Below are 288,358 nucleotides of genomic sequence, written 5' to 3'. Positions count from 1 at the left end.
TCCTTACATACATGAGGGGAATAATTTATACCTTGATTATAAGATATATAGCAAAGGGGTCATTTAAAACCTTTGGTGGAGCATGTATTTCAGAAATACAAGCAGAGAAAAAAAATCTCCATTACAGTTAATTACAGTTAAAATGGATTTGGAAGAGAAACTACTCATATTTTAAAGGCACTCATGAAAAATGTAATGAGAGCCAGATCCTGGTCTAAACTTACCCCAGTTTTCAATGGTGTAAGCCTGCTGCCTTTGAAAGACTTTCTCTCCCTTCATACTCCTCCCAGTGAGATGAGAATCAGGCCTGCAGCCTACCTGCCCACCCTTGCCATGATGATGATGAGAACGATAATGAAAAAATTAATGGACCTGGAGTCAGTATTAAAAATTGCTTGTACCTAATACTAATTTTCCTCATGGCTGTGAAGCCCTCTTTTTGAAGAAGAAAAACAGAACAGTTACCAGCTGTTCACATAATGACGAACACTAATAAGGGAAGACATGCATGTTAATGAGCTGGGGGAGGGGAATCAGAAGGGGCACTCATCAGTGCAGCTGTCAGTGCAAATCCTTACTCTGAATATTTTGGAAATCTGATGGCATGTCGGCATGTTACACTGGCAAACAGACTTGAGAATGAAATCAGCCCCAGGTAAGGAAAATAGCACTTGCAGAGTCTACTTTCAGCCCTAGCCAGGTGATCAGCCTATCTTTCACCATGCTGTTAATGGTATTAGGACAGGTATTCCCACCATGTGTCATCTTCCAGATTATTATTATTGCAGTCACAAATGAACAGTCAAACTGAGATGACCTCATAGTTCCAGCAGAGAACAACAAGTAAAGAGAGATGTGTGGATCAGAACTGGTGGGAGAATAAGGATGTCCTTTGTATTCTCTGGTCTGTATATCACACAACTGTTTCCTGTGCCAAACAAACTGAAGCTTAAAGGCTTGTCTGCATGCAGAGCTCTGGTGTCTTCTTTCAAAGAAGTGATTTCAACCTTGTAGTTTTTTTAGTGCAAAACCCAGCAAAAATCAGTCATCCCTTAGTTTAAACCCAGTATTTTTATCAGGTTTGGTTAAGAGAAGCACAGGTTTATGCTGAAATAAGCCATTCAGCCCTAAGCAAAGTTTGCATTTAGGCTTACAGTACTCTTATTAGCCACCTCAGTTACTGTGAAGACGGGACCTGCTCCCAGGAGTTATAGGTGTGACAGACATCAGGCCACAACTGGCGCTAATCCATTGCTTGGAATTCACTTTCTCCGAATTTTCTGAAAGCAGTCTGAAGAAGCATTAGATTTGTGGAGGACCTCACCAACATGAGTCCTGGTAGCTTTATTAGAATGTACATTTGTTCAATTCATTCACACTGAATGATTTTGGGAGGCTAAATCATCAAAACTGAGCAATGCAGATCTGGAGAATGAGGCCAACTTAAAGAGAACCATGCTCCAGAGCTTTTGACCTGCTAAGGATTGCACAGCCCCATTCACATGTGCCAATCCACATACACACAAATTGTAGTTCTACATAGCTAGAGGTAAGATTGCCAATATGAAGGACACTGTTTCATGCACAAACACAATAGGCGGCATAAAACTGCATGACTGGATCTGTATGCGGATTTACATCTAAATCTACATTTATACATTAAAAATGCCTTTAAGTTTTTACATGTGTAAATAGGTCTTGACAAAAGCTTACTTATCAGGTTTTTATTTCTCAGTAACAGATGTGGTACTTAAATCAGTATTGCAAGTTGTTATAGCATCCTCCATGTTGGGTTCAGATTGAACAGAAGCTGCCAGGGACACGTTCTTTCCTGATTAAAATGAAGATAGTAGTTTTCTTTTTTCTTTTTTCTTTTTTTTTTTTTTTTACTATTATAGCTGCAAGAAAAACACATGCTACACAGCAGTCAGCACTTCTCAGCAGGAAAAATTGAGACCAAGAACACAGAGATCTATGAGATCAGAGATGAAATGGAAAACCTGAACAAGAGACATAAATTAGAAAAATCATTTAGGAAAAAATCAATTTCCTAGTAAGTTCCACTTTGTCTCACAGAATACAGTGAAATGAAATGCAAAACAGGGAGTCCAACTCCATCAAGATGTAAAGGTTGCACAGTATGGAGGTCAGTGGCATCATGTGAATTCATTTAACTCAGAAAAAGTGTTCAGAAAAGTAAAGGTTTCTGTTGCTTTTGCAAATGCCTGAATTTGAGAGATGTACCAATAATAGGATGAGGCGCATAGTAAAAAAAGCACACTGAAACACAAGAGTTCTATAACATACATTTGAAAGCAGAGGGCACTTCAAGAGGTGAAATGATCTGCTGGCGATGTGACTGACTCCCTACTTAAGTGATCCAACAACATTATGAGGTTGCTCCTGTACATGCTCCCTGCAGCACACAACAGCAGTTAGAATAGGGCTGGAAGAAGCTCCTGGACATCTACTCTGCCTGCCTTCTTGGAAGCAAGACAAAACAAGAACTCATTGCACAGGGACAGCTGTGCAACTTGCTACAATAAATGTGCATTCTGCCTGGAGATCCCATAACACCCATGGAAAGGGGAAAAATTTCCAAATCCAGTCATCTTGTGCAGCATACTAGACTCATTCATACTAGTTTCTTCCCTCATAAATTTGGTAGACAACTGGTTATCATCCTCTTCAACACCATGCCTGCAAACTCTTTGTCTATGCACTCTTTGTTTTAAAGAATTGATAAACCAAATTCTTTAGCTTGTCATCCCAACCATCTTTTCAAGGCCTCTAGTTATTCTTGCTACAGTCCTCCAGACTACTTCCAACTTCTGGCACAGTAGGAGCTGAGAGGAGGGTATGCACATAAGAAGAGATTTCTGAATGCCGAATGAATGCTAGGATTATTTAGATGAAGCTGTAAATAATCAGAAAACCCACTGCCATTCTCTTGGTGAAAGCAGTCTTTCAAAAAATTGTAGCACTTCTCCTACATGTAGACCAAGGCTTTCATTCTGCAGAAGCATGAGGGCAGAGATGCATAAGTCACTTTTCCAACCTGGGAAAACCCAGGTCTCATGTCTCTCTGACCATCAGCCAAACAGGCAGCTGAATTTTCAACTGTGACCACAATTATAAAGAGTGTTGAAACCACCAGATTTGTGATAACAGACTCCCTGCATACCTTCAGGGCGCCTCTACCTCAGCAACCTTTAACAGGCCATGTCAGGCCAGCCAGAAATATTTTCTGCTCTTGGAATATGTTGTGTGGGGGTGCTCCTCTGTGACATCACTCTGATCATAATCCCTACTTATGTGACCATGCTGGAAATAAAGTGGTCTCCAGCTTTTTCAGCCCTGGTGATAATGTCAGTGCACTACAGGAGCAAGGCAATTGTATGCCAGTGCATAGCTACAGCATGATCACTTTTGACATGAAATCACTAGGAAAAACATAGGAAAAATTTGGCACAGGAAATTTATCCAATGGGAATTGCAGTCCTCAAGGTTGAAATTTGGTCAAATTCTTCCATATGTGCTGAATGCCTCATGGAAACTTTAACAGTCCAAAGATGATCTTGGACTTTCACATCTTCTGGAAGACTGCAGTGCAGTAAGACACTGACCATATATTGATTAGAGCCTTCAAAGATTGGTTTTGTGCATCAAAGCACTAAAGCTTGCTTATTGACTTTACATATGTCAGTAACCAACACAGTGGTCAACATGGCTTCACTAAGGGCAAATCATGCCTGACATATTTGGTGGCTTCCTACGATGGGTGGATAAGGGAGTGTCATCTAACTGGACCTTTTCAAAGCATTTGATGCTTCCTTGCACACCCTTGACTCTACAGTGGAGAGACCCAGATTTGACAGGTGGGTAAGGAATTGCCTGAATGCTCCTGCTCAAAGAGTTGTGGCCAATGGCCAGGAGTCTGGGTGCCCGAGTGGTGCTCCTTGGGGGCCTGCACCAGGGCCAGGATTACGAACCTCTTTGTCAGGGATGCAGACAGTGGGATCAGGTGCATCATCAGCAGGATCAGGTGTACCATCAGCAGGATCAGGTGCACCATCAGCAGGCTGGCTGATGACACCAAGCTTTGCAGTGTCACAACTGCTTGAGGGGCCACAGCATGCTGGATGGGTCTCCAGCATAAGACATGAACCTGCTGGAGCAGATCCACAGAAGGGCAACAGTACTGACCAGAGAGCTGTTGCACCTCTCTTATGTGAAAAGGATGAGAGAGTTGGGGTTGTTCAGTTTGCAGAAAAGAAGGTAATGGGGAGACATCCCAGTACCTAAGAGGGACCTCCAGGAAAGATGGGGAGGGCTTTTTATCAGTGTAATTATAGGACAAGTGGGAATGACTTTGGACAAGGGTTTTTTTAATCAGAGTAATAGTAGGACAAGGGGGAATAAAAGAGGACAGCTTATATTAAATATCAGGAAGAATTCTTTATGTGAGTGCATTGAGGCACTGGAAGAGGATGCTCAGGGAAGCTGTGGATGCCCCATTCCTGGAAGTATTCAAGGCCAGGTTGGATGGGGCTTTGAGCAATCTGGTCTAGTGGAAGGTTTCTTTGTCCACGGCAGGGTGTGGAACTAGGAGATCTTTAAGGTCCTTTTCAACTCAAACTATTTTATGAACCTATGATTCTACCACCTGAAAATAGTAGGTAGCTGATGTACTTGTATTTTAAATCCTAAAAATCATTAATTCAATTGCTGCCACCCACCACTTACTGCAGGTTCTTCAGCTTCATGTTCATGCCCTGGTTGTAAGTGTGATGTAGAATGCAGACCAGACAGCATGGGAATCCCAGTGATGAAATATGTGCATCCAAGGAACAGCATCAGATTTTTGCTGTAGGCCAGAAGATATGAATTGGAGACATGACTGGGGAAATGGAAACCGAAGGCAACAAATGGGATCCAGTTGCCTGCTTGCTAAATACATTCTGTCCTGTGCAGTAAAAGCTAGGGACTCTGCGAGTAAACAGGGCACAAGAATACAATTATACATTAAATCACAAAGCAAGAAAACTTCATTGAGATGACAGTGGAGTTAATGTAGTCAACAACTGGAAAGTATAGTTCTTGCATTTCTGCAGCACTTGAGGGCCTTACTGCAATGATAACAATACTCTCTTCATGCTGATTTTCTTTGTGATGTATCAATGTGCTCAGCCATGTTTTGGGTTTGGTTACTATCTCGCATTCTGAGGATCTAGGGCTAGGAATGTATTTCTGTTCTTATTAATTCTAACTTAAATTCCAAGTAACTGAACTGAACTACAAGAGACATCATCATCCAAAAAAAACCCAATAAACAAACAGATGCAACCATCAATAAAATAACATCATATTCTTCAAAAATCAACAGAAACTTACAAGTAGCTGGCAAAAAAAATACCATTCTGAAAGCCTAAAGTGAAGACTGTTATCTTTACTTTGCATAAAAGAATTTTTTACTCCAAATGAGCCTTATGGATTCCAAAATACACTTTGTAAAACCATTGCTAACAGTCAATTGAGTCACTCCAACTGAAGCCAGTAAAAAAAATCATGCCAGTGCAGCTGTCAAGAGTTAGGTATTTCAAGGCTCTAGATTATTTTTAACAGTATGTAGAATATAAAACATGTAATTATTCAAAAGAAAGATTCACAATCTGAAAAGTGCAGTGTTTTCAAAGTAAGCAAGTATCCTGACACCTGTAACATTGCAGCAATTTGGCCAGCACTATGATAGCACCAACTATTAGTGCAGCTGTCACTGCACTAATAGTTGGTGATTCAACAAAATGCTGAATACAAACAGCCAGTAAATGCTTTATTTAGGTGAGCAAACATAGGGGATCTAAATCAATGACAATAGAAAGATCTTCCTCGGCTAACTGCAGTAGTCTAACATACATAGCTTGGCAGGAGGATGGTGCTGCAAAACGAGAATACATTTTCTTAGTTTGGGATCATGCTCCTGCAAAGGCTGACATAACCATTTTAAGTCACAAAATGAGATTAGCTCAGTTCATTAGAGCATGATGCTAATAATGCCAAAGTTGTGGGCTTGATCCCCATATAGACCATTCACTTAAGAGCTTGACTCGATAATTCTTGAGTCCCTTCCAACTCAGAATATTCTGTGATTCTGTGAAATTTCTCCTCCAGCTTGAAGAGTTGGGGCATACGTATATGTGTGTAGACTTCTATGACCAACACTGTATTCAGTTCACATGGACAGATTTTGGTAGCAGGGGAGCTAACAGAGGTGGGTGCTGTGAGGAACTGCCAGAAGTTTCCACAGCAGACCCAGGAGTCCCTCATCAGAGCAGGTGAACACCTGAAAGGAGCCTGTGAAACTTGTTAGAGCACAGTCCTGGCAGGGACCCGTGTACCTAAAAAGGGGTGGTCAGGCTGAGGCAGGTTTCCTGGCAGGACTTGTGTCCCTTTGGAGGACCCACACTGAAGCAGACTGTAGCTGAAGGACTGCACCTTGTGAAAAGGGACCCGTGCTGGAGCAGTTAATGGAGAACCGCAGTCTGTAGGATGGACTCACATTGGAGAAGTCTGGGGAGGACTGTTTTCTGTGGAAGGGACCCCACACAGGAGCAGAGGAAGGACCCGTCTCCCTGTGCAGTGGCAGGAACAACTTGTGATTAACTGGCTGTAACCCCTATTTCCTGTCTCCCTGCACAGGTAAGAAGTAGAGCATGGAATAGTGGGAGGGGTGTGGGGAAGGAGTTTTTAGGATTTTATCTTACTCATTATCCTCCTTAGATTTTTGTAGTAATCAATTCAAGAAATATCCTGAAGTTTAGTCTGTTTTGCCTGCAACGGTATATCTCCTTATCTCAATCCATGTATGCTTTGTTGTATTCTCTCTCTCCTGTTCACTGGCAGAAGGCAGTGAGAGTGTGGCTTTGGTGGATGCTTTGCATCAAGCCAACGTCAAACCACTACTTTGTTCCTGCAAATTCTGACACAACCATTTTGATTTCTCCTCCAGCTTGAAAAGCTGGGGCAGGTGTACGTGTGCAGAGTTCTGTACCAGCATCCAAGCCATTGTCTATTTAGTAACACTGGCCTATGAGCTTCAGCAGCCAGATCATTAGGCGATGGCAGCCAGTGTGCACTCACTGAAGTCAGGGTAAAATCACAGGCTCCTGTCTTTACATTCCAGAATCTGTAGGTTGCTCTTTTGAGCTGTCAAACTCAGGCACACTGTCTAGTGAATAGAAACTTGTTTCTTTCAAAGCTAAACAAATAAAAACTATGGTGAACAAAATGACATGACTCATTAGTTAAAATTCCCCAAGAAAACATACTCTTTACCTAAATCAGCAGTGGCAGCTATTAATAATCCTGCCAGCTGTTACAGGAAGCCTTTGAAGTATACTGAGATCTCCACTTAAAGGTCTCTTGACAACACATCTACTGCACCATTTTAAAAATGAACCTTACACTCAGATAAGCCTTTTAAATCTTTATTTGTAATGACTGAAGTGATTTATCTAGGCTACAACAGTTCATTAGTTTTAATGCTGGATACTGGGAATTGGCATATTACGGTAGCCAGGTGTCAGCAGTGTCTAGGGGAAAGAAAATACTTCACTAAATGCAAGTCACAGGACAGTGAAGAAAGAGGTGAGCATCATGTCAATGTTGTAGACAGTTGTTTAAACATTTTTGTAATGCTCCACCATCACCCAAATAACTCCAAATAAACAGACATGGATTTTGCAGAAGACCTGAGGAAGGAGGAAAGTAGCAGCTTGTTTGTACTTTCAAAGTGTGAAAGGTTACAAGCCTTAAAACAACAATCAGTTTTCACTCAGCTTTGGCTGTGGCAGAATTCAACATAAATGGGCATTTAAGCAAGCAAAGTGCAGACTTCAATCATCATCCTAATGGCAGGATGGCTGCAGGTGCCACATGCACAGACATGAGGGAAAACAGGTACAGCTGAAAGTCACAGTCATCTTTCATATGTATTTCCTGATCAAGTCAAAGCATACAAAAAGTATCTCAACTTGTAAAAAAGCCCCACATATTGCAAATTCATCAGAAGATATATCCTTCTTTAAATATACTAAAGACAAAGAATGAATAAAGCTATTTTAGGGAATTTTTGTACTGTGAACAATTTCCAAGTGAAGTCTTTATTATATAAAGGTAAAAGTCTCAAATGAAGCATTTATACGGTAAAATTAAAAATGGAACTACTCCATAAAAAAAAGTATTATTTTTAAGAACACCCCAGTTACACCCTCCTTCTCATCAAGTGCTTTAAAAAGCTATGAACTGTGGGATAGGGGACTTGTACATCCAGTTATGTTGTGCTCAACCAGAAGAGAAGAAGCCCACTTCTAGTGGCCCCCTGGTTACCATGTTCACATCACATTGACTTTGTAGTAGATAACAACTGCTCATGGTCAAGTAACACACCCATACAAAAACTCTTCTCTCTTATGTCAATTACAACCACAAAACCCCAAACTTCCTGGTCAACAAAGGTCAGAAAGTCTCTCAGAAAGACTTCCAAACAGAAGACACACCCCAGATATGCCTCTGAGGAGTTTTTCCTGCCACTGTCTTCATGGAAGATGAGTGCACCCACATTACACTGTGCAACCATCCACTGATAGACAGTGGTATGCAGACCTGCCTCTCAGCAAATCTTTGGGAACACCACAATTTTGCACAATGTTACACAACAGAGAATGCCTCTTTAAAAACCATGTGACAACATTTAAAACACCAAAATGGTCCACTGCTGTGCCACTTACTGATTATACCACCTTTTTTTTTTTAACCTATGCTTCTTTGCTATGCTCATAGAGGAATGTTGGACTTGCCAGACTGCCAAGCCATCTCCAAAACTCTGGTTTAATCTTTACCATTAATCTTTACCATTCACACTCAACACATGCTTACTGTTCTTGCAACTTAACCTCTGTAGGATCAGGAATCCCAGCTTTAAAGATAGCTGGTGAAAGGTAGAGTGGACAGCAGATTTTTCCTTGCTGGCAAGTCTTCAACTGCCCATTCTCCTTAGGTTCTTTGTTGGTTTTCTTACTATTGTGAGTTCAATACTTCTTTCTGCTTGCCTAATATGCCTACAGGCTCTATCCCTGCAATATCCAAATGCCAATCAGTTTTTCACTGTACCTTCTGTGGTAATCACAGAGTTGCAAAGCAGCTGAGGTTGGAAAGAACATCTGGTGGTTATCTTGTCCAACTCCCTGCTCAAGCAGGGCCACATAGAAGTGGTTGCTTTTTGAATACCTCTAAAAAGGGAAAAAATAGTATTATTTCTAGTGCATAGTTGAAGAATCAAACCGAATGATTAGGGATTTGCCAAGGAACTTATGGAACAGAAACTGTAATTTTGATTCACAATAAGCCTTACTCAGCATCACTGGGCACTTTAGACTATTCCTGCCTGGTGATGGTACAGGCTGAGTAAAGAGGATAAAATGCTGAAAAAACAAGCCCAGTGAGCAATCTGATGGTGGTAACTCAAGTATCATGGTTTTCTTACTCAGCACATGGTTTTTTATGTGTAGAAAGCAGCTAAATGATGAAATCTGATGATCTAGAGAAAAAAATAAGCCAGGGAAAACAACAAAGGAAGAAATAAAGGACTGAAGGAGGAAAATGTTGGAGGTGAACAGGTTATTGTGCAAGACTCAGAGTGCCACACATTCTAGCTTGACAATCTGTAAACTTTCCAGTCCCACCAAGTCCAGCAGGTGAGGTTTGGCCAAAGCACACCATCTGCACTGGGAACCAGGCTTGCCTGAAGACTATCAAGGCAACATCATTGTCCTTGGACAGAAAAGGGAAGGAAGATGAACAGAGGGCCTGGGTAGCCTGAGAAGCAGGGGCTGTAAGGGTTTTTACAAGACAGGCAGAGTATGGCAGATTTAATTTAAGAGTCAGCTCTGTGTGAATGAGGTGCTCTGCAGCTCCCTTGGTGGGCCGTGCTGGCTCTTCCTGGCATCTCTCAAGATCACTCCTGAGACGCCACTCATTCATTCTTAGGATCATTCTAAGTCTAAACGTTAAAAAAGTCGTGTAAGTGTACTTTTAAACTACCATCTACGGCTGCCGTTTTCGTTTGTCTGCCTGTCCTCTGGTAATGTGACGCATTCCCTACTCCCTTCGCTGCTCCTGAGCTGCAGAGCAGCACACCAGCGGGCAGCTGGGGCACATCCCGGCGCCGTGCTTCTGCCCTGCCGGCGTGGGCAGCCCCGGGCGGAGCGGTGCCGGCCCAGGCCGTGCCGGGTCCCGCTCCGCTCTTCCCCTGCGCCGTCAGGCCAGCCAAGATGGCGGCGGGGCGGAGGCTGGCGGCCGGCGCGGTGCCGGCCCCTGCGGCGGGAGGCGCTGCTGGGCGCGGCTCGCTGAGCGGCCTCCCGTGCACCGCGCAGGAAGCCAGGCCGTCAGCCCCCTTTCTTCCTCTGCCCTAATAAACCAAGAGCTTTAGGAGCGGCAGATGAGGCAGCATGTGTCCTGTTTGCAGCGCTGAAATTACACCAGGACGCCCGGGCACGGACAGAGGAGAGCGGATGGTGCCCCGGTGCGCTGAAGGGCTGCACAAGGATCACTGCTACTGTAAAGCCGTACGCAGGTATGTTCATCAAGAGAGAGGCATTGCTGGATTAAAATAAGGTGCAGATGAAAACCGTTTAGAAATCAGAAACTCGCTGAGAAAAAAATCCCCACGTTAAGAGAGAACTTGGAAAAGATCACACAGAAAAAAATTCATTGGAATGCACCCCTCAGTACGTCTTCTTCATAACCAAGGTGCTGGTTTTGACCTCTCCCTGCTGCCGTGGATTCATCTGCTGGCAGAAAGCCTTAGTCTTTCCCTTCACAGAATCTTCACACAACCAGCTGCAGCAGCTTTGCTGGAACAAACACTCCAGTTTCATCCTATGTTACATTTTTAAAAGCAGTTCATATGCAGATAGTTCAGGGTCTTGCACACGACACTGGCTGCACTCCATGTTTTTCTGTGCCAGCTGGATGGTTCAGCTCTTAAGATAAGAATGTAGCTACTACTCTTTATTTTATATTCAGAAATATGTTTGCTAACTTGACAAAATTCACTGTGAGGACTACAGAAAACTGTTTATATAAACTGATTAATTTTAACCTTAAGAACTTCAGGATTATATGTATTCACTAACAGTATTTATATATATAAAGCAAACTGCTGAAACTTGACTTTGGCTGTATAAAAAAAAGCAACTTGAAGTGTCATAAGCTGGGAAAGGCAACAGGATGGTTGGAGGACTGAGAAGGTAAGACAGACTTTATGCTGTATCTTACTGGTTATAGCCTCCAAAATTATAATAGTGCAATAGCAACTCATGTTCCCCTTCTGACATGAGGGAAAGCAGTACTGCATTTGCACATAAGGCTTGCACACCACTGGTGGTTTCCACCTCACTCATTTGTAAGAGGTCACTAAAGGATGAAAAGTCATATTTAGCGCAGTAAGTCTTCCTACTCAATAAGGCACACAACTACTTGGTGAGGATTACTCAAACTTACCTCCAGTTGTTTTGTTAACAATCTTGTGTATTAATGGTACTGCTTTTTCCACTTCCATAGGCAACATCAAGAGAGAATAGGATTTGTGGAACCAACACTGAACCAAGACTAAACTTCAGCCCTTTATATGGAACTGGTGAAAGAGGAAGCTGCAATACTGAAAGCAGTCAGTCTTGAGTGTGTGAGACCATGCCTCTCACAGAAGGCAAATGATGTCTTACTTCAAAAACTTCATGAAATGCAAACTTGTTGATTTACCGTTCTTAGAGCTGTTACACTTGAATAACTGGGGAGAGGGAAAGTTATGGTTCCTACTCACACCACTTAAAGGTTTATAGTTTGATTTACTTTGAAAACTACAGAAGTAAAAAGGAAAAAAGGCAAAAATATTCTTTTAGCATATAGGGGGTTTCTCCTCCTGCTAGCAGGAAGAGCTTTTTAGATAAATGGTGAACTAAAACTTAACAACTACAGACCAGAACTTACAGAACATTTTTTTTCACAGCTAGAGAAAGTCTCTGAAAACGTGAAGTTGCCAATAAAAAGGAATGCAACAGCAAAGTACATAATGCAGCAATACTTGTATGTTATTGCAACAGCAATAATACGTGTCTATCACAAAATCAGTAAAAACTAACTGCTTAGAAAGGCAACCAGCAACCTCATTTTAGGTATCTGTTCCATGCACTGAGTGTGGATAATTTTATCTTCACCTCTGTCAGCAGAAGCAAGGTGTCCTTCAGGTTGTAAACTTGGGCAAGTTTCATGATTTAAGTAATAGATTGGACCTTTTGCTTTACACTGTATGTGTCTAGATTAAGACAAATGACTGGTAACTTGTTCTGCTTTTACTCCACAGTGCTTCACAGTTGTGTTCATGATCTGGTAGGACGGTGAGACTACCATGTTTCCTTGGGCAAGTATCAGAACTTCAACTTGAACAAAGTGGGATTAAGTTTTACTTATTTTAGAAGAGCACTCCCATCCAACATATGGACAAGATAGTTTGAAGAAGCACGCTGCTTAAATTGACAATGATTTTTATTGTGTTTAGGAACATTCAATAAATACCAATCTTTTAGCTTCAGTTTGGAAATCTTTCCCCATCAAAAATCAGTTATTTGTGTTGTTTTTTTTTCTGGCATAAACTCCATTGCCAGCAATGGATGTATCAGAAAAAGAAGTTAATAAATACAAACAGACAGCAGTTTTCTAAACATACCTCCTTTAAAGGCATGATACAGATTTACTAAACAAATCTCAAACAAGTTCTTCACAGAAGAAAATTTTGCTACAAGCTGTCTCTGAACATTGTTTTCTTCACTAATGCTGGTAGTTTATTTCATGGAGTATGGTATTTTTGAACAGTTATGATTAATCGTTTAAAAACAAGTGTTTTCCCCCTTTTGCCAAATGTATGCTGAGACATAGCTAGTACTGAACTGTGTGAATTTAAGAGTGGTGTGCCTCTTGTCAAGCACATCATGGCAAACATGAAGAAACAGCAATATGGTACTTTTTTTACTAGGGATCTGGGGGATTTATTTTTTCATCCTGATTTTAAACCACTGTTCAAGTGTTAAAGGTATCATATCTAAGTGTAATAGATGTTTTGTATAACTTTCTGTGAAGTGTAAAAACACAATGGAAGAATCCTGTTTCTGATCAAAAATAATTTTCAAGTACTTAATTTGAATATCCCTCTCAACTCCATTCACATCATATTAAAAATGTGTATAAAAGCATGAAGACTACAGAAAACCAAATAACATAACAGAGTTAATCTTGAATAAGTTTTTCCACAACAGTATTTTACAGATAACCAAACTCCTGCTTTAGCAAAAGCAAAAATCAAAAAAATAAATTCTCTGCCAACTATTTATACTCAGAAACTACCTTGCTGTGGGACTAGATAGTTCAGTCTACAGTCCCTCTAACCCAAAGTGTACTCTTAGCTGTATCCCTTTGTGATTTAGGGTCTTGGAAGTTTTCAGCAAACCTCTCTCTTGCTTTATCCCAGTTCTTTTTATTCTTGCTCTGGACAAGCTGAACATCTTCAATTGAGGCTGGTCTCCTAGTACCTAAACCTGCATGCTTCTGATGTAACTCCAGTTGGATCTGTCAAATACATGAAATATTGTTGTAATTGCAAGTTCAGTATTCTAAATACTACAAATTCTGGTTTTGTAATACACATGCCACCCGCTCTCCCGAAGCACTTCTCTTTTATATTCTAAAACACCTAGATCATACATGAACAGTACCATGAAAATGATGTGTCACATCACCATTTCTGAAACTATGATCTAAAGTCCTGAATAATGTCCTGTGCCACAAAATATAACACACCTCACTGAGTGAGCAGCATATGATCCCTATGCTGGCTAGTTTGACAACACAGGGTATGGTGTGGCTCTGAGCAGCACTACAGCCCAAGGACCATACATCTTTGGTGACAAAAATGGGGCTAACATGGCTGCCACAGAGGCCCACAACTTGGGTAGCCCACTGGCTACAGTAACTTCAGCCAGCCTTTCCTCTCTCAATGCCCATTATCCAGCTTGATTTTTGTGCTACATCAGCCTCTGAGAAAGAATTCCACCCTAAACCAATCTTCAAATCGCATTACTTAAATTCCAATTTTCCTCCAGACTTTGTATTCATATATGAAATTATTAATTCAATGGCTAGAAGCTGTCTGTCCTCCTCTGCTTAGTTTACTAATGAACACAGTGTAGTGAAGAGACAACATTACTGAAAAATTTCAAAATACCCCATTAGTCAAAGAAAAAATAATTTGAGGTTAGTCCTACTGAGAGTATTCCTTCTTAACCAGGGTTTTTTAAGTTTCCAATGAATAGTGGCATACAATTAGATGCTTTTCACTACAAATACATTCCTATTATTTTTGTCTCAAGTGAAAACCAGAAAGACCTACCGGATCCTTCATGCCACCACCATCCTTTCCCAGACCTTCCCCCTTCTTCCATCCCATCTTCTCCAACATTTTATGTCCTTTGTTGCTGTTGCTGATTTCACTTTGAAGAAAGTTCAAGATAACTGATAAGCAAGAGTTAATATAAACAGTATGCTTTCAAATACTGAACAGAAATGTGCATACAAATAGAAATCAGGAATCAGTCCATCAAGAGCTATTCAGAATAACAAGCCTCAGGTCAATATCAGCTTTCTTAAAACTCCAGAACTACTTGTTTGCTTTAGGAGTTAAAAGATACATCATGGGTAGGACGGTATGGATTACAGTATGGAAAAAGCAGTATCACTGCCAAATCATCCTACTGCAGCTATTTCATAATTTCACACTTCCTTTTATTAATTTTCACGCATCTACAAGTTCATGCTTCTTAAAAAAAAACCTCAACTATAGCTGCAGAGGCAAAGTAACAACTGAAGAAAAATCAAGTGTCATTTGAGAGGTATGTAAATACACATCCTGTGAGTGGCTGGATATTGACTGTGAGAGAAGCTGCAGGTGAAAAATCTGCTTGTGTAGTATAACTGGGACTGAACAGGAAAAATAAAAATTGAACCGCTTGAAAAACAGACACTAGTGAAGATGTCACTAGTGTAGCTGGGGAGTTATTTGCATTTTTGAGTTGGTAAGGAAGTGATGTGAGTGTCCTTACTGCCATCCTTAACTCCTCACCTTCCATATATTTTTATATGGAAGGTGATGAGTTAATAAATAAAAGTTCGTGAAATGGAAATGTGAAAAGCATAAAATTTTCTAGCTCTCCTACCACAATATATACAGGTAATCTGTAATTTAACAAACTTCATTCCAGCGACAAATTGATACTTATTTAATTATCATTTTTTTAAGATTCACAAGAAAAGGACATGGGGGATACTTTCCCCCACCCCCAACTTACATATGAACAGAAGCTGAACTATCATCTCTCTGGAAGGTTCCTTCACTTCCAACGGTCTCTCTGCGTTTTCCTGCTCTGTCTTTGTATTTTGGATTTTTCACTGCCTTGTTGTCTTCATATTCTGTGTTCTTTCCACGCAGATTTAATTGCATCAAGACAAAAAGAGTGGGGTTTAAATTACTTATTTTTGTTAACTTTCCTTTTTCCCTCCAAAAGTATGGGAGCTTCAGCCTTTTTTATTAATTCTAAATCTTGCAACAAAACCTGCAGTCCTCACTTAGTATTTTCTTAGCTTACAGGCATACCTTGTAAACCATATTAGTGCCATCATCATGTAACATTGCAAAATTCAGTAATTTCTCAGAAGCTGTAAATAAAATAACAGATTCTCTTGAATCTTCTCTTGGTATGAAGAGTCAATACTCTTCATATTAGTAAGTCCATGTTAAGCCGAAAATCATGTGCACATGCCACTGGCTTTTTATATAACCATTTAGCCTGCTCCTCAGCAACTACTCTTTTTCAGAATAAACGACAGAATTAATAATGTTTACGGATTCTGCATCAGTGTAATTTTGGTACCTGAATAATTTCATAGAAATTAGGGCATTCTGTTTTCTACACAAGTTAGTACAAATGCTGGAAGCAACTGCATGTGAACATCTCTACAACAGAAGTAATTTGAATACATATCTATTATATTGCCTGTATGTTCATGTTGGTATTCTTCTACGGACTTAAAAACCTGAAAAAATTCCCATCCTCTTCCATAACTTTTTCAGTTCCTCATTATGTTTCCTTTCCAAATGAAAGATATGACTGCAACTCAGTGAAAACTTAGTCTACAGGAATAAAAACGAAGTCTCTTGCAAAACCTAAATTTCAAAGGATTAGGAATCTTGCACACTTTGAAAGGATCTTCAATTTTCAATGGAAATTTCATGCTTTCTTATCATCATCTTTCTTTGTATAGATTTTTAAAAAATAATTACTTAGGGTACAAAAAACAAACAAGTTTAAGGACATTTGAAAACCTCCCTTATTCAACAAAGTATATGGCTTAAAATAGGACTCACAAAGTAATTTTTAAAAAAAAGGTAAGAATCACAAGATTACAAAAAAATAATTAACTTTTACTCTAAACTCACCTGTAAACCATATTTTACCCGTATTTGTTTTAGTGCTTTTCTTCTGACTAGCTCTCTCTCTTCTTTGCTAAGTGCTGGACAAACTAAAAGGAAGGACACAGGATTGAATTTATAGTTATTAATGTAACAATGTATTGAATCACAAGACAAATGAGAGAATTTTTATTCTGACATTATATATAGCACATATACAAAGAAGAAAATACATCATTTATGTACAACTATTACAAGGCTGACAGGAAAATTATATGAAAACTGAAATAATTATTATTTTTATAAAGTAAACAGCCATAATAAAAAATTTACCCTGTGATAATATTACTAACCAGAAGACTCTTTTTTCTTGTCCAGGCGAAGATGTGCTCTAACTTGTCCTGGTTCACATCCATCACAAGTATCACTGCCAGGGTGAATATGAAAAGAAAGCACGGTTTCGCCAATCTTCACCTCATCTCCATGCTCCAGGATGTAGGGATCACACTTTGTTTTAGGCTACAGCAAACAAAAGTTTTAGCAGGCAAGTTAAAAACTCATGAAGGACACAAACTCTATTTCATGCACACTGCTTACAACTCGGTAGTTCAGTTTGGTCTGACAAATGTAAGCATCTGTTTAACTACAGTGGGTATTTCACTCTAGCAACTTTAACCATAGTGGATTTTTCCAAGTATAGCCAAGCATTAAGTACTCCAAGTGGCCCTGAAATCAGAAGGGAACCAAGGCAGGCATTAATTATGAAAGAAGACATACAGTGGCATTGTGAGTGATTTGCTGTAAAACATTTAAAATGACCACAAGATTAGTTTTCTGCAATATAAAGAGCACTGAAACAGTAGGTACTCACCTGGAGAATCTGATTTCCATTAACAACTGTTCCATTCTGACTGCCTTGATCCACAAGAACATAATTTTGCAAATTGTGGTCAAAATACACTTCTGCATGAAACTGACAAATAGAAGCCTAAGTTAAATGTTCTTGTTAAGTGAATACTTAACAATTTAAATGTTATTTTACAGTAAGATTTCAGAATATATTTTGAGACCTTTAAAATGAGTGGCTCCGGTAGTCTAAATAATTAAAGTTTTCACATTTTATGATTTCATTCTTGTAAAATGTAAATGAATGGGTCAGAAAAGCATGAACTAACATATACAGTTAATGCAATGAGTTTGTTCATAAGCTGATTCAGTACTGAACAACTGTATTCTTCCAACATGACAAGTATGCTTTACTTAAAGAACTGCAAGATTCAGTAATATAGCCTTCTTAACTGTTCTTCTAAATAACAGGCTTTTTGCTCTTAAGATATTTTATAGCACTCTCATTTAAAAATAGATCTCATTCTGCTTCCATTTACTTGGTCTTTCATATCTGAAATAACTCCCTGAATACCATGCTTTTGTAACTTTTACATAACTCACCTTTTCCTGCATCTTAATACTTAGGACACAATCAGTACCGATCTTTTGCTGTTTCTTTTATCTCCTTTCTGATAACGAGACTAATAATGTGGTGGGCTGTTTTGGTTTGGCGCTTTTTTTTTTTTTGTCTTATTGCAGTTCTGTATAGGTATTGCACCCAGAGAAAGTGCAACTCCTGGCCAAATTCATAAAGATATGTAGTACTTCCAAAAAAGACCACTGAACAAACTGAAGTATCAACTTCTCCAACCTACTAGAACTTCCAGTAAAAGCAGTAAGTCTAGAGAAGCTGCTGTTGAAAAGTGACTGTTTCAAATTTGACTATTTAGAGCAATTGTAGTTGCTGTTTTCAGTTAAAAAAAAAAATTAAGAATTGAAGACTGGCTAGCATTTCTTACTTCATGGAACACTCCCATAATGATGCAGACTGACTAGTTCATTCAATAGACATTTCATTTTCGACTTCTGCTTTACTGAATAGAACTAAAACTTCTAAAGAGGCTAAATCTGCAGGGTGTAGCATTTTTTAAAATCTCACTTTCCACTCAAGAAAAGCAAACACCAAAGTTGACCACAGCTAAAAGCAAGAATAGTGAGGAAAACAAACTAGTACATAAATTACATATCCGCTGAAAGAAAAAGTTATCTTTTCACCTTTCACTCCTTATCTGAAAAGTGAAGTAACTTCTTATATAAACTGTCAGTATCTGTAAAGTACTAAAATGGTAACATTACAAAAAAATAGAAGTCTTTTGGCTTCTTTATTTGCCCAGTTTCAAACACATGCCTGAAAAAGTTATTAATAGCAGGGAAATATTTATTCCTGAAATTTTCCTGTATGAAACACAGCAGCTGATTAATGAGAACTATCGTTTAATAGATATAGTAAAGTGTGTTTCATGAGATACTTGCATTTATAGATTTTTAACAAACTTTTTGTTTGGATGACACAACTTTGCCAATCTACAGTTTTATTTTATTAGGAGCATTGTATTTAGGGTCTGTGTTGAAGTATTTAGCAAAACAGAGCACAGAATTTATAACAAAAATTTCCATTCAATCTACCACTGAAAGGAATTCTGTTAATTTTTCAAACTCCCTCTACATAATTGCCACAGTTGCTTGAAAGAAAATAAAGAAACCCTTTTGTTCTGAGCATAACTGCAAGGATTGCATTACTTGGTAACGAAATTCTTATTATCTGACATCAAAATTTTATATACCATTAGTACTTAACAGGGTTTGTCCTCAAGTTCAATAACTCCAAAATTAAAGACTCAAAGACTTTGAAAACACACTGTTGTTTGTGTTAAGTTCCCATTCAGTAAAATAGTGTACATTTTCCTTTTTTCTGAATTCAAGTCTGACTAAACCCATATCTCATTCCAAAAGTTCTTTCAAAATATTAATCTGATGTTCCAAATTTAAAGGCATAAAATCTAAAGCTTCATTCATACATTTATGTCTTCTATCCACCTTTCAGCAGACATGAACAAGAGTTACCTTACTGACTCCAACTTCAGGAATCTGAAGTGTGTGTCCAACATCTTTTTCTCTGGAAAGGCAAGTTGATATACAAATCACAACAAAGTATAAATAGGTCTTTTAAGTGGCTTATGAAAGGTATATTTCAGTTAAACTGTAGTATCATATTTCTCTTCTAAGCTATTAGGAATTTTTTACAGATAGAAAACATTGTGTTCCTGTATATACAATGTAAAGACTTGCTTCAGGTCCCTTCTGCCATTTGTGTAAATGATACAAAGCAGATGATCATTAAATGATCAAAGAGTACCAGTAAATTCTTATTTATAAACCTGGTATTTCTATCTGAACTGCCACGCAATGCCTTAACAGTCTGAACTCTGCACTGCATCCTTCAGGCTCTTTAATGCATCTTGGAGTCCATGTTCCATGGGGAAGCTGAACTCTTGGTTGCATTAGGCAGGTAATACAAGTAAACAACCTGTACAGGGTGAGTTTTGGTTTGTTTGCATTTTCTGTTATCAAAACAGTGCAGTAGTAGGAAGAAGGGATTTGTGTACTACATTCTTATACTAAGGGATTAAGAAACAATGCAGCTAGTAAAAGACCTATATGCAAATTCAAAGTAGACTTGTCTGTTGATCTTCAAATACATGACTCAACCTTTAAGAGCAAGTCAAAATATGTCTATCAGCATTAGACAGAAACAGATTTTCCAGGGTAAGGTTTTCAAGTAAGCACGGAAGAAAGCTTTACATCATCATTAAATTCATCATCCATAATGAACAAACCAGATTTAGAACTGTAAGAATGCATACAGTCTAGCACAAACCAGCTTATTATCTAAAGCAAATGAACGCACTACTGAAATTTCAAAGTGTGAGAAAGTCTAGGATATGCTTCCTAGTGATCCTGGATTTCTGAAGGGCATTCTTCCATTTCTGAATAAAAAGTACTTCAGTGGCCTAGGACAACATTTACTTCCTAGAGAAAAAATTTTCAAAGAAGGGCTTGCAGATAAACTACCACTGGGGCTCAGTCACAACATTTAGTTATCACTAACTATTTAGGTGTGCTGAGCTACATTAAGTGTGTATGCTGTTACATTATCATGATGACGTTGTTATGTGACCTGATTTGAATTTCTTACTGTGGACTCACCAAACTCAAGAGTACCTCACAACTGCTGCAGGCTAGGAAGGCAAGCATGAAGAGTAGAGACAAGCAATCCTAAGTGCTTTCCACAGCTTTCAAAGAGAGGTAGTTTGAGATATATATATATATAAATTTCATTCAGTTTTACCTTCCAATTGTAGCAGGTTTCACAGCAGTGATAATATAAAGTGACCCAGTCTGCAGAACTGGTGATCTTATTACAATTACTCTGATACAAGGAGGCCAGATCTTTTCTTCATCTATAAATATATAGAAAAAGAAATAAATAATCACCACCATTACTACCAACAGATTTCAGTTTTAACTTTATAGGCTATAGTTTTCAAAAAACTGAAAAACATTCAGCCATTAGCAGGCTGAATAATATACGACTTTCATGAAAAGAATGTGTAGCAACATCTGAGAGAAAACTTTGATGAGATTATTGTTTCAAAGGCTTTCTGACTGCATACCAAAGTATTACAAATATTTTCCTAATTCCGGTTTATATGTGGACAACTCCTGAGTTACATTAGTAACACATTCACAATATTTACTAGTATACTATAAATTTATGGATCATTAATTGTTACAGATTAGAAAACAATTTTACTTTGAGAAAAGGCGGCACCTTTATGTTCACCACATCACAGACCTACCACATATCAAACTTTGTATCTGACAACTTCTATGTCAAATGTATTTTTACTGTTTTTTTCTCTTAGGAATGCTATTCGTCAACATGGATAAGAAAAAATAATAGACAGAACCTACAGATGCAAATGCTTTTTCATCTGATTATAATATTAAGATACTACATTCTGACAGCTGTATGAATTCTGTACTTGGACGTACATTTGTAGAAACAATTTCCAATGACCTCAGCTAGGAGCAGACATAGATGAGAAGACACTACCTTAAAAGGTACTAGGGGAAGAGAAACTGTCCCCACTTTTTATTACTTCAGCATTACTGCCAAATTGGATATTAAAAAAAGACAATTTAGTCTGAAAGCCTGATGGTAGCAAGTATGTTTTGGTTAGCATTAATTACCTACAATCTGAATAGTTAAGTAATGAAAACATAAGAAACTGACAATAAACTGTGAGCAGGGCACAGGCTACAATACAGTTTTCTATGGGTTGTATTTAATTCTGTGATTTGGAATATCCTTTGCACATACACAGTTCTGACTGGCTGCATTCAAGCCTTTCACAGGTTAATTTTATTTTTTTTTTGTTTTTAAGGACCTTGCAGAACACTTTGGTATAAAACAGTATACAGGTTTCCTGTCTATATCCATTTCTCACAATTTGCCACTGGAATATACACAAAATAGGATTTCAACTAGTGCCGACTACTCCATGATGCTTTTCACCACAGTAGACCCATCTTGCATTCAATTGCACATGATGGTTTACAAACAGTATCAAAAATACTGTATATTAAGAGTCAATACACAGAACTACTGTCAATTACTGGTCTAGAATCCCTATTTTAGCAGCAGAGTTTCTTTTCTCCTTTCACTTTCCCAATCAAACAAAATTTTTTGAATTCCTGAGGTTTCTACACAAGCACAGACTTACATCAGTAACAGCTTTTATAAAAACTGCTACTTACTCTTGTACAAGTGAAGAGAGGGGAAGAAATGCTGGTAACATATAGAATGTTTTCAAAGCATCTCAATCACATGCTTTTATACATTTTTTTAAATTATCCAAACTGGTTTTTTTAACAGGCTTCTGGAAAAATACAGAAATACCATATATAATCCACAATAATTCACCTTCATTTTCTGAGTATTCTGAATCACCAGTTTCTTCACTTGTTAATTCCTCTTCACTGTAGGTTTCACACTCAGAATCTGTAATTTCACCTTCTTCTGGTTCACTCTCTGTGTCTGCTGTTCTACTGTCATCTGTATGCGCTGCAGCATCTGGCGTACTTTTGTGCGAATGTGAATTTATACCATCTGTAGAAATGGGTTCTTTGGCTGTTAGACTGTTTAGTGGTTTTGCGTCCATTTTAGTCTTCTTTCTTACATTTGGAGACTCATCTTCTTCAGTAGAACTTACTTGCTCGGTGGTGGAAAAGCAATTCAGACTGTTAGATGATTTCTGCTCTTCTGTGTCCAAATCCTGGAGGGGAGTTATACAATGTTACGGTCTTTACAGACTGAGTTTTCCTGAAGAATAGCCTGGAAATAAATTCTTCACTTAGGAAGAATTATTTTTAGAACTGTTAAGAAATAGTTTATTTCCACAAAGTTTTACACATGCAGTCAGCAGAACTTTAACATTTCAGTGAAAATATTTTCACATCCTGTTAGATGTGACCGAGACCATCTTCTGTTTGGGAAAATGTGACTGCCCTCCTCTTCTAAACTTCACCTACTCCTCTTCTAAACATCACTCTTTTCTCACACTTTAGAAATGTTTAGAAACTTTAGAATCTTGTCCTCATTATCAAACTTGTACAACGTGACTTTGAATATTTTCCTATTTCGCTTTTATGACACTCACTTCTGTCCCTCTCTTACTCAATTCTTGCAATGTACTTATAAGGTCTTTAACTGATCTTCATTGTATTTTCCTGCTGGTTTTGTCTTCTTTTTTATTACCAGAGTCCAGAATATCTGGAATGCTCACTCATGCTTTAACTATAATCCTGTTCTTCCTCCTTTCAAAACCACATCTTTAACAGAGCCTTTAATCAAGACAGCAGACAGAGAGTACAAGCTTAACTTATGCTTTGTGAATTAGTTATCCTAAAAATCCATTTTCTACTGCAAAAAGTTTCCCAATTTCTCTGCTGAATATCAGACAGATTGGATCATTAGAGGTTCTTCTACTTCCACTTATTTCATCATCAGGAAAAAAAACCCCAGCTTTTTAAACTGAGAAATCTTTTTGTCAGAGTACCTTGAAAATGTAATTCTCAATCTAGAAGCTTGACAACTATGTTAAAAAAAATAAAAGAAGGAAAACAAAGAGAAAATAGAAAAAGAGAAAGAAGAACAGAAGTAGCTTTAAAAGATATACAATCTCAGATTAAATTATGTGCCATTTTAAGTTCAGAGTAAATGCCTTCAATTGTATCAAATATTGCAACACAACAGGTAAAAAACACATCCTTGACCTTCTTCCATGCGTTTCCATTTCAAGATAAGTGAAATAATGTGAATATTAATAAAATGGAAATTAAAGCACTTTCAGAATTGTTAAAACGCATCAGTGCTACAGACTATGACAGACACAAGAATTCCTCTCAGCTGTTGGTTAGGAGAGTGTACCTTTATAACACCTTCAGTAAGACAGTAGGTTCTCAGATAAAACTTAAAATGCTTTTAAAAAAGGCTTTTATACTTTAACTGAAAGAAGGTTTGTTCAGGGTTTCTCTATAATGCACTAGCCCTCCTCCCTGAATCCCCTAAGTTCTTGAATAGAAAGGAACAGGATATCAAGGTCACTGTGTAATGCTTATTTTTAACAAAAAAAGTAGTAGTCCTGCCACAAATAAACCAACATAGTTTGGACATGTCAAACACATTAATTCCATTAGAAGTATTTTTGGAAAATCTGATTTTTTCTTTTATGAGCTATATTTTTCAGTGTGCTTGTCTATATTTATGTTTGGTACAGGTATTATATTGATACCAAACATACCAAGGTGTTCTGCACTCTAAAAAATATTATTTCTATAACAGGGTAACCTAACAAAGTAGCTCAGGGTATTCTAATCTAATCTAATCTGAAAACAAAGAAACTACACCATCTACTCAAACAACAAGCAAGGCAAAATAAAACATGACTGTGATGCACTGACGCCCAAGCACAAGGCTCCAACCGCTCAACCCCACAGTGAACCCCATGATATTCTGTGATTTTTGGCATAATTTCAGATATTTTAAACCAGAAAGTAAAAAGGTGCTGTTTCAAAGCCTGGCTACTAAAGGTAGACTCTTAGTTCTGTGTTGAAAACAGAAATTTTTAAAAACAGTCTTATAAATAGACCAAGGATTCCACACATACAGTCATTCTATGATTTTGCCAACATGACCTCTTCTCAGCAGTTACTGTATTTTTTTACAATTGCTGCATTCAATAGTTAAGAAAGCTAATAAACTAAATAGTTAAGTACTGAAAAAAATGCAGTCTTCACATTTGAAAACCTACTATGAAATAAAGAATTTAAAAACTGAATATGGATTTTGAGCACTTCATGATTTCATGGATGTCTATTAAAATGCACATCTGGACAAAGTGTATAAACATTAAGCCTACGGGTACTGAACGAACCTTACATCATTTGACACAATCTTGTGTTGCAGAAGTCCTTTTCCATTATGTATGACTATGTACTGATTTTGGCTGGGGTCAAGCTAATTTTATTCAAGTGCCTAGTGTAGGGCTGTGGTTTGGATTTGTGTTGAAAATATGGCTGATAAGGCAGAGATTTTTTTTTAAATTTATTTATTGCCGAGCAGCACTTACACAAACCAAGGCCTCTTCTGCTTCTTGCACCACTCTGCCAGCAAGGAGGCTGAGAAGCCTCCAGGAGTTGGAGCAAGACACAACCTTTACAGCTGACCCCAACTGTCCATAGGGTATCCCATACCATATGGCATCATGCTTAACAATAAATGCTGGGAGAGAGACAAGGAAGCACAAGAGACGTTGAGAGTTTGGCCTTTGTCACCATTACGTGTGCTGGAGCCCTGCTTCCCTAGGGATGGATGAACATCTGCCGGCCCAGGCAGGGAAGCAGTAAATAAATTTCTTGCTTTTTCTTTTGTTTGCACACGTGGCTGTATCTCAATCCACAGGTTTTCTTACTCCTGTCCTTCTAATCCTCTTCCCAATCCTGCTGCTGGCGGAGTGGGTGATCAGCTGTCTGGGGCTCAGTTGCTGACTGAACCATGGCTGCCTACCAGTACCAACACAGAACATGTGTAGCATGTAATAAAGTTCAACTAGGCAAACAGCACCTACAGCCTTGCCTCCATATAGTCACCACTTAAAAACCAGGAACTGGCAGTAAGCACAAAATTCGGTAAATACTAGTGTAGTGTTTCGGGGTACTAGTGTACCCAGAAAAATGCAATAAATTCTAGCAATGTATTTAATTTCTCAATGACTACCTAACTCTTCATCCCAAACTCATGCCACAAGACACAAAGTATGCAAGCAGATGCTCATTATAACCACTTTTCCCACCATGGTATTTTTTCATACACATACAGTTTTTCGTTGTTACTTTGCCCAATATATATCTAGACTGACACCAACAGTCATGAGTTAGACATGGACAGATTATGTGATCCAGGTTTGAAAAACTTTATATCTACTGGGTATTATCACATGATCTCTGGGATTTTTCTCACTAAGCTGAAGCTGAGAGGTGCAATCAATCTGATAGATAATTAACTATTTTTTAACCATGACAAAGTCAGCCAAAAGTACTTAGAAATCAGGATATTTCTGTATCCCATGAGGACTGATCTTTTAAGAATAACAAATCACGCTTATGTGAGTGTAACTGACGGTCTTACTTTATAGAGAATATGCCACAAAAAACTGATTACAATGACCTGTTGAAATGCAGACTGTCCTACTTAGAAAGTATATATTATCATTGTGATTTAACTGTTTTTAATTAAAATTTCCAAGTATTTAAAGCATTTAACTATACTTTCTGCTTCACTGTTACAGAGCAAGACATGTTGTCTTTCAAAACTTCAATTTTTCTGTACTATGGCTGACCAACATGCATGTTCATGCAATTCTTCAGCAACGCCATACATGGGAACTTATTATTGTGAGTATAATTGGCTCAATTCTAAGAACTGCACTATTTAAATGTTTTTTCCAAATTTATTTTATTCAAAGTAGAGAAATACAGATACAACTTTTCTCAAATGTCTAGCCTGTTTTTTGGTCTGCTAGAAGTTCAGAATTAGCAGAATTATTTTTTTTCTCCGCACTCTTCTACAGGACTGAATAGTACACCTTTAGGATTGACACCCTCAATTTGAAATTAATTTGAAACTCAGTATTTTACTAAAGAAGTATTTTCAAACACTTAAAAATAGCTGATTCACTTGAATGACTAAGCTTTCATGTGCTAAAATCATTCCACAAGTATTTCAGTTACTCTCATCCACCCTACACAATACTCAGTTTTCCAATGCAAAACATCTAATTAAATGCCAGGAAAAAACCTTCTTCCTACAGCATATAGGAGCCATTTCATACAGTGGTGGTGGACAGCTCTGAATTAAATAACCATACCTAAAGAATGAGTAGTTTCTTTAGTCCAGACCCTTTACATTATACAGGGATGCTAAATACTTATTTTCCCAAATAGTCTAGAATGCCATCAAAGTTTTCTTCAGATGTTACTTACAAAGTATTTAAAATCTATTTCAAAGCTACTTTGCAGGTGAATGAATTTTGATTAAATAGCTTTAAAAATTTATTAATTCCTTGAGGAAAAATATGTATCCAAATATCAATTACTAGATATTCTTTTTTTCTTTAATAAAAATATTAAGGTTAAAGGTAAACATCCATGGACTAATGTGTGTTTGTTGTCTCAACTCTACCTTTACCAGAAGCTGCCAATCCAAAAGAAGAAATCTTCAGATTAGCCATGGTTTCTGTCAACTGACGTACCTAAAGATGGGATGAATATCAGCAAAAAGTAAACTACATGTGATTAAAAAAAAGTAAAAAATCACTGCTTCAAGAGTTCTATGGGAAACACTGCTAAAACCACCATGCCTCTCCTACAGAAGTAGCTACGATGAATCTATAATGGAAAATAACATGGTATAAGTTAATTTTGAGTACCACACTGAAATAAAATTTAGTAGGTGGTAGCTTGAAAATTAAAAAAAAAAATTAAAAACAATTTATGGGAAAAAATGGCATGTGTCAGAACTTCCTTCTAAATTTTGCTATGTATTTCTAACAGCCCCAATGCAGCAAGTAGAACTGCAGGATCACTACTGCACACAGTCTATTCTCCAAACTATATGGAAGCCCTGGATCTTGATATTGGGCCAGGGATCCTATTATCACTTATGTCACATTTTTTAAAAATTTTTAAACTTTTCCAAATTTTCTTATTTAAAGTTTTTTCTTGTACAAAAGAAAATACCATTTCCCACCTTTTTTCTGACCTACTGCTACAAAAAGATACCAGAACTAAACTGTATGTCTAAAAGTCTCAAGGTATTCTACCAATGTTTTTATATGACCTGCACAGAGGCTAACACTTCATCCTGGCAAAAAAAACCCAACTGACTGTCAGTTAAAAGCAAGCAAGTAGAGACAGCATACTGTTTCACAAGTCAAAAGAAAACTATTTGTAATATAGTTTCAGTTTTGTGACTGAAAAGCAAGGATGTCTTTAAGGAAAGTTCTCGTATGAATTAGGAACATTCCCCAGGTGATAGTAAGCACACAATTTTCCCCTCTGCTGTTTTTTTACAATTAGAATTACATTCATATTGGCCGACACTTATGAATATTTTCCTGTTTTTCAAAAGGTTATTCACCTTTAAAAAATGCAATAAATTTTAACATATTAATTTTATCCTTTACATTCTCAGAATTATATTGGGTTTTCTTTAAGAATGCTACAGTATTTTTTGACAACTCACTTGCTATTTATGTAGTGTTAAGTATCCTTGTTTCCTACTTACAAATAAATACTATATGTAAGATAGCTGAGTACATGAACTTCCTCACATTGGCTAGAAATCAAAGCACAACAAAAAACCCTCCTGTGATCAGAAACAGTTAATGGATTGTTCCAGTTACAATTGTTTTTTTTTTAAAAAAAAAAGGTACTAACTTTGGTTTATATTAAGTAATTCAAAAATGAATGCATGCAATTTTGGTAAAAATCATTGCTTACTAATACCACCTACCTAGAAATATATACTTGATAATCTACACACATAACTGCTAAATTTCCTTATTTCTTGTATTTGACAATTTCTTCTTTATTGTAAATATCTATAAATATTTGTTTACATTTATTCCTTTAACTGATAAAGAGAGAAAAAACTGACATGATTCTGTAAGTACTGCTGTCTTCCCCTGCTTTACATGAATATTCTTATAAACCACCTCAGCTTCGCCTAAGAATTATAAAGTTCATGAGGTGAATGACATGTTACAGAAGGACACCCTGCTTTCTTAACACTATTGGTCCACAGCCCAGGCATTAAACTAAACCCTTATCCTACATCTACCATCTGCAGAAAAAGAAAGACAAGTAAAACCTACTTTGATTAAGAAATGAGGCAATGCTGGGACCATTTTTCAGCCTAGCAGCACAATTTAATAATCAGTTGGAAAAAGCAGTAATTAGGTACTAGTCTTCAAAAGCATTGTTTTAACTTCAGTAATTTAAACAGCATTCAGGGAAAGAAAAGGGAGAAGGCTGAGCAGTAAGTTTGGAGAAAAGCATTTCAATATACAATGCTTCAACTATAAAGTCCTATTTAAAACCAGATGTTTTCAGTTTTATTCTACCATGAACTAATTAGTGCCTTTGACAATACAAGACTAAACTGGACAACAATTATACTGCCAAAAAATACCATGCATCTATGTACTTGACCGTGCAGCTTATAAACTAATTTTCCAATTTTATAACAGAAAGATACTGTATTTTTTTCTAGAAAATCTTAATCTTTTATATTAATGTAACATGGAATTTTAAAGTGATTAAAAACCACAGTACAAGAATAAAACGTTTTAACTCATCTATGTAATCTATATCAGTAAGTTTTTCTTCTAAATCCAGCAGTGCATTTACGAAGAAGTGCACTAACAAAAAGGCATTATATTATCTTTGAAGTTTAAAATGGAGTGTCCTATGTTTCACTTTGTATTCTCCTGTTTTTTCATTTAAAAATAATAAAGACTATGATTACTTCTTTGACACAGACCTTCATTCCTGTTTACAGAAGAAAAGATCTGTGCACTACAATATACTTTAAATGTTTTCCCTTTTGCCTTGTTGGTCAAACAAATTAATTCACAAATAAAGCAAAGTACTCAGTTTGTCATCAATAAAACAAACAAGAACAAAAAGAATGTTTACCTCCTACGTTGTGACTGTGGAAATCTCACAGAAAAGATCTGTTAACAAGACTATCTAAACAAAAACGCTGGTATAAAGTAAGCTTAAGACAAACATCTGTTTCTAGTATAATCACACTACAGCAGCAGACTATGATGGGAGTCTAAAAAGTAGTCACCATTGTTTAATAGGTCAGAGCTATACATGGCTTAGAACTTTTATAAGCACTCTTGCTGGTTTAGCTAACAGTTCATCACAGAACTAAATTTAAGAGACCTATTAATCAGTTTAAGATAAAGACTTATTCCTGTGAGCTTTTCATGATTCTTTCCTGACATATGACGGATAAAGTTCTGTACTGACAAATGCCTTTTGAGAGTGGCAGAATGCTAATTCAGCATTTGCACAGAGCAGGCCCTGAACCTGGGTGTTGGTAAAACTGCACCTCCACTGTATTAGCTCTCTTCTCTTACGTCTAAAGAATCATTATGCTTAGTGTTGCTAAGTACACAGATCAAGCTTTCCAAATGGAAGTGTTCACTTGAAGTTTCCTCAAGGAGCAGAAATTCCTGCATTAGCCACAATTTGTTTATAAAATGTGTAATCAGTCAACAACCACTAGCCATTTAACCTAATTACACTTTTTCTTAATATAAACAGTTTCCATTTTCAAATCTTTCAGATGACTTCACTCCTGATTAAAATTTTTAGCTGTGCATTGATGTTACATGACTATTACGTACGGGTATCTGGACAGTAATTATTTCAGATTTTAACCAATCTGCATGTCTGAGGCCTACATAATGAGACTATGTAATGGTTAAAGCAATAGCTTTGAAGAATACAAACCAAGTAGAATTCAAACTACTAGAGAAATCAATATATTCAATTTTATCTTAAAATAATAAAATAAATTGACAGAATAGAACTCAGCATCAGTAAGTTTCATAACGGAAATACTTCTGAGGTTTAATAGCTGTGTTAGTACCTTTTGGTTTAGGAGTCAGTAATGTTTTTCAAGACAACACACCACATGGTATGCTTTCTTAGCACTCCAAAATTTTGTAATTTAAAATACATATTAATTACAATGGGCATTTATTAAGATGCACAGCTTATCCACACACTAATGACACTGAAAATGCAGTGAACAAGTATCAACAGGAGAGCATAATATGCAAAGAAACAGAACTTCAAAATCACCAATCCCAAATGATAGCAGAGATACAGTAAAATGGCAATGGAATATGCTCTGTAATGTAGCCAAAGAAATATGAGCGTATTTTCAAAATTTACATTTTTTTGGTTCATAATGTGAATCTGAAAAAAACCAACCAAACAAAAAACCAACACCAAATCACAATCCAAAATCCCAAATCCAAGACACTGCCACTGAATTTTTGATGTAAATCCAGTCACACTCAGTTTAAGACCCCTTTACAGTTGGGTAGTATTTAAAAATATATTGAAAAAGTGAGGGAATCCAAGTTTAAAGTTTCATCCTTAATCACTTAATGAGGAAGATATTTGAACACTAACTACATGTTAGCAAGCTGCTGTATATAGTTTAAATATGTTTTAAAGAGTTTAAAAAATAAAGCATACATTGTCTGCATAAAACCCCACAGCCTGTAAATTGCATCACGGACAAAAACTCAACATATTTTGCATTTTCTGTCTATCAGTTCTGAGGTTACCTTATACTCATCTGCAGCAATCCACTCTGGTTCTTTTCTCTTCTTTTTCCCCTTTTTATCCTTTGTGTGTTTAGTACCAGAGGCCTGGTAAGACTGCAGATCCACTCGTGAATGAAACTGGTATCGGCCGCTTTCCACATCACAGTAGTAATAAATTCCAGTGGCTGGGTCATAATACAGTTGGTTTTCCTTTATAAGAAATGAAGAACAATGTTATCACGTCAATAAAAATACTGTTCAAAGAAACATCTGATTAATAAAGAATCAGATTTGAATTTTGATAAAATAAAAGAACCAGTGGTGGTGGTTTGATCCTGGATGGCTACCAGACGCCCATCCAACCACTCTGTCAACTCTCTTCCTCAATAAGAATGGTAAAGAAAAAAGGATGGAAAGCTCATGGGTCAAGAGACGAAAGTCACTATCACGGGCAAGCCAGATTTGACTTGGAAATACCTAAAATACAAATGATGAGGATCAAATTAAAAACATCTCTCTGAGTCTCTTTTTTTTTTCACAAGCTCAACAGTACCACTTCATTCCCATCTCCTCTTCCTGTTTTCCCCCACCTGAGTGGTGCACAGAAATGAGGAGAAAAGGGGCTGAGATCAGTTTAAAAAAAGTCCCTCTCTCCTGCTACTTCTCCCCTAGCACGGGATCTCCAAGAACTGCTTTCAGCATGGGTCCTCCACAGCTCCTACCAGGGAGACGTGCTCTGAGCTCTGGCATAGGCTCTCCAGTCCCCTAAGTGCTGCCTTAGGATTTTAGCTTTTATGTTTTTCATATATTTGTAATCTTGCAATTCTTTAGTGTATAGCCTTAAATTCCATATAGAGTGTTAGGTACTGCTTTCCCATTTTGGCCAGACAATACAATTCCTCTCCAGGCCTGGGAATCAAGGACATCTCACTGTCTCAGGCCTTCAGAAATGTAAACAAAAGCTTGGGGTGAAAGCAAACTTGGTGTAAATGACTTCATTACCTGAAACTGTAATTGGAAGATTAATCCCCAAAATGCAAATTGACCAAACTTACATAAGTATAAAAACCTGTGACCTGTCATCCATTTTTAAGTTGTAGCCCTGGGGGGGCTTTGTCTGCCCTAAATGTACCTGGGTGCCCTTCAATAAATATAACTGCTTTTTGTTCCCTTAATTTTGTCTGGCCTCTGTTTTTAGGTAGCCAAACAAGGCACCATAAGGAGTTGATCCTGTGTGGGATCCTCCATGGACTGTAGTATGAGTAGCTTCTGTGTTGACTGCTCTATGGATTGCAGGAAATTGACTGCTCTTGTGCTTGGAGAACCTCCTCCTGTTCCTTCTTCTTTGTCCCTGGTGTTCACAGGGTTATTTTTCACACTCACCCCCCCAAACAGACTCCACTGTGCAGAGGTATGTCCCTTCTTACACTGGTTTCAGAGAGGCACCACCAGCTTCTCTAATGACCATGCTGTGACCTGCAGTGGAAACAGCCATGTCCAGGCAGCCCCTGCCCTCCTCTCAGAGAGGCTACTTCTGCAGCCACGGCCACATCATCAGAACTTTGTCAGCAAATCCAATGCAAGAACATCTTCTGAAATTCAGAACACTTATGTACCAAGACATTCTTTTGGATAAGTCTACCATAAACTGTAATCTGTAGCCCCAAACATTTATGTATAACTATATCCATGAACGATGTCAAAACCAATGGTATCCTTTAAGATCTTAAAAATTAAATCCAGAAGCATCCTGAAAACAAACAGTGGCATACTTCATGCAATTTTTACAGCTGAGTTGAATATAATACTGCAAACAAACTTTCTGTTCTCAGTGCAGTAGTGTATGCACATCTATCCACAGATCTGTATGCATCTACAAACACACCTCATAGGACAAAAAGAAAACCTTTGCAAAAGCTACATAAAAACATAAAGCAAAAAGTAACCACTAAGAAATCATAACCCATCATGTAATCTTCTCCTAACACTTCTAAAAAAAGTGTTTTCTTTTCCTGTAGAATCAAACTGGTTGGTTACAGTACTCAAGTAAAAGCGCAAACATTCTGTGTACTTTCTAGCAGTAATCTTTTCACTGTGGAGAAGCAACTGACTTCAGAAATATGGTTTTTTTCTAAACAAGACATCTTTGAGCTCAAGATTTTAGGTTTGAAAGAGTTACAGATCAGCTTTATAGCATATAATCTGTACAATTCCAAGTAACTTAGAGCCGTATGAGACATCAAAAAACCAGAATTAAAATCTAAACTTGTATCTTAGCCTGCTATCTTTAATTTGACTGAAATAATTAATAAACTAATCAACAACCTTTTACCACTATTCATTTTCAGTAACCTGTTTTTCAAAACATAAAATCAGTTTGGATCAGTTTGTTTATATCAACCTTTACTAACAAAACTTTTGTGATAGACAAAATATTCCAAGGATTTTGGAAATGATCCTTACTGAATTGTAGTAGAATCCAGTGCTATGGTCATAATACAATCCTGTATTTTCGTCATATATAAATCCAGTTTGTGAAACAGCAGCCTCTGCAGCAGCTCTCAAGCTCTCTGCCAAAGAACCCTCTGGTACTGAAGTTTCTTCTGTCTCCTGATAACAGAAATCAAGAAAGGTAAGCGCTCTGGACTGTTTCAGAAGGCAAAAATCTGGCTGTGGTTTACTGGTAAATTCCTGCTGATTTCAACAGGACCAAGACTTCAGCCTGTGTCTTTCATTTTTCCCCAGCTTTACTCAAAAGTGACTCACACCAAGTATACACACAGGAAACATCTTCCAGAGCATCCCTAAGACAGATTTCTGCCCTCTGTTCCATTTCAGTTGCTAGATGCTAAGGCACAAACTCAGTAAACTGAGTGACCCAGGAAAAGGCAGGAGAGCAGGGAAGAAAACCAACCCACCACAAAATAAACAAAGAAACCCCACCACCAATGTTCTTCTCCATATATCTTGCTTCCTTATGTCAATGGGAGAAAAAATAAAAAGCACTATTTAAGACAATCAGGATGAACATATTGGACCTACTCTGCTGATAAAAAAGATCTTGCTTCCAGGGAATGCAGGATATATATGCCTTTTTCCAAGAACGCTCAAACTCAAAGACACAAATCTAAGAGGGTGCTCCACTTAGAACATGCTACAAAAATAACTAGTTTTGAAGTACAAGGGTATTATCAGCACTAGACCATCACAAAAAATCATTTTTATAAAGCTCTCTGGACTGCAAGCACATCTTTTAGATGGAATATTAACAGAGTACTGATTTCAAAACTGGTAGAACTCCAAACAGTCCAAAAACCTGTGAATTCTGGATGAAATTTTCCTCTTCTCCACCTTCAATAGCTCTAGTGCTATCCTTCCTCAGCGGAATATTAACACCTGCCTCCGATTCCTCTGTGGAGTTATGCTCAGTGCCTTCACTCCCATGACTGTGCTGCACTGGTAGTTCAGATGCACAGTCTTGAGTATCAGTGTGATTGTAATAATTTTCATAGTAGTAATAATCTGCTGGGGGAGAGGGGGAAGAGAAAGAAAATATGAAATTGCATAAATTAGCAAGGCAGTATTTTACTAATGCAGCTTAAGGATGCTAAATCTTAAACTGGAAATTTATACAATTAAGTAGTCTAACGAAAATCAAATATTAGGTAGTGCCTCTACTCTGAATTTATTCCAATCCTATGTCTTGTTTTCATAGACTTCAAAAATTGCTAAAGCATGTATGTTTGCCACATGAGATTACTACATAACAAATTACAACGGCATGAATTCTGCTAGTCCATGCTATGTTTTATCCTGAATTAATGCCTTGAATGAATACCAAATGGTCTGAAAGACAACGTCATGTTACTGAATTTAATACAGCAAAAGATACAGACCTGAAATGTATTCTATATTGTAACATTTTAAAACTAAGATACTGTTCTATATCCTTATGTAAACAGTCACCACCCTCTGTACCTGCTTGTGACCATGCAGCACAGTCCTCTGTCTGTACTTCTACACTAGACGTATCTTTCTCCTTTCTATTATGGACTTCTTTAGTGAGTTCTTCTACCTGAAAGAAAAATTGCATGTTAAAAACACAATACTGCATTTCAGTGGTCTACCATCTGAGAAAAGAGAGTCAGCCTATTTTGCATTCCGTAATTCAAACAAAACATAATGGCATTGCAGGTGTTTCAAGTGATTTTGTTTTCCAGGAGACAATTTTGTACTTGAATGGTTAGCATAAAGAAACACATAATTTCTGCTCACAAAGGAGCAGAGAAACTCAACCAAGATCGTTCCTAAATGCCCACCCTGTAAACTTGGATTTCAAGCAATGATCACTGTTCTGTAGGGACAACTGACCGTGGCATTTACAAAGCACAGAATGTTCTGAACTAGAATGAAACCCACAAGGACCACCAAGTCCAACTCTCGGCCCTGCACAGGACACCCCAAGAGTCACACCATGTGCCTGAGAGCATTGTCCAAATGCTACTTGAGCTCTGTCAGGCTTAGTGCTGTGACTGCTTCTCTGCAGAACCTCCTCCACTGCCCCGGCATCCCCTGTGTGAAGAACCTTTTTCTAATATCCAGTCGCCGCTGACACAACTTGAGGCCGTTCCCTCGGGTTCTGCCAAAGAGATCAGTGCTGCCCGCCTGCCGCCCCTCACAAGGAAGCTGTACACCGAAATAAGGGCTCCCCTAAACTTCCCTCTCTTGCCATAAGCATTCACAGAGAAGTTTTGCCACTCTTCCTTTACCTCACACTTCGTTCATTAAACTTCCTTCCCTCTGCTGCACGTAATTTTTCCTTCTGAATGCAAATATAACCCTATGGTAGAGAAGGAGTTACCATTCTCACCACCAAGCTCTTGACTCGAGACCTCAAACCTGCTCAGGCCCCTCGCAGGCCAGGAGAGTCAGGCAAGCTCCGGGAGCTGAGGGACTGTGTGGAACCGCGAGGAGAAGACAAGGGGAGCGCGGGACGAGCGGCTCCCGGTCGGGGAGTGGCGGCCACGGGGGTTCTGTGCCGCCAGGCTAGGGGGGTGGAAGGGTCGGAGGCCGCGGTATCCGGGGCGGGGGGCCCTACCTGCCTCCTGAGCGCCTCGCCGCTCTCCCGCTCCCGCCGGTACAGGCGTTGGGTGCGCCGCAGCCGCCGCCGCGCCCGCTCCAGCTGCTCGCGGCACGCGCCCAGTTCCGCCTGCAACGCCGCCACCGACTCCTGCTCGCCCGGGTCCGCTCGGCTCTCGGTGCCCGGCGGGGAGGCCATGGCCGCCCGCCCGCCCCTGCGCCGCAACTCAGCGCCCGCCCTCCGCCCGCCCCGCAGCGCCCGCGCGGCCCCGCCCGCCGGCCCCAGCCATGGCCGTGGCGCCCGCCGGGCGCGAGGGCAGGAAGCGGCGCAGAGCGCGCGCCCCCGCCGCACCGAGAGCTGTCCCGCGCGGCGCGCGAGGGTGCGTCCCGCAGGGCGGCGGCGGGAGCGCGGCTTGGGGCCCGGAAACGCGGGGACCGGCCGGAAGCGGTGCGCGCGGCAGTGCGCTTGCGCACGACAAAGGGCTGCGGAGGGGCCGGGGGTGGTCCCGGGGGCGGGGCCGGAGCTGGGACTGGAGGAGAGGAGCGGAGCGGAGCCTCCCGGGGACAGGCCGACCCCGGGAGCTGGGCCGGGCTCTGCTACTCGTTGAACAGCGGCAGCGGCGGGGACAAGATGAAGGATGAGCAGCAGTCCCCAAAGGCGCAGCGGTCTCAGCGCCGGACGTGCTCCAAGTCTGTTACCGATCTCCTACTCTTGGTCGTGCCAGGCAGAGCTTGCTGCTGGTGGTGGGCCTCAGGGTTCCAGCTGCATCGTATAAGAAAATGAAAAGTAATTCTGGCGTGTACTTTCATTCAAAAGTAGGGCGCATTTTTGTTTGAGGATTTTTATGTGTGTGTGTATTTGGTTGTTTATCTGTTTGTTTTAGAGTAGGGAGGGGGATGCTTCTTGAGGCTTTTCAGTCAACTGTGTGGCAAACCACACCATCTCCTGGCTGGAAACTGCCGCGTCTGGAGGTTGTTGCAGTTGGAGCCGTTTACACATCATTCAGAGTCGGTGCTGAGAGCTGCAGTACTGCAGCCCTGGATAAATTTCTGTTCCCGAGATTTCTAGAAGCAGTTGCTGAAGGTTCTTGGGCTTTCCCCCGAGCCCCATCTCAGTATCATAATTTTCCAAACTTAACCTTGCAGACTTCTTTTTTGAAGTGTGCTTTGTGTCTGATGTCCACGCTGCTTCTCAGTGTTTGCTAAACTCTGTGATACACTCTGTTGCTTTTGTGTCTTGCTGCAGAAACGAGAAGTATATCATAGCAGGCTATTAGGTCAAAGCCTAATAGCTTTCAGCTCTGACAACAGTGAATGTGTTGCATACATGGACATCTACATCTGCTTTCACATATGTCCTGAATGATGCACTACCTTTATACTTCAGGTTTCTCTAAGTAGTGTATTAATTTCATTTGCATGCATATGTTTTTACACATTTCCAAAAATGCAGTCCAAAGACACCTGAGTTTGAAAAGCGTGGTACCTGGTGGTGCTAATTTAACAAGAATGCTACTGTTCTCTGTGAAGACATGCAGTCATGTGCCATTCATTAAGTGCTGTTCTGACTGGAAACCACCAGAATCAAATGCCTGATCTCTATAACGTGGAATACATGTGCAGGCAAGAAGCAAATCTACTTCTGTCCATATCCTAACTCAAAGGAAATAGGAAAAAGAATGTATTTTGTCTTTAAAGCATTTTGTGAAAAGATGTAAAGCTCAGCTGTGGACTGGAGGTCCTAAGAGATACTAAAATAACTAACACAGTTTCAGACCTCAATTTTTCTCCTCTCTCATTGGAAAGGTATGTCTCATCAGTTGAGAAGTAGTGTATTGTCTCTATCAAAAAGTGTTTTATTTTAGATAATGGCTTTTGTTTGCATCAGAATGGTTTCACTCAATGTGTGTAAGTTAACAGACCTGAACTGGAGGGAGATACTTCCTGAAAGAGCAGATTTCATTCACTGCCCTGTGTTAAATTGCATGAAGTTTAGGGAATGGAACTATCTTCTTTTTAAAAGACTGGTCTTTGATCTGTGCATTAAATATTCAGTTGTAAAAGTAATGGATGTTGCAGTTTAGGCAGCGAAAAGAAGATGAAGAGTGATGCCAGCTCTCCAAACAGTGCCTATTCCTAAAGGTTTGCAGCAGACAAAAATGGAGAGGGTGGAGGTGACATGCATCCCTATCCCTATACCAGTCTGTCACTGCCTCTCAATGTGCTGTTTTCGTACCCATGCTCTTAGTGGGCCCTTGATATGGACTGATGAACTGCTGTGTCCACCTATTAATTGCTATTCAGTATTTATTTAGTATTACTATTTGGTTGCCACCACCCTTCCCGTACTCCTCCTTCACCCTCTGGGATTGAGTAGTTATGCTTGGAAGGATAGGTGGCAACCCAATCCAGCTAGACAGGAAACAGATGCTTAGCTCCTGCACCTTGTGTATTAAAAGGAGGTGAAGACTTTGGTCACAGGGGCATTTGCCACCAAACGAGAGAAGACTGTGAAATAAAGATGAAGTGGCTTGTAGGAAGCAGGGACAGCAAGGCTGCTGAAACACAAACTGTCTGGATAAGGGCATTATCTCCAGAAAAGCTCTTTCACCAAAAAGCTGTCACGAGCCCAGACCTGCATGAAGAATATGCTACAGTGCTTGCTGCCTGCACAAGCAAAATTCAGGAGCCCAACTGTGTCAGGGCCTGGAGGTGAAGGAAAGGTGAAGACACAGAGCTCTGTTGCTGCCTGTTCTTTCCCTATACTGATGCTACGCAGGAGCAACCAAGAGTAGCAGGAATGTTGGCCAGCCCAGCTTGCATGGCTCCAGGATTGCTCTCTGTTTCCTCATTCCCCTACCTCAGTGGAGGTTGTGGTCCTCATCTATTCCTTTTTGCAGGTTTCTCCTTCTAAGGGGAGTGCAAGGAGGTGGATGAGTGCTCGAAGCCATTGTTGCTATCACATCATCAAGGCAATGCCACACCTCTGAGATGGTAAAAGCTTCTATGAATATGATTACATGTGTTTTCTATTGCAAAAATGAGCTTAAACATAGTGATTCAAAATTCCTTGAGATTCATAACCTTAGTGCTCATAGTTCTGTATTCCTCTCTTGTCTTCTCTTTCTGCATGTGTGTGCCAGCCCCACTGCACTTCAGGTTTTGGGGTAAATTTCTGTCTGTTCTTTTCTGGTTTGAGGTTTCTTAGAAAGTGATGATCATGGGTTTGGCATATACATGTTTTTAGCCTTGCAATGACATGGAGATTCTGAAAAAGTTCTTCAGGTGGTGATACCATACCTTGAGATATGGATTTTCACAGCAAAATTTTCAAAAATCTTCTTGGAACTTAGTAGTTCTCTCATCAGCATATCACATTTCATGAGGTAATGACAAATGCAAAGTTTAGTGCCCTAATTTAAAGAATTAGTAGCACTACTGCACACATCACAACCTACACATATATCTTAAAGAGAAATCAGCTACAGGGAAATGAAAGAGAAAACCAGTTAAGTAGATCAAGTTGCAGATCTTTTCAGCAGGGAATTGAGATTTTCTTCCCTTTTCTTATGGATGTACATTATTTGAAAAATAGATGCTTCCAAGCTTGGTCTAAGCTCTCTGGTGTGGTCCTAAGCTTTTTTTAAGGTGAGAACATTGTCTCTGAGAGTGGCACTTTTCAGAGACCAAGTTCTTTAGTACATCCACTGGAGTCACATGGTCTACCTCTTGCTATGGTGCTGCTTTCAAGAAGGCAGATTGCCTGTGAATGGATTAAGGGCTCCTTTGCTGTGATGTGGAGTCAAAACTACAGGAGAGCAGAATGTGTCATGCCAGATAACTTCGTGCAGTTCCTCAGAGCTTGGTCAAACCACTGGCTCGGCTTTGCTCTGGTCTGGAGTCCCAGCTGATGGCTGATCTTGGTCCCAGCAGCATCCTCTCAGAGACATGAGGAGTATTTCCGCAGAAGAGCAGTCCCAGAACATTATGTATCCAAACAGAAGACGACTGGTCAGTGACTTCTGTTCTGATAGGTACTGGGGGTATGGCACAGGGGTTTTGTCAAGCAGGACCAGGAAGTGCTTGTGAAAAGCTGCAGGTACCAGCATGAAGTCAGTAATTTGAGCTGGAATTCATGCTATATAGACTGTTTCAGCCACTGTTGACAGCTTATTTTGCAACGCTCAGAGATTTCAAATAGAAACAGTGAACTACTTGCTACAATCTTGCTATAGCAACTTTGAACCAGTTTTAAGACACCAGTATTAATAAGGATTTAAAGTTTCTGCACCTGAGATTCCTTTTGTGTCTGCACCATAGGTGGCTGTCTCCCATCACAGCTTCTTAAGGCTTCTGGGTTCGCACAGACAACAACTGCATGTAGTAGACCTACCCATTGTCCTGCTGCAAGGACAGGCTCCCCAGTTTGCAGCTGGTGTTACTGCTCCCATGTTGAGGTATTTGAAAGTGAGACGTCACAGCACACAGCACTGCAGAGCCTGAGCTCTATGAACATATTTCCAATGTTACTAGAACTTCTGACCTTGAGACATTCGAGTGAACTCAGAAAATCAGAACAGATCTAACTATGACTTCATGCAGTGGTCCTTTTCCACTTGCGTTTCCCTGTAAAGGAGGGATGTTAAAAGAAAATAGCTTTAACCACTAGATGGCATTTAAGGATTTGGTTTGGTGGTTTTTGTGTTTTGTTGGTGAGGTTTTTCTTCCTTTTTTTTCCTTTTTTTTTTTTTTTTTTTTTTTTAATTTAATGCTCTGAAATACAGTATTGAAAGTTGCCTAACTAGGCCAAATGGATTGCTAACTTAATTTTCTCCCTCCCTCCAGCTGCTGGAGGCTATCACTGAAATTGGCTTGTGGCTATTCCTTGAGATGATCTAAGGGCTGCCAGCAGACTAAAGGAGCAAGAATTGCCTGTGGTGTCTATAGGAATTGCTACCCTTGAGAGAGTGAATCACCTGCTTCTAAGGGACAGCTTCTTTCTGCCCTTCTCCTTAGGAATGTCTGCTGCTGGGAGATACTGTATCCTTAGTGCTGTAGAGTGAACAGATACCTTAGCACAGACACCTGAGCTGCTCCAAAGTTGGAATGTTCTTTTCTGAACTTGCTGTTAATGCAAAGGAGTAAATATGGATGTGCCTTTCTTGCTGTACAAGAGATAACACTGCAGGCATTTTATCATTACTCCCTGAGGAGCTTGTCTCAAACAGTACATGCACATTAATAGCATGTGTGACTCACCATCCACCTGGCAGCAGGGACAGATCACAGGGACAGCATCAACCTAAACTCTTTGGCTTTGATGCTAGCCTTGCTTACATGTTTTATAAAGGCTATTAAATACATTTTTTCAGTGGCATAAAGCTTCCAAATATCTGAAATCTTTGCTTAGTGATCGCAATAAACTTTGACAACTTTGCCGAGTTGCAAAGGCAAAAATAGATTAATGCAGGAAAGAGTCAAAATGTAAATGAAGGCTGGTCTCCAAAGACAGCAGAGTTCAATATCTGGGGCTCAGGCTGAAGATCCCTGAAAAAAAAACAACATCTGATGCTAATGATGCCAAAATAGTTGCAGGTAACCCTCTCTGCAATGCTACATTCTCAACACTGAAGGATCCCACTGGCATGACAATCATGGTGGATTTGTTAGCTTGTGTCATGCATGCCCCTTTGTCAGTGCAGCAGCAGGTGAGATCCTACTTTTCTTTGGGGTGTGGTTCTGTGGTGTCCAATGCTTGTCCTGGGCTGGCACCCAAGGAGCATGCCTTCCCACTATGCTCTTTCCAAGTACTCATGTGCAAACCCACTTCATTCACTCTGCCTACGCTTCTGCACCAACCATGCTGACATTTCTCTTGCTCTTCACCCTGGCCTCTGCCAAATCTTAGGCTAACAATGGCCAGGCAATGACAAAGAAGTGTGTGGTCTGCCTGCACACTGCCTACAGGGCCTTTCTCTGCCTGCAGCATGCCCCAGAATCAAAGATGACAGTGCTCGTTACAGGAAGAGAAACAGTCACACAGGTCAATTAAAAGAAGATGGCTGAGACAAAACTGCCTGTGTGGGTTTTTTTTTAATGTGATAGCAGGGCAGAAAGTGTGCTCCCCTCTCCATGGCCCATCACACAGTAAGAGCATGCAAATTTTACAACTGTTTGATCAGCAATTGTTAAACATTAGTAATTGCTACTAGTAATATTCTAATACTTATAGTATTAATTATTACACATATTTGTAGAAGTTGCAGTATTCCCACTTCCTCTCATCATGCTACAGTACAGGTTGCATATTTTTTAAGTTCTGGCTTTAGTAAAGAATCAAAAGGATTACAGAAAGACTGGATGATGTGCAGGTATGAATTTGAAACACTTAAACAAATTGCTGACAATTAAAAAGCTCTCTTTGCAGGAATTTTTCTTGCAAATACAGAGCAGTTCCACCTGGGTAACTGTGGGGAAAATGAAGAAAAATAGTAAAAGAGATAGTTTTGTGAGGGAAAATAGGAAGCAAATGAAGCAAACTCATCACCGGGTTAATTAAACTGTCAGGTTTTTTCAACTGACTCATATTTCATGAGAAATTCTATAGTTGTATTATCTGCTAAAAAGTAGCTGAAGTAGTGATCCCAAAACTGCTTTAGACATTTATAGCCGTGGACAGATGCATCTAACTATTCGTATTGCAGTGCTATTATGAGAGACTCTAATTAAGAACAAATCAGGTATGACATGTTTTAATATATATGCCATATGAATTACCTGACATTCTTCCGGAAGCCTGATGAGTTAAAATGATCTTAATAGATTTATTATCTGAATCGGAGCCAAATGGAATTTAATCTCATTATAACAACAAAAACAATTAATAATAATTATTAGATAATTAAATGAGAACCAAATGCAACTCAATGTTCAGATTATTCACAGTTTTGATATGAATCCAAATTTTTAATTTTTACATGTCTTTGGGTTGACATAGGCAATACATCAGATTTTCATCTAGTATATTGGGGATTTTTTCTGCAAAAATTACCATCTTTTCTATTCCATGGTAAAGTAACATTGAGGATTGTGGAGTTTTAGTTTTTTTCATTCTTGGCAGCCTCTTGAGTCTGATTCACTCCTCACATCCAGAACAGCTTCCATCCCTATGGAATGGAACAAAAGTTGTGTCAGATAAGCAATGTTCAACAAGATATCCTGTTCCCAATTATACCCCTATGGTTTTCCTGTGGTTTCTCCTTCTGGGGACCCATTTTTCCTGAAAAAGAACACTCAGGCTGTAGTATTTTCAGTTTGCCATGTGACACAGGTCTTTCAGTATAAACTTTAAAAAGGTATTTGTGAATATACTGTCAGAATTTGTATCTGCATTTAACTTGTATTTTCATGTCTCTCTCTCACTCACACACACACACACACACACACACACACACACACACTCTCGCCTGTGAGCATCAAAGAGGGTTTAGAGCCTTCGTAGTGAAAAATACAGGGGTTTTTGAGTCACTCAAATAGAGTGGCTTAAAGGGGCATACCTTATTCCCCCCACACAGTCCTTGTCAGAAATTTTCTTATCATTTTCCCAACATATTCCATCAAGTCCTAAACCAGATCAGAATAGTATTTACTGTGAAGAAAACAGAGGGCATGACTAGGAAGGTTGTGCTCTCGAAGGCACATGCTATACTGTGGGTCAGTCGCTGAGGTTCAGGTCAACTCCAAAAACACAGCTGACAAGCCAAACTGGGGAGATATGGATGTGCTTCAGAGGGTTCCCCTTGCGTGATGGTGAAACTTGTGGTGTCTTTCTTTTCTCACTACTCTGCTTAGTTGGCTTCCCAAACATCAGTAAATGACAAAAATTGGTGGTTTTTTAATATGAGCTCTGGAAAAGTTATTTTCTTGCTGTGTGTTAGAAAAGTTCAGCAAGTAAGCAGGAATGCATCTGTGTTTTGAAAACAGGAAGGTGAGCCGTGAAAATTCCACCAAGATCATGGTCTCAAAGCAGTCCTCAATTTGTATGGTTTTTTGTTTTCCCCAGAAGCTAATACAATGGTTTCTTTCTGCATGGAGATTCTTCTTAGAAATCAGCTGCTTTGAAACCCTTGGGTTTATCAGGCTCTTTTTTTTTTAACTGGCACCTCAGGGTGAGTGTGTAAAGAGACATGGAGGAAAATGTTGTTCTTTGGGTGGCAATGGTTACTTTTCTCTCTTTCCCAGCACAAATACACTAAAATCATTTGCTAGAATTTCCTTGATACTGACTAGCCTGTACTGTTTGTTTGCCATTGTATTATTCCCTTAAATTTCTGTTGAGATTTATATGTGCAAATACACAAATCACCACGAAATTTCTGTCTAGATCTCCATCAGCTGCCAAGCATAACAGCTGCCTCTTGCTCTTAATCAGCCCCCCAGCTGACTATTTGGACTTCTGACTCCAGAGTGCCAGTTTTCCTGCCCAGTTTTTGAAGAGTATGAGACTGGCTACAAGTGAGACCAACAGAAAACAAAACTTGTCACTGTTACTACAGTTTTTGATACCTCATCCAGCTACTGAGGTAGTGATGACAACCCAGCTTTGAAATAGTAGCAAAACTGAATGAAAGCCTAAATTGTACATAAGGCTGCTAGCTTTTTTCTCTTTCTGTCCTCTTCCTTGCTGCTCTGCTGCTGTTGCCTAAGTCATTTAGCAGTCCTCTTTTTCACTGCAGATGGAGCTCAAACACTTCTAGAAGCCTCTATTCATGCCCACAATGATGTTCAGAACCCAGCTACTCATGTCAGGAATACTGTAGTATTAAAGTGTAATGCTACTCAATGTTGTGCCTCTGTTCAAATGACTTCTTGTTCAGTAATCAGTCCCAGCATCGTAACTCTAGTGCAAACATCTGTATTTTTCCTCTGCATAATGGGAGGGTTAAGGAGAGAATTTCATTACTACACTGCCAGTATAAGCTAATCACCTCTACCCTGAGAAATGGCTTTTCAGATGAGAGGGAAAAAAAATCTGCTCTGTGCTAGCAAGATTTGTCAGGATACTTTAATAGCAAATAATTTATATTTTGCCAAAGTAGCCTGGAGGGACAGAGAGATAAAAATAATGTGTGATTTTCATGTGAAACTGGACAAGAATTAGGAACTTATTTCAACAGCTATGAGGTACCGAGAAATAAATATGTTCTCAAGCCATTAAAAGTCTTGGAGGGGCCCGATGGCTGCCAGTGACAAAGGTCTGTGACTTTGATATATGCACCCTTGTTCAACAGCTCTTCAGAGAAAACTGGAAAACTTCACAACACAAACATTCTTCCTTATAATCAAGCATCTCAGACCACTTTTTTCCATGGGATGGTGCAGTTTCCCCCTGACCACTTTGATGGTTTCTCTCTCTCCAGTGTTTCTGATACCCTATGAGGTTATGTGAAGGAGGTGGGGAGCTGGACTGCCTGGCCTGACTACAGGTGGTTACAGCTAATGGAAAAGATCTTCTCTGCAAGGCTCAGGGCTCATACCTGAGGCAAGCGGCTAGCTGGTTCAAAAGCCATCACCAGCAGCTGGGAATCTGGGCCCTCAAGCTTGGATTTGCTGAACAAAAACTGCAAGGAAAGTCAGTTCCTTTTCACAGGAGCAGATAACTGACAGAGCAGGCAAAGGCCACAGTGCAGCAGTGGGTGCATCCTACACGGCCCACCACCACACAGTTCTGTGAGTGCCTCTGGCATGTGCAGAGATTGAATGGGGAAGGGAAAAGCACGTCCTTGGTGGTTCTGTATTCCTTGTGCTCTCACCTTGGCCATTGCCAGAGCCAAGAGGCACTGGCTCCTCTGCCAGCTGCCCACCACCCCAGGACAAAGATGGCCAGTAGGGTCCTTCCTTCCTGTGCAGGAGCAGTGGGGCCACAGGTATGGCCAGTGTGGTGTACAAGTGTGCTGTCCTGGAGAATTGTGCTCAGGACTGTCCCCATATGTGCTTGAATTTGTTAGTGGCAATGCAGCTGTGGAGTATCACTATTCAGCCCCACAAGGTTCTCCTCAGCTTCTGGAGTTACACAAGCAAGCCTAGTGCTTCCCTGCCCTCACATAGCTGTACACAAATACTGAATGCATGTCAGAGGATTCTTCAAGACTCTTGCGACTCTCCTTTCTTGAGACTAGTTTTCTTGAGGTGTTGTGGTCAGAATTTGAGATTAGTGAGATTTTTTTTCAGGGGTTTCTAGCAAAATTTGCAGGGGGATAGAGTATTTAAGTACTTGCATGGACTGCTGAGATGTTCTGCTCTCAGAAAAAAGTGTACTGCTCCTTACAGCTGCATGACCTTATCATTAGGATAACATGCAGTATCTGGTGGCCATGAAGAATTGTAGCTCAGACCTGAGCACAGCATGATTTTCTATTTGGACTCAGGAAATATCTGTCACTCTGCTTCCTCCATCATCTGTGACTAACCACAATTTTGACTCATAGAACAGTAGATCTCCCTAACTTTTTAACCTCAAAACATTGCAGACAAACCAGGGAATAACTTGCTTTAGACAATTAGCATATTATTGTATGCATCCATTCTATGTCTTCACTCAAGGAAAACCAACACATTACCTGTAAGTGGAATTCAAATCCTTTAGTGACAGATTTAAGGTAGAGCTAGCTTGTGCTGGTGCACTTGGATCTGGTCCATGCATGGAAACGTAATTTAACTTGGGCAGGTATCACGGTAGCACAGCCGAGCCACTCCCAGAACTGGTAACAGACACCGCCAGGGCTAACACTGTGCTTTGTAAATAAACCTGCTTGCTAGCAACCACTCTTTAAATTGCTAATGCAAGGCTCGCTGGAGGGCACAGATAAAGCTTCAGAGGCAGATATTTTAAAGCATCCAGCGCACACAAGGAACAGCTATGCTATCCCTTCAGCTGCTTCCCTAACCAGAAAGGGAAAGCCAACACTAAAGTCTTGAAGACATGTGACAAACTGTATGTCTTCTGCCTTTGCTTACTAGTTTAAGCACATTGTGAAAAATTTTTCATAGTTCTCTTCAAAACAGCAAATGAAGCATGAAGTTACATATATGGATCTTATTTCCTTCAATTATCCCTACACAGAATTGATATATAAATGTGGTGATATTCAGAAAGGATTGACATTCAGAGTTGTTCTGTAAATAAAATAGAAGCTTCTCTTTTATATAAGTATATGATGATTCTTAAGATACCTCAGAGATTCCTGACTCCAGTGGTTGAAAATTTGGTTGCTCTATTCTGTTTAGAAAAACCTTTTGATCCTGTTGGGTGATGGTTAACTGCAGTGCAAGCACATGCCATTGACAGCATGGCTTTCCAAGGTGATATGAGCTTTATTTTGCCCCTCTGGGTGAGCCCCAGCCCCGGTGGCCTGTGAGCGCAAATGGAATTGCAGCAGTTCTAAATGGGCTCACAACAGAGTGAGTCATTTGATAGTCAGGTTTGTACTTTCTGTCATAGCTAGAAAATCTGCCAGTCGCTGAAAGAGGAAAAGAGAAGGCTGGATTTGGAGGGAAAAGGAAGTTCCTATTTGTATGATCAGTGGTGGTTGGTCCGCAAAGATCTTCCAGGTCACAAGAAATGAGAAGGAACTGTTCCCCTGAAATGCCCCACAGATGCAGAAGATTGGCAGAACCCATCACAACAAGATGTGTATGGACACATCAGTCCTGGGTGAAGGTGTCTGTAGCTAAGAGAAGGCATGCTCTACACATGTAGGGCATCAGCAGTCGTTGCACACTTTGTACCAGACCACACAAGCCAGTGCACGCAGTTCTGTATGTACCAAGTTTACTGAAAACATTTGTCTCTGTTATGTAAGATTTCAGCTCCAGACTGTTTAGGTTTTTTTCCAAATAAAATGGTATGGCAGCTTGAAATCCATCTCAGCTATAAGAAGATGCAAAACTTTAATGTCCAGTATGCCAAGCAGATGCTATCAGTGCCTGCAACTCATCTTTTCAGTCACCGTGGTGAAGGGTCATGGTAATATCCCACAAATTACATATGCTTCCCTATAGCCAAAAATTAACTGTGCTAATAAGATGCTACTTCCTGGAAAATCTGAGCAAGTAAATGTCTTTCCCTGCAGTGATTGCTCTATGAAATCCTTTGAAATAAAAATTTTTAATATTTAGAATCTTGGAGAGTGCTTTAGGTGATGTTTCCCTTTGGAATCCACTAAGGCAGTATCTGCATTTTTCAATCCAGAGAGTTTTCAGGTGAAGTGAACCATAAGATTGCTCCCAAGTAAACATTCATCTCTAGCTAGAAATGGCCTCATTACTCAGCAGGTTGTACATTCATTACTGGTTTTCGTCTGGAGATCTTGCAGAGTCACCTGGAGCCTGGTCTAAGTGTTTTAGCATTGGTGAAAATGGGTATTAATGATTGGACCTAATAGGGCTGCATTGTAAGATTTTATTTGAATGCCACTGAGTAACTGGGCCACCTGGAGTTGACCTGCCTGAAAATGTCAGTACAGCATGTGACTATTGAGAGGGTTAGGCACTGCTGTTTCGATTAGTCATTTTATGACTCTGTCCCTAAATCCATCCATTCAGCCTTTTTTGGGCTTAAAGCCAACCCCAGCTGCTCAGGCTGGGAACTGCCTTCTCTTAGGAAGACCAAAGGAAATGATTTGTGCTGTGTCTGTTTGAATCAAAGATCAGCAGGGGAGACTTTCTTCCCGTCACAAGTGAATTCAAGTCTGTGGGTGACAGGTAGGCCACCACTGTAACTTATCATGACTCCAGTTAAATCCCCAGCTGCATAATTTAAGTGCAAGTTAAATTAGGATATTGTACAAAGAGGGTTCCAGATGTAGGTGTCTTGCTTTCTTAAAATAATCTTTAAAATGCAGTCACATGCCTAAAGCTCTAAGATGTGGTAAAACTTTTCTGTCAAGCTGTGGCAGGTACCAATGAGCTATGCTGCATCTGAATGCAAATCTGACTCCAACTCTAACACTTAAGAGACACTGTATTTTGAGATAGCCATCTCTGGAGTCATCCCTTGTATTCAGAAGTGGAGTTACACACTAAATGTTGAGATCAAAATTATAAATGGAATAAATTTTTAAATTGCATGAATTGTGGTGACTTATTTTAGGAAAATGTAGTGATCTCCACTTTTCAGCAATAATATCCATATAGTCTGTGTCTGATTATGGGATTGAAGGATAATTCAAGTCATAATTCAAAAGACCTTAGAGCAAATTCCTGCCCAGAACAGCAATGAGGTCAAACCAGATTATACAGGATTTGTCATGTTACTTCAATGTCCATCAGTCTTTGCAAGAGTTTTGGTCCTTTCCCTTACCTTCTTTCCTCCTGCACACAATCTGAGGATCACATACAGCAAAGGTGGTTGGACTTGATGATTTTGGAGGTCTTTCCCAACTTTAATGATTCTATGAGAGTCTCCCAAGTTTGCACCAAATGATGTGAATGTATATTTAATATATATGTGTTAGGAATGGAGTGAGAGCTTAGACGAGTCCTACCTTAGGCTCAGATTTCTAGCAGTAGCTTTATTTGAGGCAACCTGCATGCTCACCAAATTGCTCTTGCTCACAAGTTCTTAAGGATGGCAACTTAGGTCTATTATAAAATGAACTATGTATTGAGTACACAAGATTAACAACCAAGATTTTAACAGACTATTTACACCATAGGATAAACAAAAGAATGACTAGTGCATACATAAACAGTGCATGATGAAGGTAGTTATATTACAGCTAGCGAAGAAATAGCACAGACTTATGAAATCAGTGTAACTTGCCACTGAATTGATGATGGAGCACACAGCTTTTCTTTCACTCCGTTCCCAGGAAAATAACTCCAGACAGGTGTCCTCATTTTGAGGAGAGTTCTCCACACATTTCCAGGGAATGTGCAGAAGACTTCTGCTTTGTGGAAGTTATGTGTAGCTTTTGTATTTTGTAAAGTGAATGTTGGTCAGTCAGAAACGCAAGGCTTACCTCCCTTCAGTTTGATCTCAAGGCAGCAGATAACTCTCGACTGAAGCTGGGTTATCTCACCAGTTAGCAGATTCATGTGAGGGGGAAAATGCCCTGAGTTATTGCACCAGCTGATAGACAAAACAGATGAGCTCTTCCATGGTAGAGGGGAAGTCCTGCTACAATATATTAGAAAAATACTGGAAAATAGAACCCCAAATGCCTCTCCACTTCTTCACACCTTCTTCAGTTGGTTCAGTTCATCCTTATTTTTGATTCTTACGTGACCATCTTTCTTCAGCATTAAACAGGCTCTCACACAGTAACGTTCAATTCTGCATTAAAAACACTTAAAAAATGTGCCATATTTTTGCCACATAGCCATCACTATAATAGGAATGTCTCAGGAAAATAATTTTTTTTGTACACAACAGAATTACATTTCTGAGTTGTGCACTAGTCACAGGTCTGTTTCAATTAGCTTGCCAGCTATTTCACATATATCTTTTTCATGTTCACAAATACAGACTTCCTTTTTCTGGTGTGTGATAAAATATGTCTGTTGTTGATACTACAGTCCAGCTTGTCAGTTGATTACAAGGTTGTATGAATTTGCTACCCTATTTCAGTACACCATTAATTTTCCTTGAAAAGATCTTAAACAGAGGATCTTGCTCTTTTAGGCACTTTGGAGAGATACTTCTATTTATTAATCTGTGAATGGTATATATTTAATGAAATGCCAGCAGAAATATTTCCAAATCATCATCACTCCTTCCTCTCTATGCAGGAGTTGGTCTTTGACCAAAATGGAGAATGAGCTCCAAACTAAAACAGCCTGGGTGCTCTCCCCTTCTGCTTCAAAGATGCCTTCAAGGACTTGACTCCCAGATGCTTGCAAATAAGTAGTGTAAATGCTGGAAGTTACCAATGCTGGAAGTTAGGAGAAAGCAGTGACACAACTTCTTTTGCCTATTCTTCAGATTCTATTTACCAAGCAAGCTCTCATCTTGGGCTGAAAGCATGACTCAGACCTATGTGAAAAAGTATTTCAAGAAGCTCATGAGTCTTAATCATTATCCTCCACCAGATGTCAGGGAGCTCTCAAAGTTTTTTCAGAGACAAAACTCCAGTTCTTATCCATCTGCTCAGGAATAATTAAAATATGGTCTGGACAAGACAAAAACGTATGTTGAATAACTTAGCACAGAAAAAAGGAAGTGATAGCATGTCAATTTCTGTGAAACAATTAACACTCTGCAGGCCACAAACATTCAGAGCTGTTGTTGCCATCCTTTTGCACAGTAATGTTAACAGGCAGTTAACTTTAACTTTTTGTCCCTGTGCTTATGAGGAATGACTGTAAAGGGTCCCATTACTTTTAATATCCATCTACAGGCCCCAAAAATCTACTTTGGACAACCAAGGCTGAGCTGATCTGGGTTGGTGGCTTTTGCATAACTTTGCTGCATCATGGTGCAGGCTGGTATGGAGAAGTGTTGTAGGTTTGTCACAGTGCAAAAGAAGATGGTGTTTGTCATCATTGCCTAAAGGCAGGGAATGTAGAAACAGCATCCAGAAAAAAGGGAACAATTCCTGAAACAATTAGTCCAGAGGAATTGCATTCAAAAACAGAATAATGGAGGGATAATTCTTCTCTAATAGGAGTTAAGAAGAGTCTTTTGTCTTTAATTGTAAGTGATAAATAAAAAAAGATACATTTTTATGAATACCTGAGAGAGCAAGCAGTCATAATAAAAATCTTTGCATAAAATCTGGCTTCTAAGTGTAGAAATATAAAAAGTTGTTTAGCCTGGAGAAGAGGAGGCTCATGGGACACTTTATCACTCTCTTCAACTATCTGAAAGAAGATTGCAGCCAGGTGTGTGGTGGCTTTCTCCCATGTAAGAAGTAATAGAATGAGAGAAAATGGCCTCAAGCTGCACCAAGGGAAGTTTAACTGGATATTAGAATTTTTTTTTCTTGGAAAGAGTTGTAAAATACAGAAACAGGCTTTCCAGGGAAGTGGTGGAGTCACCACCTCTGAAGTATTTAAAAGACACGTAGATGTGGCACTTGGTGTGTGGTTTAATGGTAGACTTGGCCATGCTGGGCTAATGGGTGAATTTCGTTATCTTAGGGGTCTTTTTCAACCCAAACAGTTCTATGACTCTATGGTTCCAAATAACTATTCAAAGTTAAAACAATCTGTATTATTCCATACAGTGGGCTAAAAAAAGAAATATAAATCGCAGGGGATTCGCACAGAAATTTCATTCTGGTGACTCACATACTTGTTTCCAGAAGAAGCCCCATACATAAAATGTACGATAAGAGAAATAAACTAATCATTTTTAAAACCTGTAAATTGTAGAGACTCATTTCCCCCTCCTCCCCTTATCTGCTTCACCAATGCCATCACAAAGCTATCACCCAGCAAGCAGAGAAGGTAGCACTGCAGAAAATATGTGCAAGGAATTGGGAAGCAGGTACTATGAAAAAATGTCATTATGCTGCATGAAAATATATTTCTTTTGGGACATTCATATTAAAGTGACAGCTACATCCTAAGAAATATGGGATATTTTTCTAAAATGTGGAAGTTAAAATTTTCTCTGCAAGATTCTATCTAAACCTGAAAAAACCAGGCTTGATTTCTTGACTAGCTGATGAATGTATGTAGCAGTTTTCCAATTTGTTTTGTGGAATGGTAAGACTCTGGCATAAAAGAGCAAAACTGGAAGACATACTCAGTAGCTCTTGGGAAAAGCTGGTGTGAGGGTCAAAAAGGGGAAATGAAGGAAAAGCTCTGCATTCCTGATGTGAGCTCTGGGCCTTTTTATTTGGATTCTGACTGATAAAGTTTCATACTTTCTACACGATCTTTCTCCTTAAGGTGCAAATTGTTAAACCTGAAGGATTCAAAGGGCAAAAAATTATGTCTTCCACTATATAACTGTTGTGATATATTTAATTATGTGAAGTTACAGCCTTAGCTAATTAGTTGACAAAAGTACATTTTTTAGAGCTTTTCCCTCTGGATTTTTTCATGGAGCTAAGGGATGTTTGTTTTTTGTTTAGGTGCCTAATAAAAAAAGGCTTCAGGAGATGTTCATCAAGAGAACAATGACTATTTGGAATATGAAGCTTTCTTTTGAATCATCTTTTCAAGGGAAACTTATATATATCTTACCAAAACACTTCCCATGATTTCCCATGGGGAAAGGTTCACAGCTGCGTGTGCTGCCTCTACATGATTGCTTGTGTTTGGCTCTTTAGGGAACTAAAACTGAATAGATCAATTTCAAGGATACCTTGATGACTGAAAATACATGAATATCAGGAAATACCCATCTGATTTAGGGCTTTTGTCTTAATACTTGAGAAAAACAACAGAAATATAAAAACCCAAACACTATGAGCTCATAAACATTTAGTCTCATGAGCTCATAGACATTTAGTCTTTGGGCGAATTCAAGAGACAACATTGGAGAAGTGGGCTTATATCATACTTGCAGTTTTTTATTTCATTTCAGTCCTCATCTGTTCTTGATTCTTCAGAGAATCCAAAGACATCAGCTTGGATCTGTGGGCTTTGTCACACCTACAGCTAAGCGGTTAATTTGAAATTTGGAAGGACTTTCTGGTTGAGTCATAACCTCCAAAGGCACCTCTTCTGCAATGCCAACAAGTATTTCCACCTTCAGCATGCAGCCACATATTACCATAACACTGTGAGTCTCCTATTGAGTCTGTCCAATATTTTCTGGCAATAGGTAGGAAAAAGGGGGAAAAAAAAGCTTCTTTTATTCTGTTTCATTTTCCTGTTCTGCTGTACAGTGTTGCCCCTGTGTCACTGGGTGGTGGGAAGTAACCAGGTGAGATCTCCAGTACCCCATCCCAGTTGTCAGCCCTTCCCCAGCAGAAAAGATGGATTTCAAAATGTTTTCCCCTAACAGCTGCTTCTGCTGTGATGCAGCCAGGTAGTTAGATAGGTGTCTAGACCAGTTACCAAAGCCAAGGATTGCAAGAATATTGCATATGCTGCCCCCCAGGAGAGGACTTGTGTTTACAGCCATAAGCCCATAGGCAAGTAGAAGGTAGGGGCAGGTTCAGTGGCTCTCAGCTTGGGAGACCTTGCTGTTTGTGATGAGACTGGAGCCAAGGGCCTGCCTTGCTTGCCAAGGGTAGCCAGAAAACTCCCATGGACCTGAGGAGGCTGGGAAGAACCTGGGAAGCACAGTTATTATTCTCAGCTCTCAGGAGCTGCTTCCATATACCATCTCTAATTTCTTCAGCCTTTACCGTCTGTTTATTAAGCTAATTTAATCTAGCCTTAAAGTGTAACTAATATTAAGATCTATTTCCTGTGCAGAAGGCAGCAGGTCCCAGAAGTTGTCTTACCTGGAGATGCATGATTCTGGAGCCGAAAAGCCTCTCCATCACCACGGGCTTCTTGCAACATGCAAAGTTTGTTTTGCAACTCAGGAAAGTGAGGAGTTGGTCAGAAAGAAGACAAAATGGCTGTTTTCCCTTCACGAATATCAAGGTGATGGCTATTCCTTTTCCAGAATATGGCTTACTTGTCTTCAGTTTCTTCTCTTGGTCTGCTCTAGAACTATTATAAAGGTGATTTCTATTACTTTATTAGTGACTAAGTGGCTTTAAAATGGGACTTTTACAATGATGTTATACTAATATCTAATGGAAAATGTTCTAGTTGAAACCCGAATTGTGTTGACTATTTAACTTCACCTCTGAATCAAATAATTAATACATTAAATGAAATATCTTGAACAGCCAGATTTGAAGTAAAGTATCTTAAATTGAAAAAAAATTAAAGCTAATTGAACATGACATATCTTTCAGAAATTTGAAGTAACAGCTCAGATGCACTGAATACCAACCCCCTTCCTTCTCCTGAGCACAAAAAGTATTTGTTTCTTTTAAACATCAAAATGTCATGAATGTGCCTTTTAACCACATTTGTTAAGAAATGCACTGAGCGGTGGTTAGAAGTAAACACCAGTTTTAAATGTTCTTAATTGTTTATCCTGGCCATTGTACAGTCTTGGAGCTCATTTACCCCAAATGAGAAAACAAACAACAGTTATTTCCATGACTCACAAGCACTCAGAAAAAAAAAAAATGGAAAGTTTAGATACTACTCTGAGATTTTCTTGCTCCTTGGAGTAAAAACATACTCACAGCCAATAAAAAACCACATTGGTCAGCTCTCATCATAAGGGAATAGCAGTAATTGCATTCAGGAGCTCAAAATGTTAGTGCTGCTGTTGGCTCTCTCTGTTCTTGTACCCCAGTCTTGATCTTTGCCATGTATGGATAAGTCATAATCAAGTTTTTCAGTAAGATAAATAGCCTGCTCTCTTCCTTTGAAAGTTAAAAAAGATTTAGGGGATGGAATAGAGATCTTTATTAACTTTGTAATTTGAAAACAATTGCTATTAATGAACAGCTTTCTTACAAAACACACAAACCACTTTTCATTCCCATTCGCATACTAACAATGAAGGAAAAGGCATCTGAAATGTCAAGAAGGGTTCATTTAATCAATGTTAACATTTATTCATCAGTTGAGGGATTTATTAAGGAACTGTCTCTAGAGGAAAGATGAGGGGGGAAGCTGATGCATCCATGCATCCTTTCATCCTTTTGACTGTGGAGCCTTAGAAAGACAAACATGCAGAGACCATGAAAGGGAACAACAACAAAGACAGAAACCCCTGCTGCATTTCAGGCATCTCCTATTCTTAGCTTCATTGCAAGGAGAATTCAAGTGTAAAACACTTAAACCGGTTTTTCTGACTTTCTCAGGTATCACAGGGACATAAGGAACTTTTAAGGTCACCCATCTTATGGATTTCTGGATCAAAAGCTCAGCACTCTGGCAAAAGATACAGACTAGGGCATGCTCAGAAGAACAAGAAAGTCAGCTAATATAATAAAGAAAAAGGATTTGAGATGAAAGAGGACACTCAGATCTCCCACCCCCTTGAGGACACAGTTGTCTCCACAGGAGCTGGCAGCATCTTACTGAACACAGCTCTGGATAGTTTCATATGGTCACTGAGGCCACCCCAGTCTGGGAACACCCAGGCCATCTGGGTCTCTAGGTCTTGGGGCTCAGGGACCTCTCCAGAGCATACCTGGTACCTCCAGCACATTTGAATATATGTGCTCCAGCATGTGACATCAGCATCTGCAGCATTCTCTGCAAGGCTGGAGTAAAGGGAGCAGCAGAGCTGGGGCAGCGTGGAGGTAGCACCCTTTGTTGACTTTAGCTGGATGACATCTTCCAGCCACATGTTTCTTGTCTATTTTAATATTGGAAATGTTAGTTTGACCCACAATCATAATGTGGTTTTACAGCTCTTGTCCCTTGAGTCCTACTGATGTCTGATTTTTGGCAGAGTAAGCTAGTCACATGCAGGCAGATCCATGCTGCCTGGAAGAAACTACTTTCTGAAACATGCCCAGGTTTTGTACTGAAGAGATCTGGTACAGAACAGAGGCTGGCAGCAGGTCAACACCTGCCCAGACTGATGGTTCATCAGCCCATTTTGGTTGCTGGCACCCTCTGGTCCAATGGTATAAATACTTTCAGTGAATCTCAAGAATCAACATTCAGGATAACAAATCTATGCTGTTCCATTAGCATGTCCTCCTGCTTTATGAACTGAACTGACAAAAAAAAAGGGGAAATTACTTCCCTGTGTTTCGATCTCCCCAAAACAGCTGTATTTCAGCATAGATTTTTTGACCCATAGATTTTCTCAACTTGCAATTACCTTATTTGATGCATGCAAGCTCATTTTGTGGCTTAGAATAATTATAGATTATTAAATTGAAGCATCTTTGCTATTAAAGTCCTGTACCACTTCCAGTTCCTACACACAAAGTACTATCTCCTTCTATTTTATTTGAGTATCAGTAAAAATAATTGGATGGAAAAACCTAATATCACTACAGCTAAAACATGATCTCAGTGTGTCTCCCTGCAATCATTCTCTTTAGGCCTGCATGGAGGCCAGAAGGGTGGGGGATTTTGGACCCTTGCCAGGACTCCTGTTAAAGGCTAATTTATTCTTCATTACTTAATAGACAATGTTGAAAACACAAATATCAGTGGGAAAAAAAATGGTTTATGTAAGTAGCAGTGGGGAAACTCTGTGGTAAACCAAAAGGTGAGACTAATCCCCTAACAGAGAGGAGTGAGTAATCACAGCTGAGTCAGAGAGAGCAAGGTTTTGCTGGGTGCCGAGTGCGTCCATGAGGAGCTGAGCATTTCTTTTCCTGTGACAGTGGTCACTACAGGCAAGGCAGGACCTTTGTGAGTACCACAGCAATTTGGAGAAGACAAGTGAAAGGCCTGCTTGAATTTCTAGTGAGACTAGACCAAGTGGCTTTTAACTATCTGTGTAATGAGAATTACCACTGAGCAATTCATTACTGGAGGTTAAAATGCTCCATGTTAGTCCTGCAAGAAAAACAAAAAAAAAGAGAATAATTACTATGCATTTCTTTAAAAGGGCCAGATAACCTTTTCAAGAGTGCTATTAAGCCAGGAACAGCATGATCTAGAACAAGAGATGTATTTCCAATGCTCAGCTAAGATTGTGCCACTTTTTAGCTCTTGTTAAAGATGTGCAACATCAGGAGAGAATTTAGTATGCCATTTCTCAGGGGAGCCATTTGCCTTATGGTATTTGCAGCTTGCATGAATAAAGGATGAGAGGGATGTTGATTCTGAGTCTTTTCCCTAAGTATTAATACTGAAGAAAACAAAACAGGTGGGTGGCTAGGCTCCAGAGTGTGCTTGGAAGATTGCAATGGGAAATAATCTCCTTCAACATATCCATTTGCAAATTTCTGTCTAATGGTTTGTTCCTGGAAAGCACAGGTGTGTTCCAAGGCAACACCAGATCCTTAGTTAGCTGTTGTATCAACAAACTGGGAAGTCTCAGGCTGTTCCAGCAACCTGTCACTGACAGAAAGGGCAGATTGTGTTTCCACCCTCTCCCAGCCTCAGTTACTCTCACCTGGCTCCGAATCAGAGCAGCTCGCTGCATCCTTTGCTAAGCTGCTCTGTCTCACTGGTTTGGCAGGCAGTGATGTGGCAGGTTCCCCATGTGAGTGGCACAGAGGAAGGTCACACTGAAGAAGCCAGAAGGGAAGGAAGGAAGAGGAGGACATGAGTGGTGTGACTCCAGCCTCAGTCACTAGCATCCTCTAACATCTCAGCAGAGCAGACAAAACCTACTCTTTTCCTGGCTTCTTTTATTTTTAAAGAAGTGAACAGCTTTAGACCTTCCCTTCTCCCTGTCTCCACCATCATGAGGGATGATGATGATGCTGATGATGATATGAACAAAATTTACCTGCTGGCTTCATTTGCTGGTGTGTCTGTGTAGGCTCCTAGCACCTCCCCTTGGATAGTTTGGGGTCTGTGTGCTCCCTGGCAGAGTTATGGTTTTCACTTACCTTCATGGCTCTTGAGGCTTATCTAGTCTTGAAAAAGCAAAAGGATGAAAATAAACCCCACTACAGATTTCAGTCAGATGCTCACTTCTAAACACAGGCTTGTGTTCAGTATCAATGCACATCAGTGCGTTGCTATCAGTATCAATGCACATCAGTGACCATATTGTTCAGTCTTGCATTTGGGAGTGCTTTCCAATTAAAAGCAAATCACTGAAAGAGACTTTCAAATTGGTTTCATTGAAGAAGAAGAAATGAAGGGAAGCTACTTGAGATCTGACAATAGCTGGAGTGATTTGTAAGCATGAAGCACACAAGATAACATTTAATTAACAGTGGCAAAAATAGAACATCACTTTGAATTTACGTAAGTTCTCTTGTTCTACAAATGAGCAATGCCCTTTCTTTAAGTTTCTCTTTTCAGAAGAATCTATTAACCCTCCATTCCTGTAGATGATATAACAGTCACAGGTTGGGCAGCATTTCCCCTCCCTTTTTGAAGATTTCAATACTCACTTGTGGGGTATCCAGAGAGTACGTTCCAAAAATTCGCAATCAAATAATTTTCCCTAAAGCAGTGAAAATGTCTGTTAGGCTGGTTTTGGATAAGAGCAAGCCACAACCACTGGGACAAATCCCCCAGGATTCAGACTAGTTCATTCTTCATTTTAAATTAGATCTTCTGAGCACCACTGCCACTGTATCCTCACCTCCCCACAAAATGGTACCATTCACTGCCTGTAGAGATTGACAGCTCATATGGGCTGAGAATAAGCAGGTTTCTTATTTTTGTAATCCCCATTATCTGTGTTCAATCTAACCAGATTATGATAGCACCCACAGAGCAATTTCCATGTTTTGTGAAGAATCTATATCTAACATGAAAATTACTGTATTTGGACAGGTAGGGCTGATATAGCTGTAGTGGCAAATGGATCAGCCAAACCCAATCTCCTTCCAAAACCAGCTACATATTTGGATGTAATGAGATGATACATGTGGGTGTCAGCTGCATTAAGAATGGACTTTATTTTACAGGGATGGCTCTGTGAAGCTTTCCAGATTTACTTATTTTCTTCTTTTTATTTTGAGGATCCAATTCTTCCTGCTTCTAAGCAGGTTTGGTTGTTTTGTTTTTTTTTTTTTTTGTCATCTCCTCTTAAGGAGATGACAAAAAAAGGAACACAGTGTACTTGAACAGGAGTCTTTTTTCACCAGTTACACTAGTAATATTTCTTCTTCCCAAAGTTTCAACTCAACCCTGGAGCTCGCAGCAGCATGAAGACAAAGCATTTTTAGTACAATAACAAACTGCCTACACATTCCCAAAGGTGAGGTTGGAGCTTGACTGATTAAACACTCAGAGGCCCTGTTTGGTTACCACTTCATTTGGGATACTTGATTTTTGTATTTGATAATTGATTGTTGTATTTGGCAGAACTGAAGGAGGATTTACTATAGCTCAAGTTCAATTATGGCACTGTAAGACACATGCCTTAACAATCTCATTTGCCTTGCAAACTGGCCAGATTTCCAAACCGAAATATTTATGAGAGAAACCAAAAACCTGGGTCTGTGTTTTGACCTCCTTCAAGAGGTGCCCAGTTTAATGCTCAGTTTACTACAATATCTGAATTTGAGCAGGAATGAAACCAACAGCTACTTAAAAGTATTGTTGATTTGGTCATGTCTTGTATTCTCACAGAAGAGCCAACAAAGTGCTTTGAGTCTGCTTGTTGTTGTGTCTCATTGGTGTAGCTCTTGGGCCCAAAGAACTCATCAGAAGAGAATTTTTCCCTTATAAATATAGACTTCTTAATTCAAAAGTTTGTGAAATCTTTCCAGAGAGGTTAGGTTTTGACTTTACCCCTATACACCTAGCTCCATATTGAAGGGCTTTTTGGGATCTGCAAAATCCACATGCAGATGGCTCTGATATTGAGAGGTGCCTGGCTTGGGTTGCAGTAGGTGATGGGTGTAGGTTGTGAAGCTGCATGTGTCCAGCTCCTGCTGAGCCACTCACCTCGTGTGACTTCTCACCACCACTAGGGGTTTTGGTCTGGGAAAAGCAAGGTAGGATCAGCTGAGACTCTCAGCAAGTACCCCCATGACTGTAATTGAACTCCTGACAGCTGAATAGAAGAAGTCATCACCATCCAGGTTCTCTGAGTTCTACTGTGCTGTACCTTTCTGCTGGTACCTATCAGTTAATTAAAGCTGAGTTTTCCAAAGACAGTGATTGTTCTTCAGACAAATTATTATGATTTTTTATCATCTGCCATTATGATAATTCTGTAATTTTTTTTTTGAGGTGTGACAAGTACTCATTCATCCCCTCTAATATTGCCTCATATTGTTTCAATAACTGAGCTTTATATAATGTTTTATTTAAATGCATGTGAGTGTGTGCTTTTATCTGCACATGTCCAAAGGCATGTGCAGTGGTCAGTGGGCCCTGATGATGGTCAGACTAGGTGACAGAGTAGCTTCTGCTGCTCTCCTCCACAAAAAAGATCCCTCCCCAAGCACCTCCTCATCACCAGCAGTGGGAAGCATCTGGGTAGGAGAAATCCTGTGCGAGAAGAGCCAAGATTATCCTCAATCAACAGGTGAGAGCCAGGCATGGCACCAGGACAAAGGAGGAGAAGTTCAGAAGTTCAGGAGAGTTCAGAAGGTGTTTCTCCTCCAGCTTTGGGGCATGTGAGTTCCTGGCAGAAGCAATAAAGTATTCCTCATACGGCTTCTCCTCTAGGCCCTTTCCCTTCTTCATAGCCCTCCTCTGGATGCTCTCTAATATCTTTATATTTTTCTTACACTGTGGCACCCCAGCACTTGAGGTGAGGCTGCCCCAGCTCAGAGCAGAGCAGGACAATCCCCTCCCTTGCCTGGCTGGCCATGCTGTCCCTGATGTCCCCAGGACACGGCTGGCCCTCCTGGCTGCCAGGGCACAGTGGATGCTATGTGGTGGGACATCCATGAGAAATGTGCCCTTTGTGAAACAAGCATCATGTGCTTGACTTGAAGGACATGCTGGGGGCTCTTCAAAATGCTGTGTGAATCCTGATGAGGGATACTGAGCCCCAGTATGGAAGGCAAATTTTGGTAATAAATCTGCTTGCTTTCCTGTTGAGGGGCAAAGTTATAAAAAAAAACTATTAGTCAACACTGTAATTGATGGTTTGATGGTAATTTGCAGCAGCACGGTACCATGAATACCAATTTTATTCAAAAGAACAGTTAATGAAAACTTTTCATTTTGTAGTGACTCACGTGTAATACACTGCTTTTCCTTTAATAGGAAATGATGTGCGTACAAAATCCATAGTTGCTATGATTAGTTGTTGCTGATCTTTAAAGATAAGAAGCAAAGTGGGGGGGAAAAATTGAAAACTGTGTCAATTTATCTACAAGAAAGTTACTCAGATACCATAAGTAATGAGTCTCTGAATAAAAATGACTATAATGAATCACTTCCTTGAAGTATAATTTAGCTGTGTTTAGAACTGAGTAAGTACAGCTTTGAGGTCCTAAGAAGTGTGCATTTCATGAAGGCAAGTGAAATTTCTCAGAGCCATTAAAAATTAGTTTGATCTCTATAACGTAATTGGTACTACATATACTCCAGTGAAGGATAATGGAATCTAGAGCTTTTTAAACCCTAAATGAAAGAAACAATGTAGTCCCTGCAGATACATAAAATCTAATTGGCATGTGAGGCCAGTGCAATGTGATGGCACAAGAGATGTATTTCAAATTTGCAGGAGAGTCTTTGGGTGGGAATGAGGTTATACAGTCAAGCAGTTATTATGTTCTGCAAATCTACTTTCTTTACTTTTCAGCTTTCATGAAATTCCCCCCTGACTGTTGATTGAAACTTCACCACAGAGAAAGCAGGGCATGATTTCACAGACTCAATGTCAGAGCAGATATTTAGGAGGTGTTTTAGAAGTTGCTTAGACTGCTTTTCAGAAAGACCAGACCTGAGTGCTTATTTTCATTGTCAGTTGTGAAAGATAAAAATCAACATAATTTTAGCAGCAAAACTTCAACTTTAAAAAGATATTGTTCATTGTTAGAGGGAGTAGCACATTACTGCCAAGAGTTCTATGATTTTTTGTTGCTGCTTTATGAAGAAAGAATCTACATACAGTCACTTGACAAAGCAAAAAATCATTGTAATATCTCACTATTGCTGGTCTTTCTAAGTTACAATTGTTCTTCTGAATTTTTAGCTCTGAAGACAGAAATCAATGGAATTGAAGAATCATTAAATACCCTGAGTTGGAAGGAAGGCACAAGAATCAAAGTGCATGTCCTGGCCCTGCACAGGACATCACTGTGAATCCCACCATGTGCCTGAGAGCATTGTCCAAATAATTCTTGAACTCTGTTTGGCTTGGTGCTGGAGAGCGTGTTCCAGTGCCCAGCCACCCTCTGGGTGAAGATCCTTTTTCTGATATCCAACCTAAGCCTCCCCTGACACAACTTCAGGCGATTTCCTTGGGTCCTGTCACTGGTCACCACAGAGAAGAGATCAGTGCCTGCCCCTCCTCTTCCCCTCAGAAGAAGAAGATGAGGACTGCAATGAGGTCTCCCCTCAGTGTCCTCCAGGCTCACAGACCAGGTGACCTCAGCTGCTCCTGATACAGCTTCCCCTCAAGGCCCTTCAGCATCCTCATGGCGCTCCTTTGGTCACTCTCTAGCCTTACACGAGGCTGTTGTGGCACCCAGAACTGCCCCCAGCACTCGAGGTGAGGCTGCCCCAGTGCAGAGCAGAGCAGGACAATCCCCTCCCTTGCCCGACTGATGCCCCCCAGGACACGGCTGACCCTCCTGGTTGCCAGAGCACTGCTGACAAAGTTCAACTTGCCATCAACCAGGACCCCCAGGTCCCTTTCCATGTTGCTGCTCTCCAGCCTCTCATTCCCCAGTCTGTCCTTACCTCCATGCTTGCCCCATCCCAGGGCAGAATCTGTTACTTGCCCTTGTTAAATATCACATGGTTGGTGATTGTCCATCTCTGAAATTTGTTGGGGTCTCTCCGTGGGGCCTCTCTGCATTCAAGGGAGTCAACAGCTCATCCTAATTTAGTGTGATTGGGACAATTTTGATAAAACATTTCTAATGCATCTTACTTATTGAAAATAACCTCTAATTTTCAAGTGTTTTTTTTTTTTTCCTTAAAAATCCCAAACAGCTTGAACAAATCTGCATCTGTTCCTGTATCAAGTCCTATTTTATAAGGCTCTTGTCTGAGATTTCCTCAGTTTGTAAGAGCACAGTGCAAATAACGCCAGGATTGTGGGTTTGACCCCAGTATGGAGACCATTCAGTAAAGAGTTGGACTTTGTGGTCTTCATGAATCCCTTTCAACTCAGAATATTCTGTGATCTGTGATTGCTCCATGTTGGTGGGCCCGGTAACAATGTTCCCCTTTCCATTGCCAAGAAACTTGTGACAAACCTTTCTCAGCTGACTGATTCTTTCAAATGCCTAGAGTCACTTCTTCAGGGACAGATTTTTTTTCCTAGTACCTCCAGAATATTTCGATCTTCTCTTCTGAATAATTTTGACAAAGACTCTGCACTCTCTATTAAATCTCTGCATTATAATTCACGTATTTCATTTATGCCTGGTATAGATGGAAAGAAAAAGTCCCACAATTCAGTTGAAGAATTATTGCATGGTTTTAAGTAAGAGTTTTCGTTGTCAAATCTCAGTGGATTTGAGATTTTTAAGGTGGGAAATTCAACTTCCCTCTGAGCACTACATTATTTTTTCTGAACAGCCACCCTGGGTTTAGTGTTGTTTCATGTCCTGTATCCCTCTGTCTTTGAAGAGTTTTTTTGCAGTTAAAATTGTTGATTACTTCCTTTCCCTGCAGACAACAATTCTTGACAGTAGGCTCTTTAGTGGCTTTTGTGGTGCTGGAGAGTTTTTCAGTCACTGCTCAAGTGTTGGCTCACCTACGTTCAAGGCTTGTTGTTTTCTTTCCAAGCCTAGCACAGTGCTCATGTATGCTGTTGTGGTATCACGACCCCTTTTATATCACTTCCCTAAAAAAAGTCAGTGGTGATGCCAAGTAAAAAGATGAAGAAAACTGGTCAATTCTCAGACAGAGTCTGCACTGTCACTCACACCTTTCCCCAAGGAGTTTTTGGGTTTTAGCGTTAATTGTGAGATTTCATGATTTTGCCTGCAGTGATGGATGGCAGGATGTCTAAATACTGGACATACAATTTATTATCAACATTTCAAAACAATTCCTCTTCAAAGACTTTTATTACATTTTTATTGTTAGGGCCTTGATTTCTTTCTTTATTCTGAGGAGGCTTTCCATTTCTTGCCATCCTCCAGGCTACAACCTTGCTAATTTATAAGTGCTTTCCTTGTTTCTTTCAACAGATGTTCAAGTTATTCACCTATTTATAATCCTTTTTTTTTTTTACTCATTTGCAAAATTTCCAGTTGCCTTATTTTTTATCTTTCTTCTTGCAGCTCTTTTATTGTCTTTTTAAATTTTTTTTTCACTTATGAGGATACTTATTTCTAATTTCTCCAGTCCTAAACCCTTGAGGATTCATGCCATTTGACATCTAAGAGCTGACTTCTTGTGAATGAAGTTCTTCAACTCCTGAAATGATGAGGGTCCCCATAAATACACATACACAGATTGGAGTGACTTGATTTTCTGCATGAGGTAGGTGTTAAAGCACAGACCAAGAATGCCTGGTTGTCTGGGATCCAGGCTTGTCTAAGACAGCCATCAGGGAGGAGTGATACCATTGATGGTGCTGCCTAAATTTGTGGTGATTAGAAGCCAGCCAGTTATAAGAGAACCACTATGTACTGGAGTACTTCACATGAAACAGGATCAACAGGAGGTGCTGCCCATCACATACTGTCTTTTTTGTTTTCCTTCATCTATAACAATAAGTTTTCTTACTAATAAAGTCCACTTGTGTAAAACATGGAAGCTGAAATCTCAAATCTCTTAGCATTAAGAATCTTTGCTACGAGGCCTTGGTGTTTTGGAGGTATTTAAGCCATGTTATCATTGAAAAAAAAGTACCACAGGAAGCTGAAATGTAGAAAATCCCACTATGAAACTGCATGAAGCAAAAGACTCTGAGTTTACCTTTGCTGGTGACTTAGTCCTCAGCTGTTGGATCTGAAATTCGTTGTTAAGTTTCAACTCCTCTGTTTCCTAGTGACCAAGTGTAGTGCTTTAAAGACCTCCCTGTCTCCCCACTTTGAAGGGAGGCCTATGAATGGGAAAAGTTTGACATAAGAGCTTGTTCCCAAATGGCACAGTGCAGAAACTGCCCTGGTTCACTGAAGGGTGCCCAGGAAAGGCTGGTGGGACTATTTGCAGTTAGGGCCACCCTGACAGGTACAGGCACCCAGAAAGGGGGAACTGAGCAAGATGTCAAGGGACAGAGATGCTCTGTCATTTCAAGCTATCTCAGCTTGAAGTGACAGAGCTTTTTCATTGAGCCCTGTTTTCTCTCTCCCTGACCAAATCAGTGGCCTTCTATGATGGAGTGACTATATCAGTGGACAAGGGAAGGGTTACAGATGGTATTTATCTGGTCTTCTGTAAAGCTTTCGACACAGTTCCCCACAATATCATTCTCTCTAAATCGGAGAGAAGGATTTTATGGGTGGATTATTAGGTGGGTGAGGGTTGGCTTGATAGTCACATTCAGAGTGTAGAGTCAATGGCTCGGTGTACATCAGTGACAGGTGGTGTTCTTCAGGGGCCTGTACAGGGACCAGGGTGATTTAATATCTTCATTAATGTCATAGTTGAGGGAATCAAGGGCACCCTCAGCAAATCTGTAGATGACACCAAGCTGAATGCACCAGATGCCATCCAGAGAGACCTGGACAAGCTCCCACAGAGGGTCCATGGGACTCTCATGAGGTTTAACAAGACCAAGTGCAAGGTGCTGCACCTGGCTCAGAGCAGCCCTGGTACCAGCACAGGCTGGGGATGCACAGATCACAGCAGCCCTGCCCAGAAGGACTTGGGGGTGCTGGTGGCTGAGAGGCTGGACCTGACCCAGCCATGGGCACTCACAGCCCAGAGAGCCACACGAGTCCTGGGCTGCATCCAGAGCAGTGTGGGCAGCAGGGCAGGGAGGGGATTCTGCCCCTCTGCTCTGCTCTGCTGAGACCCCACTGCAGTGCTGCATCAGCTCTGGGGTCTCAGCACAGGAAGGACATGGACCTGCTGGAGGGAGTCCAGAGACAATCTGAGGGATGGAACACCTCTCCTACCAGGAAAGGCTGAGACAACTGGACTTTTTCAGCCTGGAAAGGAGAAGTCTTAGGGGTGATCTAATTTTGGCCTTCCAGTACCTAAAGGGAACCTACACGAAAGATGGAGAGAGATTTTTTTTTTACAAGAGCATGTAGTGACAGGAATAGGTGAATGGATTCAAGCTGATAGTAGCTATAGGTTAGGAAGGACTTCTGTTCTGTGAGGGTGGTGAGACCCTGGAACAGGCTGCCCAAGGAAGTTGTGGATGCCCCATGCCTGTTCAAGGCCAGGCTGGATGGAGCTCTGGGCAGCTTGGTTTAGTGAAAGATGTTCCTTCCTACAGCAGGAGGGATGGAACTACATGATGTCTAAGGTCCCTTCAGACTCAGGCCATTCTATGATTTTAACATTATAGGATGTGATGTTTCTGATGTTGAGTGGTGACCCCAGCACTTCAGCACAGCTTGGAAAGCCCACAGTGGATTGCATGAGGCTGGAGCAGGGATGTAGTGGCCAAGAACCCCCAAGTCAGAGACCCGAATCAGGGTTGCTTCATGGTGTGGAGTAGCCATCCGTACTTCTTCCTGTTTTCCTTGGAATGAAGTGAAACCTTCCCACAATCCCCACTTTTTCCATAAACACAGCCCTGCAGGGGTGGATACGCTTACCTGAGTCTGTCCAGTCTGCCAAAGACATCCATCTGTTCATGAGTCAGTCACAAAAACAGGGCTTCCAAAACCAAAAGAGGGAGAGTCTGAGGTAGCCTGTTGTTTTCACCCCCTTCAGTCGTGGAGATTACTGCAGAGCTGCTGAATAATCAAGACACTTGATTTTGGATTAATGACTGTGAGATTAAGAGCCATAATTTATAGTGAAAGATTTCAGGAATACAGCTGGATTAATTAGGCTTCATCTTTAATTGAGCCCTGTAGGAGGAACAGTTTACTTTTGTTACTGGCAGGTACCACTCCCATACCAATCAGACCTTGCTCTCAAAGCTAGGACACAGCTCTGGTCCTCTACTGTACTTGTGCTTCTCAGAGTCCTTGAAGGCTGACAGTCCTTTCCTGGAAAGGCCTGGAAAAAAAAAAATCAATATTTTTGTACCCTTGCCTTCAGGGGTCAGCAGGACACCTGACCAAAAATCTGAAAGAGGGAAGGTACCAGTAAGTGTACTTCTGAAACCTATTCTGTGTGGGAGGGAAAACCAACCTAGAGAAACCAAATTTTTGCTCATAATAGGTCATGGTTTTCAGCAACATGTATTCACAATTTTGATTTTCAGAAAACTGCGCAAGACTTAAGAAGTTTAATCAGTATGTTAAAAGACCTCTTCAGAAAAAATACAACATAGGAACTCTTTGCCAACTCTTTGAATGTATTTATTTATGTTTGGATTTGTGTAAGGAAGTCTCATGCTATAAATTTTTATTAAAAACATGTCATTAGAAATAAATACTACATTTATAGTCATAAGTAAAACAGTAGTTTTTACACACACGAATGTTTGGCTTCCTCTTACAAAACAGAAATTGTATTTCACCATCTTTTTTTTTTGTTTATTTGTTTATACTTGATATAAAAGGATAAAGCTGCTGCATGAAGTTTATATTTATTTTGGGTTTAATATATCCCCAGACTAGGTTTTTTATCTATTTTCCTAATAATATTGGTACAGAAAATACCCTTCTACTCTTGCTATTTATTTTCAATATGGTAAATGAGCTTAAACATTGCAGAAAGAATATAATGATAATAACAAAGACAGGTACATTTGTTGCTTTTTCCTGCTTGCTGATGGAAATGACCGATTCGTATGAGAAAAGAATTACGCTTATAGAAAGGCTCGACACCACCAGCTAGTTAAAGGAAAAAACACATTATTATAGAACTTTATTTTCATTAGCTATGTGAATATGCGTGTCCTGGTTTCTCAGATACTAGGAAAGCAGAATTCCTCAATGCTGTTCTCCTTTCTTGCTTCTGTTTCCTGCAGATCCAGCTGATGATACTCAAACGTCACACGGTTGATGTGTTTGCCGCTGGAGACCATTCGCAGCACAGTGTTGTCACAGCCAATTTTCATCTGGGCTATTTAGGGAAAAGAGATATAAGCGGGCTATAAAACCTTTTATGTGAGAGAAAGCGAGGGAAAAAGAGATATATAATAATGGGAATTATGAAGCACTGATACATGCAGTTTTGGAAATAAAGCAAATTCATGTGTCATGGGACCTGGTGGTGGTGATATTGCTGATCAACTTTTGTGTTTGTTAGTTTTGCTTTACAATGCTTGGGTATTTAATCAAGTATCCTTCCCTCATCCAAATGCTACTGCATGTCTATGTGCTACTGTTGGATACCATGAGTGATGGGTAAGGGTAATGGAACTCTGTCCTGGAGATAGCCAAAATGAGCAACATGAAAATGTTTCCCATTAGAGGGACAAGTGGATTTGTGTGTAAGGACATTCTTCACAGGAACAAAGGCATATGAGAGTCCTGTCAAGACAAACTCAAATGGTAGTGCCCATGGTCCCGCTCTGAGTGAAATTAAATGTCACTAACTGCTGCTTTAGGCAAGCCATTTGAGTGGAGGCTTGGCAAAGCCTTTTTGTTTGGGGAGTTTGGGGAAATTCCTCACTTGAGGAGAAATCTGGCATGTCACTGGGAGAGCAGGAGCTGCTGAGATGGATTTCCACTTCCCTCACACCACCAGGAAAACACATTTTAATCTCATTCCAGTGCTCAGTATCATCATTCAACAGCAGCACTTACCAGTTAAATCTCTGAAAAGTGCTTGGATTGTTAAGTTGTAGTGTGATGAAGGGCAAGGGAGACCACAAGGGCCAGGCACACTCCTGCCCTGCAACGCTGTGGAAATGCTGCTTCTCCAGTGCCCTGTTGGTACTCCTGAGATACGACAGGTGTGCCACAGGGGTTAGTCTCTCATATCACTGCCACAGTTTGCAGCCTGCTATTGAATATTAGGGAAACTGGAAGTTCTTATTTTTATGGGGAGGAAGAAGGCACTGGACCAGCATGATAATGAAACAGATTCAGAGCCCCAGCAGGTTCAAAGTATAGAATAGAAACTCTGAGGCTTTTGGGATACGTGTTACACCAGCAGCAGAAAAGGTCTTGGGAACACTGAGTAAATGAGAGAAAAGCTCTTTAACTGCAAGTGTAACAATCTGTCTTCATTTGTTGTGAATTTCCAGACTTTTTTATGTGCTGACATTATAATAATTATTTTTGTCATAGGACAAGAATTTTTAAAATATGTCTAATTCAGCCTTGTCATAATGATTACTGAAGGGGCAAATGAAGGTGGTCATGGGTGTGCTGTAACACTTTGCCAAACCACAGGGTTTAGCTCTCATGTTCTGCTAAATGCAAAGTTCACTAGTCTAGCAGGCAGTCCAGATGTGTGCAGGGGTCTCTGCATGCCTTATTATGGTTAATTATTTTATTATGTGGAGGTAATTGGAAGAAGTTCTTACCAGACCCATGAAAAGAATGACAGAGGTCAGCTAGTGGAAACATCTTGGATGGGTCCAAGCCAGCTCCTCCAAGAAGCTCTACAAAATCTCCCACTCCTGCACAGCTTGCAGATGGTTTCTTAAAGAGGCAGAGACAAAATGTTAATTACCATTCATCTCCAAAATGTAGCAGTTCTGCAGACATTATTGCAGCTAACAATAGGTTTTAGAAATCCCCTGTGCTTAAAGCTGTATGAAATCAGTTTCTCATCCTGAGCAGTACTACCTTGATTTTACATTAGAAAGTTAATTTTCTTAAGGCATTCCAAAGAAAGACCTAAGCAGACTCTGAAAATTATTGACAACTAGAAAAGGTGTTGATTCAACTGCTTTTAATGCAGATAAGCAATCTGGTTCTGGATGCTTAAACACATAAGCAAATTAATGCAGGCAGGAGCTGCATGTATTCCTAAATTCAGCTGGCAGGCAGGAGCTTCTGTTCCACTATACCCTACTCATTCCTAAAAAACTGCTAAAATGGCACCGTTGTGGCAAAGTTAATTAAGGTAGAAATTAACAAAAAAGAACAATTTTTTTCTGAAAGCAATGGTTTACTGTATATTAAACCCATAATTTTCCTGAAATTAATGCTGTTTGCCAAAAATATATTGCATGGACACCTTGAGCACCTTTGGGCTGTCATCCCTATGCTGGTAGTTAAGTGCCTGGTTTCTTTACCTTCCTGTGCTGTTGTCCTTTTCTGCTCATCACTGAATAAGTCAACTAATTCACTTGCCCATCTCTCAAAACCTGGCTTGTTCAGACACTGGCAATCTCCTTGAAGAACTCAGGCTGTCAGACTCATTGGCGGGAAAAAACAAATTTCCTTGCTCTATTCTTCTGAATATTTTGAAATCGGCACATTCTTACACCTTCCAGGCACAGGTATCACCAATATCTCCTGTCTTCTTCTGTTGGTTTGTCACTAAGCACAAAATACCCCAGATGAGAGCAGGGAATGCCCAGCATATGGAGCAGGCAATCAGTTGTGAGCACGTGTGTATTTTGTCTGTGATGATACCTGGCTATCTAGTGGCTCCTTTCTCTCTGCAGATGTTTTCTGCTTTCATTAATTTAAGTACAGACAGACAGCTCTCAGAGAGAGCGCTCCTTTCTTTATAATGAAATCCTTACCCTTTGTTATGGGAAGCAATTGTTACATTCATTAATGGTACTTTGTACAATTTGGCTGCCATTGCAACATTACAGAGACAGTAGTGACGGAGACAGCCCCAGCTGTCCTCTCAGGGGGAAACCAGAGCCCTCTTCGTGCACACAAGAAGTCCAGAACACCCATGCCTTAGCAGTCAGCACCACAGCCTTCCCTCTTGTGTGCCCACAAAAATTGCCCATGCTAGTATTTTCTTAGGATATAAAGATCTCACCTTTAAAAAGAGACCATTCAAATGTCCCAGGATAAGATCCGATATTTTTATCATCACTGGGTAGATTATGGAGAAGCTGCAGTTTCTGTGCTGGTGAGGAATGACCATGGTAAACCTTCCTGAAGGGGTCTGAGAGATGACATTGCAAGCTGGGACACAGGAAAAGGTGCAAGAGTTACTTGTCCAGTCATCACTGCATGTAGCAAAACTGCATCATTACAGTACCAAATAAGCAGAGAGAGTTTAATTACTGTGAGTTACAACCAAATGCTGAAAACAAAAATGTGTGGCATTTTCTGAGGTTCCTTCCTGCATAGCATTAGTTCCTTAAAAATTCCTTCCCCATCTTTATATAGCATGAGGTCTGGCAGAACCTGAGGGTGAAGCAGTCAATAGAAGAGCTCATCCTGAAATCTGTACATCAGGGGCTCATGCTGTCAAGGGCTCATACTGTTTGCCAGTTTGAAGGAGGCTAAACACCGGTGGAGGGAGGAACTGTGTTTAGTTTTGACAGCTTACTGCCTGATATTGCCAGCAACTCCCTGAATCCTATTCTGCTCTTCTGAACTGGAGTTCCTTACACTGCAAAATATCTCATTGAAATGAGAGCATGATTTCATCTCTAAGTTCAGACTTAAGAGTTCAGGTAAAGGTGTAACTTATCTTCTACGTGAGCCACCCAAGGGATCCTTAACATAGATCTGGAGTCCTGCAGTTTCTTTAGCAGGACAGTGAGAGACACCAGGCACCTCCAGCAGTTGAACACAATAATCACATCCGTGGGTATGAGGCCACACCAGAGTGGGGACCTAGCTTGTGGGCCCAAGTCTGAATAACTTGGAGTCAAGACATAGCAGATGTACTGTCACTGGTTTTGGGTTTTGGTGGTTTTTTTTTTTGTTTGTTTGGTGTGTGTGTGTGTGTGTTTATGTGTGGTTTTTGTTTGTTTGATTTTTCTTTTGTTGTTTTTTGGGGTTGTTTGTTGTTTGGGTGGGGGTTTTATTTGTTTGTTTGTTTGTTCTGTTTTTGTTTAGTTTGGTCACTTTGAGCAGTTAGGAGATAAATCAGACTGGCCTGAACAATAATTGTTAAATGTCCTGTCCTCTCTGGAAAACATAGTTCAAGTGAGATACTGGAACAGGTTGCCCAGTCAAGCTGTGGGTGCCCCACTGCTGGAAGAGGTCATGACCAGGTTGGATGAGGCCCTGGATAACCTGGTCTCGCACGTGGCATTCCTGGCTATGGTGGGGGGGGTTTGAAACAAGATCTCTTTCAAGCCAAGCTGTTCTACAATTCTATGATAATTTGGGCCTTGCCAGCTCAGAGGCTTAGGCAAAGAACTTGCAGGTTGATCTCTGTGATTGTGTATCACTCATAACTACCACATAACCATTCAATACACTGATTTTACTGTTAACCTTTTTTGAATATTTTTTCCTCATTGTTCACCCAGATCTAGAAAACACTGAGACTGAAGTTGCTCAATTAACACCACTGGTTCTAGCTAGATGTGTTGGAACGTGCCAATATTAGATTTAGAGGGATCTCATTTGAAAGAAAGAGCCTTATGGTCTTGCATATTGAAGCCTGTGTGATCTCTTAAGCTCCCTTGTTTTCTTGGGACCCACTCTGAGCCTGAATGAAGCCTGCAGGTGCTCGTGACTCCACCTGCCTTACTGCAACCATGTCAGTGCAGATAACCACAGCGAGAAAACCCAGTACAAAGCAAGACATTCTCTTTGCTTCCTGCCCACATTCAAGCCCCCTTGGCAGTAGGAAATGCAGACTTACGGAAAAGATTGCTGTTTTTCTTGACTGTGACAGTAAATCCATTGCCTGGCAGCTGAATCCTGAAGAAGATCATTGCCACGTTCTGTGATGATCTGATGCTCCTCTGAATATTCCCACTCTCACAGAAGTCTACATATCTTTGAGAAGTGGTGAGAGGATGGTCATAGGAACTGGGAAATTTCTCTCCTTTGAGTATCCATCCATCAAACACCTACAGATGTTCAACAACATAAAACAAGATTTTGCTTAATACTCTGCTAGCAGAGAACACAAACATGAAGTATAGCAGACACTCTTTTCTTTTGACACCATATAACCTGTTCAAAGTCACAAACAGAAGACAAAAATTCTCTGTATTTATTGATTTTCTAACATTTAACTAATTATTCATGCTTCATGGATGTTTATTCATTATTCATGGATGTTTAGGAAAGGGATACATGTAACTTTTAATGTTATCTTTTCATATGTTATCTTCTTCAGGTGAAAACTTTTTGTTTTTTTGAGGAAGGTATCTCTTTTTTCTTCAGCATCATCACTTTTTTTTTTTTTTTTTTGCAATTGCATTGTTACTATGAGGAGTTTTTGACCAGCTTGATTTGGATGCTCTACAGCTTGTCATTAATGGTCCCAGTGGTTTTGCAGAGATATTGGGATAAAAAAGCTTTTGGGGAGGAATTACTGGCAGTATTGCTCTTACTTGTGTCAGCTAATTTACCTCATCCTAACCATTAGAAAACAAAACAAATCCCACATTATTTATCTGGACCTTAAGCATCAACTTCTACAAATCTTTCCTTCATAACAAAAAAGCAACAATTTTCCTTCAGCATCTTCAGATCAGAAGTAGAAATACGTATTCATTCTAGCATAGACACACAGCTGCCTGCCTTGCTGTTTCAATTCCCTCCTAGCTGCTCTCACATGGCAATTCCTTGAACGCTTCAGCCAATACTCCCAAAATTCAGGGACCAGGTTCAGCCATCACTTCAGTCAATAATTCTGATGTGAGAATTCCTGATGAAAAAAGCATCAGGATCTGTACTCTCTGGATTTGCCTGAACTGTAAGTTTCTGAAGTAATAGGATGCAGGTGCTCAAATTACATGAGGGAAAAGCTGCCTATAAATATATATATATATATATATATATATATATATATATACACACATATATAATAGAGAAGTTTGGGACACCATTACCAAAGAAAGGAAAGCTCATTGAAACATAAAAGATATCTTGGCATTTTTCTAGCCTCCATGAGTGACCATAAGAGCAGGTACAAAAGCCTTAGCCCCACAAGAGACTGAAATCAGCCTCCCTGTAGCCACGTTGGGAGAGATGTCAGCCAAGATAGGGAATGGAAGGACAGAATTCTGACCAGGAGACAAGGAAAGGGCTGAAGGGCAGCCTTCCTTATTCACTCTGTGCCTGGACTTCAGCTTGCCACTAAATGGGATGTGGTCTGTTCTGTGCCTTGCCATTTCAGCACAAAGGGAAAAGTGCAAGGCAAAGGGAGCCAGGGACCATGGAGCCTCCCCTTCTCTCCCTGACTGAGTGCAGCTCTTGGTGAGTGCTCCTGCCTGCCAGAGAAATGGTAAAGTTTTTTAACACTGGAATATAAATGGTTCTGAGTCATGAGCCTCTTTCTGTTCAGAGCCAGAGCCAATTTCCAGAGCCAATTTCCCTCCTGAAAAGGGAGGGAAATTTTAAAGAAAGCCTGCAATGATCCACTCACTGTTAATCCGATGCTAAGTGACCTGAGAGCAGAGGTCCCAGAGCAGTAACAACGATCCAGAGAAATGCATCCTTATCTGCTGGGCTCATCTGATTCACAGTGCAATGAGCAAATGCTACTGACCAAATTTTCAGCGGTCCACCGGGGTATGGACACTCCATAGAGGCACTTCTGGAAAAGTTCAGAAGAGCCAGTACTGTAGGCTGGACAGGGATCCTCATCCTGCATCTGACTTTGCTTTAGAGGAGTGGTGATGCGGCGGACACGTACTGAGAGTGCCTCAGGGAGCAGAAAGAGCCATCCCAGAGGCGGCTGCTTTGCCTGTTCTTTACACACAAACACACTCAACACACGGGTGTGCACATGCACTTTCCTGCCCCTTGCACACTCAGCACACAGCTTTCAAGTCAGAGGAGAGCTGAGACTTGCAGCTTCTTACCTTCAGGAAGTCCCCCCCTCGGCAGTCGATGTTTACAAAGTCGTAGTGTATTGTGATGAGCTCCTCGGGCTCCCCGATGAAGAAGGTTGCGCAGTGCAGCTGTGGCTGGTCTGCGGTGAAGGTGAACTGCCCCTCTATACTCAGCATGTCAATGCACCCTGGAGAAGCAGGGACAAAGGGCTGCTGCCTCTGCCTGCTCTGCAGGAAGACCCCGTGCCAGCTCCCACTGTGCAGGGAAGGAGGGGAGAGGAGAGACCCCCCCGCCCTGGGATCCGGCTGGCAGTGAGGACAGGGAGAGCCAGCTGAAGCAATTAGGAGCCTGCTGAGCATCAGAGGATAAATAGTAACTGGCAGGTGTGAGCACAAACGTGCGACGGGGGGAATGAAGGGGGGTGGTGTGTCAATGCATCTCTGAGCAGAAAACTCCGTGTGTATATGCACACAAGTGCACGAACGCTATTCTTTCAGATTTCTTTCCAGTCACAGCTTCCTCTCCGGCCCCACCCCGCGGCAATGTGACCCTGCCTAGGGGCATGGGTGGCGAATCCCCATATTACTCCAGTTATTTGGGACCATTAACTATGAACCCCAGCCCTCTGCCTTTAACCACTGGTTTCTGCATGTTTAATGCTTGTCCTTCTTCTCCCTAGTCTTGCAAAAACTCCTGCAGCTGTTACTCCCAATTAGCCCCTTTCCCTCCCTGAGGTACCCCCAGGATTCTCCACCTGCCAGTAGTCCCTACCAGAGCACCAAAGAAACTCACGGAGTGACCGCCGGTAGATCTGTCCTGCAGACAGCTCTCGCTTCAGATCCTCGCTGAGGAGTAGGAAGGGGTCATCTTCACCAGCGTCCCTCACCTGGTTAAAGATGGAAGGCAGAAAGAGTCTGGGGCAAAGTGAAAAGCGGTTCTCTCCCTGCACCTCCCAAGAACAGGCACAGAGTATTATGTCCCCCCTCCAGAAACAGTGCAGCTTTGGAAGAGCTCTGGCTGAAAGCTGCCAACCTGCAGCAGAGGGGAAATAAACCTGGGATCTAAGAGGGGAACCCAGCAGCTAAGTGTGCTGAGAGTTTCTTAAATCCTCAGCAATATTGCTGAGCACAAATAAATAGAGGGGTAGTACACAATACATGGGACTGTTGTATTAATGTTACCCAGGCGTAAGTTTAATGCAGAAGAATTGGGAATAGGAAAAGGAGAGAGAATAAAGCAGGATGCTTGAAAGGTGAGAACACAAGTTAGAAGATAGCAGCTAAAAGCACAGTGAGATGTTTAATCACTAGCCCTATTGCTCACCTCTAGGTATCTGGTTTCTCCTTTGGAAGCTGCCAGGAAGATGAGAACGAGGTGGCATTGAAACTGGAAAGCAGACGGCATGCTGACACCTCCTCTGGCGGCCGTCCCCCTGCGGCCGAGTTTCTGCGGGGCTGTGCCGGTATGCAGGAGCCGCTGGGGGGTCTTGGAGCGACTCTTTTTATAGAGCTGTTGGGAGGGGAGGCACTTGGTCCCCGTACTGATAGGGTAACCCATGGTAACTGAATTCCTCTCACAGTGACACAGTACGTGGGCATGACAAGGGTCCAAATTACAGCCACAAATTTTCAAGGCAGTTGAATTCCCCTCTCTGGCAGATGTCTTTCCTTCTAATCTGTCTTTATGTCTTGCAGATGTCTTTCCTACTAGTCTTCTGGTGGAATAGCTGAAAACCTCTGGGGGAGAGAGCCCATCCCTATGCACATATACAGGGCACTCATACACTGTGTTTACTTCCAGTTATTCCAAAGCGAGCGATGAGCATTCCTCCCTCCTCCTGGGGCAGTCTCGGGGTATTTCAGACCTGCAGGGTTTTCTGCCTACCTTCTGCTGCTCTGAGACTTGCAGCTCTCTGCAGTGCCAGTGCCAGTGCCTGTGCAGGGTCCTTCCTGCTGTCCAGGCCTGGGTGGGCACTCCTGTGTCCCAGGCAGGTTTGCAGCCTCTGCCAGCATCCCTCCAGGTCTCTGCAGCAAGCACACAGGCAAAACCAGACAGCTCTTCCCGCTGAAAACAGCTTTCATACAGAAATTATGAAAACTTGGGCTTCCCAAGGGCATATTTATCACAGAACTCCTGATACTGCTTCAGCCTTGGTCCTCAAGTGAAACCTGAGAAGATCTTTAAAAGTTGAGCCTGTGAGTGAAAATTCATTACTCTGCAGAGTACTAAAAATCTGGAACTCAGCAGAGGTATTAGATGTAGAGTATATATCTGAAATCCATTGAAGTTCCTTGGGAATTACAAGATTTGATGGAAAACTGCAGGGTTTAGTTCCAGTTTGCATTAGAGGATGGCTGGAAAATTAGTCAGGAAGGTGGGAGGTGCCTTGGAGACCATGAGGATTAAAAGGGGCTGCAGAAGAGCCCAGCCTTACTTGCTGGTTTTTTGCTCACTCTCTAAAGAGATTGGTAAGGTTAAAATTATAGCTTGACCCCCACAATCCCAAATTCTGGCTGCAGTGTCCCAGTTTGCCCTGCCAGTCCCCAACCTATAGCTCAGACACTGAGTGCTGAGGAATATTCAGTGCAGGGAGCTGGGTGAGCAGCTGCAGTGAGAGCTGCAGATGGAGGTGTGGGGGGCAGGAGTCCCAGCTCAAAGAGGCTGTGAACTGCCAACCTTTTGAATTCCAGAAGGCCCAGGGACCTGTGGCACCAGCCAAGTGCCCAGACACTAAGAGATACAGCAAGAGTCAAGGACTTAGCTGGAAGATCACAGACCTTCGAATACACAGGCTGTGAGGGTGTAAAAGCCCAGGAATTCCTTTGTTCAGGGTCCCTCTCTGGAGGCATCAGCTCAAGGTTTCTATTCTAATCACCATTTCAAAAGTACCTAAAGGAGACAGAGGTCTGAGGCTCTGCTGTGGGAAAGCTGGGTTTGAACTGGTGAGGAAAGCTGGTCTGCCTGAGTGAGTGTGGGATGTGCAGGGAGTTCAGAGGGGACCCATCGGCTCACTGGAGCTGCCTGCTGTCAAGGGGCTTGGATCCCAGCAGTTGAAGGCTCTCATGGTGGGAGTGTGACTGTCCGAGTGCCTCCTGAATGGCCAGACTGGGACATTATCTTGCTGTGAGTCCTTGAAGATCGTCAGTGAAAGACAGCCTGTTTGGTTGTGTGACAATTTTTTACTGAAGATTTCAGATTTCAGAATTCAACTCCAAAAATTAGTGAAGGACACAGGGCACTGCAGTTAAATATTATGACTCTGTTAAACCAGATGTGAGGTGATCTACTCAGAATGAAACATACAGCAGTGATGTCACCATAGTTTAAATCCTGCCTATGAACAGCTGAGATCTGGGCTTAGCACAACAATCAGCGGTGGAAGAAAAAGGAAAGAAGCTGTACAGTCTGGAGGACACCCTGACAGATGAAGTGAGGGTACTGTCCTTCTCCAATAAACAAAGTGGTGGGAGGGACAATAGGTGCCATCTCCATATCTGCTGCAATTTATTGCTCACACAGGCCTAAGGCGACTTTGAAATTCCTATGCAACACCTTGGAGCTCGTTATGAATATATAGATATTCTGTGCAAAAGCTGAACTCAGATACCCTTTGCTGTGGATGTGGAACTGAATTTTAACAGAGGTGACAAGCTGTTGGGTTTTTTCCCCACTTTTCAGCCTTGGGCTCAACAGGAGCTGATGAAGCAAAATGACATCCTGACCAGCCTCATCACAAAGCCCCCCAGAGCCTGGGGTAACTCTCTGTGTCTTCAAAGACAGGGCTGTCCTCAGCCTCCAGTCTCATATGCCTTCTTTTGTGCATCTCTAATGCTTGGGGAAGGCAAGTGTTTGGGATGGAATAGGGAATTACACTCAAAGAGGTGAAGCTGCTGCTGCTGGCTGGTGCTCTGCTGCCTCAGGTGGAGCTCAAGCAGATAAACCCCCAAAAGGGACCACTCAAAGGGGAAAGGGGGGTTCCTCTCCTAGCCCTGCATCCCAGCTGCCAGAGGATGAGAGAGGATGTGAGGCCATCTTCTCACGCAACTCTGCTGCCTCCTCAGTGTATCACAGGTCCCCTTCCCCTCTACCCTCCCTCTGTCTGCTGCAGCACTGCTTTTGGTAAAAGTCACTTGCAGAAACTGAGATTTTCAGGAGCTGAGAATGTGACTAACAAAGCAAAGAAAAATCACTTTGAATTGGGTTCAAAATACCCCTGCAGCATTTCAGAAGGGAAAAGCACCTTCAATGTGATACAAACCCTTGGTGAATGAGGAGAGTGTAATTTTTCTTTCATGGAGTTGAGTCATGATAACACTCTGAAGGACAAATTTTTTTGTTAATATCAAATTGTTTAGCACAATAAAATGCCTTCCCAGTGACACTGTGTCACAGGCTAAACAATCCAGTTGATTGGCACCTTGATCTGCTAACAACTATAAGTTACCCTGGGAGCAGCCCCTTTCCCTGGCAGAAATGACAGAAAGCCATGGTGCTGGTTAGAGTCTGGGCTGGGTGCAGGGCATCACTCTCTCTGCTCTGATGCAGCTCACGATGGTATTGTTTAGGCACCCCAGCCTTTGGAGTGCCTTGGGCTGCTAAAGTAGTGCTCATGGGTGGGCTTTTCAGGAATGTACTTTGGAGGACCTGCCTTCCCAGCTCGTGCTCAAAACTTGTAGGTGTCTTGTCAACTGTTATAGAAAAGAAGCAATCCCAGCTGCAGTAAGAAGTGGAGGAAATAAAGCTGAATAAAGACAGTAGTGAAACAAACTCCACTTACCCTCCCCCATGGTGATCAAATCATGCTTTGCCCTGCAATAGAGATGGTAAATGCAGCTTCTTCTCATAAAAAGTAAAAGTAGTCCTCACAGGAAGAGTGCACATGAAGTGCTCGGTAGTGACATTTCTTAGTGAGAAGTGCTTGAGCTACAGACAATCCTTAGGGATCCCTCCCTGTAGCAAAGAGGGGACAGGTGTTATGAACCCTTTTGGCTCTCAAAAAGGGTCCCGTGGGTGCCCATCTCTTCTTACACCTCAGCTGCAGCCTGACTTCGTGCACAACCGGCTCCAGCAGACCAAACCCCTCACTAGCATCAGGGTCTTAAACCTGAGTTAATATTTTCTGTATAGACACAGTTCCAAGCAAACTTCACACCACAGGGGTCAGCCTGGCTGCTCCACGTCCCATGGGGGCTCCTCTGATGTCTGTGACTGGCTTCTTGAACTGAGAGGAGCAGCAGTGAGACTGCAGTACAACTGCTCCAGGGAAGAGGGGCAGTCCTGCCTCAGGCACTCTTTCCTCAGCTGTTCATGCTGATTTCTCACTACTGCTCAGTGCTGGCTGAAGAGATGCCATGTGGGGTCATGCACAGTGTGAGACATCTGACTGGACTTTGAACTTCATACTGTGTCAGCTGCTAAACATTGTGCTCAGCTACATTTATTTCCCTTATGCTTTTTCCCACTCTAATTGAGAATTCATTCAGGGCTTAGCTTTTCATTTCCTTCAGGGTGTCTGTAAGATCTAGTACTAGTCATTCCTGTCTTGTTATCATGTGGCTGCAGGTCTCATACCATTATCAGTGTCTTTGAAGAGTAGGAGATTGCAGCACATCACTTCTAGTTTATTATACATGTTCAACTGTTTGTGAATCCTTCAGTATATTGTTTCTGAACAATGGGATCACCAGATTAGGGTGAGAAAGAAATCCAGTGTCTCTATAGTGTCACAACTGCTGCAGTGAAGGCTAAATTTTTTGTCCCATCTTTGCTAAACCACAATTAATCACCGCTTTGAAATAACAGCACAGAAAAGAAAGCAAGGGGAAGACTGTGCAGCAAATCACAGTCCTGGAAGACATTAGGAAACCATGTCTTTGATACAGACATGTACAAGATTTCACTTCAAACTCTGAGCCAAAGACAAACATGTGAGAAGCTCCTGTTCCTGGCTCACAGGACTATGGATATACAATAGGAATGATGGAATTCAGCATGGCCAAAGTAAATTGGCCCTGTCAATGGTTTGAAGGTATGTCCTTTTTGCAAGCAGACTTGCAATGACAGCTGAAGAAACATTTCCAGCAGCAGAAACACAAAGTCTAAGACCACATTTTGTGCTTTGGTCCTTTACTCTTTTGTTTGTTTCAATATCAGGCAGGTGTTCCAACAGTCCATGATCCAACCTGAGCCCAGGACTCCTCCCTCTGTAATCAGTCCACATCTCCATCACTGATTTCTGTTGTACCGTCTGCCTCAGCTATTTGCTGGGTATGACAAGCCTCTTCCAAACCTCACCACACATCTCTCTGTAACACCACTTCTATTACTTCTCTGTGTGTGTCTAAATTGACTTTAAATAGAGCTGAACTTGCCATAAGGCGAAGTAAGAATGGCTTGTTAACTCTGGGCAGTTCGACACAAGAGATGGTGTGATTTATCACATTAAGTGGCTCAGAGGGATGACAAACACATGTGATTTATGAACTGAAAGCCTATCAGCATCATGCAGGCTCGATGATAAGTGTTGCATTAACTCTATTTATGGCATTGGCTAAAAGCAAAGATTGTGAAATTCGCAGTTTAGCAGGTTACAAATAATCAAGCAAACATTATATTCAGACACTGAGATTACCCTGAGGGCGGTTATCACTACCAGCTCTGCCTGTGAGTCAACCAGCATCTACACAAAGCAGCCAGGGCCAAGAAGTGGGAGAAAAGTTTTTTTCTCAGGAAAGAGAAAAGAGATATAAGAATAGATGACTGGAAAAAGCACATGTCATTGCTCTGGTGTTAGGAAAGTTGTTGGATGTTTCTCGAGCTGTTTAATTTTGGCATGGACTTTCCTCATCTGTGGATCCTTTAAACAGAATCTCTGCCCTCAAGTGCTGCTGCAAGAAGGCCTGAACACCAGAGCTGCACACAGGTGTCAGCATGGCCCCCAGGCAGCCTCTTTGAGCCCATCATATTTGCCTTTGCCAGCTGCAGCAGCTGCTCTGATATCCGTACCAGTGCCCTTGCAGAAGAACGCTCTCCTTTCCAAAACATGGCACAGTTACTGCATCTAGACTTTGCTTGGAAGTGTAACCCTCATGGCCCAAGTCACATCCTGCTCTAGATCTCCTTTCCCATGGCTGCAAATTTCTCCCAGTGACCCTCCCCAAAGCAACAGCCCCTCTCCCTTCTCTCCCAGATTTTCTGCTCAGCTTGGGGCTACTAGAACCTTTGTCACTTTGTTTTCAATGCTGAGCCAGTTGATTACACAGAATATAATCTCAGATGTGTTGAGAAATTCCACCCTGTATTTCCACATATCATGTTTTGAAATTTGTTTAATCGTTGAAATACAAAATTTTCCTTTGACAAAGCACTACTTTCCTAAGTGATATTTTAAGGTGTTTTGGATTTTTTTATCTAAGAAGGACAAGAATTTCTTAGCTGAAGTGACTCTCCCTGAGGACAATCATTCTCACACAGAAAAAACTGTAATTAAACACAATTCTGTTAGAGTTAGACATCACTTTAATGGACCCAACTTCAGAAACACTGAACTGTTACACAATTCAGGCAGTCAGTATGAGTCAGATAAGAGATGTCAGCATATCCAACATAATAGTATATTTATCCTTTCAACTGCTCCCTCTGCATAGTCCTTTGTTTTTCATGTGTGTGATTCCTTACCAGTCATCCCCAGTACTGTGCAGTCTGCAGTGCCAATTTGATCAGCTGGGCTCCAAATGCTTTTAGGTGAAAGTACAGGAATGTCTTGTGTTAGTGTAGAAATCACAGATGTTGAAAGACCTTGGCTCACCTGGTCAGCATTTTTCCTGATGTCTAAAGGCAGCTTCACCTTTGCTAGCAATGTTACAGAGCTTCTTTAGCTCAAGTGCAGTAATGGGCTTTTTCATTTCAAACATAAACTATTCTCCTTCTTCCACTACTACTCCTGGGGCACCAAAAATTACCAAAAAAACCCCCTCCTCTGAGAGAGAGGTTTTTCCTAAAATTGCAGAATTGGGTCATTAGTGCAAGGGCAAAACCACTTTTGCTTTCATCTACTGAAGGCATCAATAGTTCAGTGGGATGAAACTCTCCAGACACATCACTCAGCCACAGGGATCTGTTTGCTGTTGCCACTTGATGTCCCCAGCCAGAGCTGAGGAAGTTGCATCTTTCTGCAGCAGTCTCAACTTCTCACCATTCTTCTACTCTGAAAAAAACAATCTTATGTAGGGCTCCAGGTGGTTCAGTTGCTTTTCTTCCCTTTTTTACTTGTTCTACACACAGATCTTTTTCCTGCCATGGCTTTATTCTGTAGAGCTTTTCTGAGTTCATGCAACAACTGGGAATGTAAAATCAAAGCCATACATGGAGTTTTAAGGCAGAGTCCACTGACAGATATTTGAGAGCTGTACTATGATCATTGATTTGCACCCCATGCAGTCAAACAGGACTTGAGAGGGCAGCTTAAAATTTAAAGCAAATGTGTGACAGGAACATTTTCCACTGATTTTCCCCCAAAGACCTGGGCTCTGAGCAACTACTTATTCTGTCTTCCTCTTTGCTGTCTTGTTGCAATATTTGCAGTTTTATAGACATGTCCTCATTTAGCCAACCAGCTTACAGAAACACAACTTTCCATTGAAGGCTAATTTAGAGTCTCAAGCACATGTTCTCAGCTGCTGCAAAATTATGCCACTGAGTGCAATAGGCTCTGTCATTTTACATCAGCTGAGAATCTGCTTGCAAGGGCAAAATAAGTGGATGCAGCTGCAGTTCTCTTCCTTGGGAGTTGCCCCTTATACACAACTGATAGCAGGTGGCTGAGAGCTGGTATTTAAAAATGACAAATTTTCTGGTGTTTCTTTTTTTTTTAGATATTTTTTGCTGAAGTTCATTCGTGTGCTCTCTTTGATGGCTGCCCGGTCTATAGCCCACCATCCCTCAACTCAGAGGAAAGGATGTAGACAGAATTATTTTGCAAACGGATTTCCAGGTCAGAAATTAAACATTCTCTCTCATGCCATATCATGTGGCAGAAGAAAGATCAAATTGAAAATGTTACCCCTTTTTTCTTCAAATAATACAGTGCTATTCAACAGACATAATTATTCCTAAAGACACATGCAATAATTGATGGCCTGTCAATCAAAGCCCTTATTAGACATGCACATGATGTCACATCACAGTATAAATCTTAATCTAAATCTAAATCTTCCTGCCAGTCAAAAACCTTTATATAGATTAATCTGATTTCAGATACAAGTTTTGTGTGCGACCTTTTACCCAACCTTTTCAATGCTGTGATCAGAGAGGAAGTGGGTCTTTTATGTGTGCTGTTGAGCTCATGTGATGGACTCTTCTCCTGACCCTGCCCTGCTTTATGCTCGACCATGGAGCCTGGAAAAGGGGTCTGCCTAGTGTGGCTGAGGGACCTGGGGTGGACCTGCACTGCTACAATCAGTGCAATTAATGGCAATTAATAACATTACTAGCCACTGGAAACATTATCTGTTCTGCTGGGGTCTCCTGGGGTCACTTCTCTTTCCCTCCTCACAATGCCAGGCAACTTTGTCTCTCAGCAAGGAGAAAAGATTGTTGTGGAAGATTGTTATCCCACTGCACTTGATGCCTTCCATGCTGCTTGGGATTATTATCCTACTGCACTTCCACACCTTCCATTGAAAGGTGGTGCCTTCCTACTGGACCTAGCTGGTAAGTCACAGCTTGGAGGCACAGCTCCATTGCAAACTCTTTGTCTTCATGGCGGTGTCATGCACAGCTCTTTGGGATTGGTAGCTGGATAGCAAACCTGAAGAAGTTACAAATTTACTAACAGGTAATGCATCAAGCTTTGTGTTGCCAGTTGCACAGGTACTTCAAATCTCTTTCAAGCTGAAATAAAAGCAAATGGCAGAGGCTGAGACTTTCAAGATAGCGGAATTTATCTTCTGCAAATCTGCTCTTTAGATGTCAAGCAAAGCAATTTCACAATATATAGAAAAGATCTTGTCTGGCATTGTATTTGTATTGTTCTTTGATATAACTTGAAAATATTAGGCCATGTTTTGGTGTTCAATTTTCTATAGGTTTTTAAGACAGCCTGATATAACAAATGGAAAAAATGTCTGTAATTAGACATCATTCCTGATGCTGAGGCACTCTGGAGAAAGCCACACGGCAAGCTTGATCTGCAGGTAGAACTTCAAAGTGCTCCCTCGATCCATGAACTACAGAAAGACTTTCCTGAAGTCAGCAGAAAAATGTCAGTAAACAATGAGGGGAAAAATCCTCCCTTCAGGTTTGAAAGAGAGAATGAAAACCCAAAAAGGTTCACATCCGCAAGACATCATGTTCATAGGGAGGCTGGCCTTGTATGCACCCTCTTGCATAGCTAGTGCCAGTGATTTCAGTGCTATTGTCCTTCTTGAGGAGTGCTTACAGAACAGAGGGTCGCTCACAGGTTTTTTTTCTGGTTCAGAGGCAATGCAAAACTTTCAGGTGATCCTCATACATCTTAGAAGCGAGGTCTTCTGGAACAATTATTGTTCTAATGGAATGTTAGGTGGCTCCTGCGGGAGAGGAGTGAGAGAGGGCCACTGGTGCAGTGGGTCAGCCCAATGGTAGCCTAAGAATAGGATGGCTAGTCTTACCCCTGGGCCCCATACTGGGTGAAGGTTTTGTGGGTTTGAGCTGTTGAATGTGTTTTGTGCATTTTCTTACTTTTCTGCTTGGTTTCCAGTCTTTGTACAAAAAGGTTTTTTTCTGACAGAACAGAAGAAACCTTTTTGAGGTTTCTTCTGTTAATGTTAACAGAGTTTAACATTTGTCCTTGCAGTTAAAACAGCAACAAAGAAACACCTAACAAGACAAGCTAAAACCAGTGATTTATGAGGTTTTGTGAAACTTTGTTGGAAAAAAGATAATTTGAGTCATTCTCCTCTGATTCTCCCACAGCTCATCTGCAAGTAAGCCCCTTGCACAGTGCAGTTGGATGCACACAATCCCTAAAATTCAGCTGATGAGATGGCTCCGCTGGCCCTCTCCACTGCAGCAACGACTCCTGCTGCCTGACTCCAGGGCAAATTGCTGCTGCCAGCTGTGACCCAGCATAATTCTGCTATGAACATGGGCTGCTACATGTACAAGGGTTCATTAGGGACGGGCTTCTTTCTGGAGCTTCTTTCCAGAAAGATTCTTGTTGAAATTTTTTAAAGGAGGAACTGTATTTTATTGGGATAACCTTACTCCTTTTACCTTGGAGTTGAGGCTTTAAACAGCTATTCATTCACTTCCCCTTGGAGAACAGGGAAAGGCTTAGTGGCTAGCAAAAGTCCGGGGCCCATGAGAAACCATAAACATGGTCTCATATTTTCTGACTGACACTTTTGCCATCCTGGTCCAACACTTGCAATGATATTGAGGTGCATGACATTAAAGGGGACAAAAAGTTGTCAAGTTGTTGCCAGTTTTACTTTTGTATTTTCTGTCGTGTTGGTCTAGAAGATGCTTTGTGAATCCTGTATAACTTTGTCACTGAAGGAGTAAAGCATGCTGTGGCACTGTCACCTTTGCAAAGTTTGCTTTTCTTTTGGGATAACACCATTTGGTGGTGGCCTCATTCTTAGGATGATGTCTGCCCCTTTGTCATTTATCAGACCCTGCCAAATCCCCTGCTTATAATAAATTACATATTCTTAATCATATGTAATTTCATACAAATGTACACCTTGCTAAATGATATTTGGATGCCTGGGAAGGAGAGACAAGTGAGCTACATTCCTCAAATGTTGCCTAGCAGGGCGCATCTTCATTGGGGAGTGGTATTTCAATAACATCTTAGACAAACAGAAATTAGTCATTTAATTCAGACGCCCTTTATTATGGTTTGAGGTTACCAGCAAAATAACAAGGAAATAAGAAAGCTCTCCATGCAGGAAAAAAAGCCACAATATCCTGCCGCTGAGGACTCTCAGGGCTTCGTAAGTATGCTTAAGTCAAACAGGAGTGTATAAATACTCTTAGCTCAACCCAAGAGCAAGCTAACACTGGAAGGGGTTGGCCTACTCTCTCTTTGCCTGGCCATGGGGCTCAGGGAACCCCTGATTCCATACAGAGTGGGGCTCAGCGTAAGATGAAATAATTGTTTTTCCATAAGATGACTCACATTACGAAGTTGTACCCTGGAATTTCATCATTAAATCTTCCACAAGTGGTCCTAAGATGCCTCCTCTTAACCATGCTAAAAGATTCAAAGCAGAAGGCATTTACACATTTCCCCCAAAGATCCAGTCCTTCCATCAGCCCTCCAAGCAATTTGGTGACTAAATCTTCTATGTACTTGAATAATTTATACGAATAAATTCATTTATACCAAGTGAAGAGGTTGGCTACTGGGATGCAGCAATGCCAACAGAATAAAATTGAAGCTGGAGACAGGAGGAAATGAACCCATAATAATGGCAAGCAGTATTGTATGCTCCAGCAGCAAGAGACAGCTGTGATCACATCTGAAATATGAGCATGGGGAGCAGCAGCTAACAAAGGTTTTAGAATAAGCAGAACTGAGCTAAAAAGAATCTCCTGGTTTTGAGCTGCAAAATAAGATTATTATAAAATGACTGAAAACTAAATTGCAAGTGTTATGTCTCATTCCAAATTTTTTCCATTCAGAAAGTATATAAGTAACATTCCCATGCCTTTTGCTTTCCACTGACATTGAAGAAATGGAAGTCTCAGCTCATGCCAAATGATCTGTCACCCCAAGCCAACTGATGAAGGCATGTTACAGACGCATGGAGTGCAAAGACTGGAAATATTGCACATCTCAAGTCGTGCAAGCTGGCTGTGGTCCAGCTTACACCAGCTGCTGATTAGCTCCATAAATGTCTTAGAGCAGTAACAGTTGGAGGAATTATGGTTTGCATTCACTAAACACCAAAGAGGGCTATCTAACTAGGCATGCTTTGCTTGCATTTGTGGTCAGGAGATTAATTACATGGAGGATTTTTAAAATTCCTCTTTCTTTAGCTGTTCTTCAAAGAAATCATTACATGCCACAGTTAAAGCAGCAACCAGAATGACAAATTCATTAAAATCCACTTCCTTGTCCTTATTGGAGTCCAGGTCATTCATAATTTTATCGACCAGAAGGGGGTCCTTTTGGCCCTAGAGAGAAAGAAAAGTGACTTAGCTGTGCAGGTCTTGAATGTGCAATTCTGACACACCTGACACCACTGCTATGTTACGAGGCTGGTTTTATTAAATAAAAGGCTGCATCAAATGTGCACCTGAACAGTAATACATCTCAAGTCACTGCAACATCAGAAACCAAGGACAGTGCAGCCCTTAAAAGGTATACATGTTCTAAACAGGGGCTGAAATGAGTCAAACAGATTTTAGGAGATACTAAACATGGGTCTCTTTTGTCAAGATGGATCTGTAAAGTGCATTTCTCTGTATCATCCCTTGACAAACACTACTTAGATTTCCAACAAAATACTCATAAATTATCTGAGAGACTGTGACAGGATGGGCCTTGCACAAGGAGGTGCTATTCCCATCCAAGCACTTGGATAGCTGCTTAACCCACTCATGACACAGTCACTCAGGAGGTTCAAAAGCTGCATCTTACTGAAAGGAAGTCAGTGAGCTCACTGGTGAGGAGCTCCTTCAGTTCTCCTTTACTGAGCTTGTTTCTGTCCCCTTCCTTGCCCGAGTAGTGATGGAAAATCCTGATCAAGGTGTCCATTGCATCTTCCAGTGGAGTGGTCATAGCAGCAAGTAGGATAGCTGTGGGGCAGAGATACAGTCACTGACATTGCACAGAAGTCAAACCAAAGGCCAGTCTCTGGGAAGGGAAAGAGGGCCAGATGAAGACACAGGTTGTTAGGCTAAGAATCGGGCTTTCAATTGATCCATCCTGTTAGCTGTGTGTGTGCAAGGATGGACTGTAATAAAAAAAACTCCATGGTCCTGAACTCATAAGCAATTTCTTCAAAAAGGTAAAGGGAAAGAAAGGATTTTGTTTTAAGAAAATTATCTACTGTGTATCCATTTTATAAAGCTGCTGCAAAAGGAAATATTTTGTGCCTATACCTGAAAATACAAGAAAAATGAAGGCATTCTTTCCTACCTGCTAATTTAAAAAATTTCTCAAGAAAATGTCTTCAAAAAGTTCCACCTGGGAAAATGAAAGTGCATTTATATAGAAAACTTCATACTAGTTTAAAGGTGGTCAGAGGAAGATCACCCATAATAAGAATAAGTATCATCTGTCAATTTATTCAGTCGTATTTGCTTGGGCTGAGCCTTTTTTCCTATAAATTGCCTGCAGTAAACATATGTGAGCTGGTCATCCCCAGCTTTGCTTCATTGAGCATACAGTAAGAAGGTACACAGGGAAGAAACACAAAAAAAATACAGCTGGAAATGCAGTTACTTGCAAAGTAGTGGACTCCAAAAGTAACTGAAAAGTAGAAATCAAGTATAAGTTGAATAAGCCCTGGAGAAAGATTAAAAAGCCAGAATGCACTTCAGGGTAGGACTGGAGTCCTAAACAATATCATCATGCGGAGGTTAAGACTTACCTGCTTTACAGGCTAGCGGAGCTGTACACAAGAAAATACCCAGATCACAGATGGTGATGGACACCTTCCTTTCAAAACCCATGCACAGGCTCTTGTTTATCAGGTTGAGAGGCTAGATTACACAAATAGTCACAGGGATGGTGGGTCTTCTGTTTCCCTCTGCATTTGTCTACTCTGTTCAATAAAAGCCTCTTGCTCTAACTGGGTCACTAAAATATTCACCAGGCTGAGCAAAGGCTGCATTTGGAACACATGGGATACTTTTTATCATTTGACCTTTTACAGATATGCCCATTCATGGCCTTGAGGGTCAAAATTAGAAAATGCTAACAATCACTAGGTTGATATAAAACAACTTTCCACCATTTTTAAAAGAACACTTTCTAATCTGTCTTTCAGCATTTCTACAGCCTAAGTATCTCAGTGCTGGCAGACAGAGTTGAAAGGTACCTGGGCACCTGGGGGTAGATTTGCCCTTGAGATTGCCACATATCCCTTGAGACATCTACTTTAATTGTCAGATATCTCCATGTACCTAAAACATTATCTCTTGACAAATGAAATTCTTGTTGTAGTAAATGAGTCCTCAGGAGAAAATCAGGGAACCAATTTCAGTGGAAAGTGTGCCTGGAATTACAGTGTACACTGAACAACAGTCTTGGCTTCATTTTTACAGTCCTGCACAAAAACTGCAGTCCAGCATTCTTTCTCTGAATAAATGGCTTGTCCTCAGAAGGGCAGTAAGTGTCTTCTGCCCAAACTCCAGGAACTTGTTGATGCTGGGAGTAATGGCTGAGGGATGCAGGAAACAGCAGCTTCACCATGGTAGGGAGTACCACCCCAAATAACAAATGACCAGGGATTTCATGACAGACACATGAAACAGAAAACAGCTTGTGAGTTTGCTTGAGGGTTTAGTTTCCTTTAATAAAGCCATGTACCAGCTGCACACACTTGTCCAGCAAGTACAACTGTGCAGATGAACAGGGCGTGGAGCTGCAGCCCTTTGTTTCATTCCTGCCAGAGAGAAAGAGAATTAGGTGGGCATTGTTTTTTAGCTCTGGTATCCTCCAAGCACTCCTAATTTTGACTACTACCATATATCTCAGCCTGCCTCCTGTGCCTTCAGACATGTTTCTTCTGCCTGTGCTGCTGGGAAAGTCTCCACAACCCGGGGGTCTTGTGTGGGCCTCTGGGGAAAAAGTGAGGGAAGAAGAGGGGGTGGAACACATAAAAATACTGGATCCCAGTGATAAGGGAAGTGACCATGTGTAAATTTTCATTTCCAAAATACACAGGCCCTTCCATCTAGAGGTCCCTGTGGGTATGCATGGTGCTGTGTGCAGGGCATACACCTGCAACTGCCATCCCTGTGGCCAGGAGTACTCACCAGGGAAGGGCAAGCCAGCAGTCAGGAAATTATTATAAAAGGTTATGGTAGAAACCAGAGGAACAAGAGGAACATATCTGTCCTGCAGTCAGAGGAAAGTGAGGAGGAGAGCTGTTCTCTGTACCTCTTCTGTATTTGGGGAAAGCTCATAGGTGCCTGATTTTGTGCAGGTGTCCTTGTGCTTCTGTCCTCCTTTAAACACTGGGTCTAGCTGGATCCTATAGAGCATATGAGAGAAGAATGAGTGATATCAGGCACAGCATATCTCTCCCACTCAGCTCTGGGCATCCTCTGGGTCTGCAGATGAGAAGAAAAAGCACGGAGCTCCTAATGTAGCCACAGGGTTCTGTCTTGCCTGTGATTCACTAGTGATTATAACTATTGATAAGAAATATTATACAGATAAACATCAAAATACTTGGTTGTTTTTTGGTTTTGGGCTTATGTGGGTTTTTGCCATTTATTCAACAGCAGCTTCACCCATGATAAAAAAAACCAAACCACAGCTGACTCGATATATAAGCATGAAATCCTTCTGTTTGTCTATATATTATTACACTGATCCTCTGGGTAATGAATATTGCAAATTAATTAACTAAGCAGAGTCTACAGGAGGTACAACTTCCAGGAAGCAGGTGTAAACTTTCAGACTGGTCATCCTTAGGACAGAAGAAAGAAAAGGTTTCCTCTATTATCTCCAGAACATCAGCTCAATAATTTACACAGTGCTATAATAAGTGCAGATTCTTTCTACAGGTACTTTCACTCCACCTAATTGTGCAAGGAACCTTCTTTTCCACCCACCAGTGGATGACATACACTGGGAACAGCTGCAGTGAGCTTGTTTGTCAAGGGGTTCACTCAATTTGCTGTAACCAGTCCTTTCCTCCCCGGCTAGCAAAATCCTGCCAGTGGCTCCAGTGACAGCAGATGTCTCACAAATTCTATGAAGGCAAGTCCCAGCACTTGCCACAATCAAAATTCATGATTATCAATCAACTGCTATATACTTCCTCATCCAACACCCCAGAACTCTTGGGGCTTCTGCTGGTCAGAGTGACTCTGAGAGGCATTCCAAAGTCTCTTTTCCCAGCCCGGCTGTCAAAGAAGGAGTCAGAGCTCTTCAGTTCTCATTCTCAAGGTTGTTTATTGTATCTTATCCATAAAATTCTTTCTCTGGCCTGCCGAGGTCTGCTCAGCAGGTCTGCTCAGACAGAGGCACTCTGGCCACCCCCAGGGCAGTGTTATCTTTTTATACTAAAAACTATGTGTACATTATTTACCATAACTTCCTAATACCTATCACCTATGCTCGACACTGAGCTTCTACTCTAAACCAATCTAAAAGTGCCAACATCACAGCAGAAGATAAAGGCCAAGAAGAAGAAGAAGAAGAAGGAGAAAGGCAGGACACAGCCAGATTCCTCCATCTTGCCTCCTGAACTCCCATTCTAAAAACCCCAAAAATCTATTTTTCAGCCTGTGACAAACTAACTATTATTCTACTTAGACTTTCGCGGCTTGCAGATCCTCATATAAGGTTTTTTATAAGGTAATTTTTTCCATGGGTCATAATCCAAATCACAGGTGTCTTAGGGTCTGTGCCAGGGTCTCCGAGCCCCCTGGCAGGGGTTTGAGCAATCCAGGACAGCCAGAGGGATGTCCTGAATTCCGACACAGAACAATCTGGTTTAGTATGATATCCAGTTGGCACTGAAAATAACTAAAGTCAGCACAGACTGCAAAGCAATTCAGCATCAGGCCAAGACCCAGCTGTGTCAGCAAACACCACTCTCCCATCAGTCCTCACCCTGCACTTTGGTTTCCAGCAGGTTAAGCACAGGAGCAGCACCAGATGTGGTTGACAGAGAATGTAGGACTGCCTGTAGACACGGTGAAGGATGGTGTCTTCCTCATTCATGCCTTAACTTTGTCCATCAGAGTCTGCCAAACCACAGCAGTGTTGGTGGGAAAGAACCTCTGGAGATGCTTAGTTCCACTGCCTGCTCAAAGCTGTATAATCTTCAACATTAGACCAGACAGACAGTTTTGTTAGATAACAGTAAAAGCCTCCAAGAATGGAGATTTCACAAGTTCTTGGGAAACCTGCTCAGGTGTTGCACTGTCTCCCTGGGGAAGATGGAAGATGGCTGCCCTAATATCCAATCAGAGCATCCCAAAGTACAGTAGTGAGCACTGGCCCTTTTTGCACCACCTACCACTACCACTGTTGCCGTTACGGTGTGGCGACCTGGTTCAAGGCGTCCGGCACGGTGACCCAAAGCCCACCAGGGTCACTCGGTCCAATGCTACATACACCAATGTGGTGGACAGCAAATGGTGTTTATTGAGGGGTCTCAGAGGTACTTATGGCTTGGGCAGTCTGTGTCACTTCCTTTGCTCATGTCCGGCTGGGTGCGGCCAGGTACGGAGCAAAGGTCAGAAGGCAGGGTGAGGAGCGGGGCTTCCTGTCTACCCGTACAGCCCAAGATCTTGTGCACGTTGATCCCTAATTCTCCACATACCACAAATAGTTTGACTTTATAAATTATCTCAAATAGTCTCGACTCTTCACTTAAACTCAAAAATAAATTTGGAAGCAGTCTATCTATCTATCTAGCAGTCTACCCTGATACACCCAATCTATTTCCATGTTTTACTGTCCCTTTCATGTTATGTCCTTGACCCTTATGTACTTTCCCAGTGAGTATTTCAACATGGAAGTGTGCCCTGTGGAAGCAATGGCTGTCAGAAGGCAAAGGGGCAGGGTCTCCACCTGGCCTGGCACAAGCAGTCTATAAGGCTGAATTCTGTATGCCACGTTTTCTCCAGCAAGAGACAGACACAAACTAGCTAGGCTTACACAATGAGTCAGTCACCAGGACTTCCAACAGATGATCAGAGGGGTGGGGTACCTCTCGTGTGAGGACAAGCTGAGTGACTTGAGGTTGTTCGGCCTGGAGAAGAGAAAGCTCGGGGGTGATCTAATTGTGGCTTTCCAGTACCTGAAGGGTAAGATAAGAAGGCTGGAGATGGGCTTGTACAAGAGCATGTAGTGACAGGACAAGGGGTAATGGCAGCAAATGGACAGAGGGTTGGTTTACATTTGATATAAGGAACACATTCTTTTCTGAGAGGGTGGTGAGGCACTGGCACAGGTTGCCCAAGGAAGTCGTGGATGCCCCATGCCTGGAAGTGTTTAAGGCCAGCCTGGATGGAGCTCTGGGAAACCTTGTCTAGTGAAAGGAGTCCCTGGACACAGAAGATGACTTGGAACCAGGTGATCCTTAAGGAGCCTTCCAAACCAAAGTTTTCTGTGATTCTGTGATTTCACTGGAGGCTGTTGAGAGAAAGGGAGGTTGCTCCTTGCCCTGTAAATCTGAGAAAGGACCCAACATGCAGGACTGATTCCTCTTATTTTAATTAGGGTAATATAAGCATGCACCCAGCTAGGAGGCCCTATGTTCCTCCCCTCCTACTTGGAGATGGGGAAGTCAGATCAAAGGCAGAAAATCTCATTACTCTTTTTGAGGTCTCTGCTCCCCAAAAAATAAGCAGAGCTCTGACTTGTTTGAAAGTAGTCTGTCTTTGACATAGGTCAGCAGTCTTCTTCTTCCACAGATGGGAAGGAGCTTTGACTTATTCATCAGGATTTCTCCTTGGTCTCAAGATGACACAAGCTGCCTTTAAGCCAGAGCAGTTTATAAAGTGCCCCTCTAAGCTCTAGTAAAATACTCAGCTTAAGTGTGAGAATCTTGTACTTAAGGCATTTGGCTTTCAACATTTGCCAGAATGCAAGAGGGGAACATTTTCTGAAAAGTAATTATTGCACTGGGAAAGGCAAGTCAGCCTCCCACCCACATCCTGTCATTATTTATTTTTCCCAAACTCACACAGCTCTTGGTATGCACATATTTTGAATCTCAAAATTGTATTGTAGTCTCATTGTATTGTAGTCTCAAAGTGGGAAAAGGTGAGATGGGAGGCAAAACTGCAAGGCTCATAAGGACATTTATACTACCCAATAAAACTCCTATATTGGATTAGAGCCTAGATTAGACTAGAATGTATTAAATAGATCAAGGAGTTTATGAGACTTACATTTGAGTTAGAAGTTCTTGTTAAATTGTAATGAGCATTTTTTCATTTTAAGATTGTTAGCATTTTCATTGGTGGCTTGTTTCCGTATCTGGGTGGCTGATTAATCTATTCATTTACATACAGAATGTCTCCCTCCCCTGCAGGTTCCAGCTCACATCCTCAAAGCTGTTTAAACTGCTATGATCCCATAGGCAGCAGAATTGCAAAGAGCAGTTAAATGCTCCTAGCTTTTGCCACTAGATTTGGTGGTTTACTCTAGGTATCTTTTTAAATGGGTTACACTTCAAGGGCTGCCCAAGCCCTTCTGCCTCTGTTGCGTCTTGTTTTGAACAAGTTACACACTTCTTTTCCAAATACATAAGTGACTTTTTCACTGAACTGTCCAGATCATTGAACCCTGCTTGTTCCCATAGTGGTCATTCCTCTTGTGATACCCACTTAGAACAGAAATTGTGGCATTGTCAGTATTTGAGGTACTGACTTCAGTTGCCACTTACTGCTTTCTTCTCCTCCTCGGAGAAAATTGGTCACCATTTCCTACCTCTGTGAGCAACCATCCATTACTAGCCTGTGGAGGCAACATCTATTGTATATGAATGTACTGTACTGTATATGAATCTGTAAAATATGTAGAAAACTTCATAAACCCTAAACCGGAGTTCAGAAGTATTTCTGGCTACAGTTCTTTCTTCTTCTTATGCCTCTGAAGCAGACAGATCTGTCCAGCTGTGTATCAGCCAAGAAATTTATGAATATAACGTTATCTATGCCCAGGAAGGATGCCAAAATAGTGTAAAATATCTTGGTGTAGATGGAGAATCTGAGTCAGTTATGCCCCAGGTAGTGGCAGAGGGTCCCATTACAGAGCAGCCTGGTAACCAGAGACCACACAGCCAGTGCCAGCTGGCTGTGGCAGCTCACATTACAGCTAATACTTGGCAATACATCACCATCTGAGCAAAGCCAGGATATTCATTCCCCTTGCGTTAGATCAGCAGGGCAAACCCATCCCTTGGAGATACAGTGGCTCTGATGGCTCATGTTTTTTCTAATTCAAACTCATACCAACATGCAGCAATCTTCAGCCTGATTCACTCCAATGTCCGGTTCCTTCCACAAAAGTTTTGCAGCTAGGTTCAGACTATGTTTCATGATTATTGGGATCTCTCCTTGCAGGCAGTGGTCCTGTGTCCCAGGATGGTGAGCAAGGCACCTACTAAGTTGTAGTGGTAACAAAATCTTACACAGATTTTCCATGGTCTTAGCTAGCTTGTTGAGTTATTCCTGCCTCAGTTCCTTCTTCCTGGTTTCCAAGAATTCATACAGCAGCTCCTACTTTGGGAATGGGGCTCCAGGGCCTTGTGTGACTAGCTTTATGTTGCCAAGGAGCATCTCTGAGCAGTGAGGGCTCCTGGCCCATGCAACTACACAATGGTACATGTGCTTGCCCATGCCACGGTGTGTGGGGTGGCCACCATAGCTCCAGATGCAGAGTTCACCACGTTTTTCCATCTTCTCTATCCTCCCTGTGAGCTCAAGTGGGCCCATTTACAGATGACTGGCAAGTAAACTCACAACTTCTTCATCACCAGTGCCAAACTAAATAGTAAAAATGCAACAGGAAAAAAGCATTCCAGATCAACTTAATTCAGTTTTTCTGGGCACTACTGATGTTAAATCAATACAGAAAAATAAGGAAGATATAGTGTTCTCTTAATTTGTGTGTATATAAAAAAGTAGGAATATTCCTCTGGTCTGAAGCTGCCCCTTAGTGTCCTGCTGAAGAACTGCTTTTTCCAGATCTCGGGCTAGCAAAAACTGCCAAAGCTGTGGGAACCAAGGGAGAGAAACTCCCTCCTGTCTGCTCCAAGGTACACTCAGATGTTTCACTACTGCTTTACTACAGTAAGCCCTGTACAGGAATCAGCATTGTCTACAGCACACAAATCAAGAAGCATTATCATTAAAAATTATGGAGAAAAGAAATAACCATTGAACACAGCCCTGTTAGGTAGAGGTATAAACTCTGCAGAGAATTTAAGTACTTAATATAGGTCAGTGTTAAAGTGATGGAATTTAGGCACATGATTTGCTGAAGTCAGGCTTTGTATTCCACTATTGGCCCTTAACAAGTCATCCCAAAACTTACCAACTGCAGAGGGAAAAAGAAAGTTCAGAAACACTTAAGGTTAATCCTCCAGTGTTTGAAGCGCAAATGTAGGAAAAGTCTAGAGCAGTGTAATGTTCTCCAGAAATGTTACAGGAGTATTCTGCCAACAACCACGGATTCTTGTCCAAGTGCAATGGGGTCAAGAAACCTCAAGAGGGCATCGAGAGCCAGTAGATGGTGAGGGTATAGAAGGAAGGCTTTAAAAAAAGGTAAGGAGGTGGCTGAAAGCCTAAGTATTTTGCAAGTGTTTTCACTGTGGTGGAGCTGAGCTTGAAGAGGTTACTAGAGGACAGAGAAAGAGATATGTTGAAGGATCTGTCTCAGTCTGAAGTGAAGGTAGAAGATGTTATAGGACAGATCCTCAAAACAAGAGGTAACAAGCCAGGACAGGATGGAATCCTGGACCAGCCTGGACTTCTAGAAGAACTTGAGGTAGATAACCAGTGGGAGTCTCTGGCTCAGGACCACAGGAAAACTGGCTGGTACAATGCTAAGTACTATCCAGAGAGCCAGTGAACATTAGGTCTGCTGTCACGTTGGATAAAGAAGCAGAGACCCACCTGAAAACCAAAAGGGTGGGAACATGACTAAACAAAGTACACTGGGGAAAAGTAAAGAAGAGTCACAATGCAAATCTGCTGGCACTCCCTGTAGGAGTTTGTGATGACTGACCTCCCTGACTACTGCCCAGCTTGTTCCCAGAAAGCATTCCTCACTCTTAAGGAAATTAAGCTGCCTTGGGATACAATGAAGAGAATCACACAGGAGATGTCTAACTGGAAGACAAGTAACAAAGAATAAATTATTGTGTTTTACAAGGGAACAGAACAAGCAATGGGGTCTCACAGGCACATGTTCTGGAGGCAGTGCTAATCAATAATCATTGTTGATTTCATTGTTGATTTCAGAAAGGAAGGAGAATGAATAGATACTTTTTTGTTGTTGATACAAGTTAAAATTCCGCTGTGAAGGATGCAAGAGAACCTCATGATATTAAGTGATATAGTGTCAGATAAATTCAACACAGATTAAACACAAAGTGTCATGGGTACATTATAAGCTCTGATTTAACTATAAGAATTCATGAGAGATCTTGAGGTTACCGCAAGTGAACATATTGGTTCAGTAAGAACCTGAAAACAAACAGGGCTAGGAAAGAAATGGAACACAAAAAACCAGAAGTGTTTTTATGCCACTGAGCTCAAGGGAAGCCCATTTATTTAACATCATGGCAGTCTTCCCACCTTTATCTTACTCTCAGTACAGCAGAATTATAAGAGCAGCAAAGAAACAGCTTCTGTGTTAGAAAGAGCTAAATGCACAAGACATCTCAGCCTGCAGAAGTATGCCACTGGGAATGTCAAAGAATTATGTGTATTCAATAGCGGCACAGAGAAGGTAAGAAGTAATTATTCATTGTGCTTACATTGTGCTTACATCCAGGGAGTACCCTGGATGTTCTTCCAGCTATTGCAGCTGCAGTTGCTCTGAGGGATCCGCTCCAGAAAAGTGAATTTCTGATAGTACTAGGAAAGAAGCTGTACCAACCCTAGAGGTGCAATGCATGTCTCAGCAGAAGCCAACTTGAGTGCTAGAGGCTGATCTGAATTAGGAGAAAGAGGTAGAGGTAGTTAATGTACAATCGATTTAATTGTCTTTAAAAGACAAGGAAATTAGTTGATTGTTCCTGGTTTATTGAGCACCATAAATGGCCCAGAGATATTTTGCATGCATGTGAAAATCAGGAACAGCTGAGATGGGGGAAGTAACAGAGAAAGTCAACAGGCATAATTTCCTCTTGACACCTTAGAATGTGGGGCTGCATGTTTTCTCTCCATTTGGAGGAGAAATTGATAATACACTATGGTGTGTAGATCACTCCAGTGTATCAGCAAGACACACATCCCTTCTGTTGTGCCTCCATCCTTTGCTTTGCAGGGCAGTAGCAGGAGCTCCAGGCAGGTCCCACATGCAAGCCATACCTCATGCAAGCCATACCTGGCCAGTCAGGGAGCTCCTTCATGTCAAACAATGTGATGGTCCCTGGGCTTCCTGTTGGTCTCCTGGCTCACACCCTGGCCACACACTGCCAATCTCATACCAGAGCCCTGTGCCCTCTGGCACGTCTGGTGCCAAGAGGCTAGGTATAAGTCCAGCATGGTGACAGAGAATGCACTTGCACTTGTGTGACCATGGAAACAGCACAAACACATTCTCAAGCCTTTGTCAGCACTTGCTGTGTACTGCTGTTCTGATTCCTCTGTTTCACTTCTCTTTGCTGTTTTCATCCTTGCTTCTGCACCTCCCATTAATAACACTTGAAGCATTTCAGCCCCTGCATTTGCAAAGGGCTCCCCTGGCTCTAGTAGCCTTCATCACATCTCAGTCTGCAACATGAGTTTCTTACAAGGTTGTCCATCATTTCCCATTATCCTGCTACAGGAAGCCTGTTTTCTGTAGGTAATCAGTTAGCTCATTTTCAAGTCTGCTACATTAGATGCATAAAATTAGCATGAATGGAAAAAAAATTGGTGTTTCAGCAAACACCTTCAGTGCATAAAACCAAAGACACAGAGCTGGAAGAGACAAAGCAAACACAGGTGATTGCATAACTATAACTCAACCAATACACATCATGGTTAACATATATCATCAAAAGTTGGAGAACGAGGGAAATAAAATCACCAAAGTGAGTGCAAATGGGTGAGTAAGAGTTTTGAAAGACAGAAAGCCTACAAAAGCAATTACACTGAAATGTGCACTGTCTATGTCCCACTAAAATAAGACATCATGTCTGCTGTAGAAAACAGAGCAGTCATCCACAAATCCTTTGCTCTACTGCCTTCTAAAAGGATGTTATGTTTTATTGCTCTTGCTCCATTTCCCAAGTACTTCAATAACAAGCCTTGAAAAAGCTTGAGTTACATTCACAGCCTCCTCCTCATCTCCTCCCTGCCATGCTGAACAGTATTACACCTTTTATCAAAATGTCTTCTCTTTACTTCAAAGAGTGACATAACACTGTTTAAACTCTTTCTGAATCACAGGACATTGTACAGGTTGCATTCAAACTCTGTTATTGCAGTAAGTTTTCTATAGCTGTTATACCTGAGAGTTTAATAACATTAATATTGTACCTTCTAAGCATATATCACTCTGAACAGAAACTCCTGCATAATCAGATTCATATGAATTTCTGTTATTTGCTTTTCAGATATTTGAAAATAGAATTTATACTTTTACTTACCCTGCAAGTACTTTTTTTGCCTTTTTTGCAGTGATTTTAGAGTGACATTAGATTTTACCTGTATGGAAAGTCTTTTCCAAACTAACTCTTTTGCCATCATTTAAAAGTTTTTTAAAAGCTCATTGTCACTCTGTTATTTCCAGTGAAAGCAGGACAACACACTGACACATAGGCAGAGACTGGTGTTAAATGAGGTTTTAGGTGTACTTTTGATGATACAAAGCACCTCCATTCCTGAATTAAAAAGCTGGATGATATCACCATCCCTGCTTGTTCTCTTTTTCTAGAATATTCTGGTTTCTTGGTGTAATTGGCAAATATAAGAGGCTGGTGGGTTTGCAGGAGCAAGCTTGTGGATATCCTAAATAAGGATAGTTTCACTTTTGTTCCTTTTGATACAAAAGTGAAACTATCCTTATTTTCAGATAAAAAGAAGGAATCTCAAATAACTGAGTCTGTTAAGACTCCTTGGAGGCATACTCTTACAGAAGTATGTCAGAAAGTAATATTATATCATTAGTGCTTTAATAGTACAGCCCTCTAATTATGGTGCCTTTATTAATTACACACGTTGTATCTTCCAGTGGTCATCGAAAAATAACAGGCATTGATGTCTTCCATTGTAGATATTATCTACGTAAAATTATGCCACTCATGGAACTTTCAAACAAACTACAGATGAGGCTGATCTGTGGAAAGCTACTAAATGATATAACAAAGTATGTATTTTTTTGTCAGGCAACTGAGCCCAGGCATTCCCCATTCTTCATTCTTCAGGTTACTGTCAAGAAGAGTCTGCAGTAGAATGAAAGGCAGATGCTCTCATTTCCTCTACTGGTGCAATCCAAATAATGGGACAGGTCTGATGTCACCCTGATTTTTTAAGATTTTCTAAGCCTTCTGATGGTGACATTCTGGTAGCAAACTTTCTCACACACTTTCTGTAAACAACACATTGTTTTGCATTCTCTTATGGAAGAAGAGAAATTTGATAGACTGTTGGCTTGTCCAGTGTCATTGGAGAGGTGGCACTGTCACCCTCCAAACCACTGTCTCTTTTAGAAAACTATAAATGTTGAAGTCAGAAAATAAACTTCCTTTTTGCTCTTCACCTTGAGAGCAGCGGTGTGCGCCTGTGTTCTTTCATGTTCCATAACGACAGTCCAGCACTCTCAGTTGTTCCTGACTCACCTGACACAATAGGTTTCAGCTCAAGAAATGCATCCCAGCCCATGTGCTGCCTGTGATATCAAAGAGATGAGGACTTGCAGCATCTTGCAATAGCACTAAAATTCCTCACTGAGGAATCACAGAATCAAACAGAATCACTGGGTTAGAAGAGACCCTCAAGATCATCGAGTCCAACCCAGCCCTAATACCTCAACTAAATCATGGCACTGAGTGCCTCATCCAATCTTCTCTTAAACACATCCAGGGATGGTGACTCCACCATCTCCCTGGGCAGGCCATTGCAGTATTTTATCACTCTTTTTGTAAAAAACTTCTTCCTAATATCCAACTTATATTGAATAGATTAAGGTCTGGCAAAAAACAGGGCATATCAAGCTCTGATTTTGCTCAAAGATTGATTCCTTACTTAAGAAGTACTTTTTTTTAATTGAGTCCACTCTTGGAAAGCAGCCTCAGCCACCACTCTAAGCAACACAAAGTTATTTGTAACTACAATGGCCATGGTAAATATACATTAAGTTACAGGTAGAAGCTGCAGGTGAAGCAACATTTCCACAATGGGAAGCTTCACATGGGCTCAGATGCTCTGGAAATAAAGACAGAAATCAACTATCACTGACAATAAACTTCTGCATGTCACACTATTCCAGAAATCTGGGGATTACAAGACTTGGACAGCAACACCTCTTCTTGCTCACATAAGCTTATGCTTTGAAGATTTGGTTTTAACAAATCCAAATAAAAAGCAGCAACTTGTTTCAAATCCAATAAAAAACAATGGAGATTGAAAGACATTGTGAGAATATTCTGCTTAGAAAGTTACATTCTAGGAGCCCCAAAACTCCCCAGCAATCTGCTTCCTTGTTCCCAAACATAGCAGGGATATTTAATAATCTGTTAAGTCCTTCTTCTTTTCTTACATCAGAAGTATTTTGACATGGGGAATCACAAAATGAAGCACATTACACGGAAACCGGAACGTCTTTGGCGCTCGTGTTTGTTACAGAGTGTGCAATCACAGTTAGAAACAGAAGAGGGAGCCTTTAATCACAGTGTCAGCTCTGTTGGCAGATGCTCAGAAAGTTAAAGCATGATCCTGTATGTAACATTCTTTTCTCAGATGATCGAGGGAGTCCTCAGCTAGTTCCTGAATATCACCGAGCTCCTTGGGCTTGGACTGACAGCTTGGCTGGCGTGTGACACGTACCTCTCCCCCTTCGCTAAGTAGCTGCGGTCCTGCCCCACGCCGTGTCCCATTTGTCAGCCCAGACCACGCCATTTCCCAGCGCTGCGAGCCTCCTGAAGCTAGCAGGCTGATACGCAACAGTGCGGGTGTGATCTCAAGGGTGGCTGTCTTCTCCACAAAAACACCAAGAGCCAAAGACCATGCATCTCTGACTTTAGTGCAATGGCTTCAGCTCCTCATGGGGATGCGGGTGCTCTGGGAGGGAGGAAAGAGGCTGCCAGGCAAGATGAACTTCTGCATGTGGTCTGCCTACTCATCTAGGATACTTAAATATCAAAGTAGAGATGTGTGTCTTGAGCTCACTTCTGATTACAAACTGTGAGGAACTCTCTCTTTGAAAACAGAATTAATTGCTCAGCAAAGAGTTACCATGAGTTCATGCTAAGGGAAACTGTGCATCAGCTGGCATAAGATGTGTGCCATGTGCACATGTGAGTGACACCACTACCTGAACTAGAACATAAATGGTCCTCAAGCCACAGTTCCCTGTGGAGCCCTTGTTCTTCCCAATCACATCTGACAGGTCTGGTTCACTTTCCTTGAGTGCTACAACCAGACTCTAGGGTTGGTGTTTGTGCCAAACACTGTTTAAACTTAAACCACACATGGAAGATCAAAGATTGTTGAAACAACAGGGCTGCTTTCTAAAGGTCTGCTATCTTGATTTGAGGTGTAAGCAGGGGAAATCATGACCTTAGCAGCAATGTCAGCACTGCCATTTTGCCATATCTGACAGAGGTATCTCCACTCTGTGCTATCCCATGTCCTAGAGACGGAACCTTCTGTTATCCACCTGCTCATGCCCTGCTATAGCACAGTTACCAAAGTGAAGGTAGCTGGTGGTGGACTCTCTCTCTCCCCTCTCTCTTGCCATTTCTTCCTCAGCACCTTTTGGCTCAAGCTGCAGAATTTGATTACACAGGCCTCGCTGTGGGCTGACTTTTGCTGATGCTGGAGCCACCTCTACGTCCTTCAATAAGCAAACCTGAAGAAAGGCATCTGAACAGAGACATCAGAACAAACAGACCCTTGAAAAGCAGTTCATGTGCCATCACCTTTAGAGATTTCCTTTGTCATATCAATTGCTGACCCTGCTAACCAAAATGCTAACCAAATCCTTGCTAGGAGTGCTGCAAGTCTCCTCAGTCTTGTCTGGTCACCCAGGGTCTGGCAGTCACCCAGATATTTACTGAGGATCATCTTGCTGGCTATTGTTGTAGTATTCATGACTCTGCCTATTTAATCATAGTGACATAGGGAGCTTCTAGGCAACCAGCCTAATACACACAACACAGTCTCCATAAATTATGACAGAAGCAGTTCCATAACTTCCTTTCAGCATTTCATTTCACCATCAAATCCCTCTTCATAGCAATAGCATACTTCATCCCAGCTCACAAATAATATCACTACAATACAGCCACCCTGAACATTTCCAGCTGTGCACCTGAAATTAATGGATACACATTAGTGACTTCAAACCAAAGCAGGCAACTTCATTTTAATGGGATACAGCACCACTTGCCTCCAACACGTCCTGAATTAGTGCTAGGGGCTAGTCCTAGATACTTTTACACTTTGAACCATGTTTTTCAACTCATCCACTCACAGAAAGCCAGACAGGTTTGCCAGACTGGGATTTGAAGATGAAATGTCAAGGGTCGTGTTGTGCCAATCTGAAAGTATGCACTAGTCCTGAGTCACCACCAGCTGAATACAGGGAACACCACAGTGTGGCGCTCCCTCCCGAGACAATGCAGTCATTTTGGCTCATCGACTGCTTCTTGTGATTTCTTTATATCCCCTGGCTTTTGTAAATGCATGACACAGGACACTCTTCAATACATTAAGGAAACTCCTACCCACCACACTTAATCTTTTAATTTATGTTCTTCCAGTTAATGATTTCATTTATTTCCTCTTATTTAGTGGGTTAGCCTCTCCAAAGCAGCAGCATATCCCCTTGCTTTGCCCACCAAAATTACTCCTTTTCCCCAAGTGCTTACATATGCAGGCTCCATCCAAACGAGCTCTATCTCTCCACTTGCTGCAGTGCACAGGATTATGTGATAGAGCAGTCCCCACTGCAGTCACTCAGCTAGGGAAGCATGGACCCAGCTGCTAAACCACAACACTGTGAGTACATACTGTCCCAAACTCAGACTCTGTGGAGAAAGCATGAATACTGATAGTGCTCTGTACTGGACACTGCCATATAATTAAAGGCAGCATAGCCTAAATGTTCAAGACTTCCCTGAACTAAGCCCTTACTAAGCAACAGGAACTATGCACATACCATGAACTGTGCAAGAGTATTAATCTCCTCTCCAACAATTAATCTCCTCTCCAACATATCACATGGCCATTAAAAGCCTGCTAAATGCTATAAAGGGGAAGGGAGGGGAAAGGGTACTATCAAACAAACAGCACTTCAGACTCAAACATACTGAACTTTGTCCCCAGCAGTTTGCTTCTTGAAGGTGAGGCACAAAGCTGTAGTGCAATTGCTGAACCAAATGTAGTTGATAACTGCAAAAGAGACACTCATGTCACTCATGTTTGTTCTCAGATGCACTCACCACTTGATGCATGCTTGACAATTAAAATCCTGCCAGCCTTAAGAATTACTATACACTGATTTTTAGAAGTATTTTAAAACACACAAATCGCTCCTGCCCATTGTTTCACCAGAGATCTCTGCACCAACTGACTGGTTATGGGAGCTGTAATACCTGGAGGTGACCTACTGAGAGTTATTGCAGCATTTGTCAAGTTCCATATGTAGACTGATCAAATTTAGGCTTTTCTTCTCCTCACACATTTTGTTGCCTTGCTTCACTATTCAAGCACTCATTCATGCTCTTTACTGCATATTACCAACACTTTTGAAACAAAGGATTGAGGCTTAGTCCATGTGAGCTACCTGCAGACCTTGTTGCTGACATGCAGAACTCCAAACACAGACCGAACTTTAGCAGCAGGACTCAGCTTTACAACAAGCATAATAATCCCATGGAGACCAGGTGTAGCAAGTTCTACCACAAAGGTGCAGTCTCTAGGTTACAGCTACATTTGGGCTCTAGCTATGGGTCAGGTGATTGGAGATTGCACGCATTCTCTCCTGTGGACACTCCTGTGCTCTGGCAAAAAGTAATATCCAGGTGAGTACCACAATGACACAAGCTGCACATAGCATTCAACAGCTATGTGGCAGGGAAGCAGGGTACCCAGAGACATGGGAGTGGACAAACTAGCTATCTCTGCACTTGGAATGGAGCATCTATACTGAGGCACAGACACTGGAGATTGACAGGATTTAGTCACAAATACCAGGTGGTTCTTGGTACTACTGAGCTGACTCTGTACCACAGATGTAATCCCAGGTTCTTTATGAACTCCAGAGCAGCTATGAACCTACTTATCTCCATGTTCATGCAAATAGGCCTTTTTCCTCTTTTCCTGGCCTCCAAAGAGCTGGTCAGACCATCACGGAAGCTGGCTGTGGACACACTTCAACGATAGAAAAGTCCAAGTCAAAAAACCTAGCACCGGATCAGATCTCTCAATCTTCACGGATTGAGAGAAGTTGTCACAGTATCTCTGCACAGCATTCCACGCATCCTTCACAATCTCTAGTCTTTTTTCCATTATCTGAAGCATCTCCACCTCCCTTGGCCTGGATGACAGAGAGCTGACTATGTAGCCAGCCTGTTGTACTGGTCCTGCTAGCAAACAGCGCCTGGAGAATGTTAACCTGCAAACCCAAAGAAGGTTATCACTCCTGAGACAAAACATGTAGGTAATATATACCCTCCTGGCTGTTGTTGAATCAAAATGATGATGACTACTGTGTTTATGCCATATTTAAGAGTGATGCTGTTTATTAACTGTGTTCAAAGAGCCTATGACAGATCAAATACATCCGTAATGAAACTTAGGTCCCAAATGGCTGTTATTGTAGGTAGGCATTATGCTGCTTGATTCCCAGGGCAGTTACAACATAATGTGCTAAATATCTTCAGTCATCATACCACAGTCAGACAAAATGAATGCTAAACTTGGTGGGCACAGGTGGTATTCATTGAGGAGTTATGAAAAAACTTAATACAGACAAAATAGCTGAATTACTAACTGAAATTTATCTCTTGCCAGAATTATACCTGACTACTGGGAGCCAATGCTGTAATCAATACAAGGTTCTGACATGTCAAGAGAAATATAGTTCCATGAGCTCAATATATGTACTGAGCAGACAGTAAAGAGTCTAAGAAGGGACATCACTATGGAACTTCTTGACCTTTCTGGTAAAAGTCACCACTGTTTTTGTTAAGAGAATTCTGGACCTAAAAATTTTATGGAGTTCTTAGAAGAGGCCAAGCACAAGTGGAGATAAGGGTGATCCAGCATATCCAGTCTACTTAGATTTTCGAAAGATTTTTTGACAAAATTTCTGATCAAAGACTTTTAAATAAAGTTGTTAGCCATGGAATAAGAGGGAAGGTTGTTTTAGAGTAAGTGATTGCAAAGTGTGGTACCAGACCTGTACTGTTCTGCATGTTTATAAATGGCCTGAAGAGGGTAAAGCACTGAGGAACAAAAGTTTGCTGCTAACATTCTAACTTGGCAAACAGAACTATGGCTTCTGAAAAGACTGTAACCAATCAGGAGAGATGTAATTAAAGACAGCTGCATGGAAATACCAGCTCATTGCTAAGGAGCAGGAGACAAAAAAAAAAATAAATAAAACCAACATTAAATAGTAAGGGCTATTGGGGAAGCAACACAGTGCAAAACAGAAGTCATCAAGATACTATCCACAGCTTGACTACTACATGTCATTTGGAGACTGTGTATGGAAATGGGAAGGTCTCAGAAAAAGGAAACAAGACTGTTGCTGAGTGGCTGACTGGGAAGGAACTGGCTATGACACCTCAATGTGCAAAGTACCTAACAGGGAATATGATACTGGCTTACAAAATTTTAAGTGGATGGACAAGACAGTTAGGGACTTATTCACATTATCTTCTCCTTTAGGAATGAGGGGCCATCCAATGAAGACTTTGAGTCTTGATTCAAAGTGAATAAAGTGAGGCTGACAACATGACACTCAAATGAGGTCAGCCAAATTAGACCTAATGAAATTCTAATGCTGAAGGTAGCAGGATTTTGAGATACTGTGAATGGGGGATGTGATTCTTGGCTGTGCTGGTTTTACTCCTACCTGAGAATCTGCCTCTAACTTCTTTCTGTTGCCGTTACATGTTCTTTAGTCAGACAGACCTGCTCAGCAGCAGCTTTCCTCACAGCTGTCAAAGACTTTAGCTGCCCCAACCTTTGTCTCCTTCTTTTTTTCCTGAACTTCAGAGCACATTTCAACTATGCTCCAAAGTGCAGCACACAAGTGGTGCTGGCAGCATCTGTGCATCTGGTATGTTGGCCAGGTGCCTTGTGCAGCAGTCCTGCTGTTTTCTTGACAAGTCTCTTGATGCCTTGCTGTCTTGTTGACTTCCAGAGGAACAGGTGAGATTACTCTGGCACTGGTGGATCTGAGCCAGAGCGAGCAGAGCCATTCCTATAGTCATGAGTGGAAGCTTGCTCCCTGCTGCTTGGAAGGTTAGGCAGCTACTGTTCTTTGACTTGCCTTGAAGTTACACAATGGAAGCACGTTGGTGGTGAGACAGTCTAAAGCCTCTCTCCTGTTCTGGACAAAGAGCTCATCCAGCAAAACAACCAAATACTGTTCCAAGCCAAAAGTAAACTTTTCACCATCCTCCTAGTTTAACTTTAACCCAGAACTGATCCAGTCCACCCCAAGGTCACACTTGCTTGTGACAGTATGAGGAAACAGCGTGATCATGCAGCTAGGTTAAGGGAAATGCTAATCTATTTCTCAAGTGCAGCATAAGCTTGAGCTGCTTGTGAAAGCTTGACATGGTGCACATTAAATACACCTGATTTTCAACTCCCTGATGCTTTCATGAATGTTGCACTGATTATATTTTTAGCATCTAAACCTTTAATCAGCAATAGGTAAGGAGAGTTTTTTGGTTCTCTTACTGTTTGAATTGCAAAGCTGGCACTGTTCAGGAATATATTTATTTTAAACTGAAGACAATCACCTTTATACCAACCAACCCTGCTCAAGAGTACAACTTCCCTTTCTCCACTCCTCCCCAAAATAACGCTTAAGCAACCACCTACACCCTCATAGGATATATGTTCTTACCCTGCCACTACCTGGCTGCACAGGCACATTATTGACAATTCAAGGCACCTAATCAAATCAAATAAACAACTGGCCTAGTCTAACTGCTTTCTTAATTGAAGCAAACTAATTCATGCTAAATTCAGGATAAGGATTTGTAATATAGCTGCACAGAAGGAAAGCTTCACTTAAATGACTGTGAGCTCTTTGAATAGTATTCTCCAAAATCTGTCACACATCCCAGAGCTCCATTTTAATAAGAAATCATTCTACTTATTAGAACTTCTTTCTCAAGAAGCTTTCAACATACTGCAGTACCATCTAATTCTTACTTGTGCCATTGGCAGACTTCCACTGTTGCCACAGGTAAGAAAGATCCTTCACTGCAGCCTGCTTTGCCAACCTTCAGGTGAAGGCTAGAAGGAAGAGATTTTCAAGAGGATCAGCACTTTCCTTCACAGGAGCTGCAATAGAGTTGTCTAATTATTTGACAGGAAAGAAACAAAGAGCGTATAGATGTACAAACAGTGCCCTTCTGATTAAATAATGCAAGAAAAAAATCTTGTTCCCCAAAAGTCAGGCTATATTAAGCAAGTCACATTTTAGACATTTAACAGTCACCTGTGAATCATGAGCATTATTCTTTGTGGTATTATACAGACACACACTGACAATTTATCATCTTTACAACATATAACCTATAACCTTTGTACTCCTGACAGAGGACAGGTAGGTCTGCAAGTACATGAACTGGCTGCCCTTTCTTCATATTACTCACTATTGCATATAGAGCAGGAAGCACACTGCTTAGCACGATAAAGGGAACAGACTATGGTATGAGTTCAGACAACCTTTTGTGAAGACAGTGTAACTCTCTTAATTTAAAATTCTTCCAGTGAACTGTGGCCTCTTATGCACATTCATTTTCTAGTAAGGGTGCTAACACCTTCGGTTCAGTAATAAATATGCAATTATTTCCCTGCATTTGTCAGGAAGCAGGAAGAGAAAATCATTTATGAAAGAGAAGCATTTGTGACCCATGTCATCTAGAGCTGGAGTAAACTCTCCACTCCTTAATGAGATATATGTTAATATACATTGCCATTTTAGCTTGGTCCTCTGAAATACTATCAGAAAACATCCTACTTTCATTGCTCTCCAAACAAACGTGTCATTAGATAAATGGTACTCTATCCATTTAGATGTTACAACTACAGTTGTCATGCTTGTAATAATTGTTAGGAATATTATCTTTATTATGTGAAGCCAGGCAAGCTGAACTAGTCAAGTTGAACTACTTTTGAAGTGCATTTAAAAGAACAAAAGAAAGCACTCAACTCAAATGTGTTATAAAAAAAAAGATCTTATTTAGATGTCTTAAAAAATACAAGACACATTTATAAAATCAAATATCTATCCATCAAAAGTTTGTTGTATATCCCCATATAAGATCATGTACTGGCAAATGTTAAGTAACAGCGGATAATCTCAACTAACATTTTATCCCAGTGCTAGCTGATAAGATCAGCTGGTCAACTCAAATAGGATAACATTATAGGTTTTTGCTATGCTAGTACTTACAGCACAGTAACTTGGAAAACAAGACATAAATTACATTATACCAAAGATAATAAACAGTTTAATCCAAGATGGTGAAGTGGATTTTTCTCTATTTCTCTCTACATCTTCCAATGATGTTCAGTGTAAGCAGGAACACAGAGCAAGGTCCTATACACACAATCTATTCAGATGCTTAATAGATTACAGTTACAGTTAAACAAAACAGATTTCTCTGGTAATTAAAAATACTAACAATACTGCATAATATTCCAGAGACATTTTGCTTTTTAGCAACTTTTATATTCAACAAGAATGTCTTCAGCCTCAGTTCTAGGTCAGCAGCATTTTTACACAGCATCTGAAATGTCTTCTTTTTTTTCCCCTAGTTTCCCAGGAAGATTTATCTGCTTATGATTTCTACACAGAAAAAGCAACTGTCAGTTCCAAATTCCAGACTTCAATGTAATTAAAATGCAGAGGTGTTTCTTCAGACTCTTGTACAAAGTCTATTGTCACTCACATCCTTTCATCAGTAATAACAGAAGTTCACTTTTCTAAGATTAAACTCAGTAGGTTGATTTATTGGTTCTACTTGAGCTTGAAGAATAAGAATTTGTTTTCTTGAGGTGCCTGCTCGATGAGAGAGACACTTGCATCCTCTGTGTAGTTCGCACACTCTGGCAAAGAAGGGCATATTTAAGGTTGTCTCTGAAGTCTTTTGAAATATAATAATAGATGAATGGATCAATACCACTATTCAAAGCAGAAAGACATAGGGCAGTTATGTACCACACATACAGATGGCTCTGGCTGTAGGCTTTGAGGACTGAATAGTGCACAACAATCAGCACATTGCTAGGTGTAAAACAGATGAGATACAAGGACAGGACAACAATAATGAGTTTGATTGCTCTTTTTCGTTTCTTCCCAGTGCTTACGTCTATGATGGAAGCACTCAGGGTCTTAATCATTAGAATGTATGCAACAGCAGTGATGATAGCTGGGATTAAGAAGAGTCCAATTGCAAGAGAGAGGAAATAACTGAACATATCATGAGCTGAAACATTTTCAGGCAACACATCATGGCAGGTTGTGATGTTAAGATTTGAAACATATGCTGTCTGATTAACAAGATACAATGGTATGGTGCCCAACAAAATCAGTATCCAGATAGCAATGGAGATGCCCAAAGCAATTTCTGATTTCTTTTTTGAATGCACTATGGGGTTCACTACAACCCAATACCGTTGTACACTGAGACACGTCATGAAGAGGATGGAACAGTACATATTTCCATAGAAAAACCCAACAAATACTTTGCAGAGACCTTCACCAAATAGCCAGTTATTGCCATTTAGATGGTATGAAATCTTCAGTGGGAACCAGACAACAAAAAGAAGGTCTGCCAATGCCAAGTTAACCATATAAATCACAGCCGGATGTTTCTTCTTTGTTCGGAAAAAAAAGACCCAGAGGGCCATGGCATTGCTTGGCAAACCAATTATAAAGACAAATATATAAATAATGGGAATAAAAACTGTAGTCAGCTTTCCTGTGAGGACTTCTGCTACAAATTCATCCACCTCGTATAACTCTTCAGAATTATTTGCATTTGGAACCTTATAGCCAATGAAACTTCTTCCTTTTGGTTTGCTGGAGCCATCATTCTCTAAAATTAAAAAAAAATAATAATAAAAAAAAAGTTATTGGTGTTGAAGTACAGTTTTTGCCCTTCTAAAAAATAAACTAGATACAGTAATTCACTCTGAACATTTACAGACAGCCTTATCAACAGAAAAATTAGGACTGATATTTAAACACTTGATGATTTATCTTCCCTTTCTTTTAAATTTATTATCGAAAGGACAACCTTTATTCCTTCAATAATTCAAGAATTCTACCAGAAACCAAAACACTTCTCCATGTCACCAGTGACATTAAAAATGTCTTGTTAAAAGTGCTCTGTTAAAAGGCTCCTACCACCTGAACAGTTACAGTAGAAACTGCTTCAACTACCCCAGGGTACCATTAACTTTTCACACAGCAATGACAGATCACCTGAGTGTTGGGAATTAGAGAACATCACAACAAGCTAATTTAACTGCAGTAGATGCTTTGCCAGTTTAGGTGGTCCAAAAATCAGGTATGCAGTAAAAAGAAAACCTATTACCTTCAGAAAAGCTAAAACAAAGTCAGAATGCCACGTCCAAAGCCATGCACAAATAACCTCTAGGGCATGCCACACATTACAGTGTATCCAAACGGAAATTTGAACACACTAACTCTGTGCATGAAGTTGCAATATAGTCCTCATCGGGGATCTCCTTCAGGAGAGTTGCTCTCTGTGGTTTTTACTCAAAGTATCAGGTGGTAGAGCTGACACCTAAGGCTGCTTCATGCACAAACTGCTGTCACTACAAGCTTTGCTCTGCCTCTTTGAATGCTGTGGGAGCTTTACAAACCATATGGGTGAAGCAGGCACTCCTGACTCGAGTCCTGTAGGACAGACTTTGAACAGCCCACCCAGTTCAGAACCCCTGCACACACAGCACAGTCCTCCTCTGCTAACAGGCTAAACTACACAAGCAGTGTCCAGGAATCCACACCATTCCAAAAAGTCAGACATTCTCCTATAGACATCTATTCCATACAGCTAAATTGTATGGACATGGAAGCTGACTAGTTAAGGGAGGATTATTTTTAAACTTTCTATCCATATTTGTGGATTTGTTTAGCCAAAGCCCCCCAGCTGTAATATAAAAAGAGTCTTTTTGAGTGCCTGAACAGTGAGCAGCCATGAACAACATTGAAGCACGGCCTGCCCCTTTGTTAAAAAATAATTAATACACTTCCAAATGAAAAAATGCTTCCACCTTATATTTTAAAGAATTCTTACACAATATTAGTGTGTGTTTCTCAGTACAGATTCCACAAAGCAGCCCACTTTAGATAGCTGTTCCTTTCAAATTATAAATGCAAAAGTCTGATGTACAGCATTCGATTCCTGTCTAGACTCTTCAACCTTCTAAAAATGCACACAGAAATACAGTCTTCAGAATTTTGAATTAAGTTAACTTAGATTCACTTAAGCGCCAAAGATCTCCAGGCCCAGGCAGCCTTCTCTAGAAAACTGAGGTGCAAGAAAACTTTTTGTCTGTACGACGACATCTACAAATCTTTGCAGTACACTGCCTGAAGACAGAGGCTTAAATTATACTAACAAAATGACCATCCCCAAGAAAATGAATTCACATGCCAAACAGTCATTTTAGTCTATATGTGGTGTAATTACAACAAACAAAGCAGAATTATAGAAATTCTCTGTTCAGACATTCAGGCCCCTTGATCACGTCAGCAATACTATCCAAGACTGCAAAAATTAATTATAATGCATCAATCCTTATTCCCTAAGCGAGCTGTGAATAGGAGAACCCACAAAACCACCCTAAAGGACATAGCTTACAGATACCAGATACTGAAGAGATAATGAGCTAAGCAATGCTGATTTTCTTAGGCTCACAGCTTAGCTGATAAAGAACCTGGAGATGCTAGGAAGCAGACCCTATAGACTAAATTGATAGCAGTGATCAGGATACAGTAATAAAATGCAACATACAATGCTACGTTAAGTACCTGTCCATCAGAAAGTGGTCGGTACCATCAAATTCCAGTCATGCTATTTTCATTCCATTCCAAAGACTCAAATTATTGTAGAGAACTAGAAGAGTAAATACTACCACTTTGTTATTACTAAAGTTTTGTGATCAGATATAAAACAATGCTTTGCAATTGAAGTTCAGAGGAAAAAAAAAAGCCTCATCAAAAAGTCCTGAAGTGTTAGTGTGAGACACTACAATAAGAGGTACACTAAAGTGGATGCAGAGATATCTGAACCACAGACAGGACTTTGTATTGCAAGAGTGTCAGAATAGTGACAAAGGTTTGTTTTATTCTACTTGTAAGACAGAGTCTTGTTTTTATGCTGACTTAAAATCGAGCTCAAAATATGCTGGGCAGCTTTTTTCAGTCCAACTAGCAGCCTATACATATAAGGAGACAGTGTCCTGTTTCCCTGCAGTTAACACTCCCTCACTGAGCAACCAATCCTTTGTTAGGTATGTGCATTTCTACATCCTTTCCTTACTCATTCACCACTCGCCGTTTTCCATAACAATCGAGCTCTTTTCCAAGACGAGTTTCACCCAGCTTGACTCACGTACAGAGAATGCAGTTGACTTGCTAATCTGCCCACGGGAAAAGCGTTACTCTCTCCTCCCACAAAAGACTGTTTCACCACCTGTGCCATTTGTCCAGAAGATATAACCCACTACATACCAAACACAGGATTATGCCTACCCTGCAGACACAAAAGTGACGGCAGCACGGAGTATCCAAAAATTAAATAGTTTAGTCATGGTAGTAATACTCCCAACAGGCCTAAATTTAGGATTATCCTGGTTTTTGGATCTGTAACCTCTCTCCCTCTTCTCCGAGAATTCTAAATTCCTCACTCCGTCCAGGCCAGAAAGTTAGGCTATTAAATGGCAGCTCAATTTCAGGAACTCCGCTGTGAAGAAAACAATTTGTAGTTACCTGGCACCTATCACTTGAGAAATATGACGTATGCTTGGCTTCAATAGGTATACAACATATATTCTATGCCTGGCTTCAATATTTACACAATCTTTACGCGTATGATTTTATTAGGTAAATAAGCCCGGTAAATGAAATATGGAAAGCCACAGTGAAAAGGTATGCACAGATATGGCAATGGGGTTTATTATAAAACGTGGCGAAAAATTAACTTCATGCAGTGAAATATTAATATGAATGTTTAGGTTTTTTTCCTCAAACTGCACTTACGTTCAACAAGCAATAGTAGAGACTAAAAATTTAAAAAGAATCCTAGCTTTTTAGATCAGGGAAAAAAACCCAAGCACATGGTCTTTAAAGTTTTTTCACGTTTAGCGCAAGGAGAGGCAGGAAGGGGACAAGAAGTTTGGACAGGGGCGTTTTACAAGGCCACTAAGTGACAGACGAAATCGTTTTAAATGAAAGAGAGTAGATTTAGAGATTAGATTTAGACTACACAGTGGGAAGAAACTCTTTATGTGAGGGTGGTGGGGGACTGGAACAGGCTGCCCAGAAAAGTTATGGATGTCCCGTTCGTGGCAGTGTTCAAGGCCAGGCTACACGGGGCTCTAAGCAACCTGGTCTAGTGGAACCTGTCCCTGACCAGGGCAAGAGGGAAGGGGTTGGAATTAGATGGGAACTTTACGGTCCCTTCCAAGCCAGACCGTTCCACGATTCTCTACCAGACGAGTGAAGCCAAGCCCCACGCGTCCCACAAGCCCTGAGAGGGCTGCTCGCCGCGCCCGGCTGCTCACCCGTTAAGTGCTTTCCCTCCCGGCCGGGGAGCCCTGCCCACGGGTCCCGGCAGCCACGCTGCCACCCACACGAGCTTTCCGACCCCTCGGCTCCGCGGAATCCCGCCCCGTCCACTCCAGGCTCCCCGAACCCCCAGGCCAGACACCTGCCCCGCCGAACGCCCCGCCGTGCCCCCACCCGCGGCTGAGGGGCGGCCGAGCCCGCCGGGGGCACCGCGTTGGCCGCGCCACTGATGCCAGCCGAGCTGTCAGCTCACGCCGCTACGCTCACCTTCAGCAGTGGCGGCAGATCGCAGAAGCACACAGAACAGCAGCACCAGGTACAACCCACGACATGCAGCCATCTCACCGCGCTCCGGCCGCCGCCACTCCGCCCGCACTCCCGGCCAGTTTCACCTGATACCTGAGCGGGGCGGGGCGGAGGGCGCGGCCGGGCCCAGGACCAGCCCCGCGGCGGGCGGGACCAGGCCGGGCCCTTCCCTCACGGCAGAGGGTGGTGGCGCTGTCCCCGAAATGGTGGGAGCCGTGCGCCACTGCCTCCAGTCAGCTCGGCGCAAAATGGCGGGTCCGCCGCAGCCCCCGCAGGCTGTTGGTCACCGTCAGGCCGTGCCTGGAAACCGCTCGGGCGCTGAGGGGCGGAGCGGCTCCCGGGGGTCCCGGCTCTTCCCATCCTCACGCTGCGCCCGTCCCCGAGCCCGCCGGGGGCCGCGCCCGCCGGGGCCGCGCTGTTAACGGCCCCTGACTGCCCAGTACAGCTGGGCGGCGCGGCTGGAGCGGCCGCCGCTGCAGCGGCCACGGTTCGTGCTGCCGGAGTCGAGCAGGACTGTTCTGGGTCACACCGGGAGGGCCCAGCAGCGTTTAGTGGGAGCGTGTTACTTCAGCTGCCTCGGAACACGCTGTGTTGTGCGCTCCAGGTTTCTTATTCCGTGATGTAACATCACAGAATCGTGGATTCTTAGGGCAGATTGGAAAAGGCCAGAGAAAGTCATCTGATCCAGTCTCCTTCCCCAAGCAGGGTCGTCTGGAGTGCATTACATAGGATTTTGTCCTGTGCAGTCAGCTTTTGAATACTTCTGGAGAAGAAGACTCCACACCTTCTCTGGTCAATCTGTTCAGTGTTCAGTCACCCTAACAGTAAGAAGTTCTTGCTCATGTTCATGTGGAACGTCCTGTGCTTCAGTTTTTGCCGGTTATCTCTGCTCATGTTGCTTGGCACAACTGTGAAAAGCCTGGTCCTTCTTCTTGATAGCCTCCCTTGAGATCATTAAAGACATTTATGAGGTCCAGTCTGTCATGGGCGGCTGCACAGCACTCCGGGTATCAGCGACTCCTCCCAGCTTTGTGTTGATAGCAAACTCTCTGAGGAGGCATCTATCTCACCCTTCGTTGAAGTCATGGATGAGCATGTTAAAAAGCACTGGGCCCAGATATGTCATATATGTGTTACAGGTGTCATATGGCAGATAGGCAGGAAAAGGTCTGATTGCTGCTTAACCCAGATGGATTTGTGGTACTGTGCTGGCATGATTCAGCAAGAAAGGTTAAGTGAGATGTTTTCACTTGGCAGCTTCACTTAAGCTTAGAATACACCAACTTCCCTTTGGTTTTGCAAATAGGGATTTCAGGAACAAAATTAAGCACAAAGTAATGTCATCAGTGTTTTCTATTTATCTGGACAGATATGAATTTTGAACGTTTTCATGGTCATCAAATCAAGCACACTTATCAAAATTCCAGAATTAAAAGCATGTGTTCAACCCTGGTTGGTTCACACCTGCAGTCAGAAATGCTCTCTGCCTTATTCTGCAGAATGCTCTGTGTGCAAGCAGTGATAAAATTGCCTTTCTTTACCCCTTTATTGAATGAGCATTATATTTATATGAATATACTCTGTTTTATGTGGTTCTGAAAGACAATAAATATTTTTGATTTTGTCTTTCTTTGGTGGTCATGAGATACCGTTGGGAGTAGATGGCTGGGAGTACAGAGATATGAAGGTAAATGGCACTGGGAAGTTTTGGGTGTCAAAATTGACATTAAGGGCCTCTTGGTTTTGAGTCTTTGTTAGAAGTTACTGCCTGCTTAAAGCACAGTTCCTGTTTGTCGTCCACCCAGTTTATGGATTTCTCATCTAAGTCCCAGCCTTCTAGCTAAACATTGGGAAAGTAATAGCCCATCCCTCCAGCCTACCTCCCTGTCTCGCTTTCAGTGCCATTTTGTTTACTTTACCATTATAAACCACTTCATAGGCATTTATTCCTGCTTTTAATCGCCTTGTACAGTGAGCTGTAGTCTTCTCATTTGGCTTTTTATTCAGTCTCCCTTTACTAGTCTCCAGAGTATTTCCTCTCAGAGGAAAGGAGGGGTCAGTCTTTCTCTCGTTCAATTCTGCTGTAGCCGGTGCTCTCCTGCCAGTGCCCTGTTACAGTTTTCATTCTTAGTTCTCTCTTGATTTTTTCCATCCAGTCCATCTTTTTGTCCCCTTTTGATCCAGCAACAGGGGAAGGGACTAAGCACACATGGGAAAAGTACTTATTGCTGTTGCTAAGTAAAATCTGTTTCCGGCTGTCCCATGACAGACCAGAGAAGCCCTGTGGCTGTGTGTAGAAGCACGTTTCACTGCAAGTGCATCTTCTGGAAATGCAGCTCTGGACTTTGCTCCAGGTGAGTGTAAGGAAAAGATACCAGCATAGGTTTGTAGTTTGTGTAGTTTCTTGTAGAGGTGTCAAAAACATGTAATTGATGGGAAGATAAATTCCTTCAAATTTTTATAGTAATATAAAATCATATTCCCAAACAATTAAAAATGGAGCTTATAAAAGAGAATAATAAAATCAGGTGACTTTAATATCAGAGAACGCTACCAACCTGTCTTATAAGAGAGACCTTATTGCTGCCTTATGTAGAGGGGGCTTTTGGAAAAGGTGGGGAGAAACATTTCATCTGTAGTGATAGGACAAAGGCTAACATGTTTAGCTAAAAAGAAGGTAGATTTAGGTGAGAGATAAGGAAAGAGATTCTTTACTGTGAGAGTGGTGGGACAGCAGAATAGGCTGCCAAAAGACCTTGTGGATGAGGTATTTCTAGAAGAGTTCAAGGCCAGGTTGAACCTGGTCTTATAAAAGGTGTCCCTGCCTGTGGAATGGCATTGTGCTAGATGATCATTAACGATCTCTTCCAACACCAATTACTCTATGATTCTATAGCAAGCTAGTGGTCTTTGGCACTTGTAAGCAGTTACTGCTGCTCTGTCTGTGCAGTGCCGTACAGGCTTTGTTCTGATTTTGTTCTACTCAATTTATTGAAAAGTTAGGGTTCCTAGTTTACACTTTCAGAGGCATAATATTTGTTCAGAAGATTCCCCACATATAGTCTATAAATCAGTTCTTCCTCAAGACTTAAAAATATTTAATAGAAAATAGAAATTGTCTTACTCCTGCTCAAATCAAGGACTTCTCAAAAGAGCAATGTCAAAACTTGCTTATTTCAGATGTCTTTATTGAAGACAGCTGATTTGTCAAACCTATTTGCAGTCCAAGTGTGTCATTTATCAAACAGTTTGGAAAGAAAATTAACAATTTGTAAATAAACACAAAGCAACTGTGTTCTTGTTCACACTTGTTTATAATTGGATAATAATTGAGATAAATACAACTGCCACAGGAAGAGTAAGTATGTGACTGTAGAAACCTTTGAAACCTTCTGAAACCTTTGTTCTCTATTACAAATTGGGTTCCCAATTTTCTTGGGTTTTCTGTGTACTTTTCTTTTTCTGTTACAGAGCTATATATATCTTTGTGTGTCTGTGTACATATATACATATATAAAATACACACACATATTTATATATATGTATATATAGATATAAAAATGCAAGTAAACTCCTATGTTATATTATAATGAGTTGGGAAAAGTCATCTTTAATACAGTGACTTGAAGGGAGCTTTGACCTTGCATATCATTGCTTATCAAAGCATACCCAAAGCTGACAAAATATAAGTGAACAGCAGCTCATGATTCCCTGCTCTGTCAATGTTTGTTTGGAGCATGTTGTCATGAGAGTCTCGTGCACCTTGGGACAAAGGCCATTACTGGAAATGTACCCTCCCTTGCACTTTGAGTAGCTGGTGAGTGTGGTTTTAACACAGTTCAGCACTGGGGCTCCAAAGGGGACCTTCTGTGATATCCTCCTTGGGCCTTGAGTCATTTAACCAGCATGGTGATGTCATGTAATCATGAAGATATGTTACTGTCAAAGATAATTGTTACCCCTTTAGTAACTGAGAAATGAACCTGGTTTCATTGCAAGGCACTTGTCAGTACTCGTGAAGTGTGTGCTAGAATAAATGGGTGGGAGCATTTTTATTATGTAGAGTTTGTTGTGTGTACTTTTTTGTTCCGTGGGAGTTTCTCAATTCAGATGGCAAATATGTTTTTAGTGTGAGGCTTATTTTAATTATATGGTATGTCTGTTGGGGGAGAAGATAAGGGACAGTTCTTTATGCCATGTATCTGACACAAATATATGGATTTTTTTTTTTTAAGGAGCAAGATGAATTTGGTTTTGGAAGGAAGAAGAAATAAAAATACCCTGACTTTAAAAATCAGTATGTCTTGTAGGGCTGGCACAACACTTAAAATATCTTTCAAAGAATGTGGCCAGTGCAAGTGTTCTTGGAGGGAGAGTAAAGTTTGGGTGAAACAATGTCAAGAATTTAATTTTAAAAATTATTGTAACTTTTGATTCAGAAGAGCTGATGCATTATCTCTCAGTGCTTTAGCCTGCCCTCAGGCTAGCCACCTGTCTTCTTGGAAACTTAGGGGAGTACCTAATGTGCTCAGTTCTCAGGAATGTATGATGCTACAATGGCTCTCGCCTGCTGCCTAGTAATTTTGAACATCCGCACCAGTGCGGGTAGTTCTGGTGATAAAACTGATGGCTCAGTTTAGCTTGGTTAAATATGTGTGGTAATGTTTTTGTGGAACTGACTGCCACAGCTAATACGTCTGCCCTCTGATTGCCCTCTGCTACCGGGCCGGGGAGGTCTGTGTGTGACCTCACATGCATTATGTGATAAGGTTGCTCTCGGCAGGAGATGAGATGAATTAATTTCAAGACCAAGTTAAACAATTTTTAGTTTGACATTTCCTTCAATAAGGAGTGTTCTGCTGCCTCAGCTATCCTGGCTATATATGCTGAATCCGTGACTAATTTAAAAAGTTGTTTGAATTTCTCAAAGGCCCTAACGACAGCTGCTAATTCAGCAAACTGAGGAGACCCTTCAACAACTTGAACATCAGACTCCCAGTTCTGAGTGTTCTGATTTCTCCAGGTCGTCACAGATTTGCGTGACCTCCCAGAAGCATCAGTAAAAACAGTGAGAGCCTTGAGTGGTGTCTTACTTTTTAAAGAATTTGGGACCAGGTGGAAAGTTTCTTTGAGTAATTTGTGGTTTGGATAATGAATTGAAGTTTGGCTGGGATGTCAAGAGCAAATTGGAGATGTTCATTTATCTGGAGTAGAGTTTCTAATTTGTTAAGTTTCAGTGGTAAATAAATGCATGCGAGGTCACACCCAGCAAGGGTCTGGAGGCGGGTCTTGGCCTTAGATTCTGATAACGAACATTTGGCACAACACAGGGGAATTTTTCATTCCCTGTAGTAAAGTACACTATTTTAAAGGGGGATTGACGGTTGACTGATGGGACTGAAAAGGCAATTCTGGGAGCATCCCTGGGGTAGAGCGGAATATTGAAGAAACAGTCCTTGATATCCAGGGCTGCGAGTTGCCAGTCCCTGGGGACATGGAGGGTGAGGGGAGACCTGGCTGTAAAGGACCCATATCTTCCAGGACTTCATTGATCTTGTGGAGGTCCTGGAGGAGTCTCCACTTGTCTTTATCTGGTTTCTTTATAACAAAAACAGGGGTGTTCCAGGGGCTAATGCATGGTTTAATGTGTCCTTTGGATAACTGCTCGTCAACTAGTGATTGGCGCACCTCAAGTTTGTCTTTCGTGAGGGGCCACTGATCCACCCACACTGGTTTGTTGGTCTTCCAGACAAGTGGTGGAATGGCGTGCTCCACCGTGGCCCCAACTAGAAATCCCAGGTTGTTGTGGGATTTCTAGCCTCGCCCCCATTGAGACAAAATATCTCTGCCCAATAATTTGATGTTGCTGGGTATTATAAAAGGTCTCACTCTAGCAATTTGTCCCTCTGGCCCTTCCACGTTGATATGATTTTTGCTCCTCAGGGAGGTAACAGCTCCTCCAATCCTGGAAACTGTGCCACTGGGGGACACCAACTTCCAGTCGTCTGGCCACTTGGATTGTGGAATGATGGTGTCGTCAGCCCCAGTGTTGGCCACTCCTGCGGTAGAAAGAGTCTTTATAAGACATGGCAATGCAAACCTTTGGCTTTTCCCTGCCAAGGACATGAGAAGGGTAAATGTCATCATGATCTGAGTCTAAGTAATCTTGCCCATTTAAAAGACACATTTGGGCGAAGGGTACGTTCTTGGTCAAAGTGAAATGTGGGTTAGTACAGATGATTGAAACAGCCACCTCTTGACCAGGATCAACTGAGACGACTTCTAGGATAACTGTAATGTTGTCGGGTATATGAATAATATCTCCCAGTGGCAGTACTTGGGTGGGTCTCTCACTTAGGCTAGGGTCAAGGTATCCTGCAGGTACCCTTACAACACCTTCATCGTCGAGTATCAGACGCAGAGAGCTGTACAAAACATGCCTTGTTGATTGATTTAATTGGTTGATTTGCCAGAAAAAGCAGGATCCCTCTGAGTGATCTCTCTCCTCCGAAATATACCGTCCGGGAATTGGGTCTCCTGGGTGGTGGGGAGACTGGGGTGGTACGACCTTCCACTTTTGTCATGGCGCAGGGGTGTGTCACACTCTGCAGACCATTTCCCAGCCGGTACTGTGGACGATAATCTCTGGATGACTTAAACACAGGGTGAGGACAGGGTGCTCAAATGTACCCTGGCTGCCCGCAGTTAAAACATCAGATATTGTTCTGTGTCACCAATACTTCCTCCATCCCTTTACTGACTGCTAAGGCAACAGTGTGTTCAAGGGAAGTTACCTTTGAGCAGGCTTCTACCATCTGATGAATCGTTGGCTCCAGATCCTGAGGTGGTGTTCTTAATTCCTTTTTACATTCAGAATTGGCATTATTGGCTACCATTTTTGTCAGGAGTTCCTCTCGGGCATCTATGTTATCTATTTGCTTGCCTATAGCGTCCTTTAACCTGTCAATGATCTTGAAAAACATCCATCAGTGCCCTGTTGGATGGTAGAAAGATTTTGTTGGAAGGCCTTGCCATCTGGTGTTTTGAGTAATGCTGAGCGAGCAGCATCTTTGATGTCATGTAAAACAGGAAGGGGTAGCTGGGCCTGGTCCTCGGGATTATCAAATTCGCCCTCCCCCAACAAAGCCTCCCGGGCATCTTTTTCAGCTCCATCTCCCACCTCATGCTTTGCAGTTACTGGTTTTAGCATTGTGTTTCCCATAACATAAATTCAGTGGGAGGCAACAGGATTGTCATTAAATAATGAATGTCATGTAGTACCAATGTATGTCTGGAAAAAGTAATTTCAAGCACATTTTTGAATAGGGTAAGTTCCTTCTGAAATCTTTTGCTGCCTTTTTTAGTTCTTTCACTTCAGTGTATGGTATTTGTTCCTACCTGGGATATCCCCCCTCCTTAAAATAACTGGCACAACAAAGTGATCTAGGTCTTGTGCTAAATCTATATTCCCATCCATCTTCCCTACTTGGTGCCCAGCTCCCTCCTGGTCGGATGTTGTGGCCTGAGGTGTTGCTGTCCTCATCTTCTGAGGAGGACAGGGAAGGACAGGCTGGGGTATGAAGTCTGCTGTTGACTGGTAGGGTCCAGTGGCGTGGACCCTTCAAGGCCAAAATGGCCTTTTTCCAGCCAGGTCCGGTTCCGGTGGTGCGGAGACCAGAAGCGGCAGGCGTTGAAGGGGAGTGACCTACATCGGGAGTGGGGCCGCAATTGGCTTTTCAGGGGAAGGGGTGGGTCCCCACACACACACCACCAGGCGACGACCAGGGATGGAGAGGTGGAATGGCAGGAAGGGCTGAGTGTGAGGGGAAACCACCATTTTGTGCCTTGGGACTCAAGACAGGGGTCACTGCCATGGGGCTGATGCCAACTTGGCCCATTGTGTTCAATGAACAAGGAGAAGTAGTAGGGTAAGGGGATGTTGGATCAAGGAGGAGGTTAGGGCTCAGACTGGCATGGCCAGTGCCAGCCTGAGAAAGGCACAGAGGAGGACAGGAGGTAGCAGGAGGCAGGTGGCTCTCCTGTGCCTCGGGGGAGGTTCTACATCTTGGCCCACCCTTTGGGAAAGAGGAATTAGGTTTGGGGCGGAAGGAGGGAGACAACTGGGGAGAACTGGGTCCCCAACTTTCCCCCCTTTCCTTTACTAACTTAATGATAGTGTTAAACAACGGATAAAATCTCCCGACCTTAAAATTTCCGCTGATCTGTTCCCCGTTTAAACATTTCCCAACCTTTCCCCAAAATTTAACAGAATGGACATCCTTCTGGGAATGTGGAAGTGTTCCTAGGAAGTGTTTAAACAGAAAGTGAATGAAAAACTTTAAATTTCTTTTTGAAAAAGAAACATCTCCCAACACCAGGGTTCCCTAAACTAGGGTATAGATTTCCTGCTGCACGATGCAGTCTCCCATAGTGACCAAGGCTGCCTTCCCACGAGATAAAAGTAGAACAGAAAAGAAGAGCTTGTGTGGGTACTTCCCCTGGCACCCAGAAGCACCTCAGCTGCAACACTTACCAAGCAGAACACAAGCCAAAAGAAAGGGTCTCGTGGGGTTCTGTCAATTTCAGCCGATCTCTGGAGACGTCAAACTCCGCAGCACACGCTCCAAGAGGGTTGCTGGCTGGCCAGTTGAAGGATGTCTCAGACAATCAAGACAATTTTCTTCCAAAGCTGGAGTTCCGAGGCGACTTGTGTCCGGGCGCAAAGACTCAGGGAGCTGAAGCATGCTGGAGACTCTCTCAGGGATCCTCCAGAAGAGGTCCCTGTTTGGGTGCCAGCTGCAGCTGCACGGCAGATGTCGCCGGGACAGCCACCTTCCCAAGAGTGTCTTCCCTGAGAAGATGGATAGCCCAGCCAAGCACCAGATGCTCGTACAGCCAGTTGTTGAGGTTAAACCAACAGAAAGAAGCAGGAGAGGCTCTCTGGGATTCCAGTGACTGTTTATTGACAGGTGCACTGAAGGGGTCCAGGGACAGCAAAGAGCCCCGAACAGGGGAGGGTCCAGGGTTTTTAACCAACCCGGAGTAGATGGGGTATAACAACCTGAAGGCCAGTGGGTGAAAGGATGAGGTGAGGCACAAAGGTGGAATCAGGGGAGAGCAATCAATGAGGGGACAGGGGAGGAGTGACAGCAATGTGGACCAATGGGTAGGTAGAGAACAGTGAACTTTAAAGAACTGGGATAGGGCTTGAGGGTGATGTCACAAGTGTTATTAACATAAAACCCAGAGAATTGTGGGGAAAAGCTCCAAGGAGTAACCGTAACGTAAACCATGCTATCCTCCCAAGCCATCTCGGCCTCTCCTTCATCCCTGTGGGATGCTATGGCTGAATTTGTACAATTGTCTTAAGGGGAATTGAAATTTATTTTCAGTACAGATTTATTACAATTCTTGTCTTGTTTGTACCTCTGTGCTGGAAGGAATATAGGGTGAAATGTATAAAATAACTCCTCTTCAGGTAATCTGAATCATTGCATAGTGAATCACAAACATACTGTGTGCCCACAGTGTTGTCTTGCATCAAACAAGGTTGTTGTCTTTAACATACTTCAGTGTAGTTTGTTTGTTGTTCCATTGAGCACCAATGTATTATTTGTTGGATATTCTTTACTCCATCCAAATTCCCTAAAGAAAACTGGACAAAGTCCAGAGATGATGTAAACAACTGGAAAACCTGAAGAACGTTTGTATTCTCAAGACTTTGTTTAGTCTAAAAAAGATTTGGAGAGACCTGATGATGTACCTAAAATATGTCCAGGGCTGCGGCATATTTTCCATGTTCACTGAGTTGGCTAAAGTGTAGGCAAAACTAGGAAAATTGCTAGGAAAATATCAGGAAAAATGTTTTAACAAACAGCACCAGTTTTGTTGGGCACTCATTTTCTAGAGGATCTGTAGGACATCCATCACTGGCACTTTTAAAGTTTAGACAAGTGGGAATCATGTAGGCATGCGTAGTTCATCCTGGCAGCAGAATTAGGTGATTCCTTGAGCACAGAAGTAATGCCTCCAGCACAGCCATTAGTGACTCTACAGCAATATTTCTAGCTGAATCAAATCCCGGTTCTTTATTGCACCCACCTCAGTTGTCTTACTTTTGTTTAGAATCTGAATACAGTAAGATTTGATGTAGTGTTCTTCCTTGTGATTCACCCTTGATGGTTTCACAGAGGTGCACTTCTGCTCAAAAAAAAAAAAAAAAAAAAGTTATTGAAATTGCTTTTTTCAGCCTGAGACCCTGTCTAATCTGATTCTGGCTAGGAACACTTCAGATCTTTATGTCATGCTCAACATTACTGAGCAATTGTGAGTCAGGCAACAAGGAGGAATCTTTACCTTTTGAGAGAGGAACTTGTTCAGCCCAACTGCCTTCTTGCTTCCCCATCACATGGATGATGGCAGTTTTCCCAACCAAAAAAAAGACCAGTAGCCCAGAGGAAGAAGACCTAGGTGGAGCACCGAGGAAAACCACCACCAACTAGATTTCAGAGTAGCAGTAGACGTCTGAGGAGCCCCATGGGATTTGTACCCATTTTGAAGAGCTAGACCACAGGTGTGGAAAATTGCAAACCACAAAGTTTGATGAATACTGGGAATAACTGCTTTTTGAGTTTGAGATAAAGAGCATGAAGAGAGTGACATTGAACCACGCCTGATCATCACCTTCAAAGAGCAGTACCTCATGCATCTACTTCCACCAGCCTTTTCATGTTTCTCAGTTTACTAGAAGTACATTTTTGAGTGATGTTCTGCTACCCCACTGTTACTACTTCTCACATCACAGTTCTCAAAATTTTTCCTTCTAGCTTATCTATAGGGGGTGCCTATGGAAAAGAAATTCACAAATCAAGGGAAAAAGGAGTGATTTATAAGTAATGACTTGGTGATACTTTTTTCTTTCCCCCTCACGATCCCTTTATCTGCTTCCCAGAACTACAACATACTGTGCAGTCTTTAAGTAAATCTCCAGCAAATCAGAGAGGAGAAAAATATATGTGGAGTAGCAGGGATGGGCTGAGGGAAAGTCGTGTGAAAGGAAGAACAGTCTTCCTCAGAAGAGTCTCCTGAAACCTATGCCAAGTTAAAACTGTAAACTAGCTTTAACCTGAGCTGTAGTCAATAAAAGGCAGGTGGTGCTTTACTGCTGAAGTGAACAGCTGATACAATGTGAGCTGTGATTTGGTCAGTGCATTCTGCACGTGTCAGTTTCAGATGGTGTTGGTTTTGATTTCCCCAGTTTTGCTGACAATATGTAGTTATCACAGTGTAGATAAGTCCTGATACAGCTGTAGGGATTGATGAATTCTGAGAATTGTTCATGGTTCCTTGAACTTAGAGTTTGCCCAATCAGTAATGCCATTCTCACTTGAGAATGAATGCCAAGTGTCAGCATCCATTTAATGGCAACAATGAAAACCTATGCACACCAGTTAAGCACTTGCTAATGCTGGGATCTGTTAGATCACATAATCTTATTAGATTCCAAATTATACCTTTCAAAGAACAAAACAGAAATTAATTCTGAGAGCTTCATGGAAGATCTCTGCTAAGATTTTAGGCTAGTTGGACAGATAAATATGTGACATTCATTCATGACAGGGCTGACTGATGTAAAAATTATATTAATAATATGAACATTGTAAAATAAAGGAGGGCTTAAGGACAAAATTCCTAAATCTGGAAACTCTTCTACTCTAAACAGATTTTCTCTATGTAGTTGCTTAATCAATCAAACAGTTTTTCTGTATGTAGTTGCTTAATCCTTCTATTTTTAGGACCCGTCTCTTACTCATCTTTGAAAATTTATACTCGTAATAAATTAAAAGTAATAACTTCTAGGAATATATGATTTCTTGAATCACAATATCATGTTCTAAAATGGAATGAGTCCAAGATTTGTACTGGATATGACTATTTCCCGATTTTTATTCTGCAGCTTTTGGAAGTTTATGATAGCTGCTAGTTTGAATTGCCCTTTAAGTTGCATGTATGAAATACAACATTTTGGCCACATCTCGTAACCGATTGAGAAAAATTTAACAGAATCATTATTTTATTAACCTCTGACCATGAATTTGACCTGTGTATTTAGCTGGTATGTCAGCATGTCCATGTTATGTACATATGTTCCTAATTTATCAGTGAGCTAAATAAGATATGAACAATTGTAATTTTTCTAGTTGTCATGATAGTGAAATATTGCAACTGGAATCTGGTAGAAGGATGGGAGAAAAGAAAGTGCTTGAAAAGCTGTAGATTTTTTTTTCCTTTCACAGTGTACATTGACTTGTACTATCCCATACCATCCGTGTGAGTTGGCCCATAGCCTGGGGCAGCTACATACTTATCCAAAGAGAGGCAAAATTTTAACAGGATCAGTTCTCCAGTCTGGTTAATATCATTCCTGTGTTGATGTAAAAGAGAGAATGTTTCAGATTCATGCTTAAAAAGTCCAAGGACAATGAGTGGGTTAGGCAGTTCATGTTGTAACAGTCCTGGTTTATGATATTTAAAGGATGCAGGATATTAAGAGTTCAAAAAAGGCAAGTAGAAGAAATTATTGTTTTGGCACTGTCTATTTTGGCAGGGACTAATATCTTGACTATTGTAGTTTTGTGCCAATAGATACATCAGGGAAGTTAAGCAATAGACATACCAATGACTCTTGCAAGCTACATTGAACAGGATTAAAGTTAACTTCTACAGCTTGGCATAACATACAAACATACAAAATGGTTACACTAATAATTTAGGCTTTGACAAGAGTCCAACAGTATTCATGGCACATGGTAGAAGTGATAGAAAGATGATAGAAAGTATTGAATCATATTTGTATAAGACCTGACTAGGCACCTGGGAACACTTCAGTCTATTCACAACCTGTTTTACACAACTAGGGGCAGGGGTCAACCACCCAAACGCTGAATGAGGTTCAGCTATAAAAGAAGTCATGGCTCAAAGGGTATCCAGCGGGTAGGAGAATTGTGAAGTTTCTTGACAAGCGATGCTGAGCATGCAAGAGATTTCCATAAATTCTCATGAAGATGGTGCGACTCTTCTGGATTACTAAGGAGACAAACCGTAATTTAATTGGTGAATTTCTCTGAGCAGAATGTAGTATTTGAGTGAGAAAGTAATTGGGGGAATATCATTAGTATTTGTCCTCTTTTTCTCTTCTGTGCATCTGCTTATGGTGACTGTTGTGGCTGGTATCCAGGCCAGTGGGTCTTCCTTTGAATAGTGTGGTCATTTGCCATAGTTCTGAGGCTCTTTTGAGGTGTAGGAACTTTAATATGGCCATGTGTCATTATGGATGTCATTCAGGTTGCACTCTGATGTCCTTCATTGCTTCTCGTGTTTCCTTCTGTGTGCCAGCACAGCCACAATTTGCTGATGGAGAGGACTCCTGGAGCCATTCTGTGCTCTCCAGGGAGACCAACTATGCCATGGATTGGCAGGATCTGCAGGTTTGGCTGGGCAAGTGCCCACAGCAGTGGACTGCAATAAAGATCACCATTTGAGAGAGATGCTGGTACTTCATAACTTTGCAGAATTTCCCACATCAAAAGTTACCTGTGAAGGAAGGATAGGGCAAGTCTCTGTACATGCTGCCTTGTGCTATACCTTTCTTGCAGACAGATACTTGTAGCTGTGGCTTTGGGATGGACAAATTAGAAAGGCTGAAGGAGAAATCTCTCTTTGAACCCATGTATCTACAGTTCTCTAACAAGGAAGAGCTATGTCTGTTTGGTTTGAACATATATGGTCTTTTCATAGTTTTGGTGTAATCTCTCTCTAACTCCAGTAAATGCTGTTTCACCATAATTCAGGGGGTTTGCAGATAACTTTTTGAGGAATTCTTGCTATCATTGTCATTCAGGTGAAAGAGGGCTGCTTTTGTCCTACTTAGTGATTGTTTAATAAAAAATGCAGAGATTTGAACTGTTTCTAATTATTTTATCAGTGGGTTGTGGTCTATCTAGAATCAGAGCCCAATGTCTACAAATAAATTAGTTTAATGGAAAAAGTGTGTCAGTTGACCAGGATGCCTGAAAATTATTTGGAAATTCCCAGTACTAAGAAGCATGTGAGGAGGAGATCCATGCAGCTGTGCTGAGTCACAGGCTTTCCACACAGCATCCTGTCTGTTCTCACATGTTTATTCAGTGCAGCAGGATACACCCTTGTCCTTTCCCAGTGTCTCAACCTACCTCCCACTGTCTGCACCATCAGGGAAAAACCACAAACACTTTACCATATTCAATACCATTGATTGAAGCCTGCCACAGTATTGAAAAAAGCTAGTGTTATGACCAAAAATAATTTTATTATGAATGGTATAACTTCTTTATAAGTTTAATGAGCAACATAATTATTATAATTCATATTTAGAAAAACTTTTTTCTTCTATTCAGCTGAAATTTTTCTAACTTTTAAACTGCAGATACATAATGTGTATGTTCTAGATGCAATATGTTCTAGACACTGATTATGAAAATGCTTAGTCAATGCATATTTAGAAGCAAAGTGCTTCTAAAGAAGCAAAGAGCTGTTAAGATTTGCAGGTTATTTGCTGCATATGCAGAACAGTCACTTTCACCACTGAAGAGAAAGACTGTTAGAGAATGGGAAGGACAGAAAACTTCCATCTGCCTTGCTGCAGGAGGAGCATGTTGGAATGTCATACCTCTGGATGCCATATTGTCCCTGCTTCTGCCCTGACTTCCTTTGTGGTGGCAGGGAGAAGTGAACACACACAATACTGGACACCATCAACCTGATCACCTACTCTGATCACCTACTCTGATCACCTGAGCACAGCACTGCAGTACTGGAGCCCACCACAAATGTGGGGCTAGTGCTGCAAGGAACAAAATCAGGGAACATTTTCTCCTCTTTCTGTCTAAAACTGTTAAATGTTTTTGGGGGAACAGGGAGGAAGCAGGACTTGGATTGCTAATCAGCCCCCAGAGCAAGGCGCAAACAGTTAATTACTTCAGGAGGGGTGAAATAGTTTATTCTGACAGTTGTATTTATTCCAGTAGCACTGGATTATACCAGTCCCAGGCAATTTTTACTACTTTGGTTGCTAGGTGATTGTGTGAAGTGAGATGCTTCATCCCAAGATGCAGGCATGAGAGCATTCAGTGTGAGCCTATCTTCACCAGCTTCTTGTGAGGGATAATCTTGGTTTTTTTGATGGCCTGTTATTTCTAGTTCTCAGGTAGTGGTGTACTTGGCACAAGCCAAGGTCTATTACAGAGGCTTCACATACCTGCCTCTACCAAGGTTCTACTTCAGTATCCACTGCAAGTCTGGGCTTGGCTTCTGCAGGCACAGGTGCTTCTGAGACCCTCTTTCTCACCGAATCACAGAATGGGTCAGGTTGGAAGGGACCCCAGTGGGTCATGTTGTCCAACCTCCCTGCTCCAGCAGGGTCATCCCAGAGCTCATGGCACAGGATTGTGTCCAGATGGTTCTTGAATATCTCCAGAGAAATTCTTCACACCCTCTCTGGTCAATCTGTTCCAATGTCTAGTCACCTGCGCAGTAAAGAAGTTCTGCATGTTCAGGTGGAACTTCCTATGCATAAATTTCTGCCCATGGCTTCTTGTCCTCTTGCTTGGTACTATTTCTGCTGTGCTTAAAGCAACTAAACTCACAATTCTGGCTCTTGATGAGTAAGAAGCTGTTTTCCCCTTTTTCTTCCTCTCTCCCAGCCAAGTATTGCTGCAGCAGGGTGAGGTGAGAGCTCCTGCCAGTTTCCCTAACTGCTGTGGGAAGGTCCCTGATAAACTCACACTCACCAGCTTCCTTTGCTAAATCCAAGTAAACCTTTTTACACTATGTTTAATAATTTTACATTGAAACAATATGATCTTACCTCTGTATACTCTTTAAACAGTCAAGAAATGTCATTTTGGAAAACGATATAAAAGACTAAAGTGTAGGAGCAGCAGTACTTGGATTTTAGCTCCCTACAAGTTCTGCATGGTTGTCTCAGCTACTCAGTATATTAGCTAATGTCTCTGGCTTTGATGGCAAATTAACTAGGAGTATGGGTGTGGGAGTTAAGAAAGTCTAAATGATTCACAAATGTTTGCTCATTGAAAGGTATATTCCTAGGGTTGCAAAGGTTAATTCTGAATATTTAATTCAACATATCAATTGATGCTGGCAACTTCAACACTAGCCTTATTGCTGAGCATTTTCTGCAAAATGAAGCCCAGTGCTATTATACCTACCTACCAATCTGTGGTTTCAGGGATTTGAAATAAAGAAAATGTTGGATTTTATTTTGCCCAGTGTGCTTAGGCTTGTTGAGACTTTAGCAGAAAAGCTGGTTGATCTGGTTTTTCTAGGATGGAGTCATAACTGTATTACCTTTCCTGACCTGATGAAAGATATGGTTTTTTATAGCATGCATATTGTGATGTACACATGAAAATAATTGAAATATGATTAATTTACCTCTGCTTATATAGAAAAAATTACATTAAAATACATAATTAATATGTACTTAAATATTCAGTACTGGTCATAGGAGAATACAATGAAGTATTGTATGAAGATCTGAAGGATTTATAAAAGTAATTAGGTAGTTCAGGTAAAAACCTGATCCAAAGAGATAAAACTCTTGGTATTTGGCTTCCAACTCCCTGCAAAGAAAGTAGCCTTGTTCCTGCCAGCCTCCCATGCTGGGCAGACCAGCAGCAGGCTGCCCCAGTGAGCTTGGACCTCTGGATGAACTGCAGGCAAGGCTGTCCGTGCTGGAACAAACTAGCTTCTTTTGGCCTTAATGGGAGTTACAGATACTCTCTTTTGGAAGGTTTGTCTGAGTGGAGCTGGGGAGAACAGGTCTGGCTGTTTCTGCTCTGTAAAAGCCTGACACACTAAAGCAGACACCCTGACTGCAAAGACAAAAATCTGCCCCAAAACAGCAGGATGTCCTTAGTGCAGGCACTGAGTAAGGGCCCTCTGTGCCTAAGGGCTTAGAGGCAGGCTGCTGAAAGTAAAAGTGCAGTCTGCTCCATGCCTGGGAGACGTTAGGTCTCTAATCCAGAAGATCCTGATTCTGCTTTAAAAAAAAGTTCTGCAAAAAAAGTTCTTCCTTTCTCTCAACCTTCTCCTCCCCAAAAGAAATCTACAGAGAAACAAAAGGAAGAGGAACACTGCCCTTTTTTCCCATTACCTTGAGGACTGAGATGTGTAAAGGGGATTCAGCTCAGGTAGCTCTTCATACTAAGCAGCGTTTCTGTCACCAAGTTGAAAAGTACTGCAGTGTTTGGACATTTTGCATTCCATTTATTAAGAGCGACCTGGCAGGATGTGACCTAACACCACAAAATCTTCAAAAATGTGAAATAAAAATATGAAGGGTCATTCCCTGCATTGCTTTCCACATTCTCAATATTAATGAAGTGAACAATATAAACATGCACCAAAGCTTTACAAAATTATCAGGTTCATTCCTGACAACAATGAATTCCCCTATTTTATTACTGACTATGTAACATAATGGCAAACGTGATATCCCCAGACAGTACCAGTCTTTTTTAGAGTGCTTGTTCAAGGAGCTGTAAAATAAGGCTTGCCATTCATTTTAACTAGTATATATTTTCCCTTTCTTTAGACCTCTCTCTTTAGTTCCCAAAACACTACCACTTACTGGGCAACTGGGAAAAAACACAGATCTGTTGAAAACTAGACTGTGGTAACAGCATGTCTATAGTTGAATTAAAAAGAAGCTGTTGACAGTCCCTACCCAGGTTGATACTGTTTTGCAAATAATAAGCATAGTTTTTCATTTATTTATTGTCTGTACTTTTAGCCATTAGAATATATGCAAGTTGCATTTTTAAAGGATTTTTAGTTCTTCTGGGAAAATCAGGGCTTTTTAAAAAATTTTACACAAAAGCTGGATTCTCACTGTAACTAAGTTCAGCATTTTAACTTTAAGAAAATACAGTAATTATAATCCTCATAATAAAATCTCTTGGATAGTAATTATCAGCTCTTCAGGGCAAGGATTGCATAGTGGCTTAATCAGTAGGTACACTGTTTGTGCTTGGTTTTTCTAGGTGCTATCAAAATATACTCACAAAATTCAACTCACTAACTTTTAAGGAAAAATCCATCCTGAAGTCATGAAATAAGGAGGTAGCCTGGAGTGATGCCAGTGTGTTCTGATATCAACACTGAGCTCTTGACACAGAAGCTCACTGTGCATGGAGATCCACAAGGATATTCATTGCTGCCTATGCCTTTTTCTTTTGAGTTTTCTGTTCCCCACCCATGTACAAGTCTTACAGTAAAATGAGTCAGATAATACTATGCCATATCTGGCCTTCCACAGGATAGAGGATCCCCTCAGCACTAGGCAGTGCCAAAATAAAGGACTTGATGTCTCAGTTCATCTAGTGAGCCCGTGCCCAAGGACACTATCTGCATCATCCTATGATTTTCAGCAGTCAAATACAACATGATATGAGCAGGCAGATGGGCTGCTGGAAAAGAAGACCAGCTTTGGTGAACTCAGGGAAAAAAATAAAATTAAAAGACTTGGGATGAGGAGCAGGAAACTGAAGAGGACCATAAAGATTCCATGAGGATATGCAAAGAGAAAGCTGTAACAGTCAAAGTACTGCCATATAATACAATACAAAATGTTTTTATTAATACATTTACTGCAAAAGGTGATCTAAGGAGAATCTCCATCCTTTATTGGATGTAGGGCCAAACAGTGACAAAGGAAGAGAAAAAGGCTGAGGTACTTAAGTGCCTTCTGTTCTTCAGAATGAAGCAAAATGAAAGAGCAGAATGAAGCTTCCATAATAGGAAGCTTCCATAAGGGGAAATAGTAAGTTGCTATACCGCTTATACACAAGTCTATGGGACCAGATGGGATCTATCCAAGCGTACTGAGTGAGCTGCTGGAAGTGCTCACCAAGCTTCTTTGCATCATGTATCAGCAGTCCTGGATAACTGGGGAGGTCCCAGTTATCTGGGGGCTGGCACAAGAAGGGCTGGAAGGAGGATCCACAGAATTGGCTGTGGTCATTCAGACCTCGGTGCCAGGGAAGGTCATAGAGCAGGTCATCCTGAGTGTCGTCACCCATCCAGCATGGATTTGTGAAAGGCAGATCCTGCCTGACCAACCCGATCTCCTTCTAGGACACACTTAGTGGACGAAGGAAAGGCTCTGTATTTTTTCTGCATATATTTTTTAAAAGCCTTTGGCCATTTCCCACAGCATTATTCCAGAGAAACCAGCAGCTCAGGGCTTGCACAGGTGCACTACTTTCTGGGTGAAAAATTGGCTGGATAGTAAAGACCAGAGAGTGGCAGTGAATGGAATTACATCCAGCTGGTGACCGGTCAGCAGTGCTGTTCCCCAGGGCTCAGCATTGGGGCAACTCCTGTTTAGTACCTTCATTAGGATCTGGATGAGGGTATTGAGTGCACCCTCAGGCAGTTCACAGGTGACACCAAGCTGGGTGGAAGTGCTGATCTGCTGGAGGGCAGGAAGGCTCTGCAGAGGGATCTGGACAGCCTGGATCATGGCTGGGGCCAATGGAGTGAGGTTCAACAAGGCTCAGTGCTGGGTCCTGCCCTTGGGTCACAACAACCCCAGCCCCTGGTGACAGCGGCTGAACATGAGCCAGGGTGTGCCCAGGTGGCCAAGAAGGCCAATGGCATCCTGGCCTGTACCAGAAATGGTGTGGCCAGCAGGAGCAGGGCAGGGATTGTCCCCCTGTGCTGGGCACTGGTGAGGGCACACCTCAAATCCTGTGTTTTCATTTTTGGGACCCTCACAAAAGGAAGTACATTGAACTGCTGGTGTGAGTCCAGAGAAGGGAAACGGAGCTGGTAAAGGGTCTGGAGCACAAGTCCTGTGAGGAGCAGCTGAGGGAGTGGGGGATGTGTAGTCTGGAGGAGAGACATTATCGCTCTCTACAAATACCTGACAGTGCAGCATGGTCAGTCTGTTCTTCCAAGTGACACGTGACAGGACCAGAAGCAATGGCCTCAAGTTGCATCAGGAGAGATTAGATATTAGGAAATGGTTATTCAAGAAAAGAGTTGTCAAACATTGGGACAGGCTGCCCAGGGAAGTTGTGGAATCATCATCCCTGGAAGTGTTCAGATGTGGATGTGGCACTTTGGGACATGGTTTAGTGATGAACTGGGCAATGTTAGGTGAACAGTTGGACACAATCTTAAGGGTAATTTCCCATTTAAATTATTCTGTGATTGACAGTTATTTTAGTTCTATTTGTAAGTACTCAGATTTAAAAGAACAATATTTTTTAATGAGTGTTCCTCTTCAGAATGGTTTATTATCTCACTGTTTTTGTCATAATGAGTGTAAGGTTCCAGTAGATCATAATAGGTAATTTCCATCATACATATTTGATATACTAAGCTGAGCTCTGACCTTGGGAGAGGCAGTGCAAGATATGTACATTTAAGTAGGAGAAGAGTAACTTAGTGATGCTGACTGAGTAAACTGAAAAAGCTGCACTTTCACATATGGTTAAAAGCAGACCTTCAGTAGATGAAAGGCTCTTTGGTCCTGCCCTAAACTGAAAAGAAGGGGAAAAGAATGGAAGGTCCCTTGAATGCATAGTGAAAGCTAATGAAAGGATGAAAAACTCATGGTTAATTATGATTGCCATATCCTCAATTTAGATCAAAAGATAATTTTTTAAATGAACTGGTAGAGAGTGTTCTGTCAGCTTTTCCCAGCCCTGCTTATAAATGGAAGCATAACCCAGTGACAAAATGCACAGCAAGAATAACATGTGGAAGGAAGTAATCTGCAAAATGGCTTAGTGTTTGGATGGTTATGAAGTCATGCTTCCTACCTGGCACTGAATTTTACAGTAGCTATTACAAAGTGAGTGTTGCTGACAGCTTTGGCAATTCATTGTGTTGAATCTCACTGAAATTGCACAGTGCAATAACTTGCCTTTAATTAAAGAAACAGTTATACTTGATAGAATCAGCTGCTACACCCTAAACACAAGGCCATGATACCAAAACCAAGACATGTGCAAAATATGTTGGCAGTGACTCCAGCAGAAACTGCAGCAACAAAACCTAAAAAGCCTTTCTGGACAGAGCTCTGACTACACAACAAAAGAAGCTATTAGGAGAGAGAGAGAGAGCCCTGATACTCTCCATCTAATATCTTCATTCTTTGTGCAATTAAAATTTGTAGTGCAATGAACAGAATTGCTACAGTAAACATCCAGCTGCATAATTTGTACCTATGATAGAGTTGTTGAGAGAAAGCTCTTAGCTATGTATGAGAAGGAGAGCACAGCGATTACATGGACGATTATTATTAGATTTATTGCTGATACAATAATATTGCCAGGGAAGTATAAATAAATAACCACTCTGTCATTTACTCCTATAGATTATAGTATAATCAGGTCATAATCCCTCCTATTGAGTTGTAAACTTCAGTGAGACCCCAATTGCTCAGGGAAGTCTAGGTACAGCTAGACTTAGTCCAAGTCTAAATTGATCTCCAAAGTGCTATATTATAAGCAGGTTTGGCTAAAAAATGTTTAGGTTTGGAGTTTTTTGCCTTACAGAAGTCACAGTTACAAAGCAACAAAGCACCTATGTTGCTACTTTAGGATTTTATGTCTGTATGGTAGTGCTTTTTACTCATGCCCCAAAAGTGAGTGTTCCTTGCAGGCATCCCTGCCAGGGAAGGGGTCCACCCTGGAGCCGCCTGCAACATCAGGAGAAAAGTTTGCCCAGTTGACCTAGCCTCCATGAACACTTTACCCTTATGCAGGCTGATGTGCACCACAGTCAATTGAAAACATCTCAGCTCCCCCATCTCTGGAATACATTAATTATGCAATCATCCAGACAGTTCTTCCTGCAGTACCTGCCTGTTGTTTTATATTAAGACAACCATATTGACTGCTAGAAGGACAGTGGTGTGGAGGGGAAGGACACACATGAAGATCTGATTGTCTTTCTTCACCATCAGAGTGAACTGCTTGCAACACTCAATAGGATTTTAGAATAAGCAGTAAATATACTATTTGCTGAAATTTGGTTATAAAACCAGGGCTGTACTGGCTACGACACAAATGAAGCTGCCCTTGCTATACTTCAATCAAAATATGCTATGATTATAGTTGGTTCTTGTCCAATACAAGCAAGAGTCAAAAACTCTCCAAGCAACCTCTTATAGAAAGGACAGCAATGCTATTTGTCCCTGCCTTTGTCCCAAAACATGTGTTCAGTGAGTTTAAGGAGCTACCACAACCTGCAAGGACTCACTCATGGTATTTCAACCTTGTTTATAAAATGAGCTCCAAATGTTTTTCTATGTAGAATTTATTCCTCTTGAACTATACTGAAAGATCATCTTTGAAAATGTCATGCTTTTGTTGCATGTAGTCTCATTGCTGCAGACTGGTTTGCTAGAGAAGCCCTGAGTTTAGGCTGTGGGGCTGGATGTTGTTATCAGTGTCATTATGAGCAGTGATTGACTCTGGTTTTATGGCTCAGAAAACATCTGCTTCTCTATGTGAGGAAGAAAAACAGGAAATGCCTGCTTGAGAATGATGTTGTTGCAGTGACAGCAATAAATTAAAACTCTGATAAATTACTAATACATACATATATCATGCGGGGCAGGGGGCTGTCAGGGCGGGTTCCCATCGTGCATACACTCCAGAGTGGCTGTACCTTGTGCATTAGCAGTGTTTGATATGGTTGCTCTATAACCTCACATGCCTGCAGGTACCTGGCCAGCAGAAAGACTGTTCCAGTTCTTTAACCCAAAAGTAATGCCACCTCTATCTCCATGGTCCCACTCTCCTCACACAGGGCCTTCCTCCCCTGTTAGGAGCAGAGTAAATCTGGGCTGTTTGCGTATTGCTTATGAAGGAGGGAGAAATTAAAGAAAGCTGGAGGCAGCTAGTTGATTTTCTTTAGCACCAAAGCACCAAAGAAAAGGGAGGCCAAGGAGGGTTATTCCTCAGTCAACAGAAACTCCTGAATTAGCCCATTCAAGGTCATTCAATAGCCAAACCCACAAAATTTTAGGTGGGAGAAGACCGTTTGCTGATTCATTAAGCTAAATCTTGTTTTTTTCACCAAAGGCAGCTAAATCTTAGAAGCTGGGCCTGGTTTGTGGCATGCAAGACTAGTATGTGCCTATTAATGAGGGCAGCAAAAATTCCTGCCCTGCATATGATAGCACTCTCAGGCAGAGCTGTTTCTGTGCTCGGGGCCAGAGGCTAGGCAAGCTCCTGAGCTCCAGAGAAAAAGGAGGCAGAGCCTTGCTTGCTGCACTTCCTAGAGCTTATAGGCTGCCCCATGTGAGCCCAGACTGCAGAAGAGAGCATCAGATGGAGGTTGGTGGATGTGGATTCATCCTTCCTGCCTCTCCTTCTCCTCCTCCTGTTCCTCCTCAGTTTGGGTGTGCAGTTGTGCTCACAAGAGTTAGCAGGCTGGGGACTGAAGGGCCATGAGGGCCAGGATAGCCAAGCCACAGAGGCACCTGCTGCCACCCCGGCTGTCCGCAGGGACCTAGGGGCTGTTCTCCCCAGTCTCAGCTTGAGGATGTGATGCTGGGCTGGGTTCATGAAGCACTTAATGTAGCTGCAAATCATCTACTTGCTCTGCTGAGTGGATTTGCCTTTCTTTGATGGTTTTGAAAACCATGATGGTTCAAGAAAATCTAAAATCCCACTTAGATTTCAATATCACTATCCAGCCACTGCAGGTACCTCTCTCCCTCGAGCATGCAAAAGTTGAAAAGAAGATTTCATCAATGTATTTGTAGAGTTTCCTGTATATTCATAAGAGAACTCTAACCCTCATCATGTGGGCGATGCTTTTACAGTCCTTAGTTTACCCCCAGTGTGAAAAAATAGCCCTTAATGGAGAAGTGGCTTTTTCTTGAGTGGCTGTTCTTTGCTCAGTTTGGTTTTTATGTTCTGGTCTGGAAAGGGGGGTGAGGAAGTTAAAAACTAAAACATCTTGTTTCATTAGAGTACAAACAGGACATACTGTGATGAAGCAAAGATAAAATACTTTGCTCAAAATAGCAGTTGCTCTTAATGACTGATTTTCAAGTTAGAAAATATTTTCACTGCTTTCAAAGATTATGTCAGTGCACTACTAATGCCAGTTCATAAAATTAGATAATAAAATATAGACCTGAAAGGTACCCAGAGTGGTTTAATGTACAAAAAACATATTTTTTTTCCTATCACAATGTATAAGTGGATGAACAAGAGATAATATACTTTCAGGCAAGCCTGTCTCTTAAGCATTTTTAAGACGTGAAATATAATTTTGAAAGTATTTTAAGTAATAATATTCAGTATCTCTGCTGTAGTAAAAAGGGTTAAAGGCTCTGATATAAAAGGGTTAGAAACCATTTAATGAAAAAATTCTATACAGTTCAGAAAATTAAAGTATATGTTTCATCTTGTGACGGAAATGCATTAAGTCTCTCCTTACAAAAACTTAACTAAAGAAAACATGCAAGTAAAAATAAGAAAAAAAAATAAAGGAAAGTAAGATATCTATGCTGTATTTCAGAACTTCTGTAAATATAGTTTTCAGTGATAGGAGAACTATATTATATTCTTACACCTCCTAGCTTGTTTTTGAATGACAGAAGCAGAAATCTTCAGCATATTTTTCATTTGCTTGGTCATTAAAGCTGTGGTAAGTAACTAGATTCTTTGCTGCGTAGGATTGCAGATGTTTCTTGGAGTCATGAAAAGGACACCAAAAAACGTGTGAAAATAAACTGAAAGAAATGCTACAAGTGGCACTAATGTACAGGTTTACTCCTTATGTGACTGTTGTATGTTGTGTTTAGTAAAGTTGGTTTGGCACAGCCTGGTTTTTGGTAGCGGGGAGGGCCACAGAAGTGGTTTCTGTGAAAAGCTGCTGGAAGCTTCCACCGTGTCTGACAGAGCCAGCCCCTGATGGCTCTGGAGATGGACATGTTGCTGACCCAGTTAGAGAAGCTGGTAATGCCTCTGTGATGACATATTTAAGAAAATAAAAACAGCACAACTGCATTTTTTCCAGGCATGGCAAGACAGTGCCGCTAAGGCCATCCTGGCGCAGCACGTGGCAATGTGCTGTGGGCAGAAGGGCAGAATGGCGGTGGTGGCTTCTCCTTCCCAGTGCCCCACATGAAGAGAGATGTTAAGTAGCACCAGAACCACATTGGCCACCACTGCCTGCTGGGGTGGTGGGGCCACCTGGCCGGCAGCAGAAGTGTGGTGAGAGATTCCCCAATGTGGAACCTCGATGAAAACAGCTTCTCAGTGCTACGGGATGTGGTAATTTCCTGGTCCCCTGTTGTTGGGAGGAATGATGAATCTGACTCCATGTTCTTAGAAGGCTAATTTATTATTTTATGATCTATATGATATTAATGAATGCTATACTAAAGAGTACAGAAAGAATTTAGACAGCAGGCTAGAAGATACTAGTGAAAAACTCTTGACTCTCTCTTCCAGAGTCCCAACACAACCTGACTGTGATTGGTCATTAAGTCAAAACAATTCACAGCAGAAACCAATAAAGCAATCACCTGTTGGTAAACAATCTCCAAACCACATTCCAAAGCATCAAAACACAGGAGAAACAAATGAGATAACATTGTTTTCATTTTTCTCTGAGGCTTCTCAGCTTCCCAGGAGAAAATCCTGGGCAAGGGGATTTTTCAGAAAATATAACTGACAGGATCCTTCAGGAATCTTTGAATTGGTAGAACGTGTTGGCAGTAGTCCCTATGGGCAGCAGTTTTTCTTCTAGTCAGAGAAGAGAAGGAAGGGAGGGTGTGAGGAGAACAACATGAAGGCATCAAGGTCAGTAGAGAAGGAGGGGAGGAGGTGCTCCAAGCGCCAGACCTGAGAACCCTCTGCAGGCCATGGTGAGGGCCATGGTGAAGCCGCTGCGCCCCTGATTTCTACATCCATGGGGGATGTAGAAATCCACTTGCAGCTCATGAGAGAAGTACTCATGTGGCAGCCAGCTGGAGAAAGTAGTGATCCAGTGGGAGAGGGCCCCTGCTTCCAAACTAGAGCATCCTATCCTTAGAGGACTGCACCCTGTGGAGGAGTGACCCACGCCATGCTTCCCCAACAGTTTTGGGAAGATTGTTTGCCTGGGAGGGACCCCAGGGCATAGCAAAGGCTCATTTCCCTGAGTGAATAGTAGATCTCGGGTGATGAACTAACCAAAAGCCCCCATGCCGTCTCCCTAAGCTGTTGGTGGGAAAGAGGGAGAGGCTGGGAATAAGAAGGTGTTTTAAGGGCTTTTTTTACTTCTCATTATCCTCTTCTGACTCTGTTAATAATAAATTTACCTTATACCTTTAAATTAGAACCTGTTTTGCCTTTAGAGTGTTTTTTCCCAGTTCTTATATCAACTCATAAGCCCTTGGTTAATTTTCTTCCCCCTGTCATCTGCCTAACTTTCTGCAGCAAGAAAGAGTGAGCAAACGGCTTCTGTGGACCCTTGGCATTTCGCCAATGTCAAACTACACCAGTGACCTATAGGAAAAGCATTCAAAAACAATATCCTTGGAGTTATTAAGAAAGAGGGAGAAATATTAACACTTGAACAGACAGATATAACAATGCAGAAGTTTGGATAGTAACATTTTCTCCCTCCTTCCCTTTGTTCTTCCCCATCTGGAACTGAGTTCTCAGTACACATACTTTAGGCAAGCTGTAAAGGTTTATCCACATTCAGGTTATACAACTACTCCACTTATGTTTGCTGATCAAATTTTGGAGCTTAAATTTTTTGCCTTATATTGTTCCTACAAAACATGTCAGATGTGAATGGTACACTTTACAAATCCACAGGTTTGCTGCAGGCAGGAAGAAATCTTCTTGGTTAGAGCATAGTGTTAATAACACAAGGGTCATGGGTTGGATCCTTTTTTTGACCACTCACTTAAGGGTTGGACTCAATGATCTTTGCAGATCCTTCCCAACTCAGAATATTCTGTGATTCTTCTATTTGCAGCATATTGATGATTGTTTCTTTTAAAAGAGAAAAGACTAGAGGAAAATCAAAGGAGTGACCATATCAGAAAATAAATACTTGAATCTCTGAGTTAAGTTGTTGAGTAATGACTAACTAGGTGACAGTAAAACCTGTGTGCTTTGAAAGTAGATTTCCAAGACATCTTCTGTGTAAATGATGATGGGAACTGTGTGGGATATTGTCTTGGACAAGTAGCACTCAGTGTGTAGGGAGGTTTCAGTAAACAGGACATAGTAGGAGGTGGCAGTAACAAAATGCATGCTTCCAGAGCTGGATGCCTGTTTTCAATTAAGCACCATTCTATGAGAAAGGAAGTGTTCAGCAGCATCATTTCCCATCAGTGTTACCACTGGCTTGTGTCCACCTTCTAGCAGATACAGTACACAGGGTCTATCTAAGGGCTCCCCACCCTCTGGAGTATAAATGGAGCAGATTGACCTGGGTGCCTGGCTGAAATAGGGATTTGAAAGGTTTGGTCTTAGGAAGATAGCCTGCTTCCTGTACTGCTGATGGTGAATGCTCTTTCCAGCTTGTAAGCAAAAAAAATGCATTATTGAAACACATATCTAAAGGGAGGGAAAAAGAGCATTATTAGGAGCCAAAAGTTATTAAAATTTTTAGAGGTAATCTGGCTCTAAAAGTATATTAAATTACTTTCCATTTCTGTGTTCCATTCTGAGGAAAGCATCTGTGAAAGAAGCCTGCCTTCTGTACAGGAGTCAAAATGAGAGACATGGCAAGCCAGTGACAGTGGGCTGTGAGCCCCATGGGAGCGTGAACTGGGAGCCCTGAGCCCAGGCACTGTGGCACCACCTTCACTGCTGCCCTGGGCACATGCTGGCCCACCCCTGAGGATAAATAAGAGCTTCCCAAGAATTGCTGGCTCTGGTGCATAATAGTGTGGCAGAAAAAAATAGTGAGGACATGAAGCTCCTAATACAAAACCGAAATGATCCAAAGGCAAGGACAGTGACTTTTCCAGGTCTACTAAGGAATGAAGAAGAATTTGACTCAATGTCATTCGTTTTTATTTTAGTGAGGGAACAGCAGGACAGATTTTTATTGTAGGCTGACATTATCAACTCTGACCTTGATGGAATTACGTTGTGTGTAATGGATTTAGTGACATGTTTTAAATGTCAGACCCTGCTTTTGAGGAGAGACGCTTGTTTAGAGGCTACAGGAACCACTACTGTAAGTCTGGTAGCACAAAGATAAGAAGAATTATTTCCTAAAACTTTCCTGAATCTTTTTACAGGTTCCCTTTAAAATAAAGCCACTTACTTTTCCAACAAAATTCTAGTATTTTTTCACCTTTTCAAGTACACATAGTAGTTGAGAGGGCTAATCAGTATTTTACAGTTCAGCATGACACTCAGATCTGGTTTCTAGTGGTCTCCTCCCCAACAAGTCAAATTACAACAGCCATATCTAGTTATTTTAATGCTCTCTAGTGTTCACTTAGATTATAGCATGTTATTTGTTTGTCCTCTGCAACTGTATTAGCAATGACTAAACTAAAATTTTTACAGCACTTACAAAATATAATGAAAAAGCATTTATCTGGGTCATTAAGGTTAGAGGTTACATTCATTTCTTTTTTTAAAATTTGCTCAGCATCTTGTAAGATTAAACTGTGGTCAGATCAAAAAAGATTAAAATGATCGTAAAAAAGGCCTCATTCAGGAATTCATTTAAATATTGCACGGAGCATGTTAGACCCTTCTCATTCTCCCCCCAGCTCTTGGAGACCTCCTGTGCAAAGCCATAACTGATGATCTACTGGCAGGCTTGTACTTTCTTTCCACTTCTGGATCCTGTCTAAAGTGGGGAGAGATCCAATGACCTGATGCAGTTTCCCTGTTGCAAAACATTGTTAACAAACTTTGCGGCCATGCTCGCATTTCTGGCTAGTGTTCACCTAAATAGGGATGTAGAACTTAGAGCCAGCAGGCCATATTTTGTCTGCAGTCAGGCTGCATGCAGGTGGCAGGCTGTAAGGCAGGTGCATGCTCAGCATTACCTGATACCACGCTTCTAGTGAGAACATATCAATCCCTGCAAAATCCTTGCCCTGCTAAATTAAGCAAATCCTCCCATGTGAAATTAGTTACACCAGTGACGGCTGGTATATGAGGTATTCTACCAACAGAAACCATGTTGATTGCACATCTTCCTCCACCAATATTGCTGCAACATGCAGCTGGCATAACTGGAAGATTAGCAAGCTTCCTTCTGCATGTTTAGTGCCTGACACATCCTTGTCTCCAAATGTTATATAGCACAAGCTGGTCCTGTAGCTTGCTTCATATAGAAAATTATGCATCTTATATCCAACAGTATGGAAGAAAAATGAAGGAAAGACTCAAGAGCAGAATGTACAGCATATACATTAATGGTTTCACTTCTCTTGGTCAGATGTTTACTCCTTCCTCTTCCCCCTGAAATAAGCTGTTAATTTTCTTTCCCAGCTAGCAGTGCAAGGTGCAGTAAGCATGAAGATGTGGTTAGGTTTTCCTGTTAATGTAAGCGTGTCAGTCTAAATTGCAGTACTTTCCTGATTCAGTTTCTTCAAAAAGCTATCACATTCTGCTTTGCTGCATCATGCTCAGCAGTTCATAGAATCTTTAGTTCATAGAATGGCTTGGATTGGAAAGGACCTTACAGATCATGCAGTTCCAACCCCCTGCTGTGGGCAGATATTCTTTCCACTAGACCAGGTTGCTCAGAGCCCCATCCAACCTTGGCTTGAACACTTCCAAGGATAGAGAATCCAGAAATTCTCTGTGCAACTAAATCTACTCTCCTTCTGTTTAAAGCCATTACGCCATACCTATCCCTGAAGGTCCTGATAAGTCTCCCTCTCTTTCTTATCAACTTCCTTCAGGTATTGAAAGGCTGAAGTAAGGTCACCCCATGTCCTCTCCAGGCTGAACAACCCCAGCTCTCTTGGCCTCTCCTTACAGGGGAGGTGCTCCCTTCCTCTGATCGTTCACAGTCTTCCTCTGAACATGGGCTAAAAAGCAGTCCCCCAGGCTGTAACTCCAGAAAGCACAAAGGTAATTCTTTTTAGCCAGCAAAGAGTAGATGTGTCTTGATGGTTTCAAGATGCTGAAAAACAAGACCATCCCTAATGTGATATTAAACAAAATGAGAATGTAACTTGAGTATGTCCATTTGTGGGGTCTTAGGCTTGCAAACTACATAGACATATCATTCTCACTCGTGTACTTAAAAATGGCAAAACTTTGAGAACAAAAATCCTTGCTTAAATCCATTAAGGAACAGACACAAACCAACTAGAGATCATGGTTAGAAAGTCTCTGTCACACCGTGTGCAGAAAGATTAGGTCTCACATCACTTGTGCTGGACTAAAGACAGCTTTTTTCCATTGCTGTACTTCTTGGCAGATTTCTGTGGCAAATCCTATAAACAAATTCCTACTTAATTGGATTTCTATTTTCATGTAGGGTTCTATTACCTACATGCTTGTTTCTAAAACTCAGTTTCTGTTATTTTTGCTTTACTGTTCTTTGTAGCAAAAGACTGCTCCACAGAATGAAGTCAGCTATTAGTTAGCTCAATACCACAGCCATTTCAGTAGATACGGTGTAAAATTAGAAAAATGTCCATGCTAGCAGGGATAAAGGATATTTTCAAGTCCTAAATATATATTTAATGACTATGTGCAAGAAAGCACATTTGAAAACTGCATAAGATGATGAATAGAGCTTTTGTGGTGTACTTTTGTGGAGAGCCATTTACTTACTGTGAAAAAAAAAATCTCACAAATTTTTCTGAAATTAATTCTCAAAAAATACCACATTGCTTACCAAAATGCCTAGCATACATTAATGGTAGCAAAACCAAAAACAAGCAAGCTCCAGCTGCTGGAAATTCTCTCTCATGTCACACACTGGACCAAGCAAGAGCTGGGTTTTAGTTCCTCATATTCTGAAAACCATACAGACTGTTTTGAAGTGGAATATGTAAAAACATAAAATGAACAATTTCAGTGTCCAGAGATATAAAATAATACTAAGAAAGTCAGTTAATAGATAATTCTAGAAATAATGACATATAGGAGAAGAAAAAAAAAACTTGGAAAGGTATTTTCACTTTTTGCAGGAACAACTGGATGGATAGAGTTATTCCATATATAATAATTTATTCAACCTGATAGGTATGGTTCAGAATACTAAACTGGGATTTCTACAATAAACTGAACAATGCAAAGGATTTGTCTGAAAAAAGTTTATTTGAAAAACACTCAACAACTATTATTAAGAAATTATTTTTCCCCTCTACATTAACATATTTACATATACCATACATCTTTATATATATATATATATATATATATATATATATATATATATATATATATGCACACACACATACAGAGTTTTAATTTGAGTTCTGTATTACTATATTGGATCCATAAAACTATGTATCATACAATAACTTGTTTAAGGCTTTGCATTTCTTGGATATAACAGTCCTTTTTTTGTCTGTAACTGTGTAAAAATTAAACTATTTGAAGACAGGTTATCTCAATGCATTGCTAGTAGTTTCCTGTAGACACTGTTATTCATATTAGTAGTCAACGTAGCCCTTCTAGTACTAGTGGTAGACATCAACTGGCCACTGCTGTTACTAATGTTAGAATCAAAAGTCTTTTTACAATTGAAGAGACTGAAAAATTGTTTCTGATACTGAGAAGAAGCATAGTAATAAATAAAGGGGTCAATGCAGCAGCTAATGCTGCTGATAGAAACACAGAGTAGATAGGCAAAGTAGAGATACTCTAAGCTGTTGTCATATGAAAAATGGATATAATGAATTAAGAGGAGAACATTTGTTGGTCCAAAGCAAATAACAAAAACAAAAAAAACAGCCACACACAAGAGCAAGGCACGTGTCTTCTTATTTTGCTTTGCAACAATGGTGGAAGAACTGAGACAGCGAATGATACACACATAACAGACAGTAGAAATTATAAATGGCACTATGAAAAACACAGAAGAGAAGACAGAGAAGAAGTGGAGGTAATAGCCGTGAAGTTCGGATTCTCTCAGCACATCGTGGCACGTAGTTATATTTAACCTGGGTATTTCCATTGTTTGCTCTCGTAGGAGAAAAGGTATAACCCCGGTTATTGCTACAAGCCATATGATGAAACAAACCAGTGAGGCACGAGTTAGTGTACGCCACCCCAGGGACTGCATGGGGTACACCACTGCTAGGAAGCGATCGACGCTTATGCTCGTCATAAGCATTATTGAGCAGTACATGTTGCAGAAGAAGGCAGCAGTGATGAAACGGCACATCTGAGGCCCAAAAACCCAGTCATTTCCAGAAAAGTGGTAAACAATCTTAAAGGGAAGCACACTTACAAAGAGAATATCTGCAAGGGCCAAATTCAGCATGTATATTACAGCTGGCTTTTCGATTTTCATCTTTTTCAGAAACACGAGTATGGCTGTAATGTTCAGAGGGAGGCTCAGCACAAGCACTAGGGTGTAAACTGAAGGAACAAAACGAGTCAGCCACGGACTAGTGAGGTATCTTGCTGTTTGAACTGACATCATTCGTCGTTCGGGTAGGAATGATGCAGTCTGATTGGTGGCTCCTGATCCAACTTCCAAGTCATTTTCAGTATCACCGTCAACAGGAATAAGATCAGCCTCCGGACTGGAAGAAAAACGAATGGAAAAACTTCTGATGTGTGGTATGCTGCTGTTATTTGGAAAGCCTGAAAAGTAAAAAGTATTAAGATTAATAAGTCAATATTTAGATAGTATGGGGAAGTGAAAACATCTGTCAAGAAGGAAAGTTAAGATTACATTAGGTAAACAAAATAATAAGGTTAATTACTGATTCAAAGCACAGGCATTTTATTTTAATACAAATTTAGTAAGATGTCCTTCTTTGTCTCCCATCTCTTAGCTTGAAAAGTTTTATTAGTAGTGATTCTAGCTATGCTTAAGGACCCAATCTAATCTGTGCTCTCCTTGGGCAACTTAAACACAACAGGGAATCAGCCAGCCTTGAATAGTCTTGGCCAGACCCTTCACACACTTTGTAAGAAATGAGAGGCTGGCATAAGTACTCATACATAAATTCCCACTAGAAGTACTAGAAATACTCGTCACCAAAATCACAAAAAGTAAAAGTGCAATTAAAGCATCATGGTTTTGAAATATTTCTGCATGCTCTGGAGACTCTTACTCAACTCGAAGTCCCCCATCAAGAGAGATGGCAGAACAGTTTTCAAGGTAGATGTGGATCAACCTTTTGCTTGTAAGAGATGGGTAGCCACAGATTGTGGCTGAAACATTTCCTGAGTTCTACTTTTCCTAACCCACAGTGTGCAGGACAGCATGTGTCTGCCATACCCCCAGGGCACTTCTGAAACCCACAGTTCCCTCTACAGCAAGGTCTTCAGCAGCATGCTTTCGTAGCTAAGTCATGACAGGCTATCTCTGCTTTTTGAATGCAATAAGCCAGGAAATCAGTGTGATAAAGCATTAACTGTGTGGCAGAGGGTTATTTATGTAAAAAAAGAAAAAAACAACCAATCAAAAGAACTATTTAGGCATTATTTCAGCAAAGTTCTTTGTATAGAGAAATATTTTCTAAGACTGCAATTTTCAGTTTTGGCTTAATCTGCTTTGGCATAGAATAATTTAAGTGTACTCTGGGTAGACAGAAGGGAGAAAGTTGCAGCTACTCAAGTAACCCATCACCTGTTTGCCTGTGCAATTGATCCTTTGTTGGATCTTTGATAATTAAAACAAAAATGAGGGTGTCTTAGCTCAGATCTGTGAGCTGAAAGTACATGATTCACTGTAAGACGCTGCTTGTTAGAAGCAATTATTTGTTCTATAGTAATTAAAACCAATTTTTTTAACCAAAACATCTGAAGGAAGCAGATGGCAAAGAGGAAAACGGCTGCAGCTTTAAGCAGCCAGTTACCTCCCTTTGTGCACAGGCAGTGACAGAAGGGCCCTACCCGGCATGGATTTCTGTGAAATTCAAGCTTGAATGTGGGGGGGAGATCAGAGGACTGGTAAGGCAATTTGGTGATTGTATTTAGAGTGGCTGTTCTTTATGTACCATGCTGTGTCACAGCAGCATTCTAGGGGCAGAGAGACAAAAGAGAAGTGTTGGAGAGAACAGTTTTCATATGCAAAGTGACTAGATTGCAACCTCTGCCGGTCAGAAAAAAAGACGCTGGGAGCTTGTTACAGAGGCTGTAGTAGGAATGATGTAGTTTGAAGCAGAAATTCAGAAGTATGTGAGGTTTGGTGATTGCACAGAAGGGCACTGAACACATTTATACAAGGCTCTATTCTGTCTTTTTAAAAAGAACATGAACAACTATAGAGCTTCAATCTTTAACACTTTATAAATTTAGTCCAAGCAGTTGAATGGCTCAAAGAGCCAGCTCCTAGCTTTGCAGCTAAGCTTCAGCACAAGTCCTGTTGTATGACACCTCTAACTTCAGCCTGTGGCTGACATCAAAGAGTTAAGAGATTTTCTATATTTAATGACAATTGCAATAGAAAAATGTCACAAATTACACCACTGGTCTTCATCTCTTTTGGGGAGCATTATAACTATACTTGAATTAATGTCCTCCCCCCCTCCAGATTTCTTACACTTGGAAGCTTGTCTCCATGGTAAAGATATCAGTAAAAGTGAGGAAAAATCTGTGAACTGTACCTATTGTATCTCCAGTACACACAAGTTTAATGAATTTAAGACTTTTAATTCTATGAGTATTTATTTTCAAACCAGAAAACTATTGAAAGAGAAGACAATGATAATTTTAGTGCCCCATAGGTTGACACGTCCATCTTGCTTTCTCCACCACTGTAGAACAGTGTGGAGAACCAAAGAGGTGACACGGTTCCATGTGAGGAATTCATGTTTTTGGGAACACAAGATATAAACAGACCTGAAGAGAGAGAGTAAAGCCTGGAGTTAGGAACTGTGTTGCCAAGATGACCGCTGCATGACATGGTAACTGAGACACCAGCACCTATCTCATCCCAGTATCCCTCAACTTTGAAGGACCTGAGCTGTGCTGCAGTTTCACACTTTTGAGAACTAGCAAACCAACTTAATCAGTCACTGACCCTTAATGACTGAGGTTTAGTCTCTTAGTGTGGATGCTCTGGGTGATAACCTGACCCACTTCTCATTACTAACTCCTGAAAACAGTATAAAAATATGCTACAAGAAAAAAATGCTATGACTGGGACAAGTAACTTTCACTGACTACCAGCCATTGTCTTTGCTATTGCTTATAGTTAACTGAACATTGCTAATAATGTTAATTATATCCTGAATTCTTGGAGACATCTTGTTTACAAGTTTATTAGATGAAGGGATTTAGAGTCACTCTTACTCTATTACAGAAATTTTCTAAAAATACAATCCTATTACAATAAATCAGAACAAAAAAAAAATTATAAATAATTCAAGTTTAATTAAAATTATCTGGAATAATTTGGTGAAAACTATGTGTTCTTTGTATAAGCAGAAGCTTTCTAAGTTCAGAGTTGAACTCAACCTTCATTCTGTCAACATCACCTCCACGCTGACTCCTGTACTCCATCCATGTCCCCATTTTGAACTTAGATAACATGAGGCACTACTTGCAAGCCAGCTTTGTGGAAAAATGTAATGAGGCATCACACTTGCTATTTTGGTGCCACTTGATAATAAAAAGAATGGTGACTTAAACTTGATGAAACTAAATTTAATTTGAAAGCTTGACAGCCATGTATCAGTTCTACAAGACACAATATGCACTCCACACTTTCTCAAAGAGAAAGGCAGACAGATACTGCCCTGAGGTTATGTATTCCTTTTGTGTCAGTGTTTACATGAAAAAGCTGAAGATAGAGATTTATTCACAGAAGGGAACAGGATGAAATAATGTCATATTATTCCAAAAGATTGTAATGAGCCTTCATAGCAAACAAAAAGGCCAGAACAGGAAAGAGGCATTACCTTTCAATTGGGTTAGTACAAGACTGCCAATATACAGTAGCTCTACAGAAAATGTTTTGAAACTACTGATAGCTACAACTACACCAGAATCTGTGAAATTATTCTTTCTAGCTGTTTTCAAGCTATAGATGTAATTTGTCTAAAACATATTTCACTAAAGACTATTTATTTTTAATAATTCAAAAAAATTTGTTAGAAAAACACAAGTAAAGCTTGTATAATGATTACAAATGTTCAGAAGGTCATCTTATTTTTCTAGGCTGCCATCCAGTCCTTTTGGAAGAAGTCAAGCTTGGTTGACTTCTATTTTTATAACAAATAGGAACTCTGTCATATCAGCAGTGAGAATGAACCGCTCTATCAAAGTATCTATAAAATTTAAAAAGGTATGAAAGACCAAGATTAGTAAACTATGAACAAATAAACAGAAGGATAAAACAGAAGGTTTTATCCTTCACGTGTGTGTACTCAGGACACTGAATGATAAGCAGAGTCTTTTCTTTGCCTCCAACAAGTACTTTGAAAGGCAAAAATTACATAGAATCAGTATGACACTCAGGTTGCCCAAAGTCTTCTTTTATTCCCTGTGTTTTTTTCAGTTCTCCAACAAGGACATAGAGGAATTATGTAGAAAGCTCAGCAAGTTTGTGATTGTTTAATTCTAACACTCCACAATGTGCTATTTTCTATAAATGATTACATATTGTTCATCTCACAATCAGTATACACTTATGCTGCTTACCCTGACATTTTTTTAAAATACAGAAATATTTCGTAATTTCTTTTCATGTCTGTTTTCATATGCAAGGGACTACTCTGCATCCCAATCTGTGAAAGAAAATACAACAGCTTTGACCAATCTTAAGTTCCAGAAGAAACCTGAAAAATGTTTCTATAGGCCCATGAGTATGGACAGGATGTTATAAACCAGCAGACTTCACATCCCAAGGGATGTCTCTGTGATGTGAGAGACTAGAGAATAGGCTCCTACACAAACCAATTAAATATGTTCCCTATGTGCTGCTGGACAACAAATAATACTGATTTATGGGCATTACTGGTGACAGCTGCATACCAGCTTATAACAAATAGGTTTCTTTTATTTCCCCTTTGTATAACCCCAAGTGATAAGCATCTAGAATCTAAATTACTCAGTATCCCATAAATTAGGCATGTGAAGGCAGACTGTGAAATGCACACCAGACACATTAATAACAAAATAAGACACTATCTTGTAAGAGTGATGACAGTTATTTGCTTTTATAAAAATAAAACTAAATTGTTTATGAGTTCACATCTCCATTTATACAGAATTCATTATTAGATTACACAACTGATGTAGTATCAATCTGAACACATTTACTTGAACTGTTTTTTTCTTGCAACTGGGTGTCTGCTCCATTTTGCTCTCCTTTCTCATCTCTTTAACCACATATGCTGGCTTCAACCAATATAATCTATTTTGCTAGCAATGTCCTAAAGCAGGGAAGTCCAGACCTTAGGCACCTCAACAGCACTGGTCAGATAGTTTGTAGGCACTTAACACCAACCTACTGCCAAACTAGTGCTTTTTCACCTTCCCAAAGGAACAGTGCAGGTCAGAGATGTGGTAACTATGCACAGCAAAGGATGCGGGAAAAGCGGGAGAGAACCTGCAGGTCAAGGCCAGAGCAGATCTCAGGATACAACAGTGCATGGGCAACAGGAATGAAGTACATTGTGGTAAAAACAGGTTCTCTAGGACAGTGGGGAAATTATATTATTACAATGGGAATGAGTACAAGAAGAGCAGAAGACATTTAGATGATCGGTTGTTGTTAGTTCTGTTGTGCATGAAGTAACTGGAAGAATATCACCAACCGTGACATTTTTGTCTAGCATTAACATGTACAGTTTGTTTTTCACACCAGCACCCCCATTTCTTAAAAAGATATTTTCCTTAGACTTCCCATATGAACATGATTTTGACAGCTTCCTTCCCACTTGTCCTTGTGCAAAAAGTTGTATAGCAAAAATTATTTGCCCGCTCTGACACTTCCCTCCCAGCAGTTACAAACACTACATCTATCCCCTTTCAGTTTAGCTCAGTAGTCAAAGTTTGTAATGCTCTGAAATTTTTTCTTAGCTGCTCATCTAATCAGCCCTTTTATGGATGTAGGACCTGAGCCTTTACTGCAGGCCATCTCGTGGGACTAAGTTATTTCTATAGAAGCACTAACACCACTAGCTGACTGAAAGGAATCTTAAACTGAATCAAGCAAAATAATAATAGCAAAAACCCTGTGCTAATCTCTCAATGCACAGTCCTTTGTAGTGCTGTACCTCTGCCACAACATGTGTGAGGTTACAAGCGTGGATGTCTTCTGTCACCTTCCTTACCTAAGCATCTCCATCGTCTAACAAGCTCTCATCGGGAAGGATCCATAGGCTCACCAGTTAGGGTACTGATGTTGCTATTAGTGAATAACCATGAAATAACTACGGACCTCATCTATCTACTTGGGGTGCATATTCTGATCTGTTTTGTGCCGGCAGATCTTCCGAAGTTTGAACCGCCTAGAAATTCAGCTGGCACGCTCTCTTCTTACGCTGTTAATGAAAGATTAAGTGAATCCAGCAGCAAGGTTTCGCCGATCTGGTCCGTTCCACCACCACCTGCCACTGCCTGCCGCCCTCCTTAGCTACGCCGTCACCCCCAGCCGTCCTTCACCACCAAGAGCAGCCTCTCCTCGCTGCTGCTACGATCACAAAGAGCCGAAGAAAACTCGGCCCGAGCTCGCACTAAACTCCCAAGCGGGACCCCACGGCCCGGCTACGTGCGGGCATACGGTGCTGTGCGCTCGGACGCTTTCTGTTCCTTCCCGCGCCGTCGGAACACGCCGGCCGCCAGGCCCCGAGCCCGGCCCCCGCCTCCCGCGGACCCACCTGGCCGGGGCGGCGGGCAGCACAGCAGCGCCAGGGCGCTCAGCAGCGCCCGCGCCCGCATGGCCGCGCCTTCCTCCCCGCACTCCGTGCGTCCGTCCGTCCGTCCGGGCGGCGCGGGGCTGGCGAAGGCAGCCCACCGAAGGCTGGGGCTGGCGAAGAGCCGCACCGGGACTCCCTCCTGCCGCAGGGAGGGGGCTGCGCGCCGGGGCTCGGCGGCGCGGGAGGGGAGGGGAGGGAGAGAGGGGAAGGAAGGGGAGGAGAAGGCGCAGGGGCAGCGGCCGCGGCCCCGCGGGACGCCGAGAGCCGGCGGAGCCCCCGCGCCCAGCTGGGACACGGGAAGCGGTGGCGGGCTCGGGCGGGATGAGAGGTCGGGAGCGCCGGAACAAAGGGTTATGTTCAAGGAATTATTCTAAGCTAAGTTTGCCAGATTTGCAGTCCGAATGCCTCACGGGAGCAGTTCCAAGGCCACATGAAATGCCTGCATTACTCACAGCTGAAAGATCACGCTGGTTCAGAAAAGCCCCTTACAGTTGATCTACTTCGTATAAAGGAGATGACGTCCAAGCTTGCTTGTATTGCATGTGTTCAGTAAACTGCTCTGCAAACGCAGGGCAACCCAAAAGTGATTAATTGCCCGGCTCTGCAGCCCTGTCCGCTGTACCAAAATCCCCGAGAAAGTGGTGCCACTCCCCAGTCCAGTGGCATGAGCCATGGACAAACTTCGGAAAACCTCTGCACTCCTTTAGAGATGCTCGCGAATCAAAAGGTGGATGAAGCAAAACCTACCTGAAGGTTGTATAGGAAAATATTTTGGCAATTTTGCAGCTATTACTTAGAAGCTTTGCTTAAAAAACATCCCACTGATGTTTAAGTGTTTTGTATTTATTAAGCTATGAAACAGACAGAAGCTTTAAAGTGGACACTGTCTTGCTAGGGTGTGCTATCCATGCCTCAACTGTTTACCCTTCTGTTTACAGCAGTACAGACAAAAATGGGAAGGAGGGGAACACTGATTTGAACTTGCTTATATGTATGAAGTACCTTTATTACTGCAGAAGCACCGACCTTTGTTCTTAATGGAGAAAAAAAACCCCAAAAACATGGAAAACAAATTTCCCTAATCATTAGTACTGGTTTCCAGTAAGCTCTGTGTCTCTATGGTGCTCTCACAGTGCTAGCACTAGTTACATAGCATGGTTGAAGCTGACTCTGTTTGTATAGAGAAAGAAATAAATTAAAGTTTTACAGCTGGCCAGCCTTCCTACAGCTCTAGCATCCCACATGCTCTAGGAAACCTAGAAAAAAATGCCTTATACTTAATTGAACTATTAATCTGTTTAGAATGTAATAAGAGGTGATTATTTCATCTGGGAAGAGAAAGTGAAGCTATTCTTGGTCATTTCTATGGTCTCACAGTTCTATAAACACACACAAAGGTTGCTCTTCCAACTTTCTAAACCCAAAACAGAACTAAACTAAAATTGTAAAAATTACTCACGTTCTCAAAAAACCACATATTGCCAGTATTTTTCTTACATTTCAAGAAGTCTTAACCAGTGGGTCAATGCTTGAGGAATAAATTAGACTACAGAGTTTCTGAAACATATGAAGAGAAACTCAGATTGAACCTCTAGGAAGTATTTTAGTCACAGACATAAGAAACAGTCATAGGGCTATTCCATTTCATCTTTGTAATGTAGTTATTATAAATACAGCAAGTGAATAAAAGTTTTGTTTGTTAAATTTTATGCCTGCATATGAAAACCAAATTTGTTTTGTATCCTTCAGTTTTGTGAATCAACTTGTTCCTTCCTCTCAAGATAACTTATTGTAGCAGAGGTAAAAACTTCATGACTTATAAAGCTTTCGTTTTTAATTCTACTTCTTGCACTTCTTTTAAGAATTTTGCTTGGTTTTTTTTTTTTTTTTTCTTTAGTAGAGGTAGGTTACAGAACAAAACTTCGTTCCTTTTAAACACACCGAGTTTACCAAAAAAGACTGCACCTATATAGTGAGACTGCTACATCATTACTGTTTGTGGAAGGAGATTGTTCTTGCTACTGATACACGGATTGCCCTGTAGCATGTCAGAGGTGGGTAGTTACTGCTGAAAGATGAGCACAGAACATACCCCAAGCAGGGAAATCAGTCAGCTAGGTAGAGGGTTGTGTATCTAGTTACAAAATCACGTGTGGCTGTCAGTGTTTGGATTTTCTGGGAATGAAGGTTGCTGTTTTACTCCTGTGTTCTTTAAAAGAAAATTGGACAGCTAAAGGAGGTCCACAGACCAGTGCAAAGCGAAACAGAAAAATCTAGTGCTTGTGTGGGTGTTCCTGTCTGCCTGGCCTAAGCAGAGACATGTTGTTCTGCAATTTTGTGGGTAGTTTTGAATCTTCAGAGGCCCTTGAGAATGGAAAAGTTCCAAAATAAACTAAGTTAGCTGCCAAGCACTCTTAGTCAACTCTAAAGACATGTCATAGAAAAATGCAAGCACTGGAGTTAACAGGCTAAGACTATTGCCTATTATAATTTCTTTTCATTACCACCAGTTAAGGAGGTAAAGTTGAGAGATAGGCAGGCTGTGCAAAGAAAGATGCATTCTCTCCTGTAGGTACAACTGATGCATAGGCCCAGTTCAGTTGTACTGGCTTTTTTTCTCAGATTTTGAATCAGCCATGCAAGTCTTTCCACACCACCATTTCATGACTGAAGCTGGTTTCAGCAAGTCCTGTCTAATGTTGAAGTCCCCAGATTCTGTCTTACAGTAGTCTCTAAAAAGCCATTCTTTTTTGTTGTAGTTAGTAGCTGTCAGCAGCGGTGGGTGATAACAGGATCACTTTGCTCATTTGTGTGGTACTTCACACTACCATCCATCTTATGTGGGGGTAGAAAGCATTGTGGTCAGTCCTGTTCAGCAGGGTTCATTTTACTGTTCAGTGACAAGGCCCTAAATGGAGCTTCCTAATTAAGGAAAAAAGCTTATAAAGGAGTTCAAAGAAATTAAATGGAAATTACTCTTTGATGTGTACTAGGAGGAACAGGAAGCCCAGGAAATGGCTGGTACACAGACTGTACCATTCATACTTGTCATTATGTGGGAACCAAAGAAGCTTTTCCAAGCTTGCCTGCTCCATGACAGAACTGAGGAATGTGCTATTTGCATTAGAACCAGGCAGGTACTAGATGTGTCAAGTGTATCACACAAAATTGCATATCCAGGAGTGAGTTACTCCCATAAAAGCAGTGGGTCTCTGGCATCTCTCACCAGCACAACTCCAGACTTTTGACACATTACCTCAAGAGTCTGTTTTTAGAAGCAACATCACACCTGTGGTAGATTTAGTGCTCAGCTAGAGTTTGTTAAAAATATAGCCATTAGTCAAGTCTGTTGCAAATAAAAAGGGGAACAAAAGATTGGGAATTTAATTAGTATTCAAGTAAAATTCTGTTCTCTTCTTTGGAAGGAAAAGTGAAGTGCTATTTTCACTTTTCTATCCAGCTGTTTTAAGTGAAGGGTAAGGGTATCAATATTACAGCATTTATGTCATATTAAAATGGTTTATACATAACCAGCTAGAAGGAGAATGGAATCACATAGTAGTTTTTTAATCTTTTATTTAGGGATATTAACTGTTTTAAAGTAGTCATGTGTTCAAACTTAATGTCATGCATAAACTAATATCTCTGGCAAATGTAATGATTTTTTCAGCTTGTGTAACACCAGAGATCAATTAGTATATCAGCTGAGAAATCCATGTATCTTCCAGAGACTTGACACTGTCCTATTCCCTTACTAGAGTTATTACTTATTTAATATTTGCTTTTATAATTCATTCCAGAATGTCTCACTCTCCATCTTTTGAAGTGTTTGTTACAAGAAAAGTGAGAGAAAGAAGTATTTTCTATTGGCCACATTGCCTATGGCACAAACTTTTTCTCTGTAGGCATAAATGATAGTTCCTAAGCAAAATCATCATCACATTCAATAGCATAAAGGCCATGAAGTCTTCACTGCTGAGCAGCTTTCCTCAAGTGTACTGGGGACAGTCAGGCTTAATTGCATGCAATTTTATAAATGCACTGAAAGAAGTTTTTTCAATTACCATCTAGACTGCAGCTTTAATAATTCCTTGAAATAAAATTTAGGGACCAAGCCAGTTTAATTAGGTAATGTTTATTTTACATAAAACAATCTCCAAAGAATATTTAAAAAACCCAATCTAAATACTGATTTTATTGCATTTATTTTCTTACAAAAAAAAAAAAAAAAAAAAAGACAGACAGGCACAATTTAGGTATTCAAATACTTCAAACTGAACAACTGTTCGCTATTCAGATTTCCCCAATACCACTCCAAAGGCTGTGAAAGTAGAAAATGTCATTTTGCACGAGGCAGTAGTGCATTTAGTAGGAATGAATCGCAAAATATATTTTTGTGAAGCAAGTCGTTATTGTTCCTTTATAATTACCTATAAAATTTTTTGAATTGCACAATAAGTTTGCTTTGCAATTGACAACTGCCACAAAATAGGCCTAGTATGTAACTAAGTATCTGCTCAAACTATCTCTTAAAAACAAATTAGGTTTTCTTTTGGTAAATACTTATAGTCTAGTATCAGCTATATTATATATCTGAGGTAATTAAAAAAATGTTTCAATAGGAAGAGGTTTATATATTTAACTAAATTCAATTTCTGCCTACCTTAAAATCTACACAATAGCTGTGTGTCATAAAGAATATTTTGATTCGAAAGTACCAACACCAATGAAATCTTGAGCTGCTTAAATGGATAGATTTCTTAGTTTTCTGTTTTGTTATCAATGATGAAAAGGCACTGTGTACATTCTTCTGAACATTTGGTGTTTTAGGGTGTGTGTTTTTAAAACTTAACAAGCATCCAACGACAAACTTCAAATGTTTATAAGCAAAAAAATACTGAATAGACTCCCCACTGATTGATGAAGTCCATGATATCTGAAAGTACTCATTTTCCATAGAACTTCTTATTCAACAAGAATATGAGCAAATTCACATTCACTTTAGCCTTATCAAACATTTTCATTACAGCCACACCTTCATACTGCATCTGAAGCAAATCCTGAAATAAGAAAAAAATCATTAGTGTCTGTCTAAATCAATACCTTACAGTAACAAGACGTGATAAATATCACCAACTCCAGGTTCTTCAAAGCTTAAACAATTGCAAGCAAGTATTGGGATACATGTAGAAAACATTACATGTCCTCTAGATCTTAAGCTACAGATGGTTAGTAACAGCAACCCAGAAGAAATATTGTTTTCTGTGTATTTCCATTTTTTAGTTTTAGTATTTCCTGCTTGCCACCTGAACTAATGTGGAGGTTGAGTTCATGTAGTTGCCCCAAGATAAACATTAATTCAATGCCCATGCCCGGCATCCCGCAAAAGTTACATAGTTGTTCTCCACGTTAGCTGCTGCTCTGTACTGATTGACTGGTTCATGGATAAATGTGAAGAAAATATTGAAAAAGTTTGTAGTTACAGGAAATGAAACAGCATATGCAACAGCTATATAGCAAAGTAACAAAATTCAAACCTGGAAATGGAGCTGCACTTTTTCCATCTCAACTCCTAAAAATTTTGCTTTGATTTCAAAGTCACCCACTTCTTCTCCAGGTGTGATATCAAACATCACATTCTTAAACCTTGAAAGAAGAAAGGTAATTGAATACATGGGCTGCGCAGTTTCATATAATCCTGAGACAGTTTTGTGGAGAAAGCCTGCAGAACACAGAATTTTTGACCACAAGCAGTGTTGTTGGTGTCAAATAAATCACTCCATCTCTCCCTGCACTGCACTCCATACAGTGTCTTCCTAGAGACTTTCTGGCAGTACTGGTAGTATGAAATACAGAGTTCTGAAGTCTGTTGTACTGGAGAAAGAACCCCCCAAAAAAACCCAACCCAGAAAAACACAACCAAACAAATAAAACAACCTACCAACCAAAACTAAACCAACAAACAACAACAACAAAAAAATCAACAAAACAAGACACCAAAAAAGGAAAAAAAGGCTTTAGGAAGTTCAGTGAACAAATTGGATCTAACACGCAGTGGACAGAAACAGGACAACCAGATTTTCCTTCTGCCATGCCCAGGCATCTCCTTGCAGGTACATATTTGCCTCAGGTGGCTTGATGAAGCTACTTAGGGGGGGAAAAAAAACCCCAGAAAAAAAGTAAAACTGAAGGAAACTTTTCCATGCAGAAGGTGGATGGTAAGGTACAAAGAATGGCAGACTTTCACTACCACAGCCTCAGAATGGAAGAATACAAAAGAGATGTTAAACCACCACATCCATTCACCCTGCCATAGTGAGGAAGAGCAGAAAACCTGAGGTTTACAAAGTTATTTGAAAGTGACTGGTCACTATACGAAAAAAGATTGCTACAACTGCATAAAAATGTGGTCATTAATGGTGAGTCTGCTGCCAAACTTGCACTTGTCCATGTCAGATGGTTAGCTAGGACCAGCTAGGGCTGGCTTGTTGAAATACTTTCCCAAGGTAATAATTAATAATGCAGCAAAGTGAAAAAAAAAAAAAAAAAAAAAAAAAATTAGACTGTATCCTTCTGAATGCAGAAGTCTGAGGTAATTTGGTAATTTTAGCTGTGGCATGGGAAATTGTTAATATTTCTTTTATCAAAAGCCAGGCCCCTTCAGAAATTGTTGATTAGAAAATACTCAGAATTGTTTTGTACTGCACTTACTGATTGGTTTGAAGGTCTTCAATTTCTAGGATGACACCTTTTTCATGAAGTCTTGCAGCTGTGTACTTTAGTGAGGTCTGTTTCAGTTTTTTGCTTCCCTTCACCTCCTCTTTTCCATCTAATTTAATTGACCTCCTTGAATTTCTGGAAAGAGAACAAGAAAACTGGCTTTTGGTGTGTTTGTCAGATCCTTAATATTTCAGTTACTCTTCTAGCCATATTTAACTTTCTTTCACTCTTTCTTGAACTTTTCTAAAAAAACCAAATTAACATCCCTAACAATCTCATAGTTAGAGGAATTTTTAGCATGCAGTGAATCATCTAAATATCTTGCCAATTATTTTGAATCATCTTTTAGCACTTCTTTCAATTCTATTGTGAAATGCAACTCTGATCCTGAAAAGCCCACAATCTTCAGTTTAAAATAGCAATTTGTAAACTTAAGGTGACATAAATGGTAAATGCTCTGTAATTAGAGTTAATTTTTGGATCAATGAAGCATGCACAAGGAAAATTCCTGTTCATGTCAGTAAAATGTTTTAATTTTAACACTTTGGTAGCATTGTTGGGGGGATTGCTTTTAAGTAACTCTGTCATATCTGAAAGGTAAAATTATTTAGGCATTTATTTCCCCCTTTTCCATTCTAAAAATAAACCCCAAACTTTTTTAAAAAAGAAGAAACCAATAATTACTTCCCAAAGATTTAAGACCTCCAACCTTGCAAGTGGATCTGCAAAGTAGCACCAATTAAATATATTGAAAACATCTATACATCTCTTTACATAGACGTAGACTTTTCTTTCTCCAAGGCAGTCTTAAATAAATGCAAGACTTTAATATCCAGATGCTGACACAGTTAACAACACTAAAAGACACATTAAAAGAAAGAAAGACTCAACTCACTTTCTTGTTAAGTTGTCTAAGCAAGTTTTTATATAGGTGTTGTAATAATTAATTTGTTCCTCATAAAATGCTGTCTTGGAGTTAAGTGCATTCAAAGTCTGCTGGAGTTTCACCAGTTCAGCTTTTCGATGATGTCTGTATCTTCTTTGATTCCGGATATCCTAAATAAATTTATTAATTTGAAACTTTAAAAAGCCTCAGTTCATTACCATCCCAATTTGTATTTACAAAATCTGACTCCATTACTGAGAGAAAGCACAAAATTATCCTGTTAGTTCTTACAAGAATAGTACCTGTAGGGAGTACTACAGTTTGTTCACATGGCAATCACATTGCTACTCATATATAAAAGTGGTGTTGAACTTTGCTGTGCTCTACAGGGCCTAACAAACCCAGAACTCTTAAGTAAAATGTCATTTTTGTGCTAAAGATAGTTGAATATACTAGAGGTTCTTATGGCCAGTATGGGTTGTGGATGTGGAATAGGATTTGTTGAGAACAGTCCCTGTGCTTTATCAGCCTCAGGATGGCACCACATTGGCCCACTATTCTTGTGTCCTGCCTAACCACAGCAGATCAGTGTTAATGCCAATCAGATAATATTTCATGGGGATTTAAGACTTTTGAAACATCACCAAGAGCACAGCCATTCTTAATTGAAACACCATTGAGCAATTCCAGTTACTGTTAAAATATACAAAGGGATAGAGGAGGAGTTAAATCACCATCAGCATCAAATTCAATATCAGATTTGGATAACAAAGGTTGCAGTTTTATGTCATTCATTTGAGACAGGTATTCAGGAGTGTACTGTCCTTCACTTATTTTGTCAGGGAATGAAAACAATTCGCTTCATATGTGGATATTCCGTAGTTTAGGGAAGCATTCCCTAAAATATATGCTTTTTACTTCTCTAATTGGAATGGATTTAGGCTAGATGCTAAAAAACATTGATATACAGGGAAACACTCAGTTTACCTTAGCAATCTCATTTATAATTTCTTGGTACTTAGTTGCTGAAGACACTAGTCCTGCTTGTTCCAATGTCCGGAGATTTCTCTGAATTTTCCTTTTCTTTTGTTCTATTGGTAGCTGCCCATCTTCAAAAATAGACTGACTGTTCTTCATTTTCTCTGGAGTTTTGGAATCTAAGATGGCACGTTTTTCTACAAGTTTCAAATTCTCAGATTCCTGGGGGGGAAAAAAAAATCCAGAAGAGTTATTTTCCATATTTTGATAACTGTAAAGAATTCAAGTACATTGAATTCTCAAGTACATTGAATAGAAGATTTTCAAGAATCAGGGTGGAATCTTGATGTCCTATTACCACTTGGTATCAAAGTACCCCATTTACTATGCCTTTGGACGTACCTTAGGTACGTAGTGACAACACTGAGACGCACATTTGAATTAATCAAAATGTCTAATTCACCCAGGCTCAATGACTTCACCAAGTTGTGGGAGGACTGTCCAGATCTAATAGGTGTTTCCTACATATGCAGATACTGAGGTGAGCTAAAATCTGCACGTTATTAGAATGCATTTTTGTGTGTCATTGTCGATGGGAAAGACTTCAACTGTGAGCTCTTCCCACTCAATTCCCGTACTAAGCAGTTGTTCCCTGAGATTTGCTTGTATAGGTTAGGCAAATAAACTAAAGGGTCAGGCAAGCTGAGTTACAATACTGAATTTAAAGAGGGGGAAAAAAAAGATTGAGTAGAAAGATTCACCTCAGGCTTTGTTGTATTATAATATGGGAGAGAAAAGACCATGTTTACAAAAAAAAAGTAAAGGAAAAAAATATTCTAGTCACATTCTAGTGATTCCAATACAGCAAGAAAATATAGTCTAGTCTAGTGTAGCTCACAGCAAGACTTATATTTTGTTTCCCTCTGAAATTGTTTCCAATTATACAGTAAAAAACCCCAGCTACACAAGTCTCATATTTTGAAGACTCTATTTTTTTTTCTTTGTTATAATATGATGGAGAAAACTGTTAGAACTCTGTTAAGGCTATAATAGCTATAGCAATAATAAAATACTTTATAGCTATAATGAAATACTTCCCTATTCAGGCACAGTATAACACTTACCTGTTGTGCAGTGGCTGGTGTTTCTAATATTTCTGAGAGTGTATCCCCTGGTTGTGTTCGTATCACATCCACAATGAGTCTTTTGGTCCTTTTGAAAAGGATATGTAGATATTACAAAACAGTTATCACTGCATCACTTGTACATGTAATTTCTTCGACCATAAAAGTAGTAAACTCCCCTTTTATTATGGATTATTGGTAAAATTTGCTTTCTAGCTTTTTATATTTCACAGCTTCCTTTAACAGCATTGAGTATCTGGTTTCCACACAGTCTGAATAGAGAAATACATGTAAGCTTCCCTCCATTTATTTTAGAAAACAAATAACTAGCACAGTAAACCAGTTAGTGTTAATAAAATACAAGCAACAATTCACGTATGGATTTTAATTGTGATCGTGACAAAACAGTAGACAGAAATGTGACATCTGAAAAGCCTGAGTTACTCATCATGCCATTAAGTGTCATATTTACTGAATGCAGTAGAAATGCACTCAAAACTGCTGAACTTTGAAGGAATTTTTCATTTGATGCAGCGCACTTATGTCCTTAAGGACAGATGTTTCTGTAGCAACAACGGACAAGAAGCATTTCCTTGCTAAAAAAGGGAAGCTGCTAGCCCGATAAGTTAACCAGTTCTTTTCTTGGTAAGAATTTATCTCATTCCTGCTGCCTATTTGTTCTTAATACTTCTAAGAATATCCTGCAACAGAATTCTAATAATTTAGAGGACAGCATTACTGAAATAGCTCATTACTCTTAACAATTAACAAAAAATTAAAGATGCAGCTTAAGTTTCCAAGGAAAATGTCTAAACATTGTCAAAATTTCTATGATAAAGCCTAATAGTTTAAAGTGATATTCTGCCTAGGTACAGTTGCTCTGTCAGAAGTAAAAAGTCACACCATTGAACAAATCCAGAATACTTATTTCTGATTAAAAAAACCCAAATGGCTTAATAGATCAGATTTTAATTACAGCCCTTGTCTGCCCTCTTAGTTATTGGTGCTAGTTATTGTCTTTCCATTTCAATGTGAAATTTTTAATGTGCATCTTTGCTGTCACACACACACAGGGTACAAATAAGCACAGTAATAGAAGAGAGCAGCATTCTGTTCTCCTCCTTTCTCAGATTGTACTAGGGTCTAAAGTTGGCCAATCCCTTTTCTGGATAGCTTGAAATAACATTAAAGGATGGGTGCCAATAATGTGAAACAAAGTGCTGTTATAGAATTAATTTTTGCTATAAAGTAGCCTGTATTCCAGAGTATCCCTGCAGCCATTTTTTAATTTGTTCCCAAGGCAGAATAAACACAATTTTCTTTCCTGGATAAAAGCACACAGCATGTGCTATTCTTGCTGAAGCAACAGTTACATTCTTTTCAAATGGCTGATGACAGCTTGTCAGGAAAGTGTTTATTTTTGAGGGGAAAGAAAGGACATGGCAATACTGTCTGACCCTTATAAGTGTAGACTGCTTTTCATCTCTGCTTTCCCAAGGCTGTGGCATTTTAAAGTAGAGTGCTTTTACAGCTTCATGAAAAAACATTTCCTAGGTAATAATGCAGTCATGCTCCAAAACACAGATGGCAATATATCTGTTTTTCTGGAAAAAACTGATAGTTGTTTTGATTTTTGTAAAAGTTTGAGTAGCTGTCTTTTGAAACTGTCTTTTGAAAACTGAATGCACTCAGCACCTCAGAAATGTACTTAGGCAGGGTAAATATTTAAAAAGCAATATTTAAAAACAAACAAAATCAATAAGCATTGGCAGAATATACATGTTTGAGCAAAACTTACTTTATCATCAAACTTTTGAGATCCTGATCTTCACCTTCTCGTAACTCATACTTGCTTGTTAGAGACAGTGAAATCTCTGTTTTGGCAAGTTGATTCAGTGTGCTTTCCCTGTTGGGGTCATTGGGATCAACAGCTCCTTCCCCTAAAAGGAAACATATTTTACTCCAAGTTTTCCAATTTTCCCATGATTCAGTACATGAAGCAAACAAGTACCTAGATGAATCACTGTAAACAATCAGAAATATTAAGCTTATTATGTAGTGACTCCACCTCCTCCCACTTAGAAGCAGTCTTTTTTTGGACATCGATCAAAACAGCTTAGCTATTTATAAGCCCAGCTGCAATATTTTGGATGTTACACCAATCCTTGCTTTTAAGGCTCCTGGAGTGTGAAAGGAGTTGTCTTCTCAAAGAATAATACAATGTAACATCCTTTATCCTAACATGCAGTGATAATGAACAAACAGAAGAGTAGAAGCTATGTTAACAGGCTATTCACTTCAATGTTGGTGTTATCCATGACTCCTAGCTACTTTCTAAACAGTTTTCTACAATACATGCAAATTAAATACCAGTCAAATGCATTACTTTCTAAGAAATCTGCACAATTTTTGTTGGATAATTAAGTATCAAAACTAAAAATGGCTGTTTTTAGAATTCTCTATGTACTTTTTCTAAGTTTCTACCCAACACTTGCAAATCTTAAGACCAGATTGTTAAAAAAATAACTTGTTTCTTATCTGCACAACTGGATCATTCAAAATATTAGTAATGTTTGGATTTTGAATCACACATTAATTTTTAGAGTGAGTATTGCAGAGTAAGAAAAAGGTTCAAATATAAGGTTCACTGTTACAAAAAGTGTTTGGAAAATAATACTGTAGTAAACAGAGAGGCAGAAGCTATTACTCTGAGAGACATAATAATATTTAAGTCAAACCTCTGTTGAATTTTCCCATAAAATTCAGTCACTCAAAGACAGAAAACAGCATACCAAGGAAAGATTCTATATCAGGAACAGGTCCCAGGCCTTCCAGCAATTCATTCAGCAGGTCATTAGTCTCAGTGGCAATGGCATCCTGGTGTTCCAAAAGCAGCTATAAACAAATGCAAATGAAACCATCATCCAGAAAAAGCTTTTCTGGTATCTTTATACTTGAAACTAAGTCTGGAAACTAATTAAATGTTGAAAAACACAGACCTATCATGATCAGGATTATGGAGGACCTTCCCAAGGCCAGGAAGCACACTGGATTCTGGGCTAGAATTTAGGGTTGCCCTTGCTGTACAACAGCTTGTCTTGCTTCTCCAGCTGTAGTCTCTGGAGTGCTAGATATAATGGCTGAGCAGAAGATTTGCAATTAAGACTAACAAAATCCTGATTGTCACAGAATAAAGACAGTGTTGGTGATCCACAAAAAGACACCTATTTTCTGTGTATCCATTCCAGTAGCTTACAACAGTGTCAGTGATACCTTTCAGAAGAACTGTATTTATTAAGTGTGGAACCAGCTCTGCAACACCCAATAGGTATGTTATGCCAGCCTCTAGACTCACTGAAAAGACTCGTGTTCACATATAAATTCTGGTCATTACCTGCAGGCATAGGTTTGTTGCTTCAAAAATTAAAAGAACAGGCACAAAGCAAACCAGAAAGGTTTTTTTAGCAGATTAGCTTATTAGTTTTCACTTGGAAAAAACTAAGTTATAGAGTGGCCTACTGTGAGTTGGGTGTTCTGTTTTCCCTGGTGTATCTGGCAATATTTGAGAGAATCTTTGTGGTGTTCGTGGGCTGGTTTTTTTTTTTTTTTGATGGGGGAATGTTGTTGTGGTTTTTTTTTTTTTTTTACTTGGGTGTGGGGGGACACACAGGGGACATATTGCAAGACAGGAAACAGATAGTAGTATCCCAGTTTTAGGAGGAACATGTGGGAAACATTTATCTTACACCCTATAAAGTCATGCTTCAGACTGCAGTTACTCTGCTTTTTACCCACAGTAAGAATAGGAATGATACCACGGCATCAATTCTTCTAAAACTGATGTTTTCATCAGCTTCCAACAAGTCACATGACAGAATGCCAGAGCCTCAGTATACAATTTCTGTTCCCAAAGGTTTTCCTTCAAACTGCTTTTACTTTCTTACCCAAGACAGAAAATAGTTTTAAAGTTAGAAATGTCACGTGAGACTGGAACATAATTGTTCCTTCTCCTCCTCAGAAAGTGTTACATACTAATTATTATTCAAGCTGACACTTTTGCATGAAAGCAGCATTTGCATTTTTCCTAGGGAAAAAAAATCTAATATTCAGCTTCAGAGCATTTTAGAGATGAAGTGAAGAAATTGCTTCAAAAATAAGAATGAAAACCAAGCTTTCCCCAGGGAATGTTAGCTGCAAATATTTGATAATCTGTGTGCTATAGTCCACTGACTAGTCTGTTTTGATTGACTTACTGAATGGGTATTGATAATTTCTTCAATGGAAATATATATGACAGGCTTGCTGAGGGTCACCATATCAGAGTATTCATCAATATTGAATTTCTCCTCTGGTTCAGGAACATCACATGCTGCTTGAAAAAAATTCCTAAGAGAAAATGAGAAAGACTTCAATAATTGTCCCTTATAAATTCACTTTATTTAGCCTGTATAAAAAAGCTACAGTCAAGTCTTTGACATGCATTATGTTTCTCTCATAACCTGCCATCTAGCCTCAATGTTTCAAGGAGGCAACACGACAATACAAGTGATGAAGTATTCTCTTTCCTGGGTATCTGGTGGAAGACTGTTTTAAAGGGCTTGGCTTGTTTCCCCTACCTATTAAACAAGGCAAATTTTAAAGACCTAGAGAAATATCTATTTAATGGCTTAGAAATGATAAAAGGATTTCCGTTATTTTATGAAGGCAATTCACTATGAGGTGTGCTGAGAAGGAATTGACTGAAATAGATGCACAAAATTCCCATTTGTCCCACAAATGTTTATATTGCTGTTAGGCAGAAAATGAGGTGCTCAGAACAAGAGAAAATGTAGTATTGTTTATAAATATAAGAACCCTGAGAGGAAAAAAATGCAGAATATGTGTTGAAGTGTTACTTCAATATGACTAGCATGCACATGGAGTACTGAGACCTGCTTCCCAAAATGATAACTGGTGTCTCTCCAAGCTACTGACTTCTTCAGGGATGTGCACAGACAACTGAGAACCAGCAGGGTCCTCTTGTAAAAACCACTTTGTTTACTGAAGTGAAAAGACTTGAAATGTGGCAGCTGGGAAAAGCAGGGGTTTGGATGGTGCCTATAGATTTGCTCCAGGAGCCATATTGTGCCCGCCCTAGGGTGTTGAGGAGGGTATGGTTTCAGGTGCACAGCACCTTTAAAGTATTGGAAAAGAATAATTAAAAAGCAAAAAGAAAATGGGCTGAGATTCTTCACTTCAGAGAGGAAAAGCTGGGGACTACACATCAAGTTAGAAAAAATCACAGTGGTATCGAATGAGATATGTGCAGAATTCATTAATCAGTCCAAAAAATGATGGCCAATAGGATATGCAATGAAACTGCAGGAAAATTTTAATTTTAACTAACAGGTGGCAAACTTCTACAAATTGCTACAGGAGGACTTGTGAAGGCAGATGAACTCAAAGGCTTAGGAAGGGTGTGGACAAATTTCTGCACAAGTACATCAATGCAGAGTAAAAGATCTAGGCAGGCTTAATAGCTTTGAGCATAGCTAACATTGCTAGTATTGTTCCAAAGGGGAACAGGCAGATAAGGGCAGCCACTGCTGCTATCTAAGAAGGGCTTAGTTAAAGTACAGAGCATAGGCATACAGATAATTAAGTTAGCTTAATTAGGAGAGGGATTCTTCCTTTTGTAGCAGACAAGGGCTGACTAGAGCAGTGCTCTTTCATTAGCATTTGTTATTCTAACTGTTGCAGTTTCTACCTTATAGCTTCTTCACGTTTATGTCACGCCCTTAAATACTTCATTTAAATTACTAAGTTGAATTCTCTGTGTCCATGGTTGACATCTCTCAAGGAAACCCATTGTATGAACAGTGCATTTGCTTTCACAAAGGGCAGACACTAAAGACAGAAACTCTGAGTGCAAGTTTATTGCAAAACTCAACAATACCACAAAGTAATAGCAATGAATGGGTAATAACCCCAAAGAACTTGTGTCCCAGAATGTAGGAAAACATGCAGTTTCCTATGATTGCAAGATAAAAGAATGATATCTGTATAGAATCTGTCAAAAAGATAAAACCCTACAACTTTGTCCTGACAAATGTATTTTTCTTCCTCAAACAACACGTTCAGATATCCTCCCAAATAAAAGCAGACATTGATTTTTCTGGATAATGAGTTACCACAGTCTGTTCTCAACCTGTGTTTGCAGTAAGGAACTGCAAGCAAGACAACAGAGATGATCTCAAATTAATGCACAAACTAAAATACAACCTGCTACTCTTGCTCGGGTTTCCTTGCCAGTGAGCATTTTTTTTTGGCCATATCACTAAACATTTTTAACATTTTAAAACGGGAAATTGCTATCAACAAGGAGTCCGCCTCCCTTACTCATCCTGGAGGAAAACTCTCACTCTGCAGGTATTTGTAAGGGCTGTGCATACCTGAACTTCTGGTAGGTCTGTGAGAGGTAAGTGTTCATAGATGACAGATGTTCGCTTTCTCCTTCAAAGAGTTTGTTGGAAGCAGCATGCTGGAGGACTTTTGCCACACAGCCTAGGTTTCTCCTCTGGTCAGGGTGTATCTGCCCCCCAGCTGTTATATCAATTATATCAAAGCCATCAGGAGCAACTATGGCGGGGTTCATGTAGCGATAGTACAGAAGGTTGCCAACAATCTAAAGAAACAGAAAAAAGTTGAGATCTTCCCTTTGCATACAGGAACAACACCTTACAAAACATGACCAATCATCTCTACTTCTAAATTAGACCATGGGAACTGGTGCTACAAGAATCCTTAAGACACACATTACCTATGGGGCTAACTGGAAGAACCTCTTACGTGATACTCCTCCTACAAACCTCTGAGAACATCAGTTATGGATTTACAATCGCATTTCAATTTGATACTGGCTGTAGTTCAGCTAATGCAAGGCATGGAGTTAAACACAAACACAACTCTTCTAAGTGTTGCAAGGTTCTGCTCTCAGGGCTCATTCTTTGAAGTGCTGCAGCAGATACTGCAGCAGATGCTGGCAGCATTTAATGCACTTGTTGATAAGGGGATGCATTGCTTCTCAAAGGGACTGGACTGCAATGCAGCCCTAGTAATCTAGAGAACAGATTTCCCAAAATGCAATTTCTGTAACAATGCTGCTGCATCTTCTGAAGATGGCAACTTCAAAGAATACCTGGTCTCAGAAACAGGCAGGACTTTGCTTTCTGCAATTTGCTTTAGCTTATATGCATGCACCTGCAGAACTTCCAGCTTACATATTTAAAGGCTTTCAAGTGGGTACTCCATTTGCTATTCAAGTTTTTTAATGTGTTGAGCAGTTTTTTTAATCTGTATTGCTGGAGTGATGGACAGTGAAGAATAGGGAAGTTCAGCTAAAATGAAAACCTTGTACTTTTTGAACCATGTAATTACCATTTAATGTCTTTATTGAAGTGCAAAATAGTCCTAATTTGACAGGGTTGTCAGTCTCTCAGCTGTTTAGAAGGCTTATGGAGCAATTCCCTTAATTTCTCTGAAGAGACACCATGTCTGTGGTAGGGTAACAACAGCCACTGTGCCAGTATCATACTTACACTCACACCTTATTTTTCAGTCTGTACAAATGCCATTTCTACAACTTTTGCAAGCATCTTAAGTGTAATATAATCCAAGTGTAGTATAATCTACTCAAACTTTTCTTTTAGAAACCTTCCTCATTGGATTTAAATTACAATTTCTTGACATGTTAAAAACTTAAGATGGGGAGGAAAAAAAAGAGAAGAGGACTACAGTGTTCTCCAGTGAAAGGACTGGTGGTGACAAGGACCTCACTATCAATCCAAGCCCCAGGATGATTCAGATAAACTCCAGCCTTGTCACTACAGTTATTATCCAAAACAGGTTGAGCACCCTTTTCCATAAGAATTGCTGAGCACCCAGATTAACATACTTAGATTGTGGCAACAGAATTCCCTGCTCCCCTTCCTTAGCCCCTTTGCAACTCAATAAGAAGTGCCAAATTCCTTCAATAAATGCTGCTTTCCCAGTTCCTTAGAATATTTAGTGTAAATAAAAATCCACTTTGTCAGTAAAACAACAGGCTGCTGGCAGTGTGCCCTAGGAAAGTCATCTACCTTTAATAGTTCATCTTCAGTTGCATCCGGGAATTTCTCATGGAGTGAGCTCTTCAGAACTTTGGCTATGTACCTCATTCCATAACTACATGTAGAACAGATGAAAAGGAAAAATATTGGAAAATACTTAGATGAAACAGAAAGCTTTCATTCTAGTCAGCTTAAGTTATGGCTTTTTGCCCACTCCCTTGAAACACTAGAAAGAGTTGACAATGGAAAACACAAAATGTTTCAAGTACAGGGAGAGGTTTGCCAGGCTGCTAAAGCAGGGCAGAGGCAGAGAAACCACTCCCTCTGCTGGGCAACGCATCCGAGAGGAAGTATCACAAGCCTCTGAAAGCCTGGAAAGGATTTGAAAGGATCTCCATCACAGAGGTTCAAGTGAACTGCACGTGAACTGCCGCTTGGAGAGTCCTAACACAGCACTTACGGCATCATATTGAGAGAAGAGAATATGGATGTGAGAACTTTGTCAGTTACTGCCCGCAAGCTCTGAATGGATGATTCCAGTTTATTGACCACTTCTGGGTGTGTCAGTGCTTGTTCTGTGGTCACATCGTATGGCAGTTTGCTGCAAAGCAAAAAATAAACATGAAACCAGGTTAAATGCATTTGAGAATAAAAATACTTTTTTTCTTCATAAGGGCCATCAGTGAACAAAAGTCTGAGAAATAGAACTGAAGCTGGATTTTGTTACTAAAAGTCTTAGATGCTTTGGCTTCCTTTTTTTTGGAAGTCAGTAATTTGCTTAGTTGTGCACATGTTATCATGTACTTTCCCTTAATAACAGAAGCAGAATACAAATATAAAGCATGCATCTCCACATCTCTATCCAAGCACAGCTCATCAAAGCCTGGGACACTACTAACATGCTGTTAGTAAAAAACTTGAGAAAAAGACTAAGTTGTTCTATGGCATAGTCTATTACATTTACAAAGATTTAGTAATTGGCTTTGGAAGGTCATGACAATAAAAGCGATCCTTTCATTTTTCAGAACAAGTTAAAGCACCTGTTTCAAGTATCTCTCCCCAAAAATCTCTCTGCTGGAGGAAGATTGAGAAGGGGTGCATGGGCACAAGTACAGGACGATTTGTCAGAGAAAGAACGGGAGAGCAGAACTGTGGGATTCCTCACATGTATGATACAATATGTCCAGCTTCCTCACTCACCTGGCCTCACCAGTCTGCATTTCTAGCTGGTTTACCCATGCTTTGTAAACATCCACAGGACTAGTGTTGATGATGAGAGACTTGTCCTCCATGATTTCCTTCACCACCGGGGCCAGGAGCTGGCGCAGAGTGTTCTGTCCGCGAGCGCCTCGGTTGAAGCTGACAACCATCTTAATGACAGTGGGGTTTCCAGTAACGATATCCTGAATCTGGTCTACCTTAGAGCTGTATCAGGAACAGAAGAGCTCTGACTTATGTGTGCAGTAATCCATATTTTCGAAAACCACACTTTTAAAACTACTCTATTTCTATGCTGAAACCTCTTTATATAGCCTATTTCTTAAGGCTTTTATATAAAATAAGCTGGTATGTAGAGACTACCATCTGAATTCTGCATGTGTTATAGTAATGTCCTGGAACATAGCATAGTCCATGGCAGCTAATTTATCCCTGATTCAGACCCAAATACCTGTTCAGCCAGTATCCATTAAGGGCATAAAGTAAACATTTCATTATTTCAGGATAAGCCACCAATCTTCACTTACAGAACATAAGATTATATGAAAAAAGATAATACTTTCTCTGCCCTTACATACTTAAGCACAAGACAAGAAGCCCTAGCATCTTTTTACAAGCCATTTTTCCATAGAGGAATACAGTTTGCCATAGAAAGATTATTTTTTTCTTGAATCAGCAATCACTTGAGTTAAAGAGTGACACCCAGAAAACAAAGTTCTCTTGTAATAAAATTATGTATGTAATTTTATGGTAGTTTAAAGATTAACCACCAGCTTCCTTTAAGCATGAAGCATTCATTGAACTGTCTAAAACACAAACTAGCTGAACACTTTCTGTGATTGCACATACGTTATCTCCTCTTCTAGAGCAGTTTTGAAGAGTTTGAGAAGCAGGTATTCTTCCCGTTGATTGGAGGCATAATTGTATAGAGTGAAGATGACTGTATCCATAAACTTCGTTGATTTGTTTTGTGGCATCTGGAAAATCAGCTTTGCCAGATACGTGGGATTAGTCTACAAAGCAAAAAAAATGACTTGCATACGGTTGACCAGGACCAGGCATGAACAAATGTAGAGAGCTGCCCACTTGGAGGGCAGCTCTCTACATTTGTTCATGCCTAAAGCAGTTATATTGACTCAAATATATGTCACTTTTCCATGAGTGTTTTACTTTTCTCCAAATCCTAGTATGTAAGAAACACAGACTGCTGCACAATCAGTGAGAAGCTCCATTAAGGATTTTATTGGCAGTCTCTGGATAGTACATGTCTGCCTCTAGTCCATGTATTAGTTGACAATTAGAATTTACCATATGACAATAGCCATCTACCAAGAAAACTTTGCATACTTCATGTCTACTTTGGAGGGCGTCTGCCCTGGGAAGATCTAAAAATTCTTCTAGGAAAGTGTCAGTGAGGTCAGATAAAGAAAGCATAAGAACAGATACGTCATGTCCTGTGAGCTGCATTGCAGACCACTTCCCTTGCACCACATGAAATGCATGGCACTAGTGGCAGTAATTTACATGGACTGCATGGAAGTAAACATTCCTCTTCAGACAGAATGTTCTGTACAGACTGAAGTATGCTCAAGCAAAAACCAGCCATATTTGTTGCACACTTTAAAAACAACAAGGATTTTCTCAGTGACAGGAAGTAGTAGAAATTGACCGTAGTGTCTGTTGCAGTCTGCATGTTATTTAGAAATATTTTCATAATCACTAATACAATCATTAAAAAATTATTAGTACAATATATTTCTAATTTTTCTTTAAAAAATTACTCCATGTTAATTTTTGCATTAAAATTTACCTGTAGAAGGTAGAATAAGTGTTGATAAGCCTCCAATTTTTTTCTTCTCTCCTTACTCAAACCTTTGATGCCCTGTTTGTCAACCATAACCATCTCTTCCAGTTGACTTTTGCTCTTTTTGTTAAGTTTCTTACTGTGCAGTACCACATCCTGCAGAAAGATGATCAAAACTCTGGATTATATATTCACAAAACAGGCAGATTGGAAAAATGAACATTTTCCCAACCATGCTAAATGTGGTATTACTCCAAGTGCCCTAATTACCAACTTTGTAAATTTTGCTGCACTACTTACTACCCAGTTTTTTAACATCTTCATCTTTCACCAGTATGGCTCACTAACAATTATTGTGCCAGGCCTGATCTCCTACACAGATTAATTCATGATTAATTAGCATTGAACAAGCTGCTGTGAAGTCTACAATATGATCAGAAGTCTATTTTAACACAGAAAAGATGCAAAAGATTTTAAAACTACCAAGTAATTACTATTGTCCACAACTGGCAAAACACAGTGATGTACATCTCAGGACCACAGAATAACATCTAGCACAAGGCAGAAACGTGCAAAGATAGTGCTTAATTTACCAGGAGTATTTTGGCTAATTGAGGGTGACTGAGCACTAGTACAGGCTGCTCAGATTGTTGGAGATAATCAGCCATCTGGACATGGTCCTGGGCAATCTGTTCTGGGTGTCCCTGCTTGTGTAGTGGGCTGGGTCCAGATGACCTCCAGAGATCCCTTCCAGCCTCAGCTGTGATTGTGTAACCCTGAGCTCCTTCCACGTGGGGAAGTGCTCAGTGCATACTGCCAAGGGAGCATGAACAGAGCCTGCTGACCTGAAGAGTGATTCTGTTTTTCACCAGCAATCCAATCTTTATGTCCATCAAGTTCAAATCCTTCTCCAGCTGTTGATTGGATCGAATTTTTGTAACCACTTCTTCCCTTAACCTTGTTACTTCCAGTTCTTCCTGAAAGTCCAAGTCACTTTGGTCCAAGAGGTAGGCAAATTTGCGCAGAACAGTCAAGGGTGGATTTTCAGCACCAACTACAGTTGAAGAAAATAGGCTTGTTAGTTGATGCAATACTGAACATCCCTAAAGCCCTCAGGAAACTGATCACTATGCAGAAAATTTCAAGTTTATGCCAGTTGGCAATATTTTTGTCATACTTTAAAAGTACAGCTATGCAAAATAGTTTCAGCTGTAGAACAATTGTGTTACAAACACTTGCACCTGCTTTTGAAGTTAAATAAAAGACTGAGAAATCTCATTTGAAACTTATAAAAAACCCTGACTCAACACAGTAACATACAGCATCCATATGTTACTACTTACTTAGTGTTCTGTAGTCCTCCCTCGCCTTGTTTGCTCTAAGAAATGCTTGTATTTTCACAATTTGGTCATTCTGAAAGGGATCAAGATTAGGCAAAATAATTAGTTGTGACACACTTCTGCTCAGAAGCACACTGCAAAACTTGCACCCTCTTTCCAGTTTCCCAAAACTGCTCCTGCAGTTGTACTACCATGCTTCATGTTCAAAATGGATAAAAAATTACTTACATGATCCTTGAAGTATTGTAGGCGGTTCCTGTAAGCTCTCCTTGCTAGCCACATTTTGACCCATGACTGAATCTGAAAATTTAATAATTTTTTTAAAAAGTCAAGGGACACTGCACAAACTTTTGTGTGTGTGCTTAAGTTTACTTTTGAATGTCTGCTTCTGCAGGCATGCTGTTCTTGTGTGCTCGGGGCCACAGATGACTGTTCCATCAGGCTCCTGCTGGCCAGTGACCAGATAAAGGGATTCCCACTAGGCCACTATATCAAGATGAGTTCCAGTTTCTACCACCTGTGTGTAACATTATCTTTGGAAATAACTTATACCTTCAGGTCTCAGGTCTCAATTCTAAACCAGTCCCCCTCAAAACCAGGATATCCTGTCACAATATTCTACCTGTGATCTACAATCCAGTTGTGATGTTATGGTCCCTTTAGCATCTCAGAAAAGTGAGAACTTTACAGAGAAAGAGATTTGACAGCTTTTAAGGAAATAATACACTGTCATCCCAAATGTTTTCCAGTTTAGTGATGGAAAGAAAGATGTAAGGAAATATCTTTCAAGAGCCCCTCAAGTTCTGCAAAGCCTGTTGAAAGTCAAATGCAGAGCTTTCAAAAAGCAATTTGCTTAACCTATCAGTTAAACAACTTTGAATGCCATGCAAATTTCTGGAAAACATCCAGCCTGTGCTCCTAGTCTCTGATTCCCAGGTGGTGATGAACTATGTCAAGGGATAAAGCATACTTGGCCCCCAAAACACGTTGGGTGTTCTTACCTTAACAATAGCAGCAACATTGCCTTGAAGCACCTTTAATCTGTCAACATAGCTTTTCCTTTGTTTGAATCCTTTCCAGAAAGCCTGTTTTAGAGAAGGCAGAAGATCATTATCCCTAGAAACAAACTAATGTTTATTAAATCTATGTAACACACTAAAATTGTTAACAGTGTTTATCTTTTAGGAAAAAGTCTGACATTGTGATAAAGAGATAACTAAGGTATAAGTAAGCTTGCCTCTATTTTTTAAGGTGTCCTCATACATGCTGGGTTAATTTTGACCAATCTCAGCACACTTTATTGTCCAGTGCTATTTCCTTCACTCTCCTGAATTCATCCTTACTCTTATCACTAGTACACCCACATCCTTAGCATCCCAGTCACTGGCTACATCCCGCAAGTGACTTCCAGCTCTTGCCCATTACTTAGCCTCATCTCCCATCCCTGGAACAGAAATTGAGTGCCTCAGTCTGGGGACCATCTCTGTCCATGTGGAAAACAAGATGATGATCAGGAATAGGCACCGTGGGTTTATAAAGTAAGAGTGTAAGGAAAAGGGGAGAGCAATGGATTTTGTCTACTTGATGTCAGTAGGGATTTCAACACTGTCTCTTAACATCCTCATAGACAAACTCAGGGATGTGGAGTGGATGAGTGGCCAGTGAAGGGGATGAAGAACTGGCTGAACAGATCCCAGAAGGTTACAGTCAGTGGCACAGGGTCTAGTTGGAGGCCTGTCCCTAGTGGTGTCCCTCTAGTGTCACCCCTAGTGGTGTTCAGTGCTGAACTGTTTAACTTCATCCATCACTTGGATGAAGGGGCAGATGCCTCCTCAGCAAATTCAGAGGACACAGAGCTGGACAGAGTGGTTGATACCCTGGAGTGCAGCCCTTCAGAAGGACCTCAGCAGGTTGGAGAGATGGACAAAGAACCATCTGAAATTCAGCAAGGGCCAGTGCACGGCCCTGCACCTGGGGAGGAACAATCGCAGGCACCAGCACAGGCTGGGGCTGACCTGCTGGGGAGCAGCTCTGTGGAGAAGGACCTGGGGGTCCTGGTGGACAAGAAGCTTTCCATGAGCCAGCAGCATGTCCTGATGGCCAGGGAGGCCAGTGGTACCCTGGGAGGCATGAGGAAGAGCCTTGCCAGCAGGTGGAGGGAGGTGATCCTGCCTCTCTACTCAGCCCTGCTGAGGCCTCACCTGGAGTGCTGTGCCCAGTTCTGGGCTCCTCAGGACAATCAAGACATGGAGCTCCTAGGTTCAGGTGGGTTCAGTGGAGTCTAAAAAGGTGATGAGGGGTCTGGAGCATCTCTCTTACAAGGAAAGGCAGAGGGAGCTGGGTCTGTTTAGCCTTAAGAAGAGATGACTGAGAGGGGACCTCATCAATGTCTATAATAATCTGAAGGGAGGGTGGATCAGGCTCTTCTCAGCAGTACTGATAAAAAGGACAGGAGGCAGTGGGCAGACACTGATGCACAATAAGTTCCACCTGAGTGTGGGGGAAGAACGTCTTTACTGTACAGGTGACCATGTACTGGAACAGATTGGCCAGAGAAGTTGTGGAGCCTTTGGGGGTATTCCAGAACCATGTGGATGCAAGCCTGTGCCACGTGCTCTGGAAAAATGCTGCTTAAAAAGTGAGTTTGGACCAGATGACCTGCTGTGGTCCCTACCAACCCTACCCATTTTGTCACTCACTTGCATCCAGAAATTCTCCCTTACCTGTCTGGACCCACATTGTTCTTGCCCTGGCCTCTTTTCCAAGTCAATTCCTACAGTTGACTCTGCTACCTCAGAAACAGACACTTGTCAAGGAACCCAGTGACAGGGATAACAGATACTTTTATTGTTGCTTTTGCCTGACATCTCTATCAGCCAGTGACACCAGCCTTGTTCTCTATTTGTTGTCTTTCTGCAAGTAATTTCTACTTTAATGCGAATGGAAAGAAAACAGAGAACAGCTTTATTTACCTATATTTCTCCATATTTTGAACCCGTTTGCAGAGACTTTGAATTTTTTTAAAGTACAATACTTTACTGGGCTCAGACACCATGCTGGAAAATGAAAAGTCAATCCCAATAACAACTACTAGAGGTAAAGATATTTGTCACAATGAATTGTTAAACATAGATTAAAAAAATTCTCTTGTGTATATTTCCTTTTTTTTTTTTTTTTTTTTTTTTTTGGTGAGTGGGTGGTGGAATGAATTGCTTCTAATAGAGCTGGATATTTCACCATTTAAAACCAGTGTGCATGCCTCTCTCAGTGTTTGCACCCTCAGCAGAACATTTCCTTGTAGAGTTCAGCACACTGGAAGCATCCAAGAAATACTGCCAAAGAACACCAGGGCAGCTGCCACTCCCTGTCCAGCTATGACTTCATGGAGCAGAAACAAACCACTTCCAACTAGGGATAGTCTAGTAAGGAATGTATTTCTTAAGTCATGCTTTGCCAAAGAATTTTTGCTTCGATACTTAACAAATACCTTCTGGTCTTGTACTGTACGTAGTTAGGCACACCACAAAAAATCTGAGCATGTCAGAACAAAGCAAGGGCTATGCATTAATAAGCTTTTCCCAAGTAACTTTCACTGGTGGTGGATACAATTGATTCTTTTAAAATTGGATATTTGCTACGTGAAAGTACATTTATTTGTAGATGTAGAATTTTAAACTGCTGCTGCTGAGAACAGGGAGACAGATCTGTTTGAGAATTTTATCAGTGGTAGTAATCAGTCACATAACCTGTAAGATGCAAAAAGCAGCCCAAGCCACATTACCTTCTTGTTCTAGAACAGTACCTGTATTTTGATGGCAGATGGTTCCTGGTTTTGAAGATAGGCTTTTCTCTCCTGATAGTTTTTTCTGACTAAGAATCCCCTTGCTCGGGCTTGCAGCCCAACAATCAGATTTTCATTAGCAAGCCACAGCTGCTCTCGATTGTAATCTGCTGTAACTTGCCCAGCAATGTTCTGTTAAGAGATGATGGAAAAAGGTCATTTAAAAGACAGTCCTGGAATTTCTATTATGTTCTCTCAGTCTCTGCAGTTTATGTTCACCCTCTCCAAGTCCCTCTGATTTACCCCTACATTTTAATCAGTAAGAAGAAAGAGCTGCGTTGTTACTGCTGAACCCTACATGACAGGTAACTGAACAGCTTTCAAGCTTCAGTTATTCAAGTGGTTATGCTAGTTCAAGAGGGTATTCTTTTATACATTAGCAGGGTTCTGCTTTCCTAACACTTACAACTGCCTTGTACAACTCAGACATCTAGAAATACTAACTGAAGCAGCAAGCTCTCTGTTGAGGACATTCAAGTACTGCTACATTCCAAATTTCAGAAGGACTTACACTGACTCAAGTTCTTTGTGTAGAGGAGTGAGCTTGTAACTTAGGTGAGCTGCATCAGAATATAGAAGAACAAATTACTCAGAGGCTTGTGTGATCTGCTTTGTTCTAAGTTATATTTCCCACTAGTGCAAATCCTCTACAGTAGGGAGCTAAAATAGCACAGTCATCCTCTTAAATTTGGAGAGACAAGAATGCTGTCAGAGGATTAGATTCAAACAGAAAATGGTGGTTCCACCTGCTCACAAATACATGATAAAATTGTTTGTTATAGGTCAATACAAAGTCCTATAAAAGGATATGGAAGCAATCAGACTTTACTCCATTGGTGTGTGCTGATGGTCATTAAAAGAAATGCTGTAACTTCCAGTAAGGAAATCCCTAAATCATTGCCAGACACTGGACAGGAGACTGTGCTGCCTATCACTGTCTGCTTAGACTTAAGCTGCTGCTCTTGTCAGAAGAAGATACTGATAAAGTGACCTTCAGTTTCACCCACCACAGCCTCGTGATAATTTCATGTCTCAGGCTCTCTCAAATGTTTATGTTGCTTTCGCAATAAAAACCAATGTTTTAGCCACCTACCTGGATTTCTTCACCAGTTAACCATGAAGATTTTGGTACAACTCCTCTGGGGGCAACACAGGTACCTTCCTCAGTTTCCACATTGTAATAGTAATCATACATGGCTTTCATTACAAGTTTAATCCATGGACTTTCACTAGAACCTAAAAGCAGTTCATACCATTAGTGCACATATGTGTCCTGTTTCACTGATAAATTACGGCTCTCCCTATTTGTTTCCCCTGCCTGTACTTGCTGTGAAGCCCTTTGACACACAAAACCTCTGTATATCTTGGGCCTTTCTGTAGTAAGGATTTTCAGAATACCCTGCTAGGTGGATGAGGGTAATTCCTCTAGAGCAAACTGGTGATAAGGTTAATGAAACAGCTATGAGGTTGGTACAGATCCACTGGTAGCCTCTCCAAACCCTAACGTGTCAAGTCAGTGCTTCTGAAACAGTGTGTCCTCTCTTACATCACTGCTCATATAAGTGAAACAGACTAGACTGTGTTTATAAAAAGTATTTTTCTTGTCCTCTGCCCAAATTCTGGACTTACTGACTCTTGCCTCATGCACAACATTTCCTATATCCACATCATTTTCTTGCTTATTGCTTTGGTAAACCAGTCTGCATCCTGACAGGCAGGAAAAACCTCATTTCCTCATGGACAAAAGGCCCCACGGTAAAACTAGTAAGGCCTTAAAAATACTCATGTTGCAAAGTGAAACATGCCCATCTGCTGAAGAACGGGTACTACACTTCTGACAATAACTTTTTTTGTAACCATTAGCTAACCTTGGCTGCTGCTGGTTATGACCAGATTTTTTTGCTCTAACATGACAAAACATCCCATCATCTGCTAAGAACAGATTCTAGCCCCAGCTTTTGCTGGTAACTGCTGCTCTGGTAATGCACAGGGACCATAATTGGGCTGGGAACACTATCAGATACTGGCTTGATCTTTGACAGCAATCTGTAAGACTCTTCTGTGCACCTCTGCATCTGCTAATATGAAAAAAATTGTCAGCAAGTAATAGTTTTCTGAGAGAATGGACTAATCTATTGAGCACAGAGGAGCTGCCCTAAATTCACTCAGAGGCAGGTTTGAGATTCTAGGAAGTCTCTGCTGAACTCTGGAAATTACTTGATTTAATTCTGAGCATGTACTGTGGTCTGCATTATGTGTGCAACAGTACAATGTCACATAAAATGCACTTGGAAAAGTATAATTCTTCAAAAGATTTTAAAGCAGCAGCTGTCTCCCTCAATATGCAGATCCTTCCTGTTCTAGTTGTCTGGTTGCCTCATGATATGGACAAGTGGAACTGTCCTGTTTAGGAGGTTTTTTACCTTCTGTAGTTTTCATGTTCTTGGCTTCAGAGAGCTTCCTGAAGTAGGCTTCAGCACATTCAGGAATGACTCGTAATCCAAACCTTGACTGTAGTACCATCAGGATTGGCTGTGAATCACCTTTCTCCAAGCTCTTGTTAATCATTGATATTCCAACAGCCACTAGGGTCAAATAATAACATAGAAAAATTAAATGTCTTATACTCTATGTACCATAACTCTAGCCTTCAGGAACTTTGAAAACAGACTTCTAACACTGGCACACACAGACAACATGGCAAACACAGCAATTTAGTGCTTTACCCATTTCCAGCTTCCTTCAAGCTTGTAAGGACAAGTGTGTCAGGTGGAAAGCCTGCTCCACCCAGGCTTGGATTCAGCCACAGCAGAACTGAGAGCTGTCTGAGGGCATAGCTGCTCCCCATCACGGGATGTACCAGGTGGCAGTAGGGCAGGGGGTGGGGATGGCAAGTACCCACACACTCAGCCTGCCCTAACAGACAGGCCATCATCCACTGTCCCTTGGGAGCCTTTTAGAGGTATGTGAAGTAACTTGGTCACAAGGTGTAAACATTAACATTCCCTTCTACTGTACAAAATGGGAATTAAAACTGATTGCCTTGAGTGAATACTTGCAGCAGCCTACTCAGCATCCTGAAGCAACCCTTTCTTGACCTCGCCTCCTCAGGAACTTGTTTAAAGCTAATTCATGGCCTTGAATTTGCCAGAGATGCAGCTTTTGCTTTCAGGGCATATAAAAGCACCCTGAGAGGTGATGCTGTGAAGGATGTGCAGACTTTGATGTTATATGGCATTACCCATACTCTAAGTCAGGGCTTCCTTGCACAGATCCCACCATCGCAGAGGGAACAGGTTCCACAGCACCTGGCAGCATACATGTGGAAGCACGTGCCACTTCAAAAGTGTCTTACCCACTAGATGTTTAGGCTGCTTTAGAAATCACTGCTCTGGTCTTTAAAGGTGCTCCTTCACATCTAAATTCAAGATCCATGCACAGAGGAACAAGAGAATAGAGCTAGAACATCCATTCTGTGCTTTGAAACAGACCTCTTCCCAGGACACACATGTACTGGAAATGCCTTTCTACCATTGCTGTGGCACTGTGATATCCAGGCATTGAGCCTCAGCAGCAAGGAAGCAGAAAAAACTGGGAAGCCACACATTACAGCTGGCTGCTGCTGGCCCCAGACTCATACACAGTCCCATGTGCCTCATCAACTCTGCTCAGCAGCATTTGAATGCTTTCCTTCCTCCTTTTCATCATGTAGTTAAGGGTGCTGGAAGATATTTTTGCAAAGACAAAAGAAAACACAGCTTAAGCTAAGATTCATTTATGTAGGAAAAGCCTCATACAAAAGATGAGGCTTTTCCTCATCTTTTAATTAGTTATGTTTGTATTTTGGAAGGAAAAGGTAAGAAAAGTGTATATCAGGGAAAAAACAACTCAGCAGAGATTATTCCTTTCATTTTAAGTGCTAGCAATTAATACTGTGGCTGTTGCTCTAGAGAAAAGGCCATTTGGACCCTGAAAAATCATAAGATGACTGGGGGTTACCCATCCCCAGCTGCCAGAAAACTGTCAGCTCCAGTGTGCTTCTCTAGCAGTTAGGATGCCAGTACCAGATCAGCACTGCAAAGGGCTTTTTTCCACACCCATCCTCCCTTTTAGACAGCTGTGATATACAGAGCCACAGTTGTCTGGTGTGATAAGCCTGAACTCTCAACAGGGCCAAAGATCAGCTTTTTCCTATAACTTAGGCTCTCTCAGGACACACAGATTTCCTGCTTTGACAGACTCTTCCTGTGCAAGACTGCAGTCAGTGTTCAAATCTCCTCCTGAAGGCTGTACAGCTGATATTGGGCTGATCTCTTTTTGTCCTCCACTTAGATAAGGAGTACAATGGTTGAACTCATTAAAGAAGTGAAGCAAGGTGATACAAAACACAGAGCAAGCACCACAACGAGTTAGGAAGTGCACCAGCACTTACTGAACACTTCTTCCTAAATAAAGGTAGAAGAAGTCCTTTACTGACAGGGACGACTGTAAAAGCCTTTCAAAATTTTAATAGTGTACCATTTAGTATTTATATAAGTCATAAAAGTTAGTTTGGATGTGATCAAAACTGTTTCAGTACCACTGCCAGTATCTTCTCTTATTTTACTGCTTATTTTATTGCCATTACTGCAGGAATCTCAAAACTCCTTTTTAAACTGAAAAAATACATCTTTGACTACCTTGTGAAAGTTTTGGAGTTGTTTGCTTTTCAAAAACAGTGCTTGTGTGATAGATCAAATAAAAGTTCCTTTCCAAGTTGTGATTGAGCTGAACTTTAAGTTTAGACTACGTGAATGCAACATGCAAACTTCCTGAGACAGGATGTGCTGGTTATAGGAAGTATCAGGTTCTGTGCCGTGGGGAAATGTTAAATCTCAGGTTTTAGCTGCAAAATTTCAGAGCTCTTTAAACATGTGCTGTGCTGACAGTGCTTCTTTTCAACCCACAGGGCAGAATACATAAAATTAGGGGTTTTTTTCCTAAAAGTGAAATGTTAAAACGGTTCCACTGAGCATCTTTGATGGTGAAAAGCTGTGCATTTGCTACCAGCACACATTATAAGGAAATATTTTAGTACAACAGCTAGGTAGTGGATGGACCAGTGATTTACCATTAGCAACATTGTATGGTATTGCTCTATGAATTATGCTGTCATACATATTCTTAATGCTTTTACACCAGTGAACACGAATGAGGGCATTTTTAAGTTGCTTTTTACGTTTAACTCAAATCTGTTTATAAGCTACGTGTTTCCTTCCCTTCTCTGTGCTCATGTTTCCTCGTGGCTCTGAGTGGCCTTTATGGGAAGCAGGTTTTTCCACAAAAGAAGGTATCAGCACTCCTCAGTACAAAAGCTTGGTTGAGACAATGTGTGTGCCTCAGAAAACACAAGCCCAGTGCTTTCTATGGATATGTGACCTACAAAAATACTTCACCTATCTCCAGTGTATCTGCCTGGTTATGTGAAGATGATATTAGTTGTTTAAATAATTTCTAAAGTTACAGTGACACAAAACGCAATGTTCCTGTAGCAGGGGTAGCTATTTGTAATGCCCATCTGTGTTGTGTTCCACCCACAGCTTCCCAAGCAGCAGCTCCTGACGTGCCTGCGGGCTCACAGCGGCTGCGCTGCACCGGACGGCTGAGCACAGCGCTGCAGGAATGCACCGACTTCAGCACTTGCATTCACGAGCTCCAAAGGTGCAACAGAAAGCAGCACTGACTCACCCAAAGCCAAGTGAAGCAGAAGGCTGACCAGTACCCAGTGCCTTGTCTGTGCTGTGCTGGGCCTGGCCTGGAACAGGCAGGCACGTCACTGTGCTCACCAGCGTGCCCCATAAAGCCAGGGCTGCTGGCTTCTACATTGCTTGACAAAGTTTATTATGTATTATGAATATTTTTTTCTAAAATTATTATATTCATTTAAAGCTTTGACAAAAGGTGTTGAGTGCTTTCAGTACAGAGCTCTCTGACAGATTGTAGGAAAAACTGCTGAGGCTTAGAGTTCCTCTTCCTTACAGATTGGAAGAACATATACGTTTCAAAAAGAGCTAGCATTCTAGCATTCCTTGTACAGTGCTTTAAAAGTTTATATGTTCCTGATTTTTATTTATCAGCAATCCATAAAAGACAATATAAAGACATATGAATAAGCAAAGTCGTAAGCATAAAAATTTGCCTTTAAAATATGCATAAAGATTTTAATCTTAAATATAGCAAAACAAGCTGGCAAATAGCATATCTGTTCTCATTCATATATTTCAGGAGCTACATGCAGATACACTGACATTAGAAAGATTGGTCATGATGTAAACCTGTATAACCAAGTCCATTGAATTATTAGCCACACCCTAAAGATTTCCACTTTAGATAGAACTAACACCACTCCTGTAGTTTTAAGTCATCTCAGTTTTAGTATGACAAAAAACACACATTCATTTCTTTTCATGTATTTAAAGAACTTGCACTTTCCCTGAAGTGGAAAATATAAATTGCCAATTTCTTTTTCCCAAGACCAAGAAAAACAAGAGCAGTGGAGATGCAAGTTAATGCTTACAGGTTGCTGCTTCTTTTATGTTGTTATTGCTGTCATTGATTCCTCTTTGTATTTCATCCAGCCACAGAAGCGCTGATTCATCTTGAGATTCCTGGGAAAAGGACAGTAAAAAGCCTTGAAAAAACCTGAATAATAAGAGTTATCTCAATACAGTGATACAGCTCCAATATATAATCTCTGATTTGCAAAGCTCTAGAACACCAAAAAGGATTTGACTGTTTAAAATCAATGAAACACATTCATATTCTATTTAGTGACTTGAAAAATATCTAGTTCAGATACTAATTTATGAAAGTTTTGATGTCTAGAAGAACAGAATTTGCTGATACTGCTGGCATAAAATTAATTCTATTAAAGATCAATAAAAATGGAAACATTTTTATTTCCATGATATGTAGGCAAAGTAGTCTGAGTCACATAAAACCACACATTACCAGGAAGCACTGTGATAGTAGGAGAATAGCAGAAGACTGCAGGAAGTTGGCTTTCTTTCAAAATCCCTTATTTGGAAAGGATCCTTGTGTATATCTAAATACATGTTACATTAGAAAATAACAGTGAATACTCTCATAGAAAGACAGCTTTAGTAATGATGACTTAGCTCATGCAAACATTTCTATAACTGAGCAGCAGAATAGATACTGCTCTCCTTTCAGACCTTAAGTACATGACATTAAACCAAATTTAAAATAGAAGGTGTAGTAGAGTGGGATCAACATCCCCACTAACCAGCCCTACTGCCCAGGTTCACTGGTGATACCAGCACTTCCGCAGATAAAGCAGGGTTAAAGTAACATTTAAAATCTAATCCAGTAGGTGGGTGGGAAATTCATGCTAAAGAGGAAATAGGAGTGTCAGGCCTATAACAGACTAATGATGAGAGAAGCTGGAATGTATCGATTAAGAGAGATCTAGGAAAATATACACACAAATATTTCAGGGGAAAAAACCAGCTGGAAACACATCCAAACTAAAACAGTGTGGACAAAGAAGCAGCTTTGCAATGAGTATCCCTGGTTAAGCGCTGAACCTCAGGCCAAAGATGTAAAAAATCTGATATCCAGAGAAACTACTGAAGACATGGTCTTCAGGTTGCACCATATATGTAAGCAAGGTGGCAGAATACATAAATAACATGAAGTGGTGTCAGACAATCATGGGACAGTGGACACATACTGCTTATTTTTCTACCAAGTGAGAGTTAGCACTTGAGAGAATATGTAATAAATTCCCAAACTGCCACTGAATTTTGAGAAAAGCATTGAGAGCTCCTAATCTGGTATCCAGCTTTTACACATTAAATACAAGAACAGTCACAAATACTGCTCTGGAGCCAAGTACAGCCTCACAACTAGCCTGGAAGCTAGACCAAGGCTTGGCTAACTCTGCTTGCTGAAACAAGCTGTTGCTATTTGGCATTGAAGGGAAAAAAAAAAAAGGGGGGGGGGGGAGAAGCAAGGCAGAGTAAAAGGAAAGGATAAGGAAGGGATCAACAAAGCAGCAAATGAAAATAGGGGAAAGGTTTTAGAGGCTCAGTCTGTGGAGGAGGAGGAGGAGAGGAAGTAGGTGGATTGAAGGAGCCAGACAGCTAACAGTGGGCAGGGAGGCAAAAAGTAAAGCAGAATGCTGCTTTCCTATGGCATTTTTGTCTTGATCTTTTGCTAAACTGAGATCACCACACTCTTCCGCAAGCTGGGCTTTTCTCTGGAGAAGGGTACAGAGTTCAGCCACGCGACATTTTGGTCTTTGAACGAGACCCTTGAGAATTTACTAAACACACCCCCTGATTTTTCCAGAAAACACTTTTTTACTCCATATATCTGTATGCACAAATGTCAGTAGAACCCTGCATATCAGCTTCAGGCTTGTGGTAAATTAGGAGTTAAAATGCTGCTGTAAAGCAATTTTATCTGTGTTGGGCTGAGGCTGAAACTGAGTCATGTGTGCATATTTGGATACGTCACACCCTCTTGCTGGAGTAGACAAAGAGCAAATTAGTTCCTTACCGTAAACCTCATGCTTACAGGATGCTTCTGGAGGACAGATCAATCATTCTTTAGTTCCTTACAGAGGGGAAAAAGCCCCCACAAAAAGGCCTCTTGAGATGAACTAGCACAGCACCATTGTTCAGCTGGCTGGATTTCACACACTACAATGAAGATTCTGCTTTTCACTGGACTGCTCTCTTTTAGCTCCGCTCTTGGCACTACAGGTGAGTCCTCCTATCTGTATCTATTCCATCTTTTAGTCAATAACATGGACTTTTTAATAATGCTGTTGCTCTACCAGCTGCGAACTCGAAGTGAGTTGTACGTGCATGTACCAATGACAAAAAACTGCTCCAGGATGTCTCCTTTAAAGCAGATTTTTATTCTTTCATTTCAGTGACACCTTACCTCTGCCAGTCATTTTCTATAAAGAATTTTGTTTAAGGGGACTTGCTGCACTTACAGAAGACACATCTTTCATCTAGTATTTTTTGTAACAATACAATAATTTTAAACCTGTAGTGTCTTGTTTTACAACTTCATAGACTGTGCTGTTAGAAGGAAATGCTCAGATGACTATTGTGATAAAAATAACTAAAGGAAATGATCAAATAATAAACCTTCCTTGAATTAAAAGTGTTTTCAGTCCAAGCTCATTTTGAAAAGCTGGTATATGTAGACATATACACACACATACATAATATATGTATATATATATACACACACACACATATATACATATATATACACACACACACACACACACATATATATATATATATTTATTCTTATATTTATACCTATATCTATCTGTCTGCACACACAGCAGCCAATGCAGGCACATGTATGACTTTTAATGAGTGATCAAAACTAGCTCTCTGGAGTAACCATCAAAAACCTACTAAAAATTATGTAGTTTGCTAATTATTATTTTAAAACATTCTGCTCTAAATCTGATAGTGAACTTTAATGGAACTATTATCTTTACTTTATTCAAATATGGAAAGGCAAAAAAAGGTCCAAAGATTTTCACCCATATTTCAGTTTGCTTCTGAATTCTGGTTTCATGGTGCATGCTGAAGGCTTTACAATAATTATTTTTGCATTAAATGCAGCGAAGAAAATTCAAGTGACACAAATACTTACACAGTTGTTTACTGCACAAAATCTATTTTACAACACATGGCTTTAAAAAGCATTTTGAACACATTTGTCCTTCATGTGAAGATGTCAATATCTCTACAAATGTTTCTACTAAAGACCGAGGAACGGGTGTTAATAAAATAGTATTTAGTATTACTGTTTTTGCCCACATGCTGACAATATTTACTCACAGATAATTTTCCTGCTGCTTGAAAAGTTTCATTCACTTCCCAGTGAATTACACCTAATACCTGCCCAACCATTTGTTTTCAATTCTCAAGACATTAGCCTTGCTCAGGTATGAGAGACTGAAAAGATCTGGTTTGCTTTAGTCAGAAGCCAAAGAATAACAATTTCACTTGTGAGACCAAAAAACACAAGGGCAATTTCAATTCTCTAATTTGAAAGTTTCAGTCTGTGTTAAACTAGATAATGCTTTTTGCATCTTTTGCAGTCATTCATTTCATGTGTGAAGTGAGACAAGGATAGTAATGGTATTTGATCAAGCCTAAACAAAGACTGCTTATATGATGAATGACCAACATTCCTACTACTGGGTAAAACCCTCCACTGGTCATAAGCATTACAGAAGTGTCTGATGTTTTTCACTAAAGATTACCAAAAACACTCAAAATGCCGGAAGATCAGCTAACACCACATTAATGATGAATTTTCAAGATTTGGTGTGAAATGATAAATGAAGGTTGATGTCTGTACATTTGAACACCCAAAGCAGAGGTGAATATCCCCCAGATCTTTTAAACTTATATTGCTATTCATGTAGAGATGGTTATCTTTCTCTGCTCCTGAAGGTGAGTTACATTGTTAATACAGTAGTTTGTCCTTTTTAACAATTTTCACTTTGTTTTATTTCTCAGCTTCAGAATTTTCACAGAATGGCTCTGCAATTAAAACAGTGTCTCTTATCAAAACTTTTCGTGGAATTTCTGCGAGAGACTATGATTACATCCCCCCTTACGCTATAGAAGGGGAAACAACAACCACCATCCATATCAGAGAAAACAAATGCGCTTCAAAAAAGTCAAATGACTCCACGTTAACAGAAGTGAGCAACACCACGCTGGAGTACCTCACCAGCTCTCTGAGCACCAAGCTAATACCTGCCGTCTACCTCAGTGCTCTTTTATTGGGTGTACCATCTAACGCCATCATTCTGTGGATGCTACTCTTCAGGATCCGCTCCGTGTGCACGGCCGTCCTCTACACAAACCTGGCTGTTTCAGACCTGCTCTTCTGCATCGTACTGCCCTTCAAAATAGCCTACCACATCAACGGGAACAACTGGGTATTTGGGGAGACCATGTGCCGCATGGCCACGGCGGTGTTTTACGGCAACATGTACTGCTCCATTCTGCTGCTGACGTGCATCAGCGTCAGCCGCTACCTGGCCATCGTTCACCCCTTCACCTACAAGGGCCTCCCGAAGCGCGCCTACGCCATGGCAGCCTGCGCTGCCGTCTGGGCCGTCGTCTTCCTGTACATGCTCCCGCTCGCCATCATGCAGCAAAGCTACTATGTGAAGCAGCTGGACATTTACACCTGCCACGACGTGCACAGTGCCTGTGAATCCGTGTCTTCCTTCCAGTTCTACTACTACGGGTCCTTAGCTGTGTTCGGGTTTTTGATACCGCTTGCAACTATCGTGTTCTGCTACGTCTCGATTATACGAACGCTCAAGACTCATGAATGGTTCTGGTATGTTAAAGTCAGCCTTTTGATTCTTACCATCTTTGCTATTTGCTTTGCGCCAAGCAATATTATCCTTATTATCCATCACATCAACTATTACTATTACAACACAGATAGGCTGTATTCTTTTTATCTAATTGCTTTATGTCTTAGCAGCCTCAACAGTTGTCTTGATCCTTTCCTTTATTTTCTGATGTCAAAAATTAGAAGTCAATCCAATATTTATCTGACAATGGTTAAAATATCCAGGGAAAAATGAATTTATTTCTATTACTGGAATTATGGTTTTGTACAGTACTAACATAGACAGCAGCAAATCTCAGGTGCGACATTTATACTTCAAGTAAAACGTGTTAGAAAACAATCTCAGTTAAATTTACTTCCTTCCACACAAGGAATATCTCCAAAAATACTCTTCTCCAGCTCTGTAACATTATTACATGTGTTGCAACACCTGTGTACCTAGATTCAGGGAAGTAGCTCTGCACCTCCATTTCTTTCTGAGATCACTTTCTAGCCTTTGAGAAGCTGCCAGAGTATCCATCACCACAGCTTCTAAAAACCAGAAGAGGAGTCAGCATCCAAAGAGCACTTCTAGGGCAATTCATGACACTTCAAATTAGCTCTCAGCCGACAATCACTGCAGGAACAGTGTTACAAAACCAAGTTTTTGGCCTGGAGAAAATGGGAATAAGCATTTTCCACGTGCCTGGGAGCCATCAAGAGCAAATACTGCCCTGGATGCTGGAAATACAGAGTCCCCATAGGTTCACAAAACAGTAAGTCTACAGCCATGGATGCAGAACCTGACTCTTCCAAGGCTACCTCTCCCACGAGGCTGCTTGACCAGCTCTGCACTGGAGACTTGTTCTTCTACTTTGTCAGCGCCTGCACTTCCCTAACCCACAGGGATTGCTGGGAGCTCACCCTTATCAGTGCGAATCCAGGCATATGCTACTCTTGCTTGGTAAGCAAAACAGGGAAGCTATTTTGTAGTATTCTCTATTTCCACATCCTCACAGGAAATACCTACAGTGTTACAAATACTGCAGCTAGTTACCATTGACTACTAGTAAAACAATGGGTCAATTTTTACCTTTACAGAAACTCAAAACCTTCTTATATACAGCGTTCCTAGAAAATTACCTCAGCAGCTGTCATTTGAATATGTAACTGCAGCACATAAGTGGGGATAAAAATGTTTTATGTTGTTTTGATAATGGTATTGTAAAAAAACTTTACTTAAATAAAATGAGTTGCACTGGAAAATGCCTCAAGGGAATTTGCAACCTGGTGAAGGTCCCTTTTTTCTATTTCTTCTGGCTCTTAATTCAAATTAGTTTTAATCATGCCATTCCTTCAACATACATAAGAACAAATTTTAAAGATAACTCTAAAATAATAATTTAAATATTACACAACTGTTGAAAATAAAAGTGAGGTGAACCTAACTAAAACCTCTGTACCTATCACACAAAAAACACTACAACCAAACATAGTAATTTGGTCCATCTGTTTAACTTCCCAGCTATCCACAATATGCTCCCTTAAGTCAGGGGTACTCTTCACTGGGACCTCAATACATTTGGCTTGAAAAGGCTTTCAGAACTGTTACAAGCTGTGGTTTAAGATTTACAGGACAAAATGAGTTTCAGGTTTGCATTTTCAGTTTCAAGCAAGGAACAAATAGGTCAGATCTGAAATAAGGACCTCTGATTATAAGGATAATGCATTCTGGCAGGTTTGGGTGCAGACTCCCCCAGATCACCACAGGTATGGGGAAGTGGCAACAAGATGCTTAGAATAAGTGAGTAGGTTTGACGCATATGTTTTTCCAGATGTTGGGGCAGGAAGTTTATAGGGAGACCTATCTGATTTCTTGTAAATCAAATACTTCCTTTTACCACAGCTCACTCTTAAAGCATGCTAAACACAAATTCTGACAGATCTGCTTTATAAACAGGGATCAGAAAAAGTGGAAAATAGACAGACTTCAGAAATTGCACTACCCTTACAATTGTGTTTGGATTTTTTTAAGGAAATTTCAGTCTAAATCGTATTTTTACCTAAAGAATGGTCATATCTATGATTGATTACTGTAAAGGGTAAGTATGCATCTGAGTGTTTCTTTTGGGAGCACTGTGTCTTGTTCTCTTCTGAAACAGGAGCTACACTCCTGTTCACAGAGAAGGTGCTCTAAGTAGTTGCCAAAAGACTGCAAAACCAGAATAGCTCAGAAAAGAAAGGCCAGCAGAAGTCTCTAGGAGCATCAAAAATCTTATAATGAGAAGACTTCAAAGAGATTGTACAATTTTGCCCCAAAATTTGGAAACACTCATTTCTTTCTTATGAGCACATTCACACCAGGACAGGAGTAGGCATCAGGTTTGCATCTGGGGAGCACTGGGGCCGCTGGCAGGAGAGAGCCAGGGTAGGACTGATGTGTGCAGGCACCTGTGGGCTGCAGATCTGTGCCTTGGGGACATCCTGGCTCTCTGTGCATACACATGGCATGTCCTGGGTCAGCACTGTGCAGCCAGCACCTTCACTGTGCACAAACACTGACCCCAGCCCATCCAGAACAGGTGAAGTCAGAATTCATAAAATCCTCCCCAGGACACATGGCGAGAGAGAAGGCTTTTCAGCACGGAGGGCTCAGTGAAACCAGCCCTTACCTGGGCACCCTGGTGAGAAATTGATTTGTGCAAACACCTTTCAAAAGTTCCAACAGCACTGTTTCACAGCAGGTACCCCAGGTGAGGTGACACAAATGCTGGAAGACACTTTACAAGCCAAAGTTTGCAGACTTTCCCCAGCTCACCACGTTGCCTCAGGGACACACTGTGTGAATTCTAAGTGTGTTTTCCAGACACTGGACATTTTTAAGTGCTGTGCTAGTAGCTTTAGCTACTTGTGTTCAGTCACATCCTGCAAGCTGCTGGGCTGATCTTTGTTTATGCCTGTAATGCAGTAATGCTAACCAGGCCACTACTTTTGGGGAAGCAGATAGCAACACCAGCTGAGATAGGTTTAAACAGAAGGCACAAGACCATCAGCTTGTTATTGCACGATAAAGCTGTAAAAGAAATATGTACAAAACTCCACTATAATAAAACAACATAAGCAAAGAAGACTCCTCAAAATACTTCCCAAAGAAGTATTTGGGAATACTTTGTGAATACTTTGGGAATTCACAAATATGGTGTTATTTGTTAAATAACACCATATTTGTGAATTCTTTCTGGCAAAAACCTCACTTTCCATCCATATTGTAGCTATCTGCCTGATACAGTCCTGTAACTGTATCCTTACACAAATTCCTGACTGAGTATTGTTCCAGCCCATATTTTGTAATAGCGGCAGCAACCTAATAGAATTAAAATGAGTGAGATTACAGCAGTAGCAAGAGATATGCAGAAAATGTCTTAATTTTAATACATTGAGTATTAATCCATTTTGCCAGTCAGAATAAAAATTACTTAGTGCCAGTTTGTTGTCACTCACTTATTAACAACCTCACTGGGCAAAGATAATGCAAATATCAGGGGACCAGGACAGAGACACAGAAGCAAGTGAAAAGAATTGGCATTTCACTTCTCACAGAGAGCAACAGTCAGAATACTAACCTTGCATTTTTGTGCTTTGGCATGGTGCAGAACATCCTGATAATGCCTTGCATTTACTGGTCTCACATCTTGCAGCTTGGCTGTGGGCAATAGCAGGGCTTCTAGAGTTTTATCAGGATTTCCTTGGTCAACTGCTTCATTAATGTGTCCAATTGCAATGATTCCTGTGAAACAGAAAAGTTACTAAAGATGCACTTATCAAAGAAAGTTTCAATTTTTTGGATACCACATACAAACAAAGCAGTAACACGAAGAACAGAAAAATCACGAAACAAGAAGCAGAAGCAGCAACAGCAACTGATTTTAAATTACTTTTGTTCTTATATTCATTTGATGCCATACAACTTTCCTTCCTATCACAGTTATTGATATATCTAGATAAAACTCTTCCTAAAAATCAAAATTACCCTTGACAAAAAAAGAGAAAACAGATTTTTCTATTTTCTGGGAAGAAGCACCTACATGAAGCTTAAGAAAAAGTTGGGTGTCACATATTTATATGTTTAACATATTGGCTGAGAGTGATGAAAATTTTATTTTCAAGTGATTTCAGACCACATTAGTTGAAAGCCTGATTTGGACAAATACATATATACTGCACTCCCAGCTACAGCATCACTTAGCAACTTAACCTCATTTCTTGTAATTTCTCTGGAAATAACCAATCTAACAATGGTGACCAGTGGCACTCTGTACTTCAGTCAGGAAGAAAGGCCAAATGTATTTAACAAAACCTCAGCTCATTTTCTTCAGACTGGGCCCAACAGTTTCAAATCAATTTCCTCCTGCCCCTAAACAGAACTGAAATGCCCTGCTTTTAGTCCCTAAAGGGACTAGTCCCACAGAAAGGACCAAAGTCAAGGGTTTCACCACCACTTGAAAGGAATGACATCCCTGCTCCCTCTACAAGTGTCTCTAGACCCAGCACAACCCACCTGGTGAGGTCACAGATCTAGGTCATCATAAGGCTTGGAGAATGAGAAATTTTTCAAGGTGGTCCAAAAGAGGGACTATGCAGATATGGGACTTGCTTAAAGAAACAGAGCTCTCCCTTCTTCCTCTTCTCTCTGCTCATCTGCCCTCTCTAAACATTCCCAGGCAGAGGTCAGTGTCACTGAGAGCAAGAGCAGCTGTTTTGGTACTGAAGACTTCCACTGCTACTGCAAGGCCTGGTCCAAATCCTGACAAGTGCAGGGGTTCAGACAAAAAAGTGACTCTGCGAATCAAATAAACTGCTCAGCACCCCACTTGTCAGAGGGTACACATGGCAAACCACTGGACTAGATTTAGGAAGCAATAATCCAGCTACTTTTAGAAATTCTGCAATATAAAATTTCCCTTGCTGGTATGAAACAGCAGGATACAGGACACTAATGGCAGCCCAGGGCAGGAGCAGCCTGTGTCAAAGGCTTACAAAGGCTCTCAAAGTGCACCGAGACTGCTTCCAAAATGGCAGGCAGTCTGAAAGCTGCCTCTTCCTGCTCCAGCAAATCTGGCATAACTTGATAGCCTCAAATTTCTACATACAGTGGAAGAATTTGGTGCTTTAGCTTTTTTGAGGTCCAAATGACCAGCTATCACATTTAATATAACACCACCCTCTTATGGCAAAACAGTTACATTCAACTTCAAAAAGAAACTCTAAATCCATTCACTTCAGAACACACAAGCTACTTGTCTGACAGGAAATCAAGTTACCCAAAAGGATAGAAGACAGGTATTTGCATTGTCTAACTGCTTCCACTGACTCCTTTGTGAAAAAAAATTACCTGGAATCATTTACACACTAAAACACGCTTTTCAATGGAACACCTCTTGCAACTTCCTCCCCTATCTCCCAATGTGCTCTTTGCTTACAACTGCAAAATCCCCAAAGTGTGACCATCCAGGGCTGGAAGACACTGCCAAGCAGGCAGAACCATTGTATTTCTGACACTGCAGAAGGCAGGCACCCTGTGATATCCTTCAGCTGTCTGAAACAAACAGGAATACTTCAAGGACATTCAAAGATCATCAGGCTTTCAAAAATTCTACATGCTCTTCTCTTTTCAAGAGTGTCTGAAGGAGGCCACTCAGTTCATAGATTTACATACCAAAGACCTGTCTATGACCTCTGCGGGCAATGTGGAGGAACAATTACTTACTTTCATTTTCTTCTTGAATTTGCATATTAACCATGTCAATGCAGTTCTGGATATCATTCCAGCTTAAATAATCTTGGCCTTGAGATGAAGCCTCTGACTTAATAGACAATAGTGTATCAGCATAACTATAAGAAGATATAAAATACATAAGTGTATTTCATATATAAGATAAAGTGCCATAAAGAATTAGTCAGATGTATCATCCATCATTTAGTGACTAGTATTTTTTTTCCAATGACTCAATTTCGGACAAACTCAGCTCTTGGCAGAAGTTATACAGACATGCAAGCTGCCTGTTCTACACATGCATTTCAGGATCTGAAGAAATGGCCCTGTAATTTGGAGAACTTTTCTTGGTTATATGGCATGATGGCAATACATATACGTACATACAACTTGCTGTGTGGTGCTACAGATAAATGTGGGGAAAATTAGTCAGCTTCTTCCTCTAGGAAGCTGTTGTTGTCTTCTTGACACTAATTCAAGGACCAGAATTTCAGCCAGTAATATCAGGTTGCAGCATCTCCTGTTATCTCTATGAGAAAGATGATGAACCATGGGCAAGGGACTAAAAAAAAAATATAATTTCATCCCTCTTCCCACAACTCATAACCGTCCAAGCACAGACTCTGTATCCTGTGTCTACTCTTCCTAGAAAGCTCACATATCAGATGAGCTTAGCAGTATTTCACATTTGAACTACTTCACAGTAGTGCAAATTCATATATATATAAGTTAAATAATTTTCATATTCCCAAATCAAGCCTAGAACTGCTACAGTATGTCAGATAAAATACATATATTCTATTTCCATCAGAAGCCAGAGGAATGAATGCCCGGCAGAAAAAAACAATATGAGAGATTTATAGTTTCTTAATCTGATTTGTCTTTCCAGCATCTAGTAGCCTGTGTTTAAGGGTTTCCTGAGCTGGAGACTGCGTTTCTCATTAATTGTTGCAAACAAGGCTACACTCCATTAATTTACCTGTCTTTTTTAAAAATCTTATGTATCATTGAGGAATTAGCCCCACTATGGGTTTTGTGAGATGGCAGCTTTTTAAAAAGCAATAAACTTTATATTTGATAGGGTCCAATATTTACTTTAATAATTCTCAAAAATCCCCAAGCAACTAGAGCTACTAGAATCTAGTAACTGATTCTATTAAACTTCTCCACAACATTCACAGTTTTGGACACCTATGACATATTTCCCCTAAATTCTCTCTTCCAGAAAACACATTCCAAACAAGTCCATCTCTCCTGATAGAAAGCCATTGGGCAGCATCTCCCTCAATGAAGTTTTTCTAGTTCTACTCTATCTCTTCTGGTACTGTCAAAGCAAGTCAAAGCTTCCTGACATATTCAACATATGGTTGGCACCACAGGTTAACATAATGGCATAATATAATTTTATTTAGTTGTCAAGCCCAACTAATTCCTACCTGTTTCATCTGTGTTCACTGTGTAATCTAAAGATTGGGTCAGTAACATCACCAGAAATGCTGCATTTAGGACATTTTGGGGCTGTTTCTGCATATTTATAACATTGCTTCTCTTGCTCACAATCACCACCTCACATCAGCAGAGGCAAAGTAGCAGATTAGTTTTGCTCCATTTTATGTCATTCTTCTTCTCTCTCTCACCAAAACACTGGCCTCTTATTCCTAATCTGACTGCCTTCCTTCTGATTTTGAGACACCCAGCAAGATCCACTCTCAGATTCATGTCCTCTGACATGAACCTGATCTGAAGATCTTCAACCTAGTGAAGATCTTCAGTTTCTGTGGTCCCTTTTGCCTACTAATGTCTTTCAGAAGCACGTGGAGGCTTCCACTGCCTGTGCCAAGAGACAGGAACTGGTCCACACTCCCATACTCTCCCTTGCATGCTGGGGGCACAGGTCTCTTGTATTGCCTGATTTTTTATTCACAGACAAGAGAGCAACTGCAGTAACAGCGTGTCTGTGGTAAGTCAGGCAAGTGACAGGGCAAGCAGCTGACAGCCAAGTGAAGGCTATAATGTAATGTTGAACATATGTGTATGCCACAGCATTGTATTCACTCATCTAGCAAGCAAAAAAGGGCTTGGCCATGGCTCAAGAGATCACCTGGACCTTGAGGCATTAAACACTATCTCATTCCAAAGACCATCTTTCAGAATTGCAGAATGGTTAGTGATTAACAGTTTCCAGCTACAGCTGTTTTACGTTTTAGTGTCTGCAAAAACCCTTGTAAGGTCTTCATGTTTGCTTTCTGAGGATGTTTTCCCTGCAACTCCCACGTCTACAGCCTTCAAGCTGTGTTATTTCTTACATTAGGTTCAACTAGTACAGCAATTGTCCCACTCTCACTTATTAATTTAAACCACAGATATTTATCTTGCAGCTTTTTCAACTTCACAGCCACAACACAGGACAGCCCACCCAAAAAAAAAAGCCTACTTATTTTTTTCAGAAGTTGCCAAGTCTCATCCAGACAAGACAAAATGAACCTTTACCGTTGCAAGTTTTCCTCTTCCAGATTATTGAAGCCAAGGCATGGGTTTCTGAGATGATTTTTTATCATTAGGATGTCCTTATTTTCCAAGGTCTGGTTTAGCAACACAACAGCTGACAACATTTCTACTGCAATAGACAGTTCATCATGTGCCAGGTAGTTCTGTAGGACAATAATGTACTGCAGTCAGGAAGCTAAATAAGCAGTGTAACAGATTTGAGTTACACACTCTAGATACCATCAAGGAGATGGGCTTGATCTAAGAAGCCTGGAAAGTTTCTTAGTCACAGGCATACCAGAGTGACACAACAGTGGGGGTGGAGCTCAGTGGGTTTCTGTGTTCCATCCAGCCTGCCTTTCCTTCTTTTGCCCCACAATCTCATCTCTTCTGATCCTACTCATTACTTTTCTAAGCAATACATAAACCAGAGTTAGTTCTCATTAAGAGCATGCAACGATTAAAAAAAAAAGTCAGTGGATTTGTTGCAACACAAGAGCTCAGCCAGACTGAAATGTGGCAGGAGACAAACTCTGCAATGAAATACTGCCTTTTCAACCAAAATGATTCATGCAATACATAACACCATGGCAAGAGAATTATGTCTGATTTTACACAACAACATGCTATGTTTGTGCTCTTTCATGGTCTGGCTACACAACATCAATGAGCAGGTTGTAAGCTTTTCACTCTTACCACAGCATTCTGTTGTTGGAGGTTGAACAGCTCAGTCTGATAGACAGCAGCAGCAAATGAGTGAACAACAGGCAGCTGTGCCTCGGGTTTCATCAGTGCAACCAGTGTTTTACTAGGATCACAGTTACGAATTGCTGTATTGATATTGTCAACCGCTATAAGTTCTAAAGAACAGCAGGGGAAAAAAGCTCATTAATTTTCATATGCTGTTTGCTCTTCATGCCATGTAGATGACAATTAGGTTATTACAAAGAATATAATTTTCCGCCATAAGAGAAAAAACATTTTTGTGAAATGACATGACTGCTGAATGTTGCAAAAACCATCTCTGTTCAAAGGTATTGAGCAAATAATTGACTGGAGGGCTTTAAAATGTCTGGACTTTCAGAAATGAGAGACTGCTTATTGCACCTCTAACACAAAACACAAAGAGCTGACCCCACCTTGGCACAGAGAAAGATCTAACTCCTCCTGGGTGTGCTTGCAGCAGGTTCTGCTGTGTATGTCAGCTCCAGCACCTCAGTTTTGCTTCACCCCAAATGCCCTCTTCCTTCTGCACCACATTTCCTCTCTCACCTCTTCCCCTGTCAGGATCTAACCGAGCTAGCTAAAACAGGCCAGCACCTGAAGCACCACCAGCATTATTAGTGTCTATTTCAGGAGGCCTGGTGGACATCAGACAGTTGTATTAGAGGGGTGGGATTTTCTGCCAGAAAATTAGTAGCTGAACTGATGAAAAAACACATGCTATGGTTTCTAGATCTTCCACTGCAGGCCAACACCTGTTTGCTTTTCTGCCAGTGTGGAAGTTTAGTCCTTACAGGCACTGCCATCTAGAAATGAATCCCTTTGCTACCACTCAGATTTTAAGTTAAACAGGCAAATAGAGGAATATGAGGGTATGAGTATAAACCTTTTCAGTACCTCAATAACTTGCCTGTTTTGCTTTTTGCTGGACTGACTTTGTCAGAGGTTTGAAGCCCAGCAGAAAAATGCTGAAAAACACTTCCCACTTGGGCAGCTGCAGAAGCATTACAACATCCCTCAGCTTAGTCACTGCCACCATAATTGCACACCTGGAGGAGCCATCTGTGAAGAAAGCCAGGCCAGGACACACCCAGGAACACACTGTAAAAGGCACCACTCTTGTCTGGCAGAAAGGGAAGCAACCTTGAAGGTTAGAGCACATGTGGCCAACTGAAGAATAGCAATTATGCAAATACCTTTTCCATCAATAAGCCCCACTCCTCTGCCTTATCACATGGCTTTTCCGTGTACTGTTACCCAGGGAACATTTTAGTTACCACTGATTGCCCAAATCTGAGACAAGACTTCTTGTCCAGAAGACACCATCCACAGTCATGTATACAGCTACTCTCAGAGCTTCTTATACAGAACAAACTCTTTGAAAACCTTTTGGCCAGACCCACCTAAAAAAAGCCCCTTGCCTCTCATGCAATTTTCTCTGAAGCACAGTCATAACGGGCCACGTTGTCCCTGAAGACTGTCTCTATTGGCTATTCTTAAAGTTAGAAACCAGGAAAGGCTCTCACAGCTACAGCATGCATGCATGCTTTTTTAAAGAAGAAAGTAAAGAGGAAAGGAGTCGAGGTCCGCAAATGGACTAGACTAGTTCTGCAGCCAGTAACCAAGCTACTGACTTCTAGTTTTGAAACCCAGCATGCAAATTGCAAAACATATTTTACAATGCTCACAGTCTGATAACAAAAGCCACTATTTTTTTTCTTCTCAAGCCAAACAGAAGAGCTAAGTTACTCTCCAGATTGCTGTTAATGCTTTTCACATATCACATCTTCTCCCTTTCCTTTAACAAGAGGTAACTCTTTCAGAGTTACTGATATACTGAAATATGCTGAAGTATACTGAAATACTCCTCACTATGGCTAATTAATCTGAAACAGGCTAACATTTAAGGTATAAAGTCAAATTTATCTTCTGACTTAAGCTGACCTCACAATAGAGCCTTTAAGGCATGTCACAAAAGCAATCAGCCTGGATTTCAAAGCATTGAATACAGTACCAGAGACAAAATAGCCATGCCCAGATGCAGTATGAAATGACAGCAGATCAACCAAAGATTAACTTCCTAGCAAAGAAGTTTCCAGTCAAAAGCAGCAACACATGCACTGCAAATTTAGATCCCCTTTAACTATATTTTTTTTTTTACTTGTGTTGTGTGGCATTCTTAACAGACTAAGAATAGGTTAGATTTTGATAACATGTGTCTAAAAGTGAGAAAAATTTTTCCCTGCAATCTGAAAAAAATTCCTCCATCTTAATTCTGCAAGCATGGTCATTGCTCCCCAATGAGTATTAATACTGTACTGATAAATACTTGTTCAAGCCATCAGGTTTTCAGCTTCTTGCTGCTGTGCTTGCCAGTAGCTCAAATCTCAGTTATTTGAATAAGAGTACATAAATACTCAATAATGCAGCACAGATTGGTGACTTGGCAGTTGTGACACTGAGAAGAAAGGTTACGAATGTAAAATGCAACACATGGCTTCAGTTTTAGAAACCTTGTTTATGTGCAAGAAATGGTGGACTCAATTATCTTAACATAATTAAATGATGATGGTAAAGAGTATTAAAACAGTTACTCACTAAGCTTGTGAGCCTCAGCTTCCGCATTGGCAACACTAACTTCTTTCTGTATTTCACTTTTGTCGAGCATATTTGGAATGCCTGCTATCTAACAGATCAGAAAAACAAGGTTTGATTATGTTTTTGTTTGATGGGAGATAAGGGATAAAGTCCGGTGATGGTACACTGGAATTTGATTGTACTATCGCCTGTGCATCAAATACAAGGCTCAGTAAACACAGCATTAATCTTTTTCTGTGATTTTCGTCTTACTTAAATTAATAGTTTTCCCCTTAAAACCCAATTGGCACTTTATTTTAATGTTAATGATTCAATATTACCTTTTATTTGCACTCAAGTTATAATTCACTTTGGAAACAAAATATTAGGGGCTGTATGTTATGCCTTAAATTATCTTCTTATATCTTAGTTAGTAAATACTCACAAGGATACCATGCCCTTTAGAGCAAATGCAGCTCTTTGGTGTTGATTAGCACATCAGTTATTCTCAAATCTTTATAAAACTTTTCATAAATGATGTAGAAAGGCAGAGTAAAGACAATTTCTCTCTGGATTAAGCCCAGCTAAAAAAAAGTTCAAACTGACATGTAGTACCTATTCAATTTGATTACCTGCATTTTCTGTTCTTTAGAATCACACAATTGCAATAGGTACCATGAGGAATTTTGCGGCAGAACTTCAAGTAGGCTCAGAGCAGGGCGGTTCAAGCCTGCCATCAGTGCCCCTTCATCTTGCTGGTCAATAGCCTCATTCACTTGGACTAAAGCTATGTGAACTGAAATGAAAACAATGCCTATAAACAGCAAATACAGCTTTCCTGAGGAGAAGAAGTCCATTGCCGTCAGCATCTCACTTTTTGTAAAAGCCAGCTAGGGTGGCAATCTTTATCTAGCAGAGAATTACCTCTTTCATATCCAATCCTACAAAGGGAGTCTCTGGCTCTGTGTGAGCCTGGGTGGAAGCACAGCTAAGCAAAAGTTTATGAATGAATTTTGGGTCTATATAGAAGAGGGGGTCAAAATTTACAGTATTCTGCACACAAAAAGAACATAAAGAAACAGAGCAGGCAATAAATGATTTGATTCTGAACTGAGGAATCCTTAAAGCAAAAACCACAAACAGAAATTAGCCCCTCCCTCCACAAAGGTTAGTAGAGAAGGAATAGCATGACAAAAACAGTTGTAGACAGATATTAGCCACTTGTGCATATTTTACAAATTTCCAAAGGAATATTTTGTTTGTTCAGGAGGACTCAAGTTGTGTTCCGCTGGAGGCTGGGAGATCACACATTTTGTGCATACTTCCACGAGGATCCAGAATAGCTTACTGTTTATTTTATTGATATTGCCTTGAATCTCAGCTTGTGTCAGCAGCTCCTCATAGACATCTCTCTCTTCATCAGAAATTGTGCCATTCTAAGAAAACAAAATTGTTGCTAGTTCACACAAAACAGTTTGCAGAGAGAAAAGTTATTAGCTAAAGTCATTAAAACTGCATCAGCTGAAGTATTTGCTGAATGTATTTGTAAGGCAATTTGTTGACTAAGTGAACTGAGGAAATTTGTTTTTCCTAAAGCAATTAATGGAAGAAAACTAATTTTTTTTAATTTTTAGACTTCTAGTATATTTAGCCTTTGGGCAAAGTTAAGCTGCATCATACTCATAGTAATCATATTCTTATAAAATTGGCTTTTAGCTTATTTAATTTCCTTTATTTCTCTTATTTATCTTAAAAGTAAGGTTTCTTCCTAATTGTAATAATTTAAAAAATTAAGTTAATTTTTAGAGCAATAATAATGCTATGACAAGAAACATGAAGATACACGTGTACTAGGAGTACAAATAAAACATCACTACCTTGAGTTTTGCATTTGATTCTTTCTTCCTTTTGGCATCAAAGAGTTCATTCTGATAGTCCTGTGCCAGCTCCTCATCCACGTTGAGCAGCATCGCATTTGGGTTCCTCAGGGTCACAATGGTTTGCTCGGCTATTCCCTTCTCAACAGCTTCGTTGATTGCTATTACAGCTGCATGCACTAAAATTGAAAGCACAGTCCTAAACTTCAGGAAGCAAAAAAAAAAAATCAAAGCTGTCACTGTTTCTTCTGATTTATTGGAAAGGAGTGTTGGATTTATGTTCAATAATTTGCAGATTTTAACATTCCACGCCATTTTCCTCTAGACTGCAGAACTTGGTGTTTACTCAAAGGTGGCACGTTGCTGTCTGTTCCATGTTCACCCTTCCCCCAAACAGGGGGGTGCTGTTTTCAGCAGGGGCACAATTCTCATCTCAGTGGCTGGCATGGGGCTGTGTTTGGCTTTGTGCTGAACACAGGGTTGGTAATACAGAGATGTTTTTGCTGTTGTTGGGCAGGGCTTGCACAGAGCCAAGGCCTTTTCTGCTTTTGGTGCAGCCACACTGGGGAGGGGACTGGGGGTGCTTGGCAGGCTGGGAGGAGACACAGCCAGGACAGGTGACCCAAACTGACCAAAGGGATATTCCAGACCATGTGACATCTTTCTCAGTGTAAAAGTAGGGGAAAGAAGGAAGAAGGGGACATTTGGAGTAATGGAGTTTGTCTTCCCAAGTCACCATCATATGTGATGGGGCCTGGCTCTCCTGGAGATGGCTGAACACCTGCATGCTCATGGGAAGCACTGAATTAATTCCTTGGTTTGTTTTGCTTGTGTGTGTGGCCTTTGCTTTTCTTATCAAGCTGTCTTTTTCTTAGCCCATGAGTTCTCCTGCATTTACCCTTCTGATCGTTCTGGTTGGGGAGTGAGTGAGGGACTGTGTGGGGCTTGGCTGCTGGCTGAGGTTAAACCATGATATGGTTAATATTTTACTAACAGAAAATAAAACATTATTTATGTTTTATCATTCAAGTCCTATTTTATTTAGAAGGCACTTACATGTAGGAATTGAAAGTATTTTTGGTAGCTTTTACCTTAAAGCTGTATGTGTCCATGTAAAAGCACTATCTAAACTGAGTATATCTGAGAGATGCAGCACAAGAATAAGGAGATTGAAGCTCTGTTAAACTTGTCCTCTGGAAAAACACATCCAAGACCCTTCCCCCGCAGGCAGGATGCAGCCCTGCACATCACACTTGAGCCTCCCTGAGAGGGTTCTTTGCACATCAAGATCTCCATGACCCCCTAGGCACACGAGACGCCCTGATGTAATGGTCTCTCCTCCTGTCACCAGCAAAGCCGAAAGACAGCAGAGTTCAAACAGAGGCAAAAAACATCCATCAGGCCTTGCAGGGTCCTCAAAACACAGGAAAAAGGGAAAAGAGTGCCATAGGATTCACCACAGACACTGATCAGCATTAGTGTTAAGCCCTTCCTTTGAGAAATAAAAAACTTCATCTACTAAACAAATAGTTGACTACAAGAATTTAAGAGTCACAAAAAAAGCTCATGTGTTTTCACACAGTAAATTTGCATGAGTGTACAAATTCAAAACCACTTATAGATGAATTAGATGTAGAGTAGTAGCTAACACACCCCCCCAAGTTACTCCCTGAACACATTTGGCCCTAAGATCAGTCTAGATGAAGGACTTGCACTAGAGCTGCACTTTATCTGGATCTTCATGCCACAAAGAGATTCCAGTGCCTGTCTGGAGACATTAATCTCAAATATTTTACAGACTTTACTACACAAAATGTAAAATTCCTGAAAACTGTGTATCTAGATCATATCCCAAAGGAGGAATATTGTAGCTCCCCATTTATCAGCACAGCAGCTTGCCTAGGATTTACTCTCATGCCACCAAGGAGATGTGTGAAGGGAAAACACAATGACCATCTTTCCTTACTTTGTCCATACTTACTTTCTACTTCGCCCTGCAATGTGTTGTTTAAGCATGAGAAAAGCATGCAGTAAAAAGAGGTCTTTTGTATTTGGATTAAGTTTAACTGAAGGTCTAAATATCTAAGTCAAAAAGACTTTAATTTTTCTCACTTTATAAAAGAAAGCAGACATGCTTCAAAATTTGAGGTTTTAGGAAAAAAAAGGAGCGTACAAATTTAGGGAAGTCAGACAACAGATCATATCACTGAACACTCAGCAGGGGCAAATGGAGGATGAAGTGAAGTGAACCCTCAGAGATGGCAGCTACTGGAACTTGCATGGCTGTTGGTGGATAATCCAGTGCTTAGCGCTGGGCTCATGCCAGAAGGTTGTTCTAGAATTGTTTTACTCTAGCTCAGCAGAATACAGCTGGGCAGTAGAAGCAGCTAGCATGGTGCAGGAGATACAAGCACACTGGTTTCATTTGTCATCAAACTTTGTGAGAAGACAAAGTTCACACTGAGCCCGAGGAAAAGATTTTTCATTGAGAGTGTGATATTCACTGGAACAGGCTCCCCAGGGAAATGGTCACAGCATCAAACCTGACAGAGTCCCTCCAAGGAGCATCTGGACAATGCTCTTAGCTGTATGGTTTAGTTTTAGATAATCCTGTGTAGATCAGAAACTTGGACTCAATTATCCATGAGGGTCCCTTCCTGCTTGAGGCATTCTGTGGTTCTGTCTACATTCATATCCACTCCAAGGGACTAAGAAAACCGTCCTTAGACACATATATGATCCAAACATCCTTATATTACAAAACACATAGGAAGAGTGTTATCTCCTCCACATTTGTGTAAGAGGCTTCAGTAACCTAAATGGAGCTAGCAAAAAGCAGTCAAAAGATATGTTCAAGGAGACAATCAAACAGGTATTGGTAGGTGTGAACCCACCTACCAAGAGAAACAATGAGAAGCCCGATTGGACTTGAAAGAGCAGGCTGGAAGCTTGAAATAAGAGAGAGGTTTCCTTGCAGAATAAGCTCTCTGTGAAAGCACCTCAACTTATTCTTCCCATGCTGATTCATACTATTGCTGGCAGCAGAGTAGAGTCATCAGCAGTTGTTCCACTTTTGTATCTCCTTTTGCATAACACCACTTAGGAAGAAGGATGGTAGCCCCCTTCCTTTGGCAGGATCTCCATTATCCAACCTCACTAGTGTGTGAGGGTTCCCATAGCAGATGTTTCCTGTCGTGGGGCAGGGTATGTTATCTACGGCACAATCCTTGCTCAGAGGGTCAGAACCAGTGTCAGGAAACCCTGCTTTTCTAAGATTGAAAGCACATCACAAGTCAAAGGAAGCCCTACACACTATAATAAGGCTTTCTGTGAAGGATGTTTCTTCTTCAGGGGAGGAAGCCCTTTCATCTTTAGTGGAGGCAGACCCCTTGAAAAAGTGCTTGGTAGTCACTAAATATCTAAAAAACTTGCTAAAAAAATTCCTGCCACTTCAAAAAGCAGCATTTTAAGATCTAGCTTTGGTGAAGCATGCACATATTAAGCAGGCTTCAAAATACACAACACAGACAATGTGAATCAACATCAAGTGTGTTTTAAGTTAGTGTGCTGAAATTTTCAGAGCCTAAGTAGTATCATGAACCAGCTTGCCACTCTGCAGGGTTGAATAAAGTAGCAAAGACAACCCTCCTGTTTCTCAGTTTACCATTCTGAAAAGACTAAGATCTTGAAATAACTAGAGCTCAAGTGTTGATTTAAGGGAACACACTGGATTTCCTATCAATTAAATTCAAGCAATTTTTTTTTTCTTTAATGTATCGCTTTGCACACACAAAAAAAAAGTGATACAGAGAAAAACACCAAAACTTATACATGAATAGGCATGAGCAGCAGAAAAAATATTTAATTCTGTTTTTGAATGGAAGCTGTTCAAGACAGACTCAAAAGAACCTTAACTGTCCAGCAGGGCCTCCCCTCCAGCAGGGTTCTACCACGCAGTGGGTCACACACCAGTGGCCAGACAGACTGAAAGCTACCCATGGAAGTTCCAAATATACAGCACCATATGTGACAGAGTTGTCTGTCTGGAACAGTGACTTCTCCTCACTGCAACCTGTTTGGGTGCTTTAGGAAAACTGCAAAAGGCAAAAAACAAAAAGAGGAGGCACAGAGAAGGCACCGTGATGCCATGGCTGTCTTCATTGTATTCATTTGGTGCAGAGGCACTCACAGAGCTCAAGTCATTATTCTAGAGGAGCACTACCTACCAGAAAACATTAAACATAAAAAACAAAACCATCAAAATATAGTGAGAAATCTTTGCTTTTGGTAGCACTTCTCATGGGTCAATGGAGATACCAAAAAAACTCAGACTGCAAATTTTGAAGAGGCCTTGTAACAATGAAGCAATGCGGTAGTGAAAACTTGTTTTCTTTCCTTTCTAGCTATTAAGAGGTGTCAAACTAAGTGAATGAGAGCACAGAAAATGTGTTTTTAGCATTCTGTCAAAGCATTTGGTAGAGCACAGGAGTCACACTTACAGGCAGCTTCGTCCACTGATAATTCACTGGCCAGAATCCCACCAATTTTACTGAAAGATGGCATCTGTATACCATATTTCTCTAGCTCCTTTCGCATGTTGCTGATTTCTTCCTCTATTCAGACCAAAAAAAAAAAAAAAAAGAAATATTGTCAGAACAGAAGCATGCCAATTTCACTCTGAATAACCCTACCTACAAAGATGTTTCTGAGAGTGCTTCTGAGAAGCTTTCCTCCCTGTTTTGAAGGACTCTAAGATATGACAAGTATTCAATGAAAACTCCCTCCCTCCTGGGCAGCCTCCCACCTGTTTAATTTGTAACAATGTTGTCAGAGCAGAGAGTCCATAAGAGAAAAAATGTACAATGCTGGCAGATTTTCAGTGTGAAAAAAACACCGAACATCTGATTAGAAAAGCATCTTTTTACCTGTGAAGTCTACTTTTCCCAGAAGGTCCTGGATCTGCGGAGCGAGTCCTAGTTTGAAGAGATACAAACTGCAAAGAAGAAAATTAGGCTTTAAAGTTCTGCATGTGGGTGAGAAGTTTGCTTTCTGCACAAAAGCACTTTTATGAAGCTTGTCCTTTAACCTTTGACTTACATGTGGCAATACAGAATAAATTGACACTTCTATTTTCTTATTCTGTATTTTTAAGTCTTACAGAAAGAGAAATCTTTTGTTTCCAAGAAGCATCTCTAAGAGAAAGGTACTGCCAGTGTATCTCACGTGACAGGGGATGTATAAACAAGAAAAAAACCTCAGTGAATGATATGTAAAGAAATGCAAAAGCCAATACTGGGGGAAAATCAAGATCTGAAAGCATTTTAGCACAGCTTATATCTTTGGATCTATGTTCTAGTTTAACTTGCATTAATTACACCCCTATAATTACTAACAGAAGAACACATAAATCACTGACACCCTTCTTACTAAGGGTAGAGGAACAAGTCCACCCAACACCATCTCAAGATATTTGTGTCATTAGCTATATTACTCTTGGAAAATGAAGAATGTTGATTTAATGTTCTATCCAAGAACTAATACTTTCATTTCAATAGCATGAAAAATACCTTCACTCATTCCTAGAGCTCTGGAGTGCTATTGGAATAAAACAGCTGAATACATACTTATTTTCTCAGTAGCTTCCAAACACAAGGCATGTATTATGTACATAGGACTGATGTTTCTATAATTTATCAGCTGAATTCAATAAACAAGTGAGTAAAGCAAGAAAGAATAAAAAAAGATAGGTTTTTAAAACCATACTTAAATAGCACATTCTTCCAAAAGGACTGGTTTTCACCTCTTTTCAAACTTACTTCACCTCAACATCATTCGTTGCAAATGTGCTTTATTTTAGGGGTTTTGTTTCTAGAGAAGCATATTTCCCTTCTGTGTTTTGTTGTAGAGGGGATTTTTTGCTACTAGCAAATTATGGAACGACATTTCAAAGCATGTATTATGTAGCTGTTGTATGTATTTAGGAGCACAGGGAGCCCACTTTTATCTTCTATGCTGCCACAGATACTCCTCTGTCCTGTCCCCATCTGGATGAGCACAACAAAGGATCTCAGGTAGGTCAACCTGCCTTTACAGCCTCTCAAAACCATTGCTGGTACCATTCTTATATTTCAAATCTGTCTAAAATGTAAATTAGATTTTTCAGGGGGGGAAAAAGCACATAGACTTTAGAAGACTATAATAATGAACTGGGTTCCTCTGTTACCCTGGTCTGCCTTCTGGTCTTCCTGAGTGAAGAAAGATTTTGCTCCAAGTTTGAGACGGGGACACAATCCTGTCTGAAATGCTGGGTGTCTTACAAACAGCTGTGGAAATCAGCAGCTGGCGGTGCTGACTCTTTTTTGGGTCACCACAACAAAAAGATCCAAGAAGAAAGAGTGCTATGAACATTAAAGAATTTTTTTTTTTTTTTTTTTTTTTGCTGTTCAGCACTTCCAGAAGGATGTTGAACCATGTATGGTATTTCCTATACTCCTTTGTTTGGATAAACTTATTAACCACCAGATGGTGCTGAAAATGTTCTTCTAGTCTTGCTGAGAACACAAAGACATTTCCCTGAATTAACATACAATTTCACTTGAAACAGCTAGCTTAATGCTTTTGTTGTGCAACTTGAATGTCAGAAAACACATAAAGTCAAAAGCAGGGGTCCCCGTGGTTAAGAAAATTGAATTCATCAGGAGCCAGGGGAAAACAAAAGAGAAAGAGCAGTTCCTAGGTACACTCCTTTCAATAGAAAGCATCACTCACACAGAACTGCATCTCATATCAGGCAGATGTTCCAAGGACTTGTTTTATGGTTGGCTCATGTATAACACGCTATGAAAAACAGATCTGAAAATAGCATGTTTTTTCTTTTACAGCATGCTTGTTATTCTGCTGCTTCTTAGGAAAACAATGTTTAGAAACAGTCCAGCTTCTAAGGGGATAATTTGGGTAGATATAGCAATTGTTTTCTTGCAAAGATAATTTGAAAACTAAATTTTTCAGGAAAAAAAATATCTCCAAGCACTGCTATTTATGAAGAAGAATCACTTGGCATCTTAATTTAAATGAAGCTGTTCTTAACCTCATTTCGTGCAGGAACAAGCACAAGTCTGCTTTCACCAAAAAAAAAAATGGTGCAAGTAATGGAATCTATGCCTTTTTATTTTCCAGGTCAGAATCAGAAGTTCTAGTTCTAGCTTTACCACAAATTTCTTCCTGGCCTTTAGCCCAGTCAATACTTCAAGTATTGATGTTTCAGTGAGAGAAAAGCAAGAGGTAATTACATTCAACAGGAATATAATAAGAAATTGTTTGCTAAGTAGCTCCTTCCTGACCAGAGCAGTGTTGTATTTGACAGCTCAAGTCATCCCACATGCTTTAAGGGCAATGGTCTTAATTTCAGACTTGAATCAGGACATACCCTAAAACTGTATTCAAACCATCATGCTTAGAGTACCCATCTATCTTCAGGCCTTCTAGCAGCAAAAGATCAGCAAAACAATAAACAGCCAATGACTTCTCCTGAAAAATATTATTATTTCAGATGTCAAATATACGTTTCGGATACAGCTCAGCATTCCTCTGGAGCCAATCCACCTGGGAGCACTGCTGGCCAAGCAAAGCATGCTGTGCTTAATTCTGTTCTTTCCCAAACAGCTTCCAAGGTAGCTTGCGTGACATTCAACACTGAGGTTGAGGTTTGATTTGAAAGACTAAAGTGAAGGACGTCTGGCATGCATTTTAGGAAAAGGTATGGAAATAAAGCTCAATCATTGTTTCTTCTATTCTTACATCCTGCACAGGATGCAGGCACAGAGGCCTACAATTTCATGGGAAAGCATAATAAATAAAAGCATTCCAGGCCTATTCCTCTTCAGTATGGCAAGACCCATTTGATATAAAGTCCATTTCTAAAGTAATAGCACTAAAAAAACCACCAAAAACATAATAAATACACAGGTACAGAATTGGAGCTTTGTGTTGATATGCATCAAGAAAAAGTAATTTAAACAGGACAAATTTTAAGTGAAAGCTGAGACAACACTGACTAATTCTGGTACTGCACAAATCCTGGGGAATGCCAAGATGGAGAAAGGAAAATTTTTACCATAGGTCTATCCACTGTAAACCTCAGCTCAGGATAAGAGGTATTGCCATTGCAATGATTAGGCAGACACTAAGAAGATATTTGATGGAGCTGTTTATGTAGCATTCAAATCCAGAGATAATAATGTGCTATTTACATGAGAGAGTAAACATAAAAATAAAATGTGTTCTTGCACCTCCTGCAAAACCTTTGAGCTGGTCCATAACACAGCTGGGGGGGTGTGGGGCACAGAGCCTGCTGAGCCAGCCTGACCTGGTTTAGGTTGCAGCCCCACATATTCCCTTTAGGAAATCACTTCAAGCTTACACAACACACTTGCTGTCAGAACAGACTGCACTACCAAGTTACAGGCAAGAGCCACCCTCAAATATTCCTGGTGTCAATTCCCAGTTAATAGTACACCAAGTACAATAATTTCAAGGGGCAACTCATGTCAAAGATGGCAAAAATATACTGGGCTGTCAAGTATGAACACCTGGCATGTTCAGCAAATACAGTGAACTTTAGTGGTAAGTTCTGTTTACTGGGAGTGAGTGCACATCCCAGAGTGCAAGAGTGGGCACATAACTTCAAGGATTAACCCTAAAAAAGTTTCAATAAAGCACATATTGAATAGTTTCTGTCTTATAGCCCTGGAGCAGCTGATGTGCCTTTGAACACCATTAGAAACAGAGAAGAAAGTTTGGAGTATAAGTTAATTCTGTTTTGTGAAAGATCAGTGCCAAAAATATTTAAAGGGAAAGGTCTCTGTGCAAGAAATTAACTAGAAAAGCCACAGGAGGGTGGAGCTGTCTGCCCACAACACTGCCCCTCACACCAGGGACAGCACAGGGCAGATGCTTTTGTGCTAAACATAAAGAAAATCCTTAAGGCAGAACAAAAAAAAATTAATCACTACTTTCAAAGGTATAGTCAAAGCTTTTCTGACTTTACATTGAAAGTCAGGTAGCTCAGAATTTTGAAGTCTTTGAGAATGTACCATTTTTACATGAATTACCACAGAATACTGTAATTAATTGCTTCAGTTTTGGGACAAAAGCACGTCAGTTCATTATTATTTTCACTCTGATCAGCATGTCTGCTCCACGGTTTTACTAATGTTTTGCTAAGTTTCTGTTAATTTGTTTGATTTCTGTTGGAAGAATGTATTTTGAAATTGTATGTTAATTTTGCAAGGGGGTGTACCATTGAGAGAGGGATGTGTGTGGTAAATTCAGTAGTCTTTGATTTCTATTTTGAAAGTTATTTATCCAATATACCTGACAAAGGTCAACTTTCGTCTCCAACTTAAAATGAATAAACTTGAACATTCTGACAGATTTTGATATACTGGTTGTCCTAAACCATTTCAAGACTTACACTCCAAACTTTGGCAGTTACTATAACTTTTATACCTGTCAGCAGTTACCTTAGAGCGTGAATACAGTATATCATCCTAGGGATGTTTTTCCGATCATAGACATCAGTAGTCTCTGGATAAAAGATCTAAAAAGCAAAGAGCACACAGTCAAAAGAGAAGACTTATTACTGAGCAGAAACATTTACTCTGCAGAACTGTACCTTAAATTTACAGAATCTCAGCTGCTACTTTCATACAGCTATGAGTCACATCTCTTCTGATGTTATTTTAACTTAATCAGTAGTTTTCATAAAGAAGAGCTAAATAAAGCATAAAAGCTACTTAATAAGAGGGGGGGAAAAGGAAGATGAACAGGCAGCATTTCAAGAAGATTTTTAGAAAATGTCCTTTGGCATAAGCTCAGCCAGTAGTGCTTGTCCTCTACAGACACGCAAAATCTGGAATGCAGTTTACAATTTGCAAAGCCTCATTACAAACCAAACCTATCAAGTAGGGTTTAAAAATGCATCATTCTAAATGCCAGCACCCTCAACTTTGTGAATACATCATTTGCAAAGGAAGATATTTAGAGAGAGGAATATTAAGCAATTTAGCCAAGAAGTCACATCATAAGTTCCAGTTCTGGTTCTACCACTAATTTGTTCCTGGCCTTGTTCCCAGTCACTAAACACTGTTTCTCCACAAAAATATAATAAAAAGACTTAGTTAACCGTGAGAGTTGGCAGCAAGCTTCCAGCCCCAGCTGGTCACTCGGGGCTGCACTCTCCCATGGTTAATAGGACCAGACTGAGTACGTCAGGAGCACAGTGCCCTCTTCATCATTTGCTCAAAACAGCTTTGTGAGGGAGAATTGGGAAAGCTTTTGGCCATGACCATCCTTTGAGACAGAAACACGATCCTTCAGAGGAGAAAAGGCAAGGTGGAAATCAGCCAGCTGAACTGAGGGCTGAAGGACTCAACTGGAAAAAAAAATGCCTGACCTGGAAAGAGCAGGATGCCTTCCCATCTCTCTGGCATTTCTGATGACAGCCATGAGTAGTCTCTTTTGGTTATGGGCACCTGCAGAGTTTGCCTACAGTAGCTGACCCTTGGTCCATTCAGCCCTTCAAGGAGCTGCCTGAGCATCCCCACTGTGCCTGCCCACAGTGCCTCAGGCAGCACTCAGGCTGTGGGCACCCAGGCACCCTGGGGTGGGGAACTGCTCACCTTGGCCTGTGTGCAGCTGCCAGGAAGTACAGACAAGCAGCACAGGTGTTTGCACACAGCCCTTTCTTAAAGGATTTTCATCCAAAATCGACTCACTGGTGCCCAGAAACAGCAGCAGAGGGGGGAGATGACAAGTGAAGGCCCGCAAGGAGGAAGGTAAATACAAGAGGTGACCCAGGAAAGCAGCTGGTGGAAGAAGAGCAGCAGCACAGTCACACAGATGCACTGAAGGGTGCAAGAACAGTCTGGAAACAGGGTAGAAGCAGAGAAACTGGCACGTACAGTAAGAGGAGGAGGCAGCAAGAGGCACGATGTGAAGAGGTAACCTAAAGGAAGCAAATATTTAAGTTTTCTGTTTTAAACCATATTCCTTCTAGGCCCCCCCAGAGACTGCATTAGCAGTAAGATATCAAGTGTTTGAGCTAGCTCAAACTCTGCTAGTGTCCCTGCCTCAGCCCACACATGCTGCCAGCAGCAACACAGGACTGACACTCCCACTGCTTTCCACATTACCTTCTCCTCAGATTTGTTTTTTGAATTACCCCTTCCCTCTAGACTTCCTATAAGGAACTGTTTGTGCTCAAGCAAAGGAAAGGGGATCTCAGTGACCAATGATTACAGCTAATGATTTTGTTTAAATTTCTTTGCTGAAATTTAAAGGCTTACCTTAGGCAGACCGATGGACTCCATTGCTCTTAACCACTGCACAGTGTTGTCAGTATGTCGAAAATGAAGGCCAGATCTCTATTAGAAACACAGAAGATTATGAAAGTCAGATTAAGAAAACTCTCTACTTATTGATCCTCCTGTTGTTTCCCAGTTTTGTATCCTGAAGTCGAGTTCACAGAACTTTCCCTTGTTTGAACCCAGAGACCAAAGTGTAACAGCTTCAATTTTGCTAATGAAGCATCCAAACACATAAACAGCTCCACACTGAGTTCAGCTCATTCTTTCACGTTACATAAGCCAGATTTGTACCCATCAGGGTGGACTGTGATTGACGTATCAGTACACTGAGTGCCCAGCTCAGTACAGAGCACTCCTGTAGATTATCCTCCTCCTGCATGGGAGCTCTCCACTCTCACCCATGAAGTAGAAATTTGTACAGTTCTTCAGTATTCTCTGGGAGTAGAGGTTTTGTGTCAACCAAAACACAGACGTGGTAACACTGCTCAGCACTACCATGAAGAACAGATAAGGAAGTCTTGGAACTGTTCAGTTCTACCTGAATACCTGACCTGACCCTCCCTAAAGCCTATGCAAGCTGCATAAGAACAGAGTGGGAAAGTACTTTTTATTTTCATTTCTGTGTTAACTTTTAGGGTAAAGGGAAAAAAGGAATCTGTCAAGTTTCTGAGATTTTCAAGGGAAACATTTAAATGTAACTGGAATTCTTAACCATAATTTTTTTCTGCCCCCTCTACCCATTGAGATAATACATTCCATAGTGGGACTACTGTGCATGAGTGTAAATATCTTTTTATTATCGAGGTTCTTGGAGCTAGCAAAAGCCTGCACAGGGAACAAGCTAAGCTCAGTTACTGGGAGCTTGCTTTTGGCTTCTTCTTGTTAAAGTTGATAAAACAAACACAGAGATCAAATGAAGTGAATTTCAACATACAAAATGAAGAAAGTTTGAAATAGCTGTCAAATTGCTTTTGACTTCTATTCCTAATAAGAAATTACTTTATCAGTTGAAAAGCTCATGATTTCCATGGAGCCAGAAGTGTAATTTGTGCAGCTTTAAAAACTTGAAACAACACCAGAACAATTTTTCTAGGGGTAGAATATTTCTAAGTTATCATACAGCCTTCCTGCAGCTGTGCATCTTCTAACTAGTCCCTACAGCCTTGAAAGAAAGATACAGAAAGCCAACCAGCCATGCTTGGGAATCTTTAAGAGCTGGAAGACAAACATTGCTGGGTTTTGTCATCCTGGTGAGAAAACTGAGGAAGTTATTACCTTGTAGCGTGCCTGCTCCACATCATAGATCTTTTTGTCTGACACCACATTAGGTGCAAAGAATTTTGCAAGCTTGGCAAGGTAAACACCATTTCTTAAGCCTTCTTCCAGTTCCGTAGTTGGGGGCAGCTCTTCGTCCAAGCAGACCTCCATCCATCTACAGAGACATTTGAGAAATGTTATTTGGGTTTTAATATGAGTTACAGCTTTTGCCTACAGCTGTCATACTTTAAATGTCACCACCACAATGTTATTATAACAGAAAAGGACAAGGGCTAAGGAGAAAATTCTCACATTCATTCACATGGCATATCAAAATGATTAGGGGTCATATCAGTGATTGTAAGCCATCCATAAGCAAACAGCGTGCTTTGAAGTATTCACACCCCAGGGAGTCTAACTCAAATATTTTGAACAGTACTAGGCTTTTGAACTAACAGTCATTAATGCTGAAAACTAGAAGAAAACATGGAGTGTATTATTGATGTTTGCATTTAAAAAAACCTCTGTGACTTCTATGCCAGCGCTGAACCTCATGAGCATCAAGGACAGCAGGGTTCTGTGCAAGGCAAGCTCCTGCAGCCAATGTGCTGTGCAACACAACCTCAAGCAATGCCCAGCTCAGTACTGAGCACTCCTGTAGATTACCCTCCTCCTGCATGGGAGCTCTCCTCTCTCACCCATGAAATGCAGCACTGGTGCCAGAGGGATGAGTGAGGGTTTTGTGGAAAAGCCCTAGGTAATTTACACATTTGAGGTCTGCCTGGCAGTGAGCAGGTTGAAACATGGCTTCTTGTTAGTGGCAGAGACTAAATCCTACAAGGTCAGAAAATTAACTGAACTCTGAGTTTAACTAAACTAGTTATGCATTTGAGACTTAAGACGTGATAGACATGGTGCTAGACAGAAAACATTATTAATTGAATACATAACCAGTTCAGAAGGCGAATAACAGACATGAAACCATATTATCCAGTATGTTTATATTGAGTAGCCAAGAGAAATTGCTTCCAAAGCATTTCCAAGAAAGATTAGTTTCTTAATCACTGAACCAGAAGTTCCTTACATTGGTGGTCTAAGTGCTTTGGCCCTGTGATATTATTCTTATTTCCAGCAGCTAAATCACATTACGAGAGCTTTAAATCTGCTTAGTTCTTCAGTGTTGTTTTTTATTTGCTTAGTCAAACTCTCATGCTTTTAGGACATTAATATCAATACAAATAAGAAAGCTGAAGGGCAAGAATAAAGTTGAAGACATTATTTCATTTGCTGACTGTCACTAAGGCAGCATCACTGTAAGCAAGACAGCATTACAAATCTAACATCACCTCCACAGGGGTGACTTCAGAAACCAGAAATCTTGGAGCCAGGTTGGAAATGAGCCAGTTTTCCCCCCGCCATGTAGAAGAAGAAAACTCACTACATAATTTTGTTTCACATTAAAACTCAAGACTAATGTTCTACTCCATTCCACTTTTGGATGTGTTACAGGACATACAAAAGTTGTTTCACTGAAGCACAGACTAGCCAAATAGCTCTTTAGGAAAACAACACTCATAAATCCAACACAATATCGCAAGAACTGCCCTAAGCAAGTGTCATTAGGAGAATTGCATACTGCAGTAAAGAAGCTGCTTTAGTGAAGAGAATTATATTCCTGATGAGTTTCCCAGCTTTATCCTGCACTACATGTTTGCGTGTTATGGATCCATGCCAAGGGTCCTAAAATGGCATTTTAGAAACTAAATAGATTTATACACTAAGACATCACACTTGGCATCTCCAAAAAACACAAGGAAGAATATGCATAGGCGTATTTCTAGGCAAATATGATTTTTACCTGAGCCAGTTAACTCTTCCTACAGAATTTATTTCCTAGAATGTGACTTCAAGAAAAAGAATTGGAGAGATAAGCATCAGGAGCTTGCTGAACCACAGCAGGTATTCACTATGAGCCACAGCTGACTCTGCTGTTAAATGGACCATCTCCAGAGATATGAACTGTGCGCTCAGAGCAGCATTTTGTACCTTACACTGGATTCTTTGCACTTCTAATTATCAGTTTTCTTGTGACGTCTCAAGTCCAGGGCACCAAAGTACTGCATTGGAACTGGTTTTGAAGAACATACATACAAGTGTCCACATGGAATTTCTTTTCTTCCTTTCAGTACAAAAATTTACTACTTTTATATAAAACTGAGTCATTCCCTGAGCTCTAAATGAGATGCTAATCCAAAGTGGAAACTACTCCTTGGCTTGTCAAACCTCTTGTAATTCAACAACAGTAAAATTGTTGTGGGCTTTTTCCCAGCACGGTGTAAAATTAATCTGGAACCCTCCTGTTCTAGTTAGGGAGGCTACTGTGTCTAACAGGTAAATGTAGTAGCTTGAGGAACAAACAGGAAACAGTACGAGGATACAAAGAAAGCAGAAAGAAGAAAAAAGGTAACGTAGAATACAATTATCACACCAACAAATCCAGATAAATATACAAGGGAATAAATATCTTTTGAGAAGGAGAATGTTAGTAACTCCCTGGAAAAAAGACAGGAAAAACTAGAGAGAACTAAGTGAAGCAGGCTTGAAAGATGCAAACTTTCTTTTCCATTTAAACCCAAAAATCTGTAAGTTATATCTACTCTAGAAAAAAATAGCGGTCTGCAATAGGGCACCTAACAGCATTTGGTAATCTGTGTCCAAGACTGAGAACACAGCTATACCTGTATTACATATAAGATATGCTTTACCAATGTCTGGAAGTTGCAGAACTCAGCTACAGCAAGAACTACTGTGAAAGGATTTACTGTGTTTTGCACATGTTTAATCAGAGGAAGGAAAAAGCTCAGGATTTTAATTAAATCCTGCTAGTGTACAAACAACTTTGTAACTTAGTTATGCAAGCTGCTGGAAGGTGCTATTAGTATTTTGCAGAGCCTTCTCTTCTCCAGGCTGAACAACCCCAACTCTCTCAGACTGTCCATACAGAAGAGGAGCTCCAGCCCCCTGACCAATTTTGCAACCCTCCCGTGGGATCTGCTGGACTGATGCAGAGCTGATGCAGCACTGCAGTGGGGTCTCAGCAGAGCAGAGCAGAGGGGCAGAATCCCCTCCCTGCCCTGCTGCCCACACTGCTCTGGATGCAGCCCAGGACTCGTGTGGCTCTCTGGGCTGTGAGTGCCCATGGCTGGGGCATGGTGAGCTTCCTGTCACCCAGCCTACCTATGCTACTTTTCACCCCAATGCTTCTTGCAATTAGAGAAGTTTTGTTCCCTTTACACTGATTCAGTTAAAAGGCAGTAGTGGTTTTAAACATAAAGAACCATTACTTCCAACCTTGTGAGATTCTGCTTTTTAAGGCATAATTTGGTGAGTTTATGAAGGTTATTATATGACATGGTACAGTCAGCAGGAGCAGACTGGACTGAGAAAACCAGAAATGCTTCTACTTTCATTTTGTTAAGTGAAATTGAGAATGTCCGCATGACAGAAAGGATTTATAGATACCTTTGGAGCAATTTATTTTGCTTCAAGGCTAAAGAAGCAGCATTGCTTTTGGCTCACCTACTGTTTTCCTGAGCACACAGAACTGCAGCATCAGCGTCACCTTTCAATCTCTTTCAGAAACTGTTGCCCAAAAAAAGTAATTAATATTGTTGATACACATGATGAGGGGTCTATAACTCAACCTTAGTATGTTTTCCTTCAGTATGAAGCTAGTGGAATAAAGCTGTTATAGCTATCAAATGTGCACAGGCATTTCTACCATTCCTTTTTAACAGTTTAGTCCCATAACTGCACTTTTAACATCTTTAACTTAATGACTGAGGTAGGCCATGAAAAATTTACACAATGGTGAACATGATGGTTTATTTGGTCTCTCATTTAAGCTAAACCCAACCCCAGCTCCATGGTGGACAGACAAAAGTCAGCCTCAGGGAGAGCAGAGTAAAGCATACAGCATCACTGAAGTTCTGGGTAGTGCTATCTAAAACTAAAATTCATTCAAACAGTCCTACAGTCCTACCCATGCCAGTTATAGTCTTACTGTCTGGATAAAACATGCATAAGCAGGTGTTTCCTAAAGGTAGATACTTGGAAATGCATAGGTAGAGCCCACTTCAATTTTCGTAACACTGCAGTATTTGCCAACACACAAAAAAAGGATCTGCCTCAGACAAAAAAGCAAACCTAGATCTGATCAATGAAAATATATCTCCAAAACTTCAGTTCCAATACATAGTACTAGAGACTTAGCCAGGAATGAGTATTGAGTGAGTATTTCCTTTGCTCAGTTTTGTTTTAAATCTTGACAATCCATGGCAGAGCTGTTGGGCAGTAAATTTCTGGCAGGATAACAATGATGACTTCTATGCCAGACTCAAGAGCAACAAACAACATGCCACTGACCAGGAGATCCAGTTTCCACATTTGACTATGTAAGGGAACAGATGGCCCAAAGAGGTTGTTGAGTCTCCCTCACTGGAAATATTCAAGAGCTGGCTGGACTCGATACTGTGCAATGTGCTCTGGGAGGACCCTGCATGAGCAGGGAAGCTGGACCAGATGACTGACTGTGGTCCCTCCCAACTTTAACCATTCTGTCATTGTGTGAAAACAGCAGCAGTAAAATTATCTTGGACTGCATTTTAAAACAAAACCCCCCTGCTCAATCTCATTCAAGGCAAGGTCAAGGGAACTGGAAGCAACAGTGCTGTACTATGAACTTATCCAGTTATGAAGTAGTCTTCGACAGTCTGTGTGGTCAGCAAAGCAGACACACAGGTCAGGAGACTGGAAATGCTGGAGTCAATGTTCAGCAGAGAAGAGAGGACCCAAAGGCCATCACATTCAGCACACAATCACGCAGTAAAATTTATTCTTTTGCTGCCCTGCCCTTTCAGATTTATGCAGCAAGATGGGTCCAAGGGCACCAGGTTAGTACCCTGTGGGAAGCAGACCTTCAAAGAAGAAAAGATGGGACTCCAGAGCCAAAGCTCAGAGCTTTGCTGCAGCTGCTGTAGAAAAGGTATAGTGAAGACAAGACAAACCTAAGTTATAACTCATTTATTACCTCCCTTGCTCACAACCACAGCCTTTCAACCTAGTTCAGCACCAGTGAAACAGACTGCTGACCTAGAGAGTACAATGTGGCCAACTTGTTCCTAAGAAAAATATCTCTTTGTGAGAAAATAGTAGTAACCACAATCAGACCCAAAGCAAAATGTTACACTCAAGCATTAAATGTCTGTGAAGTGCTGGAAGTGGTTTAAGTCAAAACTTTTACTTGGAGATATGCAAATATACACAACTGTCTGAAGCACATGAACTCATAATTTAAAATTCCACAGTACTTTGTGGCTAATTTCTGAAACTACAGATTTGTTAAGAAATCTCAGCTCCTAAATTTCCATTTGCTTAAAAAAAATATATTTTTCTTTTAGCTGCTAACATTCCCTTCAACATTATTTGTTTTATAAAGGATGGTGACAGCAGCCAAAGCAACCCAGGTGTGTTCCTCACATGAGTAGGGGGGTGGTGGTATTCCTGATTTGTTTATAAGGAAAACCTGTTGATTTGTTTAAAAGGAATTTGTTCTCATTATACTGCAAGCTTTAGTATGATGCATCTCCTAAACCAGAAAACTTAGGAAAAGGTTATGTCACAAACAGCCACAGGCTACTTCCAGGGGAAAAGCAGGCAAGGCTTCCAGCCATTACAGGAAAACAGATACATAAAACTAATAGTTGTATAAAAAAGTGGACAACCTTGGAGGTTTGACTTTCAGGCAGTGGAGAGTAGAGTGGGTAGCTGAAAAAACTACTTTCTTCACACCCTTTCTTCCCCCCTCATGTTCTGGTACATTCAGCCCCAAACCTTTCTTACAGATGAGAGCCTTAGCTCAAGTCAGAGCTGCAGTTCTCTGATGCCAACATACTCTTGGAGCCAGACACCCTGGAAACATCAGCTTCTAAATTTGAGGCTCTAGATTCAAACTGCAGAGACAATCTCTACCCCATCTAAAGTTTTACCCATCCTAAGAACATACTTTGTCTGAAACAAATCAAACTGTGATTGTGGGTCACCACAGCAGTAGGGTGAAGGAAGGTGTGATATAGGTCCCCCAGTCACAAGATCTCTCATGTTACATACAAGAAGTAATGTGAAAGCAGCAACATGGAGGACACCATGAATCACTTGGCTACACGAGGTCTCAGAACTTCAGCACATAAAGAAAATGTCAAATCTCTTAGCAGAGATTTTGGATAAAATTGCAGTTGTCAATTTTTTTACACTTCCATGAGTGGTTTCAAATTCAAAGCTGCATATCTTTGAATCTCCAGCTAGTGTTAGATTTAACAGCATCTTAACTTTCTACAGTCATGATTTCACCAGGGAGGATACTGACTTTCAGCAAGACCTACACTGAAAACTGTGAAACATTCATATGTGGATTCTTAGTGTATAAATGCTAAAACAATACAGATCTCACTGCACATTTTTACATTTAGTTGAGCTGTGCATGAGCCTGAAGTTTGTTGCGACATTCATTTCCCTGATCAAAGCCCTTCTGATGCATTTCATTCTCAATTCAATTAAGCAGAACCTAGGAGCAGTGACGCCTTGCCTGACCTGCACAGCACACTAAACCAGCAATAAATCATATCAGCAACATTTTTCTACACCAGATTCCTGCTGCCATGACAACACTGCCATATTTACAAAATAATCTTAAAGGTGTTATAAAATTCTGGTGCACAAGATGGCAGCACAGATACTATGCGCTGGTTTAATCTATTTTATTCCAGCCACCCTCTATGTGGGTTAATCAGTGATTAAAGTCCACAAGGCAAGGTGCTGCTCAGGAAGCTGGCTCTGGAGCCATGACCTGGCCCCACTGCCATTGCAGGCTGCAGGCACCCAGCAGCAGCCAAGTCCTGCTTACTCAGTAGTCTTTTGGTGGAGAAAAGATGTAAAGACTCTCAACCAACACCACAGCTGACAACAGCAGCACACAGCATCTATTTCAGGACAGTCCTCAACCTTAGCAAACAGCAAGGCTTTGTTTTGCTGCCCTCTCTGTTTGCAGAGACATTAAGATTTAGCACTGGGTATCAACCACAAACTCCAGGACTGCTATTTGAGATAATGGTGCTTGAGTGGGGGGGGCAACAAAGCCCAGGCTGATGGCCACAGGGTTGCCTCCTCTTTTCCCCCTGCTCTTGGGCAGGCTCCGAGGTGCCAAGGTCTGGAGAAGACAGCTGAAGAGGCAGTAGAAAAAGCAGTGCCAGGAAAGGAGCTCACCATGGTGGTGGAGACTGATCAACCGCAGCAAATATGTGTCCTTAAGAAACCCCACCTTGTTCTTCTAAGCAGAAACAACAGCACTCAACATGTTGCCTGAGCAAATGAGGTGGAATTATTAAGCCTGTGTTCAAAGATTTCAGGAGAGGAAAAGTATCTGCTGATTGTATGGTCTGAAGTAGACTTTTTTTTATGCGGAGAACTGGATTTTCATTTGAATGAAAAGGGGGAAAAGGATGGAACAGAATAGTGCTAAAAATCTTGCAAAACCTGTGCAACTAAGTTAAGACAACTCAGACTGACATGCATCACCCAGCTGCAGTGTCTAGACCAGTTTTAATAGCCTTCTCTTCCAACAGGCAGCAGAGACACAACAGCAGAAACACAAGTATTTCCTGTGTTAGTCTGGCAATGGTGGCTCAGTGGCCCCTGGAAAGCATAATTTCAGACAGATGACAGACTCAAATCACTAATGCAATTTTAGGTAGTGCAGACACAAGCTCTGTAACAAGTCCCACATACAAACATAAAGGGTCTCCCTACAAATAAAACAGTGCTTTTCTCTGAAAAGAAGATGAATTTATCGAAAGAGTTTTTCACAAATCTGTATAGACACTGATTTGATAAACAGAAGCAGACACAGCAATAAAAGCACTTATACAGTGCTTTTATACATTTCCCATTTGTACATGTGGAAATGTTGCAAAACACGTTATTCCCCCCAAACACACCATGTTTGCTTTAGGAAAGCACTGCAGGCTCTAGTTTAGACTTTCACATTATACTGTCTTGCTACATGCTACAGAAGTTTGCTTTGCTCTATTGTGTCTTCCATAGCTACAGTATGGTAATACACTTTAGGGCACCCTCTTAAAACAGCATATGGTATTTTAGACTTACCAGTTTAAGAGGTTCTGGCCTGGAATAATCTCATAGTCTTCCAAGCAATCCACTTCAGCAGAAGATGCATGCCCCTGGCAAGTCTCAGAAATGTGGCAGTAAAATAACCAATGAGTCCTGGAGGTAATCTTCACACCTTCTTCACACAATAGTCCCACTAATCTTAAATCACAGTCTTTACTCAAAGCCCACACCCTACCATGGCAGTAATTCCTATCCAAGTCCACAGAAAATAGAGCTACAGTCTCTCTGAAGTGAACTAAAAGTCATTTTGATGAAGCTTCTACTGAAACTAAATCACAGCTGTCCATTAGGAAACATGTTAACTCTCTCCCAAAATCCACTGCCTCATCAGATGTGCTGTTTCTAGCAGTTGTCAAACTAGCCACACATGGAAGAATATCTAAAAACACCATCAAAGTAACACAGTAATTCTTACCTCAGGATCTAGTATTATATGTGTTTGCCCCTTACCACTGCAAAGTGTCTTCCATGCAAGTACTACTCCTCAGGTGTCCAAAGGGATGTGCTATTACCTTTCTTTGCAGGTGAGGGGACAGGCATTACCACCATGCCTACAATCATCACACCTTCCTAGGGAAGAAAACTGACCCAGGGAAGTACCTCCCATGTAGGTTCAACACAGAAACTTTTATAGTGTGCAAGTGTTAAAGCCAAGTTATGATTCAAGATCAGCAACTGGAGACAGTTTTGCCTGCAAACCTGCTTATTGGCAGCTAAAGCAGCTGGATCAGCAGAAGCTCCCAAAGGAGGTGCAGACTGAAAATTGCATTGAGGCCACATAGATGATCTATGGCAGAGGAGGAAACCAAACTTGAGCCTGGCAGGATGCAGAGTGCTGTTTTGACTCCTGAACAGTTCAAGTCCACTGGATTAGATGTGGACATTTATATTTTCCTGCCTATTACCTGACAAAGGTTAGTTTCGTGAAAGCAGCTAGCAGCAAGCCTGCAGGTGCAAGGGCCATAAAATAACCCAAGACGTACATCTACTAGACAGGCAGCTGAAACTTTTAAAGAAAGGTGCAGGACAGCAGCCAAATCAGCATTAAAAGCCACGCATGAGAGAACAAGATGTTAAAATAGTGAAAAGACTGAAAGAGCCAGCTTGTGAAAGACTGAACTTGTTCAAAGCATTTACTGTTACGTAAACTCTACAAAACTGCAACAAGGAGTTTCAACTTGGTCCCATGTCAAAAAGAAACACAAGACTGAGGAACAAAGCTAAAACTAAGTCATTTAGATGAGACACAACATGCACAACACCTATAGTTACCTGTTCCTGTTTACTTCTTCCCATGATTATGCAAGGAGTGCTCTCCCCTCCACTTTCCATGGCTGGAGACACTAGTCCCCCACCCATTTAACAACAATCTATAGAATTCTGAGAAGCACACGCATGCAAATTAAGTCTGCTATAGAGGAAGAAAATGCAGGCAGCAGTATAACAGCATTTGATAATCCATAAAGAAGTGAAAACTGAAGAAGGGAATGGTGTGACATTACACTTGTGAAGAAAAGCAGCCACTCTACAAGAGAAAACAGGAAAAATATTCACCAGTGCCCTGCAGCCTCACCTTTATCCTCATAACATAATAACTGCTAGTTTTAGGAGGATCCAAAACTAAGAAAGTTTTGGATCCTCCAGGACCATATCTTTTTGCCAGTTTCAAAACTGCACAGTGTTTTATTCACACACTTGAGGCAGACAGTTTACACTAAGGGTCATAACCAGAATTTCTACATTACATGTAGACGTTGCTCTTGGTGAAGAACCGGGTGTAATTGTCCCAGTGTAAGTTGGAGATTTTCTTGAGAACATATAACCAAATGTTACATAAAATAGTAACTGGCATCTCAAACATCTTTCTGGATAGCATTTAAGATACAGCAATACAACCATTTTTTAAGAAAATGGACTGGAGGAATGAGGTGGTAAAACAAGAGGTTTTAACTGCAGAATTCTAAATCAGTCACTTGGAATGAGGAATGTATGAAGGAATTATATTAATATATTAAGGTAGCAATAGGACAGTGTGAAAGCTAAACTGTAGTCCTAAGACTAGGTTAGGCTAGGAAGAAAAAAAGTTGATTGTAATCAGCACAGTAAAAATTAAACAATGCAATTAATCATATCATGCAACAAATACCCAGTGTCTAGTGACAGAATTTCAGTTTAAGGGTTTTGAGCTCACTATCCCCAGCATCTGTGTACACAAGACAATCTCTTCTCCAAGAACAAACAGTGATACACCCCTATCAGAGTACTCACCAAGTGATAAGAATCTACCATCTATGCCCCAGTATTCAAGTTACTTGAGACAGTAAGAGAGGTACAAGAAATACTTAATCAGCTAAGAGCCTTCAAATTACCAGACACGGTATTACAGACTGGCAAAAGCAGGCTACTGGGACACCATTTGGTCCAAAGACCACAAACAAGTCCATGGTGTATCAAGTCTATCTTATGGAATCTAGAACCAGTTGAGGACACCCTCCCCTGCCACCACCTTGGCTTCAGAACATAAAATGTTTTCTATCCTGTCAAAAAGCCAAAAAAAAGTATTTCAGTGTTCTGAATGGGTAAACCATCCATCAGCATCTACACTGTTGTCTGGCTCACCTCCCCATGCAGCCCTCCTTGTCTGGCTAGCTGACCCAGTAACACAAGAACCACACGTCCATGGCTGACCCAGGCTCTGTAACACCATTCCCACTGCAGCTGCCACTCAGGCAAGCTATGAATGCCTCTGGATATTCAGTGTCGCCGTGTCAACCAGCAGCAGAAAAGCAAAGAGGCGGGTGATTCCTTGCAGTGGCAGCCCAAGCCAAGTGGAGCAGAGCAGCCACATAACCCTGAGCCAGAATGCTATCACCATTACTGGTCACATTGTTTAATCACAAGATGCCATATACAAGAAAAGTCTTCTTAAACCCTATTTTGGGTGTTTGAGACTACTTATGAGAAACCACAGTGTTTTATGCGTAGTGGTAAATGTAAAACAAAGTTCTTCTTTGTTTTCTTGTTCGTGCACAAAGAGGAAATAAAAATGCAAGAATTTTAAAATCTGAAGGAAAAACTGACAAGTTTTAGAGACTATTTCAAACCGTTTATGGAGCTTATGCACTATATCTCTGCTTCCAGTGAGGTTTCAGCATGCTCTAACCCTCTAGCAAATTGTTAGCTGCACAAGGGCTCACTCATCAATTTCTGTAAAAGTAATTTCTGAAAAATAAAAACTGCTGCAGAGAAGCTCAAGAGACACTTTTTCAATCATCACAGTCCCCTATTTGGAGATACTCCTGTACTACCTCCAAGAGCTTTCAGGCACAGAAATTAACTTTAAAAATTCTGTAATAGAATATGAAGTAGCTACCATCATTTTTATTTTGAAATCAAAGTGAACCACAGGGCAAACACCCAGGCGTCCTTATCAGCACTTTTTTATTAGAAAACTAATGTTTAAGCTGGTATAGGTCACTGTATTATTGTCACAAAAAGACAAAAAGAAAGAAGAAACACCAAAATGGTTTACCGGAGCACTTTCCTGCTTTTCTTCATAAACAACACTAATCTCAGGGTCTCTAATTTGCAGTCAGCTAACAATTTAACACGGGGAAAAAAACCCCTGTACCTGTGAACTTGAACGAAAAAGTATTTTAAGTCAATTTACCTTGCTGCCAAGTCTATTCATGTCTTAGTTACTTTGATCAAGTTAATCAGCAAACCATGACAACTTGTTAACTCTCAGCCCTCCACTGAGACCTAAGTGACTTAGGTTATTATTTTGACCTGTGAATTTTCTCCCTTTCTTCCTCTGCTCATTCCTCTACCCTTTATCCCATTCAAGTACAGCACCTGCACAGTGCCGTTCATGCACTCTAGGAAGATACTGCTGCAGTTACACCCAGAAGCCACCACAAAAACTGGATCCTCACTTTCCCCTATAATCCATAGAGCATGTTTTTGTATGTTTTTAGTAGGACTCAGTTCTGAGCTACTGGCAGCTGCAGCCTGCAGAGCCTGACTCAGAGGCACTATGAAGCCTCATGGAAGAGGGCAGTGATGCTACTGGCTTCCATGGCAGTCTCGCCTGCAGCATCCATCAGCCAGCCTGCACCGTGGCAAGCAAGGCAGCAGTGCAGGGTGTGAGGACACTAGTCATACACCAGTGCTGGGAAAACAACCGCCACAGGGGAGAGGAAGAGAAATGCAACCGTCACCGTGCCAAACAGTTCCTGTCAGCAAGAGAAATGGACAGGAAGAGCCAACCACAGTAGAAACTAGATAAGGAAGAACCACAGGATGAAAACCAGGACAGCAAGATCTACAGTAGGAAAGAAAAAGCCTGATAGACAATGATGACTGAGGTTTTAAAGGGGTGGACTGGCGAGTCAGTATTGCAGAGGCACAGCTGAATCTTGTTCTTGACCTGGCTTCTGTACCCAGGTCAAGAACAAGATTCAGCTGTGCCTCTGCAATACTGACTCGCCAAACCCTAAGGAATACACGAGATCCCTACCCTCCCATCAACCAAATTATCAGACATCTGAACATGAAAACTGGAAAAAATGCTTAACCAGGGGCATGAAATTGCCTGGTGATCACAGCAGATTTGTTAGAAATAGTGAATCTAAAATTGTTCACGAGAAATTTACAAAAAATAAGGAAGACCCCAAAAGAGAGTACTAGTGTAACTATGTCCATATTCCAACAGATGCAAGTTGAAACGGAAAGAATACAAAGTTCTGACACAGAGCACTTTCATCCCTAGATCTTCCCCTTCACAAAAGATTTTAAAAGTATGTCTTGCAGAATTTCTGCACATTTACTTTGAAATCCAGCCAAATATTTAAACAGCAGATTTATTTCAGCTTTTCATATGAAATTCAATATTGTCAAAATGTCTCCATACTCTTCTTCCTCAGGAGAACTAAAATATATATTTAAAGAAACTTAACAGCCAGTTGCTCTTCTTTTTGAGCCTGAGAGTTACACTCTTTGGTTTCAGGAGTGCAAGTGTTTTTGCAATTAAGTGAAAAGCCCAGCAGAAGTTCCATGTTCACCAAAGCAGATATTTCCTATGCAGAGGGGCAAGTTGTTTTTCTCTCACTGGGCTGCAAAAATACCCAAAGACCCTCTCAAAAACTTTCATCTATTTCAGATGGGAAAAAAGGGAACAAGAACAGTCCTCTTGCCCTTTTTGTTCCCTCATAACATTGCCAGCCACTAGAACTTCATCTGCTTCTAGTACCAATTTCTAGTACAAGCAGGAGGCATTTGTGCAGACAGTAATTTCCAACAGACTGGTGGTATGTTTTCATCACCACACTACAACAAGGGAGTTTCTCCAAAGTGAAAAAGCAGAATTCCACCTAGTTGCCAAGTAATACCTTGTCCCATCTTCCATAACATCAAGATCTCAAATAGGCCAAATCTTTGCATTCAGCTGCTTTCACCATACTTGTTTATCAAGAAACTGGAGGTTTAACCAAGTGTCAAATGTCCAGTCCCTTAAAATTAAAAACTGTGCTCAGGAGATACCTGCATATCCTTTCTTGCAATGCTGCCACCACAACATCGCACATAGGGTAAGCTCTATTGAGACTATGCAATAGCATGCTAAATGCTTCATTTATAAAAGAAAATACTTAAACCACATTTCAGCTGTTATGTGTCTGGCAGAAGTAGGCTTCTCATGGAGGGGATGGACAATGACAATCCTTAAACTGAGGAAAACAAACACACTACTACTAAATTCTATAATATTACCAGTAAATCCAGTATCTAAGTGGGAAGAATGTTTATAAATATGCACATAAAGATATTTCAAGAATTTTTATGCCAGCATAAAAGTACCTGGGGGATGGCAGTCTGGAAAAGGAAGTGCAGGAGGGCATTCAAGAGCTGAGCAAACCTCAGAATTGCCCACCTAGTGACTCAACATCTGACCAGCCTCTCTCCCTACTGCAATAGGACAGTGTATGCAGGCACATTAAGTTGACACTAGGATGTGGACTGGGAAGCACATGAAAGTCAAAAAAAAAAAAAAAAAAAGCATACATCCAGCCTAATGAGCCAAAAGGGACTCACAGCCCCTACCTGAGCAGCAAGTTTGATCAGCCCGTTTGGTAGCTAGTGGAAATAAAAATATTTAACAGCAACTGCTTTTCCACTAATCATCTTACATGTTATGCTGCCATTCAAGAAAAACATATATTCATGCACAGTAATAGTGAACATGTCTTTGAAAGAAACACTAGACTAATTCTTCTTCCCATCAACTGATCATGGCAAGTACATAAACTTTACTTCTCTTAGTCCTATGAAAAATAGTGGAATATGCCCAGCATGCAGATGGCAGAAAGTCCTAATTCAAAGACATCCCCTTCTGTCAGACAAAGAGCTGGAAATCATCATCTTCTATATATCAGCACAAAAGTATTTGATCTTTACTATGGCTGGCCAGGGAAAGAGCACAAGCATTTATTCTTCAGAAATAAGGGGTTTTTTTCATTGCCAGTTGATTTACAAACATGGTAAGCGATAGATAAGCTGTCTTCTCAATATCGCTCTGGCAGATGTAGTTCTAAAACAAAACAGCTTGTTAGCAAAATCCTGAGCAACTTAATTCTACATTTATAAATGTATATGTTATTCCTGAGTTATAGCACACTCCTTTCACACAGCTTACTTTACATAAACACTGCCTCTCTGCTCCATTGTGGTCTGCGTTGGAAAAAAACCCCTCCTGCCACTGCAGCATACCACATCTCAGGGTAAAGTATTTGCAGCAAACAAATAGAGAAACACCAACTGTGTGAAGCAAGAGAGTCAAGAATACTCTCCCTCTTAATCTTAGATTTTTTTTCATAAAGTTTTCAGGGTTTTTTATGCATTGCATTTTTAAACTAATTTCAGTATATATGTATTCAATTACTGATTGGGAGTTTACTATTTGCATGTAAGCACAATCTCAATGTTGGGTGTTAAGGGTAATTAGATTTTCCTATATGCAAATTTTTAATCATTTGGGGATTTAATTCAAACAAACTTTACGTGGATTTTTTTTTAATTTAAATTAAGATATTTGCTTACTTGAGAGACAGCACCATACATTAGAGTATTTGCTGTATAGCAGTAATCACACATCTGCCTTTACTTTTAGGAGTTTAACTAGAAAATAATGGTGGGCAAAAATTAAAACACTGTCTTTATATTGCCAACATACACCATTCAACAGTGGCAAGAACTCAAAAGCTGCCTTTGTGTTATATCAGTTTCTGTTCTATAGATGAAATAGCAGTACACTGTGTTAGGAACAAAAAGTTAACCTGTAGCACTCCAGTTCAAGGAAGAACTTTCAGTCTCTCCTTGGTCCTCTGTCAAAGTGACCTAATTTTCTATAACAAAATACCTGCACAAGAAAACTTAATTCTCATTTTCAACTATAGCCAGTGCCTTCATCTTGCCTTCTCAAAATGCTAAAAGAGGTGATTGTTGTTTTGGTTTGTTTTTTCTACAAAAATCTTGACTCAGTGTATTCTACTTTAACATGACTAAAAGTAAATCCATATTATTGTAGCAACTTTCACTATTAGTATGTAGGTTTACAGGAATGTGCATCAGGCTGCTCAGCAGTCCTCCAGTTACTCAGTTTTGAATTCACAAATCTTGTCACCACAATACTCCCTCCTAAGCACTGGGTTTGTTTCAGCTCTGTTCGATTCATGTGAATTTGCATGGCCAGAGTTTTTCAAGAGCAGAATGTCCATGTCAAGGGAAAGCAGAATGCTCAGAAGCATCTAGAAATATTGAAGCAATGTGGATCCAAGTCTGGGTGGGGGCTTGAAGTACTTAAACAAGAGGAAAGCATTGCAACCCCTTTTAGTTTTGCATGCAGATTATCTGGTCTGTACTTAGCTCTCCTAATGCCTAACATTTGATTTATGCTTTGTTTGGAGTTTTTAAATCTATGTAAACCAGGCACCATGGTTATCTCTTTGGCAAAGTATTTAAGACATATGAAGAACAATTATTTGAACCAGGATGAACAATATCTGACATTCAATGCTCTTTAGTTATAGGCTGGTGGAAGCATAATCTCTTTTGATGGTACCTTAGTACCTGCCACCTCAATGCCTGAATGGGAAATCCCACTCTATAAGTGGAAGGCAGCCAAATCATGAGCCCTTCTATGTCCTTTTAAGTTACAGGTCCAAGATATGATATAGGTTAGGGACAATTGAAGGGCATAGATATTTCTGAATGAGTTAAATTATGAAAAATTTGACTTAAATGCTGTATCTAATGGTCTTACCAGGAACATCTGTTGGCTGCAATAATCAGGAGCAGAAGAAGCAGTAAAGCACACTGCTCTAAAGGGCAGAACCAGTACTATATCACATAGGGAAATGAGTGCATAGGCAGAACATCTAGACTTATCTTGCTCATAGCTGTGCTATAATACAGGTGGATCAGTTTACTTGCCAGGCTTTATTCACTGTTTGGTTTTAACACAGAACACAAAGACAGAAATGAAGTAATAAGAAACATGCTGCTCAGTTCATTTATCTTGGGAATACACTGTGTACAAGTATTCCAGGCCTGGGTCAAACATCTGAAAACATGACTGTTAGTAGCAAGTTAAATTCCACATACATTCCCAAATCAGCAGAACTCATATTGATACATCTGCCAGAAACAGGAGAGGAACAGAACAAAAAGCTAGTGTTAGAAGACTGTTAATTTTCCCACAAAATCATATCTGTTAGCCTCTTTTGCCTTTGACATTTGACAAAGGAGAAGTCTTTGGCCCTAATCTTAATGCATGTTTCATCTGTCTGTGCAGGCCACTGGCCAGAAGCTCCATTGCTGTGTGCCGGCATCAGAGTGCCCCAAGTTACTGTGACAAGGGACTCCTGAGGATGGCAAGTTGCTCCCCAGGTCAACGCTTCTCCAGGTCCCAGCATAGCACAATGACCACAAGCAGCAAATGTTGGTTATTTGGACCATGTAGCGTGGGGGTGAAAAGGACACAAAGGGTGAAAAGGACACAAAGAAGCCTCTCATGTCAATAGATAAAATGTTTACATCTAAAATTCTGCCCAACTATTTAAGTGAGGCAAAGGATATAATTTCAAGTTTGCTTTATGGTACGGATAGATAGCCACTGGACAAGTCAGCATGCTTCTCCTGCTTCCCATTCTCTACTGCACTCTTGTCTGCATTTTCAATTTTGGCCACATCACTGCCCCAGGGATTGTGGGGAGAGTAGAACCAGGGAACCGATCCTGCTGAGAACTAATGCAACAACACAAGATACATATGTTAGTGTTTGACCAAACCAATCCCCTGATCTGACACAGCTTGACTGCATGAACTATTGCTGGCACAAGACAAACAGCAGGAGAACAGGATTACCCACTCTGCAGTCATCAGAAAACACAGTTCAAGAAACACCAAAGCTTTTCTTTTGCACTATTTTCTTTCTGCCTTTTGCACTACACCAGTATTTAATAAGCACACACACAATTATACAGATTTTAAAATTGAGATATGCATCTGAAATGCAGCTATTTCCTTTTTGCAGTTGTCAGCTTAATTTCTAAATAGCCTTTGGTTTGTACGTGGGATACTACAGTATCCAGATGACATCATTTTCTGGCAACTCTGGCAGGCCGAGTCTGTGAGTCACTTTGCAAAATGTGGGGAGAGCCTAGCTAGGGAAGTCCACATGATTCAAAGGTTTCTATTGTTCTAGTGGACCACGGGGACACAAGTTCAGCCAACACTCAGTACAGAAAAAGCAGCCATAAATGAAAAGCAGCCCCTTAGAGGAAAGATCAGGCGAATACAATTCTACAGTCCCAAACACCAGAGTTACACTATCCCATGCTTGCATGGATTGGTTTATTAATGGGCAGGTATGCAAACACACCCTGAGGTACAAGTTACTTTATCTGCTTTTTCCAGCTGAACATTTCCACAGCAGTAAGCAGCAGTTTCACTAAACCTGTTCACAAGGCAAGGCTACAGGACTACAGCAAGGCTTCTCTACTCAATCCTGCCCACCCCTCCAATTAATCTATCTGGAAAATAGATGGAGAGAGACATAGAAGACTATGGAAAAAATTTTTCATTACAGACTGTCTTGAGGAATAATGCTAATTATCATGGAATTTTTTCCAGTTCTTCACTGAATCCAGACACTTATCCACCCCAGAAGAATGTTTCCTCTTTAGTCACTAATTGGATCTTGTTTGTAAAGCCAATCTTTGTTTCTAAGTCTGTCACAGTTTGGGAACAAGGCTGCTTTAGGGCCAGAAGATTTAAATGACTATCCACAGCTGACAGAGACAGTAGAAATATTGTCCACAGATAAAAGCATGGCACACATTAACATACACTCCTTTCCTTTCAGCTTTTATTTTGTAGCTTGGCTAAGATCTAACACTAATAACGCTTTTCAAGGTGTATTGGAAGCATTTAATCTTCCACAACTGGAGAGTCTCATTTCAAGTGTTTGCTAACCAGCAGGGCTGTCTGCCCACTGAATGACAGATAATTGCTTAAAGAGATACATATTCCAAGAAAGAGCAAGCCCTGCTCATTGAAGGCAGTGATGTATACAGGAGCAAGACATAGGTTTGCTGTACCAATGTTTCCTTGGTTCAGACACAACCATTTCTCCCCTCCCAAATAATGGTGTTAGCTAAAAATACCCAAAGTCCTGCGGCTGAGTTTGTGATGTGTGTACATCTCCTTCATGTGACACTGGAAACAGACTTTTTTCCAGATTTTTCTACCCCTGGTCCCTAAAGTAATTTTAAAAGTTTAAGAGTAACCATAATTTGATGATTTATATCCAACAAGTACTTTTAATGTGTTTCTGCATTTCATGACATTAAAAACTTAACACAATTACGATTAAAAAGACATCCTCATGCTAGAGTATTGTATAGTGCTCTCTACTTCTTTTTTCAAGTCATCTTAGACTACAGTTTTCTGTCCTCTAGTCAAGGAAAGGCAAATGATACACTACGTTCTTTGAACTCTAGCAGAGACCACAGCATCCTGAAGTATTTTGCAATCCAGCTGTGGAGGATGCTAGCTTCTCCCAGCAGACACCACGGGATGAATTTTTGGACACAGATGGTACCAGATGGCCTCCACGGGCCAAGAAATCCTCAGCAGTAAAAAAGATACAAAGTAAAGCTGTTAAGCCAGCTCTGCCCTGTCACATCTTCACCCCTCCCTGGGTCACTGAGATATCATTCAAACAGTCCCAAGCTCTCCCCTCAGCTGTGCTTCTGGCAGAAGAGCAGCAGAGGGGCTTTCACTATCTCTCACAGCTCTGCTTTTAGAGCTGTGTACAAGAGAACACTCACGTGCTAAGCTGTCACATCATGCAGCACCACTCTGCAGAACTGCAAAGCTGACAAGTGACAAAAGGACCAGCAGCCCAACATCCCCCACTGGCTACTGCCATTACATTTAGTCACTGGGGGCACAGATTTTCATGATGCTTCAGGTTTTGTATCAAGTTCAGCTTCCAGAACAATTCCTCAGCTTTACCCCTTTTTTTGCTACACTTACGGTAAGCTACATTAGCATTAAAAAGTATTCACAAAGAAAGCTCTCCAAGCGAAGCTATTATGCACTTGGGTCATTTTAAAGCTGCATTTTTAAATGTTAAAAAAATTATTCCATCCAACCATGATGGTCAACTTTCATTCAGAAATGAAATTGAATTATTAATATACTGTTTGTCTTTTAGCAGAAAAGTACATGAGGATTTCTGGATATTGATGATTTTGATGCCAGGAAATCCTAGAGTTTGCGGAATTCTACATCAAATTATTCAAAACAGAATGCTTTAAGACAGAAAATCAGGTTTTTTTTCTATCTGCTTTTCTAAAACAAAAGACCTACTTGTGGCTATACCACAATAAGATAAAATTGCACGGTGAGCTAAAAGCAGTTTAGATAGACCTTACCATCTCAAAAAAGATGGAAAAAGGTGTCTTCTCTGCACCTCTGAAAACAAGGGGAGAGCATGGCTTTCAAACTAGTGGAAGAACAGCTCTCATTCCTGTGAATTTGGATGCAGCAACCACTCCTGCTCTTATTATGCAGAACAGCTCTTTGATTAAAGAGCAGTTTCCCCAGGACCTGCCTGTCTGGAGAATGAACAGTAACCAATGTTCACCAAGGTAAGTCAAGTCAGTCAAATCTATCATACCCACATGCAAATTGAAACCACAAAGGAAAAGCACAGTATTTCTGATGGGAAAACTGGATTTCTACAAAAGCTAGTCAACAGCACCATTTTTGGGTTTTATCAATCAGAATAAAATATTTCAGGTTTGTATGCACTATCTATGCTTACTCTCAAAAGCCAGTACTTCAAGTCAAACTACTGGACTAGCCAGATCTGCTGCCTGCTTTGTTAAATATTCTCCAAATACTTATAAAAGCACTTTTTATCAACTACATCTGAAATCATTATTTTTAGGACCAGGTTCTCATCCATTTATGTGAGCAAATGTCTTAATTTCATACTCCTTTTAAACCATTCTCTGAGAAGTGTTTGTCATCATCAGTGTGTTGGGCTTTACAGAGCAAGTGCAAGTTTCTTCTTGCCTTCAGAAGACTCCAAGCAAATAGTTTATTTCAGTCCTGCATCTAAAAGTTTACCTGAATATGAGAAACATACCAGGGAACATAAACTGGAGTGACAGTTACACAGGGCTGGACAACAGAACCATAGCTCCATACTTTGCTTCCCAGCATATCCAGCTAAGAGGTACAAACATGTTTATTAATTAATCTCATAATACTCTGAGGTTTCATTGAGTCTCAGTTTCTCACAAATTAAAAACTATTTTAAACATGTAATTTCTCTGTACCACCTACTTCACAGAGCTGGAAGAAATGTGACAGGTTTGTAATGAGCTTCTGTTCTGAATACCATTAGACCTAAAGTTTAGGTACAAGACATCATGCTTCTTTGCACACAAACAGCACTGGGCGCTATTCAAGTGGCTGTAACAGAGCACAGTCATTTATTCCAGCAGCTGCACTGTGGGAAAGCACAGGTGTGTGCAGATGGTGCACAAGAAAAACAGTGCTCCCGAGGACTGAAGGCTCAAGGTTACTTGGTTCCTTCAAAAGGCATCGAAACGCAGCACTTAGAATCATGTCAGGCTGAAATCCAATTAATACTTGTTTTATTAATGCATCTAGATATTTTTCTATGCATTCACATGGCATGCATGAAGGACTAAGAGGCACTAGTCTAATTATCTTTAGCAGAGCTAAGCTGTTGCTCAATTTTTTTTTTGACTAATCTACAAATGAGAGCTTTGTGGACATCAAAGGCTGTCACTAAATTATGGGTCATTACCCCAGCATCTTAAAGATGGACATGCCTGCTCTTTGTCAGAGACATTGGTGTGTTTCCTTATGAGATGTAGGTCTGTTTTGCCCGATTTGAATACTTGCTATATGTATGGTCCTCTACGCATCTCCTCTACAAACTGAGGCAATGGCATGAGTCTGAGGACAGTGGTACTCATTACCTTCTAAAAGCTTTTTACTCTGCTTCCAAGGCACAGATCACCAGAGCTGCTACATTATCATGCAGCTGAAGCTAAGTTTTTGTTCTGGCCTGAATTCTTAGCCTAGGATTTATGGGCCACATCTGAATCACTAGCAACCCTAAAAATGGCATCATGTACAGAGTGTCTGAAGTTGACCATCTGACACATCAGGTCAGATGCTACAGATGTATGTATGACCCCTCCACCCTTAACATTGAGAGCAAGGACAGATAGGCTGTGTGTCTTTATCACTACCCTTTCAAGTGATGTGCAAAGGTTGCTTTCTAATAGAATGGTTCAACATTCTCATTAAACACATGTATTGTTCTTTTCATGCTCAATCTCTATTTAAACCTCTTTTTTATCCAAGTGGTATTTAACTACATTCTGGATGGAGATAATTTCAAAAGAACAAGAGTTATTTTTTTTAAGAACCCAAAGCTGATGCTTTTGAAGATTTTATGATTTAAAAGGAGAATATGGGTGGTTTTTTGGCTGACTTTACCAGCTCCCACACCACATCTTCATGATAAATTTTCATCTGGTCAGTAGTGCTCACACAGAGGTCTTCTTTGATATATCCATTTCAAAGGAAATAAATCTTGCACAGAGAGGAACTTGGCAACTCTCTCTAACCAAAAGTGCTTCTTGAACCAAAGTAAAGCAACGAAGCCTAATTCATTCTGACCCAGAACAGGCTACTACTACAACTGCTGGAATTTTCCCAGATCTCCACAAGTACCTTGACAGAAACCGCAATAGCCTCAAACAAGTGGTTAGTACCAGACAGCAACCTTGGCATACAGCAGAAAGCTGCTTCCATAGTTTCATTATAGTTCTTCCATGTGTTATAATCAGCCTCACTATCATCTAGAAATCCCTACTAATGTTCACTGTATCAGGGCTCCCCAGCAAAGGGAGAGCAGAACATCTCCTTTAATTTTTTGAGATAACCCCTTGGCCGGACCCAGGAGTCTGTTGCTCACCCATCACATGAAGTGTTTATCCAGATGTGTGCCAAATATTTTATCCAGAATGATCCTGTGAGAGACAGTATCAAAAGCTTTACTGAAATCCAAAAGGATCACATCAAATGGCTTCCCCTGATGAACTAGGTGGGTAACCTTGACATGAAAGGAGACCAGGTTTGAAAAGGCAGATTTTCCTCTCATGAAGCCGTGCTGGCTGTGACATGTGACTACATGGTCTTTCAGGTGTTTGTCAAAACATCCCAGAATAATCTTATCCATAAATTTACCAGGCATTGAAGTGAGACTGACAGACCTGAGGACAACCAGAGTTGTCCTCCTTGCCTCTTCTGAAAACTGGGACAACTTCATCAGCTTCCAGTCAGATGGAACCTCTCTGGACCTCCAAAGCCACTCAGTCATCAAGAGAGGTTTTGTAATGAGATCATGCAGCTCTTTGAGGATTCTTGGACAGATTCCACAGGTTCCACAAATTTTTTAGGAATCCAGCTGCAGCAGCAGATACCCAACTCCACATATTCTATAATTCTGAGAAAGAACACTTACAAATAAGACTAATTAGGCCATGAGTATTTGAGGTACACATTTCCTACTTAATTGTATGATTCTAATCAGCAAGTCAGTGATGGGTATGTTGACTTAAGCAAGTGTGCTCCTATGGGGAGAACCAGGGAGACCACAACCTAGAAGAACTGAATACTAATTTGATTTCTAGATGCAATGAAAGCCACAGCCAGCACTATTTGTCTACACAGCCTGTATTGACACTTGCCTTTCTTACATCAAATGCTAAAATGAAATACCAAATAAATTGCAAGAGCTTCCAAATTCAATGATAAAAGGCAATAATCTCTAATGTCTGGAAATTGTAGAATGAATATTAACAATGATGAACATCTGGCAACCATCAAATCATTCTTTGAGCATCAGAGAAGAGCATTAGCTGAACCAAAAGTATCTAGTGTTTCTACCTTCATGCACACCAAATGGAAAAATCCTTGCCAGAAAAAGTATCTGCGCTGCACATAACAACAAACAGCTGTTCTGATGCTAAACCAAGTGCCTTTTCCAGGAAAAAAAAGTGTCAGCCAGCAAGGAGCACAGCACAAGAGCTGCAATTGTGCCACAGCAGCCACTTTTTCTACCAGTGCCCAGTTGCAGAAGCCAAGAGGAAAAAAAATCTCTTCCAGGTTTCATAACACCTGCCAGGGTTTGCTCTGAAAGAAGATGAAAGCTATTCAGGTCAGGAAGGCTTAGTTTGTAGCAATCATGACTTGCATGAAAAAGAAACCTTCCAGAAGCAGACTACACCAAGGTGTAGACACATGATTATGGATAAACAAACCAAATGGTTAGGTGACTTGGACAAATTTTGTACTTCTTTAGCCATGTCTGAACATTAAATAGGAATCAACAGATGCATATCTGTTTTCTATGTCATGATGCTTGTTCTTATGTAAAAAGCAGCATTCTTGAGCTGATAGCATTCTGTCATGGGGTAGCATAGCTTAAAGGGACAAATATTACACAATGATTCCTTTCAAGCACAGCATATTGGCAAACTTCCATCACTTGCAAACAAAAAGTTTGACCTGGGGGGATGAAATGCTATAGAATTTAGGATCTCATTAAAATACATAGTTAGGGTTTCTTATTACAGCAAAAAACTTGGAATGTGAATGTAACATAAAAGTATCACCTAGTTGCTGAGCATGCAGACAAATTGGTACAGTATTTTAATCATGATTTATTGCCTTTGCAAAACCAGGGAGATGATTCTAAATAATTTTTGCTTCTGATGTTCAAGATAAAGAAAGATGCACACCTGTTTGGGGCAAAGAAGGGGATGCCAGTAAAGGGTGAGAGCCTATTTGGCAGTCATAAGCAGGAAGCAAGTCTCTCAAGCATCTTGAAAGCAGAGACTGAGGAAGATGCAGTAGTGGGAAGAAATCAGACTGACTGTAACAGAATTGCAAAAAGGGAGCCAGAGGAAAACTCCATTTTTTTTAAACCAAAATGAGGAGGCAGAACAAGTGTTGGAACATATGAGGATTGGACTTCTGGTTTCTCCCTCCTCCCCTTCAGAAAAATAGAAAGACATTAATTAGGCTTCATCTAGGGTTGGCAACAAAATCTGCTGAAAAATACAAGACCTTATCCCCACAGCCACTTTCCTTCTATTTAAAAAGATCCTTCCCTGACCATGCCTTAATTTTTATGCTTGCCATTAGCTAACAAGCAGCTTTTAAAACACTGCTCAGACTACAGAATCCTTGACAAACAGTCAAGGATTTCCAGCTTGCTTTAGATCAGGCACACACCCATTTGAAGCAGACGTGAAAGACAGTAGCAAGAGAAAGCCTTTGGTGCAGGGATACAGCAGGCACTGCTGTACACGTGAGTAAAAGTGCATCAGTTAGTAAATAGCAAGAAAGAAACAAATCTCTGGGATTATAATATTTCCTAAATTAAAGCATAGAAAAATAAAAACCGCATAAAGAAATGCTTAGTATTTGAGACTGTATTTCTCCTTCTGTTAAGAATAACTGGTATAAATCAAAACACAGGTCCTATGTTTTGCTCAGGAAACACTGCTCAAGTTTGCACAGGATACACATCCAGTAAGCCAAATGTCTGAAATTTTCTTCCCATGCAAAGTCAAAAGAAGAAAGGACAGAAACAGAGGACAATAATTAGAACTTAAGTTTCACATTCACTTCTCACAGATGACAAACAGCAAGCCAGAAGCTGATTCAAAGTTAAGCAGGAAGCAGGAGTGATCATGTAAAACTGACCTAGAGAATACATCACATGAGCCTTTGTCTGGATGAATTTTGCTTTTAGATAGTTCATAGGTCACAGATTTTACCACGTCAGCATAAAATACTCACCAAGAAGACTCCATTCATCCCAAGAATCATCCTCATGCCAAGTCTGGATAGCTCTTTAAGTTTTGTAATCTCTCCCCATTCCCAAATTATTTTATTGGTTTGATGTTTTTTATTTGTGCTTATATATACAGTACAGGTCTATGTTTTCAAAACACTATTTGATTAGTCTTGTCCTGTTAAAGTTTTTTGGCTCTTCAGTCCTTGACTATAATGCCCATCTTCAAAACAAAAACTCCACTGTAACACACTTAATGTGTTTAACAACATACTTTCAACTGTCAAAATTACTACAGCAAATTACCACTTGATTGTCAAATACCTTGGTCATACAAACTCTTTAATCTGACATGATCAGAAGTTGTTTAATCTAGGAATCAGTGACTATCAGGTCTTAGGCGCTCCAAGGAATGCACCTCCCAAGGACAGGCAGACCTTGTCCCCATCTCTGTAGCTGAGTCCCCCCCAAGTGCAGAGCTGTGATCTAACAATCACCACACAGCTAGCACAAGTGTGTTGATAGTTATAGCACATCTAAGCCACTTCAAAAGAGCAAAGAGCACCGTGTGCTTTTGCAGTTCATTATTAGATGCAAACCATTGTTTACCCCATGAGTATAAAGAGCTTACAGTTCAGCATTTGGATGGAACAGAACAAAGATCTTCTTATCCCTACAGAAGTGAGCACTCAGCACTTGTTCTTTGGGAAGAGCAATGCTTAAACTGTACTGATTCAAAGTTTCAAAAATTGCAAAGAATTATTTAAAAAAAAAAAGGCATAATCATGACTAATGTTTAATCATGACTGTTCATAGCACTACAGGAAGTATTAGCACTGTACCTGCTAAATTAAGAAAGGTTACAACAAAACTATGTCCAGGCAACTATCAGAAGCCCACCATTACCTGATGGTCCTGCAGGCTGTCAACTTCACACATGTCACCACCTGGATTTTCATCCATCCCTTTCACCACAGCTCCAACCTGACTAGACTCCAACCCTTTCTTCCCACTCCACAAATTCACTGCCTTGCAATCCTATCTGTCTATCCACCTCTTGCCTGCATGCCTGAGGCAAAGAACAGCTTTTCATCCTCTGAAGAATCATTCTCCCCTCATCCAAAAAGCTACTCTCAGTTCCTCATCTCCTCCTTCACTGCTTGACTGTGGCCTGTTGGGGCAGGCTCCTAGGAGAAGTTTGCAGAGTTTGCTGTGGCTGTTCCTCTTCTCCCTGCATGGGTCACCCCTGCTCCCCCACACCATTAACACATGTTTGCTTCTGCTCTTCATCTGGTTCCTTTCCTTCAAGCTCACACTTGAATTCTTTTGATGTCATCCTAGCCTAATTTCTGACATAAAGATTATTCATGACTTTGCCAGCTGCTTTTCCCAGGACATACTCTGAGGCTAAAACAGATGAACAGCAAGACAAAGTCTCTTCAAATTCAGGAACAGACTTTATCATCCTTGTCTAGGGAACTGCAACCTCAAATGTGCCCCCAACACTCAGATGGAACAGAAGTGACCATTCAAATCTCACACTCAGAATAACTTTTCATCTTTCCCTTCCCTCTTTCTCTGTTATGAAACCATTTGGTTATGGTATCATCAGAGGGAGCATCTGAACATCATCTTACCTGATTTTTTTACCAGTGCACATCCGTAAGTATTGCTACTTCTTCATCCAAACCTCATGCTTTGGCACACTTGGTGACAGTAATAAACCATATGCACTGCACCGTGTTCAGAGGTTTTCATTCCCTGCCTGCCTACCAGAAAGCCATATGTTCTACAGCAGGGCCATACTTGCTGTGCAATGCCTTTCATATACACTGAGACAGGATATTCACTCTATTCAACCCTAATCTGTTCAAGTAGGTCACTCAGAGTTCAGTGGAGCACACACCACTGACACAGAGGATCTGGAAAACAGTATTTCCCCAAATACTCTGAAATAGTCTGTCAAACACAGACCTCAATCAATGCAACTACCTATAAAAAAAGCCCAGATTTAATCTGAGCAATAATTTGTCAAAGTCAGAACCTTGACATCCCCTTATCTGCAGATGTAGATCTTCAGTTGCTAATAATGCACTTCCAAAATGAGACCTAGTGGGAGTGAAAGGAGAGAAGTGACAGAAAAAAGATTGGACCCCTGCTCTGGTGGGATCCCAGAGTCTGGAGTGCTGCATTCAGCTCAGGGCAGTCCCCAGACAGGAAGAACACTGACCTGTTGGAGCAAGGAGGAGCACAAAGCTGATTAGAGGAACTGAGCACCTATCCCAGAGAGAAAGGCTGAGACTTGGGTTTGTTCAGCCTTAAAAAGAGAAGGCTTAGAGGTAACCTACATGTGGCCTTCCAATACCTGTAAGGAGCCTACAAGAAGGATGAAGAGAGACTTTTGATGGAAAGATGGGTGTGACAGGTGAGGAAAAACTGAAAGCACAGATTTAGATTTGATATTAGGAAAAAATTCTTTACTGTGAGGGTGGTGAGGCACCAGAACAAGTTGCCCAAAGAAGCTGTGGATATCCCATCCCTGGAACTGTTCAAGACCAGATGGGGAGGGGCTTTGAAAACCTGGTCAAGTGAACATGTCCCTGCCCAAGTCAGGGGGGTGGAAATTGATGGTCTCTAAATGCCCCTTTTAACCCAAACCATTCTATTATTTCAGCAGCTAGCATTAGATTTAAATAAAGTATTTTAGTTCCTCCCACACACTCAATCAGTGGTAAAGACTTGCAATCTGTAATTCTTACAGACCAGAAGAACAGAGCTACTGCTGACTTTAATGAGGCAGGCTCAGAAATGAACATGAAGAGGTTAAATCTTAGAGACTGCATTTTTTAAGTTTTAGGAAAAAGGTATTAGTGGGCTCCTTAGAAACCTGGGTGCATGGTTCTTTACCATTCAATTCAAAATGGAAAATTTAAAAAAAATCTTTACCATTACAATGAAAAATTGTCAAACCTGATGAATATAAGTAAGTCAAATTAAACAAAACTGTAAATCTCCTCTCTGTATCATGGCACTTTCCCAGTGAAAGAGGAAGAAAAGGTCTGGATGACTATAAAGCACCTACTGACTGTTTCTTACACAGTTTTTCCCAGCAAAGTGGCAGGAGTCCATCTTCAACTCATGTACACGAGTCCATCTACAACTCACATTATAACTCAAAACACTTCTTCCAGTCTCCAACCTTGAAAATCTACTATGGCACAATAAACTATTTCACAAGCTGTTAGGAAACTTCTGCAGATCAAGTGATAAGCCTCTGATGTGTCTTGACATGTTCACATCAATTAATAAATTGTAGTTAGAAGTTTTACCTCTAGGAAAATCCAGCTATCAGTTCACTGATAGCTCCATAAGCCAGCGCAGCTAACAGAAATGAATTACGAAAGAGGCTCATTTTTATCACCAGCTTAAGCACTTTTGACCTTTAAAACATGACCTCTAGTCAAGGCAGAATTGTACTTTAAACTCATTAAGGACATATTATGTCAGGGTACTTCATCACAACTTCTGAATGTGTGCCTTGAGAGAAACTTTCCAACAGATGATGCAGCAAGAGAAAAGATGCCTGAGGTTATTCAGTTTTTTGGCTCCTTGATCAGACTCCTTGGAGTAATATGGTCATCATGAAAACATTCTGCAAACACTAACTCCATAGTATTTCAATGTTTAAATGTCAAAATTCGATGAAAGCAGTATTGTGCAAAAGCACTAACAACTGTTATTTTAGAAAGTGCTTTATCAGGCATTACCAAAGCTGTACTTCTAAACAAAGCAGTTTTCTTGTTTTACTTCCATGCTATAATGCTTGCCAGACAGAATTTTTACTAGTAGGCAGCCATGTGAAAAGATTCACTGCCTTGAGGTGATATATCCCATTTTACACTAGACACATTCTTATTTTAACAGCAACACTCAAAAAGCTGAATGCTTTACATCAAATATTTTTAGAAATAGTTCAGGTAACAAATTTGCACACACTTTTCCCAAATCCTTGCTCCACCAGTCACAAGAAATTTAGTTTTCTCTCCTGTAGCAGGAGGAAAACCCCAGCTGCAGATTATTCTTCTGTACCTGCTTCTGCTGCTACAGATGCTCAAGCAAACCCAGGCTACCCCTCCTTGCTCTGCCCCAGCACTGCATGTACCAGCACGATTATCTGACCTGAAACAAATGGCTAAGAGAAAGTGCCCACACAGAAAGGTCAGGGGCTTTGTTCACTTGCTTCTTTAAATGAACCTGAGAAGTAGAACACCTGAAAAACAGCAAGAACAGCAAGAACAAGTAACTGCTTCAGTACCTTTTTAGCACAGACATCAGCCAAGAGCTTTTTTTTTTTAAACACAATGGAGCATTTTGTCATAGTATTTTATTTTCAAAAATTATTTCTTTCACCTTATTCTGTCAGTCTCTTCTTCTCTTTCTGGGGAAAAAGAAAGGGGGGAAAAGTAAAAAAGGGGCTGTTTTGGTGAACTGCCTTTCTGAAAAGCCAGAAAGCTGTTTTCATACCAGTTTTATTTTCACCAATTGGTTGGGGTGGGGGAGAGGGGAAAGTGTTAGAAGGAATTTGCTTATTCTTGCAAACTCCCAAATGAACCTCACACTCCCTCTCACTCCCAATCCTTGCCATTCCTGTAAACAAGAGAAAGACTCAGATAAAATCAAAACATTCTACAGATTTCTTATTATGCCCTTTTTGTTGGTGATGAACCATAAACCTTTTTGTAGATTGGAGGAAGTTTTTCATTACAGTCACCTGCTTATTCACATCTTGCATCACATGAAAGGCCACACAGCACACCCAGCATTAATTATTAATCTAATCACGTTATCAAAGTACCAGCTCAGCAGGATCTTCTGAGAAGATACAATTCCTCCGGTGACACCCAGTTCAGACAGCACAGAAACTAAATAACTATAGAGCCTTGTGAACTCTGCCCTGAGACAGTCGCTTCTTTTGAAACACGGGATCTTGACATCAGCGCCATTCAAAAGCACTGCATGCGTGTTTTCTCTTGGAGCTTGCTGGAAATTAGTGGAATGCTGAAAGTTCTGCACTGCACTGTAGGTATCAAGGCTTTTAGGAAGTCTGTGAAGCAATGGCAGAGTTCAAGCCCTTGCTGAAGGTGAAAGTGCTCAGAGATGAACAGATCAAATTCTTTCTGCATTGAGGATGAATCCAAATAAAAAAATGCATTAAACATAATCTCTTGCCAACTACGGATTGGCAGAATACATATTCAGATTTTGACTTCATTTGCTGTAAGCAGAACAAATACAAATAATAGTTTTGCTGACCCCAGTGAATATTCAGTAAATAAGGAGCCCTTTACAGATTTCAGAGGAGGTCTCAATTCAGCAGCTGCACTCAGTTGCCTCTTCCTTGGCACCTCAGGTTATTAAAGGTCAATCTTGGTCAATCCTCCAGTTACCCCTGCATTCCCTGTCTGTTTTTGCACCATAATGCAAAATTCAAACTTTCATTAGTGACTTTCACAAAGGTCTGAAATTTCTGTTTAACAACAGGGGTTTTATTTATTATGGTCATTATTGTTATCATCATTATAATAATTAAAAGATTCCTCACCCATAGGGTAGTTGGGCACTGGAAGAGGTTTTCCAGGATATTAACCACAACACCAAGCCTGACAGAGCTCAAGAAGTATTTGAATGACACTCTTAGGCATATGGTGTGATTTTTGAGGTCATCCTGTGCAGGGATAGGAGTTGGACTTTGATGTTCCTTATAAGTCCCTCCCAAGTCAGGATACTCTATGATTCTGTGATTTCCCAAGAAACAAAATAATTGCTGTTGACATTGAAAATACAATTGCAATCTCAGCCAGTAACCACCACAGCAAATGAGTTGCTCCCTGCAAGTTTCAGGCACTGAAAACTTTAGCAGACACAATTTTTCTTACTTATATTGTTCATCAACAATAAAGAAACAGAAGATGCTACAAAAATAATGAGAAGTCTCCCTATACTCCTTCCTTTTCCTCAACAGAATAGGAGTGCATAAGCTCACAAATAAATAGCACTTCTGGGATAAATTCTGTTTTCTCCTATTTCTTCTCAATTAGAGAAACAGTTTGTGCTACTAACAGTCATGTGATACCACTTTGACCCTGAGGAAGTGGAGAAAATGTTGAAATTGGAATCAAAACGGAACTATATTTACTTAGGAAAGACAGATCAAGGTCTCTCTCTGTCAAGAGAGAAAGCGGCAGGAGTATTAAAAATTATCTCCAGCTTTATACACACAAAAAAGAAAAAATGCCAATACCATTCAATATTTTACTTTGCATTTACCCAGACTTCAAGTGTAAGGTCTCCCCAAAATAGACAGTAGACCTCCCAGTATTAAGTATTATACTAATCACAAAGTTAGATCAGGGCTCACATGGGAAGGAAAAAAAATTGGAAAAGAGAGATGAACAAAGGATTTGAAAATACTGTAAATCATGCTATTAAAAATTCAAATACCCACAAACACATATCTCCTTCAATGTCATCAGTACTTCATAGGAAAAAAAAAAAAAAAAACACAAAAATCAAACCACAATTTTTTCTCCTCTCCCAATAGCTTATGTTCAACATAAAGTGGAATTTTGATTTTTGTTTTTTAAAACAGTAGAAGATAGTGTGCCTCAAAAGTTACTGGGTGGATCAAGTCAACACTTCCCTATTCTGTAGATGTTAAACAGAAAAATGGGAAGCCCTAAAACCCAGCTTCAGTCACGAATCCCATTGAACTCTGTTCCAGCAAAGAGACTGCCAGACCAAGGCCTGGCACTCCCCCAAACATGCTGCAAAGTAAATCCCACATGACCGGGTCTGTACATCAGGCAAATGCAGATGTACTTGAATGAAGCACACTGTGCTTTCCTTGGATCACGGCAAGGGAGGGGATGCAATCTGCAACTTGGAAATTGTCAGGAAAGAAATACATGCCAGCTTTTAACCTCTACTGATGTGACATCATTTCACTGCTTTGTTTCTTTAACAGAGAAAAAGAGTTTGGCACAATGTGTAAACAGATATTTGATTTTTACCCATTTTAGAGCAGCCTGTTTGACAGCCAAGTTTTAAAGACAGCCCTTCCACAGAGTGTAACTTGTGATGCAATTGATGCTTTGAACCTTTCTCCAAGGCCAGTGACAAGCTGCCCTATGGGCAAACGTGACTGGCATGCAGCAGTATCCTCCATTACCCCACCCAGCCTCACACCCCAGAAACAGCAGCCACGGTCCATAACCTGCATGCAACAGCACTCCACAAATTCTTCCCGTGTTAAGCCTCCTGTCTGGGGGTTTTGTGCATTTCCAGTGAGCCATTTCCTTGTCTTTCCTTGCTTCCAGAGCTTCTTCTATTCTATCCACTGTCAAACCAAACACATGAGTGACCTGAGCATAGCTACAGCACAGCAGGGCAATTTCTGTCCAGTGGGATATGGATGCCTGCAGGAATCTCTGTGAGTTTTTTATTGTCTCAGTGGACAGATTCTGCCTTTGGAGCTACAATAAGCATATTTAGAGAACAGAATGACAGGGATAACAAGAAGAATTGAGTTTAGGTCAATTTCATCTATTAGAAGAGTTTCTCTAACAATCTTATGGCATCAAATTTTAAAATGCATCCACTTGCTTTGATAGCAAACAAGTTTTAAGAATAGTTAACATGCCATAGTTGACACAAAAAGTTAGTCTGACAACTCGAGCCTATCACTTCTATTGTGAGATTAATGCATTACCAATAGCCCATATGGGAGCAATAAAAGGCAGGATGAGAATGCAGTCTCTCATGTTTGCCGCCTTGCAAAGTGAGTAATGTACTCCTGCCTTGCAGGAATTACACATCTTCACATTGGCCAATCCATACACTCTCTTCCCAGGGCAGTCAAGCTGTTTGTCCTCTGGATAGCTGGGAAATTATACATGCCATTAGCCATCATCCTACCAGGATAAATCCGCACTCAATGCCACAGTATAACTCACTTGTCAAAACTTGCCAATTCAATTAAAATGATAAAAAAAGCCCTGCAAGATGATCTCCCCTTTAAGTTAGTAGAGCTGGTACACTTGCAATCATGGACATGTATTCTTCCAAGCCAGAACCTGCCTAGCATTTATAGAGGCTAGAAGCTGTACGAAGTAATTCCCAGCACTTCAAGCTCAAGAGCAGCTCCTTCCATTCACTTGAGAGGATTCATTAACAACCCCTCCCCCAGACTCAAACTTATCAGGCTCAAAACCCATTCACAGCTCAGTCTCTGCTTCTGAAACCAATTTCAAGCCTTAGTTGTCAGAAATGGTGGTAGTGTACAGTAGAAACAGTGGGGTACATTAAATATTCGAGGCCACGTCCTGCTGTCACTGCTGAAAGAGACAACCAGTACCTCACCTCTTTTTTTGTGCCTAACACAGGGCTAATTCTGAACACATGCACCAGATTACAGCAATATTTGGGCTACCATTTCTCTTTTCACAGAAGAGGTAACCCCACAGTTGGTCTTCTGTCTTTAATCTATTAGTGAATTGATATCTAATAGCACCAACCACTTCATATGAGACACCAACGTGCTCATATGATTTGAAACCACAAAATAAAAATCTTGTCAGGAAATTTTTTCCTCGTGTTTTAAAGAAAACATTCAGATGAATTACTTTAAGTTGTACTAATTCAAAAATGCATGCCAGTTCCACAACACAGGTGAAAAACAAATACATCATTTAAATTTTCCAGTGGATGGTTTGGCCCAAAGAATCTTTCCCCCTTTTGGTGTTAAATCTGGGATTGAAGAGATTACCCTGAAACCTGTCTTCCTGTGCATTACAGAAAGTGCATAATTCAAAGAAACATGGAGAGCTAGAAAACAGAAACTATGAACAGAGCCATTTTCACAGCTCTCCCTAATTTGAGTGAGGTGGAAAGAATCTGAGATGTTTACATAGCCACACACAGAGGTCTGCAAATGCCTACCTAAATCTAGCAACAAAAATAGCAAAAGCAATTATGGGAGGCTGTCAAATTATCAGCCTCAAATGACAGTGATTCTAGAACATCAAGAAGTGCTCTGACAAATGTCCAAGCTCCTACAAAGTCCACATATACTCTGATCTCCTCTGGGACACTACTGTACTCTACCTCTTAAGAGACCCTTGAACTGAAATACAGGTGAATACAAAGTCATTTTATTAAAGCACATGAATTATTGGAGACTAACAGCAATCAAAAGCACCACACAGTGCACATGGCTGAGCCACACAACCTCACAACCCAATCAGCCCAGTTGCAAATCTGACCACATATTGCTTTAAAAAGCAACCACACCCCTTGCACAGGAGTGCCACTCATCTCATGATGGGGAACACTGGTTGTGCAACAGCTCTATCTACTAACACAGGGTTCACATGGCCTGTGGCCACCAACGTCCACAGCCAAAGCAGTTTCCAGCATTACTCCATTCTTAAATATGAGATACAAACTGCCAGAGTGCTCCTTCTCTGAACAATGAATGGTTGAGACATTTGCAGCAGAAGTGATTTTCAAAGGAGCCCAGACTACATCCCTCAGGAGTTGTCTTATTTTATAAAGCATTTGTTTGCAGTACCTGGAAGGCAAAAGCTGGGTGCAGCCCCATGCCTGCACATTCAGTGAGCACTGATCGCTCCAGTCCTTGAGCTGCTTTTCCCATCCAGAGCTGCGGGTACAGCAGCACATTTGGGGTTTTTTTGCAAATATAAACATTCATTAGACCAATTTTAGGACTTTCAGGCTCAAAACAGTAGCTAAGTCATAGAGATGTGGATCTCTAGCACCCATGAAGTAATTGAAAAGACCTTCTGCTCTAGCTGCATGTTTCTTGCGAGCAGTCATTTCTTGTATCCAGTACACCCAACACACCAGGGGGCACCTCACTAGCATCAGTGGTCAGTACAAAGTAGTGCTATAGAGGTTACCACATACAGCTGCTGACCCATCTCTTCTGACCTATGGACAGCTATTCATACCTGCCCACAAGGCTTTCTGCTTGAGCCTGAATAAACACTTCTTCCAAAGATCAACAGCTCTCCAGGACACGGTAAGCTGAGAAAGAAGGATGTCAACATGTGAAAAGTACACTCCTGCAAAGGGGCTGCTAAGAAGCAAATTCCTTCAGTCCAGGTAACCTCCTCCTCTGATCCAAGGCAAACAGGCAGATGATGCCATAAAGCAGTGAGTGCTGCACTAGGGATACAGTCCAATGGGATATGTGCCAGGAAGAATGCACCACTCTCTGGTCAGCTGCTCCAGCAGCATGGCATGCAGCCATCGCAGCCTGCAGTCCAGACTGGGTGGCATGGACAAAGCACACAGGTACTGCCACACATGCTGTCACTTATTCTGCCATGAACACACAGAGAAGCAAAGGCCTTGGCTGCTCTCAGGTAAAGATGAAACAGTGTAGAAGGACTTACCCAAAGGTCAAGAGCAACACCTAAGCCCTTCACTAAGCCCTAACACTAAGCAAAAATGTCCTTCCTTCCTATGGGTACTGTCACAGATCCTTCCCAAGAGCAGCTTCATATGACTCTCTTAAGCAAAGTACAAACTCTAAGTACTGCTAATCCCCACAGCTCTGTCCCTCTCCGCACATCTCAGCCCCAAACTTTCCTTTAGCAGCCTTCCAGATATGGAGTTTTGGGTTGGTGATGTACAAGCACCCTTGCCAGTATCCCTATTCATGTGGTCCCCATGGTAATGTAACAAACCAGCCCCTACTGAGACCTTGGTGAGGCCGCCTCAAGTCACGCTTAATATTAACGAGGAGCTAGCCAGGGTGCAGAATGAAGCCACCGCTTTGACCTGACAATCAGGTAGTCTTGTGAGTGGAGTCAAAGAAGCTTTCTAGTTGGACCACAGATAATCCAAGATGTAGAGGAGAAAGTGAAGGAGAAATGAAAATGCTGTGTGCTCTCTTGGTGAAACTTAGCCTACAAACACCAATACATGGACAGCAGAGCGTGAACTAGCTTCTAATTTGTCAGTCTTCCATTTAAAAAAAAAAAAAACCCACAAAAAACCAAAAAACTACAATTCCTTTTACAAGACAGTAGTGCCTAAAAGAAAGGTGGAAAACTTTGAGAAAGAGAACTAACTGGCTCTGAAGCGACTACACTGTTAGCTCCAGTGCATGCTATGGGACAACTGCCATATGGTTCAGTCTAGGGAAACAAAGGCCACATCCATCATTACTTGGCATCATTATTCCACAAGCATACACACTGAGCAATGACCCACGTTACCTCAACATGCCAGTAAGCAGGTCAATGCATCCTGTACAGAAACTAGCACAAAAGGCTTCTCTTGCCTTTAGATCTCACCGTCAAGACTTTTCATATGCAAATATCACTATCCAAGCAATTACTGGATTGATTGATACCACTGACATCACACTTGCATACAAAAATTCTGGCTTAACCACATGATTGTATAATTCTCTAAAACAAAATGCTTCTCCACCGATATCTGGCAGTCCAGGTGAGCATGCTGAGGACCAAGATGTGAGACAGTAAGTACACTTGTTGATCAGTACTTCTGTGTGGACTAAGATACTTCAGCAAGAGGTATAACACAGCTAAGCAGGTTTCTTCAAGGAATTTCACCTCATGACACACCCTAATTTCAAACACTTGACCTTCACAGAGGTGCTGCCAGTCATGTTCACTAGTGCTTTATTTGGCTTAAAGCAGGCAGAGGTGGGGAGACAAAGTTCATAATTTACAACACGGTAGTAAACTACCAATCCCAAAAGAGTTTTCTGACACACTCCCACGAAACATGTTACTAAGAAATATTTTAATATTTTCTGCCTAAAATTAGGTCGTTTTACAGCTAGATTACAATATTTTGTTATTTACTAAGAGCACAGGTCTTTAAATATTCCTGTAGTCTGAAACTATTTGAGTAATATTAATTCATTCATGACCTGCCAGGGCTGAATGGTTGCCATAATTTTATTCCTGGAGAAATGCAGGAATCGAGCAATGTGAAACCTGGCAGACTTCACTCATAGTACACCAAGTCTTTGTAGGACTCTGGTGCCTTCCCCAGAAACAGTGACCCTCTTAGCCACCCTCCATGGTCCCACAGTCCTGACAACTTGAGCTTTCTGTTTTGCCATGGTACTGCAAAACTTTTGGCTTTAACAAAAGACAAGTAAGCACTTCAGGATTTGACCTTTTAAGTACATTAAATTGTAGCTACATTTTTTTCAGCAGTTCATAACTATCATATCATCAACCAGTGCTGCAACTAGCCTTTGCAAACCAATTAACAAAATTGGTTTAGCATTATGAAAGAGGCAGGTTTTGGAAACAAAACGGGACAATTTGTTTTTCTATTGAAAAGAAGTTGCAGAAGAATGAGAATTTACTTATTCAACACACACACAAATAAAAAGACTTAACAAAAAGGAATTTCCTGGATAGTTTTCTTTTACTGTATCTTTATTGTCCTTATACTGAAGCTAAAACTTCAGTGTTTTATACAAGTTACTGCCTTACTGAACAGCAGAGCATGAAAAAAATGTTCTGGCAGCTGTTTGTGAAATTGCAGAATACACTTTATGAAACAAAGTATATTCCATTTCATGAAGGGAGAGTCAAGACTAGTAAAATGAGGAGTTCCATGGTTCAAATTCAATCTTATGATAAGAAGGTATAATTTCTAAAAAGCCAGGAGAAACAGTATCTACTTTACTATGGATGATTACAGCTTATCCAGCCACAACACATTTAGTGAAAATTTGATTTGCTTTATATGCCAAAGCTTCAATCACTATTTAAATCCTTCAAATCTGTATTATCTTTGCAGTGCAGTAATTACACATCAGCAGAGACAAGCAACAGCAAAAGCCAAACCCAAGCCAGAATTTGGTGTGCTGGGTATTTCCTTTGGAAAGGAGAATGCTGCGGTCAATATTACTTTCACCAAACTGGGGCTGGGAAAAATGTGGGCATGCACCTGTTAAAATTCACATAATCCAAGAAGACCTGAGGGCTTGTGACACAGCTGCTTATGCCCACCTTAGACCTTTGTTCTTTATTAGTATGATTTTCCAAATTATACTGGATATGTGTCCGGGTAACATCTGGAGGGGTTCTATTAGTGGCATCCATGGCTACACTTCTTGAAGTGCAAAAATCCCTACTCCTAATTGTATATTCTTGATTTTCTTCTTCTCAGAAATTCAAGAAAATGGGATGCTATCAATTTTTTGCTCCTTTTTGGTTAGTATGCAAGAGATTTTGCTTAAAGGTAAAAGTAATAAATCAAACAATATATACCAGCAGCCAAACCTCATTTTATCAGATGTGCAATCTCAGGAAGAAAGGGGCCCAGCAATCTAACAAAAAAAAAAAAAATTTCCACAATATCAAATATAACACCCTATCAAACTTTACTGACTTGTGCAGATATTACAAGCCTCATTGTATTTAAAAACTAATTTCCTATGTTATATAGGTGTAACAGATACTGTGCTTAGCTCAGAATGTATTTGCAGAAGCATCAGCTACCCATGACAGGATTCTTTTTTCATGTTGAATTTTTAGCCAAGTTTTTATTAAAGCTGGACCACCATAATTAAATATGCAAACAGTGATCTGAAAAGCAGCTGAAAGCATACATTCTTCACCTGTTTAATTCATTTTGGAATTTTAAAATGCAGAGCTGCTACAAAATAATGTTTTCATTACAAACATGGTGAGAAGCAAAATATGCCTCTTGACATAGCACCAGTCATGTTCTGCTTGATCTTTTGCTATTTGTTGTTTACTTCAGTATTTACCACTCTCCAGTATGGACCAAGGCACGCTATATTTGCACACAGTTGATTATCTAAAATTGTATTGCTGTCATTTCAGCAGCTGCCAACTGGAAAAAATCACCTCGACTTACTCATTCAGTCTATTTATTGCCATTGATATCCACAGTGTTATGAATATTAAAAAGTCCTCTCCAAGCACTCATGAAAAAGATTAAATATGTCCTAAAGGCATTTCCCACTCCCCAGATTCACCCAGGAGGGTACTGCTGTGAGCAAGCAGGCAGCAGGCAGAGTTCTGGGTGGCTTCACAACCAGCTGCTGCTGCTGGGGCTGAAGGCACCATCCTGCCTGCTCTGGCTCAGCCCCACTGCCACAAGCACACAGCAGGGGAGGAGGGCCTGCACATCCCATGGATGCTGCTGCACAGCTGGCGAGCACCCAGCCGGGACCCCTCCATCCAGCAGCAGCCAAAGCTGCAGATGCCCATCACTTGGGAATATTTCCTGTGAAAGCACACTCCCAGTGCAGCTGAAGGGCAGGACCCACCATGTGTTTTGGGAGAAGCCTACACTCAAGCCTCCCCAGCTGGTCTCATTTGAATTGCAACCCTGCTGCTCTCTCTCACTTTCCAGAGTCCTCAGTTTTGTTCAGGCTCTGTACTGACAGCAGAAATGCTATAATCATGCAGGTACAGAGATGGACTGAATATCAACAAGTTTCACCCCTAACCAAGCACACAGAGTGAATAACCATGCAAGTGAGAAGCAATACAGAACTTTCTCATGTTTCCCATTTCTCCAGATTGGTGCTGGTAAAAGTTTGGTCATGCACCTTTGACATTCGAGCCTGGGTCTGGCACTACCTCCGCTTCCCTGGACAACATAAGTCGCCTCCTGGGAAAGCAGGAGCTAGGGGCTACACAGCCATGAGACACAGGCATTTCTACTTGTTTCTGCAAGCTTTTTGTAGCTGTTTGTTGTTGGGCTGTTTTCACAGTAGCAAGAGTGTCTTGGAGCAAAGTCTCATGGCACAACAAAATTACCTCAATGGTTCTCTGTGAAGAGAGATTCTCCTTATTTTTTTTTTCCTCCCAGCAGCTCTGTCTACCCAAAAGCACTCCTAGGGCCTCTACCACACCCTGCATGGTCACCCCTTCCTTCCTAATGAGCACTGGGACCGGTGCACTGAGGCAGAAGAGGACCTCCAGCAGCATCGTGCTGCCACATCAGCTCCATCCATGACAGCCCAATCCCTTGGTAAGGGAAGTACAATGCTCCTTACACTGCAGAACTCATCCCCTCCTTATGAAGTAATCACCATTGAACACTACTAGTAGATTCTGATTTTCCAAACAGAGATCCAGAAAAGCTTCCAGGTACCTAACAAGCCTGGAAGTAATTGTCCTAGCTATGAAGTCCCATCATGGACTGCAGAGCTAAAACAATGCTTCCTCTAGAGAACTGCTAGTGGCAAGAATCTCTATGAAAACAAATACAAGGAAGGGGAGGAGGTTACTCATAGGAGATGCTATTTTAAGTCATTAGTAGTAAAAATAATTTCACATCTCCTTGTGAAATATCAAGGGAGCCACTTCAAATTAGCTAGAGGACTCAATTTCAAAATGACACATAGCCTGGGAAAGAGGAAGGTTGAAGAGAGCCAGGAAGAAAAGGTAGTCATAACAGCAGCAGAAGAGAAAAGGTTGAATTTGGAGACTAGATGCCATAAGGCAGCAGGTAGGTGAGTTGCAACTTACAAAGGAAAACCCTTGAGCAAAATCAAACCTTGACTCACTGAGGTTGATATGGTGGACCTGATCTAACACCTCCACAAGTGAAACCTGCTCCCTTCCCTTTCTCCAGTGTGCAGCCGCACCCCATCCTCTTCCTCTTGCCTGCTCAGGTTCTCCTCTGACCCCTTGGTCAGACCAGTCAGCTCCCTAAACCACAGAAAACTAACTCAGCAAAGGAACTTCACGTAGCCAGCACAGCAAGCTGACCCATCTGACTGAGGGCAGTCTCCTAACTGCACACTGGGGGCAGCAGGAGCACGTGGAGCAGGTCAGTCCTCCCTGGCAGCAGGACAGCACTTGCCATCTTAAATATTTGAACAAGGAACCACTGCGGGAGAAAGAGGAAGAAAGAGGAAGGGAGGCAATATTTGCTACACCAAATGGAACAATGTAGTGAAGAGGAAGTAAGAATGGTTGATTTTTATAACAATACCCCTAGGTCAAAACCTTTGGCAGCTATTGAAAAGGAAGCACTGTGGATTTAAGGCCCAGAACACAATAGCATAGTCGATTACTGACTGAAATACACATGTTTAAACCATTACAAAGATGCTAAGCTTCATCTTCATACTAAGATTTCACAGCTTGCTCTACTAATCACAGTTCAAGTTTTCTTTTCTCAATAGAAATTCATAGGAAAGTCATCCAAATACAGTTTGTAAGTAAAACCACCATCGTCAACAAGCACAGAGCAGAAGCAAGACACTACCAGTGATGCCAATAACAATAACGTGAGTATAAGAGACATCTTTGAAAAAGTCTGATCAGACAGAATATAAAATAGGCTTTTACATAAATAATAATTACAGCACTTGAAGCTACTTCAAAAGCACAAGGATATTGTACCCTGTTTCCCAGCTCTCTAATTATGAAAATGCTGTTGAATATTTGTTTTAAGAATGAAGTGAACATAGCAAAGTACATTTGCACAAAGGTGATCAAAACTCTGAGCACTTTCAAAGCAGTGTTTCATCACTGTTGCTGTTGCTTTAAGAGATGAGTACTGCTGACCAGTAGGAAATGAAGCAAGAGCAGAGTCCATCTTCTCTTATTGCCCTGCCTGCACTTACCACTGTAATACAAAGATGATATCAATCATTAAACCTGTAAGAGCCCAGGTGATTTTCTGCCATCTCAGTGACCTGAGTCACTCCACAAGAAGTAGCACCAAGAAGGGAACACAGCCACAGAGCCAGGAGAAAAACACTTTCCCCAGTTAGTCACATAAGTCTGACTCAGCTTCTCACAAAACTACAGCCTTGTGTTTTAGCACCCAGCCCCAACTTTCAGTGAAAATGGACACCAAGCCAGTTTCAGGATGCTGTCTTGATTATTTCTAAATCTTTCTTTGAATCAGACTTTTCATACTGGCCATTAGTTTCTCATACTGAGTGCAATGATACTTCAATATTTAGTTAATCCAAGTAATTCAAGACGTTAAATCAAAAATTGTGGTCCTCAAGAACACAACAGGCCTGAACATCCACATTTAAAGGCCAGAAATAAGTGTGCTTTCATTTACTCACCTTTTTGCTTCTTCTAAGTGGCACAGATACTCATAAGCAATATTCTGACGCCTCCTCTCATCCATTTCCTCTGCAGAAAGCCTTTCATCATCCACAATAGCTGCAAACAGAAACCCATATCAAGTTATACACGAGTCTGTGTGATTTTTAGAGTAATTTTACTTAGAACCTGGGTGAATTGCTGAAGAAGGGAAATAAAAATAGCTATAGCTTCTCTTTAAAAGAGGCCTTTTATAGTATGGTGCACAAAGATGTCTAGGTCACCAGGAGTTTTTTGTTCTTTCTACAAAGAATTCCTTAAGTTTCACTTCTTCAAGACCAAGCATGTATTGCTCTGAGGCCATTGCCTGGTTTGGGAGCAGGATGGAGCACTCTTGGTGGGGCTGATGGAGCACTCAAACACGGGGGGCTGAGGCTGGGACCCAGCGGAGTTTCAGCTTACACATCCTCAGAAGAGTTTGAGGACTCCTATGAGGAGCCCCAAGGCAAAAGCAGGTGGAGCAGCCCCATGCTAAGCAGATCCTCAACACTAGAGACAAAGACAACACACTGTAAAGGTATCTCAAGGACAACATGGGAATTGGCTGCTGCTTCAGGAACCTGTGAGACTGCAACATGCTGAGCTGCCTCCCACTGATGGAGGTGATGGTGGTTGTAATCAAATGAACCATCTGTGGTTTCTCCTACTTACTGCTGCAACCTCATCACCTCCCATGAAAACACTCTCACAGCCTATTAAGGATGTCTGTGTACATCTCCAGCTGCAAATAACCCAAATTATTTACATCTACCACCCAGTGACTGGTCTTTCTCTATTTGTAGATTACAGAGGGGGCCTCTCTGAGCAGCTCTCCAATTCTTCCAAATGTTTCTAGCAGAGAGTCTGAAGGAGTATACTGTTGTGCTGACTTCTGGGTGAATTTCAGCCACAGCAGTGAGGCTTTTCTAAACAGTCTTCTGCATATACCAGTTACCAAAAGGACACCCTATTTGTACTAAGCTGAGTGTTGGACTAGATCATCTGGGAGATATCTTCCAACCTTGGTCATTGTGTGAAAAACGTGGTCCTACATTCTTTCATGTTTTCAGGCACATGCTCACACCACCTCTCAGGCCATAGCTGGCAAACCAGTGGACCAGAACAAGGGGCATCTCCTGCTAAAGAGACCTGTTTGGGGGGAACTGGCTCCCTGATCTGAGACGCTGCATACTTGCAGGCACCGTGCGCAGGCACAAGGGAGGGGACGGAAATGCAGGGCTGGACTAGCTGCTTTCTGTGGCATCCCACGAGCAGGTTAGCTGAGAACATCATGACACATCCTCCTTAGAAAACCACAGCCCCTGCTTCTCCTGAAAGCACTGTGATGTGCTTTGTTAGGTCCATTCCCACACAGACTCGTGCATGCCACGAGCAAGTTCTCAGCTTTTCCCTGAGAATTGCTTCAAGTAGGGGATAAACACTTTCAGGTAATGGATACAGGCAACTCAAGTAAAAAGCACTTAAAAACAGCAGGACTCAGGTTTTGGAAGTACTTGCATACCTTGAAACCTGTACCTCAAAAAAAAAAAAAAAAAAAAACAAGAGCCAGAGAAATTATCTCACATGCATTTACTGAGGATACAAAAGAAATTACACTATGCCCCCGCATTTTTGACTGATGCTACCATACATTTGTTAAGGTCTTGTATAGCTGCTTCAAGCTTTGTAGCTTAAGTTTTAATGACCACATGGGAGTTGATATCTCTCATCTTCCTTTGATTTTAAGATTGCTCTTTCTAATTACCCAGATGTTTTATACACCAATCAAACAAATACATATCTTGCTCAGAGTTTCTTTTAAGTCTGGTAGCTCCAACAAGCATGACTCACTCTAAAATGAGCTCTCAGGTACTGTAATCAGGATATCACTTACCATGACCCAAAATATTAGTTTGGAGGCAAGCATGGGATGCAGACAGTAAAGCACTGCACCTGGCAAACTGGCCAGGGAGGCTGCTCTAATACTGCTCTTGTCCTCACCACCATCAGCACAACTAGACAAGCTGCTCTGACTCCATGACATAGTTCCTCTGCTGCAGAGACCTCCTGACTTCCCAGAGCAAGGGAAAAACACTGATGAGCCACCACACTGAAGCATAGTATATCATTTTATTGCTTGCAACACTGAGATCAAGGGCCCCTTTTCAAAAGCTCTCCCAGCTATGAGTGCTCACAAGTGGAGACAAGTGCTGTCAGAAGAGCCCAGCTGATTGTCCTACTTGGCTATGGTCCTGTCAGCTAGGGTGGGACAGACAATCCCAGGCCAAGCCTTCATCACCCATGACAATTCCCATGCCCTGTTCCTCGCAACTTGTTAAACAATTGTTTACTCCTGCCCTCCAAAACAACTCAACACAGCCATAAGCAAATCAGAAAAAAAGGAAGCTTGTCTGAATAGAGGTGAAGGAAAACCACGTGACCCATGCGGTAAGTATCAGCCTAGAAATTAACCTGAATAACATTAATGCTTTGCAATTTAGTCCTGGATCTGCACATCCATGGGTGCCTCCCATGCCCAACAAAGGTATCCTAGATCAAGCAGTCCGGGCCAAATTCAAATCCCTCGTTAAAATTATTGGCAAAGATTGATTCAGAGTGTGGATGAAGGCACCAACAAATACTGTGGAATTGTAATAGTTGTTCTGCTTGGCAAACACTGCAACAATGAGAGGCAAGAGCAAGATTCAAAACCAAGTAGCTTGTATACTCTGGGAAGTGGAAAACCCAGCTCCTTTCTGGAGGAGGTATCAGCAGCCCACAAGCTGGAAATCAGACCTTTCTGTTAGGGCCAAAGCAGTTAAAGTTTCTGGGCACTGAAAATACAGAGCACAGGGAATGCCAACACCTACAGTGCTAATCCTGGGAGGAGTCTCTTACAACACCAGCTTCCAATGCGTCTGGCTACACACTTACCCTCCAGCATATACTGGCTTCAAAGCAACTGTGCTATCACATCAGGAGTGGCTGCAGACAACTTTAGCAACAGAAATGACAACCTGCAGGGAGCCTCAGGACTGAGCTGTAGAGGCAATTTCTTTCAAGATTTGGGTTCTTAAAGTCTAGTCTATAATAACATATTTTGGCAAGGGCTTCAATCTTTGACTAGAGTCCTGTGTACCTCTTCCTTCAAACATCCTGAGAGCATCCATCAAGCCAGACACACCAAGTTCAACACACAAACAAGTTTGGTTTGGAGACAGAAAGCTCAGTCATTCTCCTTAACAGAGCAAGTATTAGTCAGAAGGCTAGGAAGATTGATGAAAGAATAAACATATTTCTGCTCTATCAGTAACTTTTTGATAATGCTCAGCTCACAATGAAGGAGAGTGCTGCAATAAAGGGTTTTATGTGGCAGAGTAATCAGGGCTGGGCTTCACCTGAGGATCTCTACCAAGCAGAATCCTGACACAAAATCTTCCAGCTGAGAAGAGCCAAATAGCATAGAAAAAGGCACACATTCCATGAAAGTTATACAGAGGGAAAAAAGTAATCTAAACAACATCTTATGATTAAATTCATTAATTATGTGACTTAACTTCAAATTCAGAGGAATTCCCTTAAAGAGGGAATGTTAGGAGCAAATCTGGACAACCAACAAGATCTAATAAAAATGCTAGACTTAAAGCTATTTCAATTCATTTTAGATGTTGACACCCTGTTAGCCAAGAGTTAGTAGACATAAACCATGTGCTAAGACACCAAGTTCACTTATAGACATTTCTTCATGAAAAAAAACACTAAAGGAAGTGTGTGTATGAAACACATGGAACAGTGAGAAGTTCTAAAACTTAAACTGCCACACATGGGAGATTTATTCTGGTACTCAGTACAGCACACCAACTTTCTTTCAATTCTTCCCAAAATTGATTCAACAGAAATAAAGGAACATTCTACTGTCAGCTTCCTATGTATGTATATTCTACATATTTAGCATAAAAGTGCTTACCAAGGAGTTTTCCTAAATTTAAGACTTGGTCATCTTCCATCAAATGACACATTGTACTTACATACACTCTCCTCATCCGAAAATTGCCCTGTGTAGGCAGTATCTAGGACTAATTGATGTTTGAGGTCTGGTTGTGAATTGCAAAAACTTTCCGATGTGCCCTGACCCAAGATAGCCACTCCAGCTGTTGGCAAATTCTTGGAGTTATGCCAGTTGCTGACCACAGAGCTGAGAACTTAGCACAAGGCACTTCATGACCTACAGTCAACATGGAATGATTGTAGGTTCATCCCACGCAGGATGATGCAGGATTTACTAAGTCAGACTCAGCATTAGCAGACAACATGGAAACATTTCAAATTTCTGGATTTGAGCAAGTTTTCAGAAAAAGAGCTACCACATCTGAAGAGGCAATATTATTACTGAAACTAGCAATCAGCCCAGGTGCACAAGGGCCACTGGAGCCATGACCTTACTAACAGAATCCAGAAAGATAATTAAAACTTCAGGTTCACAGAGATGCGGTCACTTCACACAGGAATTTTATATACAAGTACTGTCTCTCTAAACATCATCCAGTGCAGAGTTCATCCTTATATTACATCCATGACAAGGATTTTGGAGGTCCCAAGACCACAGAGATAATTTACATTGGTACTAAGTTTATTGGAAAACTAATTACTGTTCCAGTGCCTCACCACCCTTAGAGAATTTCTTCCTAATGTCTAATCTAAATCTATCCTCTTTCAGTCTGAAGCTGCTCCCACTTGTCCTATCATTACATACCATTATATAAACTGCCTCTCCATCTTTCTTGTAAGCCACAATAAGATAACCCATAACCTTAGAACAACTCCGAACAACCCAAATTTTCTCAGTCTATCCTCACAGGACAGATGTTTTAGCCTTCTGATCATTTTTGTAGCCTCCTCTTCTGGACCCGTTTTCCTGATCAGCATCCTTCTCATGCTTGGGCCCCCAGAGCTGGATGCAGCCCTCCACATGGGCTGCTATGCTGCTGGAGTGGAGTGGCTGTAATCATCTCCATTGACCTGCTGGTCACAGTAGTTTAGGATTGAATTTACATTAACTAAGAGATGTTTCACAGTTCTAACTTGCAACAGTTTGCAAATTAGTCCGTGGATTGTACTTTTAAAGGTTGCAAAACTTAAAATAATGTGTAACAAAAAAGCACGTAAGGAAAAGTAATATTTGGTACAATTTTGAAATACAAATTTATGGAACACTTCTTGAGGCATAATCCTTAAGTAATTCAGGTATAACCATTTACCAAACAGGTTTTGTTATCTTGGAAAAACTGAAGCTGGAAAAAAAAACCTGCAAAACTTACAACAGCACTTAAGGCTTCCTGGTCATTCATTTTCTCTCACACATATGACTATCTGCAACAGTTCAAGAACAGCACGTGGCTGCTCCTAGCAGGCAGACCCTTTAATAAGGCATTTGCCACAGACATATCAAAGGACTTCTTACACTGAAGGCAAAGAAAGGAACAGAGGCTTTTATTTCCCAGGGTCAATCCCCCTCAATTTCCTGCCACCAGAGACTTTTTCCCATGGAAGGCAAGACGTGAGCAATAAGGAGGAGGGCTCTTTTGGCACCACAACGGGGAAGCTCAATGAACAAGACATAACAGACTATGGAGAGAACAAAATCCTCTTACAGTGACAGAATAGAATTTGTAAAATCGGGGCTGGGGAGATGGGAGTGAAGAAAAGATACAGGAGTACAGACTATAAAATGCTGGGATAAAAGTTTTTCACAAAAGTGTTTGAATTAAACATTAGCTAAAGCCCATTTTGCAGTCTCAGCTGTCTGAGCCACACAGCAAGCAAGGCAAGGCAGCGTTTCAGTCCACTGGCAAGAAGTTCTGCAGATTCTGTATATGCCCACCTTACATCTTCCTGCCGTCTCCCCCCGTCAAAAGTACTCAACAGAGCCATTCTATAACAAAAACAAAAGCCAGGGAGCCTTTCTTGCACAAAAACTTCTGACTGACAGTTTGCAGGCCATAGCCAGTCCCAGTGATAGCTGAGCCCAGTACAACAGGCTCTAGGCAGCATCCCATTTATGCCTCCCTGTAGTGTGAGGACCTTAGGCATTGTCATCACAATTCAGTGCTGTAGCTTCCAGAAGAAGCTAGTTGCATTTTAGATGGTCACAGTGATTAAAAACCTTATGTAATGAGAGAATACCTAGTTTGAAAGAGGCCAATAAATTAATCTTTTGTGCCTTTTTTATTCCTAGTAAAATTCATATTCTCAGGTACTTAGCACCCCATGAGTACCTGCCTTGGGCAGTTCAACTCTATGGTTGGTCCTAGTTTGGCAGTTCATGTGCTGTACCACCCATGCACAGTACATGGAGCAGGTTGAGCTGGCAATGCTCTGAGGCAGACTCACTGCTCCCCGAGCTGTCCTCATTGCAACAGGACAGGAGCTCAGATCACCCCAGGAAGCTGGGGAAGATTCATGTACAGATATCAGAAAAACAATTCTCAAAGCAACAAGCAGATGGAGTTTCCCCCCAAGCTTCCACTCCCATATCAGCTTGCAGGTATCCAATGTAATGATTTATTAAATATGCAGAAGAAAGTGCCTCAACTATAACAATGTGAACAGAGATAATTTAATAGGCTACTAAGAAAAAATGGCTTTACAGCACCGAACACCTATTACAAGTGCTCTGTTATTAAGGTATTTTGTACCTACAGGCCTATTGTTATGCTGGAAGTTGTTTATCTTTGGATGAATAATTTCAGGCTCCGATGAAAACAGCTTTCTATAGACTTCTTCATCAAAAAGTACAATTGCAAGCAACTAGCATGTGTCTCACAGCAATGAGACCAGATGGCCTGAACATTTTTCTGTGTCTCCAGTTAGGGGCGTTCAGTCCATTCCCTGAAATTCACTCAAAGGAAGGTCTCTAGACAAAGGCAGACGCTGCAAGCACTAAAAACCTACAACAGCTGTGAACTTGGAGGGCAGATTCACATGAGATAATAGACTAATACACTTAATTAAAGAGTGGGGGTCTTCAAGATGTAACTTTTCAAATGTTTCCAACATTGAACAGCTCTCTCCCTTAGAAATGGCTGTATCTCGCCTAATCTCTGACAATTTCTTTGTCAAAGCATGTAGGCTTGTATTTTCAAACAAAAATATAAATGCAGCTTCTGGCCAGCAGATAGATATTATCCACTCTCACAAATTATGTGTTACACAGGATCTCCAGGGCCACTGTTCTGGGCTACATCTAACTGCCAGAGACTGCACAAACAGGGAAAGCAAACATACATCATTAGAATGGGAGTGTTGAACACAGATACCTAGTAAATTACATCCTGATATAAAATTAAAAATGTTTGATGAACCAGTCTTTCCCCTGAGCTTTCCCAGAGAGCCTCACTCCTGTGCAATTACTTTCCCGAGTCATCCTCTTCCTCCCACTTCCTTGATAAAGATCTTATTTCAGTCATATATATCTGCTACCACAAGGCCAGCCACATCCATTTAGATACTGAGTGCTATTGCAATACATGGACCTTGGGACTATCATACAAGGGGACAGTGATGCAACAGCAACCACATTCCACGCTCCTGAACCCAAGTGTCAAAACCACTTCATTTCAGCCAGACACTGGCAAAAGTCTGTAGGGCTCCTCAGACATGCCTCAAGATACTTCAATCCCCACAAAGTTTAGAAAGTCTCATTTAACGACAGACACAAGTTGGCTCTGGCATGGAGCAAGTGACTGTGTATGCTGCCAAAAGGTTTAACATTTAATTTTCTGCTTAGGAGTATACACATCCTGTACTCTGCTTTTAAACCTCCAGCTTTCTACAGTACCATCACATGAGACTTCAGTAGAGGTAAATATTAAAAGACACTAAGTAGTTCTGACAGTACCTTACTGTATGATGATACTAGAGCATGGACATCTCTTTCCGAATACGGTGATTTAACCCTGTGTAGAAAAAAACCATTTCATTTTGTCCTTACTTCATTATAATTGTTCAGTATGTTTGGAAAAACAAGGAGATAAAGTAATGCAATTGAAGGAAGCAGCCGAAGACCCAACCATTTTAATTTAGCTTCAAGTGTTGCCATCTACGATTACAAACATGGAATGCAATGTATCAGGTTGTTGCTCAACCACTTCCACCAACTTTTAACAGCTGGTCTCACAGTCTACAGCACACTTGATGTAATTGCTTAATAAAATTGTAACTGTTTATCTTTGCCTACTTTGCTAGCCCGTCAACTCAAGGCAAAGCAGGTTTTCCCAAGACTGAGGTGCTAACAAAACACCATTAAAACTCTAGCTCATTTCTATGACCTTAAAACTTTTAGGTCAGCTTAGACAATTGACCTTAGTGCTCTTCACTCCCTTTTTTTTTTTTTTTTTTGAACACTCTTTAAACATCAAGGAAGCTTTCAGAAGCTTTCCTTCTCCAGAGATTAGTTCATAAGAAAACAAATAAAGAGTCAAGTGTTCCTTTACCACCTTTACCCATTTGCTAACTTCTTAAATAAAGAACTTGTAATTTGAATTCTTTGTATTTTAACACATTTACCGTTTGCTTTGCTCGTTCCACTGAAATTGCTTTAACCTTTTTGCTTTTCATTAGTAATATACATAAAAATCCTAAATAAAAGTGCCAAAATTTTACCATACGTATTCCATTTCCTTGCATTTTACCTACTGTGACCTCAATTCAACTTAACACAAGCAGACTGTAAACAAAATAATGAGAAAGACAGTTTAATCTTGCCAGGCTAGTAAAATGCACTATGCAACTATGAAAGACAGAAAAATGCTGGTGTCTATAATGTGCCTCAACATAAACCCTGTAATTAGATTCAGCCAGAAGACAAATGCAAGTCTTTTGCCTAAAAACGCCATCAAATTTGTTTCTAGTATTAGGCAGTTTATATTCAATTTTTCTCTGAAGAGAATTGCACATACATCACTGAGTCAGATGTATACAACACCTTCATAAAAGGACAAGTAACTTGTGATCACTAAAATACTGTGATGATGATGCCAAAAAAACAAAACCAAAGACAACTAATCCAAAAGGCATTCATCCCTATGCAAGCAGTTGGAACCAAGAGTCTCAATAAGTTAACAGGAAAGGTGACTGTGCAGGCAGCCTTCTGCAGAGCCCCAAAGGCAGCTTTCATTGTGTGTAATCACATCACGCCACTGCCTGAGGCCACAACCGCACCCATCAGCACTGGTGACAGGGCAGAAAGCCACTGCAGAAGTGGAGTGGAAGAACAGGAAAGTGGGGCTGGAGACCATCAGTAGTAGGAAGGGTAGGGCACAGACAGAACTCACTACAGTGGCAGTGGGAAATCCAAATTCAGGCTTGTCTGCCCATGGTGCGCTCACACACATGGCTGCCTGCACCTCTGTGGCACTCCTCTTAGCTGTTTGCACAGCAAAACCTCTGACCTAGCAACGTCACATCACCCTGATTGTGTTTAAGACACCTCAGCCAACACACGGGGCCAGAATAAAGCCCACGGCTTACTGTGAAAAAGAAGGGCCCTACCTGAGGAAGGTAGGCATGTTTGACTAGAGCTACTGATGCTTCACCAAAGGCAAACTACTTGAAATGAAGAGCATAACACAAATGTTTTCTGCATCTGTTGCTACTACTTGGTAGAAATTCAAAAGGCAGATAGCCATTAGACAGTAGCTAATTAAGATAATGCCCTGCAAATACTGCATGTGTTTTCTAGCTAAGTCAAGACCTTGATCAATTTCTGTTTCAGTCTTGAAAATGAAAAAAAAAACAAAAAAAAAAGAAGAAAAACCAGCAATCTGCATTACAACTTGAGGCCAGAACAGTGATTCATAAATACACTTGTAGCAAACCTCTTCTACCCAGGGACTGGCTAGGGAAGGCTACACTTGAATGCAAGAAAAGAGGAAGACAAGAACAGGGACTGGGGAAGTGAAAGAGAGGGGAAAGGGTGAACAACTCATACCCCCCGAAAGAAGCTTGGGAGGAAGGAGTTACCTAATGGATTCAATATTCAGATCATTGGACAGCTGAAACCAAAAAGCTTCCTATCACCAAACTCTCAGCACAGTAACGAACTGAAGGAAATGTGGTAATGTGTAGCTTAAAGAACAGAAAACAAGGATGACAGGCAGGAATTCTGGAATAAAAGAGAATCTGCGAAGAAAGCTGAGTCTGGGCCACTAAGTAACTCATACTGTAGAGCTTTAGGAGTCTTGATCTGAGCCATGAGACTCCAGAGGACTGAAACACCTGTCTAGGAAAAGCCATAGAGTAAGAGCACCACTTAATCACTGAGTAAATTGGAAATCACCATGAAAAAGACTGCAGCGTAGAAACCCTCAGCCTTGACATCTGGTCTTTATTCTTCTTTTGACAATTCATCATCTTCGGGTTCTTTCACAGCCAGTCTTTTGCAAGGTCCTTCTACCAAGGTCTGAATAAACCATCTGTTCACTTTTTCCACATTCTGAAAGGAGCTCCAGAAAACACCTGAAACCTTTCAGTACATTTTTCTTTCAAGACACAAATATAAGCATGTGAATGTACTATGAGGTTGAACTGCAAGAGCACATCTACCTCTGCCTGCCTGGGTTTTAATTCCTAAATAATTATTACAGTCACAATATCTTCAAAGTTTGTAATTCAAAATTCTTTGGCTAAAAGGCACAATGGTTTTTTTTTTTTTTTTTTTTTTCATTTAATCTTAGTGGGGAGAAAAAAACTTCTACATTCAGGATAATAGAGCAGAAAATTCAGTTTGCAACTACAGACCCAGACAATGAGATTGAATGATTTAAACACAAAAATGTCTTCAAATTCACAAGAACATAAAGGAATGCTGTATGTTGCATAATGCTTATATATAGATATGGTAAGCTTAGGTGATGAGCAGGACCCTTGGGCACTCAGAGGCAGAGAAAAACAGAGCCATGGCAATTCCTGTCCTCTCTCCAGCACTCCTGGCTGCCCTGGGAAGGCAGCTGAGCTGCTTGTTGAACAAGTCCCAAAACTGCTGTGCATTCAGTAGCTGTTTCTACAGCTGATATGGCCCAGAACAAGCAGGAGCCACAAAGCAAAGGGTATTTGACACAACATCAGGCTCACTAGTTATAATCTCACTCCAAAGCCTCTTGCCTTTGTTGACTGTGCTGGTCCACACAGAGGCAGAAAGGCACAGAGGATGGAGATGAACCTTCTTTGTTCCTGCTTCCTGGTGAGATGATAAATTCTTGCAGGAAGAAGGCAAACGCAGTGCGCCTGTGCAGGTGCTCAGTTCAGGGGCAGTGCCAGGCCAGCAATGACCTCAGCTATCACTTGAGGCCTGCTTGGCTGCTTTCACTATGTAATGAGCAAGTGTTTGCAAAAGTATTGGAACTGATACTGCTGGCTCCAGGGTAACCTCCTCCCCGTAGTCCCTGGTAGGTCACTTCAGGAGCACAGTGCACTGGCAGGCGTTGCTTGTGCAGGGCACTTGCCCACAGGGCTCCTGGACAGCTTTGACCCTTATTTCTCATTCACATACATAATATGAAACACCTATTTTTACCTTCATCATCAGGAGTTAGAACCATAGGTAAGAACAAAATCACAAAGTGTTTGAGCCTTGAATAACAGATCTTTGAGCAAGGTTTGAAAAGAACAGACAAGTCTTGACCTTTTAAGTCAGTACATCCAGTACATGTTTACTGAAACTCAAAGATGTTCTGAGTGACAATGACACATCTACCACTGCTTATATCACTGCAAAATCAGATACAGAGTGAGCTAGATGTTGCTCCTAACTTATCAATAAACCAAGTATTTTCATTTCCAAGACAAGTCTTTGACAGCTGCACCGAAAAGATAAATTTTTACGTAAACCATGTACTCACAAGTTTTTAAGTATTAGTATTTGTTCTATTAAATTTCCTCTAACCTGAGAGAAACTTTGTCCATAGAATCTTGAATAACTTAATTTTTCATGTTATTTGCTTATGTCTACCTTATAACCCAAAGTAATTTTGGGGTTTACAAAGCAAGTACTGACCTCAACACAGCCTCCTCGTCACCTCGAGCACATTTCCTCTGATGAGAGGAAATCACAGTGACAATACTAAATATCAATTGCATAAAAAAATCAGGAGCATATCAGAAGCATTATGTAAACACTCCAAAAACAAGTATTTTGCTTGAAACAGCAATATTAAGATCTTGAAAATAAAGGAAGCATAACTAGCATTCACTCCCTGTCATGGCAACAGCAGTACAAGCAACATACATAAACTTAAGACCAAGCTAAGTTACATGTTTGCAATTTTTGAAGTCTCTATCCAAAAAAGAAATTTGGGCCCTTGTGCCACGCATAAGGGCTGGGCACAGAATTTTATAATCTTTTGTATAGCTGCAGTTTGTTTCCTTTCTTGAAGCTCTTCACAAAGTGTGAATCACTTGATTCACAAAAATCAAGACTTTTGCTCAGCTTGTAACAGTTCATCTTCCAAGTTTTGCCCTGGTTTCCAGCTCTATGGAAGCTTCCTTAAAATGAGACATTTACTGCTGCTAGGGGGAGTGGAGCAGTGCAAAAATAAACTTCATCAGCAGTACCTTCTGCAGGTGAGTTTCTACCATCTCTATTCTCTATAGTAACTACTTTTGTATAGACCCACTGTCACAACAAGCCTTGCTCATCACAAGCATTCCTCCTCTTCCTGGCTTCCACACTAAAGGCTGTGAAGTGTGAGCACGCGTGAAATACCTTCTACCTAATTTGTAACAGTTTTCATACAAATGGTCAACTTTCAAGAAAGTCTGTACTTTATAACTTAAAGAAATTATATTAAAAAACTTGACCACATGTAAATTTCCATCTGAAATGTGCCTGAAAAGCTACTGGAGACAACTTCTAGTACCACTTTAGGAACCCAAAATTCTTAACTGCTCATTTCTTTGTCCTTTTCAGGAGTCCAAGCCTGTCAATGGGCAGTATTTGCAGCCTGCACAGAAGTAGCCTACCACTCAGCACCTTCCTGACTCAGTTTCACGAAAAATAATGCAGATGAACATTACAGAAATCCACCTCTGTTTTAATCAGAAACTTCTGCACACATTTATGAAGCTACTTAAAATGAAGTGTGGCAGCAACATAACAAAACAAACCTCCCCCCCTACCCCTCTTCCCTCACCCCCCTTCCCCCCACCAAAAAAGAGGAAATACTAAGTGCCATCGCCATGGTTCGGTGTTATAGGAAACACCAGCCCTTGTTTTGCCTGTTACTAACCACAGTACTGAGAAAGTTGATTCATTTTGTTCTAGGACAGCTCATATCTGTGTAATCTTCAGCAAAACCATGTGGTCTTACTTCTCATTTTCTGTGTGTAGATATAAGTTGGAGCAAGGGGCTGGTTTTACAAGTGATAAAAAGTTGCGTACTTTCTGGATTGTTCTAACCCATTTGTTAAACATCACTACCATAGTCAGAGGTGATATAAATTAGCAGGCAGTCACATCCAATCCTTGAAGGTCAGCTGCCTATCCACCTTCAGTAATCAGCTGCCACGCAGCTACAAATGCCCAGCCAAGCCTGGTTCTTCTCCCAGCGTCCACTAAATCACAGTGAACAAGTCTGTGCTCTGCTGTGGCCTGAAAAGCAGTATTCAAAACAACTTCTTAGCTCAGATGTAGTGAAATCATGCTTACTCTGGGCCTCATTTTAAAACAGCTGACATTTTTCCTTGATTAAAGCTTTGCCCCGGATTTCTCCAAACATAATCCCTGCTCTACCCTCCTTCTTGTTCCTTTTCAGTTACACCACAACTTACTCGTGCTGATATTTATTCTGCTACATTGTATTGAAAAGATATGAAATTTTAAAACTGTTTACCACTGAACAGAGACCATCCAGTCAATTGTAGCTTGGGTAAATCAGTCAGTCTTGAAAAAACTAAAAATCACAGAAATAAACAGCACACACCACAAGTTACATCTCATCCCCACAGTTTTGAGGTCCCACAAGTCAAGAGTAATTTTATCAACTACAAAAAAGAGACCAAAAAAGCATCTTGGATCTCACTTTGTGTAAAAAAAGCATTTATTTTTCTTGGTTGGGTAGTCTAGAACTCAGTGTCTTCAAATCTTAAAGTTTCTTAGCACTGTAGCATTGCCTGGCAAACACTGCCACACCTCTACTGACGTGGATTTGTGAAATTTTAGCACTAAAGACAAGATTACCTTAAAAATATTTCTCCAATTCATAACTCACTGGGTAACAGAGAGCTGAAAGCAGCCCCAGCTGCTTCAGGCAGACAGGGCACAAGGCTGCCAGCAGCACCACAGCAGAGGCAGCTGGGGACACCAGGGCCATTCATGTGACACTCCTTCCTGAGTGCCCCAGCCCACCCTCGAGTTCTGCTCGCAAGTTTTCCTGCCCCACTGCATGCACACCTTCCAGATCTCTATGTGCAGCAGCAGCACAACTCTAACTTGATCTGCCGTTCTTCCAGGTGCTGGTGCTCATCTCTACTCAAGCTACTCCATCGTGCCGCCAGACCTGCCTGCAGGCTCATGCTGCAAACCGGACTGGGGACCTAATCCAGCCAAAAATAATTCCATAGGAGGAGTCAAGGTCACTTCTTCCACCAGCAGTTGACTGAAAGCACACTCAAAACCACAGTTTCAGGGTGTGGTTGCAGAGCAATTTTAACACCTCTAAACTCTGTCTGCCACAATCCCACCTGACCTAGAAAGTCCCCCTGCCCTGGCCAGCAAGTAAAGCTGTGAGACCTGCAGTCACCCCCTGCACAGACCAGAGGTGACTGCAAATCCAGAAATACAAATCAGCTCTGCTAGGAGAGATTAGCTTCCTGACAGATTGGGTATTCATGCTGGCAAGAGGTGAAGTTCTCTTCTGCAGCATGACAGGGCAGCCGAAGACAAGTTCATGCTGCTGAAACCTCAGCAGCTGCAGCAGTCTGCAGCAAAGCAGGCGAGGGGATCCCAGTGTAAATAACACCAGTTAAAAACAACACCTTATCAATGATGTTGACCCTAGACACAGGATCATATTCTGAAAAAAATCTGTGTCCTTGACTAGTTCAAGGTTTTTTTGCCTTGTTTCTAATACTTCAGCCAGAGTATTAGGCACAGGCAGCCCCAGTACTCAGCTATGATTCCTCAAAACATCTTTGAAACAGCACCCTTAAAACACAAGTGAAACATTTACTGGCCCATAGTTCGACCCTACAACCCTGTGAAAAAGCAGTTGCCTTAATGAAGTACACTTCTGTACAGAGTTTGGGCATTTCCCATTCCAGCTGCCTCTGGATTAATCTGTGCTGTCCTCCCAGAAAAGGAGAGTCCAATCCTGCAACTATAATCAGTTTATGGAGTGGTTTTATAAATAAAGCACAAATGCAGGAGGTTATTTTTCATTTCAGGAGGAACAGACAGTAGAGGATTGATAGCAAGCACGACTACAAATTCCTCTCCATACTTTGAAGCCTGGTAAGAATTGCTTTAAATACCTTGCTAGATGCCACAAAAGCTTTTACTGCACTTTTACAGAAGCTGGTCAGAGTCCACAAGAGAGGACTGGCAGAGACCACATCCTTCATCACTCACTTTAGCAGAAGCCACAGACTGCTTAACCTTATACACGAAGGCCAAGATAAGCATCTGAGATGGGGACAGTAGCTTCTAACAGCTTTGGAGCCTGGCTGGCAGACAGGACAGGACCACACCTGGAGGCAGAAAGTCTTTATGGGCTGGCAGCAGTTTGCCAGCTGCTGTGAGTCAGAGCTCCTTGAACCTGATTCCTGAAGAATTTTTATCTAGACAACCTGAGCTTGGGCAATAAGTGACAACAAAGAATTGACATGATCCCTCTGGATAAGTATTTCTTGCTAGTGCATATTCATTTGAGTGAAACAGTAATTTCAGTACTGAAAACAGCCACCAGCACAGGCTGTTTATTTGCTTACACATTTCAAAAGGTATTAGAAGCTATGTGTAGAGTTTATAGGACAACCACCTGGTTTAGTACCCCATTCCCTCCCTCTCCTGCCACCTTACCAAGGCTGTGGGCCACCAGAGAACACACTGCAGGCACTGCCTGCCCCACCAGCCCCTCACCACCACGGGCCAGGGCACTCTTGTCCTGCATCACAGCAACTGGCAAAACTCAACTGGAGGGGTGCCAGGGCAACATGTTGGTCTCCAGCACAACCCCATCCTTGTGTCAGATACTCAGCAGCCCACTTCTCCTCCCAGCAGTTAAAATAAGGCAGTATATGTTCAGCAAACTTCTTCAAAGCCCAGCTGGCATCACTCTGAAGGGAGCATTGCTGTTTTCTGAAGGTGAACCTAAGTGCCAAGGTGAAGGAAGTGCTGACCCATGAATGAGCTGAGCAGGACACAGCCCTCGTACCAGCCTGTCTTATCAGGGATCAGCAAATGGGGCATGTGCAGCAGGCATCCCTCCCCAGGATGGGGGCACCAGGCCCCTGACCCCCCAGCCATGGTCCCCAGGCCAGGGTGGGCTCATCTCCTCCCCTGTCCAGTGCCTGCACTTTCATTCCACAACATGCAGTAGTTCAAGGATACCTGTTCCAGAAAAAACAACCAAACAGCCTGAACAAGTGAAGCAAACACAGCAGGTTAATCATTCCCTGCAAGGAGCAAGCACAGGAGAGCACACTTGCTTATCATCAGACTGAAATATGACCCACCAGTCCTGCCCGTCACTGACAGGCTTTTTTTTTTTTTCTGCTTTACATGTGGGGTTATTCCTAGTAAAACATAGTCAGCTTGAACCAGCAACAGTATCGAGCAAACTTTGAGCTAGAAAAATTATGTAACAATAATTTAGCTAGCCTCACCTGACAGAAGAGGCGAGCTAAAAATCTGCACGCTTCCTATTCCCTGCCTCAAATATCGGACTTGATGTAGCATGCTCACATGTCCTATAAATCCTGTTTCCAGCGCAATATTAATATTTCCTGTTTCAACAGCATTGAAGTAGCTTTAAGCATGCTCTAACATAGCTCTGTCCTTTCTTTACTAGCAGACTTCAGGGGAGATGAACCTGCTTTGTACAAAAGGCACACAGAGAACCACTCCTACCAAGTGAATTATGTGCACTTGGTTAAACAAAGCAGTTAAACTTTTTGAGTTCTCATTCAGCAGTTTAATTATTAGCAACCTACAAAAAGAGTGGAAGAGATAAACAGTGTATTTGGTTGCCAAATAACACCCATCAATAAAAAGGGAGAAAAGCGTTTTCATAAGTTACAGGCACTACAAGAAAGCATACATCCAAAAGAATATATATGCATAGGACACAGCAAAACAGTTTTTTAAGTTTCAAAAAACAAAATCCCATCTGTTTTCACTTAGGAAAATCCTATGGAACTTTTACCAAAAGACATTTCCTCCTTTTTAGACTGAAAAAGAGTCATTTGTTTTGCTGCACTTACTAGACATGCAGACAAATTTATAGTGTTTTATGTTAAAAGCTTTTTGAAAAGCCACTGGTTTGCAAACTTTCACATCCTGCTGAGCAAAGAAGCTAGGTATAGTTTCACAGAGAGGCGTAGGCTGTGTTTCACTTCAGGTTTGCCCTGCCTGTCTCCACAGGCAGAGCAGCACTCCCTCTTGAAGCTTCGTGCTGCTTGTATCTTATCTCCTAACTCCTAGCGCCAAACAGTAGCAGTTCTGGGAGCCAGCACCAGAAGCACAAGCAACGCTCTTATTATTGGATACCAAAATCTGTTTTCCCCTGTTTTAACCCATCATCCATGCCCTGTGAAACCAGCTTTCTGGCCTCAGCAGCAGAGGTGACTCCTTAGACACTTATTTGTGTCCCCAACAGAAGCATCTGCTGATGTTGGAGCACCTAGCTCAGTAGACGGGGACTCAGGGCTGAATATTAATTCAGCTACCCTGAGCATGTTAACGCCTAAAATCCTTTTCAAATCCAGATATTCACTCTCTGTAGCTTCACTGTATTCCTGGAAGTGCAGTGAAGCCTTTCAGACAGTTCACAAAAACTTATACATTTGTTTCTGCACACAGATTTCAGGGAAAACTAGCTATAAAGGAGCTGAGAATGTCAGGGAATGAGCATTCTCAAAGATACACCATTACCTGATTTGGAATCTTCCCATGTTCAGTCTGTGAGGCACATCTGAGATTTATAGCTTTTTGTCTTCATAATCTTCCACAGCATCAAGCATTTTTGTTATAAAAATGGCTCATACCTCTAGTTGTAATATAAGTCCCGATTCTCTGCAGTTTTGTGAACCTCTGCTTCTGATTGTGCTGGGATTGAGAAATAAACCAGGCAACAGCTGTAGCCAGACTGGAAACCACTACATAAATTCAGTTGCAGCGTGCCTGTTAACACAGTGTCAGCTGGATAAGCTGGCTTCCTTGAAATTTGACATTCTCACTTGAATTGGTACTGGAGATAAATACCTGTCTGAAGAGCTCAGTGGAGAACCAACAGAAATCTCTTCTGCATCTCTTTTAAGCTACGGACAGCTAGCCGAGTTGGAGGCACCTTTCAACAAGTGGTCCAGGAAGTCACAAAACTTTCACCCTAATAGTACAAGGGAAGGCTCTAGGAGTTTGCTCTGAGCTCTGATTCTCCCATAAACCATGCTTATCCTTAAATAGCACCAACCCAGAAAGGGACTGTCTTCTTTGATTTCATTCATCAATTTCCTGACTTTAAATATGGAAATGATCAGCTCTAAGATTTTTTTTTCTAGATGTTTTTCGTATTACTATATCAGCAAAGCTCATAATGCACAACTTCTTCCAAGTTCAGGATATGTCTTCCCAGTGAAATGCTACTCATAATCATGCACCAGTTTATACAGTACCCAGCAGAAAGTAGTGATAGTAAAACGCTAGCATTCTTCAGAGCAATACACAAACTCTGCTGGGAACTTGAAGCCAAAGTCAAAAGTCCAAGTTAAGTTAAATGTTTAAAACAGTTCTAGGTCACTAAAGCAAGGGGTCTTAGAAATTTGATAGCCTAGCTTGGACAATTTATTAACTCCTTAGGAAATCCAGCATAGATGTCGTGTTCTCAACAAAGGGAATTGTTTGTCAGTAATCTAAAGTGAAGTTTTAGTTATGTAGGGAACCTACAACTTATGATGGGCTTTCATCGGAGCTCAGATAATGTTAGTGTTAGTTTTCTAGTTAGGGAGTCTTTTTTGGGTTTTTTTAAGGTGCTGGGTCTCTTCGCTTTTTAAAATGGCAGCCAAATGCAATGCAGATAAAACACACGTATTTCTCTAAATGCAGGCTAAAAAACCCAAACATGTGCCTCTACTTGTCACTACAGACAAGGCTGTGGCTTGTCCTTTAAAGTATGGACGTCTCCCTGGAGTTTTTTGGTGTATTTTTTTTAAATATTGCCATCAGGCTGGCATACTTCAAGAGCCTTTGCCTAGTCTCTTGAAAAGAATGTAATTTCAAAGGTTCTCGCAGCAAAAATCACACTCCAAAAAGAAGTGGATGCGGTGTGGCACAGCAGCCACAGCTTCTCAATCAGGGAAGGACAGAAGAACTACCAGATCCTGAGCATGCAGACGTTATTGGTCAGAGGGGTGGCACCATTAGAAAAGACAACTGCACTCTCACCCTCTCTTGTACCTGGGGCAGAGAGACCTGACACCAAGAGTGGCTACAATTCAGAACATGAACATCCCCATGGTAACTAGAACAAAATGCTCTCAACTACCATAGTAAAACATAAGCACCGAGAGGATAGATGACATCTTCAAAACTGTATTTAGTGTCCTTAACATGGTCATTCTTTTCCATAATAATTGAGGCCTATGATCCTTAAAATACTCTGAGCAGCTCTGGCAATAAGGTAATCCATCCTCCACGCCCAGGGGCAGGAACAAGACTCAAAGAATAAGCCCTTTGCTTTAAGTCAAAGCCTAATCTTTGCCTTTATCAGAAGCCATGACACACTGACTTCTACCTGCGCAGACCCACATATTCTGAGACCAGCCATGCCAGAGCTACACAGGAAAGCCCCTGCTGCTGGAGTCCTGATGGGCATACAACAAACATTTTCCCATCTCTGCAAGACTAATGGTATCCAAACTGAGGCTGGAGCACGATGCTGCGCACACGGACACTGCCCATCTACACGAGCAACGGCACAAGCAGCTGGGAGGACTGGTTTCCCAAGCAAAACAGTCACCTTTGCTAACGCAACGGCACGGGCACTCAGACTATGCCTGTGGTAACCAGCGAGCACACACCTTCAAAAGGATGTAATCCACCTACTGGGTAAAACGAAAAACGAAACCTACAGGCAGGTTCCACAAACTGCCCCAACAGAGGGCATCAATAGGGTGAATCAGTTGTCAAGGAGGAGAAACGCTCAGAAGAGCATGGCATTCTGCAGGCAGAAGGTCTTACTGCCAAGCTTTTTCTACTTGTCTTACGTGGAATCTAGGTGGCTCTTCGCACTGTTAAGGAGTTTTGTGTTTCTTTCTAAAGGGAGGTTTCAAAACCGGTTTTAAACAAAGCCACTACGATAAGAACTGGGTAGTTGCTCATTAGACAACAGGATGCCAGGGTTGTTGAGAACCTTGCAAATCGTTTGTGTGTTCCCATTCTGCAATGCCTGAAGTGTCAGAGGCATTTCTTGTAGGAATGGCACAGCCGTGGGCTTGCGCTGCTCTGCCCCACCAGAGCCAGGAAAAGCACAGGCTGGTGCAAGATCCCAGCAGGGCAGAGCACGGGTGAAAGAGACCAACAGCAGGAGGAGGCAAGCTTCAAGAGTTTTTCTTAAACACACGTTTGGGAAGTAAATACACCTGAAAAGAAATGCCTGTTACCTGCACGGTCTCTCCCCACATCCCAAGTACTTAAGAGTTGCAAAGGTCTAAGACAAAGTTATAAAACTAGAAAGCAAAGGTTTAATTTTATAATCTGAAATTCCGAAGTGATAATCCAAAGGTTACCAAATTACAACCTGAAACGGCAGTCATAACTCAAGTTACGAAGTTAAAACCCAAACCCATACCTGTAACACCAAGTCACAGCCCTAAAACCCGAAACTCTACCTCTAATCTGAAACTCCCGAACTGCAATGCGGAATCACTGCTATAATCCATTCACAAAGTTACAGAACAAAACGCAGCCCCGTGAAAACCTGTTCAAAACCCAGTCGGAGCCGACTGCGAGCTAACCTAAAAGGAGCCAGAGCGCTGCGCGCTGCCGCAGAGTCTGCTGGGCGGGCTTTATCTCGCCTTCAACTCGCTCTTTTAAACCGAGAAAGCCGAAAGGGAGTGTGAAATTAAAAAAAAAAAAAAAAAAAAAATAGAAAAACAAACAAAACCTCAAACAAAACAAAACCTAAAAAAACCTAAGAGGTCCCGAAACGGCCCCCAGGACCCCACTCACAGCCATAGCGGGGCCGCTGCAGGGACGCCAGCTCCTCATGGTGCATCCTGCCGCCGCCGGGAGGGACGGCGCCGGCCCCCGCCCGCCCTTCTTATGCGCGGCCCGGGCCCCGCTGATTTGCTGCGCCCGCGGCCGCGCCCGCCCCGCGCGGGGCCGGGGCCACCCGGGGCGGCTCCGCCGGGGCCGGGGCGGCGTGTGCGCGGGAGAGGGCGGCGGGCGGGGGAAAGTGCGGAAAAACAGGGAAAAAGGGGAGAAAGGAGGTGAGACACGAGGGAAATAACAAAACCAAACCAACCAAATAAAAAACCCCAAACAAACAAACAAACAAACAAACAAACAAAAAAAAAAGGGCAGAAAAGCACCAGGTCAGAAAGTAGAAAAAGAAGGCAGAACAAATCAAAACGTAACAAACCCCCCCGCCCCCAACCACAAACAAAAAGCAGCAAAAACCCGAGCCCCAAAGCAAAGGAAAAACAATCAACAAAAACCCCCCAAAACCACAAAAAACCCCCAAAGGCCCCCAGACAACATCAACACAACAAACTAAAACCCAAAAACAACCAAAAGGCTAGGTCCAAAGAAAAAAAAACCCAACAAAAACAAAAACAAGAAAAAACCACAACAAAACAAAAAATACCCAACCAACAAACCAAAAAATAAAGTGGAAAGAAACTAAATCCATCCCCCCTCAAGAGTTGGTGAAACAAGGGGGGAGAAATGCAAGCAAAATAAACAACAAAAGCAGAACAGCCCCCCCTCCCAAAAAACATAACAAAATTAGTACAAAAAGAGTCCTATAATCAAAAAGCGGAAACCCTTCCCTCCCAAATTCAGGAAAGAGCCCCAGACCAACAATCAATGCAAACCCTCTGAATAAAAGTGAAATAAACCAAAAAAAACCACCAAACAATTTAAATAAACCAAATTCCACAGTGTAGAAGGCCAAGGAATCTCCCCTGTGGTGTTTTGGCAGGGTGGACTCTGAAGAGAGGTGAAGAACCAACCCTAAGATTCCCTCCTGTAGTTTTGCTGTTTCACAAAATTCTCACTCCCCACAAGCAGCATTTCTGCCAAACCACAAAGCCATCACCATGACCTGCAGGGCACCTTTGGAGCTGGGTGTACTTGTGTGGACCTGTCCCATGTTGCTGCTCCTTTCTAAGGAGTTTTGTGAGGGAGCTAGGCATGTTCCTTCATTTGAGACTCCTCTCCAGAGTGTCTCTGTCAGAGAGAGCTTGATTTTGGACAGCTGAGCGGCAAATTTATGAATCAATGATTCACATTTTGGGGCTGCAGGCTCCCAGGTCACTATGTAATGCACCTGAGGATGGTTTCTCAAATTGCAGTGTATTATTATAGGGCAGGACTACATCCTCTCAAAAATCTCTATGCCCATGCCATGAAGTTTTATGGGAGACAGGATGAGGTAGTGTCTCTGCACAGCCACAGACTGCCCGTGGGACAAAATGCACCTGAGCATGCTTGTATTTTAATGACATGTACCAGGTGACTCTTAACACGTGTTTGCAGGTGGTCTGGAAGATTTTAGTCATTTGTGTTTCAAAGTAAAACACTGCTGGATCTGTAGAGTCTCCTCTGTGGTTGGGCACAGCTCACTGAGGCAGGGAAAGACACTCCTCATAGTACTTAAGGCACAGACTATTGAGGAAGAAAATATTGGCAGGGTGGGGGAGAAAAACAACAGCTAAGAGGAAACATTGTCTTTTTCTTGAGGTGCTTTTGGTTTCCTCTGCTCCCTTTTCCTCCATTCCCAGAGATCAGGGAGGATGGCTTGCAGCAGAGTGTGTGGTGCAAGCACCAGTAGCTGTAGTTCGCGCTTGGCTTTCTGAAGGCTTTCTTGAGTTTTAAATAAACACCTATTTACTTGCTTCTTCTCTTAAATAAGAAAGTGGGTGAACAAAGCCAACATGGAAAAGAATAAATTTGCTTGCACAATTTAAAGAGTTTATTGGAAACCTTGCATTTTCTTCAAAAGACCATTTCTACAGCTTTTTACACTGTTACACAGCCTAAGTCAAGAGTGTAATGGAGAGCACTTTCTCCATCTCTCTTCCCCTTTAGTCAAAGAAAGATAATTCACAGTTTTCTTAAAAATATTTTTCTGACTAAAATCAAGGGGCCTTTTCCCCCTGAAAAGTTTCATTTTGGCACAACTGCCTCATGCTTCAAATGACACCACTTCTCTCTGAGAAATGCTTGGCCTGATCTGCAGGTTGTGGCGTGATACAGTAACAGAGGGGTCTCTGTCCTGAAGGAACAACCTGCCAAAGCCCCAGAGGGTGTCTGGTGAGTTTTCTTATTCCCTCACCTGCTGAAAAGACAAGGGTGTGTGCAGGCATGGTGTCACACACACACACGTTGACACCTTTCTGAGAAAATGTTCCTCCCTGTGTCTCAGCCTCTGCAATGTGTCCCCACCCTCCTCCTACTCCTCCCTGGGTGTCCTCTGTCTAAGTTGGCACCAGCACTTTTGTCACTGCATGGCGACTCAGATAATTATCCCAGATTGAAAAATAACTTTTTTCTCTTAGTAGGGTTATTTCTTAGGCCAGCAGTTGGTTTGCTGCTTTCACACAGCTGCCTCTTGAATGCAAGTGCCAGCTTAGAGCAGGGGGCAGACCAGGGTAAGAAATGAAACGTCCGGGTAGGGAGAAGTGAGAATGTTTTTTTGGCAGCAGTACCTCTGTAATGCTTGCAGAACAACAGGCATGACAGAAACCAACTGCTCTCAGTAGGAACTGAGACAGGTAAAAGAATATTGGAGTAATAAGCAGCAGCCACAGAGGCCTGCTCATGACATTCTGCATTAGGTTTGTTAATCCCTGCTTTTCTGAGTTTAAAGGCAAATTCCATCAGCTGTTTGTGGTATGAAGATTTAAACGCCTCTGTCAGGGTCCAGGCAGAGAAGTTGCAGCCTGCCCCTGTGAACTGCTGGGTGCTCTGCATGGGGTGGGGGAGCAGTCCCTCTGCACCTCCCTCCTCTCCTTCTTCCCTCTTGGCCTTCCAAAGTCCTACTGCAGCTGTGACTGCCTGGAAAAGTTCCCTGCAAGAAAGGCTGTGCATTCTCCCACTTTCTTTTGGGAACCTGAGTGCAGTAGGAGATTTAAAGTGAATTTAGGCAGCCTTCACCAGAGCTAATGCTACGGACTCTACATTCTTTTTTATGAGCATACACAAGCACTCTACTTCTATATGTTACAAAGGAGCATGCACTAAAGAAATCAGTATAGTCAGCAGCTATCTAGAGTAAATGTTTGAATGTGAACATTTCCTGTTCATACTCTGGGTCCTTCAATGGAGCTTAAGATCAATGTCCTCACCATATTATCAAGGACACTCTGCTGTGGATAACATGCTTCCCACTGCATTCATACTAACAATCCAGCTCCGGCTTCCACACATGCCTGTGAGGGACACTGCGCCCCAGTAGGGACAGAATGTGAGACCCAGCTAGGAATGAATAATCTGCATTTAAATACAACAACTCTGTGTTCAGAGGCAGCTCTGGACTGCTCCAGGTCTAGAGGGGAATAGGCTGAAAGAAGGGGGGGATAAAAATGTACCCCTCCTATATATCATTGGCTGTACTTGGATCAAAAACTGCAGAGGCCTCTGCTACTTCAAGTTTTCTGACAGTCCTGTTGTGTACAGAGAGATTTTATATGGTGAAGGATATTGATACTTGAAATTCTTGGGTGGCTTATGCAGCAGTGACGCAAGTACATGCAGGTAATTAGAGACACTAGGCTTTTTGTTGGAAATAGAGGCTTTAATGTCACTTTTTCTGTGACAATACCTGAATTTATTGTTACATCATATGCCTTGGCTGGTTGCATTTGTCCTACAGAGAGGAAAACTGCATTTGTTAATTTAAAAGAGGTTTTGTTTGGTGGCTTTGGTTTTGATTTGTTTGGGTTTGTTGTTGCTGTTTGCTTTTAG

General features: G+C 41.0%; 7 protein-coding genes and 1 non-coding gene across 17 annotated transcripts; 2 read left to right on the top strand and 6 right to left on the bottom strand.

The window, feature by feature from the left end:
* The first annotated feature begins 11,294 nt into the window (after positions 1–11,294).
* LOC115485167 (small nucleolar RNA SNORA47) lies at positions 11,295–11,419 on the top strand. Its single transcript, XR_003945906.1, has one exon. It is a non-coding gene; the product is annotated as a small nucleolar RNA SNORA47 (small nucleolar RNA).
* Positions 11,420–12,585: 1,166 nt separating this feature from the next.
* On the bottom strand, positions 12,586–36,736 carry AGGF1 (angiogenic factor with G-patch and FHA domains 1). Of its 3 annotated transcripts, none has more exons than XM_030236734.2 (14): positions 36,539–36,736; positions 35,419–35,515; positions 34,841–34,965; positions 33,904–34,050; positions 31,462–31,650; positions 22,452–22,803; positions 20,814–20,925; positions 19,529–19,580; positions 17,448–17,549; positions 16,930–17,095; positions 16,604–16,686; positions 15,456–15,583; positions 14,501–14,600; positions 12,586–13,680 (listed from the first exon to the last, which is right to left on the bottom strand). In XM_030236734.2, exons 1-14 carry the CDS (start codon positions 36,716–36,718, stop codon positions 13,480–13,482), a joined length of 2,034 nt encoding a protein of 677 aa, XP_030092594.1. In that variant the 5' UTR covers positions 36,719–36,736; the 3' UTR covers positions 12,586–13,479. The 3 variants fall into 3 exon arrangements, with proteins under 3 accessions (XP_030092594.1, XP_030092593.1, XP_050842847.1); XM_030236733.2 differs by having other exon boundaries at positions 34,757–34,962; positions 36,539–36,735; XM_050986890.1 differs by having other exon boundaries at positions 34,841–34,962; positions 36,539–36,735.
* A 31,942-nt stretch (positions 36,737–68,678) lies between these two features.
* CRHBP (corticotropin releasing hormone binding protein) lies at positions 68,679–77,597 on the bottom strand. The gene is made up of 7 exons (XM_009094010.4): positions 77,472–77,597; positions 76,941–77,034; positions 76,178–76,335; positions 74,002–74,212; positions 72,211–72,359; positions 70,787–70,904; positions 68,679–69,375 (listed from the first exon to the last, which is right to left on the bottom strand). The coding sequence occupies exons 1-7, from the start codon at positions 77,550–77,552 to the stop codon at positions 69,218–69,220; spliced, it is 969 nt and encodes a 322-aa protein (XP_009092258.1). The 5' UTR covers positions 77,553–77,597; the 3' UTR covers positions 68,679–69,217.
* An 11,060-nt stretch (positions 77,598–88,657) lies between these two features.
* S100Z (S100 calcium binding protein Z) lies at positions 88,658–90,004 on the bottom strand. Its single transcript, XM_009094058.4, has 2 exons — positions 89,779–90,004; positions 88,658–89,312 (listed from the first exon to the last, which is right to left on the bottom strand). The coding sequence occupies exons 1-2, from the start codon at positions 89,917–89,919 to the stop codon at positions 89,154–89,156; spliced, it is 300 nt and encodes a 99-aa protein (XP_009092306.3). The 5' UTR covers positions 89,920–90,004; the 3' UTR covers positions 88,658–89,153.
* A 21,622-nt stretch (positions 90,005–111,626) lies between these two features.
* F2RL1 (F2R like trypsin receptor 1) lies at positions 111,627–117,663 on the bottom strand. The gene is made up of 2 exons (XM_050987236.1): positions 117,502–117,663; positions 111,627–113,512 (listed from the first exon to the last, which is right to left on the bottom strand). The coding sequence occupies exons 1-2, from the start codon at positions 117,572–117,574 to the stop codon at positions 112,410–112,412; spliced, it is 1,176 nt and encodes a 391-aa protein (XP_050843193.1). The 5' UTR covers positions 117,575–117,663; the 3' UTR covers positions 111,627–112,409.
* Positions 117,664–148,944: 31,281 nt separating this feature from the next.
* F2R (coagulation factor II thrombin receptor) lies at positions 148,945–157,619 on the bottom strand. 3 transcript variants are annotated; one of them, XM_030237582.2, is made up of 2 exons: positions 156,578–156,786; positions 148,945–150,383 (listed from the first exon to the last, which is right to left on the bottom strand). In XM_030237582.2, the coding sequence occupies exons 1-2, from the start codon at positions 156,636–156,638 to the stop codon at positions 149,182–149,184; spliced, it is 1,263 nt and encodes a 420-aa protein (XP_030093442.1). In that variant the 5' UTR covers positions 156,639–156,786; the 3' UTR covers positions 148,945–149,181. The 3 variants fall into 3 exon arrangements, with proteins under 3 accessions (XP_030093442.1, XP_050843210.1, XP_050843211.1); XM_050987253.1 differs by lacking the exon at positions 156,578–156,786 and adding an exon at positions 157,069–157,619 and having other exon boundaries at positions 148,959–150,383; XM_050987254.1 differs by lacking the exon at positions 156,578–156,786 and adding an exon at positions 156,139–156,552 and having other exon boundaries at positions 148,959–150,383.
* A 3,172-nt stretch (positions 157,620–160,791) lies between these two features.
* IQGAP2 (IQ motif containing GTPase activating protein 2) lies at positions 160,792–284,489 on the bottom strand. 6 transcript variants are annotated; one of them, XM_050986618.1, is made up of 38 exons: positions 284,399–284,489; positions 262,941–263,040; positions 220,093–220,249; positions 218,797–218,874; positions 216,973–217,049; positions 212,377–212,444; positions 211,951–212,064; positions 207,452–207,630; positions 206,923–207,010; positions 206,207–206,370; positions 205,596–205,683; positions 202,971–203,134; positions 202,278–202,438; positions 199,782–199,906; positions 197,638–197,801; positions 189,171–189,261; positions 185,038–185,199; positions 183,708–183,850; positions 182,576–182,746; positions 179,775–179,858; positions 179,002–179,073; positions 178,777–178,846; positions 178,279–178,487; positions 177,440–177,589; positions 176,479–176,642; positions 175,612–175,836; positions 174,872–175,012; positions 174,442–174,526; positions 172,756–172,988; positions 170,578–170,710; positions 169,117–169,219; positions 168,123–168,264; positions 166,325–166,412; positions 165,210–165,422; positions 164,232–164,392; positions 163,328–163,471; positions 162,154–162,262; positions 160,792–161,676 (listed from the first exon to the last, which is right to left on the bottom strand). In XM_050986618.1, the coding sequence occupies exons 1-38, from the start codon at positions 284,442–284,444 to the stop codon at positions 161,563–161,565; spliced, it is 4,980 nt and encodes a 1,659-aa protein (XP_050842575.1). In that variant the 5' UTR covers positions 284,445–284,489; the 3' UTR covers positions 160,792–161,562. The 6 variants fall into 6 exon arrangements, with proteins under 6 accessions (XP_050842575.1, XP_050842576.1, XP_050842577.1 ...); XM_050986619.1 differs by lacking the exon at positions 284,399–284,489 and adding an exon at positions 284,185–284,205; XM_050986620.1 differs by lacking the exons at positions 205,596–205,683; positions 206,207–206,370.
* Positions 191,109–195,293, top strand: F2RL2 (coagulation factor II thrombin receptor like 2). Its single transcript, XM_009094004.4, has 2 exons — positions 191,109–191,382; positions 193,180–195,293. The coding sequence occupies exons 1-2, from the start codon at positions 191,325–191,327 to the stop codon at positions 194,268–194,270; spliced, it is 1,149 nt and encodes a 382-aa protein (XP_009092252.2). The 5' UTR covers positions 191,109–191,324; the 3' UTR covers positions 194,271–195,293.
* Positions 284,490–288,358: the final 3,869 nt, after the last annotated feature.

Source organism: Serinus canaria, chromosome Z, assembly GCF_022539315.1.
Source record: "Serinus canaria isolate serCan28SL12 chromosome Z, serCan2020, whole genome shotgun sequence".
Classification (NCBI taxonomy): Eukaryota; Metazoa; Chordata; class Aves; order Passeriformes; family Fringillidae; genus Serinus; species Serinus canaria.
Note: the sequence above shows the minus strand (reverse complement) of the source record. Positions and strands in the feature narration are given on the sequence as shown.

Excerpts from the sequence above, each read along its gene's own strand:
- AGGF1 (XM_030236733.2), bottom strand. The coding sequence starts at position 36,718 with ATGGCCTCCCCGCCGGGCACCGAGAGCCGAGCGGACCCGGGCGAGCAG. Across the intron at positions 35,516-36,538 it reads GCGAGGCGCTCAGGAGGCAG|GTAGAAGAACTCACTAAAGA; the intron begins GTAGGGCCCCCC and ends TTTTTCTTTCAG. Across the intron at positions 34,963-35,418 it reads TGCTGCATGGTCACAAGCAG|ATTATTACTACTATGAAAAT; the intron begins GTACAGAGGGTG and ends CTCCCCCAGCAG.
- CRHBP (XM_009094010.4), bottom strand. The coding sequence starts at position 77,552 with ATGCCGTCTGCTTTCCAGTTTCAATGCCACCTCGTTCTCATCTTCCTG. Across the intron at positions 76,336-76,940 it reads GATCTACCGGCGGTCACTCC|GGTGCATTGACATGCTGAGT; the intron begins GTGAGTTTCTTT and ends CTGCTTCTCCAG. Across the intron at positions 72,360-74,001 it reads GAAAAACAGCAATCTTTTCC|CTTGCAATGTCATCTCTCAG; the intron begins GTAAGTCTGCAT and ends CCTGTGTCCCAG.
- S100Z (XM_009094058.4), bottom strand. The coding sequence starts at position 89,919 with ATGACCACTCCACTGGAAGATGCAATGGACACCTTGATCAGGATTTTC. Across the intron at positions 89,313-89,778 it reads AGCTCACTGACTTCCTTTCA|GGCCAAAAGGACCCCCTTCT; the intron begins GTAAGATGCAGC and ends CTTTCTCTCTAG.
- F2RL1 (XM_050987236.1), bottom strand. The coding sequence starts at position 117,574 with ATGGCTGCATGTCGTGGGTTGTACCTGGTGCTGCTGTTCTGTGTGCTT. Across the intron at positions 113,513-117,501 it reads ATCTGCCGCCACTGCTGAAG|AGAATGATGGCTCCAGCAAA; the intron begins GTGAGCGTAGCG and ends TTTTAATTTTAG.
- F2R (XM_030237582.2), bottom strand. The coding sequence starts at position 156,638 with ATGCGGGCGCGGGCGCTGCTGAGCGCCCTGGCGCTGCTGTGCTGCCCG. Across the intron at positions 150,384-156,577 it reads CTGCCCGCCGCCCCGGCCAG|GCTTTCCAAATAACAGCAGC; the intron begins GTGGGTCCGCGG and ends TTTACTTTTCAG.
- F2RL2 (XM_009094004.4), top strand. The coding sequence starts at position 191,325 with ATGAAGATTCTGCTTTTCACTGGACTGCTCTCTTTTAGCTCCGCTCTT. Across the intron at positions 191,383-193,179 it reads CTCCGCTCTTGGCACTACAG|CTTCAGAATTTTCACAGAAT; the intron begins GTGAGTCCTCCT and ends TTTATTTCTCAG.
- IQGAP2 (XM_050986618.1), bottom strand. The coding sequence starts at position 284,444 with ATGCACCATGAGGAGCTGGCGTCCCTGCAGCGGCCCCGCTATGGCT. Across the intron at positions 182,747-183,707 it reads TAACTGGTGAAGAAATCCAG|AACATTGCTGGGCAAGTTAC; the intron begins GTAGGTGGCTAA and ends ATCTCTTAACAG. Across the intron at positions 162,263-163,327 it reads GAAGACCTTCAAACCAATCA|GTTTAAGAATGTGATGTTTG; the intron begins GTAAGTGCAGTA and ends TCTTCTTTCAAG.